This window comes from Capra hircus, chromosome 1, assembly GCF_001704415.2.
Source record: "Capra hircus breed San Clemente chromosome 1, ASM170441v1, whole genome shotgun sequence".
Lineage (NCBI taxonomy): Eukaryota > Metazoa > Chordata > Mammalia > Artiodactyla > Bovidae > Capra > Capra hircus.
In genome coordinates, this window is record NC_030808.1 from 44,353,517 (window position 1) to 44,627,963 (window position 274,447).

Below are 274,447 nucleotides of genomic sequence, written 5' to 3' on the forward strand. Positions count from 1 at the left end.
TTCCCCATAGGACTGATCATCATGCAGACATCCTGGACTTAGAAGTGGATGCAATAATGTGGCTCTTTGTTATCTTTCCTTAGGGGAAGAGAATGAACATGTTTTTGCTTAGAAATGAAAGAGCTTATTTAATCAAATAGTTTTAAAAATTATGAAACATTTTAGATACCAAGTATAGACTCTATAAAGAATACAGAACACCTACATAGCCTCTTCCCAGCTCTTTAGAAACAAAATATTAAAAATATAATTGAAGCCATTTTCTCTCCTCCCACAAATGTAACTGTGAGAACCACAGAACTTAACAGCTCTGTCCAAACCCTTGCACTAGAGACCTGATTAAACACTAGCATCATTTTTTAGCAACTTAAGGCTGTGTCCCTAGGATGACCTGGGCTCCCACTAAACCCCATTAAAATGCCTGACTGAGGAAGTGCAATGGCTGCCAGGAGAATTTACTGTTTGATCAAGCCAAGACCTGATGTTAGGCTGCTGATCTCTCTTGGAGAGAGAAAAGACTCACAGTTGTGAATCTGTATCTCTACAACTTAGAAGTGTCCTTCTCAAGGCCTGAGAGCCATTCCTTTGAAATGTAATCATCAAGAAGAACAGGGTCTCTGCCTCCCAATCTCTGTGGGAGGGAAGAATTCTAACCTTGAAAATTGCCAGCTAGCAGACACTGCTGGTCTAATCACAATGACATTGACCGATGCTTTGTGATTTTTCACTTGTCTGACTCTAATGAGTCCAGCTCTCCCTGCTCTCTCATTCTCCCTTTAAAACCCCTAATCACTTCTGCAAAAATCAGAATGGAGCTCAGCCCTTTCCCCTACTGCCAGTGGTTTCTGAATAACATCTGTTTTCACTGCTTTAACTAAAGGCTGTCTGTGTTTATCTTTGAGAACTGCCTTTCCAATTTTTCTGTGTATCATTCTGCTATATTTTTTTAAAAAGCAGACATGTATCTATTAAGAAAAAATATATTGTGCTGCCTATTTTTAAAATCAAATATAAATGACACCATTCTTTACCTACCCTTGTTCATTTAACATCACATTTTCCAGATTTATCCGTATTGTTAGATGTGGTCCTACTACATCAGCACTGTGTCCAGGTTGGCAAAAGCATCTCCCTAGGACCATTCTCCGGAGCCTCTGCCCACCCCTAGGCCCATGGATGGTCAAAGTGGAACAAAAAGCCCCTGCTTTGGTGGTGATGGTGGGAACCGAGCTTGGATGTGCAGGCAGAGATAGCCACCAATGTGGAGTGAAGGGGAAGTAGGGTGGGAAGAGATAAAACGTGGCAGCTCTCTCTGCTTGGAACTCCAGAGTTCTAGATTCTAAATTTGGACTTGACTTTCTGTGTTTACATATGAAATATGTTTATAAACATGCAATATCAAGTCCAAATTTATAATTCTAGCCTTGGTGGCTCAGGCGGTAAAGAATCCGCCTGCAATGCAGGAGACCAGGGTTCGATCCCCGTGTAGAGAAGATCCCCTGGAGAAGGGAATGGCAACCGACTCTAGTATTCTTGCCTGGAGTATTCTATGGACAGAGGATCCTGGTGGGCTACAGTCCATGGGGTCGCAAAGAGTCGAATAGGACTGAGCCACTTTTCACTTTCACTTCCATGTTTATATATGAAATATGTTTATAAAGGTGGGAGCCTAGAACATATCTCCTTTACTGTTTAGCTTAAAAAAACACAACTTTTAAAGCAATCAGACATAAAGTATGTGGCCTCCACTTGTACTTTTGACCGCTCCACCTTCCCTGTGGCATTTCCCCTCCACTCCTCCCTCCACTACTTAAAACTGTCAAATACGATTTTAAGCAGGACGCTAAGACGCAAAGAAGACGCTAACTGGACGCCAAAAAGGGACGCTCATAAGGGCCTCTTACTAGGATCCGCGCTCTCGCCAAACCCCGCCCAGTGCGTCCGGCCAAGGGCCCGCGGCATCCTGGGAAGTGTAGTCTTTGGAAGGGCAGCGGCTCTCCAAGTCTCCTCCTCCAAGCTGCCTTTCGCCCTCGGGACGTCGTGACGTCGCCTTCTTCCCATCCCTCGCCTCCTCCCTCTTCCTTTCCCTCTCCAGAAGCTTGGTCCCAGACTTCCGAAGACCTTTTACGACGTTGGGTATGAGTCGGTCTCGGCGCCGGGTCCACTTTTCGGCAAAGTGACGTGGACGTCAACAGCAATGGCGGAAGGAGAAGAGGTCCTGCCACTGCCGACGTCGGGCGACGAAGGCTGGTGAGTAGAAGCCCCAGGCTGCTTCGCACTGCCCTTCTTTTCTGCGTTGTCACCATCCTGCCCGCCCCCGCGGGCCCGGTAGGCGCCGGCATGGAACGGGAAGACCCGTGCTCGAAGCCCGGAGCCCTGCCCCGCCCCCTCTGCCTGCCGGGTTCCCCTCTGCCAGCACGGTCCTGCCCTAGGGGCTAAAGCCAGACTCCGAGAGAGAGGGGTCTCGTCCAGGTGCTGGGCCTCCCTTCGGCTTTCCAGCTTCATCCGCCGGCTTCCAAAACATGCTGGAGAAGGGTGGCTTCGGGGTTGGGTTTGCCCGGAGTCCCTGGCCCAGGGAGTCAGAGTAGGCTGCTGGTTAGGAAGGAAGTTTCGCGGATTGCAGATCTCAGGCACTGGAATAATATTTAAAGAAAAGACCGCTTGAAATGACTGCCATAGCCTTTGCCTGAGGGTTCAGAGGTTGAGCGATACACCTAGGGATGACTCCCTCCCACGTAACAGACATTTTTAGTCCTAGTTTCCATTTCTCATTTCGCGTTCCAACAGTTTCCACCTTTCGTCTCCTTCACACATCTTTTTCCTTCCTGCTGTTTTGCTCACAACTCGATTTCAGAGCTTTGGATGCGACGTAGGACACCGCTGTTGCTGTCCTTAAGCCTTTGAGCGCTTACCTGATTTACAGTCAGGGTTGTGGGGAGGACTTCTGACAATTTTTGGTAGGCTTTAGTCACCTAGTTGTTAATCTCTGGGAAAATCTCCTATTTTTGAAATAATTGGTCTTCACAGTACACGTTTAGGAATAACATCATTTAAAAAATGGAACCTTTAGAGGCTTGTCGAATTTTTACAATTGATCTAAATGCATTGACCACAGGTATTAGATAGTTTTGAATTTGCCTGTTCATCATATATGTACAGCTCACTAGCACTCTATTTGTCTAATAATAATAATCCAGGACATTTGTAGACATGGAGTTTAATCCCTCTGAAAGAAATGGAAATCGTTGAAAGGGATAGATAATATAGTAACAGTAATTGAGAAATTCAGCTCTCACTTAGCAGACATCAGGCATCACCTTATCATCAATATATGTACAGTTGATGTGCAAGGTGTAAGATAAAAACTTACCTAGATGTACTTTTTTTCCTCAATTGACTTACCTTGGAGTTGGGGACCTGTAATGGGTACACTTGGTAAGAAGATAAAATTGCCCTAGTTTTTTGGACGTATTAATAAAAGTGTTGTGAAAGTTCTGGGAGACAGAAACCACGTCCACTTGGAGTCATTGGGGAAAGCTGTGTGGGGGTGGGGTTGTCTGAATTAGGCCTTGAAAAATAAGGATTTAGACCAGTGCTGTCCAATAGAAATGCAATGTGAACCACATAGTAATTTAAAACTTTCTAGTAGCCATGTTAAAAACTAAAAAGAAACAGATGAAAATAATTTTAATTATGTATCTTCTTTAGTTAAATATATCCAAAACCTTTCAACATGTAATCATTGTTAAAAGACAAACAAGCAATACTTTCACATCTTTTTTGTACCAGGTCTTCAAAATTCGATGTGTATTTTACACTTACTGTTCATCTCAGTCCAGTCTAGCCATGTTTCAAATGTTAAATAGCCACTGTGGCTGGCAGCTAAGGTGCAGGGTCAGATTAAACAGAGCAGAAAGGTCTCTGAATGAAGTAATAGCATGAGCAAGGACATAGACAAGAAAATTGATGATTTGGTTGGAGAGTAATGACTAGAATGTCATAAAGTTTGCCGTTTTGGAAGGGTGAATTTGTTGTAGTGTAAACTGGCTGTCAGCAACGGCTTGAAGGCCAGGAGGGAAAGTATTTCTAGAGAAAAGGTGTCTTTGAGGAGCTCTTGGGTTGGGCGGACTGGGAGCTTGTGCCTGGTTCAGAGGGGCAAGAACGGAGGAGTGAATGGTTGCCGGTGGTGGCATTTGTTCTCTCCTAGCGTTGCTGTTTCTTTGGTGAGGCTTCCTGTTTTTGCTGTTTGTATTTTCATGAGTGGCAGAGCCCTGAGTGTTCTCTTGATTTTTATTCTCCCTCCATTCTCTTCTAATCTTTATCCTTTTTCTCTACTCACTCCAGTCACTGGTCCCCTAGAAGTGAATTTAAATAGAGTCAGAAAAGACATTCGCATTTGGAGCCACAAGTTCAGTAAAGCCTCTGTCCTTATGGTGCTTTTTGTATACACTGGAGCAGCTTTATTCTTTTTTAAAAAAATGCTGTGACATATTTATTGTAATCTTTTGAGATAGAAAATTTTCTGAAATGTGTTAAACATCTCGTTGTGTAACCGAACTCATCTTAATGATTTAGGGTCATTCAGTTTACAAATGTGAGTGTATAAAAATAAAACTAGGTCCCTGTCCTTAAGGAATTTGTGGTCTAGTTAGAGGAGGCAGGTTTAAGAACATCATTTACTGTTATACTTCTGTACTGCATTGAGACCTTTAAGGCCTATCTAGGCAGAAAGGGTAGACTATTGCTGTTTAAATGCCCCCGTATAGCCATCCCTTTTTTAGTTTGCTTTTCATTAGTTTTTCCTGTTTGCTTTCTTTGTTGTCAGTGGTATCTCACTCTTTGATCCTGACCTGTGAAACTCGGTAGCTGAACTTGTTAAATTATATGTTCATTTGTAAAGAGGCTCAGGATGGGGCCTGAAGAACTTGAAAGTACAAGATGTCACTTTTACTTACTGTTTTTTAGTTATGTTCTGGATCAGTGCTTTTCAGAATTTAAATGTGCATTGGGGTTACCTGGAGAGCTTGTTAAAATTCAGATTCTGATTCAGTAAATTTGCTTGGGACCTAGAATTCCTTATTTTTGACTGACCAGCTCCTGGGTGATGGCATTTCTGGTTCATAGTTTTAGGTGATACATATCTCCAATGAGTTGGTCAGGGGAATTTTTCTCTTTACTATGTTATATTGTATCATCTAACACATTATACTGTCTATATTACATAATTATACTTTAGTGTTAATCTGGTGACATGTTTTATCACTGTTCTGTATCTTCTTTCTTCCTTTATCGTTGCTTTGGGAGGACTTTCTCTAGTTGTGGCAGGCGGGCACTACTCTTTGTTGTGGTGCTTGGCCTTCTCATCGCGGTGACTTCTTGTGTTGCAGAGCACCGGCTCTAGGTGCTCGGGGTTCTTGGGCTTAGTTGCTCTGTGTCATGTGAAATCTTCTTGGACCAGGGACCGAACCCACGTCCCCTGCACTGGCAGATGGATTCTTATCCACGACAAAACCAGGGAAGTCCTGTTACTGTTCTTTAGATTATGAACTTCTCAAGGGCAGTGCTGATGGCAGGTGGCTCAAATGTTTATTGTCTGAATGAAGATACAGATTTTTGTAAAATCATATGCAGTAATATACCAAGATGTCATTTCATATCAATTTTCTGACTCCAGTGTTTTTGTAAGCTGCATAATTGTGTGCTGGTGGAGTACTCATTTTTTTGTTTGGGAATCTAGGGTTATCAGAGTGAGAAGGCAGTGGCACCCCACTCCAGTACTCTTGCCTGGCAAATCCCAGGGACGGAGGAGCCTGGTGGGCTGCAGTCCATGGGGGCGCTAAGAGTTGGATACGACTGAGCGACTTCACTTTCACTTTTCAGTTTCATGCATTGGAGAAGGAAATGGCAACCCACTCCAGTGTTTTTGCCTGGAGAATCCCAGGGACAGGGGAGCCTGGTGGGCTGCCGTCTCTGGGGTCGCACAGAGTCCCACACAACTGAAGCGACTTAGCAGCAGCAGCAGCAGGGTTATCAGAAACTGCCTCAGCTCTCTGAAACTTTCTGAAATTGCAACCATATAAACTCAGAGAGCATGGAGAAGTCCTTGTAAAATTGTTTACAGTTTGAAATGACTTAAATTTAATTAATATAAGCTACAGATTTGAAAATAAAAGAAGTATTAAATTATTGTAGTTCAATAATTGGTCATTCTTCTTCTGGGTATTGAAGAAACCAGGTTTGCGATTGTGGCTTTCATTTTCTGATGCTTTTTTCCTGAAATAACTCCTTAAAATCTAAAGTCTTGATTAAAAATTTTTGTTTTGGTAAACACATCGTGCAACAACTGTTGGTATTTTGAGTTTGTTAAGTTAAATTTTTTTGTACAGCTTTTCTTAAATTGTTGCTAAACTTTTGTTAAAATTTTAGAAATATCAGTTTCATTAAGAGGCTTCTATTGTCAATTTGAGATGTGAATAGGAATTGTTTTGAGAATAATGAGGTCTTTTTCAAAGTTTTGTGTGCTTTGTAAATAGTATTCTGTGCTTTTCATTTCATGAGCATGGAAATAGAGATTTAAATTATCACTCAGGGATTAGGTGGTAGCAGTTGCAGAATGATATAATCAATAAAGAAACACATTTAATATGAAAGAGAATGAAACCTGTTGCTTAGAATATTGATAGCTTGTAGTTCTGGGAAGACTAGATATTATCTTACATAAAATGAAGAGAAAGTTAACCATATTGGTTTGAATTAGGAGTTTTTAAGTTGACAACTGTTTCGTTTTGTGAGGGAAGACAGAAATTATGAAGACTTATTTTGTTTATGCTATTTATATGAATGTTATTATAATCCGGGTTTTACTGGTTTTGGAGGTAATTCCTAAATAAGAGATCCACAGGTAAGAGTTAGTAATTGGTTTTTGCATGCTAAAGAAATGTATTCAGTTAATTTATTTCCATGTATTTGTACTCACCTCTAGGAGTACAAGTGCATCCCTATCTAAGTACAGTGAGGCAATTCAGGTAATTCTGTACTAATGAATTGTACTCTGATACACAGCCAACTCATGAGTAGGTGTCTTCTGAGCAGAATTGATAAAGTATGCCTGACAAGTCATTTCTGCTGCTTATGGTGAAATGTGGATTCTACTTGGTATAAATCAAAGGCAGTCCAGTCCTCCCACACCATGCATTAAAAAGCAAAATAGAGGTTAGCAAAGCTTTCTTAATTCATTCAGCTAACATTAACTAAATACTGGTTATATTCAAGCTGCTATGTAGTGTTTAAAAAAAAATTGAAACATTTAAAACCAGAACTGTGCATTGTTTTGATTTGCTTTGGCATTTCAATTTTTTCATCATTTAAAGAGGCAGTGCTTGAAGTGACTTATTTAGATATTGAGAATTACATACAAAAGCAAATCAGCCCCATATATTAAGTTCATAAGGGCAAATTATTGTTTGTTGGGAATGCAAGAGCAGTAAGAACCAGTTAAAAGAAAACCTATTTCCTGAAATTTAATGTACATGTATTTTTAAGGGTCTGTCTCACCTTTTTCACCTGAGTTGAGAAAAGGATGACTAATTAAATAATTTGTTTCACATCTTCCTTCTTCTTGAAGATTAAAGGAGTTTTTTCTTGTCTTTAAGCTGACATAGCATTTTGTTGGTTTTTTCATTCCAAACCGAATGCTATAATGTGTGCTTTCCTTACTTTAAAGCAGTTGTTAGCATAAAACTGGTTGCTGTGGTGGTATTTAATGATTTTAGTAAGAAGAAAACATATAAGAAAATACTATAAGTTTGCATAGAACTTTATCCTTTGTATAATGCTTATATTTACTATCTCATTTTGGCTCTTAGAATGAGAAAGGGAAATTATGAGTTATTGTCCTTTCCTTGTTAGGGCTGAGAAGATGGGCATAGGGAGTTTAGACAGTAGACCCAGTTAGTGGAAAATCTGGGACTTAAACTCATGGCTGTCTAAGCCTTTCTTTCTAAAGTTGATTGCATACACCGTGTATAGTTCGCAGATACTTTGACAGATAGAGAGAACCCAGTTAAAAATATGCTAGATGGCAATGACGACCCTGTATGAAAGACAGGAAAAAAGACACAGCTGTGTATAACGGACTTTTGGACTCAGAGGGAGAGGGAGAGGGTGGGATGATTTGGGAGAATGGCGTTCTAACATGTATACTATCATGTAAGAATTGAATCGCCAGTCTATGTCTGACGCAGGATACAGCATGCTTGGGGCTGGTGCATGGGGATGACCCAGAGAGATGTTATGGGGAGGAAGGTGGGAGGGGGGTTCATGTTTGGGAACGCATGTAAGAATTAAAGATTTTAAAATTAAAAAAAAAAACTAAAAAAAAAAAATAATAAAAATAAATAAATAAATAAATAAAAATATGCTAGTCTTACAATCACCCATGTGTTCTGAACCTACGGTATTTAAAGATGTGCTTTGTTGACCACATGTGTGCATTATCCGTGGAATCTATAAGGCTCTAAAGATATGCACAGGCTGTGTGCCACATTGCCTTTCCTGTATCCATAAGGAAGGGTAATTCATGACTGTTGTGGTGGGATGGGATACAGAGCGTTATATACTATTAACTTCATGTCTCTTTGGTTTTCATAATCTGTTCTTATTCCTCTTGCCAAAAATCACTTAAATAGGTTAGTTTTTTTATGCGGAGATACTGTGGTTACAAATATCTAGATTATATATCTAATATTTTATATATTTAACTAAATGTATTTATGTAATTATATATTAAGTATATGTGAATATATAAGTAATATATATGTATCTATATCATTTGGAAATAAAATTATAATTTGTTTTGATTTACTTATTTAGTCTGTGAGAATGCAATAGTGATATTTAATTAGAACATATAAATAATACAGTTTTAATTACTATCACCTCAGTAATTTTTTCATTGTTTATATTTAGTGATGTTAGGAAAATAAGAAACTTCCTTTTAAAATAGCCTCCTTATGAAAGCTGTCACTTCCTTGTGGAAGGGTCACTGTCCCCTTTAAATAGTTTCTAGTCTCTGTTTTGAGGTATAAAAGTGACGCATGGAAGGATGTATTCATCTTATGAGCAGCTGAATACCAAACATTCTTGAACTTATCTTGTAGATGCCATTTAGATCTAACCACTGACATGAAAATAAATTGAGTTCCTTTGTTGTTGAATAAGTTACCACTGATAGATGGAATTCAGGTTAAAAAATAAATCCATTATGTGTTTCTTTGCCCATCTCTGATCTCCATTGGTAAAATATCTTTGGGAAGAACTGCCTGAATGTTGCAAAATATTGTCATCTCATTTGCAATAACTGTTCCTTTATCTTCCAAAATAGTGGTTTCATGAAAAGGAATATTGGTAGTCTGTCTTTTCTTATTCCAGTTTTTTTTTCTTTTTATTTATTTTTTAATTGAAGGAGAATTGCTTTACAGAATTTTATTGTTTTCTGTCAGACCTCAGCATGAATCATCCGTTGGTATCATATATCGCCTCCCTTTTGAACTGCCTCCCATCTCCCTCCCCATCCTACCTGTCTAGGTTGATGTGGAACGCCTGTTTGGGTTTCCTGAGACATATAGCAAATTCCCATTGGCTCTCTGTTTTACATATGGTAATGTAAGTTTCCATGTTACTCTCTCCATACATCTCACCCTCTCCTCCCGTCTCCCCATGTCCATAAGTCTATTCTCTATGTCTGTTTGTCCATTGCTGCCCTGTGAATAAATTCTTCAGTACCATTTTTCTAGGTTCTGTATATATGCATTAGTATACGATATTTATCTTTCTCTTTCTGACTGACTTCACTCTGTACAATAGGCTTTAGGTTCATCCACCTCATTAGAACTGACCCAAATGTGTTCCTTTTTATGGCTGAGTAATATTGCATTGTGTATATGTACCACAGCTTCTTTATTCATCTGTTGATGGACATCTAGGTTGCTTCCATGTTCTAATTATTGTAAATAGTGCTGCAGTGAGCAATGGGATACTTGTGTCTTTCTCTCATTCCAGTTAGAGTAAAGTGGAAATTTGTACTAGAAACAGGTGAGGTGCTATTTTGTGTTGACTTGTGCTGTTTTCATCCCCTTTTCTCTGAGGCAAAAGAGGTACACTATTTTCAGTTTCCAGATGAACTAGTGTTTTGGTTGTTGGGTTGGGGAAAGACTGTGATGCATTTCTTTGTGCACTAAATGTGCTGGAAAATCGCCTTATGTGTATAGAAAACAACAGAGTGTTGGGGACTTTTTGCTTTGAGGAGGCATTGAAGAGGAAAAGGATTTAGAGCACTCTCTAAAGTTAACTTCTCATTAGTGGAGAGAGAGTTCTCCCTTTTGTGAGCCAAGTCTTAAATAGTAAATGCATTGCAACGTTACACATACGGTAAAGTTGTAAGCACTTTTTTCTTTTAATGCTTGCACAAAAATTCCTGAGTTTATTCTTAGCAGAGGAAGGGGCACCATTGGTATACCATTGGTGCAATTTGATCTACATGGGTTATGGGTCAAAAATAAGTGTATGAAAATTTAAAGCATCTGGTCCATTGGTACTGTAGTTAATTTTAGTAGTTTACAGAGCAACACAGTGCTGAAATATTGCAGCTATCGTGTATGGTTGTCCCCTCAAACAAGGAGGACTAGATTTAGCACTTTCTCTACTTGGCAAAGCTCCTCGTTAAATTCTGCAGATGATTACAATATTTGATAGGGGAATCTCCCAAAACTGCTTTGGTAGATCTGATCCTGATAATAGTTTCACTGTTTCTTCTTTCAAGCTGGTGGAGTGTTGTTTTTCCCATATGTATATTTTAACAAATATACATTTTGTTAAAATACTGTAACAAGTGTGGCTGACTGACAGGAATCCAGATAAATTCAAGATTTCACAATTGACAAACTTTGCTGTCATGGACTGTAAGCTGTCATGGTCATTTCCAAATGTGTCATCATGCTATTTGTTCTTGGAATGCTTTGGTAGTTGGAGATTGATGTTTAAAAACATGTTGCATGTTACATATTATGGTCAATTCCATCCATATCTAGTGTACAATTGAATCTGTAACAAAGTTCTCTTATTTTTACTTCTAACAAATGTCATGCAAAATAAGTTCCGGCAGATCTTTGGTGCTAGTGTCTCATGAGCTGGGCGTTAGGAAACAACCGGAAGTATGATGGCACAAGTGAAGTCTTGCAGCCGCAACTCAGCATGTGCAGCTTGCCACTGTTACACAACTTGCTGGTGCGCACAAGTAGTTAGCTGGCTGTTTTTTTAGTTTTAAATAACTGATCAGAAGCTTGTGCTATGTATGCATGGAGACGCTGGCCGCACATTGCTTAACCTGTGCTCATAGTGGCTTACATTCTAAGCATACCGAGGGACAACTGTAGTACTGCTAGCAGTGAGAGGTTTGAATGATATCCGATGCAGTAGAAATAACATACTTAAGATGTTTACACAGCAAGTGTTGGCTTTTATTGATTTCCCCAGTAATGCAGTTTTTGTCTGTTTTAATCAAATAATAATGTATCTTAGATCTTGACCACTTTGGACACAAAACTAATTTTTTTTTTTTTTAGTTTGTCTTTTGGGTTTTCACTAGTTTCTCTGTACTCTGCATTTAAGCTTAGGTGACTATATACGTTCTAGGTCCTAAGTGGTTTTTTTGAACTACTCTACTCTTTGATTTTTAAAATAATAATAGAAAAGGGTTCAATTTTAAAGAATTTTGAAAGCTAGTAAAGTTGACTTTATTTACTTGATAGACTGAGAATTAAGACAACTGGTTTCCAAACTAGAAAATATTCTACTTTTAAGTGTTTTAGCAACTTATCTCAGTATGCTCGGGTGACAGAGTCTATTCTGAGGTTGAATAGGCCATAGGAAATCACACAGGCCGTCTGATAAGTTGCTGGGAATGATTGCTTAATTCTAGAGCTACTTCACATGTATGCTTTCTATATATTAAAAAAAAAACAAAACCATGCTTCTTGAATGCTTATTTTGTCTTTGAAGATTTAATCTTGACTAAATGAAGAGTGACTTAGTATTCCTACACTCATGTTTGCTCTTGTTCTCTAATTTTAGTTTTTTCCACATTTTACTACTGTTTCATTTGTGCCTCATGAGTTGTGACACGTGTACCCAGCAGTGGTTCATGTGAGCAGCAACTCACTGTTGACACTCTTCTTTTTGGGGAAACAGTGAATCTTCACTGCCTTTGGAGTCTTGTACAAGACTGAGCAAGAAAGTTGGAAAAGACAAAGTCAGGTAAGGTGTAGTTATTAAGAAGAAATAGAAAGCAGAGAGTGGGAGTGATACTCTAGCAGAAAAGAAGATAGCTCATGTGCTGTATAAATACTCTCCACCTCTTTGACTAGATGGTATCTGATTCTACGCTGTTTTATAGGTGAAGAAACTGAGTTTGTATCTTAGGTCACACAGCTGTTAAAGGTGTGTGGAATCTGATGTCACATTTTCTGACTTTAAATTTTATACAATTTTCTCTGTAAGACACTGTCTCTAAGCCATTATATTCATGATTCTTGATGCTTTTGCTATTGAGCTGCCATGGCAACTGTTTTGGAGTCTGTTTCTTTCTGCTAGTTATTTAACAAGTAGTATCAATTTGAGAAGTTAAAGAGGCAAGGCAAACTCTTTCCCTCAGCAACCCTAAGGTATATGGTTTGGACCCTTCATAATGATGTGCTCACATCACTGAAATGGTCAATGAAGGTTGACACACAAGCTGCCTCTTAAAGCCCTAAATTAAAGAGTCTCTAAACTTTTTCTGTTACTCTTTTATTACATTTTTATTGAGACAGAGGAACCAGAGATCAAATTGCCAACATCTGCTGGATCATGGAAAAAGCAAGAGGGTTCCAGAGAAACATCTGTTTCTGCTTTATTGACTATGTGAAAACCTTTGACTGTGGATCACAATAAACTGGAAAATTCTGAAAGAGATGGGAATCCCAGACCACCTGACCTGTCTCTTGAGAAATGTGTATGCAGGTCAGGAAGCAACATTTAGAACTGGACATGGAACAACAGACTGGTTCCAAATAGGAAAAGGAGTATGTCAAGACTGTATATTGTCTCCCTGCTTATTTAACTTCTATGCAGAGTACATCATGAGAAACACTGGGCTGGAGGAAGCACAAGCTGGAATCAAGATTGCCAGGAGAAATATCAATAACCTCAGATATGCAGATGACACCACCCTTAAAAGTGAAGAGGAACTAAAAAGCCTCTTGATGAAAGTGAAAGAGGAGAGTGAAAAAGTTGGCTTAAAGCTCAACATTGAGAAAACAAAGATCATGGCATCTGGTTCCATCACGTCATGGGAAATAGATGGGGAAACAGTGGAAACAGTGTCAGACTTTAGTTTTTGGGGCTCCCAAATCACTGCAGATGGTGATTGCAGCCATGAAATTAAAAGACAGTTACGCTTTGGAAGGAAAGTTATGACCAACCTAGATAGCATATTGAAAAGCAGAGATATTACTTTGCCAACAAAGGTCCGTCTAGTCAAGGCTATGGTTTTTCCTGTGATCATGTATGGATGTGAGAGTTAGACTGTGAAGAAAGCTGAGCACCGAAGAATTGATGCTTTTGAACTGTGGTGTTGGAGAAGACTCTTGAGAGTCCCTTGGACTGCAAGGAGATTTAACCAGTCCATCTAAAGGAGATCAGTCCTGGGTGTTCTTTGGAAGGACTGATGCTGAAGCTGAAACTCCAGTACTTTGGCCACCTGATGTGAAGAGCTGACTCACTGGAAAAGACCCTGATGCTGGGAGGGGTTGGGAGCAGGAGGAGAAGGGGATGACAGAGGATGAGATGGCTGGATGGCCTCACTGACTCGATGGACGTGAGTCTGAGTGAACTCCGGGAGTTGGTGAAGGACAGGGAGGCCTGGCCTGCTGCGATTCATGGGGTCGCAGAGTCGGACACGACTGAGCGACTGAACTGAACTGAAACTTTTTCTGTTACTCTTTTATTACATTTTTATTGAGATATAATTTATGAATCATAAAATACATATTTCAAGTGTACAGTTCAATGGTTTTAGTATATTTCCAGAGTTAAGCAATCATCATCCATGATCTTAAGTTTAGAGAATTTTCATTACCCCCAAAGAAACCCCATACCCATTAGTATCCCTCTTATTCCCCTGTCACTTCAGGTCCTAATGATCAACCTTCTGTATGTATACATTTGCTAGTTTAGATATTTCATGTAAATGAAATCCTATATATGTGGCCTTTGTGTCTGTTTTCTTTCACTGAGCATAATTCTCAAGGTTCAGGCATGCGTTACATGTTGTCAGCACTTCATTCCTTTTCATTGCTTAGTATTCCAGGGTATGAAAACACATCTATTCATAAGATGATGATGTTTCTACTTTTCGGCTTTTATGAATAATACATACATTTAAGTACTACTTTTTGGCTATTATGAACAATACATAGAACTAATGTTACAGATATTTTGTAAAAGTTTTTTGTTGTTGCCTTTTTTAATGTGATAAAACATACATAACATAAAACTCACCATTTTAACAGGTACAATCAAGTGACATTAAGTACATCTACAGTGTTGTGCAGCCATCATCATCCCAAACAAGAACTCTCTACCCAGTAAGCAATAGTTCCCCGTTGCCCCCTACCTCCGGCCTCTGGCCACCTCTGTTTTACTTCCTGTCTCTTTGAATTTCCCTATTTTAGGTACCTTATGTGATTGGAGTCATACACTGTTTGCCCTTTTGTGACTTCTTCCCCCTCACCCCCTTAGCATTTGTCTTCAGAGTTTGTTCATCTTGTAGCATGTGTCAGAATTTCCTTCCTTTTTAAGACTGATTAACATTTCGTTGTCTATATATACCACATTTTGCTCATCCACTCATACATTGATGATGATTTGGGTTGTTTCCACTTTTGGGTGTTGTGAATAATATTTCTGTGAATATGGATGTACAAATTCCTGTTTGAGTTCTTTCAGTTCTTTTGGGTATATCCCTCTGAAGTGGAATTGCTAGGTTATATGGTGATTCTCTTTAGCTTTTTAAAGAACCGCCAAACTTTCCCACAGTTGACTGCACCATTTTGCATCATTTCCACTAGCAATGCACAGGAATTCTAATTTCTCCGTATTCTTGCCCTCCTCCCCTTTTTTGGATATTAGCTATTCTAACAGATGTGTTATACAGTATCTTGTTGTGATTTATGTACGAGTTTCTGGTGTATGTGTTGTGTTCTCTTTGGCATACTGCAAACCTAGGAGTAGAACTGCTGGGTCGTATTTCTAATTATGAGGGGGTTATACTTTTAACCATTCAGTTTGTGAGAAGTGCCTCTGACTACCTGCAGCGGAGCATTTTCTGGTTTCTTGCTGACGGTGTGCCCCTGGAAGCACACTTTGGCTGTGCTGGGTCTTCATTGCTGCGCTCGGGCTTTTCTGCAGCTGTGATGCGTGGCCTTCTCCTTGTGGCAGCTTCTCTTGCTGCAGACCCCGGCGCTAGCGTGCACAGGCTCAGGAGCTGTGACTTCTGGGTTCTGGAGCCCCGGGCTGGCTGCCCCAGGGCCTGTGGGATCTTGCCAGACCAGGGGCTGACCTGTGTCTCCTGCATTGGCAGATGAGCTCTTAACCACTGGACCACCGAGGAAGCCCCTCATTGTGGTTTGAGTTTCCCTAATGGCTAATGATGACGTGTGCCTGTCGGGCGCTTATTGGCTCATTGTGTATTGGTTGTTTTGTTTTTGGAGAAAAAAAAGTAGTCAGATATGTTGGGAACCTCAAATCAAGGTAAAGATTTGATCATTCGAAGTGACATAGGGAGAGTGGTCCCCTGGAGTTGTGGGCATTAGAGAAGGAAGAGGGATAATTGGGTGTGTAAGAGGAGGAGGTGAGTGCGAGATGAGGGAGACGTGGTCACATGTGTTGTCAAGAATACTTTCAGAAAGCTTTGCTGGGACAGGAACAACCAGGAGTGTGAAAGGACAGGAAAGTTTGGAGGAGTTTTTGTGCTTGTTATTGATGTTATTGTTTCTAATAGCAATCCTTGAGCATGTTGGCTCAGAGGAAAGAGCAATAGCAAAAGAGTGGTGGAAGAGAGGGGGTAACTGGTGGCACAAGGCTCCAGAGGAGTCAGCGTAGGGCGGGGGGTGGGGGTGGGGTCAGGGAGATAAGACTCACTGAAGTTATCAGTGTTAGACTAGAGAAAGAATCCCTAGACATCTGTGCCTGTAGGAAAGAAGGAAATGATGTCTGGGATAAAGATCAGTTACTTACTTTCATTTTGGAGAGTGGCTGAGATCAAAGGGAAGAGAAGCCTGCTGGCCTGTATTTTCTCCTTGGAATCAGAAATAACGTCACCTGAAGCAGAGTGACTGGGTAGGGGAGTCTGAAGAAAATGGTGGGTAGGAGGAGATTTTCAGGTAGATTGATGCCTAAAAGAAATAAATGGTGGTGAATCTAGGATAGCATCGTGATTGTCTCTGTTTGGGAAAAAAAACAGTTGTCTCTGTTTCCCGATGAAGTCCTCCTAGAGCAAAGTATGGGAACAGAGAAGGCAGAACTGGTTAGAATAACCCAGTGTTAGCAGTTTGCAGCTTTCTGAATGTGTTGGGAAGGCGAAGGAGTGAACCTCAGGGCGTTAAGAATGTGCTTGAAGTCTTAGGCCATGGAATTAATACTGACGAAGCCACTTGAGAATTCTTCTAACAAATCTGTGCCACCTTTCACCCTCTACTTTTAACTCCTTACACAGGAAGGAGGACTTGGGGCGGACACCCCTTCACCAAAATTAATTTTCTTCCATGCTATAAAAATAGAACCAAATATTTTTACATCTTTTAACTTCCTTCAAAGTTTATCATATACTGTTTGCCTTGCTGTAATTCTAAAGCAGCTTGGGTTACAGTGCTTATTATTGCATGATTTTGCTATAGAACATCAACTCTGGAGGAATTTTGTTAGACTTTATTTAAGTTTCAAAAATATATCATTGATAGATCATCGACAGTATACTGGAGTGGGTTGCCATACCCTCCTCCAAGGGACCTTCCCGACCCAGGGATTGAACCCATGTCTCCTGTGTCTCCTGCATTGGCAGCTGGGTTCTTTACCACAAGCACCATCTGGGAAGCCCTAAACTGTTATGCAAACAAATATTATAGTTTCAAGGTCACAGAGGCAGGAAGACATGCATTCCTGCTGCTTTGCAACCCCAAATGTTTGGATTTGTTTTGTTTTAGACCTTCTGAGCAGAGAAGACAGTTACTTATTTTTTATATTTACTGAGATAATTTAACATGGCCTGTTCTTGTCCATCTTTAAGGTCTGTCAGACTGTCTAGTACATTTCGGTCAACTTTTAGCTTATAGAGATAGTGGGGAGCCACCATAATCAAAGACGACTTTAAAAAGCACAACCCACTCAGGCATACTCCACCAAACATGCGTTTTTTATTTGAATGTTAGGTGGTGTTTGTTGGAAAACGAAAAGAAACTTGCTCTGGGGGAAGGAAAATTCTGAGAGCTAAATACTGTCTCTTGATAGGAAATTGACTCTTACATGAATTATTTAGCTTCACTGTTTTCAGCTTTTTTACTACATTTATAAGCACATTTGTAATGTTGAAATTCTGATAACTGAGCCTTTGAACTCCTTGTTCAGAAGATAACATTACTTTTAATTATTTAGTTTGTGAGAAGTGCCTTTGACTACTTTAGTGGAGCATTTTCTGGTTTCTTGCTTATGGTGGTGCTCCAGGAAACCACATTTGTGGTCCCCTGGGGACAGCATCAGAGAATCCAATAGTGGCTGTATCATCAGAGAGGTGCTTGTACGTTATCATCATCATCAAGTATATTGAGGGTTGGACATTTTGCTCCAAAGTACTGACTTTGTTGTCTGTAGTAATAAGGAATTTGGCAAAGTTTAAAAAGAAAGCAAAGATTTTGCATTGAAAAATGAAAAAAATTTTAGTTCTTCATTAATTTGATAAAAATAATTTCATCTCATTAAATGGTATTTTCAGTTCACTTACACATTTAATCATTTAAAATTAATTGTATTTGTTCATCAAAGATCCCACTAAATTTTCTCTGTTTAATGATTACAAACAGTCCTTCAGATTCTGACAGGCTGTCTTGTACACTTTGGTCAAACAGAATAGATGAAGCCCGGTCTTTATCACTTGTAGACCTTAACTATTTCTCAACTATGGACTGAAGCCTCTTTCTTTCATTTTCTGGTCCAGCACTTTGGTGACCAAATAGCAAAAGAATGAAATGTTTCTTGTGTGGTTACTAGTTACATTCTCAAACATACGAATTTGTAGTAGCTTTGTTAAGAAAATCTTTCAGATTTGATCCCAGCTTTTCTGTCAGATATGATCCCAAGTGATTACATTTTTCATTTAATTCTTTTCCATTAATGGGATAGCACTTTAGGAAAGTTATATATTTAAACTAATATTCTTGGAATCCTATGAGTAGAGGCGATTTACGTTATCTTACTGAGAGAATATGTAATGGATGTAATTTATTTTCTTCAAGAACCAGAAACATGTGACAAAATCCTGGTTTCCTGATCCTAGTGGAATGCTCTGCCTTTTAGCCTGCTCCACAGAATTTTAGAAATTGCCTGGCTCAGGGATTTTTATTTCTATACATTTCTTATGCATTGTATACTAAAATTATAGATAATGACTGGAACCTTAGCTTTTGAGAATTCTGAGGGAATTAGAATTTTAAGTAGTTATTTCCCAGCTAAAAAATAATCGATACCCTTGTGAAGGTTTTTAAATTATTATTTCAACTTACAAATAATTTTACAAATTTTGACCATATATAAATGAAAATAAAATTTATTTTGTGCTTTTCTCCTTAAACATAGTAGACGAAATGTAACTGCTGGATGATTTGCTTGATAATGTACTTGATGTGGTAGTGGTTTGCTTTGATATATAATAAATATAGGGATGCCATTAGGTTATTTTTTTGTTCCTCTAACATTTATTGACTATTCACTATAAGGCATGCACTGTTCTGGGCATGATATCTGTATAGTTTTGTACTAAATGGCAACCTACTCCACTGTTCTTGCCTGGAGAATCCCAGGGATGGGGGAGCCTGGTGGGCTGCCGTCTCTGGGGTCGCACAGAGTCGGATACGACCGAAGTGACTTAACAGTAACAGTATTCCCATACCTTGAGTTCTTGGCCCAATTTTATGGCTTCTCTTTCCTGCCTCTATCTGAGCATAATGTTAAGAGCATAAATTCTAAAAGTAGGCTGTTAAAATTTGTATCCTGGCTCTGCTATTACTAGATGTTTGAATATAAGCTATACAACCTCCCTTTACCTCAGTTTTTGCATCTGTAAACGGGGACCAGTAATATAACCTACTTCATAGGGTTATTGCAAGAATTAAAACACACACACACACACACACATGTGAAATGTTTGGAACAGTGCCTGGCACAAGGGTAGTCCTACAGAAAGTATTAGTCATTATCACTACTATGAATATTAATATTACTGTGAATTCTTAATAACTGTTTGTCCTGTTTACTCTTTTTAAATTAATCTTAGAAAACAGATAACTAAGCTTGCTAGAACTAAGTGTAAAATAAGAGTAGATTGACTATTTGAAACCTGAGATTTCCTTTCAAGAAAACAAAATGCAGTGTGTGCTTTGATACTGCATTTTGGCTGCTGAACCTTTTTTTCTTAGTATGTACTGTCTCTCAGTTGTGTCCAGCTCTTTGCGACACTATGGAAGGTAGCCCCCAGGCTCCTCTGTCCATGGGATTCTCCAGGCAAAAATCCTGGAGTGGGATGCCGTTTCCTTCTCCAGGGGATCTTCCCAACCCAGGGATCGAACCTGCATCTCCTGCGTGACAGGCTAACCTTTAATAGGCCATATTTCTTGAGGAAATACTGAGGAAGGAAAAAAAACAAAAATTTATCTTAATAAAGAGGACTTGTTTTTCAGGGAAAAAGATCTTGAAGAAGCTCTGGAAGCAGGAGGTTGTGATCTTGAAACTTTGAGAAATATAATTCAAGGGAGGCCACTGCCTGCTGATCTGAGGGCTAAAGTTTGGAAGGTAACTGGAAACTAAGACAAGTAAAATGTAATCAGTTAAGAACAATATTTTAAAATTTTGATTTTCAGCTTTTTTAATTGCAGAGGACTTTATGTTATGTGCATTCCCCATTAGAAAATTTATCAAATAGAGCAGCTTGCTAAAGTGTGTTTCTGTGCAAATGGAAAGTTTTAGTGTCTGACATTTTGAGACCCCGTGGACTGTAGCCTGCCAGGCTCCTCTGTCCATGGGATTTTCCAGGCAAGAATACTGGAGTGGGTTGCCGTTTCCTTCTCCAGGGGATCTTCCTGACCCAGGGATCGAACCTGGGTCTCCTTCATTGTGGGCAGATTCTTTACCGTCTGAACCACCAGGGAAGTCTGTGATTCTATTGTGTTTGGTATATTTAATAATTTAGGTTTTGAAAGGCAGTTCTTTCTTTTGTAACCATTAGAATTTATGTTTATGAAGATTATTTAGTGAAATGGGAAAGTGCAACCAATGAGTAAAATAGGATATATAATTGCAGGTACGGAATTATCTCAGCTATATATATATATAAAGATGGGAGAGGAAATAGGTTTCTGGGTGTTAGAATTACAGGAGATTTTCCTTTGCTTTATTTTCTGCTTCAGCTGTTCTCTAGTACATGTGTATTATCATTTTTTAATTTTAAATTAAGATTTTGTTACTATTAAAATAGTTCCCATTGTTAAAATGTGTAAGCAAAGGATAACAAAAAAAAACTATCTACCACTTACAGGTAAAAGGCATAATAATATTTCAGTGTTACATCTTATTTTTTCCCCTCTGCACATGTATATATGTACCAGAAATAGAATTATACCTGTGCTTAGTATTCTAAATGTTACCGAAATTTAAAACTCATGTAAAAACATAGAGACTTGTTTAGTGAACCCCCATGTACCCGTCACTGAGTTGTAACTGATGTCAACATTTGGCCATGTTGCTGAACCTCTGATACTTTGGCCACCTGATGCAAATAGTTGACTCCTTAGAAAAGACCCTGATGCTGGGAAAGATTGAAGGCAGGAAGAGAAGGGGACGACAGAGGATGAGATGGTTGAATAGTATCACCAGCTTGATGGACATGAGTTTGAGCAAGCTCTGGGAGTTGGTGATGGATATGGAAGGCTGGCATGCTGCAGTTCATGGGGTTACAAAGTTGGACACAACTGAGTGAACTGAACATTTGGCTGATCTTACTTGATTAGTATTCTATCCTTTTCTTCCCACCCCACCCACTGTATTATTTTAAAGCAAATTCTTGGCAGGGCACTAAAATATTTAGTATGGAAGTCTAAAGACTTTAAAAACAATAATGCTATTAAATTGAAAAGAATTGTAATTCTTTAATGTGTTCTCACATGATTGAGGGGACACGGGAGCTAGGTAGGGTCTTCTGTATAAGGAGGCCAGTCCCATTCATGTAGTGCTCTTCCCTCAAGACTTGATCACCTCTCACAGGCCCCTCCTTCAAAATACCAAAACATCGGGAAATTTGTTCAACATAAATGAATTTGGGAGAGGGGACACAAAGGTTCGCTAATTCTGTAGCATTAATGATGTTTGCTTGAAATAAGCTTACATGTGTAAAATATTATGTAAATACTTTGTGTAATTCATTTTATTCACTGGTTTAACATAAAATAGTAAAATAGTAAATAGTAAAATAGTAAATTAGTAAATCAAATAGTAAAATTTGATATAGACATTTTACTTGTAATTTTTGAAGTATACATTATTATCCCTAAATCCAGACCTCTAATATTATTATAACATATTTTTCAAGAGTGAGAAATAACATAAGGAGCCAGTTGCTTTTTTTTCTTTTTCTTCCAGATTGCTCTAAATGTTGCAGGAAAAGGTGATAGTTTGGCATCATGGGATGGTATTTTAGACCTGCCAGAACAGAACACTATTCACAAAGATTGTCTGGAGTTCATTGGTAAGTTTAATAATTGTTTTCAAGCAGTGATAAATTCTGCAAGTAATTTTTGGATGGAGGAGTCACTGTTTAGTAGAATGAACTTGTTATAATTGGGGATTTGTTGAATTTGGAATATATTGAAAGGGCATAGTTTTAGAATATCTCTTTGGAAATTCTTATGAAATAATGTCAATGTTTAAGAGAGTCTGATTTTTAGTATTTTTAAATTGTTTTTTGTATTACTGACCATCTGTATGATTGTATACAGCCCTCAGATTAAAAGGAGCTATTCCAAAAGTTTCTCTGTAAGTCATAAGTCAAGATCTGCTATAGAAAAGGTGTTATAGATCATGGGTGAATAGGTTTCAAATCCCCCACACTGTCTTTTGAAGATTAAATTATTTTGGTTTATATTTCTCTTTTTTAATTCATCTATAGTCCATTGGTGTCTTTTTGTTTCTCTGTCATTTTTTAGTTAGATTATTGGCTAAATAGACTTTTTTATGGGCTGACCTCAAGAGAAACATTATTGCTAGGCGAAGGATAGGGAATTTGGTGGTGGAGAATAAATCACTTTCCCTCGCCTCAACAAAGTCATAGTGGCCGCTGCCTGTCCTGGGGTAGAGGATAATCCTTATAATCTGTTACTTGGAAAACGCTTTTTTGCTTTCCAGGAATGTGAGTGATGCCTACTTTCCTGCTTCACATTGTGCATTCTTTTACACACACACACACAGACACACACACACACCCACACCCCCACCCACCCACCCACACACACACACCCACACCCACCCCCTCACCCCCCCTTCCCTGGTGGTTCAGATGGTAGAGAGTCTGCCCGCAATGCGGAGACCCAGGTTCTATCCCTGGGTTGGGAAGATCCCCTGAGGAAGGTAATGGCAACCCATCCCAGTATTCTTGCCTGGAGAATCCCATAGACATAGAAACCTGGTGGGCTACAGTCCATAGGTCACGTACAGTTGGACACGACTGAGTGACTAACACTTTCACTTTTCACTACTTTCATGTATACACACATGTGATATGTATATATATGAAACATATATGTAGGTCCAATATTAAGCTAATAAATCCTGAATAGCTAGTGAATATGAATAGGTATAAGGAAAAATGCACTTTTATGTAGTTTTATTTTGTCCTTGACATGCTCTAAATGCAGTAAGATAGTATTATATGTTAGTATTTCGTCCAATAACTGAGCATCTAGCAGCACCTTGGTAATTTTGACTCTTGTTTTTTAGATCAGCTTTCAGTGCCAGAAGAGAAGGCAGCACAATTACTTTTGGATATTGAATCTGTAATTACCTTTTATTGTAAATCCCGTAACATTAAGTATAGCTCAACCCTTAGCTGGATACATCTCCTCAAACCGTTGGTGCATCTTCAGCTGCCACGCAGTGATTTATACAACTGCTTTTATGCGATCATGAATAAGTACATTCCCAGGTAAGACACGATTTTTTATTATAGCTGTAAAACGAAGGGAGTTCTAGTTTGTTTTGAAGTGAAGTTGTTAGATTTATTTTGATGGTAAAGTAAAAGGTTCAAGTAATTTTTAAGGTTGTTTGAATCATGATTGTTATTTGACTTTATTTTTGTGGTTATAAATATTTTTAAAGGATTCTTTAGTTAAGAATTTGTGCTTGTAGAGTTTGTGTATGCAGTATAACTTTTCATACTTTTTGGATGCTATCTCTTTACTTATAAAAATAACATTATAGTGTCTAAGTAGAAGTTTTGGAGTGCTGCTGTCTTCAGTGAGTTGCTGGGCTTACAGCCTGGAATATAGTCCTAGAAATACAGATGTTGAAGAAGTAATTGGAGGTGCACTGGGTGTTAGGAAGGTGAAATGCAGAGTGGTGTGGGAATGTACAGTGGGGGTGACCTGACTTACCCTGGAGGTCAGGAAGGTCTTCCCTGGGAAAGTGACACTTAAATTGAGTCTAGACAGATGTGTGGGTTGTTTTGGGGGGATGGAACAGGTACCGGGAAGAAGGGAGATGGGTAGGAATTCAGAAAGAATTCTTGTAGTTCTCAGGTATGGATCAGGTAGGCAGAATTTTAGTGCCAAAAGGAACTTTTGACATAATCTAGAGCAGTGGTTGGGCTGCGCAGTGAACCTTGGATACACACTGGAATCATTGGAAGTGAAGTGAAGTCTCTCAGTCCGACTTTTAGCGACCCCATGGACTGCAGCCTCCCAGGCTCCTCCATCCATGGGATTCTCCAGGCAAGAGTACTAGAGAGTCATTGGGGGTGGGGTTAAATCCTGATGCCCTTTTACATACCTGACTAATTAAATCAGATCTCTGAGGAGGCCAGCCATGCACTGATGTTTGTTTAGATTTAGAGCTTCTTGGTTGATTGCAGTATGCACCTAAGGTAAGAGAAGAGAGAAGAGAAGTCACCCAGTCGTGTCCGACTCTTTGTGACCCCATGGACTGTAGCCCACCAGGCCCCTTGGTCCATGGGATCTTCCAGGCATGAACACTGGAGTGGGTTGCCATTTCCAGAGGACTGCTATTCTAGAGCTTGATAGTTAAATGACTACCATTTCCCCCCCTGCTTTTCGTGTGAAAAGCACTGTGTTAGCTGTGGGTGCTTTTTGTATTTTCTCACTTAAACAGTGACCACTATAAGGCAGATATCTCTGATTTACAGAAACTGAAGCAAAGGCAGAGATTAAATGACTTATTCAGCGTTATACTTCTGGTGTATGACTGAGTCAGGATTTAAACCTGTTTGATTGGACACTTGTGCTTTAAGTTTCTCCACCCTGGTTGCTTATTAGAATCAACTAAACAACCTTTTGTTTTGTTTTTGTTTTCTTTTTCTTTTACAGCTTTAGATATCATTCACATAATATAAAATTCATCCTTTTAATATGTATAATTCCATGGCTTTTAGTATAGTCACAGAATTGTGCAGCCATAGCTGCAGTCCTTTTTAGAATATTTCTGTCACCCCCAAAAGAAACCCTGAACTCAGTAGCAGTCAACTCCATTTTCCCCCAGCACTCAGCCCTAGGCAACCACTCATCTTTCTCTGTGGATTTGCCTATTCTGGGTATTTCATGTAAAAAGAACCTTATAATATATGGTCTTTTGTGACTACCTTTGTTCACTTAGCATTGTCTTTTAGAGATTCATCTGTATTTATTTATAGCGTATATTAATGCCATTACTTTATTTCTTTTTATTGCTGAGTAACATTTCATTGTATGTACAATGAAATAAAATAGCACATTTTATTTACTCATGTAATAGTTGCTGGACATTTGGATTGTTTTCACTTTTTGACTGTTATGAGTAATGCAACTATGAACATTTGTGTACAAATATTTGTGTGGACATTGCTTTGGGATATGTACCTAGGAGTGGGATTGTTGGATCATATGGTAAATCTATGTTTAACCTTTTGAGGAATTGCCAGACTTTTCCACAATAATTGCAGCATTTTACAATCCCATCAGCAGTAAATAAAGATCCCAGTTTCTATAGATTCTTGCCAACTGTTTTTTTTTTTTTAAATTATGGCCAGACTGAGTGTGAAGTGGTATCTCATTATGGTTTTTGTTTGCATTTCCCTGACAGCTAATGACTGAACATTTTTTTCATGTGCCTAGAGGCAGTTTGTATGTCCTCTTTGGAGAAATGTCTCCTCAGCCAAAGAACTTTTAAACATACTGACCCTTGATGTTTCAAATATAAGTAGACTGTGTAGAGCCATGTCGATTTTTAAATTCCCAGGCAATTCTAATACATCCCAGAGTGGAGAACCTGGGTGCGACCTTAAAGCGATAGGGCTTCATGTAAGGAAAGCAGGCCTAGAGGTGCCAGAATACAGGGCTATCTATGCTCATGGTAAAGCAGAGGCTAGAATTCACATTTGGGACTCATTCTGTTATACTAATGGAGGAGGAAATGGCAACCCACTCCAGTATTCCTGTCGGGAAAATCCCATGGACAGAAGAGCCTGGCGGGCTGCAGTACATAGGGCTGCAAAGAGTCGGACACAACTGAGCGACTGTGTTACACTAAATCTCTCAACTGCTAATATTTTTACCACCTCTCAGTGTAACAAAACTAGTAATAGCAAGGGACATGATGTTCCAGCTTTGTCTCTACAGGATGTTGGTGGTGGTAGATACTAGTAAAGGCTACGTTGTAGAGGTTTACTCCTAGAGGTTCGCATTGAACGTGTAACATACTTTGTCAGGTGACTCCAGTTGCTATTTCCATGAACTCCGCGTGTAACACAGTACTCCAGCCAGAGTCAGTGTTAATACCCCTGCATAGGGCCCAGCCCCACAAAACGTTGCTCAAACAACTCCACTATAATATGTCTTATTAGAGAGTCAGATGTAACATGAGTAGAATTCTATCAAGCACACTGCTTTGCAGTGAAGAGTAACTTTCAGTACACAGCTATTAAATGAATAGATGCTGTTGCAGTGGGTGATTCCGTGAGATGTCCCACTTTTTCCAAGGATGAGACCCACAAACTAGGCAATTGTCCTTACAATGTATGTTCCTAGTCTTAGCACTGTGTGTCTGTTTTGTTTTAGTGATCTACTGCCTTGCCTTTATAGAGTGGGGAAAGTGTTCAGACAAAGGAGGAGGTAGTCTTGTCAGTATGAATCCAGTTCTATTTTTGGGCATCTGAATTAGCAAATTAGGGCCTTTTCTACAAAACTTCCCTGTTGTCTGCAGTATTAAAAATGGTAGATGAATGGTTATACCAAATCCTGACACTGACTTTAGATCTTAGTTTTGCAGAGATTATTTTTCATTATTCCCACTTGAATAGCATTTGGAAACATTCTTTATCATTGCTTTTCATTAATGTTTTTACATGAAGTCTTTCACCTTATTTCAGTTTTTTTTTTTTTTACAGTTTTCTTTTTAAAGACTACATCTACCAAAATACCACTAGTTCAAATATTAAATTACATATATGGGAGGGTAGCATGGTATAATGGTTTAATGCCCAGCTTCTGTGTACAAGTCTTAGTGCCATCACTTCTTAGCTACGTGACCTTGGTTGAGCTGCTTGACCACAGCTAAGCCTCAGTTTTCTCATCTGTAAATTGAGGGTGATAATAGTATCTTTCATAGAGTTGCTTGTAAAGATAAAGTGAGATAACATTGTAAACTGTCTATTGTAGTGTCTGGCACATGGTGTTTCCTCAGTAAATACTGGCTTTTATTAAGATGGCCTGCAATTTGAGCTGTGTACATTTTTAACGGTTTATTAGACACCAGGGAACAAGGCAAGAAGTAGTGTTTGGCACCTCCTGGGATTTTCTCTGAGCATCTGGTACCCAGGCCACTTCCAATCACAGCTCTGGGTCCACTCTTATGGAGTGTTTATCTGTGGCCATTTCAGACTTGGACCTTTGCTGAAGGATTCCTAATTGAGTATGTTAACTATGGAGCTAACCTGAAGCCTTCCTGGGAGATCTTTCTTCAGTTCAGTTCAGTCGCTCAGTCGTGTCCGACTCTTTGCGACCCCTTGAATTGCAGCATACCAGGCCTCCCTGTTCTTATTTGGCAGAAAAAGAAGGGAGCTGAACTTCCTCAGGGCTCTCCAGATCTCCCTTTGGGATCCAGAGCTTATCAAAACAACCTAAGTGGTCCCTCGGTTTTCACTGGTCCCTGTAGTCCTTCCTCCTGCGTGCTGCCTGGGTTCACCTGGAAAGAATCCTCCTAGAGTTGGCGTAGACGTGCCGTTTCTTCCTGTCAGGTCAGGTGTGTTAGGTGTAAGCAAGAGGGGCCTGCCCCCGCTTGTGTCAGGTAGGCTTGCTGTCAGTGCTCTGAAGTCGGATGCTCTGGGGTAAGGAGGGGAGGAGGGTTTTGAACGAGGACTGGTTACTGATATGATCAGTTTTGACCTATTAATGCAAGAAACTTTGCTTCTCTTGTCTTTTAGGGATTGTTCCCTGAAGGGGAGACCATTTCATCTTTTCCGATTACTCATCCAATACCATGAACCTGAGCTTTGTTCTTTTCTTGATACAAAGAAAATTACTCCAGACTCCTATGCACTCAACTGGGTAATAAAGTGAAAGTAGGAACACTTAATGAAAAATAGCTTTCTGTGAAACTATAGTTAGTTCCCCCCCAGAGAAAAAGAAAGAAAAGTGTTAAATTATAGACCATTATTATTAAGACAAAGGATTAAAATTATTACCACTTCAAAGATTCTTTTTTTGCTCTTCATTTAGTTTAAATTGTTTAATATGAAGTTTAGCCTTTGTTGTTTTAGAAATATATGTAAATACATATATGGTATGTATCAGTTCACTTTAAAACCGTGTGATTAAATTGTTGATAGTGTGTTTGAGAACTGATCAACAGTCACGAAGAAAAGAGCTTAAGATTATCAAATGATTGATATGAAACAATATAAAATACATCTCAGTCCTCTGTCATTCTATATTTATATTTTAAATGGGAAGTTTTATTATATTAGGTGTGTGGTTCTCAAGCCCTTTGGTCTCAGGACCTCTTACACTCAACATTTTTTGAGGATCCATGATTTATATGGATCACATTGGTTAGAAATTAAGAAATTTTAGGTATTCGTTTAGAAGTAGTGATAAATCCAATACATATTAACATAAATATTTTAAATGAAAATGAACTATTTCCCAAAAAGAAAGAATAGTGGCATTTTTAAATTTGCAAATCTCATTGATGTTTGGTTAGATCACAGGCAAGTACATTCTCATATGTATTTCTTTATTCAGTCAGTGATGATACCATATTTCGTGTAGCCTTTGGAAAACTGTGTTGTTCATTTGTGAGAGAATGAATATGAAAAGGGCAAAATCTGATTATTAGTATGAAAACAGCTTTGATCTCACAAACTCCCCTGTAAATACTCTTGGAGATGTCCAAGGCTCCTCAGACCATACTTTGAGAACTGCTCTTATAGGGTAACTTGAAGATCTTTTTAAAACAGTGTTTAGGTTCCAGAAGAAAATATATGTATATTCAAGAATTTTAACATGTTTCTCGATGATGTCTTACCTAACTTTTCTTCAGAAAGGATTCCATTTCTGCCATTTATTAACTGTGTTGTTTAATACACTTAACCTCTGAACTTTGATATTTTCATCTGTAAAATGGGACTAATAATAGGATCTATCTCAGAGGGTGATGGGCTGAGCAGACAGTGAGACCCTAGAGACCCTCACTGGTTTCAGCTCTGGCATACTAAACCTCAAGAACCTGCTCTTTCGTTCCTTCTTGGCTACAGTCTTGTCACTTTGATAAAAATAATAAAATTGTAGGTTCTCTGAGATTCATATGTTGCTATTAAATCTACTTATTTGTATAGAAGTAAGAAATTTTCTTTTAAGAATTTGAATATTTTCATAGATGTCTTTCTGGTCACATCATGCCCGAGAAATGCCATTTCTGTGGCCAGAACTCTGGATTAGTACTCAGTGCTGGTTGTAGATTTTAACTGGTTATGGAAACAACCAGTTTCTCTTTGTCAGTTTCCCAAGTAGTTCATTCTTGCTACCAGTATCTTGTCTATGGAATGGAGTCTTTCTTTTCCAATCATGAGATAAAGCAAAACCAGTTCCTGTGATTTGAGAACTCATCACTGAGAATGATGCGGAGGTAGCTTTAGTTTGGCTAAGTGAGGTCAGTGTGGACCGTACCTTGTCTGTCTATATTTACATCTTCCTTATTTCTAATAGTAAATTTTAAACAACTATAAAAAACATTAGAAGCATCATGTATTGTACTTTAAAAGTTTTGTGGTCAACTGTAATAGCAGTTATATCAGCTGTGGAGTCTCAGGCCTTTATTTTAGTCCAAGTATCACCACTCACTAGCTCTGTGATGTTAGGAAGGTTATTTCATACAGGTTTATTTTCCTACCTATAATACAGGGAGGAAAATGTCTACTTTAAAAGCCTGTCATGAGAATATTTAAAATAAGAGACATTTAATGAAAGATATGTGGCAGTAATTTAGTATCTGGCATCAAATATTCACTAAATGTATGTGTTCTTGTTAGCTTTCTTTATTCATTAAAAATGTTTTAAATTTAAACCTCTAGATGGAATTGTTTCTGTATCTAAGAAAAATGGAATAATCTAAAAATATCCCTAAATTCATGCAATTTAAAACACAGTTGGGCTCTAGAGAAGCTTACACACAGTAACAATTCTTTAATTGACGTAGAAAACCATTGAGCTCTTGAAACGTTTTGCAGGACATCAGTGTTGTCTCATTTGTTTCAAATTATGTACAAGTAAGCTTGGTGCACAGTTGGCCTTTAAATTGTTATTACAATTTCATTTGGTGCTCTTAACTGAAATTACCATGCTTGATCTTCACAAATACTTAGCGAGTTAAGTACTGTAGTAGTTACCTTATAGAGCTCATGGGTAATTATGCTAGTTCTTATGCTGTAGCAGATACATGCTAACTTAAGTCACTTTAGATATTAAGGGTTAGTTATCTTTCTCTTCACCACAACAGTGGTAGAGCATGGGTAATATTCCTTTAAAAAAAAAAAAAGTAGAAATGTAAAGCTCGCGAGGTTAAGTGACATGCCCTAGGGCACACAGCTAGTCAGTGGCTTCATTGTGCCTTAAGTCCACATAGTCTTCCTTTGGATTACATACAGTAAAATTAAGGTCCACGTTAAATATCAGGTATAGACAGTTTGTTATAATGTTACTTATGCATTTGCCTCAGTACTTTAAAAAGAGCAAGTCATTTCCAGTGGTTTATATTTCTCATTTCATTTCCTGATTACAGCTTGGAAGCCTTTTTGCCTGTTATTGTTCCATTGAAGTCACTCAGGCAATATGGGATGGATATCTACAACAGGCAGATCCATTTTTTATTTATTTCTTAATGTTAATAATCCTTGTTAATGCAAAGTAAGTATCAAGTTGGCTGGATTTTTCTCTTCTCTGTTCTCAGGGTGCTGTTAATATTTAACTCAAATTCATGTGATTCTCTTTTACAGAGAAGTCATTTTAGGACAGGAGTCTGACAGCAAAGAAGAAGTTATCCGTAAGTATCACCAAATGTGGAGAAAACATTTTTCAAGTCACTTAATTTTCTGAAACTCAAGTTTTCTCATCTATTATGTGACTTTAGAAGATTAGTCTAGCTCTGAGGTTCCCTTCAAATCTTACACACTGTCCTCATACAGGCCTTAAAGATGGTCTCCCTGGATTTGCTACCCTCATTCATCCCTTACGTGTTTTTTTCACTCATTCAGTTCTTTTCTGTACACTGTTTCTTTGGTTTAAATAAACTGGTCTCCTCTCTCTCTCCCTTTCCCTTCCTTCCTTAATTTTCCTTTGAATCCCCAACTCTTGTAAGTATCTCCATTGTTGAAATGTTGATCCTCCTTTTGGGTTCTCTCCACTCCAGCCCTCACAGATTTACTTCCTTTCTGTAGTACCCAGCACACTGTACTGTCTGTGTTATAGTGGTTACTTCACTACATTATATGGTTTATCTTTATATTTCTCAAGCAAGACAAAGTTCCTTAAGTCAGGAACCATTTCCTGGTTATTTTTCATTTGCAGGGGCCCTGGCATTTGTGTTTGTTAAATAAATCACAGTATTCCAATCAAGGCTAATGAATTTGATTTGATTGCCAGACACCATCAGTCACTAATAGCAGGATTATATTAAGAGTTTCAGCTCCTTTGGGGAAAATCCACATCTCTTCAAGCAGTTTTGTGTGCATCACTGTTGAGATTTCATTTATAAAACTAATATTGAAGATAAACCAACTTTGATATATAATGTTTATTGTTGCATACTTTACAAGCAAAATTTTTTGAAAATAATTATAATTTATTTATAATCCTATTTCAGAGTTCTTGGAAAATACTCCATCCAGTTTGAATCTAGAAGATATAGAAGACCTTTTCTCTCTGGCTCAGTATTATTGCAGTAAAACACCAGCTTCATTTAGGAAGGTATCAGACAAGAAATGACCTACTTCAGTATTTCACATTTTGTGCATTGTTTTATGTTTATGTTGTATCCACTTCAGTTAAAATACTCTAGTTGTCATTCTTTCTGTGTATCACAGTTGTGTGTGATTTTTTTCATTATAAATATTCTCCCTAGTAGAGGAATAGACATTTTTGAAAAGATAGTATCCAAATATGCTAGGAGCCATTTTACCTCTCCTCTGATTATTACTTCTGATCATGAAGAAATTGACTATAAGGTATTTCTTAAATTAATGCTTCCTTACTTTAAAAATTGTGTTATAGAAATCTGATTGAGGAGGTATCATTCTGCCTTCTTTATCTGGAGTTAAAGTTAAAACTCCAACTTTTAATGATGCTGGGCTGTCTTTTACACAAAAAAGGGTCACTTAAGCTCCATGGAGACCTGAACCTTTCTCAGATCAGTCAAGAACTTGCAAGAGAAATGACATCAGATTAGAAGTCCAAGTGCTGTGAACGTCTAGAAACTAAAACTCTAGATTCTACAGCTAGTAATGGAGGCGGCACGGAATTACCATTTGTAAACTATTTGTGACCTCAAGTGCTCATGAGAATATTATTGTCTTTTTTTTTATTTTTAAGGCATTCTACCATCATGATTGTTAGTTGGAAGTTACCATGTCCCTGAGATATTAAGATGAGATTAAATAATGTTCAGTATAGTGTGTCCAGGAGGCAGATGATAGAAACTTTTTAAGAACATTTCCCTCAAAACTAATTATAAAAGAAATTTGTTTCTCAGGACTAATTTCAGTTATTTTAATAATTGCCTTATGTGGATTACCTCCGTTCCCAACACTGTTGACTAAGTTAGATGGCGAGGTAGTGGTTATGATACTAGATGAAAAAGAAGTCTTATCCTTTTCTTTCCAGCCTTTTAAGAGAATAGTTTTTATTCTTCAGACATAGTAAATAAATTGCACTAGCAATTGCTAATTAGAGCAGGTTTTATTAGCAGCATATTACATAATTTATGCCATATTTTAATTTTTATTCAATATTAAAGCATAAAATGTGAGTAACCATTTAAAAATTTGCTATTTAAATGTATGTGATAGTATAGAAAATAGCTGTGGTAGAATGTGTTATTTTTTTCTTACTCTTCCATTTTGTGTGAACTCAAACACGGGCTTTGTTTCTAGCCTTTTTGTAGCTTTTAGCCTAGAAGATTTGATACAGTAAGTTAAATCACATGACTCAAAGATGTTATATAATTATTTTACCTTTTATCTTGGTCTGTTGAGAATAGTTTTAGGAGGGAAGCTTGATTTTATTTTTTTTCTTCATAAAGTTTTAAAAATTCCTCTTCACACAGGATAATCACCATCTGTTTGGCAGTACTTTGTTGGGAATTAAGGATGACGATGCGGATCTGAGTCAGGCTCTTTGCCTGGCCATCTCAGTGTCAGAGATCCTTCAGGCAAATCAGCTTCAAGGGGTAAGTTAAAAAACCCCACTGTTTGTTAGAGGATGATCCCCTTTAAATGCAAGGAATCAATGTCTCCTCTGTGTTTGTTGATTATCACAAAATTAATTTACTGTAACAATATAGTTGTTTTGCCTTTTTTGAGTGATTAATATATTAAATCTTCTGTCCATATGCTCATTTTTAAACTGCCAGCTTGTCTGTTATTTTATTTCTCAAACAACTAATTATTTTTGACACTAGTTTTTGTAAATTGCCAAATCTTATTTCATACTTTAACAGGGCAACTGAATGTTATATAAGTACTTGAAAGGGTGAATTTACTATTTCATAGTTAAATTCTAGATACTTATACAGATAATTTGGAGAAGGCAATGGCAACCCACTCCAGTGTTCTTGCCTGGAGAATCCCAGGGACGGGGGAGCTTGGTGGGCTGCTGACTGTAGGGTCGCACAGAGTTGGACACGACTGAAGCGACTCAGCAGCAGCAGCAGCGGCGGCATACAGATAATCGATTACATGGTTTAATGCCAAAAGGCATTTACAAAGGAGAATTGAAGATATACCATAATTTTTTCTCTATTGTATTTATGAAAATCTGATGAGCAGTTTTTTCAGTATAAGTTCTTTATTGCTAATAGTGCAGCAGTTAATTACATGTGTATATTTGAAAGGTGGGATGTATGTCAAAGATGGAGAGAAGAGGAAAGAACATGGGAAGATAGGCCTTTTACAATAGATATCTTTAAAACAAGCATTTTGTGTGGTTTCCTAATTAGAACCATTATTAAAAAAATACCTTGTAATCCAGTTTAGAGACCCATGTGAACTCCAGTTCAGACTGGCATTGGAGAACCTGCTGTCACCCCAAAAGACATTTATTTAATACTTATGTGAATTACATTGTTGATAAGTTGGTGGGTTTATTTTCAGAAATAGAAATTGTATTTACCTCTGTGTTTATATATATGTATAGTGTTTTTGAAAGTGTTTAACATGATGCACATTAAGTTATTAAATTCAAATTAGTTTAATAGCCCAAACTAACATTCTTCCTGCTATATGTTTTAACACTAACTGTTTTAACTACTGTTTAAAATAAATATAACTCTTTTAAGATCTTGAGGATATTTTCTTGAGTCTGTACTGTATAGGACATCCTAACTATATGTGAGGTCCATTTTTTAATCCATTTGTTCCCCCCCTTTTGGTTAATTGTTAATATTATATTGTGTAAAATGTGCTCCTCCTGGCATATTTTATTATGTCAAATGTTTCCCTTTTAGGAAGGAGTCCGGTTCTTTGTGGTGGATTGCCGTCCTGCAGAACAGTATAATGCTGGGCATTTATCAACTGCTTTCCATCTAGATTCAGATCTGGTTAGTATAAATGTGATTAAAATTTTAAAAAATATGGGAAAAATGGATTTTTTTCTTTAATCCATGAATAAATATACATGTACCAGATTTGGGGATGTTTTTCTTTCTGCTTAAAGAGGGAGTCTCTGCCCTTATACAAGGGTAGCTCTCAGGTTTCCTTCTAACCACGGACGCCCCCTTGGCATCATAAAGGGTAGATGAGAGCACTGTTAGGTATGGTTTACTGTTGCTTACCATTGTTATGTCAGTAAATTCTAAACTCACTGTGAGCTGCCTGATACAGCACTCAGCATAGTGCCTTGCACTTAGTAAGTACTCTATGAACATTAGCTCTTATTATGATTGGGTAGTCTAAAAGTTTTTACCGTAAGCCTCCTTGTATCGAGAAATATCAATAACCTCAGATATGCAGATGACACCACCCTTATGGCAGACAGTGAAGAACTAAAAAGCCTCTTGATGAAAGTGAAAGAGGAGAGTGAAAAAGTTGACTTAAAGCTCAACATTCAAAAAACTAAGGTCATGGCACCTGGTCCTATCAGTTCATGGTAAATAGATGGGGAAACAGTGTCAGACTTCATTTTTTTGGGCTCTAAAATCACTGCAGATGCTGACTGCAGCCATGAAATTAAAAGACACTCCTTGGAAGGAAAGTTATGACCAACCTAGATAGCATATTCAAAAGCAGAGACATTACTTTGCCAGCAAAGGTCCATCTAGTCAAGGCTATGGTTTTTCCAGTAGTCATGTATGGATGTGAGAGTTGGACTGTGAAGAAAGCTGAGTGCCGAAGAATTGATGCTTTTGAACTGTGGTGTTGGAGAAGGCTTGAGAGTCCCTTGGACTGCAAGGAAATCTAACCAGTCCATCCTAAAGGAGATCAGTCCTGGGTGTTCTTTGGAAGGACTGATGCTAAAGCTGAAACTCCAATACTTTGGCCACCTCATGTGAAGAGTTGACTCATTGGAAAAGACTCTGATGCTGGGAGGGATTGGGGGCAGGAGGAGAAGGGGACGACAGAGGATGAGATGGCTGAATGGCATCGCTGACTCGATGGACATGAGTTTGAGTGAACTCCGGGAGTTGGTGATGGACAGGGAAGACTGGTGTGCTGCGATTCATGGGGTCGCAAAGAGTCGGACACGACTGAGCGACTGAACTGAACTGAACTGTGCATAAAATAAAGTAATATGTAATAAGGGTGGTCTCTGGCATATAGGGCCTCAGTTGTTAAAATTACTGTCCTAGGATTGAATTGAAGGAATAGATGAAGTAGATAATTATTGTCAGAGATGCTTAGAGCATTTGGTAAGACTGGGACTGACATCATTTAAGCCCTCCTGGGGTTTTTAGAGCCTCAGGAATGGGGAAGACAATAAGAGGAGTAACTTTGTCCCTGACTTACCTGAAAAAGTTGACGCTGAGGTTGAAAGGGCATGTGGAAAGGTCTAAGTGGCGTCAGGAGGAAGCTCATTGAAAATGGAAGTAAAACAACCCAGAGGGTTTGGGGTGCTATAGGTGAAGAAGGCGATTCTAGCTTGTTTGCATCCTGAATGTAAAGTCTGTGCCTTTCTCATCCTTCATTCATCTTTGAGGACTTTGATGTGTTGTTGTTTAGTCACTAAGTCATGTCCGACTCTTTTGTGACCCCATGGATGATAACGTGCCAGGCTTATCCTTCCCTGGGATTTTCCAGGCAAGAATGCTGGAGCCAGTTGCCATTTCCTTCTCCAGGGAATCTTCCCTACCCAGAAATCAAACCCATGTCTCCTGCTTGGCAGACAGGCTTTTACCTCTAAGCCACCTGGGAAGCCCAGGAGGACCTAGATAGTCCATCTTTTATGCTTATTATTCAAGTCATTTGTGAATAACTTTGATTATTCTTAAAAAGCTCAAAGAGTATCTCCAGAGTTAACAATTATTGTCAGCTTGTTTAATCATCCAGCCCTTTAACTTACATTTACATATTTCTTATTCACTTTTTTTTGTCCACTTGGTTTTTCACTTAACAGTTTCTTGGGAGATCTTTTCATTTTAGTACATTCGTTTTAATGGCTGTATAGTGATCCATGGTATAGATATACCATAATTTATCACCTGATTGATGTACATTTAGAATGTTTTCAATTTTCTTGTAATAAAACAATGCTGTAGTTAACATGTAGTTAATGTAGTTAACATTTGTGGACTTGTGCAAATATTTCGGTAAAATACACTACTGGAAGTACAATTGTTGGGGTAAGAGTTATAGCATATAGACTATAGAATGTGGGCATATAGAATGTGGGCATATAGAATTGTTACTAGAGTCTGCCATATTGCCCTTTAAAAAGGCTGTATCAACTTATACTTTACAACTGTGAGAATGATTGTTTTATACCATAAGCATTATTGGACGTCACTAATTTTCTATCTTACAAGAATGGTGAATGGAAAGCAGTAGTCATTACTAGTGATGTTGCACATATGTTTTTGAGTGTGCGGTTAATTTGTATTTTTTTTAAAATAAAGTGCTTTTCTGTGGTTTGTGCATTTTTCTTTTGGATTTTCACTGTGCTTTTTATTAAAACAGTTTTAACAAATTTTTGTATTTATTGGCATGCTTATTTTCTTGAGGGTAAGAAATGAACTTTTTCATCATCATATCTCTAGTACCTAGAATAGTTACTGATAAGTGCTTCCACTATTTCTAACTGTCCTCTAAGAAATAACATGGTTTGCCATGTAAGTGGAGACTAAAAAATATAGCTTGTTTCAATGAATTGTTTTTGTCATGGATCCTTCCATTCATTGTTAAACTTTTCTTGTCATCATACCCTGAAAACACTGAAATTTAGGAAACAAACAGCAAAAACTTTTTTTTTCCTGGTATTTTCTTTGCATAATTTAATCTTTCCATGAATTGTCAACTTTTGTTTTCTGATGTATTTTGGATGCATTTAATACACATTTCTTTTATCCCAGGGATTTTACTTATAAGAGCCTTTATTTTAGGAATTCCCTGGCTATTTTAAGACTTAAGAGCTTTCACTGCAGAGGGCCTGGGTTCGTTCAGTCTCTGGTAAGATAACTAAGATCCCACAAGCTGTGTAGCACAGCTCAAAAAAGAAGAGCCCCCCCTTTTTTTTTTAAATTTTCATAGTGGGAATATAAACATTGTTCTCTCCCCAGCCCGCTGGGAAAATATTTCAAGTTTTGCAGATGTATAAAAAACACAGGCTTGCCACATTAAATTATTTTAATTGTCCAGATGCTCCAGAATCCATCTGAGTTTGCACAGTCTGTGAAATCCCTGCTGGAAGCACAGAAGCAGTCCATTGAGTCCGGCTCCATCGCTGGTGGGGAGCACCTCTGCTTCATGGGCAGTGGCAGAGAGGAAGAAGACATGTATATGAACATGGTCCTTGCACACTTTTTACAGGTATGCTGACAGATTACTTCAGTTTTCCCTTGGTTTTTGCTGTCACCTTTAAGAAATTCTCCTAGGCAATTTTGTGCTGTTGTCTACCTTGTTAAATTTATCTTTAAAAAAAAAAAAAAAAAAAAAAAACTCTATTGGTTTTGTGTCTTGCCAAGAAGTCTTCTCCCTCATTTTTTTCTCACGTGCTTTTATGATACATTTTTAATGTTTAAATCTTCTGGACCATCTAGAAGTATTTTTCTGTAAAAAATGAGGTAGGAATTTAAAAAAGAAATTCCCCAGATAGCTAACCAGTTGTGCTATCAATTAGAAATACTACCTCTTTAATAGACTAAATTCTTCAATGCATCAGGGTCCATTTCTGGATTATTCTTTTGTTTGTTCTCTGTGCTTATTCATGCCTTAATACTTTTTACAGTTGCTATGTAGTTCGAATAAATATACATGTATATGTCTGTGACACTTAACCACCTTTCCTTTTTGTGTTCCTGTATTGTCTTTAGCACAACTAATTTGTATCACTGATTTCATGCACCCTGTCCATCTACCTTTTCTACAAAGCCTCACTCAGTGACAGCTCTTTCTTTATAAAAATAGTTGTTTATTAGTTATTCCTTGGACTTTATATATTAAAGTCCTCATTTTGTGTGACTCTGAACTATGAAAACAGGAAGACAGGAGAAACAGGCCACTCAATTTGTATCCACTTCAATGGGAATCTGGTTTGAGAAAATTAGTTGAAAGGACAGTCCTTGAAACACAAAATCAGAAAGGGAACAAAGTATTTGGGAGAGGGATTATACGATAATTTTATGCTTTACTGGAGTAAAGATATTTTAGTACTTTAAACAGAATAACAGAAATAGGGACTCAAATTCATTTTACTTACAAATTTAATTGAGCTATTCTAAAAATGCTCTGAAACAAGCTATTTATTATAAAGGATGTCAGATGGCAAGAATTTGGAATATTGTGGACTTCTTTTAATAATTTGAGTTCTTGATGTGGATTTAGAAATCCCTCCCCCTCCCCAATTTTTAACGTGGAAATTTTCAAACAAATTCAAAAGTAGGGAGAATTGAACTGTAAATTCTTTATAAAGATATAATACACTTGATTATAAAAAATCTAATAAGTATTCAAGTTTCCTAATTTTCTTAAGATCTAAAACAAGACATTGCACTTGGTTAATATCTTTTAAGTCTCTTTATTGGCTCTGTTTCCAGTTTCTTTTTCCTTGCATCTATTTGTTTGGAAAAACCCACAATCTGGATTTTGCTGATTGCATTCACATAGTGGTGTTTATTTGGTTCTATCCCTGGTATTTCCCGTAAGCTGGTGATTGGACCTAGAGTCTTGTTAGATGACTTTGGAGGGTGGGGGGACAGGAAGTCTTGGATAGTGTGTACTTCCTCAGGCAGTAAATACTGCCCAGATACCTTTCTTGTGTCTTTATCATTACTTAGATTCATTAATTTTTAATAGTTTGTAAAATGTTGACATTCTGTCATTTGTTCATAATTAGCTGTGTTACTTGCTTTTGTATTTCCTTTTTAATAAAGAACCCAAAATATTTTTGAAAGCTTTTAAAACATTTTCATTACATTGGAAAATACAGTGTAACTGATTTTGGTTTGACTTCTTGCACCGTTGGGACTGTAGTACAGTCTCATCAGTAGCCACGAAGTTGTCCACTTGTTCCTGTGCAAGCCCCAGATCTTACAGTATACAAGATAAATGTATGTATGTCTCTGTGCCAAAGTCTAAAATGTAAAAAAAAATCCAGAAATTTAGTATATAGCCTTTTATTACATTTGTCAATGCTTATAGAACTATAAGAAATTTTAATTGAATTGCATTTTGAAGTAATTTAAATTTTATTTTCCACTTTAGAAAAACAAAGAATACGTGAGCATTGCCAGTGGAGGATTTATGGGTAAGATTTTAATTTATTAATTCCTTTGACCCTACTTTTCAGAGGAAATTATATGATCACTGGAGCTGATTTGGAGTGACCAAATTAGTTATTGGGTACACTTTCTTTTCAGTCATTCACTGTTTTTGGAAAAGGCAAGGCCAGCAGGACAGATAGATAAAGACAAATATAGTAGGCAGTTGCAATGACAAAATATTGAGAAGACTGTTAAAATGGATGTCTTTAACTTGTGCTGTGTTTAGTTGCTCAGTTGTGTCTGACTCTTTGCGACCCCATGGACTGTAGCCCACCATGTTCCTCTGTCCATGGGATTCTTCAGGTCAGAATACTGGAGTGCGTTGCCATGCCCTCCTCCAGGGGATCTTCCCAAGCCAGGGATCCATCCCAGGTCTCCTGCATTGCAGGTGGATTCTTTACTGTCTGAGCCACCCATCTTTACAAAAACATTTTTACAAATTCAAGCTAATTGGGGCTTGTATTTGTAAATACAAATACAATTAGCTTGAATTTGTAGAAAATGTTTTTGTAAAGATGGGTGAAAAACTGCCCACATGATTTGTTTTTATGGAGAAGGAGGGGTAGATAAGACTGGGAGACAAGAGTAGGAGGGGTATTTTTCACTGTAAACTCTTCTTACTATTTGCTTTTTTGTTTTGTTCTCATCTTTTAATTACTTGAGAGTATTAGCTGATGAAAAACGTTGACTGAATGGAATGAGAAATAAGATGATGTTTTCAGCTGCAGATAATCTGGTAATTCAGGATAGAAAAATGACAGAGTCACTACAGCAAATATTTGAGAATTTATAAAGAAGTAGGTCAGGATGGTAAGATTCTAAATAGAGACTTTTTTTTTTTTAACAAATTCTGTTACTTAAGACTTGCAACTAGTAGGTAAATAAGTCCTGGAGTACTTAATGCATAATATAGTGAATGTGGACAACAATATTGTATTATAATCCCCAAACTTGTGCAAAGAATCTAGATCTTAATTATTCCCTCCACAAAAAAAGAAATGGTAACTGTGTGGCATGACAGAGGCGCACCTGTTGCTGCAGTATATAAATGTATCTGATCAACATTTTGTACCTTAAACTTACACAGTGTTGCTTGTCAGATGTATTTTAATTAAAAGATAGCCTTTCATTAGTAAAAGAGATATAAAAATATGGAATCTGTAATTACTAGGAAAATTAATAGTAAAATCAAATTAATATTTGTTGGAGGCAGTAGAATCCTGAGTTTGAATCATAAAGAGTCTTATCAGGCTTAAGTTCTGACTTAATGTGGTCTTATGTTATAAATTAGAAGTTTCGATAGGTGAGGGTTTATTTCAACTTGGTCTTTGCTGATATTAGCAAGAATTTTTATCTCCTGTCATGGAGATAATTTGTATCATGGCCTGATAACTGACAGCCCTTAAAGCTCATACCCAGAGTGATATTAAAAAGGGCTTATTTTAATAAGTACAGGTGTTAAGCAAGTGTTGGCCTAAGTCCTAGTGTTATTTATTGGAAATTCTGACAGCATAGCACAAAACTTGGTTATTGTTTTCAAAAGTGTCTGAAAAGCATTATTTTATATAGCACAGATAGGCTAGGTTTTAGGAAAATTTTTTAAACTGTGAATTATTTCTTTTCCAAGAATAATCTCTCTTTCCACAGCAGTTAATGCCTAAGACTGCTCCTTTATTATTGGAAGGATTAACTGATGTCTCCTTATAGTAAACAAAAGCCATCATGGGTTTTCCATTAATCCTTTATATCATTAAAATGTTGCTAAAATTATTTATTAATACTTGAAAGATTGCTTTCCAAAGAGGAAGACATCAAATCTGTGTATATGGTTACTGTCACCCTTTGGGTCAATTAAGAAAAGTTATATGTGTGTAGAGAGAGGGCTTTAGAAGGAAGAGGAGGGAAAAGAAAGCTTTCTGTAGCCTGGCATCTTTTATTCTTTACAAAGGTGCTGTGAAAGAAATACCTGTGATTATGCCCTTGGATCTTTTTCATTCAGCTTCTGTTGTTGTTCAGTTGCTAAGTCTTCTCTGACATCTTTATCATACTGCTAAGGGGGGTTGATATATCAGGACTCTTTTTTCCTTTTTCCTCTTTATCTCTAAGCACTGCAGCAGCACCTGGCAGACATCAATGTGGATGGACCAGAAAACGGATACGGCCATTGGATTGCTAGCACCTCAGGTTCAAGGAGCAGCATCAATTCTTCTGTGGATGTAAGTGTGTATGTAGAACATGTCACCAGATTTGGATGAATGCTCAAAAATGATGATTAACGTCTAAATTCTACCTGTAACAGAAATGGAGTCAAAATATTTCAAACACGTACAATGAGGAAGCGTATTGTTGTGAGGTTAATGAAATCACAGCAGCAGACCTGCATAGTTAAACTAGTCAGGAGTTCTGGTGGTCTCCTTGCTGAATTCAGACTTCTCCCTCCGCAGCTGGAACTTGATATCACTTAATGACGATTTTCTACTTCTGCTTAAATATCAACAGAGATAATTCTGAGTCCTGTGACTAACTTGGGCTTTAAAGTGAGTTGATTCTCGGACTCTCCCAATTAGTTTGTCCCAGGAGAATAGTGAGGGTAAATTCATTCTGTTCTTCTTTGGAAATATTTGGGCAATAAGTCTTTTATGTATTTTCTGTATTTTGTATCATCTGCATTCAGTTCAGTTCAGATGCTCAGTCGTGTCTGACTCTTTGTGACCCCATGGACTGCAGTACACCAGGCTTCCCTGTCCATCTCCAATTCCCAGAGTTCACTCAAACCCACGTCAGTCAAGTCGGTGATGCCATCCAACCATCTCATCCTCTGTCGTCCCCTTCTCCTCCTGCCTTCAATCTTTTCCAGCATCAGGGTCTTCTCAAATGAGTCAGCTCTTCACATCAGGTGGCCAAAGTATTGGCCAAAGTTCAGCTTCAGCATCAGTCCTTCCAATGAACACCCAGGACTGATCTCCTTTAGGATGGACTAGTTGGATCTCCTTGCAGTCCAAGAGACTCTCAAGAGTCTTCTCCAACACCACAGTTCAAAAGCATCAATTCTTTGGCACTCAGCTTTCTTTATAGTCCAAGTCTCACATCCATACATGACTACTGGAAAAACCATAGCCTTGACTAGATAGACCTTCATTGGCAAAGTAATGTCTCTGCTTTTGAATATGCTGTCTAGGTTGGTCATAACTTTCCTTCCAAGGAGTAAGTGTCTTTTAATTTCATGGCTGCAGTCACCATTTGCAGTGATTTTGGAGCCCCCCCAAAATAAAGTCAGCCACTGTTTCCATTGTTTCCCCATCTATTTGCCATGAATTGATGGGACTAGATGCCATGATCTTAGTTTTCTGAATGTTGAGCTTTAAGTCAACTTTTTCACTCTCCTCTTTCACTCTCATCAAGATTAATTCTCCACTTTCTGCCATAAGGGTGGTGTCATCTGCATATCTGAGGTTATTGATATTTCTCCCAGCAATCTTGATTCCAGCTTGTGCTTCCTCTAGCCCAGTGTTTCTCATGATGTACTCTGCGTATAACGTTAAATAAGCAGGGTGACAGTATACAGCCTTGACATACTCCTTTTCCTATTTGGAACCAGTCTGTTGTTCCATGTCCAGTTCTAACTGTTGCTTCCTGACCTGCATACAGATTTCTCAAGAGGCAGGTCAGGTGGTCTGGTATTCCCATCTCTTGAAATTTTCTACAGTTTGTTGTGATCCACATAGTCAAAGGCTTTGGCATAGTCAATAAAGTAGAAATAGGTGTTTTTCTGGAACTCTCTTGCTTTTTCCATGATCCAGCAGATGTTGGCAATTTGATTTCTGATTCCTCTGCCTTTTCTAAATCCAGCTTGAACATCTGGAAGTTCACGGTTCACGTATTGCTGAAACCTGGCTCTGTCATTTAATGGTTTTCTTCACAAGTAATGATCCTTATCTACCTGATGATCATTCTTTAAATCAGAAATAGAAGGAAAACTCCAGTGCAGTCCTGCGCTTACCAATCAGACTTACCTGGGTACTCAGGTTTTATCTCCAGAACATATTTTCTTCATGATCTCCAGCAAGATCATTTCCACTCTGGTTTCTCCATCTGTGCAGATAGGGGTGATAATACCAGAACTTTCTTCATAATAATGACATGAGGATTAAATGTACAACTGACTGTAAAGTGTAGTACCTGTCACTTACATACTTTAAAGTGTAGAACCTGTCACTTACATACGATATAGTGTCATTTACATACTTTATACTTCCCTGGTGGCTCAGATAAACTTTGTAACTCATTAGATGATGAATTGAGGCTTATCTTCACCCTTGTAAGTCAAAGCAAATTATTGTGAAATTGTGCAGCTAAAGCTTCTCTGAGAATTAGGTTTTCAGCATGATCTTTTAGGTATCTAGGGGCTCACCATTTATTTAATAAATATTTGTTGTTTCCGTTTTTAATATCTAAATACTATGGATATATTATAATTTGTTTTGTTAGTCCCTTACTATTGAATATTTACATTGCTTCCAGTCTTTTTCTGTTGTGCACACTACTATTCATTTTTGTACTAATGTTTGCATATGACATGATTATTTTGGCCTAGAAATGAAATAACTTGATCAAAAGATTACATGTCAAAATCCTTAGAATTCTGCATTATTATCAAATTGCCCTCCAAAAAACATCATTCTAATTTATATTCCCACCCACAGCATTGGATAGTCTCTCTATTGAAGTTTTTATCTTCAGATTTAAAAAGCAATGATTGAGGCTATTAAAGAAACTCTTAAAGATGTGTTATCTTCTAAAGTACCAAAGAATTCCATGGTCAGTATAATTTGGTTTTGAAGTTGGATATGGAAATGGAAACATGATTTTTATGTTATTTAGTTAATGCCTTACTTGTTTTAAAAATAAAAGTAATGTATTTTAGTTAATGACTGACTTCTTTTAAAAGTAAAAATAATACATTTTAATTAATGACTTTTTTACAAATAAAAATAATACGTTTCATTGTAGCATCATATGTAAATATTAAAAATACAAAGAAAGCAAAATTAATTGTTACCTAACCATGGATAACAACTGTTCATATTTTGAAATATTTTCTTCACATCTTTTATAATGCTTTTTTTAGTATTGTATTTTAAAAGTAGTGCTCAGAGTGTACAAATAGGTTTATTTTCTGCTTTTTCACTGAACATTTTGAGCATTTTCTATTTTTAAATGCTTGATTTTTAAACTTTTAAAAAAATAGTTTAGTGACTAAATCCTAGGGCATTTTCTGATTATTTCCTTCCCATAAATCCTGAAGAGGAATTAATGGGCAGAAGATAGGCAAATTTTTAAACTTTCGACATCTGCTACCAGCTTGCCTGCAGGGCAGAGGTCCAAGGCCTGTTAGAAGCCCACTGCACAGAACAGCAGGAGGTGAGTGGCGGGAGGTGAGTGAGCAAAGCAGCTTCATCTGCCACTCCCCTTGACGCCTGAACTATTCCCCAACCCCCATCTGTGGAAAAATGTCTTCCACGAAGCTGGTTCCTAGTGCCAAAAGGACTGGGAACCGCTGCTGTAGGATGTAAGGGAACAGTTATATACAATTCAAGAATTATACTCAAATCTATTACACTAGGTGCATGAAGATGACTTTTCTTAAGAAATAAAGACCTAAGTAATGTCTTAAACAGCAAAAATTTACAAAGAATAAATGTTTCAAAATTTAGCTATATGAATGATACTCTGATTGTAATTTTACTTATTTTTATAGAGTTATCTGAGTTAAGAGGTCAGTAATTTTATTTCTTACTGAATAAAAGGTAGTTTCAGGTTCCACACATTTATGTGTGTAATACATATTCTCAATTTTCATTTCTACCTTCCATTCCTAAAATGGTTTCACCCAGTGTGTCAGTCTACTCGGGTTGCCTTAACAAAATGCAACCGATTAGGTGACTTAAACAACCTAAATTTATTTCCTCATTGTCCTGGAGGCTAGAGGTCTGGGATGGAAGGGTTGACAGCTTTAATTTCTCCAGAAGCACCTGTCTTCAGCTTGCAGATGACAGGGCCTTTTTTCTGGGCCTGTAAGCCCCTGATGTCTCCCCTTTATCCTGTAAGGACATCTGTCATTTTGGATTGGGCCTACCTATTACATGACCTCATTTAACCTTAATTTACTCTTCAAAGGCCCTGTGTCCACCTATAGTCACTTTTCTGAGGTATACTGGGTAATTAGGACTTTAAGATATGATTTTGTGGTAGGAGGTGCAGTTCAGTGCATTAACATGGAGACAACCTTCAGCAGTAGTGTGTCTTGCTAGTCATTTGGAGAGCAGTTAATTCATCAATAAATTCTTTTTTTTCCCCTCCTAGGGTGAATCTTCTAATGGTTCAAATGACAGAGGAATGAAATCATTAGTTAATAAAATGACTGTTGCTTTGAAGACAAAATCTGTTAATGTCAGGGAAAAAGTTATCAGCTTTATTGAGAATACATCAACTCCTGTGGACCGGTGAGTTACTTATACAGTATGAATTTGTGATGAGTAACTCAAGCTAAAGAAAAGTATCTTACAGTAAATGTTAGTTGACTAGAATATGCTCTAAAAAAGGACTGTAAATTACATTTTTTTAGATTAGATGATTCCAGTTTTCATTATCATCACAGAGATGTTCTTTATTGCTGTAAAGTTTGACTATGAAGATTACTCTCTTCTCTCACTGCCCAGAATAGGTGGCAAATAATAATTCTGCCCCTTTCAAGCCATTCATTAGAAAAAAATGTTCCAACACTATTATGTATAATCCCACCTGTCAGGTGGTTGGAATCATCTGTTAAGTGCAGTAATCTCATAGCCGTAATCTCTTTCTTGGCTTCAGGAATTTAAAACCTAGAAAATTGAGTCATACTAAATAAAACAGAACCCCATTTTCTTAAGTTTAAGAATTCAGATCTTCATAGAAGTTTGTTCACAACATGTGTGACCTCACTTTTCCCATGAATTACAAATGAAGTAACCAGCTAACAAATGATAAGGAAGTTTAAGAATGTCTATTACATTGTTTCTCACTGGGACTGTGAGTGCACAGTATGTTTTCTTTTTCTCCAGGTTAGTTTCACTGATCTTTCTTGTTCTTAGAGTTCAAAGCTAACCTAATAGTTCCAGTGTGAAATTTGTTTCTAAGCAGGCCTGATCTTGGAAATGTGTTACAGTATTTAATTTCATCTCATGTCTTACTTGCAGTATCCTAGGAGAGTTGAAGTATTTGACTTTAAGAACTGAATATAAGGAATGTACTATTTTTCATTTTATTAAATAAAGTACATATGCATGCACAGGTATTTTTTCGTTTTGTAAATAACAAGATGTAGGTTATTTTCACTAATCCGAAAAACTATACTTTGTCTAAAATGGGCAACTGATAAATAATGTTAAAAGTTTTTTTATCAAGGCTGAAAGTTTTTTTTTTGCTCATTAAAATTGTGTCTGCTTTCAAAAGCTTTATTTTTAAAAATACTTTTAGTGCATTCTCAATTAGGGTACTGTTATTGCTACATTTTGTAGCATGAACACTTAAAATTTTATTTTAAAATGAACTGGTGATAATACTAAGTTGAAAAGGCTATTCTCTTTGTTAAAGAATCACTTGAAACTGGCTTTTCTTCATTTTTCTTTGTACTTGGGATCATCAAAACATTTTTCTTTTTAATATACACTCTGGGTTAGAAAAACTGATTATACTATATTTTTGTTTTAAAGCTGTTGTGTTTTTAATAATCATATTGTTCTGTCCTCTGCCTCAATTTGCTGTAGAATGTCTTTCAATCTTCCTTGGCCAGACAGAACATGTACCGAGCGGTAAGCCAATGAGTAGCGCAGCTTTACTGGACCATCCTTTTCCTTTAGCATGCATCATGCTGTCTCTAAGCCTCTTGCTGTCTTGGCTCAGATTTCATGCAGCTGTCTGAAAGGCTGAACTCTTCTCATTCTGCTTTTAGGAGTGTGTGATGCTGATATGCTTTCCTTTTGGTTTTGTTGCTTGATCATTTAAATTTTTTTCCTTGCCTCCCCCTTCATATCTCCTGTTCCTCAGATGAAAATCAAGTAATTCGAACACAACAATTTCATAAAACAAATTTCATGTTTTTATTCTAAGACAGAGGAAGATGAAACAAAGAAAATACGTAGTCTCAGAGTTGGGAGGCTATTAGCTTTGGAGATCATTTACTTTTGTCTCATGCCCTAACAGTGGAGAAAATTGTAGCACCTGAAAAAAAGCATGTTTGTGGTTCAAATTTTTTGTTATTTCATGTACACGATGTCATTTGATAATATTGCTAGAATTTTCTTAATAAGAGGTATGTGTTTAAGTTGGAGAGACAACATTATATAAATCAGTTCCAAAGAACTCCAGTTCTAGGGTTCTGCCTTTGCTTTTCCTTGAAAGAAATTAGGCCACGGTGGACATGTTATATATAATCCATCTCTTCTCTGATCCCAGTAAAATGGGGTACTTGTTATTAAATTCCATAGATTTAAAGTTTAGAAATCTACTGGATCTTCAATTAGGATAAATAATAGAACCTTATACTATATGGCTTTACATTTTTATATGCATGACTTTTCTACAATTTTAATTTGAATATCAATTACAGCAATACCTTATGAACATTTAAAAAGAAGTTCTAGTCATACTTTGAAAAGTAAGTTAAGCTCTGGAATAACGGAGTTGACTTTTTTGGCAGATCATTTCAATGTTTTCAGTGAATTAGAAGTAGCATTTTTAGCAATAGTTTACTTTCAACTTATGTATAAGATTTTATTTACTGTGACTGCTCCTGTATGATGCCAGTTATAGAGCTTCTATTACAATTTTATAATTTTAAAGGGGATGGCTTCTTTTAAAATTATAATCTATTTGTGAATCATCTTTCTGTTTTCTCTGTTACAAGACCATCGAATTATTCTGATTTTTTTTTTTTAACTTCCAAATTTTATCCCAAAGAATTTTTAAAAAATTAAAAATTATCTTTTCTGGTCCCTAGAGATTATATCCATTTTGAAAATAGAATTTAATGAAAAGTTACAATAAATTTGGTTTTTTTTTTGAGCCCAGTTAATAAAGTTAAAATCTATTCAGACTATTTTGTAGATTTTGTTTCTGCAAAAAAGCATAGATAGACTGCTTTTAAAGAGTCCAGCCATTGAGTTTCAGCTTTTGATAGTCTTTTAAGAACTTTATTAGTTACCTTTAGCCATTTTGTTTATAAAAACTGCATTGTATCATACATTTTGCTCAATAATGTATAGCTTCGTTGTCACTTTTGGATGTCACTTTATTCATACTTATATTCTGGTGCAAGGATTTACTGTAAACATTATCTTCATTATTTTCTATATTATAGAAGTTTAATTATGCTTTAATATCAGGAAAGAACCAATAACATGATCTCATACAATTTTATAATCTAGATGACATAAATGTATTGTTACATAAAGCTATGTTTGTCTTTGCCTTTTGTAAGAAAGCTGAATCTGATTTGCATAGATTTATTTCATTTTAATTATTTCCTTCATTTCTTTGTCTTTAATGAGTAAAATTTGCTAATTTATAGGATAACTTTACATTAGATATGCTTTAGCATAAAAATCAAATGATTTTATGATTTTAACATAAACTGTAAGCAGTGTATTGATTAACTTACAATTCTGTCATACACTCAACTCTTGTTAGTCTTCTGTTAAGGAATATTGTTTTGGGAGAAGTAAAGATTTAAGCATATTTTAACCAAATTAGGTCATGATTTTTATTGATGCTGTGTGTTAAGAAATTATTTAAAATATAGATTTGATCTCTGTTTTTTGGAAAAATTGAATTCTAAGACACATAACTTAATTGAACTCTCTCTTAACATGACAAGGGAAAAAGCAAGCCACAATTTTCCTTCATCATAGATTATCTTAGCTGAACCTTATCCTACAAATAATACAGTACTCTTTCTCCAGAAACATGTAATATTTTGTCTAAATATTTTAATTTTACTTCTTGGTTTATTGGAGATTACCTGAAAAGTAACAAGGTATTGATTTTTGTATAAAAAAGAGAGCTTCCTACAGAACTAATTAAATTTGAGTTTACATGTTGTTTGTTTCTGCCACTTGAGAATGAAAGGCAAATTCATTTTCAGGGTTTATTTATGTAAAAGTAGCATCTTAGTTTCTATTGAAATAGAAGTAACAGAAACACGAAAAAATGGGAGGAAAAACCTTAAGACATATGTACCCAAATGAAAAACCCTTCAGCACTCCTACTAGAATTTGAATATTTGGTTTCATAAACTGTTTTGTCTAAGAAGCATGTATGTAGTACTTGCTTTATGCCAGACATTATTTCAAGAGCTTTACCAAATATTAACTGATTTAATTTTCACAGTAACCAGTAGATATTGTCATTACTGTTTTACAGCTGAGGACACAGAGCTCAGAGGTTAAGGAATATCCCAGTGCATTGGTTTATATGAACATTAAAATTGTTTTAAACATAATTTTTACAGATTTGAAAGCATTCTGCATACCAAGACCTTGTGCCACTTTTGCTAACATAATTTCCTTATCTTGTTTCAATTTCCTTAACATAACTGTCCTGAAGCTGGGTGGTACATGGTGAGGTAGGGGGTGGACAAAGAACATTTGTATTTTGTTTTAATATTCAGATGATACTTGGGGAAAATCTTTAGAAACTTAAGTGATGATTTCCCTCTTACACTTCTCTGAATATAGGCATGTGAGCAGCAGTGACAGAGTGGGTAAGCCTTACCGTGGTGTGAAGCCTGTTTTCAGCATCGGGGATGAGGAAGAATACGACACAGGTGTAGTACTACACTTCTCTGTATACAGACTGCTTTCCTCAGGCGTCAGGAGTGATTGTAGAGATCGTTCTGGGACCAGCAAGACACAGTGAGGTTCTGTAGAGCAGATTGGAGTCTGGTTTTTCTATTCAGAGTTTGGTTTTAGATGCCTTAAATTATGCAGTAGAAATGCTGAGTAGGCAATAATTATAGGCATCTAGTTGAGGAGAGATGTCCAAGCTGGTGATAATCTGGGACTTATCAGTGTATAAATAGTATTTAAATCCATGGGATTGGATGTAAATCCCCTTGATTCAGCCATGCAGGAGATTAAGAGTTGTGAGACTGAAGTTCAGGAAATCTCAAAAATTGAGACATCTGAAAAGAGGCTTTTGAAATTGGGGGCAATATCCTAAAGGGCCACAAGATGGGGATATTGTGCCAGGGAGATTCATGATTGTCTTTATGTTTTAAAAAATAATTTATTGTTTTTGTTCATAATCCTGCTGCTCAGATTACCCTGATTAAGTGATCATAATTAGTATTAATGTGTGTTGAGTTAGAAAAAATATATAAAAATATATATTGTATATTAAGTATATGTTGTATATAAAAGTACAAAACAAGAAGAATACTCCTAAATCTCATCTTGCTTTTTTTCACTTAGTAATACATATTTTGTATTTTCCACCTCAGCCCACAGCTGACTTCCTGTTATACAAATGCACCATAATTAAATCAGTCTTCTCCCGGTTGACCCTGGTAGTTTTCCAGTTTTTTTTTTTACTATTTCAAATAGCAGTGGCTATCTTTATTTGTGTGTGTGTGTGTGTGTTGTGTGTGTGTGTGTATACGTGAACGTATATTCACATATATCTAGGTGAACTTTTGCAAGTGTATCTAGAGGGTAAATACTTCACAGTAAGATTGCCAGATTGGAGGGACTCACATTTGACATTTTAATGGATATTACAGTCACCTTCCTGAAAACTGCATTGAAGGGAAAATAATTTTCTATATGTAATTTTTTTGAAGCAAATACAGAATTTTTACTTTTCTTCTATATGTATAAAAACTCTTAAAAGTACATTTTCTCTTTTATAGTGTAACAAAATGATCAGTACATTGTATTTTATTTCTTTATAGCTTTTCCCCAACACCTTCTCTAGCTGTTCTTACCTCTGTTTCATAAACTTCTGTGTGCTATTTGTAATTGTTTCCCTTCTCCTTTTTGCTCTGTCTCTTCTGTCATTTTCCTGTTACCTATCAGTCTCTGTCTTTCCCTAAATATTTGTTATTCCATTAACAAAAGGAAGAAGGAAATGGATAAATAAATGTTGGTGTGTTTTCACACATCATATTTTTATATATACACATACGTACTTACACTCTGGAAAATTACACAGAAATGAAAATAAGAAAACTGGAGCTATGATTATCAACATGGGTAAAATTTATAACATTGGGAGTAGGGTAGCAGTTGGAGAAGAATACAGTTGAGCAGTCTGTTATTTATGTTAACTTAGAATGCAAAACAGTACTGTATATTATTTAAGAATATTCATGTTTGAGTAAAAGTAAAGATGTGGCACCAAATTCAGATAGTCACTGTTTCTTGGTGGCAAAGAAATGGGGATGTGATTGGGCAGAAATCCATGAGGGCTGTACTTTTTATTTAAGCTAGAAGTGAATAGATACGTGAGACTTCCTTTTTTTTTTACTATGTCTCTTGTATCTTGATTTCTTGAAAAGTGAAGAGAAGAGCATCTGCAATTAACTCTAGGGAGTGTAATTCCCTTTCTTAAATTAGAAAAACAGAATAACAGGAATGTCTTACATTTCTCTCACATAAAACCCCACTAAATAGACTTACTTATCCCAGGATTATTTTGTTGTTATTTTCCCCCAGAATCAGAAATCAGTAATTTTGTAGATAGAGTGTAATCTATAAAAATATTGAATCACTGTGTTATATATCTGAAACTGATATAATTAGGTAAATCACCTGTACTTCAATAAAAAAGGAAAAGAAACCAGCAAGAGAAAAAGAACTCCACCATTTTTGCCCTCAAGATAGGTGGTAATATTATTATAGGACAATTCCACCGTCTCCCTACAGACTAGTCATAGATTAGAGTTAATGTTGTATAAATCAAAAGAGTTGAAATTCCTCAGGTAGTTTAATATTATAATAAAAGTATATATGTAATATTTTCACTTGATTTTCTTACCATATGTAGTGATGTTTCATCATAATACTTTTATATTAGTATCATTGGCACAGGAAATATAGTAGCTGGGTTAGAATTCATTGTTTTGTTCTTCAACTTGTGTGTTTAAAATACTACTGAAATTTTTTTTAGGCTATCATTTTTAAACTTGGTGATACCCACTTTTAACATCTTAAATTCTTTACAGATGAAATTGACAGTTCTTCAATGTCAGATGATGATAGAAAAGAGGTTGTGAACATTCAGACTTGGATAAACAAGCCAGATGTCAAGCATCATTTTCCTTGTAAAGAAGTGAAAGAAAGTGGACACATGTTTCCTAGGTACTTTTTATTTAAGTTGAATTTTCTTCTAAATTTTAGTTTTGGTTGCACTGGGTCTTCGTCGCTGTGCATGGGCTTTCTGGGCTTGGGGGCTGCTCTCTGTCGCTGTGCACAGGCTTCTCGTTGCGGTGGTTTCTCTTGTTGTGAAGCACAGGCTCTAGCAGTTGGAGTATGTAGGCTAGTGGTGGCACACAAGCTTAGCAGCTGTGTTTCTGGAGCGGTAGAGCCCACAGGCTTCAGTAGTTGTGGTGCATGGGCTTAGCTGCTTGATGGCATGTGGAATCTTCCTGGACCAGGGACCAAACCTGTGTCCTCTGCACTGGCAGGCGGATTCTTATCCACTGTGCCACCAGGCAAGTCCCTCGATACTTTTTAAAATGCCTTCTTCAGAAATAAGATTGAATCTAGGGAAGTCATGATATGAAGGTTAACTGTGAAAGAAATTTTATGTATCTCAGTACAGTAAGATATAATTTCTTCTGTCAGCTTGTATTATATACCTTGGTTTTTAAAAAAATATTTCTTAGGTAATTTTTTGGGAAAAATTTAAACAGATAAGTTGAATAGTACATTGAATATAAGCTTCTTTCAAACTCAGCTACTTTTAACTTTTTTTCACACTATCCCATCTCTCTGTGTAAATATCTTTGTATATGCATACACACTTTTCCGTTGTCAAACCACTCAGGAGAAGCTTATAAATATGACAAGTGTTTTAGCATAAATCTCTCAAGAATATGAATAGTCTCCACAATTCCAATAACACTGTCACATCTTTAAAAACCTTAAAAATGAGCATCATTTAACATGCAGACCACATGCAAATTTTTCACAGTGTCTCCAAGGTATCTTTTATAGTCTTTATCCTTTTTTCCTGATCCAGGGTCTAGTCCTGTTTTACACATCACATTTGCCTTCTCTCTCCTTAGTCTCATCCCTTGAACAGCAATACTGCTCCCCTCATCATACTTCCTGCTTTTGTTTGTGATGAGTGAATCCTTTGAGTCTAGGTCAGCTGTTCTGCAGAATGTCCCTCATTCTGGATATCTGTCTTATTGTATTTCATAAAAGTGTGTGAGTACTATTACTATACTAAAAGTGAGCTGAGACAGAAGGCATGGTGTGGGTGTTAATAATTCTATCCTTATTTTGTCTTTGGGGCCCATTTCAGAATATTACTAAATATGTAAGGCAGTCCAGATGTTGCTTAGTGGTCTTTGATATAAAGTATATGCTATGGTATGTTGCATGAGGATAGTTTGCTGTTAAAAGTCTGAAAGGTAGTATATTTCAAATACCATGTAGAATAGATTCTGAAAATCCATTATTTTAATAGTTTCTAATTGTAGTTTTTATTATATTAAATATAAACTTTACTCTTAAATAGTTACAGGATTTATCTGTCAATAAAAAACTAATTTTGCCTACAACTGAAGGAAAATTAAAAGCTGTTATTAGGTAGCTTATTTAAATCAATAGTGATCCTTTGCCTTCAAAAGTAGTTTCATCTGGAGTTGAACATTTTTTATAATTGGGACTGTTGAAGTAACGGCTGTTCTGAATGACATTTCTTTTTGTTTTTTTTAATCTTTTGTCTCTCTCAAGTCATCTGTTGGTTACTGCAACACATATGTACTGTTTAAGGGAGATTCTTTCACGGAAAGGATTGGCCTATATACAGTCTCGACAAGCACTAAATTCTGTAGTTAAAATAACATCCAAAAAAAAACATCCTGAGCTAATTACCTTCAAGTATGGAAACAGCAGCGCTTCAGGAATAGAAATCTTGGCAATCGAAAGGTAAGATTTTCTTAGGATGATATTATCTGAATTACTGAATTAGTTCATTATTAAACATGATTTGCTTCTCTCTTTGGGGAAATGGATGGTGGAATAGGATACCTGAACCACTTTTATTGGTGTTCCTGCTATCTTTTCCTTACAAATCTGTTGTAATATATGGATTAGGCATTAGCACATGATTTCATTAAGCGCCATAGCTAACTTCACAGACGTTGACAGAAGGGTCTTTAGGAATACTCTACACCAGTGCTGCGCTACATGCTGCTTTGCAATTACATGAGCTTTTTTTGGAACGTAAGTCACTGTTTTTATTTTCCTTCATCAAAAAATTCTTGTTTTAAAAAGTCTCAGTGAACTAAGCAGTGTGCTGGATGATGTAGTTAGTTAACAGTCTGATTCAAGCTCCTCCTCGCCTTCTTGTGGACCAGTGACAGACAGTTCTTGGACTGGCATCAAGGCTGTAGCCACATTGCTGTTGAAGCTAAATCATCTTTAATCTTACAGGTAACAATGTGAAGCCCAGAGGGATTGAGTGACTTCCAGATCTTCACACTTAGCTTGTGTTAGAACCAAATATAGCCCTCCTAACTCCTGATCTCCAGTTCATTCCACCCTGCTCTACACAATAAGAAATCATTTTGCATTTGGATTTTCTTTCTTTCAAAATAGCACTTTTGAGTATATGTTGAGATAAGTGACAGGGAGTACATGGGAGGGCATCTGTGCTGGATTTGTGGGTCACTTCCCCATTGGAAGTGGAATCTGAGTCCTCAACAGAAGGCGCTGTTATTAACATATATTTTTCCCCCCATAGGTATTTGATTCCAAATGCAGGAGATGCTACCAAAGCCATAAAACAACAGATCATGAAAGTTTTGGATGCTTTGGAAAGTTAATGTAAACGAAATTATTTCAGAAGAAATTAAGGCAACCAAGAGAAATATGGACATATTTTCCTGACTGAATACTAATTGGAGACTTTCATTTGCTTATGGGGGTGCTTAAATAGCAAGTCTAAGAAAGTGTAAATTATTATAATCAATCTCTGGACAGTTAAATTTTTTTTAATTTTCTTTTGCATTTTTGGTTTTGTAAAATGATTTCTTATAAAGGTCAGTTATCAAATGACTTTAAAGTAGCTGACCCTGTGCCCTTATAAACTAAGGGTGCAAAATACAGTTCTGTTTTGAAGAGCTGTTTTAAGAGAACATGCATCAGTTTCAGATTTAAGAACAGCCATACACATGTGTATTTGCAATGTCTTCACTGAAAATTAGAGATAGAATTCACTGAAGAGACCCCTTTAATTGCTACATTTAGTTTTACCCACTGAGCAATATCAGAAACTAAAAAGTATTATATAGATCAATAATTAGCTTGCCATTTCTGATCTTAAAAAAGAATGAAATCTTTTTAATAAAATGGATGAAGATTCCAGCCAACTCAAATTCAGACCAGCTAGTAAAATGTTGAAACATCAGTTTCTAAGTCATCTTTGTACCATTAGCTAATAGTCTTAACACTGAGTGCTTTAGATACTAAACTTCATCTTAATTGTATCTAAGGAGCAGTTAAAAGCATTATAATAAGTAGGTAGGCATGTTAAGATTAAAACGTAACACTTGGGGGACAAAATTGTATCTTTACAAGTGTCATTGGTCTCTCTTACAAGAGGAGCATTTGATTTAGGATATTTCAAAACAGGTGCTGAGCACACATGGATTTATTTTCTGTGAGATTATGTCTGTGACCACACTAATACTGACTTAAAGGTAGATGATCGGAGAGCTGTATAAACTAGTTTTTATCATCACTTCATGAAATATTTTTCTCTTGTTTTTTGTTTTCTTATTAAAGTTCTAGTGGTTTGAAATGATTTTTATTCTCTTAATATGACACAACTGCAAGGGGTCTGCTTTATTTTGCAGCTTTCTCAGTTTAATTCATTGAGGTTTGTGTTAGACACATTTGGTGAAAGAAATCCAGGAACACATTTGGGGTCATGGAATGACTGCTTACAAAAATCTGTTTGGGAAGTAACAAATCCTCACAACCCGCCATGTCTTAAAATGTCATGGATTATCTCTAGGGGTTGATAGAAATCTTCAGATATATCCTGTTTACAGCCAGTTATTTTAATTTACTTAAAGGAAATCAAGTGAATAAAAGGCAACATAGTTCAAGATATTTTATTCTCGTATCTAAATAAAAACAGTTTGAGTGGTTGAAGACATTTGCATGAAACTGCACCTGGTACAATACTTGATATTTATAACTCCCCACGACTGTTGTATTGCGTTTTCCCCCTTCTTTTGGTGCCCCTTTTAGAAATGTCCTGAAGTCTCATTTTTTGCCCATTTCAGCCATGGGACTTTTTTCATAATATTAATGTAAAGATGTTTGTGTTACTCTTTATAAATTACAGTTGTAAATAAATCAGTACAATTTGCTCAAAACTTTGTGGGTTTTAATTGTTGTTTTTGGCCATGCCAACGTGCACGTAAGATCTTAGTTCCCCAACCAGGGATAGAACCTGTACCCTCTGCATTGGAGGCATTGAAAGTGCAGCCTCTTAACCACTGGACCACCAGGGAAGTCCTCAAAACTTTGTTCTTAATGACAGTATCTCTCTCTTTCTCCCTTTCCACCCATTTGTAAATCTCTACAGATACCACAAAATTAGGAATTGAAGGCTGTCCTTACAGTGCAATTTAAGTGTTCCAATTTCAGGTTTGAAAGTATTAGATTCCTCTTTGTGTTCATGCAGATGGGGAAGAGGAAAGAGGGAGTTTAAAACTAATGACATTATATTCTACGTGTAGTAAATTGCTCCACTGAACTGCTCATCTAAAATTGTTCACTTGTCTTAATAGCCCAGTTATTCATGAATATCAAATGAAAATACTTGTCACTGATTGTACCAGGCACTTACATAGCTGTGTCCTCTTTCCACTGGTCTGATATAAAGACAACTAGAATTCACTCTGGGATACCCACATCTATGTACCCTCCAGGGATTGCAGGACTTGCAGTATTATGAGTTTGGTTCAGCTCAGTTCAGTTGCTCAGTCGTGTCTGACTCATTGTGACCCCATGAATCGCAGCACACCAGGCCTCCCTGTCCATCACCAACTCCCAGAGTGCACCCAGACCCATGTCCATTGAGTCGATGATGCCATCCAACCATCTCATCCTCTGTCATTCCCTTCTCCTCCTGCCTTCAGTCTTCCCCAGCATCAGGGTCTTTTCGAATGAGTCAGCTCTTCCCATCAGGTGGCCAAAGTATTGCAGTTTCAGCTTCAACATCAGTCCTTCCAATGAATACCCAGGACTGATCTCCCTTAGGATGGACTGGTTGGATCTCCTTGCAGTCCAAGGGACTCTCAAGAGTCTTCTCCAACACCGCAGTCAAAAGCATTAATTCTGCACTCAGCTTTCTTTATAGTCCAATTCTCACATCCATACATGACCACGGGAAAACCATAGTCTTGACTAGATGGACCTTTGTTGACAAAGTAATGTCTCTGCTTTTCAATATGCTATTTAGGTTGGTCATAACTTTCCTTCCAAGGAGTAAGCGTCTTTTAATTTTATGGCTGCAGTCACCATCTGCAGTGATTTTGGAGCCCAGAAAAATAAAGCCAGCCGCTGTTTGCACAGTTACCCCATCTATTTGCCATGAAGTGATGGGATTGGATGCCATAATCTTAGTTTTCTAAATGTTGATCTTTAAGCCAACTGTTTCACTATCACTTTCATCAAGAGGCTCTGTAGTTCTTCACTTTCTGCAGATGGTGTCATCTGCGTATCTGAGGTTACTGATACTTCTCCCAGCAATCTTGATTCCGGTTTGTGCTTCCTCCAGCCCAGCGTTTCTCATTAGCTTGTAATTACTGTATTTTTCTAGATGAGAAAACCAAGGCTCAAAGAAATTTAGTGCAAAGAAAGAGTACCCTTCTTCTCTCCCCGATCCCTGGGAATTAGTATTGCTTATTAAGTTGTAAACCTAGATAGCATATTGAAAAAGCAGAGACATTACTTTGCCAACAAAGGTCCGCCTAGTCAAGGCTATGGTTTTTCCAGTGGTCATGTATGGATGTGAGAGTCCCTTGGACTGCAAGGAGATCCAACCAGTCCATTCTAAAGGATATCAGCCTGGGTGTTCTTTGGAAGGAATGATAATAAAGCTGAAACTCCAGTACTTTGGCCACCTCATGCGAAGAGTTGACTCATTGGAAAAGACTGATGCTGGGAGGGATTGGGGGCAGGAGGAGAAGGGGACGACAGAGGTTGAGACGGCTGGATGGCATCAACAACTCGATGGACGTAGGTTTGAGTGAACTCTGGGAGATGGTGATGAACAGGGAGGCCTGGTGTGCTGTGATTCATGGAGTCGCAAAGAGTTGAATATGACTGAGCGACTGAACTGAACTGAACTGACTGATTAAGGTGTAAAATAAATCCTCTAAGATTTGATGTCACTTGCCCACCATTACGGAGAAGACAATGGCACCCCACTCCAGTGCTCTTGCCTGGAAAATCCCATGGATGGAGGAGCCTGGTAGGCTGCAGTCCATGGGGTCACTAATTGTCGGACATGACAGAGGCTTCACTTTCATGCATGGAGAAGGAAATGGCAACCCACTCCAGTGTTCTTGCCTGGAGAATCCCAGGGACAGGGGAGCCTGGTGGGCTGCCATCTCTGGGGTTGCACAGAGTCGGACACAACTGAAGGGACTTAGCAGCAGCAGCCCACCATTAATAACACGTTTCTAGTAAGAATGATAAATTTATACTGATGATTATTCAACCGTTTTTTGCCACTGATATGTTTTACACAGTACCTTTAAAACTTCTTAACATGATATTCTAACATACTAAATTTAGAGCCATAGATTGGCAGTTCTACTTAAAATAGACAGTTTGACTTTAGGGAAGACTCAACTCCACAGGTTGAATGTGTGATGAAAGTAATATTTCACCTATACCATTAACAGTTTGAACTTGAAAAATTACATCTTTATTGAAATGTAGTCCATGTATCATTAGGTTTACCTACAATTCAGTGGGTTGTAGTGTATTTAGAGTTGTGCAACCATCACTGCTATTGAACTCCAGGACATTTCATCAGATTGTAATAGCTAATATTGAATCAGTTCAGTTCAGTTGCTCACTCGTGTCTTGACTCTTTGCAACCCAATGGACTGCAGCACACCAGGCTTCTCTGTCCATCACCGACTCCTGAAGCTTGCTTAAACTCATGTCTTCGAGTCGGTGATGCCATCCAACCATCTCATTCTCTGTCGGCCCCTTCTCCTGCCTTCAATCTTTCCCAGCATCAGGGTCTTTTCAAATGAGTCAGCTCTTTGCATCAGGTGGCCAAAGTATTGGAGTTTTCGGCTTCAGCATCAGTCCTTCCAATGAATATTCAGGACTGATTGCCTTTAGGATGGTTGGATCTCCTTGAAGTCCAAGGGACTCTGAACTGAGAGTCTTCTTCAACACTGCAGTTCAAAAGCATCAATTCTTCAGCACTCAGCTTTCTTTATAGTCCAACTCTCACATCCATACATGACTACTGGAAAACCATAGCTTTGATTAGACAGACCTTTGTCAGCAAAGTAATATCTCTGCTTTTTAATGTGCTGTCTAGGTTGGTCATAACTTTTCTTCCAAGGAGCAAGCATCTTCTAATTTCACGGCTGCAGTCACCATCTGCAGTGATTTTGGAGCCCAAGAAAATAAAGTCTGTCACTGTTTCCATTTTTTTCCCATCTATTTGCCATGAATTGATGGGACCGTGATCTTAGTTTTTTGAATGTTGATTTTTAAGCCAACTTTTTCACTCTCCTCTTTCACTTTCATCAAGAGGCTCTTCAGTCCCAGCTCTTCACTTTCTGCCATAATGGTGGTGTCATCTGCATATCTGAGGTTATCGATATGGAGTCTCAGTAGACCATAAGAATAGCAGAATTAGGTGGCTGGTAGTTCAGATGGTAAAGAACCCATTTGCAATCAGGAGACCCCAGTTCGATTCCTGGGTTGGGAAGTTTCACTGGAGAAGGGATAGGCTTCCCACTGCAATATGTTTGGGCTTCCCTGGTGGCTCAGATGGTAAAGAATCTGCCTGCAATGTGGAATTCCTGGGTTCTATCCCTGGGTTGGAAAGATCCCCTGGAAGAGGGCATGACAATCTACTCCAGTATTCTTACCTGGAGAATCCCCATGGTCAGAGGAGCCTGGCGAGCTACAGTTCATGGGATCACCAAGAGACACGATTGAGTGACTATAAACACACAGCACATAGAGTTTAGAAGGTTATTAAAGATCTTCCTGCTGCAAAGCCAAGTCTAGTTAGTCTGTTATAGCTTCAAAAACCCCATAGTTACTGAGAACATATTTTCTTTTTTGCTGATCATTTTCAAGTCAGACATTCTGACACTTCACCCCTAAATACTTCAGCATGCATGTTCTCAGGTGAAGACTGGCATAATCACAGTTTTCACACAAAAGTCATTAAAGCAACAAATATCCAGTTCATATTTAAATGTCCCTTGCTGCGGCTGATGCTAAGTCGCTTCAGTTGTGTCCGACTCTGTGCGACCTCAGAGACAGCAGCCCATCAGGCTCCCCTGTCCCTGGGATTCTCCAGGCAAGAACACTGGAGTGGGTTGCCATTTCCTTCTCCAATGCATGAAAGTGAAAAGTGAAAGTGAAGTCGCTCAGTCGTGCCCGACTCTTAGCGACCCCATGGACTGCAGCCTACCAGGCTCCTTCGTCCATGGGATTTTCCAGGCAAGAGTACTCAAAATGTTTTTTATAGTATTCTTTTAAAAACTAAGATGTATTTCAATATAATTTGAACTATTCCAGACCATCACAAAGGGTAGCAAATTGGGCTTCTCTGGTGGCTCAGTGGGGAGGAGTCCACCCGCCAGAGCAGGGGACACCCGTTTAATCCCTGATCCGGGAAGATCCCACACGCCATGGAGCAGCTGAGCTGTGTGCCATAATTATTGAGCCTGTGCCTTAAAGCCTGGGACCCGCAACTACTGAAGACCCTGCACCCTAGAGCCAGTGCTCCACAACAAGAGAAGCCACGACAGTGAGAAGCCAGCACACCCAAACAAGTGAGTAGCCCTACTCACTGCAACAAGAGAAAAGCCTGTGCAGCAACTAAGATCCAGGACAGCCAAAAATAAATTATTAAAAAAAAATTTTAAGGGTAGCACATTTTGTTTTATAACTTTTTGATTCCCCGAATTTGACAAAAGCACAAACAAAAAAATTAAAAATCAAACCTAATAAAAGCAAATATCCTAAAACAGTATTAGCAGATTTCAGCATATTCAGTTCAGTCACTCCGTTGTGTCTGACTGTGATCCCAGGGACTGCAGCATGCCAGGCCTCGCTGTCCATCACCAACTCCCGGAGTTTACCCAAACTCATGTCCATTGAGTCGGTGATGCCATCCAACCATCTCATCCTCTGTCGTCCCCTTCTCCTCCTGCCCTCAATCTTTCCCAGCATCAGGATCTTTTCAAATGAGTCAGCTCTTTGCATCAGGTGGCCAAAGTACTGGAGTTTCAGCTTTGACATCAGTCCTTCCGATGAACACTCAGGACTGATTTCCTTTTAGGATGGACTGGTTGGCTCTCTTTGCAGGACTGAACTGCTGTTGACGATATTCTGTCTGAACCTAGTTTCTCTCTTTCCCCCTCTTCTCATCACATAGCGGACAAGCCAATGGTAACCCACTCCAGTACTCTTGCCTGGAAAATCCCATGGACGGAGGAGCCTGGTAGGCTGCAGTCCATGGAGTCGCAAAGAGTCGGACATGACTGAGCGACTTCACTTTCACTTTTCACTTTCATGCATTGGAGAAGGAAATGGCAACCCACTCCAGTGTTCTTGCCTGGAGAATCCCAGGGACAGAGGTGCCTGGTAGGAGGTAGTCTACGGGGTGGCACAGAGTCGGACACGACTGAAGCGACTTAGCAGCAGCAGAAAGACGACAACCTTCGAGCCCAGACAAAAGGCCCGGGGGCGGGGCGGGGCGAGAGGCGGAGCATCGGGCGATAAAGTCCCGCCCCCGGACGCGCCGCTTTGCCCCGCCCCTCGCGGCGCCCAGCGACTTGGCTCAGCAGTACCCATGGTGCTTCCCGGCAGAGCCATGGCCAGTAAGTAGCGCCGCGGCCCAAGTTCGGGCTGGAGTGGAGGCTTCCGGTGCGACGCCAGCGGAGCGTCTCGCCCGTTCAGCCCCTTTCTCCATCTCTTGTCCCCGCCGCGCCCTTGGCCTTCTCTGCTCTGGTGTTCGTGGGGCTGTGGGCCCAAGCGGCGAGGGCGGTGGGCGCGGGCGGGGCGGGGAGGAGGAGGCCGCGGAGCGCGGCGCGGCGCACGCCGGGGACTCTGGGCTTCCGAAAGGGCCAGCGCGCCGGAAGGGCTCGCTGCTTGCTCCCCGCCCCGCGGGCTCTTGTGATACGTGAGGCAGACTCCACGAGCATTCCGGGCCGGTCCGCTCCGCTCCAGATTCATCGGCGCGGGAAGGGTGCTTATTTCAAATGCTAATTCCGCACCCTCCCTGGTGGTCTTTGCTATTCCCTACCGCCACCCCCGCTCCAAGACCCGAAGACTATGCACTTTGAGTACAGCTTTCAGTACTTATGAGACCTCAAGTGTTGAGAGTCTGTCCCTTGGGATTCTTGGAGGTTGCTGCTAGTTTTAGATTGGTTTGAACTTGGGTTTTGCAAAGGTGCCAACCTCGAGTATTTGTGGTTTGAGCCCTGTCAGGTGAAAATGAAGCCCCTGTTTTCTTTGATTCGGGCTTGTGTGGTAAGTGAACTCGTTAATTTGCTCCACAGTGCGCTCTTCTCACACCCACTGGGAAATGCTGCCTTCTCTTGAACAACAACAAAAATGGGCAGTTTGTTTCTGCACCTGGACCTTGAACTTTCAGGTTAGGTATTAACGTGTTTGTTGGGGGCTTCCCAGGTGGCTCAGTGGTAAAAGAATCCACCTGCCTATGTAGGAGAGGCAGGTTTGATCCCTGGGTGGAAAAGATCCCCCGGAGAAGGAAATGGCAGCTCACTTCAGTATTCTTGCCTGGGAAATCCCAGGGACAGAGGAGCCTTGTGGGCTACAGTCCACGGGGTCCATAGGGCGGGACACAGCTGAGTACGCATGTGTGACATGTTGCTTACACATCCCCACTCAGGATCAGCCCCAGGGATGAGGTTCTGGCTATGTTCCCAAGTCTGTGCCTGATTCTTTTACATGAAGCAGTAGAGTGCTCTGGGCTTAAAAAGTCTGGAGACCTGGAGTATTACAGTCTTGGTGCAGCCCATGTCAGCAAGTCCTTTGATTGCTTTGGACCTGAGTTTCCTTCCTTTAAAATGAACATAAACCGTTCCTACTGAGGTCTTGTGAGGCTCTCTCAAGGTGATAGTGTTTGTGGGAGTGCTCTCTGTTTTTCATTTCAACATCCTGGAGTGCAGTGCAAGCTGGTGCCTGAATGAACCTCCAGGATTGGAGTATAGAAGTCATTTTACACACCTCCTTCTGAGTGTGACTGTATCTTTCAGAAGAGACTAATGAACTTAGGAGCCGTGGTTCTTGGTGGAGTTGAGGGCAGCGTTGATCTGACTCCGTTGAGGAGTGTTTTCAAGTTACCTGACTTCCCCCACCCACCCAGAAACAAACAAGGCGCCCCTTCTGTCTGCAGTCCAGATTTTGGCTTGATTGTGGCTGTGCCAGTTACTTTTTTGACTGGTTTCTTGCACCTTTCCCTCTGCAAGCCTCTTACTTATTCATCTACAAAATACCGCTAACGATAACCCACAGATGCTTTTATGTGTAAAAGACCTGCACGTTCCCTGTGCTGTTTCCCTGTTGGTCTCTTCGCTTAAGATATTTTATCCTTCCCCTTGGTGAGTCCTTGATTGTTAGATTACAATGAATATTAGTATAGCCAGGGACATGAACTATTCATTTTAATCTAACAGTCAAGGATTAGTATATTATAGCCAGGGACCTGATGACTTCCCTGTAGCTCAGATGGTAAAGTATCGGCTTGTAACGCAGAAGACTTGGGTTCAGTCCCTGGGTGGGAAGATCCTCTGGAGAAGGAAATGGCAACCCACTCCAGTATTGTTGCCTGGAAAATCCCACGGACAGAGGACCCTGGCGGGCTATAGTCTGTGGGTGTTGCAAAGAGATGGGCACGACTGAGTGATTAACACTAGTACTAGGGGCCTGAAAATGAAAAGTGTGTTCATTTTGCAGTTGAGATGAAGTGACTTGTATCCCATCCTCTACCTCAAGGAACTCCCAGCGGTGGAACTGTCCTGCCTCGGCCCCTCTGTGGAGTGGGCGTTTTTCACGATGTTGGCCAGTCCCCACCCTGGTCCTGGACAGTTGCTTTCCCGGGTGGGAGCGGGGAGAGGAAGCCATCAGAGAGCCGTGGGGGATCTCAGCCTACCCTCCCTCAGAAGCAGAGACAAAGCCCCACCTCTCAGTTACAGTGGAGACTTCATGGGGTCTGTGATGTTCTAGTGACAGCTCGGGCTGTTTGCCCCAAAGTAATCATCCCAGCTTTTGTTTCCTGTTTTGTTTTCATCCGTTCTATTTGGCAAGCTATTTGACAAGCTGCATTCCAGCTTCAGTTTAGTTCTTCTCATTGTATTTAGAAGAAACCAAGGAATGAACATCAAGGCTGTATATTGTCAGCGTGCTTATTTAACTTCTATGCAGAGTACATCATGCAAAATGCCAGGCTGGATGAAGCAGAAGCTGGAATCAAGATTGTTGGGAGAAATCAGATGATGATATGCAGATGATACCACCCTTATGGCAAAAAGCAAAGAGAAACTAAAGAGCCTGTTGATGAAGGTGAAAGAGGAGAGTGAAAAAATTGATTTAAAACTCAACATTCAAAAAACTACGATCATGGCATCCAGCCCCATCAGTTCATGGCAAATAAATGGGGAAACAATAATTTTCTTGGGCTGCAAAAGCACCATAGATGGTGACTGCAGCCATAGAATTAAAAGACACTTGCTCCTTGGAAAAAAAGGTATGACAAACTTAGCATATTAAAAAACAGAGACATTACTTTGCCAACAAATATCCAAATAGAGTTATGGTTTTTCCAGTAGTGATGTATGGATTTGATAGTTGGACCATAAAGAAGGCGGAGTGCCTAACAATTGATGCTTTTGAACTGTGGTTTTGGAGAAGACTCTTGAGAGTCCTGTGGACTGCAAGGAGATCAAACTCGTCTGTCCTAAAGGAGATCAGTCCTGGGTGTTCATTGGAAGGACTGATGCTGAGGCTGAAACTCAGTACTTTCACCACCTGATGTGAAGAGCTGACTCACTGGAAAAGACCCTGGTGCTGGAAAAGATTGAAGGCAGGAGGAGAAGGGGACAGCAGAGGATGAGATAGTTGGATGGCATCACTGACTCAATGAACATGAGTTTGAGCAAGCTCTGGGAGTTGGTGATGGACAGAGAAGCCTGGCATGCTGCAGTGCATGGGGTCGCGAAGAGTCGGACAAGACTGAGCGACTGAACAACCACAACAAGGAATGGACATCGAGTTTTCCTACTTTTAGGATTAACCCTTAACCAAACAGGTCTTCATCAAAGGCCAGGGTCTGTCAATGTTGCTTCTCTGGGGACGTTTTTCTAGGTACAGGAGAGACACCCAGAGAGAGAAGTCACTAAAGGTGGAATTTTAGACTCTACAGCAGAGTTGGGGTAGGGAAGCAAGGCCAGGCCAATTAACTTCCAGATAATTCCAGAAGTTTTGCAGAGCTTGTGGGTTATGACATGGTTGGGAACCTTTAATGTAGCCTTCTATCAAGACCACAAGCAGAAACTGTCAGTAAGTGTCCAGGCGGGACTTGGAAACCACACTAGTCAGTTGAACAGGAAAAAATTTATATAGAGGACTATTAACCAGTAAAGGTGATTACGGTAAGAGCTAAGAGAGAGCTCTATAGGAAAAGCAAGTATCGGATGTGGTGACAACCTCAAGAAAGCCTGGAGGAACCGGTGACCTTGCCCCAAGGCTGACAGCAGGGCTGCTTGGCGGGGCTGGTTGTGTGATTTGTGGGACTCAGTCTGCAATGAAAATGTGGGGCCCCTTGTTCAGACAGCAGGAAGAAGTGCTGTTTGGTTTTCCTTCCACAGTGTTTCAGCCTCTCATGGTGTTTTTCGTTTGCTGCTTAATGGTGTGCTCCTCTGGGCACTGGGGGGTTCCTGGGGTGAGTGCAGGCCCTCCCAGGGTCCCTCCCTGTGGCTCATGTGCAGCCCACCGGCTGCCAGGCTCCCTGTCCGCCAGGGGCTGGACCAATGCACTGTGTCCCAGCTGGCGATGGGGAAGCTGAGCTAGGCGTGTCTGCTTCCTTTGGGCTCACGGTGGGGCAGGGACTGCCAGAGAGATTTCACCTGCTGCGCTGGGAGGTGCTCAGCACCTGGGCTGAAGATGGACTGGGGCCTGAGGCCACATGATAAGGGATGCTGCTGCTGCTAAGTCGCTTCAGTCGTGTCCGACTCTGTGCGACCCCATAGATGGCAGCCTACCAGGCTCCCCTGTCCCTGGGATTCTCCAGGCAAGAACACTGGAGTGGGTTGCCATTTCCTTCTCCAATGCATGAAAGTGAAAAGTGAAAGTGAAGTCGCTCAGTTGTGTCTGACTCTTCGCGACCCCATGGACTGCAGCCCACCAGGCTCCTCCATCCATGGGGTTTTCCAGGCAGGAGTACTGGAGTGGGGTGCCATCACCTTCTCCGATGATAAGGGATAGTTCCCTATTCAAGCCCAGTCTCCTCTCTTCTTGTAAGGGAGAGGCTGGCCCTGCTGGTTTCACTTCAGATTCTTGTGCCTGGAGCAGGCTTTCCTTGCACTGTGGCTCTGTCTCAAGGTTGTTCAACCCCAGCACTGTTGACATTTGCTGCTGTTGTTTTAGTCAGTAAGTTGTGTCTGACTCCTTGCAACCCCGTGGACTGCAGCCTGTCAGGCTCCTCAGTTCGTGGGATTCTCCAGGCAAGAATACTGGAGTGAGATGCCCTGCCCTCCTCCAAGGAATCTTCCCAACCCAGGGTGGATAATTCTTTGTCATCAGGGACTGTCGTATGCCTTGTGGCATGTTTGGCAGTGTCCCTGACCTCTGCCCACTAGATGCCAGTAGCACGCCAGCAGTCGTGATCATCAGCAGTGTCTCTAGACGCTGCCACATGTCTTGGGGGTCAGACTTACCCTCTGTTAGGAACTGCTGCTCTATCTGAATCAGCAGTCAGATCTCCTGACCGTTCTTCTCTTTTATCTTCCTCCGCAGCTTTCCGCTTGGCCCTCATCCAGCTTCAGGTTTCTTCCATCAAGTCAGAGAACCTCACTCGAGCCTGTGGCCTCATCCGGGAGGCATCGAAGCAAGGAGCCCAGATAGTCTCCCTGCCTGTAAGTCTGGGGTGGCCACCCCTTTCTGAGCACGGTCATCCCGGTAGTGTGGTGTCTGCTCATTCTGGGTCCTAGGGACCAGCACGGTTCCTTTGGACCCCAGGATGGTTCCTCGTCTGTATGGAAGATGACCTAGCAAGGGTCTTTGTGATAAGGACATGCCAGCTTGGTGACAGGTCTTTAACTTTAGGTCACCTGCTCTGTTCAGAAGCCCAGGAGTCAGAGGGACTTACCTAAATCCAAAATACTCAGTGCCTCAGGCACTTACCTTCTCTGCTTGCATAATCTAGTCTTCACGAGACCAGGACATTGATTTTAGTGCTGAGCTTCTGACATTTTAAAAACATTGTTGAAAATTGTTAACCATTTAGGAAGCCTGTAGTATGCAGTGAGCCAAAGGATGCTACATCAGTTTGCTAGATGACCTGTTTAAAACAGAATCAGCCGAGGATGGGGCCACATTTGTTTGTCAACAAGTACAGGGTTAGCCCCACGGACACTCCCACACTGGTCAGAAGATGCACCTATCGGCCCCTTCTGCTGGCAGAGGCCTGCAGGGGTGAGCGGTGGAACTATTCCTGACCGTCCCCGACCTCGCGGTGGGGAGGAGGCAGCCCTCTGCAAGCCCTGGAGACTCTTCAGGGCTAGCTTGTACTGATATTCTAGGCTCTGGGCCATTTACCAGGGAGGCCAGTGAGTAGGAGTCTCCAGCAGGGGTGCTTGAGATCTTAATGTCGCTCCAGTCGTGGGACTCCCCTCTCCTTGTGTCCAGTCATGGCCTCTTGTCGGTTTAGGCTGCTGGGGGTCAGAGCCTAAAGGCCAGGAGTGAAAGCACTTGAATTCTGCATGTGTTCCCTGCTAATGTGTCTTCTACAAGTTGGTGATCCTCGGCCTTGAGTTTCCTAGCACAGACAAGCAGTCTCAGTGAATGTAAATGAATGAACTGGAGGTGAAATCCATGAGTTTTCTTTTATCATAGAGCTGTTGAGACACATTCAGGGGAGTGAGAGAGTTTGCAGGATCAGAATGATGGCGCTGGAAGGGAGCTTAGAAACATCCCGTCGTGTATCCCATATACATGAGGAAACGCCTTAACCTTGGTGGGTTTCACAGCTTCTGTATTTTTGAAAAACACAGGCTTCATTGCTTTACGTAGTTAATAATATAGTTTTGAGAGTCTGGATTAATCTTAACACCCCTAATCCACTGAGCAAGCCCAGTGGCAGTGGGTCCTGGGTGCCCGACGCTGGGGAGGCGTGGTTCTGTGGACTCAGGGAGAGACAAGTGCAGCTTTTTGCCAAGTGACCAGCATCCGGTTGAGCACACTGACTCCAGCCCCATCTGAGCCTGCGGCCGAGTCCTGTCTGTGGCCACAGGCTCTTTAGCCTAAGGTGTCTGTGTTTTTCTTAGCAGTTGTATTTTTTTACCTCTTTGAGAACTATGTCTTTTTTTACAGCAGAACTTTAAGTCGGGTCCCCCCCACCACCCCGCTTTTTTCTCTTCCAACATTATTCTAGGAGTGCTTTAATTCTCCATATGGCACAAAATATTTTCCTGAATATGCAGAGAAAATTCCTGGTGACTCCACACAGAAGCTTTCTGAAGTGGCAAAGGAATGCAGCATATATGTCATTGGAGGTAACTTCCTACCCTCAAGGTATAGTGGCCTAAACATTAAAAACCATCTGAGAAACTATTGTCACATTTGAACCATGGAATACAAATTAGCCATAGAAGACAGTGAGGTAGATCTGTCTATGTAGGATTGTGGAAGGATCTGCAAGACACACTTTGGTGGAAAAAGAACAAGTTTGGTATGAAATGAACAGGTCCTTCCCTATAGATTAATGATCCACATAAAAGACTGTGTATTTTTATATGTATTTATGTATTAAGGCATAGCGAATATTGTACAAGGACACACACCAAACTGCTGAAAATTGTCTCTGGGGGTACAAGGGCAGGTGGAGATGTGGAAAGAAAAACTGTATCTGAAAGTCTTTAATACAGTGTTAAGACTTTCTTTTTATTTCCCCCATAAAGAGACCACTGACATCAAAGGTAGGTTAGGGTTTTAGGCTTAGTGAAGTAAGTCAGAGAAAGACAAACTCTTTATGCTATCATTTATATGTGGGATTTAAAACAAGAAAACAAATGAATGTAGGTAATAAAACAGAAACAGACTCACAGAACAAACTAGTGGCTACCTGTGGGGAGAGGGAAGAGGGGAGGGGGCATTAGGGATGGGACGAGATTGAAACAACTATGTATAAAATAAATAAGTAACAAGGATATATTGGACAACACAGAGAAATAAAACCATTGTTCTGTAACAATTTTAAATGGAGTGCAATCTAAAAAAAAGATTGAATCATTATGTTGTATGCCTGAAACTAATGTAATATTATAAATCAACTATAATTTTTAAAAAGCAGCTTTATTTATGTGGCTTGTTAAATAAAAATGTTCTATTTGTTTACATAAAAATACAGTAAAACTCTTTAATACAGTAAACAAAATTATTTCTGTATTCTAATACAGTGAGAATTAGAAATAAATAAGGGGTGGAGGAAAGAGGACAGAGTAAGCAGAGATAGAACCACAGGCATCATGTTTAGTGATGGAAAGACTGGCATACCTTCCCACCTCAAGGCCTTTTTGGATACAGTTATGTTGCAGGACCTTGTGGATTTAAGTTGAGCAACTGTGAATTCCCTGTGTTGCACTAATGCTTCAGGTTAAGTGTTGCTCAAGAGCAAAGCTAAATTGAAAAATAGTTTGATTAGTTTTGAAACCTTTCTTTGGCCTCTGACTTAATTACACTTCACCTATACTCCGAAGTTGGTCTCTGAAAAATCATATTCAAGAAGAAAAGAATCATGATTAGATAACCCTTAGAAGACAGTAAACTTTATTGTTGGGCCCAAGAAGATAGTAAACTTTAACAAGCCTTTGTCCTGTTATAAAAGAATGCTTCATTCAGAATGTTTTCTGTGTCTCTCTGTGTCTCTTTCTGTGTTTCTTAACAAAAGGGTCCATTCCTGAAAAGGATGCTGGGAAATTATATAACACCTGCGCTGTGTTTGGACCTGATGGAACTTTACTGGTAAAGCACAGAAAGGTCAGTAGAGAATGTGGCAAGTCTCACTGCCTCTTGAGAATTCACTCTGAAGTTCCCAGTACCCATCCTGTGGTACACACATCAGGCATTGGATTAGTTGGCACAGGTGGTTATACCTGGCTATTGGCCTGCTGATATAAATTGTAGACTCAGCCTGTCAATTTTGGCCAAGGGAAAACCTGCAAGAATTTGGATTAGGATGGTATTAAACATATAGTGATCACTTTGGGGAGAGTTGACATCTTTGCCGTGGTAATGCATGCATATGCACTTAGGATTGTTAAGTCTTCTTGGTAAATTGATCCTTTTCTCATTATGATATGTCCCTTTTTCTGGTATACTGATAGTCTTGACGTTTATCTCTGATATTAGTAAAGCCACTGTAGCCTTCTTCTAATTACTGTTTGTATGGTACATGTTTTTCTAATCTTTTATTTTCAGTCTGTATGTCTCTTTATATATAAATGCTTCTTTTGCAGACAGCATGTAGTTGGGTCTTGCTTTTTTACATTCTGACAATCTTTGCCTTTTCACTGGAGTGGTCACTCTATATTTAAAGTAATTATTGACATGATTAGATTTTAAGCACGTAGACATTGAATTACTGTTTGCCTTTGTTCCTCTTTCCTGCATTGTTTTGAGTTGAGTAGTAGTTTGCTTTTTTCCCCCCTAAGGTGTTGCCCTAGGGATTACAATATGCACACTTTATCTTGTCATAGTCTTCTTAGTTAATAATCTTGTTTCTTCATGTGAAATTTAAGAACCTGGCAGTTGTATCGGTCCATTCTTTATGCTGTGGTTCTCATACATATTGCATCTATATACATTAGAAATCCCACAAAATACTAATTTTTAATTTCAGTAGTCACTTGTATTTTAAAGACATTAAGAGAAATATTTCATGTTTACCCCGCTGTTTACCATTTCTGGTATTTTTCTTTTCTTCCTGAAGATCTTAGTTCTGTCTGGTATGTTTACCGTCAAACAAAAAGACCTCCTTTAGCATTTTGAAGTGAGCATCTGCTAGATATGAATTCTCTTAGTTTTATTTATGAATATACCTTTACTTTGCCATTTTTTAAAAGATATTTTTGACGTGGACTGTTTTTTAAAATCTTTTTGAATTTGTTGCAGTATAGTTTCTGTTGCTTATGTTTTGGTCTTTTGGCCAAAAGGCATGTGGGTTTTTAGCTCCCTGACCAGGGGTCTAACACCTGCCCCCTGCAGTGGAAGGTGAAGTCTTAGCCACTGGACCGCCAGGGAGTCTCTGCCTTCATTCTTAAAAGATGTGTTTGGTGGAATAGAATTCTGGGTTGACACTTTTCTTTTTTTCCTCAGATGTTTGAGAGACCATTATTCATTATTCAGTTATCTTCTAGCCTCTCTTTTCCCCTCTGATACAAAGTTAGTAGGGTTCCCAGGTGGCTCAGTGGGTAAAAGAATCCGCTTGCCAGTGCAGGAGATGTTGGTTCGATCCTTGGGTTGGGAAGATCCCCCGGGAGGAGGGCATGGTGACCCACTCCAGTATTCTTGCCTGGAGAGTCCCATGGACAGAGGAGCCTGGTGGGCTACAGTCCACAGGGTCGCAGAGTCAGATACGACTGAAGCAGCTGAGCATGCACACACGCGTGAAGTCAGTGGTAATCTGTACTGTTCTCCTGCGTGTAATCCATGGTTTCTCTACCTGCCTTCAGATCTTTTCATAATCTTTAGTTCTCAGTATTTTGACTCTTACATTCCTGATACAAGGGTTTTTTTTTTTTTTTTTGTATTCTTCCTGCTTTGTGTTTCTTTAATCTGTAAATTTAGTTTCTCACTATATTTGGGAAACTTGGGAGCATTAGAGTGACCACTCCAGTTAAAAGGCAGAGATTGTTAGAATGAAATATTCAAGAAATATTAAATATTTTTCTGTCCCATTCTCTTCTTATGGGACTCCAATTTGGATACTGTTCACCAAACCCGGTCACCAAGGCTGTGGATTTTTGTTTTTCAACACTTTGTCTTCTTCAGAGTGCATGTTTTTCATTGATCTTTTATGTTCACTGAGGCTTCTGTAATCTCCCCTCTCCTGTAATCCAGTGAAATTTTTAAAAATTTCAGATGTTGAATTTTTCATTTCTCGAATATTTATTTCATTCTCTTTTTACAGCTTTTATTCTCTACTGTGTTTCCTCTTTGTTTATTTGTTAGGAGCATCTGTTTCTTTACTTGCCTGAGGTTAGTTTCAGTGGCTGCTTTAGTGTCTTCGGTAGTGATCACATCTGGGTCTTCCGGGGTCTGCTCCATTGCTGCTGTTCTCTAAGAGTTTGGGTCATAGCTTTGTGTGTCCAGTTTTTTGGATTGTTTATTGGATTATATGTTGTTGAGACTCTAACTTCTATTGCGTTCGCCCGAAAAGTGTTGAGTTTTTTATTTGACCAGGTAGGTAGTTGGGGCACACTCACAGGCCAAAGTCTTCCTCGGTGAGGTGGGTGGCAACGCAGCTGCTCTGCCTGTTGTAAAGTTTAGCTTCAGCTGGGCTGCCCAGAGTCTGCCCCACACATCTTTAGTGCATTGGTTAGTCAGAGATTTGGACAGCTTTTATATGTAAAATTTAGGGCTCTTCTTTTGCTTTCTCCTTTTAAGTATCTTCCCCTCACTTTCCAGCTGCTGTGAAGCTCTGTCCTTTGATTCCTTGGCTGTTGTGTTGGTGGGTAGTTGTGAGCACCACTCCCAGCAACAGCTGGGGCCTTGCTTCCAAATAAAAGTTGTAAACAGGTGGGAAACTCACCCACCACTAGGTCCTGTCTTCCAGAAGTTGACTTCTCTCTAATTTTTGCCTGATTTTGATTATTGTCAAGTGCTTTTAAGTAGTTGTATTTTTTTGTTTTGTTTTGTCCAGAGTTCAGGGTTACCTGTGAGAAAGCTGGTCTTATAGGAGCCACTCTGCCATGACTGGAAACAGACCCAGCATTGGGCTGTGAGAATGGAGTTTTCCAGTTCATGAATATATTTCTCTTTCCATTTTCTTAGGCTTTCTTTAATTTCTCTCAAAGTTTTTAAAATAGTTTTTTGGATATAGTCTTATATCATTTACTAGATTTATTCCTAAATGGTATTTCTGATATCCTTTCATTTTCTGATTCTTGCTAGTATATAGACGTACAGCAAATTTTAAAAATACTGACCTTGTATATATAATACCCTTGCTTAAACTCAGTCATTCTAATAATTCACCTGTGTATGACCTTTGACATTCCTTAGGTACACAATTATTATCTGAGAATAATGGCTTTTAATTTTTTCTTTCTAGTCTTTACCTTTTTTATTGTTTTCCTTCACCTTATTGCTTTGGTTAGGACCTCTGGTACAATGTTGAATAGCAGGTGTACTTACCTTGTTCCTAATCTCAACAGGAGAAGAGTTTTAATGTTTCACCTTTAAATAGGTTTCTTTAGATTTTTTTTTTTTGCAGATTCTCTTATTAAAGGAATTCCCATCCTAGAAGAGTTTTTCTCTTTTATTTTTTAAATAAGAATGTTGTTCAGTGACTCAGTCGTGTCCAACTCTGCGACCCCATAGACTGCAGCGTGCCAGGCTTAAATAAGAATGGATGTAGAAATTTACCAAATGCTTATTATACACCTCTTAGGATGATCATGTGATTCTTCTCCTTTATTATGTTCATGTGGTAAATCACTTTGATTTTTCAAATGTTAAATCACATTTGCTTTCTTTGAATAAATCCAATTTGGAAGTTACTTTTTAATATGTTACTGCATTGGGTTTGGAAAACTACCTATTTTTGATCACTCGCACACTTTCTACCTCTCCTTGCCAATGTGTCAGTTTGATTCTAATTCTGAGAATTCTTCATTTAGCATTTATATTGAGTAAAAAAAGCAGCGCATTAATTGCTTTCCATAAGAAATCTAGATGCTGATTTGCACACCACCAAGGGAAGAAGGATCATACAACCTACAGCATCATTTTTCCAGTTCCCTGCGTTAGAAGTCGTTTTCATAGGATGTCATCAGCTTGTGGGGTGGGTTGTGGGCAGGTTGGCGCTGCCCTTTGTACAAGTGATCTTAGAACACCCCCTTGGCTGACCATGGAAAGGTGTATGTGATTATTGCCATGAACCCTGCTGGAAAGGAGGTAACCAAATCCTTTATTTGTGATGCAGCTCCATCTGTTTGACATTGATGTTCCTGGGAAAATCACATTTCAAGAATCTGAAACATTGAGTCCTGGTGATAGTTTCTCCACATTTGATACTCGTACGTACCAGATAAATTCACTTTCAGCAGTACCAGTAGACAAGGATCAAGTAGTCCTTTGTGTTTCATTATGTTGCTTCCCAACTTCTTTACAAAACCTGACTGGAAGGCCAGGGGGGAGAAGGGCAGAGAATGGTCAGAGATCTAGAAAGTGGGGGATTTAATGGAGAACTAAGGGCTTGACATGACTGTGCTTTTCCACTGGTCACAGCCTTTATGAGTGTGATAGCTTCCAGCCTGTACCTATTAGGCCATGACTGAACACCTCCCGCTTAGATAAGAAACATTTGTTAATAATTAGAGTGAGTTTCTCATTTCTGCTCTACTGTACATGATGTTCTCACGAGGCAGAGTCCACGCAGGAGCAAGCCTGCATGTTCTCTCTGTGCACGGGCCCTGCATGAATGTACCCCCGTCAGGGTTCTGTGACCATTGGATCTCGGAGACTTCCCCTGGCCGCACCTGCTTCAGGAGATTAACTTTGTACATTTTCTGTTTGGAGAACAGCTTACTGCAGTGTGGGCCTGGGTATCTGCTATGACATCCGCTTCTCAGAGCTGGCGCAGATCTATGCACAGAGAGGTGAGGCTGCCTTGGGTTAGGACATTGATTGATTGCCTTGGAGATTGATTGGCTCTGGGCTTTGTGGGTGGAGGGAATCCTTGGTCAGAAAACCTGGAGGAGGTCTTGAGCTCCACGTCTGTGTGAGTTCTCAGACTGCTTCTGCGAATGGGCAGTGTGGTTTTCCGGAGGTTGTAGTTTAACACACCACACAGCTGAGGCAGGAGCCATGTTCCTAAACTAAATGTCTGCTCTGCCGTTAGAGCCCTTCCGGCTGCTGGGTTTGGAGAGGCACCTGGGCCCCAGTAGTAGGTCTTCCTGCACATGCCTTTCACCACTCACTAGCCCTAGATGTTGGGAACAGCAAAAAGGTAGTCAGTGCCACTGTGGTCCAGAGGACCATCCTGCCAACCTTGAGAAGCACAAGTCAGAGGAGAAGCCCTGGGCTTTGGTTCCAGCTCTGCCCCATAATTGGCACAGTGCTTTGGGTAAATTAGTCTCTGGAGAACTGTGGGTCTCAGTTTTCTCATAGGAAAGATGTGAGGATTACAGACAGAGAACTTACGAAGCTCCTCATATGATGCTCAACCATGCTAGCATCCTTACTAGACTGCCAGAGGTACTCTGACACGAGTTTGTCTGTCACTATAAAGTGACGTGGGTGCAGACGGTTTGACACCCTGCTCAGCAAAAGGTGGAGGTGCAAGGGCTCCAGGCTGGCTGTCTCAGTTGAGTCTTAGCTGTAAGAAGTAGAGCAATTAGTCGTCTCCTCATTTCAGTTGATGAACATCACAACACGTGGTCCTTGACCCTGGGAGCTGTCCACATGGTGCTGGGAGAAGTCTGAATGACAGATTCCCCACGTTTTTCAAGCAAAGTCACCTTTGCTTGAAAAGTGGTTGTCAGGATCACTGCACTTGTGTGTATGTGTTGTGTGTGTGTCACTAGAGGAATTCACAGCCATCTATAACACTGCTGAATCTGTTCACATTGGGGGAGTTCGAGTTTGGTCCCCACTAGGTAAGGAGCAGAGGGAGGGCTAATGTAACGGTTGGGTGTCCACCTGCATCCCTCTTCTCTGGCCTTTCTCGCCCCAAGGCTGCCAGCTGTTGGTATATCCTGGAGCTTTTAATCTAACCACCGGGCCAGCCCACTGGGAGTTGCTTCAGCGAGGCCGGTAAGAAAACACCTGTGTTTCTCTGCGAAAATGTTTGCGGTTTGGTGGAAGCATCAGCCTTCCCCATATGGAATGCTGCCTCTGACTCAGGCTGCCCTGGCACCCAGAGGCAGTTCCCAAAGGTGACTCTTTGTCTTCCAGTCCAAAAGGAGGGTGTCTGCTGTGGGCTCCTTCTCAGAAGCCACAGCACCAGCCTTGTGGATTTTGAGGACTGATGTCTGCATTTCCAGGAGCATTTACCCATCAAGTGGGCAGTGATTTTATTTTCCTGTGTTCAGATAAGAATTTCTGTCTCTGATAGAGTTGCCAGCAGGTTTTGCAGAGAATTGGAGACCCACGGAGTGTACATGGCTGGAGCCAAGGCAAAGGCAAGGGTTCCTTAGTCTGACAGCCCGAGGGAGAGACTTGTGGTCACACTCAGCAGTCCCTGTGCCGTGTAGATGGGCGCCTACCCTACTCCATCCTGCAGCGTTTCCTGCTAGTCTCGGTACTCTGCCAAGACACTTGTGATCAGTTCTTGTTCTTCTAACCTCTAAGTTCTGAGCGCTGCGTGGCTGTGCTGTGCACGGGACAGTTACTGTCTCCTTAGTTGCCCGAGGAGTGGTGAAGGGCAAATAGCAGAGGTGGGTGCAACATAGAAGGGAACAGGAATGTGACTGTGAAGTGCTCTGCAAACCATGAAATGCTGCTCAGAGATGATGGGTTGTTCATGAAAAGATTTTTTTAAATTGAGGTATTATATACTGATACTTACAGAAAAGTGTATTAGTTTTAAGTTTACAGATCAGTGAATTTTTACATATGGATTCACCTCTGATCAGGATCAAATCTAGAACATTTATAGCCCTTTGGAATGCTCCTCTTTTCTCCTTCTCAGTCAGTACTCTCCTCTCTCTGCCCAGAGGTGGCCACTATGCTCACATCTGGAGATAACAGTGATTTTTATTGGAAGGGGATGTAGAAGTGTTTGGCTGGTTGCGTGATGGAAGGTGGTAGGGGTATGTGATCCCATGAGTATTAATAAATGCTGCTTTGTTGAAAGCAGGAAAAGCTGGAGAGAGCCTGGGATGACCTGGTATGAATCTGTTGTTCGAGCTTGGAGGGCTGTGGGTCAGGTGGCTTGGTGTAGCCACGCTACCATCTGGAATTCTTGCCTAATTTGAGGTGATGGGACTGCCCCATTGGCATGGAAGGGCCCTGCAGCTCTACCCGGGGTGTTGTTCCAGCGAGGCCAGTCCATTCTCTCTGGTCACCTGGGTTGCATGAACCAGAGAAACTCTGCTCTTTGCCCGTTACAGGTTGGCTCAGGCCAGGGTTTCTTACTATGGTGCTATTGACACTTTGGAGGAAATGGCTCTTTGTTGTGGGGGCCGTCCTCTGTGTTGCAGGATGTTTGCGGCACCCCTGACTTCTACTCCTCAATGTCAGTAGCCATCCCTTGGTCAGAATGTCTCCAGACACTGGCAGAAGTCCCCTGCTGGGCAAAATTGCCCCAGTTGAGAACTAGCTTGTGCAGCAAGGTCTTTTTTGAAGAAAGAGTTCTGTGGCTTTGAATGTTTCTTCCATGTCCGAGCCAGCCTGTCCTGTCTTAGTTTTTGAAAGAAGGGTCTGGACACTTAGGATAAAAATGTCTCAGATCTGTACTGTGTGATTTACCTCTTTTCTGTCCGTTGACCACAGGGCTGTTGATAATCAGGTGTACGTGGCCACAGCATCTCCCGCCCGGGATGAGAAAGCCTCCTATGTTGCCTGGGGACACAGCACCGTCGTGAGTCCTTGGTGAGTCGGCTCTGCAGGGACGGGCTCACTGAGCTCGAGGGAGGGGCTGCTTGGGCAGTGGGTTGTCTGATTCCCGAGTGGCCCTGCGCCTCCCTCCACTGCCGTCTGCCCGCAGGCCTGCCAGCTCACTAGCTCTCTCTGTGGGAGGAGCTTCCACTTGAAACTCTTGCGAGAGAGAAGTGGCCCAGCTCTCCTGACTGAGTGCTTGGCTGCAGCCCTGTTCTGAGTTTCTGAGTGACGTTCATCGTCAACCAAACTTGGAAACGAGGCAGAAGTCACGGGTGGGTGGTTTTTTAGTAAAAGAGGCTCCCAAACTCTTGGCTTTGGGTTAAAATTTAGACCGGGTCACTGGACCTAGGGCTGGGATGAGTTGAGGGTAAGGATTTTGCTCCCTGCATAATGCTTAGAGGAGAGTGGAGGATGGGTTGAATTAAGAGGAACTGTGAACTTGTCCTCTGTGAGAGGGTAAAGCATTCTGTTACTTAGGGAAACCAGCACGGAAGTCTGCCCAGATACATACACAGCCATATGGTAATAGACATGTCTTACCAGCATTTGTACAATTTACATGGTACTTTCACACACATTATCTCAATTTGAGCTCTCAAGGACTTATGTTTATTTAGCCCAGTTAATAGATGGTAGACTTGAAGTTCACAGGATAAAGTGGCCAGAATTGGTGTTTGGAGCCAGGACTTTTGAATTCAGAACTTAGATTTATTCCATACTACTTCTCAGTATGTCTGTATGATTACGACACACACACACACACACACAGATAGGTATTTCTAAAATTTCAGGATAAACATATCAGTAACAAGGCTGCAGGGGCTTACATGTCACTGTGGGATTCCCAGAGTTCTCTCTTCTGACTTTGTAGGACTCACAGATGAATGTGTGTGGTGGGGAAGGCCTTGGGAGATATGGCCAGTGGGAGATTCTCAGTGAGTCTCCTGCACATTTGGATCTGGGGTGCATTGGAAGGCCGGAAGGATCGAGTTGGCTTCAAAATTTTCTTAAACTTGACTTGGGTTCCTCTGCAGACATTAGTGATCGGCTTACTGACCTGGTGGGCAGCTCTGCTCACCCAGCTGGTTCTCCTGGTGAACTCTTACTCTTCAGGCTGGCTGCTTTTGACACAGTTGGTTACATAAGATTTGCCTGTATTTCTTCCTTTGTGGAATTTCCCCCATTTGGTTGGGAGCTGTATGGCTTATTTGTCATTGTGATAGGTGCCTAGGGTTAACATAGAGATGTTTGCATGCTGGGGCAAATGGGGAAAAAATAGAAGAAAGAGACTAGAAAAGGATTCAGTTAAACGGCATTAATGATGATGTCTGTAGCTTATTGTGTCAAAAATCTGTGGCCCTAGATGGAACCATTTATTATATCAGATTGTTTGTTTTATTGGATCATTTTGTTTTGTGCTTTGGAAAGATTTCACAGATAAGGTTTTTTTAAATTAATGATTGATTTTCGGCTGTGCTGGGTGTTCATTGCTGCACGCAGGCTTTCTCTAGTTGTGGCAAGTGGGGGCTGCTCTCATGTTGTGGAGCACAGGCTTAGTAATTGTGGCACGTGGGGTTAGATGCCCTGCAGCAGGGGGGATCTCCTTGGACCAGGGATTGAACCCGTGTTCCCTGCATTGGCAGGCAGTTTCTTAACCAGTGGACCATCAGGGAGGTCCCACAGCTGTGTTTTGGAAGGCCTGTTTTGGGCCAAGAGACTCAGTACTGGAAATAGTTTTCCAAATCAGCTTTTCCTCAGATTTTGTGGAGTGTTGTTGTTTCCAGTATGGGGTTCCTCCGGGGCATGGTTCTACCACTCCTACTCAGGCCTCATAGGTTGAAATCTCTCCCTCCAAACCCAAAAGCCATTATCATAGGGATCCAAGGATCACAGACACGAGGCCAGAGATCCAGGCAGACCCAAGCCTTCCGTCTCCATCTCCAGGGTTATGTAGCAGCCTTGGGAGGTGTGAAGAAACAGCTAGACTGCCCTTGGAAAGGGATCTTGAATGTACTCACTACAGGGTGGAAGTAATAATCTATAGTAGGAATAGGAAAGTTTTATTCAAGCCAAACTGAGGACTGTAGCCTAAGAGACAGCTTCTCAGATAGCTATGAGGAATTGTTCTGAAGAAGCATTGTTTGCAGCAGTTTTATATCTTATCAGAGCAAGGAACATCAAACACAACAGGCCCAATCCTTCAAGATTAAAAAAAAAAAAAAGATTATTTTCTCACTATGTCCTCACAGAGCTCATATTTCTACTTTATAGATTAGGAAGTAGAGATTCCACATGGCTTGCCAGAAGACCACATAGCTACTTAAGTGGTTCAGTTCAGTTCAGTTCAGTTCAGTTGATCAGTTGTGTCTGACTCTGCTACCCCATGGACTGCAGCACGCCAGGCCTCCCTGTTCATCACCAGCTCCCGGAGTTCACTCAACTCAGGTCCATCAAGTCAGTGATGCCATCCAATAATCTCATCCTCTGTCGTCCCCTTCTCCTCCCTCCTTCAGTCTCTCCCAGCATCACGGTCTTTTCAAATGAGTCAGCTCTTCACATCAGGTGGTCAAAGTATTGGAGTTTCAGCTTCAGCATCAGTCCTTCCAATGAATATTCAGGACTAATTTCCTTTAGGATGGACTGGTTGGATCTCCTTGCAGTCCAAGGGACTCTCAAGAGTCTTCTCCAGCACCACAGCTCAAAAGCATCACAGGCATTTATGCCCATCTTTTCTTGTTTTAAATCTCAGATTCTTTCCCATTTGGCCTGTGAGATAGGGAGGAAAAACAGAGATAGTAAATAACAGCAAGCATCAGGGAATTGACTCATTCTCCCCTGAATGTTTTTCAGGGGGGAGGTCCTTGCCAAAGCTGGCACTGAAGAGACGATCGTGTATGCAGATATAGGTAAGATTCACTCTGGCCCAGTTTAGCTGTCTGGTGTCCCTAAGTGCCCTGAGGCCAGATTCTATACCTGTAGAACACAGGACTCCTTTATACCCTGCCCTCCTCATTTATCCTTGGTTCTGTGGCTAAGCCCTGGGCTCTGTCTCAGCCTGAGTTTTCTTGGTTTGGTTTGAAATGACACCAGGGGCAGTGTCAGGCTGAATGTCCCTCCAGACAAGGCCCACGAGTAAATTACTGGCTGGGGCTCTGGTTGTTTCTCTACTGTTTGGGGAAGAAGCTCCTGTTGGCAAGTAAGGAATCACATCTGCTAATAGTGCACTTTTCTGTTTTTGCAGACCTGAAGAAGTTGGCTGAAATTCGCCAGCAAATCCCCATTTTTAGCCAGAAGCGATCAGACCTCTATGCAGTGGAGGCCAAAAAATCCTGATGTTTCCGACATGTCATAAAACAGGAAGATATGTTTCTACAGGATAATCGACAATCTTATGAATTCTTTAATGGAAATTAAAAAAAAAAAATTTTCAGCCTTTTCCCTTCCTGGAAAGGGAAGCTCTGTTGGGATGATGGAACTAATGCTGGCATTCTCCAAACCATATAAAATGGTCAAAAAGGGCTGGCATTGAAGAACAGGAGGGGGGGCGGTGGTGGCTCTAAATCTTCCATATTCAAGTTGTCTCAAGCAGTCATTAAAATATCAGATCCTGGTATCCTTGATGGTTGATCCACCTGGTACAAGTATATCTGTGTGGTGAACCTCTTTTCTGATTGCTGGAATTGGAATACATTATGCAGAAACCTTGGTCTTTGAGCAGCATCTTAATGTCACATTTTGGTCTGTGAGTAACTGTGGTGTTTGCTAGAGGAGATGGCACCTCCGCCCTCCCTGGCACCCTTCAGTTCAGTTCAGTTCAGTCGCTCAGTCATGTCCGACCCCATGAATCGCAGCACGCCAGGCCTCCCTGTCCATCACCAACTCCTGGAGTTCACCCTTAGGGTTCTTCAAATTCAGGCAGGAGCTAAGGATTTAAGACCCCTCCCTAGTTTTAAGGGAAATGTTGCAAACATGAGCCCCCTGGCAGTGGCATAATTTGGTCAAGGCAACTGAAGTGTGAGCTGCAAAAGATTCTCTTAATATGGGTGAGTGTCTGAAAGTCAAATGGCAGCCCACTCCAGTGTTCTTGCTTGGAGAATCCCAGGGACGGGGGAGCCTGGTGGGCTACCGTCTATGGGGTCGCAGAGTCGGACATGACTGAAGTGACATAGCAGCTAGTAACACTTTTAGCTTGATAAAGTCAAGTTTTTAGCTTAGTGGTTTTCAGAATCCTTTTACACAATTAAAATTGAAGAATTCCATTGGGCTTTTCTCTATGTATGTTATAGCTGGCGATGAGTTAGTAGATGTTTAACAACCAGCAGTCTGAGAAAGCTGATTTTGTGGAAGCATTTCCCAATTTTTAAGGTGTACTTACTGCCAAATTCAAGCTATCAATATAACACTTCGAAACACAGTGCTGGAAGTCTAATTAGCTCTTGTGAGCTGGTGTAAGTCTTCTCTAGCACACTGCTGTTTACCTGTATAGAGATATTTGCCATATTAGAAAGTAAGATTTTATTTTATTTTTTTTGAAAGTAAGATTTTAAAACAAGAATACATGAATACACATCCCTTTAGCTGTAAGAATAATGAATAATGACATTATCGAGTGCAATTTAACCTTTGAAAAACAGCACTGTATACTGAGAAGGGTTCAACAGTGAAAAAGTTAAATGACTTTTTAAAAATAAGTGTACAATTTGGCAAAATTTGACATGTATATGTCCATGAAGCCACATTAGTCAAGATAATGATTATACCCACCACCCCTAAAAGCTTCCTTGTGCTATTTTTTTTTAAGCCAATAGTTCCATTTTATTTTATTTTTTTTTTGTGCTATTTAATAATCTCTCTAGCTACTCCTCTTATCCCCAGGTGATCACTGATCAGCTTTGTCACTACAGACTAGTGAAAAATTACCTACAAGTGGAATCATACTGTAGTTTTTTGTCTGTTTAGTAAATAAGTTCATTTGTATCTTTTTTTTAGATTCTACATATAACTGATATCATATGACATTTATCTTTGACTTCCAGTTGCATGATAATCTCTAAGTCCATCCATGTTACTGCAAATGGCTTTATTTCGTCCTTCTTTATGGCTGAGTACTATTCCATTGTATATAGGTACCACATCTTTATCCATTTATCTGTTCATGGACGTTTAGGTTGCTGCCATGTCTTGGCTGTTGTAAGAGTGTTATAATTAGGGTGCATGTCTTTTTTCAAATTCTAGTTTTGTCTGGGTATATGCCCAAGAGTGGAATTGTAGGATCACATTGCTCAGTTGTGTCCGACTCTTTGGGACCCCATGGACTACAGCACTCCAGGCTTCCCTGTCCTTCACCATCTGGAGCCTGCTCAAACTCATGTCCATTGAGTCGGTGATGCCATCCGATCATCTCATCCTCTGTCATCTCCTTCTCCTGCCTTCAGTGTTTCCCAGCATCAGGGTCTTTTACAGTGAGTTGGCTCTTCGCATCAGGTGGCCAAAGTACTGGAGTTTCAGCCTCAGCATCAGTCCCTCCAATGAATATTCAGGATTGATTTCCTTTAGAATTGACTGGTGTGATCTCCTTGCAGTCCAAGGGACTCTTGAATAGTATGGTAAATTGCAAATGTGGTTTTTTAAAGAACCATCCATACAGTTCTCCCTAGTGGCTCCACCAATTTACATTTCCACTAACAGTGTAGGAGGTTCCCCTTTTTCTGCACTCTCTCCAGCTTTTATTATTTGTAGCCTTTTTGATGGCCATTCTGACTGGTGTGAGGGAATACCTCATTATAGTTCTGATTTGCATTTCTCTGTTAGCAATGTTGAAGATCTTTTCATGTGCCTTTTGGCTATCTGTATATCTTTGGGAAAATGTCTATTCAGGTCTTCTCATTTTTAAAAATTGGGTTGTTTGAGTTGTTTGTTTTTTGATACTGAGTTGTATTAGGTCCTTATTTTGGGGGTTAATCTCTTGGTCACATTGTTTGCAAGTATTTTCTCCCATTTTCTGAGTTGTCTCTTTGTTTTGTTCATGGTTTCCTTTGCTGTACAAAATCTTTTAAGTTTAATTAGGTCCCATTTGTTTATTTTTTTTATTTTCATTACTTTAGGAAGTGAAGGCAATGGCACCCCACTCCAGTACTCTTGCCTGGAAAATCCCATGGAAGGAGAAGCCTGGTGGGCTGTAGTCCATGGGGTCGCTAAGAGTTGGACACGATTGAGCGACTTCACTTTCCGTTTTCACTTTCATACATTGGAGAAGGAAATGGCAACCCACTCCAGTGTTCTTGCCTGGAGAATCCCAGGGATGGGGGAGCCTGGTGGGCTGCCGTCTATGGGGTCACAGAGTCGGACACGACTAAAGACTTAGCAGCAGCAGGAGGTGAAAATATTGCGGTGATTTATGCCAGAGTGTTGTGCCTGTTTTAAGAGTTTTATAGTATCTGGTCTTACATTTAGGTCTTTAATCCATTTTATTTTTGTTTATGATGTTAAGAGCGTGTCCTAATTTCACTCTTTTATATGTGGCTGTCCAGTTTTCCCAGCACCACTTACTGAAGAGACTTACCTTTTCTCCACTGCCTCCTTTGTCATAGGTTATTGACTAAGTGCATGGGTTCATTTCTGAGCATTCTGTCCTGCTCCATTCATCTATATTTCTGGGTTTTGTCAGTCACATGCTGAAGTCAGAGAGCCTAATTCCTCCAGCTCTGTTTTCTTTCTCAAGATTGCTTTGGCTATTTGAGGTATGACCCATTTTGAATTGGTAATTTTTTGTAATGGTGTAAGAGTCCAGGTTTTTTTTTTTTTTTTTTTTTTTTTGCCTCTAGCTATCTAGTTGTTCCATTGAATTGCCTTGGCATCTTTATTAAAATGAATTGGCCATATATATTTTTATATATACATGAACTAACTTACTGTGTTGGTTACTGTAACTTAGTAATCTAAGTCTTGAAGTCAGTATTAGTCCTTCAGCTTATATTTCAAAATGGTTTAGACTAAGTCCTTTGTATCCCCAAACAAACTTCAGAATTAGATTGTAAATTTCTATAGAACATAAGGCTGTCCAGGTTTTCATTGGAATTGTATTGAATCTATGGAAAGTTAACATCTTACCAATATTGAATCACTGACTCAGAAATAGGAGATATCTCCTCAATTATTTAGGTCTTCCTTATTTTCTCTCAACAGTGTTTGTTAATTCCAGAGTAAAGGTAATGCAAATCTTTTGTCCATTTTATCCCTAAAGCCTACAAGTTTTATAATGCTGCACTATTGTTTTGTAAACTTATTTCTTGTTTTTTCATTGCTAGTATATAAAATTGAATTTATTTTTATATGTGCTCTTTTATTCTGAAACCTTGCTAAACTCATTCTAGCAGCATTTTATGTTTGTATTCTGTATGATTTTTCACATAGATGATCATGTCTGCAAATACAGTATACAAAATAAATAAGCTCCTTCCCTTCCAATCTGTTTTTTTTTTTTTTTTTGTCTGGCCTGTAACATTGTCTAGAACCTCCAGTACAGTTCTGAATAGACTCATGAATGGACATATTTGTGTTGGTCCTGATTTAGAGAAAGCATTTAGTCTTTTAAAGATGCCCTCTCTGATTGGGGAAATTCCTTTCTGTTCTAGTGTGCTGAGAGTTTTTCTCTGGAAAGGATGTTGGATTTTTTCAGATGCTTTCCCTGCCTTTATTGAGACAAACCTCTTTTTCCTTCTTTAGTCTATGTTTATGCCTTGTGAATTATATTCATTTTGGAATGGTAAACCAACCTTGCATTTCTGGGATAAACTTCACTTGACCATAGTATGTTAAGGTTTGCTCTTATTTTTTTTCTTCTGTTTACTTTGCGTTTCATTTGCTTTTACTTTTCTAGTTTTTTTAAGTTGGGCTTAGGTTTATTGAAGACCTTTCGTCCTTCCTAATAGAGTTGTTTTAGTGCTATAAATTTCCCTCTAAGTATTGCTTTAGTTGCATTCCAAATCTTTGATGTATTTTCATTGAGTTTAAAATACTGTCTTATTTCCCTTTTAATGTTTTCTTTGATCCAAGGATTATTTATGTTAATGTTGAAATATTTGAGATTTTCTAGATCTTTCTGTTATTGCTTTCTAATTTGATTCCATTGTGGCCAGATAACATATATTGTATAATTTAAATACTTCTGGATTTGTTTTATGAGATTGTTTTATGGCCCATACTATGTTCTATCTTAGTAAATGTTCCATGTGCCCTTGAATGTGTATTCGGCTACTGTTATACGTAGACTGTTCTATTAATGTCAATTAAGTCACATTGGGTGATAGTGTTTTTAAGTCTTCTGTATCTTTAGTTGTTTTTGTCTTAATTTTTCTGTCGGTTATTAGCAGAGGGGTGTTGATATCTTGGAGCATAACTGTGGATTCGTCAGTTTCTCATTGCAGTTCTTTCATTTTGCTTCAGGTGTGTTGAAGCTCTCTTATTAGGTGCATATTTAGGGCTGTTATGTCATCTTGTTGAATGCCACTTTTATTCATTGTGAAATTAACAATTTGTGTCCCTGGAATAAATCCCACTTGATCACAGGGTATGATCTTTTTATATATTGTTAAATTCAGTCTGCTAATATTTTGTTGAGGGTTTTTACATCTATATTCATCAGAGACATTCGCCTCAGATTTTTTATGTGCTATCTTTTTTCTTTTCTTGGCTGACTGTGCTGTGCTGCCTGCAGGGTCTTAGTTCCCTGACTAGGGATCGAACCTGTGACCCCCCCCCACAATGGAAGAGTGGAATTCTAGCCACTGAACTGCCAGGGAATTCCCTTTTTGTGTGTTGTGTTTGTCTGATTTTTGTATCAGAGTGATGCTGGTCTTAACAGAATGAATTTAGGGGACTGTTCCCTCCTTTTCAATTTAAAAGTAATTTTAAAAGTTTAAAAAAGTAGTTGTGGATAGATATTAGCTCTTTTTTATATTTGGTAGAATTCCCCTATAAAACTGACCAGTCCTGGACTTTTGCTGAGAGATTTGATAACTAATTAAATTTTACTACTAATGATTGATCTGTTTAGATTATCAGTTTCTTCTTGATTCATTCTTGAAAGATTGTACATTTCTAGAAATTTATGTTTCTACTAGATTCTCCTGTTGGCATATAATTGTTTTTGTTTCTTGCATGTAATTTTTTTTATCTGTGATACTGGTTCTAATTTCTCCTCTTCTGTTTCTTTCATTTGGCTTCTGTTTTCTTTTCTTTTTTTTTATTTTTTATTTTTTTCTTCAGGCTTCTGTTTTCTTAAAGAGCCTGGGTAAAGGCTTGTCAGTTTTCTTTTCAAAAAGCTAACTCTTGGCATATTGATATTTTTTTTTTTTTTGGATCTCTGTTTTGTTTTTGATCTTTATTAATTACTTCTTTCTGCTGACTTTGGGCTTGTATGTTCTTTTGTAATTCTTTTAGATGCAGGTTGAAATGTTTCTTGCTCCTTGAGGTAGGCCTGTTTTGCTCTAAACTTCCCTCTCAAAACTGCTTTGCTTGCTGCATTGCATAGACTTTGAAATGTTGTGTTTTTATTTTTGTATGTCTTGAAGTATTCTTGATTTCCTCTTTGAAAAGACATTTTCTCTTTATATAGAATTCCTACAACAGATAGTAGCAGATGGATTTAAAACTTGTTTTTGTATTTCATTACTAAATGCGTGTATCATCCTTTTATTATTATCAGGTCATCTTGCCTTCTGGTGCATTTGAAGACTGTGAAAGGAAATGAATGAAGTAGGCATCTCCTATTAGGAAGTAATATTGTTTGTATTCTTGGAAACTAAGTGGCAACATAGTCTCTGATTTCACCTTGAAGAAAATGGTATCTGACCAAACGAACCTTGAACTTGGTCCACCTGAATTGGAAGAACATTGCAATATAAGGCCACGAAAAAGGTGTTAACTGTCATTCCTTCACTCCCTGACTTTCAGTGAGTTCGGCAGTGATGCGTTTTTTGTGTTAATGCTTTGAAGTATGCGGTCACATCTTGGACATCTGTCACCTGCAGTTAAGGCAAGCCATTAGCTAATGGAACTGATTCCCTCCCATAACAGATGCTGAAATAAGTCAGGATGTGCAGTCAGTCATGAAAATGTGACTTGACTGTAGCTGAGGTGTTTGAAGTTGAGAGCTAACAGATCATAGGTGTTGTGTTGGTTACAAATTAATAAATTACTAACATTCCATGTTTTAAAATGACTCAATAGTAGTCATATTGTGACATCAAATGGGTGTTTAGGGAAGGACTCCTTGCTGCCACCAAGTTAGGTCTGCAAAGTACACTAAGTGAAAAAGGTTTCTGAATGAATGTTCTGCTATACTGGCACTAGGGTTTTGTTTTGTTTTTAAAGTCTTTTCTGCTGCTCCTTAAGCACTGCTGTATAGGTTTTGGTCATGAGTGGGGTTGATGAAAGCCAAGAGATGAAAAGGGAAAAGAAATGTGTTCTGTGATGTCTGCACTGACCAAAACATATTGCCAGGGCAGCAGGCTTAATATGGGCTTTTACCTTTTACACTGTATACCTTTGTGTCACAGTGTCCTGTCAAATTATCTTCATTTCTTCTTGAGTGGAGATTGAGGATAAGTAAAAGGTAGTTGTTGAAGAACATTCACTTTAGGGATAAAATGGTCTTGTTAAAATCAGGAAGTAGAAAATTTGGCCCCAGATCTACAGTCAAATTACTAAAACACATACATGTGAGAACATTACCTCCTGTTCGATGATTACTTGGTAGCTAGTTCATAGTTCACCAAACGAGTATGAATCTGGAAGAATGGAATATGGTGGGCAAGGGGCAGTGTTGTGATCCTAGCTCTTTTTGACATAATTTTTCAAATGTATTCCTTTGTGTGCTGTAACTCTTGATATTCGGTCTGTAGGTTCATTCTCAAAGTTTCTCACTCAAAACAAAAACCATGCCATCTGTAAAAAACTCACTGTTCTTCACCTAGTTACTTAAAGGAGTCATTTCTACTCACTAATTATTATCTTTCAGTTTCTTTTCAGCTCCTTGAAGCCAGATTCTCCCCCTCACCATTCTAGTGATGTTTCTGTCAGATTACTGGTGATCTCTCTGCAGACCTGTCCATTTGGCCTCTTGAAATAAAACACCATCAACGTGACCTTGGTCTTACCGTCTCTCTGACCACTTTTTCATCGCCATCTTTGTCCCTTAGATGTTAATGTTTCCCAGTTTTATCTTAGTACTTTTTGTCCTGATGTAATCTCATTTACATATATGGTCTATTCAAGACCATACGCTGATAATCCTCATATGTAGTTTTACTATTGGTATCTCACCAGTTTAAAAGAAACAGCTTCCTCTTGTTGGACTCAACTTCAACTTGGATGACTTATTTTCAGCTCAGACTGATATCCCTTCACTTAGTTTTTCATGTTGTTTTGTGGTGTCCTCATCTTCCAGAAAGTTCCTGACCTAAATCTTCATTATTACTTGAGGCTTAGCAGAAGTTATTACTGTCCTGTGTTTCCATACTGTAGTGTATTTAACTTTATATAATGTTATGGCACCGAAACTTTGTGCCATAAAAGGAGCTCTTAGTGTTGGAGCTCCTTGAGCCACCTGATGGCTTCTCAGTAAGGGCTGCGTTGAAGTGAATTCATTCCTACAGTTTGTACTTGTACATGACATGTGCAAGTTTTCAGGTGAAGTAACTTTTACATATTCTGGAGTGGTTCCCTTATTTAAGGGATTCTAATATGGGAAGACCCAGGACATAGGGTAGCTTCATATAATTTAGAGCTGGATAAGACCTTCATTTACTTAAGATCACACAGCCAGTGGAAAGCTGTGTTGGTTAGAATCAAAGTCACCAGATGCTCAGGCCAATAATACTTTTACTTGCACTATGCTGTTGCCCAGAATAGACACTGTAATCCTCTAAACTCATGAAAGTTAAGCTTGAGATGAAGTCATAAAAGCTAAAAACATGTAGAGATGAGTAGTCCATTCTCCACGAGTCTCTCTAGTTTCGGCATGCCTTGCCAACAGAGGCACTGATCACTTTTCTTCCAGACTGCCCTTCCAAAGATGTCTGTGTAAAGTGAACAGCTTTAGAAGAGAGCAACTGTCTCTTTCTGGAGCATAAGATTAGACAGGTCTGTTTATAAACCAGCACAACAATAATAATGTTTCCCACTGATGCAAAAGTTAGGCAGGTTTTCAAGTGGCCAGTTCATTAAGATTTGGGTTTCCTAAGCTCAGAGTTCCTCAGCTGTGACACAGACCCACTCTGCGTGTGACCGCTACCTAGGTTACTCCAGGTTACCTCCATGAGGTGTGGGTGCAAAGTGAACATGAAGCTCGTGCTGCTTAGCATGCTCTAGGTAAGTAGATCCATCATCTCTGACCTAGGGTCTCACATCTTTTGCTAGCATTCATGAAACTACTTAGTAAGTAGGGCAAAATCTGACCCTTCCAGTTCTTGATGTAAAGCAGGTATTCTGAGAATTAAAATGGGTAAAATTTGCTTAATATAGCGGCTTCATGGATAATTTAGACCATAGGTCATCTGTGCAGAGACTCCAACCTGCTTTATCTGGTCCCCCTTTGCTTTAGTTTCTAGTCCCCTAAATGGTATCCAGGAGTCCGTTTCAATTGTGCTCTTCCTCCCCTCTATGCTACAGAAACCTTATCTGGCAAACCCTCCGTGGCCTCTAGGACAGCACTTGCAGATTCATGGTATATCCTAGTGCTAGCAAAAGGAAAAAAAAACTGGAGAAACCGAGTCATGTTCCTTGCCCTTGAAAGGCAGCTGTTATATTTGCCCACAGCCTCTTCTCACCTTGAACTTCCTCCCCTCCTTTGGTTGGCACAGTTCCTGCTAGCAGGAAGGTAGTCTAGAAGGGTCTACTAATACAAGCCCTCAACCCCCAACAGAATTTGTGCACTGTCTCCTTGAAATAAATGAAAACATTTGGAAATAGCATCTTTCTTTTGATATTTCTTCTTGGTACTGGCAGAGGCATCTCAATTTTTTTACCTCATGAGGAGCAGGCTTTGGCCTGGTGATTTTTATCATGATCACATGGATTTTCCATCACAAATGCCCCATTTCTTGACTAAATCTTCACTCTGCCTGAAATGCCTTTGGCCAAAGTTTAAGTGCATGTGAGGTCATGCTGAACTTTGCCATACTCAAAAAATAATTCAATTATAGGCTGCCTTGTACAGAATAGCGAAAGGGGAATTGGTTTCCTGTGGCTGTCGTAACAAATTGCCACAGACTTAGTGACTTAAAACAATAGAAACTTACTTTCTGATAGCTCTGAAGGCCGGAAGTCCAAAATCAGTTTCACTGAACTGAAACCAGGGTGTCCGCAGGGCCACACTCTGCTCTAGGGCAGAATCCATTCTTGTTCTTTGAGCTCCTGGTGGCTGCCAGCGTTCCTTGGCCTGGGGCCACAGCGCTCTCATCTCTGTTGTCATACTGCCTTCTCTTCTGTCTGAAATCTCTTTTACAGACACTCGCAACTGTATCTGGGGTCCACCTAGATAACCCAGGATATTTTCCCAATCACAAGATTAACTGAGTAACACCCATTAAGTCCATTTTTGCCCTATAAGGTGGTTCCAGGGATCACATGAATATTTTCTGGAGGACCACTATTCATTCTCTCACTGTGTGTAAAGCCTTAAAAATAGACCAAGTTAATAATATTCAGAAAACTAAGACCATGGCATCTGGTCCCATTACTTCATGGGAAATAGATAGGGAAACAGTGAGACTTTATTTTGGGGGGCTCCAAAATCACTGCAGATGGTGACTGCAGCCATGAAATTAAGACGCTTACTCCTTGGAAGGAAAGTTATGACCAACCTAGACAGCATATTAAAAAGCAGAGACGTTACTTTGCCAACAAAGGTCCGTCTAGTCAAGATCATGGTTTTTCCAGTAGTCACGTATGGATGTGAGAGTTGGACTGTGAAGAAAGCTGAGCGCCGAAGAATTGATGCTTTGAACTGTGGTGTTGGAGAAGACTCTTGAGAGTCCCTTGGACTGCAAGGAGATCCAACCAGTCCATCCTAAAGGAGATCAGTCCTGAGTGTTCATTGGAAAGTCTGATGTTGATGTGGTTCCCTGGTGGCTCAGAGGTTAAAGAATCTGCCTGGAATGTGGAAGGCCCGGGTTCGATCCCTGGGTTGGGAAGATCCCCTGGAGAAGGAAATGGCAACCCACTCCAGTACTCTCTTGAGTCTGAGTGAACTCCGGGAGTTGGTGATGGACAGGGAGGCCTGGTGTGCTGAGATTCATGGGGTCGCAAAAAGTCAGACACGACTGAGCGACTGAACTGAACTGAACTGATGTTGAAGCTGAAACTCCAATACTTTGGCCACCTGATGTGAAGAGCTGACTCATTTAAAAGGCCCTGATGCTGGGAAAGATTGAGGGCAGGAGAAGGGAACGGCAGAAGATGAGATGGTTGGATGGCATCACTGACTCAATGGACATGAGTTTGGGTAGACTCTGGGAGTTGGTTTTGGACAGGGAGGCCTGGAGTGCTGCAACTCATGGGGTCACAAAGAGTTGGACACAACTGAGTGAACTGAACTGACTGAACTGTTCAAACAGTTTTGCAGACAATTAAATGTACGGTTGATTAGTTATTAGCTCTCCCACTACCATATTGTTTCATTATAAATACAAAGACCATACAACTCAATTTACCCAGGACAGTCTTAGGTAATTACTACTTTCATTATTACTCAAAATTTTTTTGGGTAAGTATACAGTCTTCCTGTTTATAAACAGCCTTAAGAAGATGACAATTCGTTGTGCTCTCCTGGGAAAAACAACTATTTACAATTTGAATTTCCATCTAACACAATTTGAATTGTGTTATAAAGCCAAAGCTGCTTAGTACTGCACTGAGGTCTCTTACTTATTCATACCACAAATACCTAAGGATGGTAGGATTTTTCAGATTACAAGACCAAGTGGCTGAAGACTGATCAAAAGTCACTGGTGGGGGAAAAAAAAAAAGCCCTCACTGGTGAAACCAGTTTGAGGATAAGCTGAGCCACAGGGCTCAGGTCTGCCTGGTGACCTTCCAGGCTGTTGTGCAGTACAAGTAAGGTGAAGGTAGGAATAGAGTAAGCTGGTTCTACTAGCTGTTCCTTAGGGCTTTTGTTTTACCAGGAGGAAGAATGGCAAACTCCATCTTTGATACCTAAAACTTACTGTGTTTCATATACAAACGTGTCTAATATGTCAAAGTTAGCTTGAGCCCACAAGAGAATGAATTTACCAAATACTATGGTAAATGAATAAACTGCCTATCCTTCTATTTAAAGAATAGATTGAAAAGCTTGAATGTAATATTTATTTGGTGAATTTACATGTGAGGTCATTTACAAAAGAAAAGATACAGACAGATGCAGCTTTCCGCGCAGTTTCAAATATTTTTCAGAACAGGCAATAGTCCATGAGGATCTGGAATGACAGTATCGAATGGTACATGCTTCAGTTTCCTTTGTGTGTTTTCTACCAAACCCCGAGGGGTAGGAAGAGAGAAGAAAATATCAGTGTTAATGTAACTACAGCCATGCAAATAAAAACTGTTTTAAGCCAGAGGTTGTTCAGAGATGTAGAACATTTCTGTATTCAGGGGTTATTACAGTAGGTGCTTAATTTAAAAACTACGAGGCAGCACTCTCCCACTTTCCATTATCCAAGCCATCTTAAATTATGTTCGCTGCCCCCACCAATTAGTTAGAGGCCTCGCCAATATTTTCCAGACTCTGACTTTGGAAGGGAGTCATTTCTAGTAGCTTCTAAAAAGATGGCATTTTTGACAAAATCTTTTTGGTTTTAATAGGATAAAGCACCTTTTTAAAGGGGGGGTAAAATACTCATTTACTCCCAACAATGTAAACTCTAATTAGATAATATTTCCAGCAAAGTACAATTGACAGCTTGCTCTTTTATTCTACTCAGACCTAAGTAAACCTCTTCCCACCCTGAATATCTCAAAACCACCATAAATATCTCAAAAGAGGACATTCTTTAAGAACACCCCACCCCCTACCAGGAAAAATCCAGCATATAAGAAAAGGATGATCTATCAAAGTGACATGTTGAAAAAACAAAGTGATTGCTAAGGAAGAGGGTGAGATAAAGGTAAGATGAAAGAAACAAAACCCTGCTGTTGGTGCCCCCAGTACAGACTGGACATGGTTAAAGACCAAAGGCAGTTCAAAACTAAAAGACATGCCATGTGTCCTCAGCATCTTTGAAAATACTGGCTCACGATCCCTTAAGTACACAGAGCCATAGTTAAGAAGCATTAAACTTGTCACTTCAGGAAATACTATGCTTCTAGACATGGGACTTTCAGCCTTTTTGAACTGTCAGCCCCAGTTTCTTCACTAGAAATTTTAAGCTAATTATTTACTACATTTCATCTTTATATATATATATATATATAAAACCAATCTTTGTTTTCTTTAAAAAGTACACTATTAAATAGTAGTACCTATTAAACAAAATAACCATGGCAATTATAAACACAATTTCCTCTTACCTCATGCCTGGTCTGCTCTCCCTTGAATACTCAGGCTTCTGCACATACATCAACTAGAATATCTCACTTCTGCATGATTTGCTGTAGGAAAAAGAGCTACTGTAGACTTTAAGAATGATGTACATTATCTATTAGAGTTGAAGGGGGTCAAAAGATTTAAGTGCTGCCACCATGTCTAACATTCTGCAGAATCAGAGGCATTGTGCATGCTGACTGACAGTGGTTTAAAGGGTCTCAATTTTGCTGCCGTAAAAACAAAATCCCCACTTAAGCTTTGTTTCCTTCAGAGGAATCAACTGAAAGGGATTAACCAAATCTTAAAAGAATCCTATTTTACAGCACGTACTATGTTAATTAAAAAACCAACATGCTGTAAAACTGTAGAATATTCATATATATACACATACACCCACACAAAGACAAAATCAACCAGCACATATTCACCCTCCCACCCCCTCAGAAAAAAAGTCAAATCAACAAATCAAAGTTTTTATTTGCATGGCCAATTGTCATTTGTACTCTTTGCAACTTTATTTTCATATCCCTTTAACAGGTTCTAAGCTTTTGTTGCACAGGGAATAAAAGCTGCCACACCGCAAACTTTCTTCAACAGCCACTCCCACAATACCTAAACATGAGACAGCTGTAACAAAGGACAACAGCACAAATGGAAACACGAAGTCCCACCATTCAACACAGTTCACAACAGTGTCTTCAGGGTTTAGCTGAAGAGGGGTAAACTTCTAAAAAGAGGGTCATTTCCCTTCCCCCATATTTTATAATGTTGGTGGTTTTAATCCGTATTTCTTTGCAACTTCTGTCTGGGCATGGGCAGCATCACAAAGTGAGTATAGATGAGCCATCTCCATTTCTGATTTGGCCAGGTTAATAGCTTTGTTGAACATGTCAATGGCTTTCTCCATGTTTCCTCTAAAAGAAAAAAACCCAAAAATTAAATGGAGCTGACTTTTAAGTTTCAACCATGATACTAATAAAATGCTTCTTTATAACAAGATGATGCCTATCACATAGAAAACAATGAATGTTAGCTACTATTACAAATACAGGGCTTGCCTGGTGGCTCAGATGGTAAAGAATCTGCCTGCAACGCGGGAGACCTGGGCTTGATTGCTGGGTCAGTAGGAAATGGCAACCCACTCCAGTATGCTTGCCTGGAGCGTCCCATGGACAGAGGAGCCCGGTGGACTATAGTCCATGGGATCGCAAAGGGTTGGACATGACTGAATACTATATGTACTTATATTATGTCACTTGTGGCCTTTGTTTACAGATAAGAACAGTGAGACTAGAAAAATTCACTGACTTATTTAAAATCCTAATCACATCTGTTTCCTAAATTCTGCTCATTTCTACTTCATCATGAGGCTCCTTTAGAAAGCAGTGATGTAAGCTCAAAGAACATTAAGGGTATTCAGGGACCTTACCTTCACAGATCTGTGCAACCCTTACCAGCATATTGTTAGCCCCCACATCTCTACTCCAGTCACACAGGTCTTGAGTTCACTCATGCTAACAATGGTCAGATTATTTATTGCTTCTCTGCCTGATTCTAGTCAAATCCTTACCTTTCTAAGGCCCAGCTCAAATACTGACTAGAATATCTTCATGAAAAGTATTTTTCCCTTTCCCAGCAGGAATTGGCTGCTCCATCTCCATTGTTCCCATAATTCTATCATCCTATGCACAGTCAGATGAATATATATGCTTACACCAGTCTTTGTTGGTAAGTCACTAAGTCTTCAACTCTTTACAACCCCATGGACTGTAGCATGCTAGATGCCTTTGTTCATGTCCACTGAGTTGGTGATGGTATCTAACCATCTCATCTTCTGCTGCCTGCATTCCCCGCTTGCCCTCAATCTTTACCAGCATCAAGGTCTTTTCCGATGAATTGGCTCTTCCCATCAGATGGCCAAAGTACTGAAGCCTCAGCTTCAGTCCTTCCAATGAATATTCAGGGTTGATCTTCTTTAGGACTGACTGGTTAAATCTCCTTGCAGTCCAAGGGACTCTCAAGAGTCTTCTCCAGCACCACAGTTCAAAAGCACCAGTTCTTCAGCACTCATACTTCTTTATGGTCCAACTCTCACATCTATACATGACTACTGGAAAAACTGTAGCTTTGACTAAATCAACCTTTGTTGGCAAAGTGATGTCTGCTTTTTATATGCTGTCTAGGTTTGTCATAGTCTTCCTTCCAAGGAGCAAGTGTCTTTCAATTTCATGTCTGCAGTCACTGTCCACAGTGATTTTGCAGCCCAAGAAAATAAAAACTGTCACTGCTTCCACTTTTTTCCCCTTCTGTTCGCCATGAAGTGATGGGACCAGATGCCATGATCTTAGTTTTTTTGAATGTTGAGTTTCAAGCCAGCTTTTCCACTCACCTCTTTTCCCCTTCATCAAGAGGTTCTTTAGTTCCTCTCCACTTTCTGCCATTAGAGTGGTATCATCTTCATATCTGGGGTTATTGATATTTCTCCTGGGAACCTTGATTCCATCTTGGGACTCATCCAGCCTAGCATTTTTCATGATGTACTCTGCATATAAGCAGGGTGACAATATATAGCCTTGTACTCCTTTCTCAATTTTGAACTAGTCAGTTGTTCCATGTCTGGTTCTAACTGTCACTTCTTGACCTGCATACAGGATTCTCAGGAGACAGATAAGGTGCTCTAGTATTCCCATCTCTTTAAGACTTTTCCACAGTTTGTTGTGATCCATACAGTCAAAGGCGTTAGTGTAGTCAATGAAGCAGAAGTAGATCCTTAATGGGCACCTTTCAATTCCCAGAACCAAGTACAATGCTTGGTAACTATTATCCATTTTTTGAATAAATGGATGAATACGTTTTGTCAAAAAACATAAAATTTACCTCTTACAGTCTGTGACTAGGCTTTATATACTTACTAAGAAGCAAGAGCTGTTTTAAAGTAACTAGTATTGGGTATGTATACATGCATACATGCCTGTAATCTTACAATAAATACTAAGTCCCCACTATATATATAACGGGCTTCCCTGGTGGCTCAGATGGTAAAGAATCTGCCTGCCATGCAGGAGACCTGCGTTTGATCCCAGGGCTAGGAAGATCTCCTGGAGAAGAGAACAGCTACCCACTCTAGTATTCTTGCCTGAAAGAATTTCAAAAACAGAGGAGCCTGGAGCGCTATAGTCCATGCAGTCACAAAGAGGTGGACATAACTGAGCAACTAACACACACACATATATATGACAGTTAAACTCTAAGAAGTAAAATGTACCTCTGGGTGACTGTAGTTAATCTCCTACTACATATATTGATATGGTGCATAATAGACAATTAAAAAAGTAACAGTTCATGTTCAGATATTAGGTAGACAGAAGATTTGCTAAATCTTACGTTAACCAGCAATTTCATTCATTAACATTTATCTATTTGTAAAGCAGGATTTAGAATGGATTTCTTAAAGTACATTTCAAACACAATTCATCAAACTCCATAAATCAGGAGCCCTTAACCCACGCCCTATGAACAACTTACGTGCAGAGAGTTTCCATATATGCATTATTCTAGGAAAAGTCCACATCTTTGCTCAAAAGATTAAGAACTACTACCCAATCATATTCTAGCATAAGAATATTTTATTCACATTAACTAGAAATTAAGAAATAATTTAATATTTATATGCAACTGTCAGAATGGTTCCAAAGAATCACAAAAATTTTCACCACCCTATACATACACACACACACACACACATCCACACCCACACCCACCCACATTCTGCTTCCTCTGGAGCTGAGAGAGAAGAGGACTCCAGGAGTGACTGAATGTTATTAAGACAACTCCTACTGGTTCCTGATAAGTGATGGTGGGAAGATCAGCTACTTTCAGCATCAGTGAAATATGGGTTCATCTCTTCTTTCTTTCACTTTTCACTTTCACTCATTGGAGAAGGAAATGGCAACCCACTCCAGTGTTCTTGCCTGGAGAATCCCAGGGATGGGGGAACCTGGTGGGCTGCCGTCTCTGGGGTCACACAGAGTCGGATACGACTGAAGTGACTTAGCAGCAGCAGTAGCAGCTCTTCTTTCTACTACTGACTCACAATGTCACCTTATTAATTTAACCACTCTAGGAATACAAAGATGAGCACAATAGAGGGCAGAAGAGGTATGGACCTAACAGAAGCAGAAGATATTAAGAAGAGGTGGCAAGAATACACAGGAAAACTATACAAAAAAGACATTCATGACCCAGATAATCATGAAGGTGTGATCACTCACCTAGAGCCAAACATCCTGGAATATGAAGTCAAGTGGGCCTTAAGAAGCATCACTCCAAACAAAGCTAGTGGAGGTGACGGAATTCCAGTTAAGCAATTTCAAACCCTAAAAGATGATGTTGTAAAAGTGCTGCACTCAATATGTCAACAAGTTTGGAAAACTCAGCAGTGGCCACAGTACTAGAAAAGGTCAGTTTTCATTCCAATCCCAAAGAAAGTCAATGCAAAAGAATGCTCAAACTATGACACAATTGCACTCATCTCACACACTAGTAAAGTAATGCCAGAAATTCTCCAAGCCATGCTTCAACAGTATGTGAACCGTGAGCTTCCAGATGTTCAAGCTGGATTTAGGAAAGTCAGAGGAACCAGAGATCAAATTGCCAAAATCCATTGGATCACTGAAAAAGCAAGAGAGTTCCAGAAAAACATCTACTGCTTTATTGACTACATCAAAGCCTTTGACTGTGTGGATCACAACAAATTGTGGAAAATTCTTCAAGAGATGATAATACCAGACCACTTGACCTGCCTCTTGAGAAATCTGTATGCAGGTCAGGAAGCAACAGAACTGGACACGGAACAAGAGACTGCTTCCACACCGGGAAAGGAGCACATCAAGGCTGTATAGTGTCACCCTACTTATTTAACTTATATGCAGAGTACATAATGAGAAACGTTGGGCTGGATGAAACACAAGCTGGAATCAAGATTGGCAGGAGAAATATCAATAACCTCAGATATGCAGATGACACCACCCTTATGGCAGAAAGCAAAGAACTAAAGAGCCTCTTGATGAAAGTGAAAAAGGAGAGTGAAAGCTGGCTTAAAACTCAACATTCAGAGAACTAAGATCATGGCATCTGGTCCTATCACTTCATGGCAGATAGATGGGGAAATAGTGGAAACAGTGGCAGACTATTTCTGGGGGCTCCAAAATCACTGTAGATTGTGACTGCAGCCATGAAATTAAAAGAGGCTTGCTCCTTGGAAGAAGAGTTATGACCAACTTAGACAGAATATTAAAAAACAGAGACATTACTTTGCCAACAAAGGTCCATCTAGTCAAAGATGTGGTTTTCCCAGTAGTCATGTATGGATGTGAGAGTTGGACTGTGAAGAAAGCTGAGCACTGAAAAGAAAGCTGAGTGCCAAAGAATTGATGTTTTTGAACTGTGGTGTTGGAGGAGACTCTTGAGAGTCCCTTGGACTGCAAGGAGATCCAACCAATCCATCTTAAAGGAAATCAGTCCTGAATATTCACTGGAAGGACTGATGCTGAAGCTGAAACTCCAGTACTTGGCCACCTGATGTGAAGAACTGACTCATTTGAAAAGACCCTGATGCTGGGAAAGATTGAAGGTGGAAGAAGAGGATGACGTAATTGGATGGCTTCACTGACTCGATGGACATGAGTTTGAGTAAACTCTGGGAGTTGGTGATGGACACGGAGGTCTGGCGTGCTGCAGTCCATGGGGTCGCAAAGAGTTGGACACGACTGAGTGACTGAACTGACTGACTGAGGAATCAGTTTCTATACTCTTTAATTAAATTGAAGACCATATAATCTCAACCTTATAAAGACAGATAAAAATCAACTGAAATATTTGGAAAGTACCTAAAGTTCAGTACCTGCCCTAGAGTAGATGCTCAAATGGATGACAATGCCAGTGTCAAGATGGCATGCTACATTAAAGTCTATGACATACACACAGGTGTCATCTGTTAATGGTGAATCTCAAGTGCAATGCTGGATAAACACACAGAAATCAAGAAGTTATGAAAAAGTCAGAACTGCAAAAATCTTACCCAGCTCCCTGATTTGAAAGAAAACGTGAGGGCTCAGAGGTGATGGTGCAAGTTGCCCAGCCACTTGGCTGTAGCAAGATCTATGTCTTTGGGCAATGTGGCTGCCAAGCTTTATGCTACAGTGCACTGCCCACGAACAATGCAGACATTTCCCCCTCCAACAGAAATGATAAGGTGACAGGAGGCACAACCATACAACAACTGTTAAAGAAAGATCAAGCTTCCCTTTTAATGCATATGCTTGACTTAAACAACTTTAATAAGTTTGATTTTTAAATTGAATAAACATGAAACCAAGCAAATCAAAGTTGTATAGTTTCAAGAGAATCTTGCCTCCAAAGGCATGTTAAGACTTAAAAATTCAATGAATAATGACAATAACCTATCTATAATGAAAAAAAAAAAAAACAAAAAGATAAATATCTCTGGAGCTTCCCTAACTTTCCTAAGGACAGACTATAGAAGTTACCTTTGTACTTCAATAGTTCCCATGGTTTCATATGCAAAATCACATTTATTGTCAATTTCAATAGCCTTGCTGATAAGCTCCAAACCTTTATCCAGATCTTGCTTCCACTGAAGCTGAAGTAAACTGCAAATGCAAAACAGCAGTCAGATGCGACCATGGCCCAGTATCAGTTCTGCTCTCAATGAGTTTATAATTTAATTAGTAAGGAAAACAAAATCTAAAACAGCACAATCAGCATCAAATTGGTTTTTTCCCCCTCAACTTATAGTGGTTTTGTAGTCTAAATTCCTTATTATGAAGTCTAAATCCCTTATTATAATGGTCTAGGCTCTATTATTAACTTCCTTTGCACAGCTAAATATTTTAATTTGTATAATTTAAGCGAAGTTTTAAAAATGATAATTTAAGTATACTAGAACAGGAAAAACCTATTTATGTGTCTCCTATTTTGATACAAGTAACATCTGACAGGATGTTCAGAACTGAAATCCTTAAGCTAGAGTGCAAGTAGCACGTTTACTAATTATTATATAATAATGAAACATTATTTAAAAAATAAAAGTTAAAAAAAAGTAAGAGTGAAGCATTCATAGCAATGAAGAAATTTTTCAGTTACCTCACTGACTCTACCACAGTCCCCTTTCTCAATGAGCAAAAACAAATCCATTTTATTACTATGCAAGCAATTTAGCTTTTTTACTGAAACAAACAAATCCCCAAAATACATACCCTTTATGAACATATGTTGTGGCATTATCTGGTTCCAAATTAATACATTTATCATACATTTCATCAGCTTTGCCAAACTGCTGTTGATCTGTTAATGCCTATGTGAAGAGATACTTCAGTTAAATTTAGGTAACTGTATCCCTAAGGAGTTAAAACTATGTCGCTTGTTAGTCATTAAAATTTACTTCATTTAACCATTCATTACCAAATTACTGTTTTGGGGTGACTGTTGTTTAGTTGCTCAGTCGCGTCCGGCTCTTTCGCAACTCCATGAACTGTAGCCTGCCAGGCTCTTCTGTCCATGGAATTTTCCAGGCAAGAATACTGGAGTGGGTAGCCATGCCCTTCTCCAGGGGATCCTCCTGACCCAGGGAGTCTTCCTATGTCTCCTGCATTGGCAGGTGGATTCTTTACCACTGATGCCACCTGGGAAGCCCTTGGGGATTAAATTTAATTAAAAATGTTAACCCTAAAAACAATGCTTATTTGGAAGGATAAATTTAGGTAGGTATGTTAATGGTTATCAGAGTTAATCCTTAAAAATAATTGGTGAAACGAAAAAAAGCTACAATCAGCTTTTAAGGCAAATTCCATGGCACAAATGGAAGGCTTGGTTAGGTGGAGACGAGACCATGCTCAAACGGTAACTCTGAGAGTCAGGCGGCACCTAAGCTCAAGCTTCAGAGTTCAAAGCAAAAAGTCATACTACGTAACTAAAATATAACTCTCTCTAAATATATATTAATTAAAAGTTGTAAACATCAGTGAGGGACCAAAAGACAGAAATTTAGTGCAAACAGACTTATAACAGTGCTAGTGCTGGTAAGACAATGCTCAAGGAAGCCAAAACCTATTGTGAAGTTAACACAATGATGGAGGAATATACAATTATGAAACCTCTGCTAAAGAGTTGTTCCTAATGTTGGTTTCTTTAAAAGCTACTTTACTCTTTTAGCTGCTTATAGAAATCTGAACCAAAAACGCCCTTTTGAATTTCATTTCAGGGATGAGGATGGTTACCTTCTGGTTTGTTTCGAATTAAATATAAAGCCGAAACACAAGTGTACTATTTAGTACGTACGTCATAAAATTATGTGTGTTCGTCCCACTTTAATTTCTGTACGTGCTATAAACTTTTATACATTATAGTACTCAGATGACCATTATATCTACTACTGTGGGCAAGAATCTCTTAGAAGAAATGGAGTAGCCATCATAGTCAACAAGAGACCGAAATGCAGTACTTGGATGCAATCTCAAAAGCGACAGAATGGCAAGGCAAACCATTCAATATCATGGTAATCCAAGTCTATGCCCCAAACAGTAATGCTGAAGAAGCTGAAGTTGAACACTTCTATGAATACCTAAAAGACCTTTTAGAACTAACACCCAAAAAAGATGCCCCTTCCATTACAGGGAACTGGAATGCAAAAGCAGGAAGTCAAGAAACACCTGGAGTAACAGGCAAACTTGACCTTGGAGTAAGGAATGAAGCAGGGCAAAGGCTACTAGAGTTTTGCCAAGAGAACACACTGGTCATAGTAAACACTCTCTTCCAAAAACACAAGAGAAGACTCTACACACGGACATCACCAGATGGCCAACACTGAAATCAGATTGATTATATTCTTTGCAGCCAAAGATGGAGAAGCTCTACAAAGCCAGCAAAAACAAGACTGGGAGCTGACTGTGGCTCAGATCATGAGCTCCTTATTGCCAAATTCAGACTCAAATTGAAGAAAGTAGGGAAAACCACTAGACCATTCAGGTATGACCTAAATCAAATCCCTTACGATTATACAGTGGAAGTGAGAAATAGACTTAAGGGACTAGATCTGATAGACAGAGTGCCTGATGAACTATGGACAAAGGTTCATGACACTGTACAGGAGACAGGGATCAAGACCATTCTCAAGAAAAAGAAATGCAAAAAAGCAAAATGGCTGTCTGAGGAGGCCTTACAAATAGCTGTGAAAAGAAGAGAAGTGAAAAGCAAAGGAGAAAAGGAAAGATATACCCATTTGAATGCAGAGTTCCAAAGAATAGTAAGGAGAGATAAGAAAGCCTTCCTCAGCGATCAATGCAAAGAAATAGAGGAAAACAATAGAATGGGAAAGACTAGCGATCTCTTCAAGAAAATTAGAGACACCAAGGGAACATTTCATGCAAAGATATATTGGGCTCAATAAATGACAGAAATAATATAGACCTAACAGAAGCAGAAGATATTAAGAAGAGGTGGCAAGAATATGCAGAACTGTACAAAAAAGATCTTCACAACCCAGATAATCATGATGGTGTGATCACTCAACTAGAGCCAGACATCCTGGAATGGGAAGTCAAGTGGGCCTTAGGAAGCATCACTAGGAACAAAGTTAGTGGAGGTGATGGAATTCCAGCTGAACTATTTCAAATCCTAAAAGATGATGCTGTGAAAGTGCTGCACTCAATATGTCAGCAAACTGGGAAAACTCAGCAGTGGCCACAGGACTGCAAAAGGTCAGTTTTCATTCCAATCCCAAAGAAAGGCAATGCCAAAGAATGTTCAAACTACTGCACAATTGCATTCATCTCACACGCTAGTAAAGCAAAGCTCAAAATTCTCCAAGCCACGCTTCAACAGTATGTGAACTGTGAACTTTCAGATGTTCAAGCTGGATTTAGAAAAGTCAGAGGAACCAGAGATCAAATTGCCAACATCTGCTGGATCAATGAAAAAGCAAGAGACTTCCAGAAAAACATCTATTTCTGCTTTACTGACTATGCAAAACCTTTGACTGAGTGGATCACAACAAATTGTGGAAAATTCTTCAAGAGATGGTAATACCAGACCACCTGACCTGCCTCTTGAGAAATCTGTATGCAAGTCTGGAAGCGACAATTAGAACTGGACATGGAACAACAGACTGGTTCCAAATAGGAAAAGTTCAAATAGGAAAAGGAGTACATCAAGGCTGTCTATTGTCACCCTGCTTATTTAACTTATGTGCAAAGTACACCACGAGAAATGCTGGGCTGGATAAAGCACAAACAGGAATCAAGATTGCCAGGAGAAATATCAATAACCTCAGATATATAGATGATACCACCCTATGGCAGAGAGTAAAGAAGAACTAAAGAGCCTCTTGATGAAAGTGAAGGAGGAGGGTGAAACAATTGGCTTAAAGCTCAACATTCAGAAAACTAAGATCATGACATCTGGTCCCATCACTTCATGGCAGACAGATGGGGGAAAACAGTGGCTGACTTTGTTTTCTTGGGCTCCAAAATCACTGCAGATGGTGACTGCAGCCATGAAATTAAAAGACGCTTACTCCTTGGAAGAAAAGTTATGACCAACCTAGACAGCATAGAGACATTTCTTTGCCAACAAAGGTCCATCTAGTCAAGATTATGGCTTTTCCAGTAGTCATGTATGGATGTGAGAGTTGGACTATAAAGAAAACTGAGTGCCAAAGAATTGATGCTTTTGAACTGTGGAGTTGGAGAAGACTCTTGAGAGTCCCTTGGACTGCAAGGAAATCCAACCAGTCCTTCGTAAGGGAGATCACTCCTGTGTGTTCATTGAATGGACTGCTGTTGAAGCTGAAACTCCAATACTTTGGCCACCTGATGTGAAGAGCTGACTCATTTAAAAGACCGTGATGCTGGGAAAGATTGAAGGCAGGAGGAGAAGGGGACGACAGAGAATGAGATGGCTGGATGGCATCAGTGACTCAATGGACATGAGTTTGGGTAAACTCCGGGAGTTGATGATGGACAGGGAGGCCTGGTGTGCTGTGGTCCACGGGGTTACAATGAGTAGGACACGACTGAGCGACTGAACTGAAAACTGACAGTACATGCTTTCACAATTAATAAGTCAGCATGCAGTCAGCAAACAATGTATCATTTGTTTAATTGTCATTCTGTCTAGGAATTAAAGACTGAATAGTTAAGATTTCAAACTGAGGTTGAAGAATTCCTGGGTTGTACTTCATATCCCAGAATTTCAACCCCTATGCAGGGGTGTATAGGACTTTTACAGAATAGATCCAACACCAATCAGTCTTCTCACAGTCCCTCTCAATAATCCCTGAAAAAGAAAGTTTTACCCCTGTGGAAATTTTCTTATAACTTGATTAATGATAGCATGAAGGAAATCAGAAACAAATCAATAAACCTTAAGGATGTTTGGAGGTAGCAGTCTACCATGGATAGTCATTTTTAAGTGCTTCCTGTTTCTGTGATATTTGGGGGGATGAGGAAGAAGGAGGGACAAATTTCTTTAGGCTAAAAAAAAAGACAAAATATATAGAATTTTGAGATGGCTGGGTTTTGAGATACCACAAACAGCTTTTAACTTAAAGATTAAGCAACAGTCATTCAGATATCATTTAGTTAGAGGGAAAACTCTTTAGCTGTGGGTATAAGAAGCTAATCATTTTCATCTAAATGAATGATTTAAAGTTAATAAACTTTTAAAGAGTTCAAACTATGATTAAAAGGGAAAATAATGCAAATTTAAATCCAATTTTCCATAGTTTCAAAACTAAATCAAGGAAAGCTTCAAGAATTTTGGATAAATCATACCTTAAAATGATCTGTTATAGACTAACTATTTAAAAGAACAGTAATCAAATAGAAAGAAAACTGTTTCCCAGGACATTTTCCCCACCAACTGCATGTAGTAAATCTTCCTAAAATAATTAAATTTTTATAAATCCAATCCAAAAGAAAACATGAGGGAAATGCTCTATTAAAGTCTCCCCAGGTTACAAGTTTAGGGCCACAGTTTTCAAATTATGTAACACAGAAAAGAAGCCCTGTTGAGGTGATTTAGGACCATTCTGAACATCCTGAGAACCAGGAACAAAGTTGTTTGCTTCCACAAAAGCTGCAACAAGAGCACTGTTTTCTGATTTTCACTCTAGGATTCAGGACATAAATTCAGTTCTTTACAGAACCGGCAACTGAAAAAATACGAAAAATGACATTTACCTGGGCATATAATGCATAGCCTTCAGCACATCTTGGAAATTTCTTTATGACCTCTTCAAAACCTTTCATAGCTGCTTGGATTTGTGAAGAATTGTTTCCTGTATATGCCTGGCGATACTGTGTAAAAAATCAACAGAGGCCTACCAAATCAAGAACTCAAAAACTCAGGAAATGTTAACATATTATAATGGTCACTCAAAATTACATAAATATTTCCAGAAAAGCATAATTGGCTGCATCTAAAAGGGTTCCACAGGAATATCTGCAGAGCAGGGATTCAAAGGCTATGTACAATTAGGGCTTCATTGCCACTATACAATTTTCAGATGCTCAATATCCTAGCAGACAGACTAACTTGAAGTTAACTTTGCATATAAATAGGGGAATATTAAAGAAATCAAAGAATATCAAAGAAATTTATTATCATTTTACTAAAAGCATTATAGTATCCTTCATCTGATAACATTTTCACTTGTTTGTAAACTGACTTTTTTATTTAAAAAGAAAATTCTTTTAGGAATCAGGATATGGGGCTAATTGGAAATATCTCATCTCATTAGAAATGGTCTTATTTTACCTGATTTTCAACTTTGTGTTTCTGAACAGCTCTACAAAGGTGAAATGAGAGGTGCGTTATACAGTGTCATGATTGCCAAGTATTTCCTTGAAATGCTTTTGTTCTTTGTACTGGCTTATGGCAAAGAGTAGGCAGAAGAGTGCTGTTTAGGGGGCACATAAAATCAGGGACAAACATCTATCAAGATGAACCAAATAAAGCACCCAGAGAAATACTGAAGCAGAACCTCAAGCAACATACGCACTTCTATTTCTTTAAGCTGACATGTTTTTCTCCCTGTTTGTCACAGATTGAAGGAAAAAAACAGAAGATTTTGTAGACAATGAGATACTTGTTTTTGTTCACAATGGGAAACACTGATGTTTAGGAAAATACAAGAGAAAGTAGAACCTACCAAAGCAAAACATTTCTGAGCTTGCGCCAGAGCCGACTCAGGTCTTAATCTAATACATTCATCAAAATCTGCTACTGCTTCTTCAACTTGATCAAGCAGTATTTTCAGCTAAGGAAAAAAAGTACACAAATAAGCACAGTTCAAAACAAAAACTACACCAGTTAAGCACATACTGTGCCTTTTTGCATAATCAGTATAAAGCTAAGCATGGAATTACTAATACAGAATTACTTTCTAGAAACAGTGAACCAGAAAATCTTATAATTTTAAAGGAAAGGTGCTAAAACTTAGAACTAGTGTTCAATTTTTTTAAAAAGCATTATAAACCTATCAGTTTTTAATCACTCTTAAGTGATTTTTCTCCTAGAATATGAAGTGTCTCTGTACTTTCAAACTTCAACGTAGTAGATCAGACATTAAATAATTACATTTCATATTAATCTTAAGATACACCAGTAAGGATAAAAATATCAAGAATTTTAAGGTTATCACGATACTTCTTAAGATGCTCCAGACAGAAATATTAGGTAAAATTTTCCATTAGAAAGGACTTGAACTTTTCTGTTATTATATGGATTAGTCCATACTTTCCACTCTAATGCACTCCAAGAAGCCACATCACACAAACAGATTTATAAAGCCATGTTTTTCCAGATGAGGCTGAAATTGGGAACTGTTTTCTTCACTATGAATTTTTACTAAAAACCTAATATGCATAGAATTATAAAGCTCTATTCAGAAGAGATTTTTTGTGATACTGTCTAGATAGCTCAGGTTAATAATTTCTTACAAGATGCCTACAAAAGTCTTTCGGTTGATTCTAAGCATTAACTCAAAATGCTCACTACAAGTTTTTTTAAATTTGTCACTAAGTTTTTAATGCTTTACTCATTGAAAACCTATGAAGCAGAAATGCCTAAAAACCAAACTTGAACTGGCGAGCCAACATTTGCAGCCTTCCTCTTCTCTCTCTCTCTGTTTTTAATAGGTAACTATCAGGACAAATGTTCAAGATGGAACTAAACAAATGTCAACCCAAACTAAACCACCCTGATACTTTGTTCACAGCTATCATAAGTGATATAAGAAAACTTTAAGACATTCTCAAAAATGCTATCAAATCCCTCAAGTCAAGGATCAGAACGCCTTAAGAAAATTAATTTACCTGTCCTCGGTGGTGATAAACATCTGCATTCTGGGGATCGATGTCGGCAGCCATGTTAAAATCCTGAGTAGACAACAAAGGCTGCTGCTGTTGCATGTACATGCTGCCTCTTTTGATGAGCGCATTTGCTCGAAGCTATATACCCAAAATGAGGAAAGATTCATCATTACTTTTTATTCTAATTTAGTTATTTTTTAAAAATAACAGCTTTATTGAGATGTAGTTCACATACTGTAAGAGTCATTTTTAGTATATGAATGTTAAAATGTTGTGCAACCAGTCACCACTAGAAATGTTTTCACCGCTCCCAAAAGAAACCTCCTACATATTAGCAGGACTCTCTATTTCACCTCTAATTCTCAGTCCCTGGAAACCACCATTCCGTCTTCTATTTCTACGGACTTGTATATTCCAGACATTTCACATAAATGGAATCGTAAACTATGTGGCCTTTCTGTGTCTGTCTTCTTCCACAAACAGCAGGTCTTCAAGGTTCATCTAATTCTTACATGTACTTCATTCTATTTTAGGGGCTGAATAATATTCCATTGTATAGACAAATCAGTGTATTTATCTCTTCACCAGCTGGTGGACATTTGAGTTGCTTCCACTTTTTGGCTCTTATGAATAATGCTACTAAGAACATTCATGTACAAGTTTTTGTCTTGACATAAATCCTCATAGGTATATACCTAAGAGAGTAACTGCTGGGTCACAGCGTAACTCTAGAAACCACCCCCTACTAATTTCCAAAGGGATTTTACCATTTTACATTCCTACTATCAATGTGTGAGAGTTCCAATTTTTTATACATCTATATCAATGCTTTTAATTGTCCAAATTTCTGATTATGGCCATTCTAGTGGGTATAAAGTTATACCTCATTGTGATTTTGATTCACATTTCCCTAAGGTCTAATGATGCTGAGTATATTTTCTTGTTCTTATTGGTCATTTGTACATATTCTTTGGAAAAATGTCTACTTAGACTCCTTTCCTACTTTTAAATTAGGCTTTTTATTGTTGTGTAATAAAGACGACTTAATATTGTATGCATACAAGCTCATTATCAGATATGTGACCTGGGAACATCTTCTCCCATTCTGTGCTGACCCCCCACCATCACTTTGTCATCTGTGCTGCTGGTGTCATCCCTAAGGAACCACTGCTTAATTTAAAGTACTGAAGATTTCCTCCTTATGTTTTTTCCTAAGAGTTTTATAGTTTTAGCTCTTACATTCAGGTCTCTGATCCATTCTGAGCTCATTTTTGTACATGGCATGATATGTACATTACTACCTGCCATTAGAACAAAGTCATGATCAGGAAAAAAGAAATAAGATTCTTCTCCAAAGTTTTTTTCAAGGCAAAAGTACACAGATGTTCTCAATGAAACAAGCAAGAATGCCCCCATGATAATAACAAAAACAGAACATATCTAATTATCAGGAAATAAAGACAATTAGTACAAGGCCATCTTAAACTTGAAAATCTCATTTTGAAAAGGACTTTAAACAAATACTTAGTTTAAATTACTTTTGTTTACAAGAAGTTAAGATAAAATTTGCTGGCAAATACTTAAGCCTTGTAAATAACTTTCATTTTCCACAAAATACATGAATGATTCTTTTGGAGGTGAAGGAAGCCAGAGTTTACTTAATTCAGTGAGGGAAAAGAGATGTTAATCAACCAACAGTACTTTGGTGGCCAACATTTGTTCTTATTATGCTGAAATAGAGGGCTCATATAATTTAACAGATCCCTACCAAATCTCAATTATGAAAATAACTGCATATACACAAGAACACTTAGAAAATGAAAAGCTGTTCCAACCAAACAACTGCAAAAACTTTTGATATGTTTCTATATTACAATATATTTTTAGATCTTGTTGTTTTCCTCATGTAAATAAACTCTTTCAGAATACATTAAATGTGGTTACTTTTTATTAAATCCATTGTATATTCTTATACTACACATTGCATGTTATTTATAGTATTATGACATATTGCAAGTTATTTAATTATGTTTAGCACTGCTACATCACCCTTACTCCTACCCAAATATAGTCCAATACAGTAGGCAGAAGCTATACAGGGAAGCTGAAGCCAAAGATGCTGTAGAAAAAACAATCCTTTCTTAGTTAAACTATCACTGATATGTCTCTTTTAGTTTCACTGCACCAATTCAATCATTATCAGGTGTAGTTCCTTTGAAAACAAAAAATAAGTCTTTTAGAGAATGGCAATTGAAATGCCCAAAATTTGGCAAGACATATCTAAAAGCCTTTTCTTATTAATTTTTTTCACATGCACACACACAGAGTTTTAAAAGTACCTTCACATTAGCTTCTTGCAAGCTGATGACCTGATCTAAATCTGGTTTGGCTGCATTGGCATTGCCAATAAGCAAGTAGAAAGTAGCTCGTAGTAACAATGCTTCTGCCATGTATTTTCCTTGAGCATCTATTTCTTTTGAGCATTCACTTATGATTTTATCATAGTTTTCTTCTTCCATATACTGTTTGGCCTTTAAATATCCAGAACTGAAAATAAAATGAGCAGAGGAAATTATAAATTTTATCATTTGTTACTAATAAAACGAACATAACAAATTACTAAGAAAGGATCCAATGCTGAACCTTGCCACACTCAGGACACCTGAACTGTCCTTTCTCCCTTAACAAGTTAACCAGCCAGTGCGGGACTGGAGGTGGTCATGGAGGTGTGTGTGGGGGTGGCACCTTAGGACTTTTGATGTAGACTGGGGTCTTCTTGCTGCCTTGGGTTTTAAAAAGGAAAACAGCAGAGAAAATGGCAGAAACCTAGGGTTATTGTCCAGGCTTCAACATTTAGACACATGAAAAAGTAAGCGAATGACAGACTGAAATGCAACATAGGAAAGGATCCTGTCTTAGTCACCTTCTTGTCTGTGGCACACTGATGGCACTCAACAGTTACTTTATGACGAACAGAAAGAACAAAGAAAGAGAAAATAAACAGGTGAGTTGGGGGTCCCAGAACCCAAGAGAAGAGGTGTGACCTGAGTTGTACTTTGTAAACATTAAGCAAAGGGAATAGCTAAAAGGCTCTCATCTAGAAGTTGTGCTATTTTACCTAGAAGAACAGACCTAGAATGAACAGGTGGGAATATCAAAGAAGCAGACTGGAGCCCACTAGGTTCCTCTGTCCATGGAATTCACAGGCAAGAACACTGGAGTGGGTTGCCATTTCCTCCTCCAGGGGATCTTCCCAACCCAGCGATCGAAAACAGGTCTCCTACATTGTGGGGAGTTTCTTTACCATCTGAGCTATAAGGGAAGCCCATCACTTTCAGAATGAATAGGTGGGAATATCAAAGCAGCAGACTCTTCCATCAAATAGGACTTAAAGAAAACACCCTTCTCTTATTTTTTAAAAAGCAATGACCACAATATTATCACTTGTCTAGGATGATTTTATTCAGAACACTTGTAGAAGGGATTTTTTGAACTGAAAAGGGAAATTACACTAGACGTTCTTGAAGGGGTCTTACACATATAAGGCATATTACATAAGAAAAAATATAAGGCACATTATGTAAGAAAACCATGTTTTCTTATTTCATTTGCTACCCACTCTGAATAGAGAGAATTGGCAAGTGACTTAAAAGTTATGTCAGTCAAAACTTAGAAACTCTGTGCTAACCTTTCCTATAATTAACATTCTAATACTCCTGCACTAAGACAAAATAATTAGATTGGAAGTAATAATGGTTCCTATTTACTGAGAACCTAAGTTCTAGATGCTTACAAACATGACCTGTAAACCTCACAATAAGCCTCAAAAGTAATCATTATCTCTCCATTCAAAAGTTGATAAAGCTAAGTTGGCTCAGAGTAAAGTAGAATTTAAAAACTTAGAACCAACTCCAGTTAGTGTTCTGGTGAGAGACAGTTATGTCCAATCATGTCTCAATGTAGCTTTTAGAATAATGGTATTAAAACTTCACAGTAATTTTTCTGGGATTAGGACTACCTAATCAGAAGAAGCAATTATTGGCATCACCCTCAACATTTACTTCCCATCTACAATTTTCTTAAAGAGATTGTTCATCAACTAACACAACTCACAACATCTTGGCAAAATTATGTGTAGCATCCTCCCTTAAAAGGTGGCCAATAATGATAGAAAAATTGAGAGATAGAAACCAAAAGCAATCTTTTCCCTTAAACATCCCAATATGCTATAGGGGCAAAATTATGCTTTGCTACGGAACAGCATTCCCTTTTCTTCCAAACTCATTAGAAAATGTCATGTTGGTAATAATATTGTGTCTTCTCTTGGAGAGGTGAGCTAGCCTCAACAGCAGAATAAAAGTATTGCTAAATATAAATGGATAAGCAGGCTAGATAGCTTATATATTATATTACTCGACTGCCAGTTTTAAACACAGAACCTGGTACTTTGACTTCAGCTCTCTACAAGAGTAAACACAAACTCAAAGAATGGCATTTTCCTAGGCATGCAGGAGAAACCTTGAAGACAGTCACTCTTTTGGGCACTTCTAAAAATTAAATTAGAAACTTCCTTGCACTAAAACATCTGGATATTGACCTACACGATCATTTTTTAAGTTAGTCCCCCTACTCAAATATACTTAACCACTTGACTCTCTGGGAACTCTCTTTAGAATATTACGTAGACCTTAAAAGCTGGGCAGACTCCTGGCAGTAAAACCTTGAGTTACCAAAGATGTAACACTCAGGTTATAGTAGACATGTGTGAGAAAAGAAGTATTTTTATTATAATAATATTATTATCTTATATTATAATTTTATTATATTCATAAAGAAAGTGAAAGAAAGTGATGTCGCTCAGTTGTGTCTGACTCTTTGCGACCCCGTGGACTGTAGCCTACCAGGTTCCTCCATCCATGGGATTTTCCAGGCAAGAATACTGGAGTGGGTTGCCATTTCCTTCTCCAAATCTTCCTGACCCAGGGATTAACCCCGGGTCTCGCGCATTGTAGGCAGACGCTTTACTGTCTGAGCCACCAGGGAAGCTCTATTATATTCATATCCATCTATAAATAAGTTTTTTAAAGAGATGACTCAGAGTCCCACTTTGGCTCTATGGCAGCAAGTGAAAGCGAAAGTCGCTCAGTCGTGTCTGACTTTTTGCGACCCCATGGACTATTCAGTCCATGGAATTCTCTAGGCCAGAATACTGGAGTGGGTATTCTGGCCTAGAGAATAAAGTGGCCTTTTCCTTCTCCAGGGGACCTTCCCAACCCAGGGATCGAATCTAGGTCTCCCACATTGCAGGCGGATTCTTTACCAGCTGAGCCACAAGGGAAGCCCAAGAATACTGGAGTGGGTAGCCAAGAATACTGGAGTGGGTAGCCGATCCCTTCTCCAGTGGATCTTCACGACCCAGGAATCGAATCGGGGTCTCCTGCATTGCAGGCGGATTCGTTACCAACTGCGCTATCAGGGAAGCCCTCTACGGCAGCAAAAACCCCCACAATCCAATTCCCCCACAAAAAGCATTAAGCAGACACTATACTTGAGACACACTTACTTTTCTTTTACTTCTAAAGCCTCCCCTTCCTTGTCTTTATCTTCATCAGACTTCTCTCCTTTAAGCATTGGCTGAGAAATTATATCATCCGTGAAAGAACTGAAGTAAGATTTGATAAATTGTGGAGATGGCATCAGAGGTTCACGATTCTGAAATTTAATCATATTTAAATACATCGAAATAGAAAACACTAACCAAAGAAGCAGACGCATTTGTAGAACACTGGGAACCATGCCATAAAAACTGGCACCTCATTTTCAAATAACTGAAGACTATCAGGCTCAAACTGTAGGGTGATAGACAGTGAAAATGGTAATGGTGCCAGTCCCAGCTTTTCAAAAAACGTTTTGAATGACAGCCTTTCCCTCTCTGAAGATGTAATATGTCAAGAATCTTATAACCACACACTAAATTAAACCATCTACTAACTGTGTAAGACCAGTGCCAATTTATACAGTATACCTTTAAAAACTTTAGAAAGCAAGAGTTGGCAATTTTTTTCTGTAAAAGGCCAGATAGTAAATATTTTAGGTTTTGTATGCCATATAGTGTCACAACCACTCAGCTCTGCTGTTGTAGTTTAAAAGCATCCAAAAACAATGTGTGAGTGGCTGAGTTCCAAAAAAACATTACTGGCACATTTATCAAACAGGTGGCAGACTGGATTTGGCCTGTAGGCCACTGTTTGGAAACCTCTAATATACGTGAATTCTTTTAATACTCTCTAGGTACAATCTGGACATAGTTCACATTCTTATTTTAAAAGGCCAGAAAATCCCAGTATTATAGGAAAAATAAATATAATCCAGATCTAATTTCAGTCATTACCATCATGCCCAAATTTAAGCAGGATAAATTAGCAATGACCCATTACAATGCATATTTCCTCTATTATTAACCAATGCAGGTTAATTTACCTTATATTTTTCTTTGGCTTTCTCTTTTCCAAGAAGTTTAAGAACTTTATCAGCTAACAGCATGCTCTGTTGATTTTGGAATCCTTCTAATATACACACAGCAGTGACATCTAGAAATGATGCAAAAAAATAAGAGTGAGTATGAAAATTATTGCAAAGATGACTAGCAGCATCAAATCGGCTCAGTGTTACCACAGAAAGCCAAACTAAATTCATAGCTTTATGTGGCTGTCATTTTCAATAAGTTTATTCTTAACACTTTGGTTTTACATACTTTACAATCAAACTCAAAGCTCAGGAAGTCACTCTACTTCTCCAGAATTCACTTTCCTCACCTGTGAAATGAAAGGGACTATACTACATGATTTGTGATGCCTCTCACTGCTCTAACATTGTACATAGCAAATAAAACAAGTAACCCGGGAATATTCTCTTCTGGACAGTAAGTATAGGCCAAATCATAATGTGGCTCTCTCATGTCTGGTCTTACTTTTTTTTTTTTTTATAGGCCTCAAGGTTACTCCTTGTCTCCAAAGCCATCTTGCCACAGAGCTCTCAATGAAATCTGCTTCAAAGTATCATTTTAACCTGGCTATGCTATAACTCAATATACCGTGGTTTGAAATGAAAAAGATCAATGTTTCTTTAACTTCCCAACGTTTCATTCAAAGTGGTCAACAAGACTGTCCCTCTCTTTTTTAATCAATTTCTCACAACTGCAAACCCACGCTCCTCCAAACAAGTCAACCTACTGCATGTTCCCCTGACACTCTGGCTAGTGCCAATGTCAGTGTCTTCTCCCCCTCCCATTTCTCCATCTAAAACCCATTTAAACGGCTCTCTGTGATTAGCTCTTAATAACTTCAAGGTCTGGTTCAAAACTCAGAAATCTCTTTTTCAAAGCAACACTCCTCCTATCCATCACCAAAGTATATAATACCGCAAAACCTCAAGTTTTTTCTAAAATGTTCTCTAAAACCACTCTCAACTGGTAACCCAGATTTTAAAAAACAAAAGAGCTTTCTCCTTTTAAATAATGATATTATTAAAAAAAAATTATGGCTAAATTTCTGATTATTGATGCTCTTAAAGAAGATTTAAATATGTACTGGGAAAACACTTTTAGACTGTGAAATCTGCATTTTGGGTTAGCTCTACATTAACTGGAACAATGTACTTTGTAGGTCAGTGGCCAATACCTTAACTGAAGTTTTAGCAACAGATATGGCTAATTAGAGGCCACTGAATATTTATGATATTTACTGAGAACAGCAAATTCACTTGATGCTTTGTATCAATTACAAAATTTCTACTTGAGTAAAGGATAATGTTTGAAAATAGCAAGGGCAAAAAACAAATGTTTTCTTTAATGATTTATCTCAAAATTATTTCATATTGATATAGGATATTAATTGAAAATATGCAGAATCTTAAACACTCAACTAAACCTCTCTTCTGATTTCTTATTCATGAAATTACACTGATGATGTTGCCAAGTTTAAAATGTGCAGTATATTAACTTTAAATCATTTAATTCAATAGTTGGGAACAGAGATGGTACTCAAGTATCCACAATGTCAACTGAAATCATAGAACAAAGTTTCAGTTAGGGAAGAGTCAAACTTTTAAACACAATTGATTTCTCTACTCATAGGCAGAGTTGCATACAAATTTACCATTGACTACAAAACCTTTAGTAATTTTCATATGTAAACACAAAAATACCCTCACCTTCTAAACATTCCTTCTTATTGTCTAGCTTCTCGTGGGCTTTTGCACGTCTAAAGAGAGCTTTCACATATTTGGGATTAAGTTCAACAGCCTTTGTACAATCTTGTGCCACCTCTTTCCATTTTTGCTGTAATTGAAAGTATTAAAAAACAAACAAAAAAAAGTCACACTGAAGGAAGCACTGTTCAATAGAAATCAGTTTTCTAAACTCAGCAGGCTGAGTATTAAGAGTCCCACAACAGAAAACATATTCCCAATTCATACAAACAGTTAATAGCCACAACACATTATAACAGCTCCATACAAATAACTGCAATAAAGATAAGCAATCTGATTTTTAAAAATAGGTAAAGGACACAAGCCATCTTTCTACTACCACATTGATAACCTACCTGCATCTATGTGATCCTATCATTTCCTTCTTCCTCCTTTTAAAACTGAGGACGCACCCCACTTCATCAAAGGCCAACCCTCCACTTGCAGTAGGATCTATACTCCCCCCACGTCAAGGACTTCACTGGTAGCTCTCCTGCCTCTGCAACAATCTGCTTCTCTACTCAATCATCCCTATTAGCATAAAAACACTTGCTTCAGGATCTCCCATCTTTTAAAAAACCCTCCTTTGATTCCGTAATTCCCTACAGTTACCACCCCATTTCTCAGCCCTCATTATTGCCAAACCTCCAAGGAGTAGCTACTCTGCTTAATTTCCACCTACTTCCATGGCTGCTCCTTCCCAATTTCTGTAGCTGACTTCTCCCCACTATCTGATTTCTGCTGGAATGCTCAAGGACTCATCCCATTAGGTAATCACATCTATGGTCCTGTAACACCTAAAATTAGAGGACTCCCAGATTTATCTCCTTAACCCAAATCACTCTCCTAAAATACAGACACTTCTCAATTCAACTGTCTGCTTGGCTGTCTCAATCCTTCCTCACGCCACTATTATTAAAACTCCTGCTTCTCTTCACCCTTCACACCCAATGCAATAGCAAGCTCTACTGGTTTTCAGCTTTCCTTCATGTCTCACCTTGGCAACTACAACAACCTTCCTCAGCCCCCCTGCCTCCACTCTTGCCTCCCTCCAATATACTGATAGAACAGTGAGAACAATTTTAGATGATGTTCTTGCCCTATTAAAAATCCTTAAATACTTCCCATTACAGTCAGAATCAAATCCAAACTTCTTACCATTGCAAGGCTTTGCCTGATCTGGCCTCTGCAACCTCTCCAGTTTCACCTCTCTATATCCCAGGATCCTTTATCCACACTTCTTTAATCATGGCAAACTCTTTTCTGCCTCAGAAGCAATTACATACACTATTTTCTCCATTTGTAACACTCTACTTTCCACTATTTGACACACCAACCGCAATCATTCCTCTATTAGAGAATCAAAGGCTTACCCAGATGTCATTTAACAGTTCACTGTTGCGTGATCTTTGAGTTCAATGCATAATTGTCTGCTTTTACATACTCAGGCTCCTACTACAGTAACCTTTCATATATAACACAGTCAACAAACTACGGTCGAACAAAAAATGTAGAGACTACAAATGACTGATAAACATGGAAAAAGATGGTCCACTTCACCACTATCTCAAAAAGTGCAAATTAAAAAGGAGAAGATAGAATATTTCTTCTACTAGAGTGGCAAATATTAAGACCAATTCACACAGTGAGATACTAGAAAACAAGTATGCTCAAATATTATTATTAGAATAGGTACTAATACTATCTCTTTATAATTCCATTTCTGAATTTTATTCTCAGAAAAGTATGCAAAAAAAGTATTTAAAAAATATTTACTGCAACACTGAGTGCAACAGGGAAAAGAGGAAGTAATTCAAAAATGTTCATCAATAGGGAGATGTTTTCCACTGTAGACTTCTCTGGTGGCTCAGAGGCTAAAGCGTCTGCTACAATGCGGGAGACCCGGGTTCAAGCCGTGGGTGGGGAAGATCTGGAGAAGGAAATGGCAACCCACTCCAGTACTCTTGCCTGGAAAATCCAATGGATGGAGGATCCTGGTAGGCTACAGTTCATGGACTCACAAAGAGTCAGACACAACTGAGCGACTTCACTTCACTTCACTTCCACTATATAGCTATGTAACAGCTACTACCTACTGGCTTTAAAAAGAATGAAACAGATCTGTGTGTGCTATGAAAAGTTGTACCAGATACAGTGGCAACTGGAAAAATACATTGCAAACAATGTAATGGGAATTGATCTTTTAGTCTTATTTCCCCCCACATATGCTACTATTACATAGATGGAGGCAAAAGCTGAAGAAATAAGACCTAAACTGCTGAGGTGAATGGGGTCACCAGAAACATTAACTTTCTTTATTATCTAATTTTATAAAATCTGATATATACAACTTTGGATTATATGTGGAATGAGCAAAACTAAAATTTGTTCTTAAAAACCTATGTGATTAAAGGATATAAAACCAAAACAAAACCCCTATAATTTCAAAACAACTTCAAAAAGTGTATTAGACATATTTGAGGGGCATTAGCTAAAACATTATGCAAATAAAGAGAAACAAAAAGAAGAAAAACCAACCTACGATACATACCAATTGCTCAAAGGCAGCAGCTCTGTTTTGATAAAATGTGGAAAGGTCAACATTCTTCTCTGTAGGACACAAACTGATAGCCTCGGTATAGCACTGAATAGCTTGTTCATATTTTCCCGCTTTAAAATATTTGTTGCCTTTGTTCTTGGCTGCTTGGGCTCTATCAAGTGAGTTCTGAAATACAAGGGAACAATTATGAAACACTTACCAATACGCAGTAACAGATTCAGCTCACAGTGACTACATGACACACTGAAGAAAAAAATGGAAGGGCAGAATGGGTGGTCACAACGCAAGTCACTCATATTTATCTCTTCATGGGAGACAGGAGTCTTTAATAGGACTGCTAAGTAAATCTTTAACTTGAAAAACACACTTTCCCCCCGCAAAAGGCTGTGTTGCTTTAAGGTATACCACTTTTCCACTGAACTCTGCCAGCAAGAGTTTTCATAACCAGTCTAATGGGCAAAAAACTAGTTCTCAATCAGGGATGATTTTCCTCTAGGGTACATTTTATAATGCCTGACAACATTTTGGACTTTCACACCTAGGGGTCGGGGGAGATGCCCCTGGTATCTAGTAGGTAGATACTAGAGTGCTGCTAACATTCTACGATGTACAGGGCAGCACCCCGCAGCAACAACTTATCAGATCCAAAATGTCAATAGTGTCAAAGCTGCAAAACCCCAGTGTAACATAATATTCTGATATTATTTTAATTCACATTTTATCCACTATAAATGAATTTGAAAATCTGTTCACGTTTATTGGCTATTTGATTTTTTCATTCTGAAAACCATTTAATCACATGTATTGGTGTTTTTCAATTAGGTTGTTGGTCAACAGTGCAGAACAGATACTAGAAACACTTTGCCATCCTCATTACAACAGTTATCCCAAACCTATTATTTGCAAATGAATAAAAATTTGGCACTCCTATCTTTGTCTCAGTATCTGCTTCCTAGAGGACCCAATTCACATACTTCATGAATTGGTAGCTAATAGCCACTGAGGACAGTTGCAAAAGCTTCAGTCAACATCTGGGAAGCATCTTTGTAGATAAATCCAGTTACTTAGGTTCAAGCTACTAGGTCCAAGAGCTCTGTGGCACGTCTTCACCCCAAACTTTGTCAACATCATTCAACTTTAACAAATATGTGATTATGAAAGAACCCATGTATTTCCAACAGGTAAACACTGACAAAGCAAAAGCAGAAGTAGCTGCCCCTACAACGAACTCACAAAGCCCCTGTAAGTTCACAGGGCCCTTGTGAAGGGTAAGTTGCTTGGGACCTAGGGCATCTCAGTCATGAAGAGATGATGGGAGGAGAGTAAGCTTTTGTATCTGTTATCTTCTCCCTTACTCAAGCTTTTTTTTTTTTTTTTTTGCTACTTTTTCCTTCCATTTACCTTTTGTTTCCCTTCTCCTTTAGTCTAAATGAAACTACAGTTAGTTTTAAAAAAGTATAGTGTGCAAAGAAGGATATGCAGGAAACTCTAAGTTGAGAATATTAAACAACTAGTTTAAGGTAGCTAGTGTCAATAAGTGAAGTGAAAGTCGCTCAGTCGTGTCCAACTCTTTGCGACCCCACAGACTATACAGTCCATGGAATTCTCCAGGCCAGAACACTGGAGTGGGTAGCCTTTTCCTTCTTCAGGGGATCTTCCTAACCCAGGGATCGAACCCAGGTCTCCCGGATTGCAGGCGGATTCTTTACCAGCTGAGCCACCAGGAAAGCCAATAAGAAACGTGCATATTTTAAAATGAGATGCAAAAGGGTGAAACGAGTCAACTAAGACACAAAAAGAGTAATATATAAATATGAAATCTTTTACCTGTAAAGAGCCTTAATCATCTTGCAAAAGTTTTGACAGTAAAAAAAATCCTTGGCACATTAATAATAGAACTAGGACCTTCTAATGTAGTTGTGGTTTCCAGTTGCTGGAAAACTGCACTTGAAGCAACCTCATCAATGCTCCCATTCCACTAGAGAAACAGAAGCCATACTGGAGCAGGGCTGCATCACCCAGGAGCGAGGAGCCCCTCCACCCAAAAAGCCAGTGACGAACACACTGTGTCTGTCTTCCAGGAAACCATATCGTCAAGAATTGCTAACATAAAGGAAAATTAACACCACGAAGGAGAGGCACCCCACTCATAGTTTAAAAACTAGTATTTGAGGAAGCAGGATAAACAAAGCAAACAGAAAATTTAATATCAGAGGAATGAGCGGTAACCACATTCATTTTAAAAAAGGCTGCTTTTAAAGAGCACCAATTAGACATCTTGAAAACTAAGAATTATCATGATAAAAGTAGATGGACTGTGTATCAGAATGGGCATAACTGAGGAGCAAACAGGTAGCAGGCAGAGGCAAGTGAGTCTGCCAGAATGCAAGAAGAGTAGAGGGCAGGGGGAGGAGAAGCTCAGAATGCGAGAAGAGTAGAGGGCAGGGGGAGGAGAAGCTTGGAAGAGAGTCAGATGACAGGGAGTATGAATCCCAAAGTTCCAACACCTATCTCTCTGTGTTAGAAGGAAGGCATAGAAAGGAGTGTCTTCAGAAAATATCAGAAAAATTCCTGACACATATTTTTAGATATATCATGGTGAAATTTCACAGTATAAATCCTTAAAGTTTTCAGGTAGAAAAAAAAAATAAACACACACACACACAGATTACCTACAAAGAAAAAAGAAACTGGGGTCAGACTATCACCGACATTATGTATTAAAAAACAATGGAGCAACAACTTCAAAGTCCCGAAGAAAGATTATCTTGAACTTAAAATCTTATACTTAGCTAAATCAGCATTTAAGGTTTAACACAAGAACAGAAACTGAGGTATACAACTTTCTTACCACTAAAAATGAACTCCAAAGTCGGGGAGATGATCAATAAAACAAAAAAGCAGGAAGGGGAGGATAAAGGAAGAAATAAAAAGGTGGAGTAAATATGGCAAGAATCACCAAACATGTCAATAATAACAATAAATGTGAGTAGCTTAAATCTCCCTATTAAAAATAACCTTTTAAAATTAAAAAATAACTACATGCCACCTACAGGCATGAGCTAAAACAAAATGACAGGTCAAAAAAAGAACGTAAAAAAGTTACAGAATGCAAATTCTTGCAAAAAAGAAGGCAGTATCAGACAAAATACCATTCAAATGCCAAGGATGGAGCACAGAAGGGGGGTTTTATTGATAAAAGGTACAATCTACCAAGAAAACATCATGACCACAAACTTTTATGTGCTTCAAAAAAACTTCAAAATAATGAAACTCAGTTACTTTTGATGTTAAATACAACAAGATAAACATTATTTCAATTTCTTATAAAAAGTTTACAATGTTTCTAAGTCATTGAGAACATGGCTAATACACAACCTAATACACTAGGGACTGCTGACATAGAAAGTAAGCTGCTATATTAAATGCCTGTGAGAAGTATGGTTGACTAGTTATTATTTTTACTAAAGATTTGAGGATTAAAAAAGAACTTTCTTGGGTCAGAGTAATGACTTTGTTTCATTAGCACAAACAGGCAATGAACTCTTTCCTGTCTATTGGAAGTTTAAGGCTACATACAGGATACCACACGAATACAAGGAGAGGCAGTCATGTGAGTGCAGATAAGTTAAAAGAATAGAGAGAAATATGGAAAGGTACACAAGGCTTCCTCTCCTTAGCAAGATGGGTACTTCTTATTTTTATTTCAGCAAAGTCTTTTTTTTTTTCAAGTCGCTCAGTTGTGTCTGACTCTTTGTGACCCCATGGACTATAGTCCAGTGGAATTCTCCAGGCCAGAATACTGGAGTGGGTAGCCTTTCCCTTCTCCATGGGATCTTCCCAACCCAGGGATTGAACCCAGGTCTCCCACATTGCTGGCAGATTCTTTACCAGCTGAGCCACAAGGGAAGCCCAAGAATACTGGAGTGGGTAGCCAAGCCCTTCTCCAGAGGATCTTCCCAACTCAGGAATCGAATTGGGGTCTCCTGCATTGCAGGGAAGCCCTGATAGCAGTCAGCAAAGCTATCAGGGAAGCCCTCACAGCAAAGTCTAAAACAACCTAAAACCAACCAAGACATTTTGAACACAAATGTTCAAGAACACTTACAGACTGTTTACTTCTTTCACTTACCATTTCCCTCCATTTAGTCAAGTTTTACAATAGATTCCCTTTAAAAATTATTATAGACTTTTTTGTCTCCTAGGGTCAAAATCAGAACCTGCTTAATTTCCTTTCCTTACTGTACTAGGAAAAAAAATGATGCTCTGAATGAAACTGAGTGGACAAGGATCAAATTACACAGGCAAATCACCAAACTGCAAATTTTCATCCACTGTCACTCCAGAAGGCAACCAAACCACAGCTGGGAAGAGCAATGTCTCCGTGAACCTATCACCTTCTGCTCACCACACTCCCTCCACAGCCACATTACTTTCTAACTGCTTCCCTTCATTAATAAAAATGAAGGGAAAGAATGGCATTACCACAGGGACAATACAGAAAAGCTAATTATTTTGGCCCAATGATAAAATTTAGGACAAAATGTGAGCTTATCAATCAACACCAGCCTTCTACTCTTGTCACGAAACATAGTGATTATGAAACTTCACGTAAAACTTTACACGTAGCTTTACAAAAGTAGCAATCAAGTCTGGAACACTTACCACATAAAAAACAATCTTTCAATATTTTATTGACCAATGGCTACTTTTATAAAAATCAAGTTTAAGATAAAAGATACCTAAAGATAACAATTAGACATTAATAATAGTAATTAGATAATAATTAGACATTATTTTCACAAGCTTTGAGGCCAATACCAAGCAGAAATTAAATTTATTGGAAGAAAAAGTTTAAACTGGAAAATATACAACTACCCAATTCTTTATAATATAGGGGATTTTAATCCCAACTCCCAGGAATCCTTTGCACTGCTTTTCAGTTACTTTCTACCCAACTCCATCTACTTTCTCAAGTTATAGTAAGAACCTTTAGAATTTTCAATGATATAAATTTGGCACTAGGAATCACTGTAAATTCTTAGCAAGTGTTTAAAAAACACTCTGGTGATCAGAAACATAGTCATTGTAAAAAGAATGAGCTAGAATCAGGTACATTAATCCATGTGTAAAGAGATAGAATAATCTGCAGGAGATACATTCGAAGACCCCTGTCTCCAGTGACTGCCTGAAACGGCAAATAGTACCAAAGCCCACATATACATTTTTTTCCTACATACATGTATCAAGGATAAAGCTTAACTTATACATTAGGCACAATAAGAGATTCGTACGTCATAACAAAGTAGAACAATTACAATACGCTGTAATAAAAGTTATGTGAATGTGGTCTCTTTCTCAAAATAGCTCACTGTACAAATTTAATGCCTTTTCCATCTTAACACACTGTAGCTATATCTTCTGCAGTCTGTGTCAGCAAAACTAGCAGCTTTCTCATTCTTTCACAATTTCAGAAATAGATTTATTCTTACCATATATCTTAGCAACCTCACCATATGATTATTTTTCCTTTCCTTATTAAGTCAAGAACATTCACCTTTTTACTGAAAAGAAGCACTTTAATGGCTTCTCTTCGGTATGTCCTAATTGCCAGCATCACTAATGTTGTGCTCTGGGCTATTAAGTAAAATACAGGTTACTAGTCCAACAGTCAATCTGACAGCTAACTGAATGCTAAGGGGCGGGATGTGCTGGACAAAGGGAAGATTCACATCCAGAGCAGGACCAAGTGGGACTGTGTGGAACTTCATAATGCTACTCAGAATGGCATGCAATTTAAAATTTATGAACTATTTGCTTCTGGAATTTTCCATTTAACATTTTCAAATCATGGTTTACTGTGGTTAACTGAAACTACAGAAAGCTAAAACAGTGGGTAAGAGGGAACTTATCACCATAATTACACATTTACATCCAGTAAGAATATACATCAGGGGGTTCCATACTGTTTCTTTTAAATGGTTTTATTCCCTTAAGTTGACCAAATTCCAGAGGCATACTTTAAAATTCGAAACCTAGCTTTATGAAAGTAGCAATCAAGTCTGGAACACTTACCACATAAGAAACAATCTTTCAGTACTTTATTGACCAATTGCTACTTTTATAAAAATCAAGTTTAAGATAAAAGATACCTAAAGATAACAAGAAAGTTCTTTTCTAGATTATGTCCTGAAATGTAAAAAATCTACAACCCCACCTACTAAATCATAATACAGAGAACTCTTTAAGAAGAATATACTTGTAAGGAGGGATTCCCTGGTGGCTCAGATGGTAAAGAATCTGCCTGCAGGAGACCTGGGTTCAATCCCTGAGTTGGGAAAAATCCCCTGGACAAGGAAGGAAATGGCTACCCATTCCAGTATTCCTGCCTGGAGAATTCCATGACAGAGGAACCAGGTGGGCTACAGTCCATGGGGTCGTAAAGAATCAGCCATGACTGAGTGACTTTCACTTTCACTTGTAAGGATGCTACCTCTGCAGGATTATGGTTTGAGTTCATACAAAATCAAGCAATTTATTTTAAAAATGCCTAAATGAGGTTTAAGACTGTTAACACAAATTTCCCCAGGATAGAATACAAATGAAAAGCTGGAAATTTTGAAAAAGTATTCAATTTCTGTGAATTAAAAAAAAAATGTCAAATAATGACACTTCACTGGTTCATTTACTCACACCTTCTAAGTGCTAGTTCTGAAAAATGACAAAGATAGAGCAAGTCCCAGTCTTCACAGATTCACAAGTTTAGTAGCAACATGAATAAACGACTCTAGTACTCGAGTGCTAAGGGCTTTGGAAGAGAACAGTTCAGAGTGTGATGTACTCAATCACACAACAGTATGTTTAAGTATAAAAGGGTTTCAGAAAAGGTGAAATGACCTATATATTGTGACTTGAAGGATAAAATGTGGGTTGCCATTGCCTTCTCCAATGCATGAAAGTGAAAAGTGAAGTCGCTCAGTCGTGTCTGACTCTTAGCACCCCCATGGACTGCAGCCCACCAGGCTCCTCTGTCCATGGGATTTTCCAGGCAAGAGTACTGGAGTGGGGTGCCACTGCCTTCTCCCTGAAGGATAAAAAGGGAGGCATAACGACAGTGTTACAGAACATCCAAAGGCAAGAAACAAGAGGAAGTGCAAGAGATGAAGATAAGAGATAAGCGAGAACAAGACCACAGAGTCTTAAATCATGATGAATTTGAACTTATCTGTGAGCAATGAACAGAATACCGCTTAACAAGTTTTAAACATGGAACTGTTAGGATTTACTCTATTAGTGACAAAATGGATTGGAGGAAGACAATAAAGAGTATCAGTTATTCAGTCAGGATATAATAGCAGTGGGAATGGACGAGTAGTCAGATACTTAAGAAGTAGAATGTTCTGGATATTTTTCTAGGTTGGATGTGGAGAACATGAAAAGAATAGACAGTTAGGGAAGATAGTTATACAAGTTTCTGGCTTGGAAAACTAATTAGATGAACCACATTGATAAGGAATATTTTCAAGAGAATCCGATGTTAAACACTTAAAAGGTAATGAGGTGAAGATTTCCTTTAAATTTGGGTCTTTTGAGGGATCTGAGCTAGAAATTAGGGGGTCATCATGTAAGTGTTAAGTGAAGCTTCTGGAGGGCAAATAAGCATCCAGTGAAGGTATGGAACATTAAGAAAGCCTGTGATAGACACAAAAGTGACCAACTAAAATCAGAGAACATAGTGTCTCAGAAACCAAAAGAAAAATCACAAAATTAAGAGGAAATAATGTGAAATACTATGAAGAATCAAGGAAGATGAAGAGTGAAAGGTGGTCTTATGTCTTATGTCACTGGTGATCCTGATTAAAAAAAAAAAAGATTAGAAACAGTTCACTGGAGCTGGTGTAGGAATTATTTAATTTCAACCATGACTGATAACAGCAGGTTATCAGTTTTTGACCTCTTGATTAAAATGTTTACACACATCTCTCCCTTCCTATTTTAAAGGATTGACTTAGATTAGCGGTTCCTAAATATTTCACTCTTGTGCAACATTAAAAAAAAACCTGAACTGGTATAACTGCTTTTTTAAGTAATCTAATGAACAATTGGATAAAACACTACCATAAAGTCAGTAGTAAATAAATGCACTTTTAAAAATTCACAGGTTGTTTGAAAAAAGAAATATGTAAGACAGTTGTGCAGCCAGATGCCATGGCTGGTGTGTATCTGAATGATGCTGCCCTGTGATAACTCAGGCCCAGAGACCGAGAAGTTCTGTGGATTAGATGATTCACAAAGAACCTTACGAACTTTGAAAAATCTGTTAATTCTCAAGTTTTCAAATTAAATTACTGAAACAAAATGGCAAGTCATGGTAGATTTTATAATGTCCCAAAGTGGAAAATGATTTAATACTTTACCTCTGTCTCACACTATCAACTGTAATTAGTTGGTGAAATCTTGAAATCCCATTAATTAAACAAAAATAGGATTTTTTTGCTTTACAAGTATTTGCTATCCCAGAGAAAGCCAATGTGGTATAGTCTGTTTGGACATGAGTATCACAAACCCAATAGACAGGAGCCCAGTAATTAGTTCAGTTTTACATTAAGGCAAACATAAGCCAACAAACAATAACCACTGATTTTCCATTCTGCTCACTGATACTGAGCCCTAAACTGACAATATTTGTCCATTCCTGCATTCCCTTAAAAATTACAACTATTGATTAAGTGGAAAAGAATTGAGCATCAGGATTCTGTCAGTTTTCCCATCAGTTCAAACAAACGTTTTCTTATTTACAAAGCCCACTGAGGTTGACAATTTAAAGGTGCTATTCAAATATAAAACAATTTCTCCAATCACAGATAAATAATAAATTACCATTTGTCATCAAATAGTCTAATAGTAACTCTAAGGATTGGGATATAAAAAAATGAACAAAGTCTTTCAATATACATTGATCATCATGAGTTACAATACAAATATCCATTAAAAAAAATGGCAAAGACATTTTTACTGTTGCTTTACTAAAGTATCATCTAGTAACTCAAAGTAAGATTATAGGTACAACTCCATAACATCTGCAAGAACAGTATGTGCAAGTGTTTTGCTCAGTTTTATTTTGGGTCAGAAGTAATCATTTTAAAGCAGTTCAAGTTATACAAAGAAGTCAATATTGAAGTCTAATTTTCAGCAACAATGATGTGAACTAAAAAACTGTTCTGGTAAAACTACAAACGCCATGAAATTTAAAAATTATCACAGTGTTGACCTAGACAATGCTGAAAATCTGAAAATAGGGCTTAAGGAAATCTAAAATCTGACAGTATGCTAAATTCTATCAAATGCCAAAAAGGTGAGATGGAGTAGGTCATTTTTGAAACTGCAATATCAGAGCCTAGCTTTTTTTTGGTAATTTAGAGGAGGGCATAGCAACCCACTCCAATATTCTTGGCTGGAGAATCCCCATGGACAGAGGAGCCTGGCGAGCTATAGTCCATAAGGTCAAAGAGAGTCAGACACAACTTAGCACAGCACAGCACAGCACATAGAACTGAGAACTTTTATGTATTTTTTATTTATCCACTGTTCTTCCGTGATTAAAAACAAACAAAATGGGAAATGGCCAGAGACTTTCAGAAACATGAAAACAAGACAACTGATGACTAATTCATGGTGCCGTGATCACCACTCCCAGGGCTGAAATAAAAGAGATCTAATATTTTAATTCTCTTCTCTTACAGGGATGACACCAACATCTGAGAGATAAAATGACTTTCCAAGGTAACTCTGGTGGAGACCCCAATATAAAACACACATACATTTCCTGGTTCTCACAGTCCATAGGTTTTTTCCAGCATAGTTGTACTGCATCTTTGCTATACTTTTTTTTAAAAGCAGTATGTTACTCTCCCCTTAGAAAGCCTATTTGATTCTCTCAGGGCCTAGCACAATGCCTGATACATAGGATGTAGGATGCACTAAACTAAGGTAGTTTGCTTCCACATCAGAACTTCCTTTAAAATTGACTATTTATCAGGAGCTTCCCTGATAGTTCAGCTGGTAAAGAATTCGAATGCAATGCAGGAGACCCCAGTTCGATTCCTGGGTTGGGAAGATCCTCTGGAGAAGGGATAGGCTACCCAGTATTCTTGGGCTTCCCTTGTAGCTCAGCTGGTAAAGAATCAGCCCGCAATGCGGGAGACCCGGGTTCCATCCCTGGGTTGGGAACATCCCCTGTAAAAGAGAAAGACTACCCACACTCCAGTATTCTTGCCCAGAGAATTCCAAGGACTGTATAGTCCATGAAATGGCAGAGAGTCAGACAGACTGACCGACTTTCACTCACTCACTTAATAAAAACATGTCTTCACTCTGGATAGTATAATCTGTAAATAACTTGAAAATAGATATAACTGAAGAGTTTTCTGATCAAAGTTTCCTCTGAACTGATTCACTCTGTAACTGTAACTGGCATTATACAATTTCACACTCAGAAAAATCCTCCCCACCCCCGACAGCTCACTCGTGTATTGTTGAATGCAGCCAGGCCAATTCCACTCCCTCCCATCTCCCCCAACAGCTGTCAGATACCAGAAGGATTTAATAGTTCCAACAAAACCATACAGAGCAGTTTATCAGGCACTCTGAAGCTTGGCTTAACGTCAGAGAATCCGTATCACGCAGTCAGGCTTGGTCATGTTAAGTTTCCAGGTAAAAAAAAAAAAAAAATTTAAGATGCTTCTAACCCAAGTTTAAGAACTCATTCCTACAGATGAAATAAATACCTCTGAACACCATTTTACTCTTGTCCACCAAGTCACTGTATTTACTCCCCAACTGAGGGAGTTATTTGTTATTAAAAGATTATTACTGATTAAGTCCTAGGCCTTAGAAATGATCAAGGCAATTCATATCACAATGTACCGATCGTTAAGGGAATTTGGCTTCCTTCACTAGTTAGAGATAATCATCACATTAGCAAATGTCCCCTTACCCACAACGATAGAGATAAACGCTGTGTCACTGAGAAGAAAAGCAAATATTTTTCTGAAACCAAAAGGAAACTGTCAACGAATGTTGCTAACCTGTGCCCTCGGGCTACTCCATTCCCTATAACGGCAGCCAGAACTGAGTTTCCCTAAACCCATGCGCGGCCGCTTGGCAGCTTCCATCTGATGGGAAGCCCCTTGAGGGGCACAACCCCGTCAAGGAAAGGCTGCACCCGCCGGCTTCTACCTCCATGCCCGGGGCTGCTTCTCACCATTTCCAGGTGAGTACCGGGGCCATCGGGGTGTCCGCTGCCCGGGGCCGGACTGGCCCTGCCCTCCGGGGTCTTCCGTTCACTGTTGCGCTTCAGGCCGCCGGAGTCGCCTCGGGCCCCGGTCTCCCGGCGCCGCCGCTGCCGGCTCCATAGGTACAGGGCACCCGCTCCTAGCAGCAGGGGCGCCCCGACCGCCAGCGCCAGCTGCCATCTCGGCAGGCTCCCGGTGCCCGGGCCCGAAGTCGCACTGCCGCCGCCCACCCCACTCCCGGAACCGGGTCCAGCCGCTGCGACCACTGCCGCCTCCACAGGCTTAGAGGCGGCCATAACGAGTGTCCTCCGCCACCGCCTCCCTGCTGGTCGCGGGAGCCACAGTCACCAGGTAGCGTCCCAAGGAAAACGGGAGGGAGGTAGGGAAGAAAAGCAGTGAGCGAACAAGCACGCTAGGCAGCAAGAGCGGACGACAGAAAAGGGCCAGAGGTCACCGGAAGCCCAAGGCATGCCGGGCCAGACCTAGCCGTCCTTCTTTTCCCTTCTCAAAAAAGGGAGGAGGGGCAGGGAGAAAAGAGGAGTGGAAAATCACTTCCGGGTCAAGGTAAACTGGGCGTGATCTGAACGTCCCAGGCAGTCCTTTTTCTTTCCTTTCGTACCGCTGCTGATTGTAAGACTAACTTCTGGGGTCCGGGGCCTCCGGTGATAGCTGATGCCGCTCCCTACGCCTTCAGTAAAGAAGGGCCGAGGGCCCTTTGAGCTAGCGAAGCGGAGGAAGGGCGCATAAACAGCGGGTTAAAGTGTTCGGGTGAGCAGAGGAAGCTTCAAGCTCTTAAGCTGCGCTAAGAATGGGCGGGAGTAACACAGGAGTTTTGAAGATTATTGGCTGGCAGGAGTGGTGGGCGGGGCGTAGGACGAGCCGCTTAGTTCATTGGTGGAATTTGGACCCCTCGTTTTCTCGTTACCGCCACGTTGGCGCTGCTTAGAGCCCGGCGGCAGTTAACTCGGCTGTCCGTGCGCCTGTCTCGGGAAACCATCGGGTTGGAAGGACTTTTAAAAATGTAGGAGGAAAGCCAAAAGCTGAAGATAGCCCGGTATCACCGGTCGTCTTAGCTCTTCCATGGCCAGATTTTAGTTTGGAAGAATTTGAGGTTATTGAGGGCAACGGCGGGTGGCAGAAGTCAGACTCGGTGGAAATCTAGGTTGGCTCCAGTTGAAACAGCTTTAACGGGGTCCCTGCGACTCACCTTCTGCACCAATTACGAGAGCGATGACGTCTGGGTGTTACGAGGTTCTCGAAGTGAGAGGGTAGAAATGAGAAGACCCAGAGTTCCCATCTTTCCTGTACGTATTTGTGTCATACTGGATTTCACTTGACACCCCAGCCCACATCTCGCTCTTTGGAGCCTCCGCGCCCTCCCCAGTGCTCTGATCCACCCACTGTCCTGCCATCTTCCCAAGTAGAAATTTCAGCTTTATGTATCTAATAGCTTTGTCAAGTCCTGTCACCGTGTTCTGCACCAGATTTCTTAAAAATACGAAAATTTTCCTTGCAAGAAGTTTAGAATTCAGAGTATTTGCAAGAATAAAAGACAAGTATTAATAGAAAATCAGAGTCCAGAACTATGGCTCTCCATTTCAGGTATACTGATCTGCAGACCCTCATAATAAAAATTTACAAATGAAGATTTTGCTTTTGGGTACAACCGAGGATTTTCGACACGCGAAAATATGCATGTGCAGACTATAGCGGCTGCATAAAGATTGAAGGGAGATAATTTATTAAATGGTACCAAAATAGACTGAATGGCCTAATTTGAAAGTCAGGATAATTGCTTTTCTCTTGCTTCATAAGGGTTCCTATTGGTACATTGCTTTCAGGCTGTAGAGTTCCTTAGCAACAGGCTAAAAAGATGAGCTAAAAATAATAGCAGTAGAATTGATCAAATAGTGATTGTTGCAGGCAATGACTTCTCTCACTTCCTGATTCCCAACCCCCAAAAGCAAGTCTTTGATCCGTTAATGTAATTTTTCCCTAGCCTTTTCAGAACAAAGTTAGACTCTCTCTTGGAATTTCAGTTTTTCTGCAGCCTCAGGGGATTGTAGAATGCTAGTAATTACAAATTATTGGTAGGAACTAAAACATTTAAAGTTTTTAAAGGAAACTTGTTTATCGTAATAGGCAGTGGATTGTTATAGTTGCAATCAAAAGTTACAAAAGTTACCGTGAAGTCTCCTTTCTACGGGGTTTCCCAGCCACCGGGTTACCTCCAAAGACAATGTTAAGAGTTTCTTGAAACATTGTATTTAAGTAGCTATTATTTATCTAAAGAGTTGGTTTTATTTTTAAGATTGGCATCAGTAAATGAATTTGTCCTTGTTACTTTTTTACCTTGTTAAACATGTAATTTCCACTCCCTAGTCTATTCCATTTCCTAATTGAATATAATGTGAAACTGAGTAAAAGTTGTCACTATCTTTGTGACCTCACTGAACTGATGCATGCATTTCTAAGCTGTGAAATACTGAAAACAGGTTATATGTTAAAGATTTAATTAGATGGTATTTAAGGTAACTCCAGTACTCTTGCCTGGAAAATCCCATGGATGAAGGAGCCTGGTAGGCTGCAGTCCACCGGGTCACAAAGCGTTGGACATGACTGAGCAACTTCACTTTCACTTTTCAGTTTCATGCATTGGAGAAGGAAATGGCAACCCACTCCAGTGTTCTTGACAGGAGAGTCCCAGGACGAGGGAGCCTGGTGGGCTGGCGTCTATGGGGTCGCACAGAGTCGGACATGACTGAAGTGACTTAGCAGCAGTAGCAGCAGCAAGGTCTTTTTAGTATAATGTTGCAAAATAGTAGATACTCAATGCTTAGTTCTCTGTTTCTCTAAATTTTAAAGGAGAGAAGTAAAAGAATTATGTTTCATTTTTTTAAATTGAAATTTTATGTATGTGAACAAATATTTTCTTTCTAGATTAAAGGAACTCAATAGACGAAACTTCACTTCTCTGGTCTGTGTCTTAGGAGGCATTTGAATGAGGCTGAACATCTAATAGCGTGGGATGCAAAACACTTGAGTTCTTAATCTAGATTTTAATAGTACTAAGCTGTGGGTGTGACTGGACACCTGCTTTCTATGCTTTTGGGCTTCCCTGGTGGCTCAGATGGTTAAGAATCTGCCTGCAATGCGGGAGACCTGGGTTTGATCCCTGGGTTGAGAAGATCCCCTGGAGAAGACCTACCCACTCCAATATTCTGGCCTGGAGAATTTGTTGGACAGAGGAGATTGGCAGGCTGTAGTCCATGGGGTCACAAAGAGTCGGACATGATGAGGCAACTTTCAAAGCTTCTTTTGGGGCTTTCCTGGTGGCTCAGAGGTAAAGAATTCTCCTGCAATGGAGGAGGTGTGGGTTCGATTCTTGGGGTTGGGAATGTCCCCTGGAGGAGGAAATGACAACCTACTCCAGTATTCTTGCTGGGGAAAATCCCATGGACTCATGAGCCTAGCAGGTTACAGTCCATGGGGTCTCAAAAGAGTGGGTAACAACTTAGTGACTAAACAACAGCAAAGCTTCTCATAGCTTTAACTTTGTATAATTCTATCCTTTCAATTGTCGTTGCCACATGAAAGGCTTTTTGATTGGTGAAGTTAGTGGATAGTTGGTTGATTGGTTGATGGCCAAGCTGTCTAATGAGACCACAGACGTGCTCGTTTTAGGCATACATCTAGCTTGATTCTCTTTCAACTCTTCCTTAGGTCCATTCTTTGTTTTTCTTCACTGAAAAATTACTTGAAATAATTGTTTATACTTGTTTCCTTAATCTATTTATCACTCATTTCATCCAAAATCTCTTATAAGAGTTTCTAACTTTATTACTAGTCTGAAACTGCTTTAGAGGTCACAAGTTATTGCTTTTAGTTTTCATATGCTTTTACTGGATACCATGGGTCATTCTCTATTTGAAATGTTGTTTTTCCTGGCTTTCAGGAGAGTCAGTTCAGTTTAGTCACTCAGTTGTGTCCAATACTTCGTGACCCCATGGACTGCAGCACACCAGGCTTCCCTGTCTATCACCAGTTCCTGAAGCTTGCTCAAACTCATGTCCATTGCGTCGGTGATGCCATCCAACCATCTCGTCCTCTGTCATCCCCTTCTCCTGCCTTCAGTCTTTCCCAGCATCAGGGTCTTTTCCAATAAATCAGTTCTTTGCATCGGGTGACCAAACAAAGTATTGGAGCTTCGTCTTTTATCAGTCCTTCCAATGAATATTCAGGACTGATTTCCTTTAGGATGGACTGGTTGGATCTCCTTGCAGTCCAAGGGACTAGACGGACCTTTTTTGGAAAAATAATGTCTCTGCTTTTTAATATGCTGTCTAGGTTGGTCTCTTCATGAGACTAAATTCTCCTCTTTCTTTTACTGACAAACCTCTAGATACATATTGCCCAATAAAACTTTCTGTGATGTTGAAAATGTTTTGTATCTCTGATATCCAATATGGTAGCCATTTGAAATGTATTTAGTACAACTAACTAAATTTTTCATTTCAATTTAAATTGATTTGAGTACCTTCATGTGATTAATAGTGCCTACTATGGACAGGACACCTATAGATCTTCCTCAAGTATGAGAATCCATAAAAATATATCCTCTTCTTTATCTGCATTAGTAACTGATGTACATTGCTTCAACTTCAGAGGTTATCTGCATATAATCTCTATCTACACATCTCCTGGTATGACTTATCTCTTCACCTCTAGCCCTGTAATTTCCTACTGTTCATTGAGCAGCTTTGCCTGGATGTCTCATTTTTAAAAAAATATAACACATTCTCTTTGCTCCTCATTCTCTTCCTTTGTGTAATCCTTTTTTTCCTCATAACATCTCTGTTGTCTTACTGGTTACTCATACTTGAAACCTTAGACATTTTTCTTTTTTCCAACCTGTCTACCCAAGCACAAGTAAATGTACCAGTATACACTTGCGCATGCATGCTCAGTCACTCAGTTGTGCCTGACTCTTTGCAACCCCATGGACTGTTAGCCCGCCAGGCTCTTCTGTCCATGGACTTTTCAAGGCAAGAATTCTAGAGTGGGTTGCCATTTCCAATATACACATATCTGATCCTGGGAGGGATTGGGGGCAGGAGGAGAAGGGGACGACGGAGGATGAGATGGCTGGATGGCATCACTGACTCGATGGACGTGAGTCTGAGTGAACTCCGGGAGTTGGTGATGGACAGGGAGGCCTGGCGTGCTGCGATTCATGGGGTTGCAAAGAGTCAGACACGACTGAGCGACTGGACTGAACTGAACTGAAACATAAAATCAGCTATGAAGTCTTGCTGATTGTAATATCTTTTTGATTTTTTTTTCTTTCTGTGCTCTTTGCCACTTCCAGTTCAAATATGTGAAGATACTTAAAAGTATGTCTGACACATAGTAGATGCTCGATAAATAGTTTCTTCCCCTCTTCCTCTATTTTTTTCCATTGCCTTCATCCTTCCTGTATGCTGTATTACTTCCCTGTTTGTGGTACCTCTCCCATGTGCCACTTTGCAGCTTGATACTGGATTCTTCTTCCCAAAGTGTAACTCCAAGTTCATTCTCTAGCTCTCAGACTTTCAGAATTGCTCCGCTTCCTATAAATGTCTCTACCTACCCCCCACCTCCTTTCTCACACTTTTGTCTGTTTCCTTGGTCCCCATTCTTAGCACAAGTGTTTGAAATTATTTATTTAGGACATAAGCTCCATACCAGTAGAAACTTTGTTTATCTTTTGCTTCCAGAGCTCCAAAAATAGTCAGTGTTAATGACTGATTTTATGTGTCAACCCGGCCATAAGGTGCCCAGGTATATGGTCAAACATTTATTCTGCGTGCTTCTGAGAGGGTTGGGTTTTTGGCTGTTGTTTGAGGTGATGAAATTAACATTTGAATCAATTTTACTGAATGAAGCAGATTGCCTTCCCTAATCGTTTGAAGACCTGAATAGAAAAAAAGATTGATTGTGCAATAGGGAACTTCAGTGTTCCCTTGAGCTGGGACATTGATCTTTTCTGCTTTTGGACTTGAACTGAAGCAATGGCTCTTTGGGGGTCTTGAACTTGCCAGCTTTCACACTGGAATTTATACTGTCAGTTCTATTGGGTTTCTGGTTGTTGAGTGCAGATCTTGGGACTTCTCAGCCTCTATAATTGCATGAATCTGTTCCTTTTTATAAATTTCTATTTCTGTTTCTCTGGAGAGCCCCATGAAATACCTATATATTTTGGTTCTAGGGTAGAGTACTGCTGTAACAAACACCAAAAATGTGAAAGTGACTTTGGAATTGTGTGATGGGTAAAGGCTGAAACAGTTTTGAGGCATGTGCTAGAAAAAAGCTGAGATTGCTATGAAGAAACTGTTGATAGATATGAGGACATTAAAGGTGTTTCTGGTGAGGGCTCAGAAAGAAAAGAGGCAAACAGGAGACAAAACTTCCACATGAATAGTCATGGAATGTTGGTAGAAATGTGAATGATAAAGGCCATTCCAGTGAGATCTCAAGTAGAAATGAGGGAAAGGTTATTGGAAATTGGAGCAAAGAGATCCTTCTTGTAAAGCATCCAAAAAAACTTGGCTGAATTGTGTCCCAGTGTTTTCTAAAAGTTAGAAGTGTGAGTCATGATTGGATATTTAGCAGAGGAGATTTCTAAGCAAAGGGTTGAAGGTGTGCCTTGGGTAGTCCTTACTATTTATAGTAAAATGTAAGAGAAGCAAGATGAATTGAAGAAGAAACTTTAAATAAAAAGGAACTAGGAGATTTGGAAAATTCTGAGCCTTCTGCAGAAAGAGAGAAAGAAAGCTTATTCTGAAGAGAACACTAGGATGTGGCTGAAAGACTATTCGATGGATAATTAGTACAACTTATGGACTTAATTGTCAATATCAGCAGAAGCCAGGAATAGAAACAGGGTTTTATCAGCAAAAACACTGCCAGCTGGAACTAAAGAGGACCCCCCAAAATAGGATGGAATGAAGAAGGCTATTGTAGTTTGGGGCTTTTGCAGGATAGGACCATACAGTTATTCAGCTGTGAACTTGCTTTATGTTCAGGAAAAAGGAAGAATGCTAAGGGCTGTTCAGATGGCAGGGCTACTACTCCTACCACAGATCCACCAGGACCTGTCTGCCCAGTGCCTTAGAGACAGGACCACCCTTGCAGAGAGCTGCATGAGCAGGGCCACCTTTTACTCCAGGCTGTGGAGGCGACACTGCCACCCCTGTGGGCCTGGAGGGCGGAGTATCAAACCAAAGAGGGTTATTGCTGAGCTTTAAGATCTAATGCAATTTGCTTTGCTAAATTTGTACTTGCTATATCAGCCCTTCTTTCCTATTTTTTCCCTTTTGGAATGGGCCTATCTGTAATATGCCTGTCATTGTACACTTCACCCTTGAACAGTGTGGGGGGTTAGAGGTGCTGCCCCCACCCTGTACAGGTGAGCATCTGAATATGACTTTACTGTTGGCTCTCCCTCCATGTGTGTGGTCCTGCATCCGCAGACTCAGTTACCTCTGAAGAGTTGTGCTGTGCTTAGTCACTCAGTCATGTCTGACTCTTTGCAACCCTATGGGCTGTAGCTGGGCAGTCTCTGTCCAAAGGGATTCTCTAGGCAAGAATACTGGAGTGGATTGCCATGCCCTCCTCCAGGGGATCTTCCCATCCCAGGAATCAAACCCAGGTCTCTTGCATTGCAAGCAGATTCTTTACTATCTGAGCCATCAGGGAAGCCCAAGAATACTGGAGTAGGTAGCCTGTCCCTTCTCCAGGGGATCTTTCCAACCCAGGAATTGGACTGGGGTTCCTGCATTGCAGGCGGATTCGTTACAGGTGAGCTATCAGGGAAGCACCATAGTGTTACACATATTTATTGAAGAAAATCCATGTGTAAGTGGACCTTCACAGCTCAGAACTCTTTTGTTCAAGGGCCATTTATATTTTGGAGGCATGTAACATGTCTGGTTTTCCAAGTTCATAACTGGAGAGGAATTTTTGCCTCAGGATGAATCATGTCTCAAGACCCACCCATACCTGATTTATATGATATTTAAGTGAAACTTTGGACCTTAGATTTCTGAGTGGATGCTGGAATGAGTTAACTTTGGGGGCTGTTGGGATGGAATTAATGTATTTTGCATGTGACAAGGATGTGAATTTTGGATGAGAAGGACGTTAGTCTGGGAGGGATGGCTTGTTGTTCAGTGACTCAGTTGTGTCTGACTCTTTGGAACCCCATGAACTGCAGCATGCCAGACTTCTCTGTCCTTCACCATCTCCCAGAGTTTGCTCAAACTCATGTCCATCGCATTGGTGCTGCCATCCAACCATCCCATCCTGTTATCCCCTTCTCCTCCCGTTTTCAATCTTTCCCAGCATCAGGGTCTTTTCTAATGAGTTGGCTCTTCACATTGGGTGGCCAAAGTATTGGAGCTTCAGCTTCAGCATCAGTCCTTCCAATGAATATTCAGGGTTGATTTCTGTTAAGATTGACGGGTTTGATCTCCTTTCAGTCCATGGGACTCTTAAGAGCTTTCTCCAACACACCACATTTTGAAAGCATCAATTCTACAGCCTTATTTATGGCCCAACTCTCACATCCATACATGACTACTGGAAAAACCATAGCTTTGACTATACAGACCTTTGTCAGCAAAGTAATGTCTCTACTTTTTAATATGCTGTCTAGGTCGGCATAGATTTTCTTCCAAGGAGCAAGTGTCTTTTAATTTTATAGCTGAAGTCACCATCTGCAGTAATTTTGGAGCCCAAAAAAGTAAAGTCTGAAACTTTCCATTGTTTCCCCATCTATATGCCATGAAGTAATGGGATCAGATGCCATGATCTTAGTGTTTTGAATGTTGAGTTTTAAGCCAGCTTTTTTCTCTCTTCTCTTTCACCCTCATCAAGAGGCTCTTTAGTTCCTGTCTACTTTCTGCCATTGGGGTGGTGTCATTTGCATATCTGAGGTTATTGGTAGTAGACTGCTATAATCAAATATGCTAGGTTCGTTGGGCTAATGAACAGAAATTTATTTCTTACAGTTCTGTAAGCTGAGAAGGCCAAGATCAAGGTTCTGGCCAGTTAGGTTTCTGGTGAGGGCTCGATTCCTGGCTTGCAGGTGTCAATCTTCTTGCTGTGTCCTCAGGTGATTTTCTTTCTTTGGTTCTTCTTTGGTTCTTTTTCTTCCTGTTTTTCTCACTCTTGCCCTTGCTCTCCCTCCTTCTCTTCCTTGCCTCCTTTCTTTCTCTCTTTTTTTTTCTCAAGGTGGGGAAAGGTGCAAGCTCTTTAGTGTCTCTTCTTATAAGAACACTAATCCCAGTGGACCAGGGCCCAACTCCCATGACCTCATCTAATTTTAATTACATCTCGAAGGTCCCACCTCCCAGTATTATCACACTGGGGGTTAGGGCTTCAATATATGATTGGTGTGTGTGTGTGGGGGATAGTCAGTATAGAGCAGGCACTCAATATAAGAGGCACTTGGTAAAGATTTTTTAGAGTAAACTATATTAAAGGGCATCAAAGAAGGAGAAAGTAGCATTCAAGATTGAGTAGGTAGAATGTAGCTTTACTTAAGACAATACTGAGTATCTACTATATGCAGGCTTTCCTTTAAAAACCTAAAATACTTTTCTGGAACTTTCTACAACATATCACTTTCCTACTTGTTTTTAAGAATGAATATTTGCCCTGCTTCATCAACTGGACTATAAGCATCCCAGATCAGGATATATATCTGATTTATTTCATGTTTTATATAGTGCCTAACCCAGTGTCTGCTCTAATGCTGTGTCAGAACAAAGGAATATGTTTTATCTGTTTACTTTGAATTACACAAAACTTTATGTCTCTTTTTCACAATTACCACATTGCCACAATTTTTTTTTTTCATGTGTGCTCCCCATACTCAATTTTGAGTTTGTGAAGGATAGGGACCGTTAATCTAATCATCTTTGTATTCCCACATCTATTACAGGGCGGGGCATATAATCATTATTTGTTAACATTTATCTGCTGAACATGATACCTGAAATATGGTCAGTGCTGAGTAAAGAGTTAATGAAGTATGTGTTGGACAGTTTCCTGATTACTGCTTTATCTCCATTCCTGTCGCTAGCATTGATGGTCTGGTGCCACACTGCTGGTCAAGACCACTGGGAGAGCTAGGAAACCAGCTCAATCGCTGCAGCTGCTGCCATCCCCAGAAACTGTCTGCTTCCATCACCACCATCATCATAGCTACTAGTTCCCAGTCCCAAGCTTGTTGTGTTCGCTGCTGCCACCTCCACCACTGCTGTTCCTTTCCCTGGGACCTGATTAATTTATCCTTCATATTCTACTCATATATAGAAGTCCTTGTTTCTTCTGAGCCCTAGTGCTATTAATTTTTCTCCACTCTTCATGGTTTCTCCCTTATTCAGCTTCCATCAGAGCATCAGTTGAGTGGGTGGTACTACTTTACTTCTCAGGGGGAATGTCACTTTAATGATTCAATCAAGTAGTTGCTCTTTTTGCTGTCAAAGGAAGCCTCTGTGTTATCTTCAGGGAACAATCTGAAGAACAGTCTGCAGCAAGCCTAGATCCACTCCTTAGCTGTGATGTTAGCTCATATTTATACTTTGTGCACTTCATTTGCCACCTTTCTGCCCACTCACACAGATTCCTAAGATCTTTCCATCCTCAGCAACTTAGTTCATTGCCGCCCACAAGAATTTATGTCATTTGCAAATATAGAAATATTTCTTTGTACTTTATAAAGGTATTGCATGTAGGTTATACTAATTGTGCCTTGTGCAAGGAAGCTGGAAGAAGTGGAGGCTGAGATTCAGCCTGCACTTTGTTCATCTCAGTCTCATGTCAGACTGTGGCTATGAAAAAAGGTGTTCCTTTTTTCTGACTTGCATGAAGACGCTGACCCATCACTGAGTAATGGGCCCTTAGTGGAGTATCTACCCATTTTCTGATCCATTCCTATTAGTAACCTTTGTTATGCAGACCTGCTCTTAGCATTGGTCTAGTGCTGAACCTGAGATTCTCATGCTATACTTGCCTGTCTTTACCTTTTGTTGTTTTTCCTCACCAGTGGGAAATTGCCTCAGTTCCAATAATGAGGAGGAGACTCAATTTTGTTAAATTATGAAAAAATGTAAAACCATAAAAATAGTTTACATATCTGTGTTCCAGTTATCTATTGCTGCTTGACAGACTGTCCCAAGTGGTAGTGGTTTCTGCTGTTCTGTGCTAAGTTTCTTCACCCCTGTCCAACTTTTTGTGACCCTATGGACCATAGCCTGCCAGGTTCTATCCATGGGATTCTCCAGGCAAGAATACTGGAGTGGGTTGCCTTGCCTCCTCCGGAGCTCTTCCTGACCTAGGGATTGAACCTGTGTCTCTTATGTCTCCTGCTTTGGCAGGTGGGTTTTTCTTTATCACTAGCGACACCTAGGGAGCCTGGTAGAGGTTTAAAACAACTATTTTATTATATCTCACAATTTTGTTGCTCAGGAATTGGGGCAAGGCTTGATTGAGTCTTCTCTTCTGCTGGTGTCAACAGAATTTACTCTCCTGGCAGATGGGCTGGTCTGGAGGGTTCCAGGTGGCTTCCCTTGGTGTCTGACACCTTGGCGAAGATAAGACTGGACTCATTTGAGACTATCAAGTGGAGCACCTCCTAGTGGTCTTCCCAGCATAGGAGTCAGGGTAGTCAGACTTCTGTTACATCTCATGATTCCCAGTGTGTGTGTCCTAAGAGTTGCAGGCAGAAGTTGCAAAGCTTTCCAAAACTTCACTTCTACTACCTTTTGTGGGTCAAGCATGTTAGTAAGACCAGCACAGATTCATGGGGAAGTGAATTAGACTGCAACTCTCAATGGGAGAAGTAGCAAAAAGTTGCAGTTATTTTTAATATACCATGATCTTCTACCCAGATTTAACCAATGTTGTATTTTTCCCTATCTACTTGTGATCCAATTAGAAAACATTCTCATTATAGAACCTTGATAAAAATCATCTGAAAGTCTAAATAAACATCATATCTAAGAGTGAAACATTAGTAGTATTCTTTTTGAAGTTAAGAACCAGTCAAGACTTTTTAGGTTTATTACATTACTGAAGGTGTTAGTAAGACAAAAAAAATAAATAAATAAAAGAATAGTGGAAAGGAAGAAGTAACTTTTTATTATTCACAGACAATATGTCTCCATATTGAAAATCCAAGAAAATCTGTAATCTAGATCTAAAAACACAGTTCAGCAACATTGTGGATAAAGGATAGCACTGTTCTTAGCCTGATTTCTTGTGCTTTCTGAACTATTGACTGTTTCGTGATTCTCTGATTCTTAGATCTAACAGATGGCCTTTTACTTCCTTCTTCCCTCAGCGTGGACAACTGTATCCTTCAGCGTGGACAACTCATAGTTGGTTGTGTGACCCCACCTCTTCCACTTGGGTTTGGGGGACATCTTGTATCTGTTGTAGAGTTGTCCATGGATGATTTCATTTAGAGCTTGCTCAATTGGTTTTTCTGTAGGGATTCAGAGAGATTGAAAAGCTATGCTATCTTTATTGTTATATTCCAAGAATACCTGTAGTTTAATAGCATTTTGATCTAGTCGCTACCCATTTAGAGAACTTTTCTTGGGAGCAATAATTTTTCATTTTACTTTTACAATGAAATAACTGTAGAAGCTGCAAATACATGTATATGGAGGTCTCATGTACCTTTCACCCCCACCTTTCCCAACACTGACAACTTTCATAACTATAGGACAATATCAAAACCAGGAAACTGACATAGATAAAATCTGGAGAGCTTATTCAGATTTCACCAGCAATATACACACAGAACTTGGTGAAACTTTAACACATGTATAGCTTTGTGTGACTCCCACTGTTTTTTATAGAGAGGCAGATTGATTGATTGATTTTAGGATTGGTTCACATGACTGTGCAAGCTGGCAAGTCCAAAATCTGCAGGATGGGCTCGCAGGCTGGAGACCCCGGAGGAGGCAGTACTGTACTTGAAGTCTAAAGGCAGTTTGCTGGCACAATTACCTCCTGTTCTGAGAAGTTTGGTCTTTTGTTCTATTTAGGCCATCAGCTATTTGGATGAGACTTACCTATGAATGGAGATCGATCTACTTTACTCAAAGTCCATTGATTTAATTTTAAATCTCATCCAAAAAAAAAACACTCTTCAGAATATTTTTTTGAAGAAGAAACATCTGGAATAGTTTTTGACCAAATATCTGGGCACCATGGGTTAACCAAGTTGATAAATAAGATTGACACTATATTATAAGATCACACTATATTATATTTTGGTTTTGTCACCAAATATTTTATTCTGAGAAGTTGGTTGTGTCATTAAATCCTATGATTTTTTAAATGACTGACTGCAAAGAATTCCATCATATGAGTATGTCATAATTTATTAGCCTGATCTTCAAATTCTATTCTTAAGATAGTTCCACATTATTGCTGTTTAAAATAATGTTATGGTAAACAAATATCCTTTGTATGAACCTCTGATTATATACTTACAATACTTAGAAGTGAAATTTTTTAGTCAAGGGATGATAATATTTTTTATAGCTTCTTAATACACCTTGCAATATTTCTTTTCATAAAGGCTATGTTCAGACTAATAGTATATGGCACTTGATCCTCAGAAGAGATTGTTCTAGAGCTTCATTAAAGTTTTTCTTTTTAATATTCTGAAGACTTCCCATTGTCTATTGACTCAAAATTTAATTTTTCCAGTTTATTTTTCTAAATGTCTTAAGTATTTTGTCATGATTTCTGTTAAATGTTCTGTGATCCACTTCTTTATTTTACATTGCAAAATTTGATCCTATTAAGAAGTGAGACTCACAGGGACTTCCTCGGAAATCCAGTGGTTAAAACTCCAAGTTTCCGCTGCAGGGGCACAGGTTCAATCCCTGGCCTGGGAACTAAGATCCCACATGCTACTCGGTGTGACAAAAAAAGAGAAGAAGTCAGGCTCACAGGAGTCTAATTCCCCCAGTTCTTCTCTGGAGCACTTTTTATGGGGAGGCTTGTGGACACAAGAGGAGGTGCTGAGGCACCACCCTTAAACTGTGTGAAATTGCAGTTAATAACTGGGAGGAAGTCTTTTCTGAAGTATGACACACTGGTGAGCTGAACTGATAAAGTTTTTTACAAAGTGATAAATTTTAACAAATAGTGTGTTTAATCTTTTATAGAGTAATAGGTGCTCAGAGATCAAAAAGATCTTGAGAAATCATACAATTAATAATACTCCTGGAGACAAAGCCACAGAGATTCCGTCTCTGGCAGATGAGAATTAATGCTGTCTCTAAAGGTCTCTTATGAAACAGGTGAGGTATTGTTTTTTAAAAAACTTTTACAACATCTAAAAACTTGGACTGTCATAAAGTCTCATTAGCCAAAGTCCTGCAGAACTTAATGATTGCTTAATGCCAAAGTAACTGGATATTTATACAACCAATATTCTAGTAGGCAAACCTCTGAAAACATACCTTCGTTCCCTTTTTTTTGCATCAGCTGTTGAATACTTTAAAAATAGTTTTCATTATGTAAATTATACAACTTTGTAGAATAAAAATCGATCATGATGTACTTTCATATGCATGCTTTAGGACACTTGGTTAGGCAACAATCAGTATCTTTGGTAGTCACCTCAAAAGGGTTGCACACTTCAAAGTGTAACTGGATAAGAATCATGGAAATGGATGATATTAGGATATGTTGCATGCAAAAGAGCATTCTGATAATTAGGACATTAAATAGAACACAGCACACAGTGTCAAGTAGTCAAGCACTGCTCTCTGGCAAGTGAAAACTGTCTCAAAACCATTGATGTACTAAAAAAAAAAAAGTAGCACCTTAGCTCTGTACATAGCATTTCTTTTCCAGAGTGAAACTGACTTTGCAAACTTGAAAGCAGTGTAATGAATAATTCTTCCTTTTAACTATCAAGAATAAAAAGAAAAAATGAACTAAAAATAAATGAATAGGTAGGGGCTATGGAGAATGAAATAAATAAAGGGAATGAAATGAAATAACGAAATAAATGAAGAATGAAATAAAAGCAAAATCATCTTTTCATTACTGCAGTCTCCTGAAGCAGCAAATATGAAAGAGGGCACTGCAAAGCCACTTCATTTTTACACAGGCCAAGGATCATTGTCACTTGGGCACCCTTTATGTCTGATCACTTTATGAGAACACACACACTACTAGTGTTCTACCGTCTATGAGAAGATAATTCCTTTCACAATAAGTACAAGAAAAATAAAAAAGCGCACTCAAACTGTCTAGAAAACTGCAGCTGTCTCAGCCACTTGACACTGTGTAAACACTGGCTTGGCAAGGCAGAGCATTAGAGCAGAGTCAAAAGGGCAGCTCCCTTTGGTCCTGTGCCCCTGGCAGCATCTCCCCAAGGCAGGTGTCCAAACCTCTGCCCGGTCAGGCTGGCAGCTGGGCTCGCAGAGTGCTGCATGGCTTCCTCTCGGGCCCTGGCTTCCAGGACAGAATGAAGAGCTGTTCTCCCCCAGCTGCTGAGACTTGACATTTGCTGCGGCTCCTTTGCTGCACTAGGTTTGTTGTAAGAACTTTAGGACAGGCAAAGTGGAGAACCATCTTTCTCTCATACTTTTAAAGAAATCGGCTTAACTGGGTGGGGACGGTGGAGAGGGGAGGAAATGGAGATGGACTAATTCCATATAACGGAGGCTGAATATTTTTTCTTTTGGGTAAACTTATCTGTTTACTTGGGGAATTTTTTGGCCACATGTTTGAAGAATTGTCTTTCCTTCCTGCACTGGGCAGTCCCAGAAAATACCGCCACATTTGCTGGCTTACTGAAAAACTCACAGGGCTCAGCGTGTAGCTGTAATCATAGCTAAGATTTATAACAGTGAAAAGAGACAAAGCAAAATCAACAAAGTGAAAAGAGCTTAGATCAAGTCTAGAGGAAACGTATCTCAGGCTTCCAGAAGTCCTTTCCTAGTGGAGTCACACACGGTGTGCTTAATTCCTCCAGCAATGAGTTGTAATTTCATGTGCCAAGTGTAGTTTCCCAGGGAAGCTCACTGGTGCCTTAGAACCCAAAGCTTTTACTGGAGGCTGGTCATGTAGGCATGCACTGCCTGGCATGTACCAAAAGTCTAGACTTTCACGAGAAAGGCAGTTGCTCAGCATAAATCACATTGGTTGTATAAGCAGTTTAGGCCACTCTTATCACTTAGGGAAAGGTTTTTTTCTTTCTTTTTAAATTGAGTATAGTTAATTTATAGTATTGTTAGTTTCTGGTATATAGCAAATTGATTTAGTTTTGTGTATATATATATTTAAATTTATTTATTTTGATTAAAGTCTAGTTGATTTACAGTTGTATTAATTACTGCTGTACAGCAAAGTGACTCAGTTATACACATACATACATATATATATATTCCTTTTCATATTGTTTTCCCTTATGGTTTATTACAGGATATTGGATATAGTTTTCTGTGCTATATAGTAGGACCTTGTTTATTCATTCTATATATAGTAGTTTGCATCTTCTACTTCCAAACTCCCAATCCAGTCATCCCCTGCCCCCTACCCTGGCAACCACAAGTCTCTTCTCTGTGTGTCTGCTTCTGTTTGTAAATGAATTCATTCTTATGTTTTAGATTCTACATATCAGTGTTATGATATGGTATTTGTCTTTCCCTTTCTGACTTGTTCACTCAGTATAATAATCCCTAGGCCCATCTGTGTAGCTGCAGAGGGCATTATTTTGTTCTTTTTATGACTAAGTAGTACTCCATTGTATATATAAACCACATCTTCTTTATCCATTCATCTGTCAACTGATAGGTCGTTTCCAGTCTTGGCTCTTGTAAATAGTTATGCATATTGAAAAGCAGAGACATTACTTTGCTGACTAAGGTCCATCTAGTCAAGGCTATGGTTTTTTCCAGTTGTCATGTATGGATGTGAGAGTTGGACTGTGAAGAAGGCTGAGCGCAGAAGAATTGATGCTTTTGAACTGTGGTGTTGGAGAAGACTCTTGAGAGTCCCTTGGACTGCAAGGAGATCCAGCCAGTCCATTCTGAAGGAGATCAACCCTGGGTGTTCTTTGGAAGGAATGATGCTAAAGCTGAAGCTCCAATACTTTGGCCACCTCATGCGAAGTGTTGACTCATTGGAAAAGACTCTGATGCTGGGAGGAATTGGGGGCAGGAGGAAGAGGGGACGACAGAGGATGAGATGGCTGGATGGCATCACTGACTTGATGGATGTAAGTTTGAGTGAACTCCGGGAGTTGGTGATGGACAGGGAGGCCTGGCGTGCTGCGAGTCATGGGGTCGCAAAGAATTGGACACGACTGAGCGACTGAACTGATTAACATAAGGCTACATTTATCTTTTTGAATTATAGTTTTGTCTGGATATATGCCCAGATGGAGAAGGAAATGGCCACCCACTCCAGTATTCTTGCATAGAGAATCCCGTGGTCAGAGAAGCCTGGTGGGCTGCTGTCCATAGAGTCGCACAGAGACGGAAGCAACTTAGCATGCATGCATGCACTATAGAAGGAAATAGTAACCCACTCCAGTGTCCTTGCCTGGAGAATGCCAGGGACGGAGAAGCCTAGTGGGCTGCTGTCTATGGGGTTGCACAGAGTCGGACACGACTGAAGCGACTTAGCAGCAGCAGCAGCAGCATATGCCCAGAAGTGGGATTGCTGGATCATATGGCAACTCTAGTTTTAGTTTTTTGAGGAACTTCCATATTGTTTTCCATATTGGCTGCACCAATTCATGTTCCCACCAACAGTGTAGGAGGGTTCCAGTTAGGGAAAGTTTTACATCACTACAGAGGACAGATGGCCAGCCAAGTGCCCAGATAGCAGGTAAGGGCCAACCTTGCAAGGAGTCCTTTCTAAGGATAGGCAGCATCAGACTACTGTGTTACCTTTTTTCCTGCAGCATCCACCTTCTTGGTCAAGGCATTTCTAGAGCAAAATTACTGTCAGTAGGACCCATGCAGTAGGATGAAAGCATCCTGCAATATTGACTTTTCATTATGGCCCTCCAGGGATCCTGGATTTAGCCAATTTAAACAAATCCTATTAAAAATAAAGGTCAGTCTTGGAAAGCTAGACGGCTTTCTCCTTAAGTATTTATATTAACCTTTTCTTAACCTGGCCTGAGCCATCAATTTAGGCACAACACAATTCTGGTAAGTTGCGGTGGTCCATGACAGTCAAGGTACACATACAAGAAATAACAATTCCAGAGAGCACCCTTGGAAACAAAGAGTGTGCACTTGTTAAGTCACACCAATGAAGGCACACATGAGTCAGGCAAAACAGGTTAACGGGCCCTCCGGTGTGGCTTCCCACTGTGAGTCCTTATGCCTCAGGGCTTTCTGTCCAGTCCAAATAATTCAGTTGAGTTCCTAGTTTTATTTATTTATTTGGGTGGCACCATGCAGCACTGGGATCTTAGTTCCCCAACCAGGGGTTGAACCCGTGCCCCCAGCAGTGGAAGCTTGAAGACCTAACCACTGGACTGCCGGGAAAGTCCCGAGTCCCTAGTTGGGGAAGCATTTCCAGGAGGAAGGCAGTTTCGATCAGTTTTGCTTGTCTTTGACATCAGTTCATTTGCTTCATGAATGGGGACAGCATCTACAGGTGTTCTTCATGGAAACGCAGAGGCTGAGGACATCCCCTGCAGTGTCACAGTCAGCACTGTTAGGTGTGGTCATAGGCTCCGCTGTCTGTTTGCATTCAAGACCTTAAAGCATCTTGTGAAGACAATATTGACATGGAGGAGCAGTTCTTTTGTCTCTCTCTCTCTCTCTGGCTGTGCCAGGAGAGTTATGGGATCTTAGTTCCCTGAATAGGGATTGAATTCTAGGCCCTGGAAGTGAAAGCACAGAGTCCTAACCGCTGGACTGCCAGAGAATTCCCCCAGGAGCAGTTCTGAAAGACAGCAGTTATAAAAAGTAGAAATCACTGATGCCCACCTATCCCTGCATCTCACAGGTATTGGTGTGTTTTGTTTTTTCTGTGTTATCACTTAATCAGTATGTCTCATGCAGTAATCTTAACTTTACATTTTTTCCCAATCATGTTTTATTCTGATCTAGACTTTTCAGCAGGAAGGGTTTGAAATAAGGAGACTGTTGAGAATTGAGCTAAGCTTCTCCATGCTATTGTGTCTCAACATCATTTTGTTTGGCCAAGGGGCCAGCAGTGACCTTAAACTGACAGTAGTTGCCTTAGGTCAACCCATGCCCTAGATGGCAGCTCACAGAATCACAAGGAAATGTAAGTTCCTGATATGACTTCCTCAAAGGCCCTTGCAATCAACAATCTCCCCTGCCTCCCAGTGCCTTCTTCTTACACTGTCTTCAGTTCAGTTCAGTTCAGTCGCTCAGTCGTGTCTGACTCTTTGCGACCCCATGAATCGCAGCACACCAGGCCTCCCTGTCCATCACCAACTCCCAGAGTTCACTCAGACTCCTGTCCATCGAGTCAGTGATGGCATCCAGCCATCTCATCCTCTGTCGTCCCCTTCTCCTCCTGCCCCCAATTCCTCCCAACATCAGAGTCTTTTACAATGAGTCAACTCTTCACATGAGGTGGCCAAAGTACTGGAGTTTCAGCTTTAGTGTCATCCCTTCCAAAGAAATCCCAGGGCTGATCTCCTTCAGAATGGACTGGCTGGATCTCCTTGCAGTCCAAGGGACTCTCAAGAGTCTTCTCCAACACCACAGTTCAAAAGCATCAATTCTTCAGCACTCAGCCTTCTTCACAGTCCAACTCTCACATCCATACATGACCACTGGAAAAACCATAGCCTTGAATAGATGGACCTTTGTTGGCAAAGTAATGTCTCTGATTTTCTTTTTTTTTTTTTTTTTGAACTTTACAATATTGTATTGGTTTTGCCATACATCAACATGAATCCGCCACAGGTGTACACGTGTTCCCCGTTCTGAACCCTCCTCCCTCCTCCCTCCCATACCATGTCTCTGGGTCATCCCAGTGCACCAGCCCCAAGCATCCTGTATCCTGCATTGAACCTAGACTGGCAATTCATTTCTTATATGATAATATACATGTTTCAATGCCATTCTCCCAAATCATCCTACCCTCTCCCTCTCCCACAGAGTCCTAAAGACTGTTCTATACATCTGTGTCTCTTTTGCTGTCTCGCATACAGGGTTATCATTACCATCTTTCTAAATTCCATATAAAGTATTGTCTCTGCTTTTCAATATGCTATCTAGGTTGGTCATAATGGGACTTATCAAAGCACTGCTTTTTTGGTTTGAACTGACCAATCTGGCCTTAGCCTGGAAACTGCAAAGCACTCTACCCTATAAACTCTAATAAAAACATGTTCTCCAGGCCCTGCTTCTCTCCGTCTGCACTCTGCCTTGACCTACCCATGGGACCTGTAAGTATTTAATTTTTCTGTATTTTAATTTCTCTTGTGATCTGTTGTTGAAGTGCAGCTCACAACTGACACCGTGCAGTCCACTTAATAAATATTCATTTAATAAGTTCAAACAGAGGAATAGATGAATTTAGATAGAAAAACATTTTTAATAAACTTAACCAGAAAGACATCATATTCAGGAACTTGTAGGACAAAATCCTGAATTTTCAAGTTTGCAGAATGTGATTTACATAACCCCAATCCCTATCATCTTGATCATTTATTTGGTAAATAGCCTGGAGAAGCTCAATCTCTGTTTGGGGATTTAATACTAAAAATTCCTAACTAAGAAAGAAAGGTGAGTGAATTAGAGTCAGGTTACCAGTCCACTGTTGTCAATAATGTTGTTAGTAAAACCCAAACAAGTCAACTGTGAGATATCCTTGGGAAGAGGGGTGAGAACCCTATCTTTTAGGAGTAGGTGGAGAGGTCCCACTCCCCGTAATGTGCTCTCTCCCAACTTGGAGTTTTGACAGGAATCACAAGTTTCTTATGATTAATCATCTCAGATGCAATTCATCCCTACATTAGATAAAGTTACTAGCATCTTGGTTTCAGATGGTCCCATCAGAGAACAAACCCTTTCCCATGGACGTCTGCAAGTGACCCATGGGGTTCAGTAAGCATCCAAAATGTTTTTCTAGTTTACAGCCCCACAAGGTGGATGGGGAGGATGTCTTTCATCTCCCAGAGCCTGAATTCTATTCATTGAGCCTATGTCTGCTTTCAGAAGTTGGAACTGTCTCTCACGATCATTATGTGACGTTGCATGCATGCTCATTCATTCAGTTGTGTCCAGCACTTTGCAACCTCCGCCATGGAGCCACCAGGTTCCTCTGTCCATGGGATTTCCCAGGCAAGAATACTGAAGTGTGTTGCTGTTTCCTCCTCCAGGGGATCTTCCCGACCCAGGGATCGAACCCACATCTCCTATGGCTCCTGCACTGGCAGCCAGATTCTTTACCACTGAGCCACCTGGCAAGCCCCTCAGCCTCCCGTGAGGTCCAGGTAAATAGGATCTCTGAATCCAGGATTCCAAAAAGGACTTTTCTGCTTTAGCAGCAGCAAAGCCAAGAGACTACTGGGCCAGACAGTGAGCCCCTTTTATCCTGCCAGACTTAAAGTTCAAATTGACCCACTCAAAAATATGCACATTAGGCTGGAAAATTATCAGCCTCTAAGAATTAGACATCTGATTTTACAAGAACTTGGGCTTCCGTGGTGGCTCAGAGGTTAAAGCATCTGCCTGGAATGCAGGAGACCTGGGTTTGATCCCTGGGTCGGGAAGATCCCCTGGAGAAGGAAATGGCAACCCACTCCAGTACTCTTGCCTGGAGAATCCCATGGAGGGAGGAGCCTGGTAGGCTACAGTCCATGGGGTCGCAAAGAGTCGGACACGACTGAGCGACTTCACTTTATGAGCAAATTAAAACCTGACTTTTAAAACTCAAAAGTAGATTTTCCTATAGAGATTTTCTCTCTTTATATGTTGCCTACCTTTCTCATAGGCTTCAATAGGCAAAAATCTTAGCAAAAATAATCAGCTGTGAGATTTCAATAACTAGCATTTAAATTTTAACCCATCCACCAGCACCAAAACGCAAGGATTTTATGTTCTACTAACACCTTTTATTGGGGAGCTTTCCCTGATTGGGATAATCCCTCTAACATGTATGATATTATAGGCATATAGTATTTTACATCAGTTTTTTATCATACATCCAGATTCTTTCTCTCTCCCTCTTCCTTTTTTTCATTGCAAGTTTGTACAACCCCCTGAACACTTTTCAGGACTGGCATTACAGCTGCTGAGAAATCCCAGCTGGAATGTAAGGGGCTGCTGTACCAGACGGAGAAGGTGATGGCACGCCACTCCAGTGTCCTTGCTGGGAAAATCCCAAGGATGGAGGAGCCTGGTGGGCTGCAGTCCATGGGGTCGCTAAGAGTCGGACACAACTGAGCGACTTCACTTTCACTTTTCACTTTCATGCATTGGAGAGGGAAATGGCAACCCACTCCAGTGTTCTTGCCTGGAGAACCCCAGGGACGGGGAAGCCTGGTGGGCTGCCGTCTATGGGGTCGCACAGAGTCAGAAGCGACTGAAGCGACTTAGCAGCAGCAGCAGCTGTACCAGAGGACAGAGTATTGCTTTTCCCTTCCCCGTTATTTCTGGTTTATCTGAAGCTTGCTTTAGCCTTGGCACTGGCAGTCTTTTCCCCTCCCACTGGGAGGAGAGAACAAAACCCTAAGGCATCATCCAGGTTGCAACTGCAAATTTTAATCTTGTCACTTTAGCTACCATTGCCAAAAGCAATCAATACCTTCAATGAGCGGATTCTCCTGGACTTGCCTGTATCATTTTGAAATTCCATAGGTAATCTTTACCTTTCACAACAGACATCATCTCTGCTGATGTTTCATACCACAGAGGACTAGGTAGCCAGTTTGCATCAAAAGTTTATTATTATGTCCCCTTCATCCTTTTTCCAGACACTGCTTTAGCCACATTTCAGTGAGTTGGGGTTGTTTTAGTGAATCCTACTTTTGACACCAACTGCCACCCCCTAGTTCAGAGATTTGCTGGAATAATCCACAAGACTCATCACATAGTTGTACTTGTGGATAAAATTTATTGGCACTGAGAGGATATAGAATCAGGGAAAGACATATTGGGTGAAGTCTGAAGGATACCAGGAATAAGCCTCCAAAGTTCCCTTTCCATTTCACTCCCATAAGATGTGCTTAATTTTACCAGCAGTAAGTGTGAAATGAAATGTGTGAAACATTGTTCAAATGCTCATTAAAGACTTAATGCCCAGGGTTTTTACTGGGTACTGGTGATGTAGGCAGCTTCCTGTGAACTGAATGTCTGTGGTCCTCCAAAGTTCTTGTGTTAAAGCTTGATTCTAATTGTGAGAGATGTTATTTGGAGATGGGGCCTTTTAGAAGATAAGTAGATCCTGAGGGTGGAGTCTTGGGAATGGGATTATTTCCTTTGTGATAATTTTATGTGTCAATTTTACTGGCTATGGGGGTACCTACACTAAACATTATTTGGGGAGATATCTGTGAGGATGTTTCCAGATAAGATTAGCATTTGAATCAGTGGGCTCAGTAAAGTAAATTGGCCATTGTGGGTGGGCATCATACAATCAGTTGAGGACTGGCATAGAACAGAAGGCAAATGAAGGTGAAATTCACCCTTTTTTCTTTCCTCACTGCTTGCACTGAGCTATCTCATCTCATCGTCTCTGTACTTGGACTGGGACTTACATCCTTGCTTTCCATGGAGGCCCTTGGACTCAGATTGAATTACACCACTTGCTTTCTTGGGTCTCCAGCTAGCAGACTGGCAGATTGTGGGGTTTCCAGTCTATAATTTCATGAACCAATTCCTCATAATAAATTCATATATATATGTGTGTGTGTGTGTATGTATGTGTGTATATATATATATATAAACACATACCTTTTTTCTGCACATTTCCAATATCTGATTTGTTTTTGCCTGTAAGACATTAAGGGCTTCCCAGGTCACATTAGTGGTAAAGAAACTGCCTGTCAAGATAGGAGTTGCAAGCAACTCAGGTTCAGTTCCTGAGTTGGGAAAATACCCTGGAGTAGGAAATGGCAATCCACTCCAGTATTCTTGCCTGGAAAAATCTCATGGACAGAGAAGCCTCGGGGTCTACAGTCCATAGGGTCGCAAATACTTGGATATGACTGAGTGAGCACATAGTGAGTGAGCACTCATATCCTATGAGCACATAGGATGTTAAGGGGAGAGCTCCCTGGTAGCTCAGCTGGTAAAGAATCTGCCTGCAATGCAGGAGGCCCTGGTTCAATTCCTGGGTCAGGACGATCCCCTGGAGAAGGGATAGGCCACCCAGTCCAGTATTCTTGGGCTTCCCTGGTGACTCAGTTGGTAAAGAATTCACCTGCAATGTGGGAGACCTGGGTTCAATCCCTGGGTTGGGAAGATCCCCTGGAGAAGGGAAAGGCTACCCACTCCAGTATTCTGGCCTGGAGAATTCCATGGATTGTATAGTCCATGGGGTCACAAAGAGTCAGACTCGACTGAATGACTTTCACACTCAGAAGTGCAAGAGGCAGATATTATTCAAAGAGGTTTTAAGATGAAGTCCTATTTCCTTTCCCCTACAATACTTTGAAGTAATTAGATATTATCTGCTCTGGGTTCTCCACCCCCTGCCCAGATTTTTTTTTTTTTCCAGAAATTGGAAGAAAACACAGTTTTGTCTTAAGAGAAACAGAAAAAAAGAAGTCCCTCCATAGTCATCTTTTGTGGACAAACCTGGTTCTGTTTCCCCAAGGAAAATTATCTGATTTCTTTCTTTAATGACAGAGACAACCAACAGTGATGATATAGAATTATATGTTTTCCTTTCTCATCTGGGTCACTGAGAAGCCAGGCTTTCTCCATTCTTTAATAAAAATATTACAAAGTAACAAGCATGAACCCTATAATTTAAAGCAAACAATAAAAATATAAGCCATCTTGTGCACTGGTTACTTTCCCTTAGTAAGGTAAATTGTAGCATAGTACTCTAGGAACATTGGTTATAGTTAAGTCAATTTTTACAGCTCAAGGAAGAAACTTTATATGGAAAATGTCCAAGAATGCTTCTATTTAAAAATATAAAATTTATCAAGACTTTCTTGGAATACTGGTAGAACAGTGGAGAGAACCTGGGCTTACTTCTTGCTTCAAACTTGGCTATGCTGCTCAAAAGTAATTTCACCTTGGGAAAGTGATGATCTATAAATTAAGTTCCCTCATCTATAAAATATGATGAAAATACCCCAAGCACAGGTTTGTTAATAATGAAAATAACATATGTAAGATACTTGACGCCATACCTGGCACAAAGTAGGGGCTCAATAAATGTAATATTCTCCTTACCTAGGGAAGAAAAAGCCTACTAAGAGAGACTCTAATGTTCACAGAAGCTCTATTAATAACAGCTATTAACAGCTATTATTTGGGAAAGAACCCAAATATGACAGCCCCAAAAGACCATCAATAGTAGACTGACTTTTTAAAAAGTTGATAACCATACTGTACAATACTATGTAGCATGAACTATTGTTACTGTAAAAGCGAGGATAAACCTCACTAACATAATGTTGTGACACAGAATAATACATACTATATAATTCCATTGAAAGGTCCAAACAGGCAAACTTAATCTACAGTGATAGAGGTCAGAAATCTTAACCTTTTGGAGGGAGATGAGATTAGAATGGGGAAAGAGGGAGACTGCCAGGGTCTTTACCTGAGTAGTTGTGGGTTATTAGAGGGGTATATGTATGTACAAATTCATCAGACTATACACTTAAGATTTGCACATTGCATATGTATATCCTTTACCTTTGTACATGTATAAATAGCACATCAAAAAAAACACCGTTTTGCCCCAGGAGCTAGATTTTATTTCAGTATCAAATTTATTTATTAGGAGAATCTGGCTCTAGATATGACATACCAATAGCCGGCGATCTTGCAGGCTGCAGTCTGTTCCTTGTAAGTGGCCCCGTTTTAGAGCTGGCCTGGAGCTGACAGGCATATTATGAGGGTCATGCTCTATCACCATTGACAGCTGGAGAGGCCATCACATGCCATCAGCAACAAAGCACAGGGAAAACCAGGCAGTGGACTGTACTTCCCACCCTTCGGCTGCGAGGCACAACCCCAGCAATGGAAGGATTAAAAAGCCTCTCAATTTAAAAAGACAGGGGGAGGGGAGGGGACTGTGGGCTGCACAATTTATAAATAGACATTACCAGAGGCTGCCTCATTGTGAAGTGGTTGTTTAGTAAATCTTTCTCCTTTAAGGATTCCATTATCAGAGACCATTTGAAAACATCAGTTTCGTTTTGTCTCTTGGGGAGATCCTGGGTTTCATCGAGTCAGCCCTGTTGGGTGATATTTCTCTCTGCTAGATTTAGGGACAGGCCTTGGATATTCTGAAGCGCCTTTACATGGAGCACAAAGATGACGATGATGATGATGATGTGTCTTTTGCCAAATGGATGAGCAGCTTCTGGGGTCACAGCTGGATAGAGGAGGATGAGCGAGGAGTCCGGGACCGCCGTGGATCACAAGACGCCAGTTACAGGAAAAGCTCCCTGCCCTGCCCAGTGAGTTGTTACAATGGAACCAGGGGAGAACCAAACTAGGGGAGGGGGTTTCTCTTCAATTTTTTTGAGGGTCCTATGATATAAAGTTTTCTTTGGTTAAAATGAGTGCTTCCAAACCTTTTTTTATACTCACAAAAAATCCCTTTTATCATTTTATCTTGTCCTCCAAGGGACCCGATTTTCATCTATTAAGTAATGATTCCTTCACTTTTAGCAACCTAAGATATATTTAACTGCTACTCAGAGCTCCTGATAAGCCTGGGATAATCCTATTGAGAGGTAATATAATTCGAGCCAAAGGAAAGAAACCTGATGTTATAGTCTGTGTAGCACTGGTGTGGATCACTGTTTGATTTCCAGCAGTCTTTTTGAAATACTGCAGATAGCTCCACTATTTGGTGGCATCTAAGGAACTGGGGATTCTACTTAATAAATCACTACCCCTGGTCAATTTGATGTACTCTTTCTTCTGGTTCTCATTTAGTTTCCTGGTGGGAGAGAAAGCCAATCTTCTACCACCCTCAGCACTGGTTTTCCATGGCTAGGCAGGGGACAGGAGAGCTCTTGAGGGGGGAATGGGTGGACCTGACCAGGTGTGGACTCGGCAGTGGGTTATACGTGCACTTAGAATTCCAGGTACCAGAGAATATTTCCCCAACCCCCTGCTATGCTAACTCCAGAACCAAATAAGGTTTGGGAGTGATGTTATTTTATTTTTAGCTCTGAAGTTCCCAGAAGCATAATGTATGTGAAGTATATTAAAGCATGTAAAGCAGTCTTTTACTCCCAATGATCAGCAAGTTTGAGGAATGAGACCTCTTTGAGACACAAATATTTGAAAATAGTTCTCTTAAAAAGCATAATCAGGGACCAAGGGTGCATTTCAACACTTCACTGAACTCCAGGTTCTTTAAGTGAAAAGGGGCAGAGGTTGCACTGGAGGATCTACAAGAACCCTTCTAGTCTCACTTTCCACAATTCTGTTATAAAATAAACCCTTGCTTATTATGCTCATGTTTTAATCTTTTATGGCCCACACTGAAGGAGGTATTCATAATGAGTGAACCAGGAATATGACTAGTGTTTAGCCAAATAGTGAGAACCAGAGAGAAACAAAGAGAAAAAAATGAGGTTCACAGTTTGTCACAACAGCCCTTTGGAGCCACCAAAATATGAAAACAAATAAACATGACATAAAATATAGCTTCTTGAATAGATTTTAGCATTTATTAGACTTTGAAAACTAGGATGATCTACCTTATTTAGAGAATCCACTTGGGGGGTTGCAGTGTTGTTTGCCTTAAACTGTTGAAGAATAGCAGAATTTCTTTGTATAACATTTCTGAAGAGGGTCCATGTATCTTTTCCTGCTCATACTGGCTTTGGGCATTTGGCCGAGTTAACCTGTTTAGATTCTCTGAGTTGACAATTCCATAATTAGCAGACTAGCATGCAGAAAGCATGTGTTTATTTAAGGAAATAAAAGCACAGGTGAAACATGATGACCTAACTGAGTAGAGAAAGCACGAAACACAGAATGCAGATTGGGGGACCCCGGGCAAAATAGGCAGAGTCCTGGAGAATGGAGGGCCTGCTTCTTCATCCCTACTCACACAATGCCATGTATTTCTGAAGTGAATCTGTAGTTGGATACTTAACTTTTCCTGACTCTAAAATGTGCTCAAATTTTTCTTACTTTAGAGATATGAGAACAATTAGGTTTTCAAGTTTTGCGTTTTGCTTTGAGCTCAGAAAAAATAACTTAAAAGAAAAAAGCTTACTCTTAGCGTTATCTTTTTTTTTTTTCTCTCCCCACTGCTCCACTCAAAGGCTCCTCCCTTGTTGCAACCCATTAGTAGCCTACATCCATCAGTTTTATATTCATGCAAATGATTTTCCCCTTCTTTCCTATTTGCATGTGGTTTCACTATGGCTCTTCAGCCTCACGATTCTTGCAAAACCATAGTGATGGAACATTAAATCATTAAACATATTTATTGAACACCAACTGTGCGCCAGTTGTTGTTCAAGGCACAATAGGATTACAGGGGAAAAGAAGACATATATGGCGTCTGTGCTTGTGGCCTGTCCAAGCTAGTGGAAAATACAAATTTGGCAGAAAGAATGAGGTAGACAAGGTATAAAGCTTGCTCCATCTTAGAGAACCCTACTACTTTTGGTGTCTACTGATAGTAGAAGAGAGGAAACAAGTCCATGGAGCGTTATGATAAAAGCTCCCCTGTAGAATTGTCTCTGATGCCTGAAATTTATTACGAATTTCTTGGATTATAGAGAACACACACTGCTTTTTGACAAGACTCATTATAATCTGTGATTGCTGATTTACATCAAATTAAAAATCTAACTTTACTGTCCTGAGGTGCTTGTGTGGAAAAAAAATATATTTTCTTCTTTCTCATTATTGAACAAATCTTCCTCCCTCCATTGTCACATGAATACAAACTTGAAGTAGAAAAATCTCCATATCCCTTATTTATTCTACTCAATGAAAGTGAATTTTAAATAGTTGATTTGACTTTCTAGTCATCTTCAGATTAATGTGGTTCTCTTAGCCTTGTTCTACACAGTTAGGGCCTAGTGGAAGTGAGGATTATGCCGGATGATAGACCTCTTCAAGGGGGAACTGAGTTCTCTGGCCTTGGGCTTTCTCAGTGCTTCTTCGATGCTCACATAGGCACAACATGTGCTGGCCCACATCGTATCATTTGAGAGGGTTCAAAATAAACCTCTTACCTATCTGCACCCCAAGGGATTTTTTTTCCCTTTTTAAAAACAATCTCCTTTAACTAATTTTATATTCTGTCTTTATAGTCTCAATTTAAAGCTGCAGAAGTGAAGTGAAGTGAAGTGAAAGTCGCTCAGTCATGTCCGACTGTTTGTGACCCCATGGAGTATATCCCACCAGGCTCCTCTGTCCATGGAATTCTCCAGGCCAGAATACTGGAGTGGGTAACTGTTTCCTTTTCCAGAGGCTCTTCCCAACCCAGAGATCGAACTCAGGTCTTCCGTATTGCAGGCAGATTCTTTACCATCTGAGGCACCAGGGAAGCTCAAGAATACTGGAATGGGTAGCTATCCCTTCTCCAGCAGATCTTCCTGACCCGGGAATTGAACCAGGGTCTCCAGCATTCAGGCAGATTCTTTCCCAGCTGAGCTACCAGGGAAGAAAGCTGTAGAAAAGATATATCTAATTTTAATTTTTTTCCCTTGATTGACCTTATGGCAGAAAGTGAAGAGGAGCTAAAAAGCCTCTTGATAAAAGTGAAAGAGGAGAGTGAAAAAGTTGGCTTAAAGCTCAACATTCAGAAAATGAAGATCATGGCATCCGGTTCCATCACTTCATGGGAAATAGATGGGGAAACAATGGAAACAGTGTCAGATTTTATTTTCGGGGGCTCCAAAATCACTGTAGATGGTGACTTGCAGCCATGAAATTAAAAGACGCTTACTCCTTGGAAGAAAAGTTATGACCAACCTAGATAGTATATTCAAAAGCAGAGACATTACTTTACCGACTAAGGTCCGTCTAGTCAAGGCTATGGTTTTTCCTGTGGTCATGTATGGATGTGAGAGTTCGACTGTGAAGAAGGCTGAGCGCCAAAGAATTGATGCTTTTGAACTGTGGTGCTGGAGAAGACTCTTGAGAGTCCCTTGGACTGCAAGGAGATCCAACCAGTCCATTCTGAAGGAGGTCAACCCTGGGATTTATTTGGAAGGAATGATGCTAAAGCTGAAACTCCAGTACTTTGGCCACCTGATGTGAAGAGTTGACTCACTGGAAAAGACTCTGATGCTGGGAGGGATTGGGGGCAGGAGGAGAAGGGGATGACCGAGGATGAGATGGCTGGATGCCATCACAGACTCGATGGACGTGAGTCTGAGTGAACTTCGGGAGATGGTGATGGACAGGGAGGCCTGGCGTGCTGTGATTCATGGGGTCGCAAAGAGTCAGACATGACTGAGCGACTGAACTGGGACTGAACGACCTAAGCGTTGTTGCACACTCTCGCCACTGTAGTATCTCACTGCAGTGGTGGTTCTCCAGTAGTTGCTCACTACAGGGGTAGGGTGGGCCTTGGCCCCCTTAGAGGGTTTCTCACACCTGAAGAGAGGGGAATGCCCTAAAGTTTCGTGACTAATGTGGTTCCTTCTTTTTCAGCTTAAATTTGTATTCCATTTCAAGAGGAGACAAACTTGATCCAGAGAAATTAGTAATAAATTTCGGGCATCAGTGGCAATTCTACAGGGGAGCTTTTATCATAATGTTCCCTGGACTTGTTTCCTCTCTTCTGCTATCAATAGATCCCTAGATAGAGGAGTTTCTGGGAAGGCAGCAGAGTGGAGTGAGTAAGAGCGAGGGCTCTGAGGTGCCTCCCAGTGTTTACTACTGGAAGCATAGCCTCTCTCTGTCTCAGAGTCCCTCTGTGTAAATGGGATTGATGAAAACAGTACATACATGATGCAGGTCTTGTTAGCATTCAGTGAGTAATGTGTGCAGTGTGCTTAGAACAGTGCCTGGCACCTAGTAAGCACTTTTCCTCCTCCTCTCTTTCCCACCTCCTCTCCCTCCTCCTCCTCTTTTTCCTTATGTGTCAGAGTTTAAATTGTCTTTTAGTTTCTCTATAGGAGGTCCAGTGGATGGTATTGGCCTACCATTTTACCAGTTGAACACTTGAATCTTTTTTCCTGATGCTGTTTCCGTATAATGCTAGTTGACTAATTTATAAATCTCTTGGTTCTGTTGATGTGTGTGATGTGTGTGTGAAGTCGCTCAGTCGTGTCCGACTCTGCAACTCCGTGGACTGTAGCCCACCAGGCTCCTCTGTCCATGGGATTCTCCAGGCAAGAATACTGGAGTGGGGTGCCATTTCCTTCTCCAGGGGATCTTCCCAACCCAGGGATCAAACCTGGGTCTCCTGCTTTGCAGGCAGACGCTTTATCCTCTGAGCCACCAGGGAAGCTCTGTTGATAGGCAGTTAATATTCCTCATATAAAATTCATTTAGACTATTTCCTAAAGACCTACAAATTATTATTACTTTTGTAATAGGATTTTGTTATAACTGGTACATTATTTAAAGCCATGTTTCACTTAGAATGAATCTGTTGCTGTTGTTGAAGATAAAAGTTTGGTATTATTAATCCAATTAAGGGGCTTCCCAGGTGGCTCAGTGGTAAAGAATCAGCCTTCCAAGCAGGAGATGCAGGTTTGATCCCTGGGTTGGGAAGATCCCCTGGAGAAGGGAATGGCAACCCACTCCAGTATTCTTGCCTGGAAAATCTTATATAGACAGAGGAGCCTGGCAGGTTCCATTCTGTGGGGTCACAGAGTCAGATGTGACTTAGTCACTAAACAGCAACAACAACAATAATCCAAGGAAGAGACGTCTTATGCTTAAGCATTTACCTCTCGGTAAAGTCACTAGTCATGTAAGTCTTAGGCAAGTCTCTTAGCCAAACTAAGATTCGTTTTCCTCATCTGTGAAAGGGGAAGAATGATTCCCTTGTAGGATTTGTTCAGACATTAGAGATAAGGCCTGGTCCCCAGGGTGCCTGATACACACAGTGCACTAAGATTCAACATGGGCCTCAATTATCTCAACACCTGGATCTTTTCCCCACTTATTTCTCATCATGCTCAGGTGCTTGCATTTACTCAGAGGGCAGGAGGGGTACAATTGAAGGGTGATTACAATTAAACCCAGAATAAAGAACTTCAAGTAGTTCTTGGAGTGAAGGTGTTACATAACTATATTTTCAAAAGGCAAGAACCTATGGCTTGGAGTCAAGAGTGCATAGGATTTTTTTTTTTTTTTTTTTGACAGAAATGGTTTTTTGGCATCCCTGTGAGAAATAGCAAGGTTGTTCAGAGCACTATTTTCTAGTGGGAGTCAGCACTATTAACTCCTGGGTGGTAACTGTTCCACAAGTCCATGCCTGCTGCAGGCTTTGGAGCCTGGGAGCCGGGGAGCCCAGGTCATGAGCTCAGAGTGTGGGGGATCCCATGCCTCACATAAGGACCTGCGTCACAGCACAGGAGATGGATGGATCAGGTTGATCCATGGACATGGAGGTGACATTCCACACCTTGGAAAAAAAAAAGCTATTTAGGGCATTGATTCAAGTCTTTGTGGGGGAAATTGCATTAGGAGGGCATATAGAATTCCAATAGTAAATCTTGCTTACTAAGAAAACACTTATAAAAGTGGGAAAATTTCCATGTAACCAATTCGAGTGCTTTTTATGTGTGTTTATTTATTTTTAATCAAAGGATAATTGCTTTACAGTATTAAGTTGGTTTCTGCATTTGAGTCAGCCACAGGTATACACGTGTCACCTCCCTCTTGAACCTCCCTTCCGCCTCCCTCCCCATCCCACCCCTCTAGGTTGTCACCAAGCCCCAGTTTGAGTTCCCTGAGACTTACACAAATTCCCATTGGCTATCTGTTTTACATATGGTAATATATGTTTCTATGTTACCAATAAGAGTGCTTTTAACGCTTGTTTCTCACAAGCTTCCACACCTAAACAGACTAGCTGGAAATTTCATCTGACATAAAGAGATATTAAGGGTACACTTTATTTACACTGTGATGGAAACCCTTGCCATTTTTTTATGCCTCTCAATGGAAGAGAACATTTGTACAAACACATACATTTCACTCCCAGTCTCACATCTTTTCAATTTTATTTTTAAGATTTTTGATGTGGTAAGAACATGTAACAAGAGATTTACCCTCTTTGGCAGATTTTTAAGTATACGATACAGTATTGTTACCTTTAGGCACAATGTTGTACAGCAGAACTCTAGAACTTATTATTTATGTATGTATTTTGGGGGCACCGTGAGGCATGTGGAATCTCAGTCCTCTGACAAAGGGTGGTACCACGCCCCCTGCAGGGGAAGTGTGGAGTCTTAACCAGTGCACTGAAATGTTATACCTGTTAATTAGCAACTGCCCCAGTATACCCCTCCCCAGCCCTTGGCACCCACCATTCTATTCCTTGCTTCTAGGAGCTTGACCATTTCTGATATGTTATATAAGTGGAATCATGAAGTATTTGTCCTTCTGTGTCCCAGTCTTAATTTTTTAGCGTATTCTTCTTCTTCTTTTTTTTTTACTGACAATATAATAAGTGATCAGTATAGAAAACACGTACAATACTAAACAGGAAAAGCAAGAAAATGACCCCAGATCACAGACAAAGCCTTTTATCACACTTAGGTGTGTTTCAGGGTTACCCATCTTATGATGTCCCCTGATTTCCAGCCCCTCGTTGCCTTCCCATCCCAGACTCCCCATTCCCCTCAGGCGCTCCCCACCAGGCTTCCCTTCCTTCCACGTCAGCAGGCTCTTTCTGTGGCAGGGCTTCTGCACACATGGTCTCCTCCTTAAGCATTCTCTGCTCCCTAATGAACCCTGCTTGTCCTTCAGGTTGTCGCTTAATTGTCATACCTTCCAGAAGTCTCTCCTGATTCAGCTACCCCAACACCCACCCAAATATATGAGGTTTTACTCTACTGTACCCTCTCATTTTACCCTGGACATTCCCTTTATAGCATTTGACCAAGGATGCCGGCATGTGCCCCATTTATTTAGTATTTATCTTCCATGTAGACATATGATCTGAGAGGGGGACACTCTGTTTTGCTCCTCAATTTATCTTCCACCAAGCACCATGTCTGACCTACAGTAAATGGACCAATATGTACAGACTTACCTCATGTATCTTAGCAGTTTTATAAATCTTTAACCATATTTCTGATTATTGTTTGAGAGCGAGTTTCTAGATGTATGTATTAGCTTGCTCAGGCTGCCATAGCAAAACACCACAGACTAGGTGGCCTGAACAACAGATATTCATCTCCTCACAGCTCTGGGGGCTGGAAGTCCAAGATGAAGGTGTCCGCAGTTTTGGTTTCTTCGGAGGCCTCTCTCCTTGACTTGTAGACGGCCGTCTACTGCCTGTGTTTTCACATGGTCTCTCCTCCATATGAGTATGTCCCTCGTATCTCTCAATTTCTTCCTTTTGTAAGAACACTAGTCAGAGTGGATTAGGGCCACCCTGATGGCCTCATTTTAAGTTAATTTTTAAAGGCCCTACCCCCAAATACAGTCACATGGTGAGCTATTCACATGGGGCTTCAATATGTGAATTTGGTGGGGCAGGTTGGCGGGGAGGGATGACGCAATTCAGCCCTTGTGCAATGAGGACCTTATTTTAAGCCTTTTGATTCATATTGTCAACAGCTTTTCAAGAAAGCTGTATCCATTTATAGTCCTGCTACCAGCAAGGAATGACAGTGCCTATCCCCTTGCACACTTGCTAGTGTTAGTATTATTAAAAAAAAAAAAAAGACAACCTTTTTTTTTGCCTGAAAGGCAAAATTGTATGTTCTTTCATTTTAATACGATTTTTGACTACTAATAAGCCTAAACAGTTTTCACCACTTGGTATTTCTTTTTCTTTCATTCTTTATACTTTTATTCATTGAACGTATATTTAATAAACTCATGCTGTGAAGGCAGCAAAGTGCTGTGTACTGAGTTTCTAGGAGAGAATGAAATGTAGCCCTTGACACGGTGGAGCACAGTCTACTGGAGAAGAGAGACGTGTAACAAAATTAACCAAAAGATCGACGACAGTTGTGAAAAGTGTCCTGAAGAAGTATGAGACCTCTGGAAGAGTCTAACAGTGCTTCTGGGGCCTGGACCAATCAAGGGGGTAGGCAAGGCTTTCTGGGGGGTGTGGTTTCCATTGTGAGTGAAGTGTGATTAGCCGGTGATGCCGTGAAGGGGTGGGGTCACAGCCAGAGAGGACCTCTTGTGAAAATGCCTGTGCTGGCTAGGAGCAAGTGAGCTGGAGGAAGTGACCAGTGAGGCTGTGCCCCTGAACAGGTGAGGGTGGTGCAAGATGAAGCGTGATGGGGTGTGTTTGTTGAGGTTGTTTTAACTATGCTGGCTGCTGTGGGGAAAGTGAAATAAAGTAAAAGTGAACCCAGGATAGCTCCAACTAGGAAGGAGGCTGCTACTGTAATCTGGGCGAAAGGTAATGATGACTTGGATTAGGGTAGTAACAGTGGCACTGGAAAAAAGTCAGTGGTTTTCAGAAAAACTTGAGAGGTGGATTCTACTGACTTGGCAATTGGATGTGGAAGGTGGCCCCAGCAACCAGGTGAATGGTGGTGCCTTTTCCAAATTGAGGGGCACTTGAGAAGCAGGTTTGGGAAGAAGAGGCAATGAGTTTGAATTTGGACAGATCAGGTTGTGTGCCTATATGAAACCAAGAGGAGAAGTTTTGAGCGGGCAGAAGCTCGGAGAAGTCAGTATAAATGAGGAAACTAGGGTATAGATAGAAATTGAAGTCTGGGGGTGAGACATTTAGGGAGACAGTGTTAAGTGAGAAAGCAAAGGAAGGGGAAGAGGACTGGTTTAGAGTGCTGGGGACTCCAACAGTTGTGAGCAGATAGAAGGGAGAAGTGAGCAGACATCTAAAATACAGTGGCAGAAAGGTAACGAGGAAACCAGGAAGGTGCCATGGCAGAAGGCAAGAGAAAGACTGTTTCCGGATGGCTCCTAGGCACCTGGGTTGAAAGCTACATAAAGAACAAGAGGCTAAAACATCCACAGCATTTGGCAACATGGAGACCAATATCCTAACATGTGGTTGCAAAAGCTGGACTGGAGTGGTTTGGAGAGTGAGAGAAATTGAGAGAGCAAATGTCACAATTCGTTCAAAAGTTTGGCTTCTCTGAGCTCTGTCTTTTGATCATTTTCCAGTTGTTGTTGATCATTTTCTATTGCTGTCATTGTGTTATCTGACCCCTATGTTTGTATGTATATGTGAATATACTTATTTATCTTCAGAGTGTTTATTACATATTAGTAACTCGTAGCAAATATTTTGTGTTTTTTGTCCACTGCATCATTTTATGTTTTCATGTTTATTAGCTTTACTTATGTGATTAAATTAATTTTTTTCCTTTTGACTTCTTCTATTGTTCTTTGCTCTTAGAAATTCCTTCTCCATACAGAAATCACACAACTATTCATCTTTGTATTATTATTTTTTAATGTTTATGGCTTTTAAAAAATTTTCATTGGATTATTTTGAAATTTTTTTTTACATGTCAGTTGAAGGCTTAGGACACTTGATTATACCACCCTAATGATACAGGAGCAACAAAGCTAATCTTGGGATATTTAATGTTTTGACCAATTGACTCCACTGCCTCACTGCTGTAGAAAGGTCCTACTGATCAAGAAGATAAAATTTCAGTTCAACATGAGATTCATTTGGTTAGTAATCTATGGACATTCTGTCTCTGTGCTAATATTGTGCAGTCTCTTTATATTGTAACATTTTTTATTCTGTATTCCCAGTTTCCTGTGCTTCCCAGAATGATGTCGTCTGCCAGCCATCCTAGAAGGTATTCTTATGAGGACCAGGGATTTCGATGCCACACCCGAGTGCGGGATCACAGAAAGTGCTCAGGGGATGGGTCATTCAAGGAGCCACTGGAATCAAAAGGAAGATCCCATTCCAAAATTCAGTCATTTTCAGACTCCTTTGAACAGCAACTGTGCTTTAGAACCAAACGTTCCGTCTCTTTGGTATGTAACAGAGTTACTGAATATTTAAGCTGTCTTAGAAAAGGAAACTCAAAGGGTTCATACTCTCCCAGTTTGAGGAGAACAAATCTAACTTCTTATTTACAATTTGGCATTGAGATCTTTCAGAGAAGGCAATGGCACCCCACTCCAGTACTCTTGCCTGGAAAATCCCAGGGACAGGGGAGCCTGGTGGGCTGCAGTCCATGGGGGTCACACAGAGTCGGACATGACTGAGTGACTTCACTTTCACTCATTGGAGAAGGAAATGGCAGCCCACTCCAGTATTCTTGCCTGGAGAATCCCAGGGGTGGGGGAGCCTGGTGGGCTGTAGTCCATGGGGTGGCACAGAGTCGGACACGACTGAAGCAACTTAGCAGCAGCAGCAGCAGAAACATTGAGATCTTTGGAGAATGACACCCATTTTAGATAGCCCAGATGTACATAAAAGTTTTAAATTATTATTATTTAAAGACATCCGGTGTAGGAAGAATTCCTGAAGAAGTACTGGCTGGAATGTTTTGTTACCAATGTCCTCTAGTTCTTTGAGACTGTTTCTATCACCCTTATTACAAATAATTGTGATTTGTTCTCCTTTCACTATCTGAAGAAGAAAAAACTGTCCCTAATGCTTTTGTCCTCTCCTATGTAATCTGGTAGGAAATAGTTTGTGATGGCGTTGTGCCCCCTGTATCTTTAAAAAGCGCAGGGGAGGAACTCTCTGGACACCATGGAGAGCAGGAGCAGGAGTGGTCACAGTGGCCTCGTGGGAATCCAAGTGAGGCATAAGGGGACACACAGGCGGGAAACAGGGGAAGAATAGAAGCACCACTGATGAGGCCCAAACTGATACATAAAGTAGCAAACTAGAGACCAATTAACGGGAGGTTAGTTTTTCAACTTTGCAGTGTGTTCGCTGAGCAGCCTTGAGCAACATACTTCTTTTTTGGTGGGTCTTTGATTTTGGTTTTATTTTGCAAAAGGAGAATAATGGTATGTTTCTGCCATGTAGTAGATGGAGTGACTAAGTAAGGCTAGATCCACCTGGATCTTGAGCTGCGCTCTGTGACTGGCTGGGGAAGACACTCAGGGGCTTCCTACCTCATGCTCCCGCAAGCACCATGCTTTCTGCCTAGCTGTGACGGCTGCTGGGATTGTCACTGTGCATTTTTGCCTCACGGTGGCTCTTCACTTTTGTCACAGTGACCTTGTATATCTATGACTCCCCTTCAGTAAGTGCTATCTCTACTGGATCAAAAAAGGAATAAGGAAGGAATAGTGAACAGCTGTCACTTACTGTGTCTAAACCTTATTAAGGGTTTCTATTTTTGTCTTTTTTTTTTAATACTTTTTTTTTTAGATATGCTTTCAGACTTTTGGATATGCGTATATGCTTTTAGGTATGCTTTTCTTCCTGCCAAAAGCTCATAATGTGAATCTAATCATGAGGAAATATCAGATGATTTCAAACTGAGCTTCATTCTAAAACATAACCAGCCAGTCTTATGAAAGATAAAGACAGCATATGCTTTCATATTTTTTTTAGATATGCTTTCAGACAAGGTTGCAAGAATAGTGCCAAGACTACACCTTTCACCTAGATTCCCTCTAAACGTGAACATATTATCCCATTTACGTTTACTCTCTCTTTCCTTCCCATCCCCAAACAATGGTACAAGGATATAAATATAGTATGGTAATTAAACTCAGGAAATGAGCACCAACACAATGTCTTATCTCTTGGCCTTATTCATATTTTTCCAGTTGTCCCAATAACATTTTTGATATCAAGATTCCAGATCATGTGTTGCAACTGATTTTCGTGTCCCTTTAGGCTATTTTATTTCTGCAGCAATGCCTCAGTCTTTATCTTTCATAAGACTGGCTGGTTATGTTTTAGAATGAAGCTCAGTTTGAAATCATCTGATATTTCCTCATGATTAGATTCACATTATGAGCTTTTGGCGGGAATAAAACATTTTTTCGCATCTATTTCCAAACTGCTTGTTAAAGTCATTAATTATATTAATCAGGGAACTGACTTGCTTTAAATTCTTTCTAGAATAAGGAAGAATATAAATATGTTTTAAAAAAAGTTTTAATCAGAACAATTCTTTGTTGAGTCTGATGGCCACAGAAAAAAATCATGTCATCTGTTTACATAAGTGTGTAAAGTTGAAATCAATTTTCTTACTTAAAGAGATGTCATTACCTTATCCTTAAAATATAATAATGTTTGTTTCATTCGTTTCTCAAGTTCTTCCTTTTGAGTGCCAAGATAACCAAGGCAGCCTTTTCAACTTTTTTGACTCAAGAACTCTGTTCATAGTTATATGTAGTTGGCCCTCATGTCCTTGGGTTCTGCACTTGTGAACTTGGGCATCCATGCATTTTGGTACCCGTAGGTGGTTTTGGAACCAGTCCCCTTGAAGACACTAAGGGACAACTGTATAGTAACCTAGAAACCTGCTAGGAATTTACAAAATCATTAAAACTCTTTTCCTATTATGATCAATATATATGATAAATAATTTTAAATTAAATATTTTAAATTTTATGTTATTTTTATATTCTAAAAATTTTCTTCATTCCAAATAAAACAATTTGGAAAATGCATACTTGAAAACATTTTTCTGTTTAACAGTTAATGCAATTTTCTGAAACTAACTACATTAAAAATTGTGATTTGTCAGCAAATTTAAAAATCATGTATATTGCCTTTTATTTGGGGGCCAAATGTATAGTACTATGTGGATTTAAATTTTACATCTTTTAGCATCAAGAAGAGCCAGAAAACTGCTTTTTGATCTGTTCATGACCAACAACATTAAAGTTTTTCCTTTTGACATTGAAAAACTCAACTGGCTTTTAAAAACAATTTTTCTCACTTTGTTTCTAAGTGATAAGATAAGAAAAAATATTTCAGGTCATTATTATGAGCAGTTTTCACATAGTCTTTATTCTCAATGAGGAAAAAGCCAAATTGCAAATAATCATCACTGTATTTTCTCTGTTTTATACTGTTCTTATAAGGATTAGGGACTTTCCTGGCTGCTAAATATGAATTATGAGCAGATTGATGGATTTAATACAAGTGCTGAAACTAATGAAAATAATCTGGAGGCACATTTACAGGGCTAGTACAATTTTTAAGCCCCTCTTAACCTGTATCTCAGCGTCATCATTTGTTTTGCTTTCTGATTTTGAGTAGTGGACCATTATAGATAGAAATGAGATAATCTCAGTATGAAAACAATTTAACACTGTACAGAGGATAACACCCCCTCAGTAACCAGACATCCCCATAACTCACCCTGCTGGGCTAGTCATGACCTTGCTCATCTGAGTGCTACTGCTTATGTTCACCTCTTAGGCACTCAGGAGTTCTGCAGCATTTCCAATTCAAGTGGATGATGGGGGAATCATGATTTTATTTATTTAAAAAACTGAAGTGTAAATAGATACCATCACCACATTTATCAGTACTCATCTTTTGTAAGTAATTCCTTTGAAAGTAACCCTCTGACCATGGAAACCAAAGAAGCACACCTCCCCCCTTGCCCCCAGTCTCCACACCGTTCCCTATCACGTCACGCTATTTATAGTTATCATTACATTTATAACTGCCTGTTATTTTTTGAATTTCCTTTCAGTCTTATTGGTTGATTGCCTCCCTCCACGCAGGTGTAGAATCTAAGAAGTAGGGTCTCTAGTCTAGTTGGTGTCATATCGCCCCATCCTAGAACAACAATATGTGTTCATTTGATCATTGAATGTGGACCCCTGGGCAACTTGTTGGGGAATGTTAGTGTGGTTGAATGTCATTCTTGACACGTCATTCTTTACCTAGTCCTTATCTGAAAACTTAGTGCAAAGCCTTAGTGACCGTGAGGAGGTTAGAATCATTCAATGTATGATTCCCTTGCCACATTCTTTTTCAAAAAGTACCAGAAGAATATTAATTTTACTGTGAAATCACATCCCTTTGTGCCTTAGAGGCAGAGTCATGTGCAGGCTGAGTTTCCTCCACAGACCATCTGCTGATGCCCAAGGCCTCTCTTCCTTTATTTATGACTAAAGCTTTAGCAACACCTCTAGGCTTGTGCTAATTTATTACTAAAAACTAAGATGTGAAAGTTTCCTGAATGATTAGAGTTTTGTACATTTCTGATAATTAGGAAAAATGTTGAATGTTGTCAGCTATCTACCCTTTTCCAACCCTTCTTTATCAGGGACCTGAGAGCAGAAAGGAGAGAAATGAGAGAGAACGCCGGTTTCTGGAAGTGAGGTCTCGCAAGAAAGTGGAGGAAAAAAGGAGCTCTAGGGAGGAAGAGCACGGAGGAGCGTACCTGCCCACCCTGTCTGAAAAAGCGCTCAAATAACCCTTTGCTTCCACACCACGACTACCGATGCTGCTGTGTTTTTTGAGCCCCAATTTACCAGACCCAGGAATGGTACCTGTAAGAGGGTCTGCAGATGCTGAGTGACTCAGGTGGGTGGTTGATTCAGCTGCTCCCCAAGACAGCTTGCATCATACCCCACCTCCTTTTCAGAGTATGAGCTGCTCTGTTGCCCTTTTAGGGAAATAAAAAGAATAAAAGGTATTTTAATAGAATAAAGTTATTCTTGAAAATATAAAGAGAGATATTTAAAGAGCCACCTACACATCTTCACCAACCCTTCTTCCACATCAGCCTCACAAATAATCTTAAATAAAAGTCATTGGTGTGACTCGAACTCCTTGCTAGAAGTTATTATATATGTCTAATGGCCATTATTTAATGAGAACTGGTAATTAAAGATGCCAGTTACTATGCGGAGAGTTTGAATGCATGACCTGAAATAGTCCTCACCACTCCCGAGGTGGGGTGTAGTCTTTTTACTTGCTGGCAGAGGAAACTGGAGTTTAGGAAAGTTCTGTCTTTCACTGCTGAGGTGGTAATCAGAGTTAGGGCCAGAGCTCAGCTCATTCTGACTCCTGTTCCTAACCTGAGGCAGGACGTCTTTTTCCCTTTGGCAGTGGGTCCTGACTTAGTCTGTGTGTGATTTGCTTGTACATGGACAGATGTGAATGAGAAAAGCAGGAGTTGGAAGTGGGTTATAGTTTTGATGATGAGAACTTTTAAGACTTGCTCTCTTAGCAACTTTCAAATATACAATACAGTATTGTTGACTGTCGTCACCTTGCTGTACATTACACCCCATGACTTATTTGAAACATATGGGATGCTTCACACAGACCTGCACGTCACCCTTACACACGCGCTGTGCTAATCTTCTGTGTGTCCAGAGAAGTTCCAGTTTACTGTATGTGCTGTTGAAGCAGGCACTTTGTATTCTTTTTCCAGCTTTATTGAAGTATAATTGATGAATAAATTTGTGTATATTTAAATTGTTCAGCATGATGATCGACCTGTATATATATGACATTCTTTGTGAAACCATCACCACAGTCAGGTTAATTAAACACATTGAGCCCATATTCTATTTTTTTTTCCCTAGAAGAAGAGATGGTTGAAATCTCCCTATTTATTCTTTTTTTAAAAATTAAAAAAAATTTTTAACTGGAGGATGATTGCTTAACAATGTTGTGTTGGTTTCTGCCATATAACAATGTGAATCAGCCATAAGTGTATATTATATATATGTATATATATATATGTCCCCTCCTCTTGAACCTCCCTCCGCTCCCCATCCCACCCCTCTGGGTTGTCACAGAACGCTGGATTTGTGCTCCCTGTGTCATATAGCAACTTCCCACTGGCTATCTGGTTTCCATACGGTTCTATATAGGTTTCAGTGCCACCCTCTCAAATCCGTCCCACCCTTTTCTTCCACTGCTGTGTCCATAAGTCTGTTGTCTATAGCTGGGTCTCTCTTCCTGCCCCCTATTTATTCTTTATCTCTGTCTTGGATCTTTAAATGCCCAAGGGCAGCAAGAATCTCTATTTTGTAAAGAAGATCTCCCAGAACTATACCACAACTGATTGCTTATGTAAGAACAAACTAACTTTGTCATAGTTAGTAAAAAAGAAAGAAAAAGAGAAGAGGAAAACAGTGAAATAAAAGTAAAATATTGATGATCATTAACTGGCATTCTTTCAATTCATACAACTTGTCAGCTTCACCATTTTGGGTTAATACTTTCATGTAGCCTCTCAGTGATGCTTTTTCACACGAGTAATAGATGACTTCAATGTAGTACCTGGTGTGTTTGCTACCAAGGTGGAGAATGGGACCTGACCTGCCTTTGATGTTTGTGTTCTGCTGTCGTTGTAGGGAAAATACTGGTTTCCCCACCTTTGCTTTGGGTAATTTTCAGTCTTGCTAACCAAATTTTAGAAGTGGGGATGATCTATGTATTGCTGTGGCCCCATTACAGAGGTCTGGGGAGAAGTGGCCCACCCATGGGAAGGAGAAATACCTGGAGTTCTCAGGGAGTGTTGGCTGGCTGACTGAGAGAGTAGCCACCTTCCACTACAGCCAGGATACGTGTGAAGGTTCTTCCCCTTCAAGGATGATGATACCTGGAAAAATCAGAATTAGGAATTTTATTCTATATTTTATCAAGTTGGAGGAAAGTCCATTTTCAGCACACTTTCGGCACCATTGTATATGGAAGAGGGGGGACTCTCTGAATATGACTTTGCCTACTTATTGCCTTTTTAAAATTTGTTTCAAAATAAAACAATACTTGTCATAATAAAAATATAAAATAAAGAGAATAAAAATTAAAAATTCTTATTATACTTACTCAGAGATATACTTTATTTTCTGTCTTTTCATAATATTATCTATGTGCACAGATACACGCACACAACTTATTTCTAAACATGAACTCATTTCTGTTAACAATATGTCATAACATCTTTTAAAGTCAATAAAATAGCTGAGTGCATAATTTTAATGGTTATTACAAAGGAAACATGCTTAGAATGTGCTCAAGTCTCTTCTATCTTAGAAAGGTTCCCTCATAACATATCAGCAGGTACCACTTTTAATAGCCAATAGTTACCACCCTGGCCTTCCCTGGTGGCTCAGATGGTAAAGAATCGGCCTGCAATGCAGGTGACCCAGGTTTGATCCCGGGGTTGGAAGATCCCCTGGAGAAGGGATTGGCTACCCACTCCAATATTCTTGCATGGAGAATTCCACGGACAGAGGAGCCCGGTGGGCTAAGTCCATGGGGTTGCAGAAAGACAGACATGGCTGTGACTAACTTTTTCTCCCTGAGTTACCACCTTAGCTATCTCTCCTTTCACAGAAAACTTCCTGAAGAGTGTCTATTACATTCCCCCTGAATTTTCAGTCTGTGCCAACATGACTTTTATCCTTACCTTCTTTGGAAGCTGTTCTCTTCAAAGTCGCTCTTGTCCCCTTTACTGTCAAATTGTATGAAAACTTTGCTCTACTTCCTTAGCTTGACTGTCTGGCAGCTTCTGACATTGCTGACCACTCTCTCCCTTCTGAAGTCCTCTCTGGTTGTTATGATCTATATTCTCTGGTTCCTTGGACTTCACTGATCATTCTTGGTTAGTCTTTATTGAGGAATCCTTAACCCTTAAATGTTGGCTTTCCTCTAGGCTTTGTCTAGGCATGTGTTCTAGGCATATGTCTGACTCCGCTTATTCTTTTTGAGCAATCTCAAACATTCCCATGGGGTCAGCTACCTATGTGGTATGTTATTCATTCAGTCATGTCCAATTGACCTCATGGTCTGCAGCCTGCCAGGCTCCTCTGTCCATGGAATTCTCCATGCAAGAATACTGGTGGGTTGCCATTCCCTTCTCCAGAGGATCCTCCTGATCCAGGGACTGAACCCAGGTCTCCTGCCTTGAGGGAGATTCTTTACCATCTGAGCCACCAGGGAAGCCCCAAATGGCCCCTAAATCTCTTCCTGTGATGCAGACCTTTCTCTTGAGCACCACACCCACACACACAACTGGACCTTAGGCATATATCTAGTTGCAGTTTTCATAGGCATTGCAAACTCATTTTTAAATTAATTTTATGGTCATACCACAAGGCTGGTGGGATTTTAGTTCCCAGACCCAGGATTGAACCTGGGCTCTCAGCAGTGAAATCATGGAGTCCTAACCACTGGACTGCCAGGAAATTCCCTCAAACTCACTTTTAAAAAGTAAATGATTATTTCTTGCCCCCTGTCTTTCCCTCCTCTTATGTTCCCTATCTCAGTAAACGGTTATTATTATTTACCAGTTGTCAACTAAGAACTTGGTTCAGTTCGAAACCATCTTATACTCTTCTTTGGTTCTCCATTCCAATAATCATCAACCTCTGCCTATTTTGCCTCTAAATATCACTGCTGCTGCTGCTGCTAAGTCACTTCAGTCGTGTCCGACTCTGTGCGACCCCATAGACGGCAGCCCACCAGGCTCCGCCGTCCCTGGGATTCTCCAGGCAAGAACACTGCCTGGGTTGCCATTTCCTTCTCCAATGCATGAAAGTGAAAAGTGAAAGTGAAGTCGCTCAGTCGTGCCTGACTCTTAGCGACCCCATGGACTGCAGCCTACCAGGCTTCTTCGTCCATGGGATTTTCCAGGCAAGAGTACTGGAGTGGGGTGCCATTGCCTTCTCCACTGGGACCTATTAAATTCCATTCCCACTGCCACCACATCACTTCAGGCCCCTTGATTGCAACAAAGATAATAATATATCTTGCCTTGATTCCAACAAAATGATGTCTTCCCTGACCAGGGATCAAACCTGGGCCACCTGCATTGAGAGCACAGAGTTTTAACCCCTGGACTACCAAAGAAGTCCCTCCCCTATTTTAATGTGGCTATTAGAATATTTAAATTTACCTCTCTGTCTCATTTCTTTGGGGCAGTACTGATCTTCACCCTGACTTAATTCTCTAAGCCTTTTTTTGTATTACTTGAATTTTATTTTGTAAATTCTAGGGAGTTTAAAAAGAATTGGAATTTGATTAACCCATGGTGTTACTTTTTGGGTTAACTGGCCTAATAGTAGTTATAACATTTTAAAGTTTATTATACTTGATTCCTTCTTTCCTCCCTCTCTCTCTCTCTCCCTTCTCTTCTGTGCTGTAGTATAACTCATGTGGGTTTTAGCATGTAATGATTGATGTACACGTCTGTCTGCCCATCTAGACTGTGAACTCTTGAGTTCACAGGAACCATATCTTAATCATCTTTTCATTCCCAGAGCCCCATAGGTGCCTATCTCATAGTACTGAGGCAATATATATATATAGTCTGAGAGTGTGACTCTGAACAAACAGAGTTCTATTAACTTGAATAATTCTGCCTATTTTAGGCAAGAAACTGTCATAGATTACTCTCTTGAAATGAAAAATTGAGTTTGTAGATAATATTCAACCCTCCATGGAAACTCTTTTACTTATATAAACAACACCTGTCACACTTTCAAATAATGCAGAAGCATATAAAATAGAAAGTGGCTGTTCTCCAGAAAACACCAGTGTCAGAAATGAAATGAACACGGTTGAGCGTTACTGTGAAGGCACACTGGTTACTCTGCTCTAGGGGGCAGACTTGAGCTGACCTTTGGACGGTGATGCTGGACACAGAGAAACCTCCCTGTTGGGCAGTGACAAAATCACTCCCATAACTTTCAGACAGTAAGGAGAACTGCAGCGTTTCTTACCAAAACTTTTGGAGGTTGGATTAATCTAGTTAGACATTGGGTAATTTTTATGACTTATTAATGTATTTAAAGGTACACGAGGGGGAATGATGAACTGGTTTTCTCCATGGGGCACAAAAGGAGAAAGAAGGCATAAAACACTTGTGCAGATGATTTACATTTACACAATGGGAGATTTTAAACTAGCAAAGGGAGGGATTAAAAATACTATTTTCTTTGTCTTTGAAGTTTTTACTATTCTTTTGTAACCTGGGATTATATAACTCTGTTTTGACTGAAATCCTGCTAACTTTGGAGCCAGTTATAGAATTGACTGAGCACAGTTTGGCCCCATCTGCATGTATGGAGATGTGAGGGAAAAACAATGGTGAATGGTGCAGCCACTGTGGGCAAGCGTATGGAATTTCCTGGAAAAATTAAAAATAAAGCTAACATATAATCCAGCAATACCGCTTCTGGGTATTGATATGAAGGAAACAAAGCAGTAGCTCAAAAACACTTATGCACTCCCATGTTCACTGCAGTATTACTTACAACAGCTAAGACATGGAAACAATCTAAGTATCTACTGATGGATGAATAGATAAAGAAGATGTAGTATATATGTATACCACACACACACACATATATATATACACACCATATATATATATACACCATATATATATAACATATATATACCATATATATATACCATATATATACCACATATATGCCATATATATACCATATATATACCACATGTATGCCATATATATACCATATATATACCACATATATACCATATATATACCACATATATACCATATATATACCACATACATACACCACATACATAAACCACATATATACCATATATATACCATATATATACCACATATATACCATATATGTATATACCATATATATACCACATACATACACCACATACATAAACCACATATATACCATATATATACCATATATATACCACATATATACCATATATGTATATACCATATATATACCACATACATACACCACATATATATACACACCATATATATACCATATATATACACCACATATATACCATATATATACACCATATATATACCACATATATACCATATATATACCACATATATACCATATATATACACCATATATATACCACATATATACCATATATATACCATATATGTATATACCATATATATACCACATATATACACCACATACATAAACCACATATATACCATATATATACCACATATATACCATATATGTATATACCTTATATATACCACATATATACACCACATATATATACACACCATATATATACCATATATATACCATATATATATACCACATATATACCATATATATATATACCATATATACATATATATATATATATGAAATCTTGCCATTCATGACAACTTGGATGGACTTTGAGGACATTAAGCTAAGTGAAATAAGTCAAATAGAGAATGACAAATACTGTATGATTTCACTTACATATGGAATCTCAAAAAACAAGTTGGGATGGGGGTGTGTGGGGAGAATGGGGGCAGGCCAGGTGTACAAAATGGGTGAAGATAGTCAAAAGGTACAAAGTTCCAGCTATAAAAAATTAGTCACGGGGTGTAATGTACAGCATGGTGCCTATAGTAACAATATTTAACAATATTGTAAAACATATTTGAAAGTTGCTTAAAGAACAGATCTTAAAGTTCTTATCACAAGAAAAACGAATTGTGTAAGTGTGTGGTGATGGATGTTAATGACATCACAGTGATCTTTTCACAGTAAATAAAAATATCAAATCATTATGTTGTACACCTAAAACCAATATAATGTTACATGTCAATTGTACCTCAACCCCTTCCCCCGAAGCCAAAAACAAACAAAGAGAAAACGGATTGGTGGTTGCTTGAGGTGGGGAGTAGTGTGAGTAGGCAGTGGGTGAAATCGGTGAAGAGAGTCAAAAGGTACAAACTTCCAGGTATAAGACAAGGCCTGGGGATGTAATGTACAGCATGGTGACTATAGCTAACAATTCTATACTGTATAAACGAAAGTTGCTAAGAGAGTGGATCTTAAAAACTCATCACAAGAAAAAAATTTGTAACTGTGTGTGGTAGTGGATATTAATTAGACATTGTAGTGATCATTTTGCAATATATACAGATATAGAATCATTGTGCACCTGAAATGAGTATTATGCTATAGGTCGATTTTATCTAGATTGAAAAAACAAGCAGACAAGCAAAAACCAATAGTGAGCTGTGAAGCCCCTTAATTTTAGCCAGCCTCCTCTCCTCAGCTTCTGCAGACCTGTGTGCCCAGCAACTCTTGAGTGATTTGCACCGCAGAGCATAGCCATACCTCGCCTTGGCTCATGATCTCTAAGTCTCTCCCTTTCTACTAATTGCCAGCATTTGCGTGTTCATTCAATGAAAAGTTGTTGTTGTTGTTGTTGTTGTTTTACTTCCTGCTCTGTGTTAGGTATACAACAGTGAGCAAAGCAGATAAAATCCTCTTTCAGGAGCTCACATTGCAGTGGGGAAGATAAACCGTAAATGAAAGTCTACACATCATTTCCTCAGAGATAACTAATTAAAAAAAAAGAAAAGATTGTGTCACTCTCTAGCTTGAAGCCCTTAGCAAGCTCATTACTTACAGAATTGAAACTTTCCAGCATGGCATCAAACACCTCCATGGAGCTGGTTTTCAAACTTTGATGACAAAGATATTATTTCAAACTCTTCTTGCCTCCTTCCCTTTCTTCTCATACCTCCTCAGTGTTCTGTGTCCTATACATCTTTCTTCACAGCAGATGATTTCATCCAGTTCAGCTCTGTTCAGTTGCTCAGCCATATCTGACTCTTTGTGACCCTATGGACTGCAACATACCAGGCTTCTCTGTCCATCACCATCTCCCGGAGTTCACTCAAACTCATGTCCATTGAGTTGGTGATGCCATCCAACCATCTCATCCTCTGTCATCCCCTTCTCCTCCTACCCTCAATCTTTCCCAGCATCAGGATCTTTTCTAATAAGTCAGTTCTTCGCATCAAGTGGCCAAAGTATTGGAGCTTCAGCTTCAACATCACTCCTTCCAATGAATATTGAGGGTTGATTTCCTTTAGGATTGACCAGTTTGATCTCCCCGTTCTCCACGGGACTCTCAAGAGTGATTTCATTGCAATTGCTATAGATGATTTCATTGCTATTGTATAAATCACCTTCAGGTGTTTTGGTGGAGAGATAAATGCAAACAAATTAAATCTTCATAATGATTACTATGTCTCTTTGTTTAGATTTTCCATCTGCAGTGGGCGCTGGTTAGCCATTCATAAGGGACAATAGTAATGTACTTGTCATGAACCATTTTAATTTGAGCAAGGAGCCAGTGACGTACTTTCCCAGGACTCTCTTATCTCTGAAATATTAATAAATCTGTCACCTGTAACTAGCAATTGTGTGTGTAAAGATTGTTCATTATGTTCTTATAAACAAATGGCTTTTTATAAAGACAAGTGTGTATATATGATAGCTATTAAGAGTAAATCCTAACAGCTCTCATCACAAGGAGAAAATTTTTTGCCTTTTTTTTTCCATTTCTTTTTATGTATCTATATGAGGGGATGCATGTTAACTAAACTTATTGTGGTTATCATTTCACAATATATGGAAGTCAAACTTTATGCTCTATACTTGGGCCAGGGAAGGGTCATCTGACTCAAGACTGTCTCATCCAAATTCCTACTTGAGGCAACAACTCCCTCTGCGGTGGGTCTGCCAGGTGCCTCCCAAGTTCCCTCCATGCCTCTGGCCCTCCTTCCCTTTCTTCTTCCCCCCTTCTTCCCGTCCATTAAAAAAAAAAAATCTTTCTAGCTTCTTTTCTTTTATGTGTAGTTGATCCATGGTATTGTGTTTCAGGTATACAGCATAGTGACCAGTATTTTATTCAGATTCTTTTCCCTGTCATAAGATATTGACTATAGTTCCTGGTGCTATACCGTAAATCCCTGTGGCTTTTCTATTTGTTGTATGCATGAGTGCTGAGTCACTTCAGTCATGTCTGAGTCTTTGTGACCCCATGGACTGTAGCCCACCAGGCTGTCCATGGGATTCTCCAGGCAAGAATATTGGAGTGGGTTGTTGTACCCTTCTCTGGGGGATCTTCCTGACTCAGGAAATGAATCTGGGCCTATAAGGGTCTCCTGCATTGGCAGGCGGGTTCTTTACCACTAGCACCACCTGGGAAGCCCGTTTGATGTATAATAGTTTGTATCTGTTAATCCTATACCCCTAATTTTTATATATTTATTTAGTTGTATTATTTTTAGTTCCACATATAAGTGATATCACATAATATTTATCTTTCTCTGACATTTCACTAAACATAATATTCTCTGAATCCATCCACATTGCTACAAATAGCAGTATTTAATTTTGCGGCTGAGTAATATTCCATTGCATATGCACATATGTATTGGGTCTGTTCATGGATCACAGCCTTTTTGTGGGGAAGGGGCTTCTGTAACTCAGTGAAGCCATGAGCCATGCCAGGCAGGGCCACCCAATACAGACAGATAATAGTGAAGAATTCTGACAAAATGTGGTCCACTGGAGGAGAGAATGGAAAACCACTCCAGTATTCTTGCTGTGAGAATCCCGTGAACAGTATGAAAAGGCAAAAAGATGTGACACTGGGAGATGAGCCAGCCAGGCCAAAAAGTATCCAGTATGCTACTGGGGAAAAGTGGAGGGCGATTACTAATAGCTCCGGAAAGAATAACGCGGCTGGGCCAAAGCGGAAATGGTGTGCAGTTGGGGATGTGTCTGGTAGTGAAAGCAAAGTCTGATACTGTAAAGAATAATAACATATAGGAACCTGCAATGTCAGGTCATGAATGAAGGTAAATTGGATGTGCTCAAGCAGGAGATGGCAAGAGTGAACATCAATATCTTAGGACTCAATGAAATAAAATGGATGGGAACGGGCAAATTTAATTCAGATGACCATTATATCTACTATTGTGGACAAGAATCCCTTACAAGAAATGGAGTAGCTCTCATAGTCAACAAGAGTCCAAAATGCAGTACTTGGGTGCAACCTCAAAAAACGACAGAGTGATCTCAGTTTATTTTCAAGGCAAACCATTCAACCTCACAGTAATCCAAGTCCATGCCCCAACCACTGATGCTGAAGAAACTAAAGTTGATCAATTTTATGAAGACCTACAATACCTTCTAGAACTAACACCAAAAAAGATGTCCTTTTTCATCACAGGGGATTGGAATGCAAGGTAGGAAGTCAAAAGATAGCTGGAATAACAGGCAAGTTTGGCCTTGGAGTACAGAATAATGCAGGGCAAAGGTTAACAGAGTTTTGCCAAGAGAACACATTGATCGTAACAAACACACTCTTCCAGCAACACAAGAGACAACTCTACACGTGGCCATCACCAGTCAGTCAATACTGAAATCAGATTGATTATGTTCTTTTCAGTCAAAGATGGAGAGACACTATACAGTCAGCAAAAACAAGACCTGGAGCTGACTGTGGCTCAGATCATGAACTCCTCATATTGCAAAATTCAGACTTAAATTGAAGAAAGTAGGGGAATCCACTAGGCCATTCAGATGTGACTAAATCACATCCCTTATGATTATACAGTGAAGGTGATGAATAGATTCAGGGGGTTAGATCTGGTAGACGGAGTGGCAGAAGAACTATCGATGGAGGTTCATAACATTGTACAGGAAGCAGTGACCAGAACCATCCCAAAGAAAAGGAAATGCAAGAACACAAAACGGTGTCTGAGGAAGCCTTACAAACAGCTGAGGAGAGAAGAGAAGTAAAAGGCAAGGGAGAAAGAGAGAAATATACCCAACTAAATGCACACATCCAGAGAACAGCAAGGAGCAATAAGAAGGCCTTAAATGAACAATGCAGAACAATAGAGGAAAACAATAGAATGGGAAAGACTAGAGATTTCTTCAAGAAAATTGGAGCTATTAAGGGAATAGTTCATGCAAGGATGTGCGTGAGGAAGGACAGAAACAGTAAGGACCCAGCAGAAGCAGAAGAGATTAGGAAGAGGAGGCAAGAATACACAGAACTATAGATATGAAAAAAAGGCCGTAATGACCTGTATAACCACGATGGTGTGGTCACTCACCTAGAACCAGACCATCTTGGAGCATGAAGTTGAGTGGGCCTAAGGAAGCATCACTTCAAATAAATCTAGTGCAAGTGACGAAATTCCAGCTGAGTTATTTCAAATCCTAAAAGATGATGCTCTTAAAGTTCTGCACTCAATATGTCAACAAATTTGGAAAACTCAGCAGTGGCCAGAGGTCTGGAAAAGGTCAGTTTTCATTCCAATCCCAAAGAAAGGCAATTCCAAAGGATGTTCCAACTACCATACAATTGTGCTCATTTCACATGCTACCAGAGTAATGCTCAAAATCCTTTAAGCTAGGCTTCAGCAGTATGTGAAATAAGAACTTTCAGATGTACAAGCTGTGTTTAGAAAAGGCAGAGAAATCAAAGATCAAATTGCCAACATTCGTTGGATCATGAAGAAAGCAAGGGGGTTCCAGAAAAACATCTACTTCTGTTTCATTAACTATACTAAATCCTTTGACTATGTGGAGAAGGACATAAAGTAAGACATGTTCCTGGAAACATTAGTGAAAAGCCAGTAGTTGGGATGAAACTCTAGAATCAGATCACTTACTGGTGAGATGTCAGCAAGGATTCCATTGCTGTGGAAAAGGGACGGGATCTCTGGCCACGCTCTCATGTCACAATACTTCGTCTCCTCCTTATTGCAACAGGATGAGGTATAAGTGGAAGAGGAGACCAAATATGCAATAGGGCCAGCACTTGAACAGTATTAGGAGAAGAGATGGCATATGTTAATTGCCTCAGAAACCTTGAAGAGAATGACAGGCTTAGTTCAGACAACTAGAAGTTCAGTCCAAGCTATGAAAACTGGAGGGCCTCAACATCAGTGCTTATAGAGACCTCTATCACTTGCAAGGATCAGAAGATGGTGATAAAAATCAAACCCAAAATTTGACTGAAAACTGCAGAGCTGCAAAGTAGCCTTGATGTGTCTTTTACGCTGAAGTCAGAGCCTTAACCAAGAAGTGGGACTCAGACCTGCAGTGGAGATATTTGAGTGGATAGGTCCCAGAATTTGTACCTCCCCGATTTCTTTGCCTAAACCCTTAAGGTTGGCAGAAGCAGTTGCCTTTTCTTTGTTAGAGTAAAATCGCCTCTCTTTGCCTGAAACCATGAAAGACTCCCCGAGGTGGCTGCTCCACAGAATGATGTTCAGCCTTCTCAGTATTTGCACCACTATACCTCACTGGCCTTACACCAACAGCCTAGGAGAGAAATACACTTCTGTCACCAAGATGAAATACCTTGCCTCTCCCCAGAATTGGAGGACCCAGGTAATATTAACTGAAGGAACCAGGAGAATGTGTGTGAGCTTTGGAGTACATGGGTATCAGATAGGGAAAGTTTATTGACATGGGAACTTACGTGACTCAGAATTTAATGACCTGACAAGGATACCTGGAGCCTGTCTTAGAAGCCACTGGCATGGCTCTTCGAAGCCTGGGCATGATAAAGATAACAAAATAGAACTGCCTTGGCAGAGCGCTGCAGAAGGCACTAGAGGGCTCCAAAACTTGAGAATATTAAAGTGGATTTATAAAATAAGACCAGAGAACACATCCATTATCATGTTATCCAAGAGGAGCCAGAGGATACTCTATTCATTAAGATGATAAGAAACGCACTAGTAAGGGGGTGGGTCTTTGAGAAGTGGTGGCCCTCCACTGTCGGCTGGGGTTGATGGTAGGAGATACTGCCTTAGTGCTGGGCTCCCTAAGGGCAATGATAAACTTTAAGAATATGAGAGTGCAGGAATTCCCTGGTGGTCCAGTGGTTAAGAATCCACCTGACAAAGCAGCAGACACGGGTTTGATCCCTGATCTGGGAAGATTCCACATGCTGAGGGTCAGCAAAGCCCATGCGCCACAACTGCTGAACCCATGCACCCTGGAGCCTGGGCTCCACGAGAGAGAAGCACGTGTACTGTAACTTCTTACTTTCATTCTCCCAGAGAAGCAATGAGAAATCCAGGTTTAAAACTTTTCCCCTCTAATGCTAGATGGGGCCAGATCCTATCCAACACACAGTTTAACTTTCTTGGGATCCAAACAACAAAAAACCTAGCTGCTGTCTGATATAAAACTGGCAAAGTGGGACAAATAGTGTTGAGTAAGACCAAGGTGGGTAAGTTTTGGATATGGGCTAGATGTTCTCTTTTTCCCGCTGTGATCTCTACCCTGTCTCTTTTTTGCTGTTCTCACGAGCCTTCTCTTCATGAGGGAGAGAAAAGTACTGCTTGCTGCCACAAAATGCATAGACCTCATTTCTTTGCTAACATTTTAATTTAGTTTAGTTTTGTGGTTATCTCTATTGAGAATTGGAATGTTTCCTGCCATGTCAATAAATAAAGATGTCTCAGTCATCAGCGATTCCAGCCCTCCACGATACTCAGGAAGGAGAAGAATCCCTGTGATCAGCAGTCATCAGGCTGCAGCCACTCCCTGTGGAGGGCCCTGAGGAACTCCGAATGTGAAAAATACAGGATACTGGCCCTAGATAGCTGAGATGCCTTTGAAAGGAATGATTTCAGTGAGCCCAGATTCTTGCATCTTCTCACATATAGAAAAGTGCTAAATTCCTTGAGATATCTGATTTTCCTTAATTCACAAAAATACTTTTACCTGCCCTTTGTTGCAAGCTTTTATATAGCTGGACCCCTCCCCCTGCATCCTCAGAACAGTTCTTTCAGGGTCACTTGGGATGCTGTCTCCTGGGCTTGCAGTCCTAAAAATTCCCACCAAATAAAGTAACTCTCAACTTTTAGGTTGTGACTGTTTTTCAAGTCGACAGTTAGGGTGGCCACGAGGGGACCAGAGTAGATTTCTCCCCTCCACCCGAGCTGTCTGAAAATCTGGAGGCTTGGTACTAGCAGAGGCCCTTTGTGCCATCTGCCTGCTCAGGGGGTCCAGATGGATATGAAAGAGCCTCTCCTGGTTCTCGGGTCTCCTGTTTTGGTTGATGATCCTAAGATGTATTCGGTGGGAAAAGAGGTTATCCTTGAAACTTGGTTTCAAGAAGAGGTACCTGGATTGTTCACTTTAGGCACTGAGTGGGTTATCCTCAGTTGTAGGACTAGGAAGATTTTGCTCAGTTTAGGTACTGAGTGGGTATCCTCAGTATAAAAAGGCAATGGAAAGATTTTGCTTGAGTAGGTGATCCTCAGTGTGCAAGGCACTGGGAAGCCTCAGTTTGGATACTGAGTAGTTGTTATTCTCAATTTAGAGACTTGGAAGACTTTACTTAGTTAAACACTGACCAAGGTGGGACCAAGTTATTAGGAAGAACACTGGCCAGTGGTGTTTCCTTGAATTGGTTGCCTTAGTAGAGTTTGTCAAAATAAAACAGAAATCTTATGAGTGGTTTTGAGCTCTGAAGAAGGGACTCTACCCTCCTCGCCAGCAACAGCTTCCTCAGGCAACTGAGAAACTTCAAGGAAATTTAAAGTAGAGGCAAGACCCCTCACGCTGCGAGGCTGTCCCTGAAGGGAAACCCACTCATGTAATTAACAAAGTGCTCAACCAAGGACATGCACAATATTTGGCCATTCCATGATCTGAGCACCTGGGGAAGTCTTATATTTCACTGGGAGACCTGAGACATGTGGGAGGGGGCTAAAACAACTCTGGAGCAAAACCAGAGAAGCTAAGCTCCGAAGCAGCACCCACTGGCCCATCACATGATTGTCACTTGCAATTTTATCTTGAAACATTGACTTCAAAATGGGAAATAAAGGTTTCAGAATAAAAGAAAAAGGAACAACAGACTGCCAACACCCAAGCTGGCTTAATATATATACAAAACCTATAAGTATTCACTTAATTGGAAATTAAAGGAAATCTCAACCTAAAGTTTGAGGGGCTCTTTCATTGCTATGTAGTGAAGTTACATTAAGGTTATGAGCTAGCTTAGTAAAAATATCTTTTCAGACTTCAAACAAAGGAGTTCTAGGTAGAAACTTACGTTTCTCTATATCTTTGAGATGTCAATGTTTTATCTGATCTTCTTGGGCTGTTTGTGTGTTTTGCTCATTTGCGTTTTTGAAAACTTGGCTTTTGCCATACTATTTTTGAGAGTAAACTCTCTTAATTTAGATTGCATCCTCCTCCACTTTCTTAGGGCTTCCCTAGTGGCTTAAATGGTAAAGAATCCACCTGCAATGTGAGAGACCTGGGTTCGATACCTGGGTTGGGAAGATCCCCTGGAGAAGGGCATAGCAACCCACTTCAGTATTCTTGCCTGGAGAATCCCCACAGACGGAGGAACCTGGTGGGCTACAGTCCATGGGGTCACAAAGAATTGGACATGACTGAGCGACTAAGCACAGCACAGAACAGGGGGTCCCTTTTGGCCCATTTAACCTTATGTAGTATAGTAGTATCAGTTCAGTTCAGTTCACTCACTCAGTCGTGTCTGACTCTTTGCGACACCATGAACCACAGCACGCCAGGCCTCCCTGTCCATTACCAATCCCTAGAGTCCATTCAAACCCATGTGCATTGAGTCAGTGATGCCATCCAACCATCTCATCCTCTGTTGTCCCCTTTTCCTCCTGCCCTAAATCTTTCCCAGCATCAGGGTCTTTTCCAATGAGTCAGCTCTTCACATCAGGTGGCCAAAGTATTGGAGTTTCAGCTTCAGCATCAGTCCTTCCAATGAATATTCGGGACTGATTCCCTTGTTTTAATCACATAAATGTCCATTTTAATTTTCCCATTTTAAGTAATTATCCAAAGATTTCTTTATTCATTGAGAAAATTCCTTTAAAAATTTTCCTTGTTGGAAATAACATCTAGACTTTCCTTACAAACTTTTTCTGTTAACTTTTAATTATTCTAATGTTATTATTAGCACCTGTAAGACCCTCTGCTGCTGCTGCTAAGTCACTTCAGTCATGTCCGACTCTGTGTGACCCCATAGACAGCAGCCCACCAGGCTCCACCATCCCTGGGATTCTCCAGGCAAGAACACTGGAGTGGGTTGCCATTTCCTTCTCCAATGCATGAAAGTGAAAAGTGAAAGAGAAGTTGCTCAGTCATATCCGACCCTCAGCGACCCCATGGACTGCAGCCCACCAGGCTCCTCTGTCCATGGGATTTTCCAGGAGCTGAAGCAAAGACCACAAATGAAGCTCCTTAAGCCAGTTTTTTTGTTCTTTTTTTTTTTTACTCAGGTTTCTGTCCATGGGATTCTCCAGATTTCTCCAGAGGTTTCCAAGCAACCGGCAATTATTATTGGCTTAAATAAAAGTTAATGCTTACAAACCAAACAATTCTAAGTTCAAACAAAATTAAGTTAATTGAATTTCAGGTTCATGTGAACTGTGAAATTGTTAATATTAAATTAGTACCTGGTAAGCTATGGTTTTTCCAGTAGTCATGTACGGATGTGAGAGATGGACTATAAAGAAAGCTGAGCACCAAAGAATTGATGCTTTCAAGTTTTGGTGCTGGAGAAGACTCTTGAGAGTCCCTTGGACTGCAAGGAGATCCAACCAGTCAATCCTAAAGGAAATCAATCCTGAATATTCATTGGAAGGGCTGATGCTGACGCTGAAGCTCCAATACTGTGGCCACCTGATGTGAGGAATTGACTCACTGAAAAAGGCCCTGATGCTGGGAAAGATTGAAGGCAGGAGGAGAAGGGGTCATTAGAGAATGAGATGATTGGATGGCATCACTACTTAATGGACATGAGTTTCAAGCTCCGGGAGATGGTGAAGGACAGGAAAGCCTGGTATGCTGCTGTCCACGGGGCTGCAAAGAGTCAGACTGAGTGAGCAACTGAACCGACATGTCTTGAGTCATCAACATTAAATATAATATTAAGCAAAATGCTTCCATTACATTTAATATAACCTAAAATGGGGAAACAGTGGAAACAGTGTCAGACTTTATTTTTCTGGGCTCCAAAATCACTGCAGATGGTGATTGCAGCCATGAAATTAAAAGACACTTACTCCTTGCAAGGAAAGTTATGACCAACCTAGATAGCATATTAAAAAGCAGAGACATTACTTTGCCAACAAAGGTCTGTCTGTCTAGTTAAGGCTATGGTTTTTCCAGTGGTCATGTATAGATGTGAGAGTTGGACTGTGAAGAAAGCTGAGCACTGAAGAATTGATGCTTTTGAACTGTGGTGTTGGAGAAGACTCTTGAGAGTCCCTTGGACTGCAAGGAGAACCAACCAGTCCATCCTAAAGGAGATCAGTCCTGGGTGTTCACTGGAAGGACTGATGCTGAAGCTGAAACTCCAATACTTTGGCCACCTCATGCGAAGAGTTGACTCACTGGAAAAGACCCTGATGCTGGGAGGGATTGAGGGCAGAAGACGGGGACGACATAGGATGAGATGGCTCGATGGCATCACCGACTCGATGGACATGAGTTTGGGTGAACTCCGGGAGTTGGTGATGGACAGGGAGGCCTGGCGTGCTGCGATTCATGGGGTCGCAAAGAGTCAAACACGACTGAGTGACTGAACTGCACTGAACTGAAATAAGATTTTACATCCATTGCAAATCTGTCAGCAAGGAAAGTAACTTTATGTGAAAAAATTTTTGAGGAAAAAAAGTGAAAATGAATTAAGAGTTTTGGGTGAATGTTTAGATATAATTATGTATTTTAGGACCTCTCCAGATATTCTACAACTTAAAAAGTTAAAATTGTGCTAGAATAAATTAAGTGAATGCTACAGAAAGATTGTGAAAAGTAGATCTTGAGAAAAGAATTTTGTGCTCATTTCAGTACTTTTATTTATACTTCATACTTCCCTTTATTGAAAGCACAAATCTTAGTTTTCTTAAAGTTTGTTACTTTTTTTGTTGACAAATTTGTAACAGATAGAATAAGGTCTTATTTGACCTCTAGTAAACCTAACTACAACAGGAATTTTATTTCTTCAGTTGGTAAGTTGTGTCTGACTCTTTGCAACTCCATGAACTACAGCACGCCAGGCTTCCCTGTCCTTCATGATCTCCCTGAGTTTGCTCAAAGTCAGGTTCATTGAGTCAGTGATGCCACCTAAAAATGTCATCGTCTGTTGTCACCTTCTCATCTTGCCTTCAATCTTTCCCAACATCAGGGTCTTTTCCAATGAGTCAGCTCTTCACATCAGGTGGCCAAAGTATTGGAGCTTCAGCTTCGGCATCAGTTCTTCCAATGAATATTCAGGGTTCATTTCCTTTAGGATTGACTGATTTGATCTCCTTGCAGTCCAAAGGACTCTCAAGAGTCTTCTCCAGCACCACAATTTGAAAATATCAGTTCTTCAGTGCTCAGCCTTCTTTAATGGTCCAGCTGTCACATACATACATGACTACTGGAAAAACCATAGCTTTGGCTATATAAATCTTTGTTGGCAAAATGATGTTTCTTCTTTTTTTCTTTTTAATACACTGTCTAGGTTTGTCATAGCTTTCCTTCCAAAGAACAAGTATCTTTTAATTTCATGGCTCTGGTTACCATCCACAATGATTTTGGAGCCCAGGAAAATAAAATCTGCCCCTGCTTCCACTTTTCCCCTTCTATTTGCCTTGAGGTGATGGGACTGGATGCCATGCTCTTAGTTTTTTCAATGTTGAATTGTAAGCCAGTTTTTTTCACTCTCCTCTTTCACCCTCATCAAGAGGCTCTTTAGTTCTTCAATTTCTGTCTTTAGAGTGGTATCATCTGTTGTATCTGAGGTTGTTGATATTTCTCCTGGCAATGAAGAAAGCTTTTTCCTTTTGTATTTTATATTTGAAGTGTAGGTGATTTATTGTGTTAATGTTGTGTTACATTGTGTAACAATGTTGTGTTAATCTGTGGTGCACAGCAAAATGATTCAGTTATATATATATACACACACACACACAACTATACAGTAGGATCTTGCTGTTTATCTGTTTTATATATAGTACTTTGTATTTGCTAATCCCAGATTCCTAATTTAACCCTCCCTTCCCTTTTCCTTTGATAGCTAAGTTTGTTTTTTATTTCTCTAAGACTGTTTCTGTTTTGTAAATATGTTCATTTGTGTCATATTTTGGATTGTACGTATAAGTAATATCATATGGTACATGTCTCTCTCTTTCTGATTTATTTCATTTAGTATGATAATCTCTAGGTCCACCCACGTTGCTGCAAATGGCATTATTTTCTTTTTTTATGGCAGAGTAGTATTCCATTGTGTATACAGAGCACATCTTCTTTATCCGTTCATTCATTGAGGGACATTTAGGTTGTTTCCATGTCTGAGCTATTGTAAATAGTGCTGCTGTGAACAATGGGAGGCATGTATCTGTTCAAATTATAGTTATCTCTGTATATTGCCCAGGACTGGGATTGCAGGATCATGTGATAATTCTGTTTCAATTTTTCAAGGAACCGCCATACCATTCTCCATAGTGGCTGCACCAAATTAGATTCCCATCAACAATATAGGAGAGTTCCCTTTTCTCCACATCCTCTCCAGCTTTTGTTATTTCTAGACTTTTTAATAATGGACATTCTGATCAGTATGAGGTGGTACTTCACTGTGGTTTTGATTGGTATTTCTCTAATAATGATGTTGAACATGGTTTCCTGTGCCTATTGGCCATCTGTATGTCTTCTTTGGAGAAATGTCTATTTAGTCTCAGGGGCAGAAAGCTTTTGAATCTCCAGTGGAACAGCCATGTTTGTGGAAGTCCAGTTCAGGATTCTGTCAGATGGCAGGAATTACTCTTCTCTCCAAGTGATACCAGCATGGAGTGATGCTTCACAGGGACACTGAGCTTTCAGGCACTCTACCCAGGATTGATGGTGCCCAAGAGCATTTACTTACACTGTAGTTTCCATGCAGGTTGCTCTAAAAACAGAAGAGAAATTATTTATCTTCAGAGCCAGCTTTGTGTTTGTGCAACTTGTATAGTGTAAGTGTCCAGTTTTAGATGGGAGCGCTTCAGTCTTATTTTAATGCTCTACTGTTACTGTTGTCAACATCACAACAATTTATAGACACGGGATCCACATTTTCATTTTGTTCCTGGCCATACAAATCTTGAAGCTGGTTCTGCTTCTATGTGTCCAAGGTCACGCAAGAGTGAGGTAACAAGAGTGAGAAAAAAAAAAAAATCAAGAACCTCTATTGTCATCTTCCTCCGAGTTTATATATCCAGATAAGTGCCTAATGAAACTGCTACCCATTCCTTGACCTCTGTTGCTGTTGTTCAGTCACTAAGTCGTGTCTGACTCTTTGTGACCCCGTGGACTATAGCATGCCAGGCCTCCCTGTCCCTCACTATTTCCCGTAGTTTGCCCAAGTTCATGTCCATTGAGTTGGTGATGCCATCCAATCATCTCATCCTCTGCTGCCCTCTTCTCCTCTTGTCCTCAGTCTTTCCCAGCATTGGAATCTTTTCCAGTGCGTTGGCTTTTTGCATCAGGTGGGCAAAGTATTGGATCTTGAGCTTCAGCATCAGTCCTTTCAATGAGAATTCAGGGTTTATCTCCTTTAGAATTAACTGGTTTGATCTCCTTGCTGTCCAAGGGATTCTCAAGAGTCTTCTCCAGGACCACAATTCAAAAGCATTAATTCTTTAGCCCTCAGCCTTCTTTATGGTCCAAGTCTCACATCTGTACATGACTACTGGAAATACCATAGATTTGACTATACCGACCTTTATCAGCAAAGTAATGTCTTTGCTTTTTAGTATGCTGTCTATGTTTGTCATAGCTTTTCTTCCAAGGAGCAAACATCTTCTAATTTCATGGCTGCAGTCATCATCCACAGTGATTTTGAAGCCCAAGGAGAGAAAATCTGTCATTATTTCCTCTTTTTCCTCCCCTTGATCTCAATTGATAGCATATTGAACCTCCTTTAAAAGGAAGTTTTCAGAGGTCTCTTTTCCCCTTTTAGAACCATCTCCATACTGATTCAGAAATTCTAGTTAATAGAATGATTTAGGTCTTGGCAACATCCTTTGAAAAGATGAATTTTCTACATCTCCTTGGTTTACTTTGTGTTACGGTCTTTATCTAGCACAACCTCAATTTCATGGGTGCATTTTACACACAGTTCAGTATGTCTTATTTTTTAAGCAAGAACTAAGAAATATTCTTACTGGCTACTGGGTCCAAATACTGAAACCAGCCCCAGTGATTGTGAATATTCTTTCCTGAGTTTTCTTAATCTTCATAGGCTGTGCGCAGGTGAGGGCTGTACCCTGCAGCTTTTATCTATTTCCCTTGGTTGGGAACGGGTGTGAGTAGCCTGGCTTGGTGGACTGGCCCAGGAGAGAGAAGCAGGGTCATGGGTGAGCCTTATCCCTGTGGAAGCCTCCACTATTTCTGTGCTTACACATTGGCTACCTAAGCTGGATGACTGAGCAGTTTCATAGAAATGGTTAGTCAGGAGGCAGACTTGGTGAGAGTGGGCATAAAGGCTATAAGTCCTTCTCAGGACCTGGAGAAACACCTGCTGACAGTGGCTGGGGAGTGCCTCCCTGATTGCAAAGGACAGTGTCTTCTGCTAAGCAGAGGGCGTGCATAGTGGAGTGGCACTCAGTCTTGCTTGTCTGATGACATTAATTACAGGGTGTTATGGGCCAGGTTTCTGTAGGTTGGGTGGAGGTGGAGGCCACTGGCAATGTGTGCCATGCCCAGGGAGAAATGTGTGAGTGGGAGGAAGAAAAGGATTTCTCTGGAGCTGTTCCAAGGCTGATGCTGGTGAAAGATGCTTGTCTTTCTCGAGCATTAAAACAGCATCTGCCAGGATTGTCAGCTACTAAGAAGCACATCTCCGTACTCATGAACTATGGGGAATGCGGGCAAAGGTAAGAGTGTGGCATATTTTAATACTGTGTTTTCCTACTCATTGGGTTTGGTGTGCACCTAGATGTGTATATGTGTATAAAACTGACTGAAAGTTGTCAGGTTACAGTCTATTGATTTTTTTTTTAATTCTGTTGGCACATTTTCAGCATTAACCAAGACATGAAGGCTTTGTTTTAACTTCGTATTCCCTAACTCTTCTGCCTCAAATCTAAGGTGTTACTCAGACCATGGATGATGAATGATTAGACGGAGAACTGGTTTGAAATGGTTAAAAGTATTTCATTATTTCTAGAGTAGTCTTTAGTGTGAAAGAGCAAGAACTTTTCATTCACACTGACCTAGCTTGACTCTTCTGTGTATGTGTGACATTGTGCAAATAACTTAATCTTTCTGAACTTGCAGAGTGGTATGGATTTACTGAAATAATGCCCGCAAAGAGCCTAGTGCAGCAGCTGTCTCCTGGTAGAAACTCAGCAATGGTTACGTCTAGTTTATCAACTCTTTCTCTAGCTCTGCTTCCCTAGCACTGGAGTCACGTCCTGCCATTCTCAACTCCCTTAATGGTGTTTCCACAGCCGACTAATTGTAGGTTGTGGCAGATTAAGACAAAGCTAAGACTAGCCTAATTTAATGATTCTATGGACATTTCCTTTCATGTTAGACTCTAGCAGTGTAGTTAGATAGGCAGAGTAAATGTGGGGAGAAATGTGTCTCAAATGCTGAATTCTACTTCACTTGATGTGGAGCATTTTTTCCTTCTGAGATCTTTCAGGATGTGGCAACTAAAGCATAGGTTCTGCTATCCACTCTTTCCATTCATCCATCATCCATCCATCCATCCATCCATCCATCCATTCAGCCAGCCAGCCAGCCAGCCAGCCAGCCAGCCATTTATTTATCCATCCAGCTGTCCACTCTTCCACCTATCCATTCATCCATTTATCAGTCCAACATTTGTGTACTGAATCAGTGTATGCCAAGCACAGCTCTAAGAACCAGAGATTAAGCAATAAAGAAGACCAGGAAGAAAAATCCCGCATTTCTGAAGCGTTTATTCTAGTGAGCCATAATGCAATCAACAAAATAAATCAGCAAAGTCTGTAGTGTGTTAGATGCAGAATTATTATGGGGAAAGAAAGCAAGAAAAAGGGTTGGGGTTTGAGGCACTCTACAGTTTTTCAACAGGGTGAATCAGGGAAGGCCTCCCTGAGAAAGTTGTTGAGCAAAAGCTAATAGGAGAAAAGGGGAAGAACATTTCAAGCAGGAGAAGTGGCAAGTGCAAAGGCTGGAAGGTGGAGGCAAGCCTGTTGTGCAAGGAGAAACAGGGAAGCCGGTGTGGCTGGTGGAGGAGAGGACGAGAGAAGTCTGGAGGAGTGACAGCGGCTAAATCACTTGGGGCTACGGAGGTTCTTGTGAAAACCTGAGCACAACTGGCACTTCAATAGAGTAACACTGCCTCCTGTGTTGAGGACAACGCGAAGGGCAGAGGTGGAAGCAGAGTCTACTTTGACCATTGTAATAACACAGACCTGTATAAAAGTGGTTACAGGGAAGGGGTGAAGAGTAGACAGCCCCAGGGAATATTCTGGAGAAAGAGCCAACAGGATTTTCTATTGGATTAAATGTGAGTAGTGAGAGAAAGAGAGGAGTTAAGGATGACTCTACATTTTAGGGAGAGGGCGAGTAACCAGAAAGATGAAGTTGTCATTGAGCGGGAAAAACTGGAGCAGATCTCGTCCCGGATGTTAGGAGATCTATTTTGGATGGTTTGGGATTTGAGGTGTAAGTCGGACACCTGAGTGGAGATACTGAGAGGGAAGCTGGATCTGGGAGTCGAGAGTTAAGCAGTGAAGGCTGGGCTCGAGATAGAAATCTAGCAGTGGTGGACACGTGATGTAGTATTTAAAGCTGTGAAGCAGAATGAGGTCCCCCAGTACTGAGGGCAGGTAGAAAAGAGTTCTAAAAACTGAGCCAGAGGACTTGCTAATTTTAAGGACCTGTGAGATAAAAGAAAGCAGAAAAGAAGGAGGAACCAGAGAGGAGGAAAAACAGGGGCAAAATATTTTCCAGCAGAAGGCCCTGATCCACTCTGTGAATTTCTGCTAGTGGCTCAAGTAAGATGAGGACAGAATTGGCTGTTGAATGCGGCAAGTTGGGATTTCGGTGACCTGGACAAGAGCGCTAGAATCAGGAAGGTCCAGTAAAGAAGGGACAGGTTGAAGCAGGGAGAGATGAAGTTAGTGACCATTAAATTGCTACCAGTCTTTCTCACTCCCAATCCAGAGGAACCAAGCCCTTCACCTTCCCATTTTTCTGATTCATCTTTATCTTATTTTGCCAATTCCATTAATCGTTGTAAGCAACCTTCAATTCTTTTGGAATGGGCTGCCAAGCCAGCAGGATGGGATGCTCCTCCAAACAGGGAGCCTCTGTTGGGGTACAGAGCTGATTGTTTCTTCCCTTCACATCTGGAGGTAGAAATGTGACTACCTGCCTGATCCCGAGGTTGCGGGGGTGGGGGACAGGCACAGTTCCGCAGCATGTGGAATCTTTCTTTTTTTTTAATATAAATTTATTTATTTTAATTGGAGGCTAATTACATTACAATATTCTAGGCCAGGGATCAAACCTGTGTCTCTGCACTGGCAGAGACAATTGGTGTCTTCCGTGGATTCTTTACCAACGAGCCACCAGGGAAGCCCTTTTGCCTACTTTTAAATTGGCTGTTTGTTTTGTTTTCCTTTCTTTTTTATTGAGATAAAATCGACAGATTACATTGTGTTAGTTTTAGGTGTATAAGATAATAATTTGATATATGTATTGGGTTGACCAAAAAGTTTGTTTGGGTTTTTTCATAAGCTGTTCTAAGTGAACATTTTTGTCCATCCCATATCTACTGAGAAATGATCACCACAAAAAACTTAGATAACATCCATCATCACATACAGGTACATATTTTTTGTGTGCGAGATGAGAACTTTTAACCCCATTCTCTAAGCAATTTTCAAATTCACGCTATAGTATTATTAACTACAGTCACCATGCAGAATATTACATTCCTAGGTTTTATTTATCTTATGACTGGATAGCTATACCTTTTGACCACCTTTATTCATTTTACCCCTTCTATCCCACTAGCCTGTGGCAGTCACCAGACTGTTCTCTGTATCTATGAGTTTATGGTTTTTTAGATTCCATGTATAATTAAGGTCACATATATTCTCATGGAGTAGTGTTTGTGTATATGTCTGACTTAGCATAATGCCCTCAAGGTCCATCCATGTTATCACAAATGGCAGGATTTCCTTCCTTTTTATGGTTGAATAATATTCCATTGTATGTATGTGTGTGTGATATGTGTATCACATCTTTATCCATTTATTTGTCAGTTGACACTTATATCAATTGACACATATTGTTTTCATGTCTTTGCTACAATAAATAATACAGGGAACATGGGGTGCATATGTCTTTTTGAGATAGCGATTTTTGTTTTTCTTATGTAAATACTCAAGTGGAATCGCTATATCACATGGTATTTTTGCTTTACTTGTTCATTCATTCATTCATTTATTAATTTCTTGCTGCACTGGGTCTTCATGGCGGTGTGCGGGCTTTCTCTAGTTGCAGCAAGCGGGAGCCACTCTCTCATTGCAGTGTGTGGTCTTCTCATTGCTGGGGCTTATCTTGTGGCTCAGCATGGGAAGCAGGGTGCGTGGGCTTCAGTAGTTGTGGCTCATGGGCTCTGGAATGCAGGCTCAGGAATTGTGACACACATATATTCCACAGGACATGAAATTCTCTTGGACCAGGTGTGTCCCCAGCATTTGCTGGCAGATTCTTAACCCCTGGAGCACTAGGGAAGTCCTGGAGGTCTTTTAATGTGGGATGTAGAAGAGTTTAAATCCAACTGGCAGTGTTTGACAGATGTAGTACAGGGGACATCAGCACCTCTGGCTGAGGCTGGATGTGTTTTAATTAGCTTTAGCTTCCTCTATTTGGTATCAGCCCCACCTTGGCAGGGTGTATTTGGATCTCAGTAATCAGCTGCTTTTTTAGATGACACACTTGTTTGTTTATTTATTTATTCTGAGCTAGCTGCTTCTAGGCTAGGGCTGTTATAGTGCCACGCTCACTTCAGCACGTACACACAGACCCCTGGGGCTATTGAGTCCTATTACTCTGTACCAGCTGGGTCTGGCCTTCTCCTGCCCACTCAGGTCGCAGCAGAGCAATGGTAGCCAGAACCACTCAGACAGGTGGGACTGCTCTGACACCTGTGGGGAGTGACCAGAGCCTCCTTGCCACATTTGGCGCCTGCACCCAGGCTCCAGGATATCTCTAAGCCATTTAGCATGACTCTGAAGAGTATATCTAATCAGCTTAGTAATGTGGGGGGATGTGTTTGTTGTCAATTATTTATTGTTTCTGGTTGAACAGGATTTCAATAGAAGCCTAACACCTCTAGTCCTCTCTCAGGGAGCATTCTGGTTCTCCGGTTGGATCCCTGCCCAGCAGTGTCCAATTCTGAGTTCAGATCTGCCCTTAAGAAGACCAAGGCAGGGAGTTCCTGGTTGCCTAGTGGTTAGGACTCTGTGCTTTCACTGCTGTGCTTGGGTTCATCCCTGGTCCGGGAACTGAGAACCCATAAATAGAGTTAAAAAAAAAAAAAAAGCCAAATAGTGCTTGGTGAGTAAATTACCACGGGGATAATGGCCCACGGTGCATGCTCAGTGGCTCAGTTGCGTCTGACTCTGCTACCCCACGGACTTTGCAGACCACCAGGCTCCTCTGTCCGTGGGATTTTCCATGCAAGAATACTGAAGTGGGTTGCCATGCCCTCCTCCAGGGGATTGTCCCAACCCAGAGACTGAACCCATGTTTCCTGCGTCTCCTACATTGGCAGGCAGATTCTTTACCACTGAGCCATCAGCTCCTTGACAATCGTGCCCTCTTCTCCCTCACTTGCCACCTGGTCCATGATGCTATAATGATGCTTTTCATGAGAAATTCCATGAGAATTTGCAATTCCTAAGAATTAATTTCTCCCTGGGCCATTCTGCAGTGGAGGCAAGAGAGTGGGTACCAGGCAGTGGTTGTAGGCTGCTCTGGCCCCTGATCTTCTTCTTGGGATGAGGAAATATGGGCTATTTGGGGGATGACATGTCACTCACATTCATTTACTTGCTTTTCAGGAGTAAATAACTCCTGGTGAGAACCTTTGCTGAGAACATGGGACTTACTCTTGTGGGTTACTACTGCTTAGTTCTTTTTAATGGTACAACACTCTAGTGTCCCATCTTCCATCTGAACTCACAGAAACACTCACACAAATAGGATGACCTTGGTCTGTACATTTGAGAGGTCACAATTCTTGTCCTAGTTACAAAGTGAAATCCTTTTTTTTGACATCCCCAACCCCTGGTGCTGCTCATCAGTCTCATATAGTCTAACCCGACGATTCTCATCGTTTATTTCTGTCACAGTATACATAGAACATGACACCATGTAGATGAGAGGACTCACTCTTAGAGAACAGGCCAGGGGAGGTCTGCCTTCATAGGCTTTGGATCCCCTGCACTCAGCTGACTGCTCTTGGGCCTGAGTACATTTGTATTTTCTTCTGCCACAGCTGTACCCATCAGGGGCACACCCGTGTGCTGCATCAAAGGTTAGAGGTTCAGGTCCAAGACCTGGTGTAGACCACTATCTCAGTGCAGTCAACATCTGTAAACATCTTTTAAGGTATCCAGGAACATCTCTCAGCATACTTACCCAAGTGTTGTGAGTTAGGGAGAACTAAGTTCCGGTGGTCCTGCCCCTTGCGCAGTACAGTTTGCCACCATCTGCTATTCTAGACGCAGATGGATGCCAACACTTTCTGTCCCCTGTCCCTTCCAGGTCAGTGAGCCTGGGCTCCTTGCCTCTATGGCCACAATGTGATGCTTAGCAGGCTTCTTCCTACTCACTACTTTATTAGGTATTTCACCATTTCCACACATTCCTGCCCCCTGGGAGCTAACATGGGGCTAGTCCCAGATTTGCTACATCTTCTGCACAGCTTAGAGCAGGGGTCCCCACCCCCTGGGCCATGGTGCAGTGCTGGTCTGTGCCCTGTTAGGAACTGGGCTGTAGAGCAGGGGGTGAGTGGTGGCCAAGGAGTGATGTATTTACAGCTACTCCCCATCGCTTGCATTACCACCTGAATTCCACCTCTTGTCACATCAGAGGCAGCATCAGATTATCATAGGAGCACAATGAATGTAATGTGCTTAAATCATCCTGAAACCATCCCACTCCCGCCCATGGAAAAAGTTCCTGTGAAACTGGTTCCTGGCGCCAAAAAGGTTGAGGACTGGTGGCTTAGAATATTGCTTCTTATGAAATGGTTGAGGGCATCACCAGATGCCCTGTGGAGACTTCTGTTCCTGTCCCTATGACAAATACCCTGACACCTGGTCTGTTGGGATGCCAATGTTGCAAGAGCACTCTAGTTCTCTTTTAACTCTTAAGACTATGTGGTATTGGGTATTGCTTCTTATACTCAGACAGAGCTATAAGCATACTCACCGACCCAACCAATCATTTATTTATCTGTTTAACAACTCATTCAATAAATGTTGGGCAATGAGAATGTAAACACAGAGACATAGTTCTTGCTTTTTAGAAGCTCGCAGTGCAGTGAGAGAGACCCTAGATGTGCAATGATGGCATTCAGGAAATTTCCGTGAGAGTGCCTTGGGAACACAGAATAGGGTTCCTCACACCTGCACGGTGGATCAGGGAGATTGCTTGATTGAGATGAAATGACTGTTGAATGGAGTTTTTCTATCTCTTTCTTCCTCCTTTTTTCTTGAACTGAGTCATGCAGGATGTATGTCATTGGTTGAGGGAAGGAAGGGTTCCAAGCAGTAGTAAGACTGTAGAGAGCTAAGGAAGCATGTTAGAGAGTTTGGAATATTTGGGGAACTTTCAGTTCAGCACAGTCGCTCAGTCGTGTCCGACTCTTTGCGATCCCATGAATTGCAGCATGCCAGGCCTCCATGTCCATCACCAACTCCCGGAGCTCACTCAGATTCATGTCCATCGAGTCCGTGATGCCATCCAGCCATCTTATCCTCTGTCATCCCCTTCTCCTCCTGCCCCCAATCCCTCCCAGCATCAAAGTCTTTTCCAATGAGTCAACTCTTCAAAGTGCCACTATTTTGAGTATCAGTCAGTTCAGTTCAGTTCAGTCACTCAGTCGTGTCCGACTCTTTGCGACCCCATGAACTGCAACACACCAGGCCTCCCTGTCCATCACCATCTCCTGGAGTTCACTCAAACTCACGTCCATCGAGTCAGTGATGCCATCCAGCCATCTCATCCTCTGTTGTCCCCTTTTCCTCCTGTCCCCAATCCCTCCCAGCATCAGAGTCTTTTCCAATGAGTCAACTCTTCACATGAGGTGGCCAAAGTATTGGAGTTTCAGCTTTAGCATCATTCCTTCCAAAGAACACCCAGGGCTGATCTCCTTCAGAATGGACTGGTTGGATCTCCTTGCAGTCCAAGGGACTCGCAAGAGTCTTCTCCAGTACCACAGTTCAAAAGCATCAATTCTTCACTTGAGCATAGCAGACTGTTAATGGACAGCAGCAGTGGGATAAGAATCCCTCTAAAATAAGTTTGAAGGGTGAAGGGGACACTCCCATGTGAACCTGCAATGGTCAGACTCTATTTTTGAAATGACAGTGTCTGTGAAGTTCAAGGTAACATCTTATAGGAGCCGGGCTTTCTCACCTGGAGGAGAAAACGTATAAAGTAGTATGGCCTGGACAAGCTAGCTAGCCTTTCAAGTTTCTGACCTAGGAGGAAAATATTATCTCATGGAATTGAGAGGATTCTATAGAGTTCCTAGATGGGTGGATGCTCAAAAAATATTATTTTTCCTCTTTGTCCCCTTTGGACATAAGCTTTGGAACTGAATCTTGGTTCTGTCACAACATTATTGTGATAGGTGTTGTGATCTTTATGAAGTGCATCTCTTTTTCATTATCTTTTTTGGACATCTCTTTTGGGTGTTAGTTCTAAAAGGTCTTGTAGGTCTTCATAGAATCGTTCAACTTCAGCTTACTCAGCATTACTGGTTGGGGCATAGGCTTGGATTACCGTGATATTGAATAGTTTGCCTTGGAAACGAGCAGAGATCATTCTATTGTTTTTGAGATTGCATCCAAGTACTGCATTTCAGACTCTTTTGTTGACCATGATGATGACTCCATTTCTTCAAAGGGATTCCTGCCCACAGTAGTATATACGATGGTCAGAGGGTGACTGCAGCCGTGAAATTAAAAGACGCTTACTCCTTGGCAGGAAAGTTATGACCAACCCAGATAGCATATTCAAAAGCAGAGACATTACTTTGCCAACAAAGGTCCGTCTAATCAAGGCTATAGTTTTTCCAGTGGTCACGTATGAATGCGAGAGTTGGACTGTGAAGAAGGCTGAGTGCCGAAGAATTGATGCTTTTGAACTGTGGTGTTGGAGAAGACTCTTGAGAGTCCTGTGGACTGCAAGGAGATCCAACCAGTCCATTCTAAAGGAGATCAGCCCTGGGTGTTCATTGGAAGGACTGATGTTGAAGCTGAAACTTCAATACTTTGGCCACCTCATGTGAAGAGCTGACTCATTGGAAAAGACTCTGATGCTGGGAGGGATTAGGGGCAGGAGGAAAAGGGGACAACAGAGAATGAGATGGCTGGATGGCATCATTGACTCAATGGACGTGAGTCTGAGTGAACTCCGGGAGATGGTGATGGACAGGGAGGCCTGGTGTGCTGCAATTCATGGGGTCGCAGAGTCGGACACGACTGAGCGACTGAACTGAACTGAACTGAACTGAGTTAAATTCACCCATTCCAGTCCATTTTAGTTCTCTGATTCCTAGAATGTCAGCCTTCACTCTTGCTATCTCCTGTTTGACCACTTCCAATTTGCTTTGATTCATGGGCCTAACATTCCAGGTTCCTATGCAATATTGCTCTTAAAGCATTGGACCTTGCTTCTGTCACCAATCACATCCACACCTGGGTATTGTTTTTGCTTTGGCTTCATCCCTTCTTTCTTTCTGGAGTTATTTCTCCGCTGATCTCCAGTAGCATATTGGGCACCTAATGACCTGGGGAGTTCCTCTTTCAGTATCCTATCATTTTGCCTTTTCATACTGTTCATGGGGTTCTCAAGGCCAGAATACTGAAGTTGTTTGCCATTCCCTTCTCCAGTGAACCACATTCTGTCAGACCTCTCCACCATGACCCCCACTTGTCTTGGGTGGCCCCACATGGCATGGCTTAATTTCATTGAGTTAGACAAGGCTGTGGTCCGTGTGATCATATTGGCTAGTTTTCTGTGATTATGGTTTCAGTGTGTCTGCCCTCTGATGCCCTCTTGCAACACCTACCGTCTGACTTGGGTTTTTCTTACGTTGGATGTGGGGTATCTCTTCATGTCTGCTCCAGCAAAGCTCAGCTGCTGCTCCTTACCTTGGATGAGGAGTATCTCCTCAGGGCCGCCGCTCCTGACCTTGAATGTGGAGTAGCTCCTCTCGGCCCTCCTGCGCTCACACAGCCGCCGCTCCTTGGACGTGGGGTAGCTCCTCTCAGCGGCCGCCCCTGACCTTGGGCATGGGGTAGCTCCTCTCGGCCACTCATGCACCTGTGAAGCCTGGCACTCTCCTTTTCATTATAGGGGACTGGAATGCAAAAGTAGGAAGTCAAGAAACACCTGGAGTAACAAGCAAATTTGGCCTTGGAGTATGGAATGAAGCAGGGCAAAGGCTAATAGAGTTTTGCCAAGAGAACTCACTGGTCATAGTAAACAGCCTTTTCCAAAAACACAAGAGAAGACTCTACACATGGACATCACCAGATGGCCAACACTGAAATCAGATTGATTATATTCCTTGCAGCCAAAGATGGAGAAGCTCTATACAGTCAGCAAAAACAAGACTGGGAACTGACTGTGGCTCAGATCATAAACTCCTTATTGTCAAATTCAGACTTAAACTGAAGAAAGTAGGGAAAACCACTAGACTATTCAGGTATGACCTAAATCAAATCCCTTATGATTATACAGTGGAGGTGAGATATAGATTTAAGGGACTAGATCTGATGGACAGAGTGCCTGATGAACTATGGATAGAGGTTCGTGACATTGTACAGGAGACAGGGATCAAGACCATCGCCAAGAAAAAGAAATGCAAAAAAGCAAAATGGCTGTCTGAGGAGGCCTTACAAATAGCTGTGAAAAGAAGAGAAGTGAAAAGCCAAGGAGAAAAGGAAAGATATAAGCATCTGAATGCAGAGTTCTAAAGAATAGCAAGAAGAGATAAGAAAGCTTTCCTCAGTGATCAATGCAAAGAAATAGAGGAAAACAACTGAATGGGAAAGACTAGAGATCTCTTCAAGAAAATTAGAGATATCAAGGGAATATTTCATGCAAAGATGGGCTTGATAAAGGACAGAAATGGTATGGACTTAACAGAAGCAGAAGATATTAAGAAGAGGTGGCAAGAATACACAGAACTGTACAAAAAAGATCTTCATGACCCAGATAAACATGATGGTGTGATCACTCACCTAGAGCCAGACATGCTGGAATGTGAAGTCAAGTGGGCCTTAGGAAGCATCACTACGAACAAAGCTAGTGGAGGTGATGGAATTCCAGTTGAGCTGTTTCAAATCCTGAAAGATGATGCTGTGAAAGTGCTGCACTCAATATGCCAGCAAATGTGGAAAACTCAGCAGTGGCCACAGGACTGAAAAAGGTCAGTTTTCATTCCAATCACAAAGAAAGGCAATGCCAAAGAATGCTCAAACTACCGCACAATAGCACTCATCTCACCTGGTAGTAAAGTAATGCTCAAAATTCTCCAAGCCAGGCTTCAGCAACACGTGAACCGTGAACTTCCAGATGTTCAAACTGATTTTAGAAAAGGTAGAGGAACCAGAGATCAAATTGCCAACATTCGCTGGATCATGGAAAAAGCAAGAGAGTTCCAGAAAAACATCTATTTCTGCTTTATTGACTATCCCAAAACCTTTGACTATGTGAATCACAAAGAACTGAGGAAAATTCTGAAAGAGATGGGAATACCAGACCACCTGACCTGCCTCTTGAGAAATCTGTATTCAGGTCAGGAAGCACCAGTTAGAACTGGGCATGGAACAACAGACTGGTTCCAAATAGGAAAAGGAGTATGTCAAGGCTGTCTATTGTCACCCTGCTTATTTAACTTATATGCAGAGTACATCATTAAAAATGCTGGGCTGGAAGAAGCACAAGCTGGACTCAAGATTGCTGGGAGAAATATCAATAACCTCAGATATGCAGATGACACCACCCTTATGGCAGAAAGTGAAGAGGAACAAAAAAGCCTCTTGATGAAAGTGAGAGGAGAGTGAAAAAGTTTGCTTCAAGCTCAACATTTAGAAAACGAAGATCATGGCATCTGGTCCCATCACTTCATGGGAAATAGATGGGGAAACAGTGGAAACAGTGTCAGACTTCATTTTTTGGGGCTCCAAAACCACTGCTGATGGTGACTGCAGCCATGAAATTAAAAGATGCTTACTCCTTGGAAGGAAAGTTATGAGCAACCTAGATAGTATATTCAAAAGCAGAGACATTACTTTGCCAACAAAAGTCCATCTAGTCAAAGCTATGGTTTTTCCATTCGTCATGTATGGATGTAAGAGTTGGACTGTGAAGAAGGCTGAGCATCGAAGAATTGATGCTTTTGAACTGTGGTGTTGGAGAAGACCCTAGTCCCTTGGACTGCAAGGAGATCCAACCACTCCATCCTAAAGGAGATCAGTCCTGGGTTTCCTTGGAAGGACTGATGCTGTAGCTGAAACTCCAATACTTTGGCCGCCTCATGCAAAGAGTTGACTCATTGGAAAAGACTCTGATGCTGGGAGGGATTGGGGGCAGGAGGAGAAGGGGACGACAGAGAATGAGATGGTTGGATGGCATCACCGACTCAATGGACGTGAGTTTGAGTGAACTCTGGGAGTTGGTGATTGACAGGGAAGCATAGAGTGCTGCAATTCATGGGGTCGCAAAGAGTCGGACACGACTGAGTGACTGAACTGATCATTATCTTATCTTTAAAAATGTAAACGATAATCAAGAGGTTAACTTAATTGGTGCATGCAGAATGTATTAGGTGTTGGCACATAATAGGAACCGGTTATTCATGGTGAGCCACTCTTTCCCCTCCCTTCCTGCATTTACTGTTGAAATTGGTGAGGCTAATGAAACTCAGATACCAGGAATAAGAAGAGGACTTAGCAGTTTAACCTCTAGTTAACAAGTATCATCTGGAGAGCTAACAAACCGCCCACTTAAACAAAAATGTACAACATGCGAGTTGTGAGTTTGAGTTTTATTCAGGGTCTTATTGAGGGTTTCCCTGGTGGCTCAGAGGTTAAAGCGTCTGGAATGCAGGAGACCCAGGTTCAATCCCTGGGTCAGTAAGATTCCCTGGAGAAGGAAATGGCACCCACTCCAGTACTCTTGCCTGGAGAATCCCATGGAGGGAGGAGCCTGGTAGGCTATAGTCCATGGGGTCGCAGAGTCGGACACGACTGAGTGACTTCACTCACTTTCTCTTACTGAGGCTATTGTCTAGTCTGGAAAATAGCTTCACAGTAGCTCTGAGAAACTGCTTCAAAGAGAAGCCAGGAGATGTATATACAGTTTGTTGCTGTTCAGTTGCCAAGTTGTGTCTGACTATTTGCAATCCCATGGACTGCAGCACACCAGGCTTCCCTGTCCCTCAGTATCTTCCAGAGTTTGCCCAAGTTCACATCCTTTGAAATAGTGATGCCATCCAACCATCTCATCCTCTGCTGCTCCCTTCTCATCCTGCCCGCAATCTTTCCCAGCACCAGGGTCTTTTCCAACAAGTCAGCTCTTCACATCAGATGGCCAAAGTATTGGAGCTTCAGCTTCATCATCAGTCCTTCCAATGAATATTCAGGGTTCATTTTGGTTAAGATTGACTGGTTTAATCTCCTTGCTGTCCATGGGACTCTCAAGAGTCTTACCCAACACCACAGTTCAAAAGTATCAATTCCCTGGTGCTCTGCCTTCTTTATGTTCCAGCTCTCACATCCGTACATGTGAGGCTGGATGCATACATGCGAGCCTATGGAAAAACCATAGCTTTGACTACACAGACCTTTGTCTGCAAAATGATGTCTTTGCTTTTTAATACACTGTCTAGGTTTGTCATAGCTTTCCTTCCAAGAAACAATTGGCTTCTAATTTTATGGCTGCAGTCACCATCTGCAGAGATTTTAGAGCCCAAGAAGAGGAACTCTGTCACTGCTTCCATCTTTTCCTCATCTATTTGCCATAAAAGTGATGGGACTGGATGCCGTGATCTTAGTTTATATATGTATATACACACACAAAAGCAAACATTTCTATATATAAAGGCAGATTTTGATATAATTGAAGCTGAATCTCTAGCAATTGAGGTCCAGGAATTAGTTATTGTTTATGAGCTCTTCAGGGGATTCTCTGGTGCAGCCAGGATTGAGCAGTAGACAATACTAAGCCCTTGAATTTTCTTCAGTGATGGAATCTGAGAGTCTAACGGGGCTCCTTCTGCTGCCGAAATCTGGCTCTCTGTGCGCTGATGACAAACAGAAGTACAGAGACAGTTATGGAGGAGAAAGAAAGGGTAGCTTTATTCCTTTGCCAGGCAAGGAGGGACTGCATCAGGCTAGCACCTCAACTGTGCCCCTCTCCCTGGGAAATAGGGAGTGGTGTTATAGTTTGATGTTTTCATCAGCGGTATACGATAAGGATCAGGGCAGTGACGGTTTTACTTTCTTCTTTCTTCTGCAAAGTTCTAACACAGCCGTAACACTGGGTTTGGTCATCCCTGAGGTTATTGGCCTGTGAATTTCTTTCTGAAGAATGCTGCAAGGGAGTGTTACAAGGGTGTGTGGGGGAAGAATGCAGGGGCAGGATGCCTAGGGTCAGACAGTGATTAAGAAATTAACTTTGTGAAGGACAAGTCTAGTTATGTGCACCAAAGATTAGAAACAGTCAAAGTAAAATTAGGATTGCTTAATTCCTACAGGCCTATTCTGGGGATTTCTGTACTCATTCCTTTGTTTTCCTTGCTTGTTAGCACAGGAGGCCTGAGGTCAATCGCTGGGTCAGGAAGATCCCCTGGAGAAGGAAATGCCAACCCACGCCAGTATTCTTGCCTGGGAGAATTCCATGGACAGAGAATTCCATGGACAGAGGAGCCTGATGGGCTCCGGTCCATGGGGTTGCAAAGAGTCAGACTAGACTGAGCAACTAACACTTTCACTTTCACTTAGCAGAAAAACCCCGTTCGCATTTCTGTTGTAACATTTCTATTTCTGTTCTCTTCTCTCCCCACCATCTGCTGGGGATTTTTAAAGTTTTTACTTTTATGATGGTCAGAGGCCCTCCCTCTGACTGGCATTCCTAACAGGATATGGTAATCTGAATAACGTCCCCCTGCCCCCAGGCTCAAAGATGGGCAAGTTCTAATCTCTGGAAATTAGAATGTGTTGCCTTACATGTATTGGGTACGAAAGAGGATGAGATGGTTGGATGGCATCACTGACTCATTCGACATGAGTTTGAGCGAGCTCCGGGAGTTGGTGATGGATAGGGGAGCCTGGTGTGCCACAGTCCATGGGGTCGCAAAGAGTCAGACACGACTGAGCGGCTGAACAATAACAACAACATATATTGGGACGGCAACACTGGATCTCTATGCCTTTTTGATTTTCAACTGGTATTTTTAACAAAAAGATTAACAGGAGGGAAAACTAACAGTCTTTGTTGTTTTTGTTTAAACATGTGCAGCACACATCACGCAGGAGAAACCTCAATGAAAAATAACTCAAAGTGGCAGCTTAGAATTCTGACTTATAGAGCGTCTTCAATGAAAACCAATGAATTTGTAGAGAAATGATAAGACAAAAGAAAACAATTTTGGTTTTCAAGGGCAGTGAACTGTGGAAATATAAACATATGGGAGGGAACTAAGATTTGTTTAAGTTTGGCTAAGATTTGTTTGCAGATTCCACTTGCCACCTCTGCGCTGATAAGAATCTGTTTCTAGTGAAAGAATGTATATCCTGCCTCTAGGCAGAAAGGAGGGAAAAGAAAAATCTTTTCCTCCGTTTGCTGCTTCTTAATTTCCTTCAATGGAAGGGAATAGGAAAGTTGCTCAGTTGTGTCCGACTCTTTGCGACCCCATGGACTGTAGCCTACCAGGCTTCTCAGTCCATGGGATTTTCCAGGCAAGAGTACTGGAGTGGGTTGCCATTTCCTTCTCCAGGGGATCTTCCCAACCCAGGGATTGAACCCGGGTCTCCCGCATTGTAGGCAGACGCTTTACCCACTGAGCCACCCTTCAGCTCAAAAATATTTTTATGTCAAATAAGCATACTTTGGGATGGTGTATTATAGATTCTTTTAGTTCCCAGTTTGTAGCTTTATTTCTATAAAGTGTCACATGTTTTTAGAAAGTGTCACATGACCAACCTAGATAGGTTATTAAAAAGCAGAGACATTACTTTGCCAACAAAGGTCCGTCTAGTCAAAGCTATGGTTTTTCCAGTAGTCATGTATGGATATGAGAGTTAGACCATAAAGAAGGCTGAGCACTGAAGAATTGATGCTTTTGAAGTGTAGTGTTGGAGAAGACTCTTGAGGGTCCCTTGGATGGCAAGAAGATCAAACCAGTCAATCCTAAATGAAATCAGTCCTGAATATTCATTGGAAGCACTGATGCTGAAGTCAAAACTCCAATACTTTGGCCACCTGATGCACAGAACTGACTCAATGGAAAAAATCCTGATGTTGGGAAAGATTGAAGGCAGGAGGAGAAGGGGACAACAGAGGATGAGATGGTTGGATGGCATCATCAACTCAATGGACATGAGTCTGTGGCTCAGATGGTAAAGCATCTGCCTACAGTGTGGGAGACCGGGTTCAGACCCTGAGTCGGGAAGATCTCCTGGAGAAGGGAAGAGCATCCCACTCCAGTATTCTGGCCTGGAAAATCCCATGGATGGAAGAGCCTGGTAGGCTACAGTCCACCGGGTTGCAACGAGTCTGGACACGACTGAGCGACTTCACTTTTCACTTTCTTTCTTTCACTTGAGCAGCTGCTGGAGTTGGTGTGGACAGGGAAACCTGGCATGCTGTAGTCATGGGGTCGCAAAGAGTCAGATACAACTGAGTGACTGAACTGAACTGAACATATTAAAAGCTGAATTGGGTTAGAAGTTGTGAGATAAGAGATCAGCACAGGGGGAGAAAAATATAGACAGGAACAAGCAGAATAGAGTGAATTTAAGAACATTGTTTTCTGTTTGATTGAGTTGGTCTGTTAATTTGGTAATAGGTCATTTTGGTTCAACAGTTGTGTCTCATTTCAGGAGGTGATGTTTGCGTGGGTTTCCACTATGTGATCTGAGCAATCAGGGATTTAGTATGAGGCATTTCTATAGAAACAAAAGGAAAATGAAGTTTAATGGTTGGAGTAGACTGTAAAACTGGTTTTTGAGTCCAGATGACAGCCAACTGAGCAGATTTCAAGATATTGAGCTCAAAGTATGTTTTGCAGTTTGAATGTTTCTGAGGCTGCCATCAGGTGTGTTCCAGTGAACCTTCTGAGTGACTTACACGACAACAGGCATGAAGGTTGTTCACACATGGGCTGTTGTGGGTGATATTTCTGTTTATATCAGGTTGTCTAGTTTCAGTCATTTTGGGAAAGTTCAGTTCAGTCGCTCAGTCACGTCCAACTCTTTGCGACCCCATGAATCGCAACACGCCAGGCTTCCCTGTCCATCACCATCTTCCGGAGTTCACTCAAACTCACGTCCATCGAGTCCGTGATGCCATCCAGCCATCTGATCCTCTGTCATCCCCTTCTCCTCCTGCCCCCAATCCCTCCCAGCATCAGAGTCTTTTCCAATGAGTCAACTCTTTGCATGAGGTGGCCAAAGTACTGGAGCTTCAGCTTTAGCATCATTCCTTCCAAAGAAATCCCAGGGATGATCTCCTTTAGAATGGACTGGTTGGATCTCCTTGCAGTCCAAGGGACTCTTAAGAGTCTTCTCCAACACCACAGTTCAAAAGCATCAATTCTTCGGTGCTCAGCCTTCTTCACAGTCGAACTCTCACATCCATACATGACCACTGGAAAAACCATAGCCTTGACTAGACGGACCTTAGTCGGCAAAGTAATGTCTCTGCTTTTGAATATGCTATCTAGGTTGGTCATAACTTTTCTTCCAAGGAGTAAGCGTCTTTTAATTTCATGGAAACTGCACTGGCTGCACAGTGCTTGGCAGTTGGTATAAGGAACTGACAAAACTACAAGTCACCAGGCAGCCCACCAGGCACCTCGGTCCAGGGGGATTCTCCAGGCAAGAATTCTGGGTGGGTTGCCATTCCCTCCTCCAGGGGATCTTCCTGACCCAGGGATGGAACCCACTTCTCTTATGTGTCCTGCATTGCAAGTGGATTCTTTACCACTGAGTTACCAGGGAAGCCCCTTGTTCGTAGGATAACCCGAACCCACTTTGATAGCCAGTTCAGCAGGTTTGTTTATTTGTGCTTTTGTGTATCCTTTTGTGTTGCAAGTTGATGAACCCAATTTTGTAGGCTAAGTTGCTCCAGTGTGCACATCAAAAACACATTTCCCCCTCAGTCTGGGCTTTTCCTTTATAGGATAAGCCAATTTGTTTGGGCACCCTGTTGGAGGTGGGGAGATTTTGTTGGTTTCTACCTGAGTGGGAACTGGTTCATTGGGGAGCTAGTATCGTGTGGTGAGCTACCTGGTTGGAATTAATTCTTTTTTTTTTTTTTTTTTTTCTTTGTAGGGTAAATTTATTTACCTGAGTTGGGAGCTGGTTCATCTGTGCATTGATGCAATCTGTTTGTGCCATTTTTGTTGAGATTTGTCTATGTCTTTTGTGTTTTCGTGTTACCAAACTTATAAAAATGGGAAATATTTCATCTATCCCATAGGATAGCTCTTTGGGGAGCATGTTAGATATGTTAAGATCAGAAGGCCCCTGAGTGACTCACAAGTATACAATCTCATAGTTAGCAGTGCTTTGCCAAGGAGAGGAACACTGATAATGAACAGGCATGGCATCTCCCTTGGACTTGAGGCATCCAATTATAATTTTCCCTACAGGAGCCCCAGGTAACTTTGGCAGTGGGAGCTTCAGCTCCAGTTTGGGAGCTCTCCCAGTGAAGTAAAACTACAACATTATAGAGAAACATCCAAGGCTCAGTGGGACTTGGAGTCACATTTGGGGCATTCTTGCCATTTGATTTTTGGGTTTCTGGGCATCTTTATGCCATTTGCCTTTTTTTTTTTTTTTTTTTTGGTGATTTCCTGTTAGTGTGGTTTGGTAATACACAGACCTCTGGTACTAACTGCTCAAGGTAAAATGAAAAGTATGAAAAGTACTTCCTGTAAGTCTTGTTTCTTAGCAGAAGGCCTTCTCCCCTAGGCTATAGTAGGAGGGGGTGAAGCTTTACAAGAGGGGTGGTTGGGTGTGTCAGTCATTTGGTTTCATTGAGGTGGGCACTGATGCTGAAGCTCCAATACTTTGGCCACCTGATGCACAGAACTGACTCATTGGAAAAGACCCTGATGCTGGGAAAGACTGATGGCAGAAGGAGAAGGGGATGACAGAGGATGAGACGGTTGGATGGCATCGATGACTCAATAGACATGAGTTTGAGCAAGCTCTGGGAGTTGGTGATGGATAGGGAAGCCTGGCATGCTACAGTCTATGGGTTGCAAAGAGTCAGACACCACTGAGTGACTGAACTGAAGACAAATAGAAATCCTAAATGCTTTTTTTTTTTTCCTGCAAATATTTAGCTGTCTAGTTGAGTGAGCTTGATTTGTTCCATCTGTGAAAAATCCAATTTTAATCCAACCCCTTTTGTAAACTTATAGGTTTTACACTGCTGTACCTAACTCAGGATTAAAGTCTTGAAATAAGAACTGAGGTCTTACTGTTTGTGTGTCTGTACATGTCTTTGTCTTAGTATAACATTGCTGTGGTTGATCTGTAAAAGAGCTCTATTTAATTGGCTTAAACAAAAGTTAGCACTTACAAACCCAACAATTCTAAATACAAGAGAAATTAAGCAAAGTAAATTTCAGGTTCGCATGAATGGGAAATACTAGGCTTCCCAGGTGGTGCTAGTGATAACCCGCCTGCCAATGCAGGAGACGTAAGAGACATGGGTTCAATCCCTGGGTCGGGAAGATCCCCTGGAGAAGGAAATGGCAGCCCACTCTAGTATTCTTGCCTAGAGAATCCCATGGACAGAGGATCCTGGCAGGCTACAGTCCATGGGGTCATACAGAGTCAGACATGACTAAAACAACTTAGCATGCATGCACATTAAAATTTAAGTTAGTTGATCTAACAGGCATGTCTATATCAACATTAAATAAAATATTAAATATAATGCTTTCATTGTGCCTAGGTTTTGTTGTCCACTTGCTCAGTCGTGTCTGACTCTTTGCGACCCCATGGACTGTAGCACACTAGGCTTCCCTGAGTTTGCTCAAACTGATGTCCGTGGAGTCAGTGATGCCATCAAACCATCTCATTCTCTGTCATCCCCCTCTCCTCCTGTCTTTACACTTTCCCAGCATCAGGTTTAGTATCAGCTAAATAAGATTTATTGTATCTGTTGCAAATCTGTCAGCAAGGAAAGTAACTTAATGTGAAGAAATTTTTGAGGAAAGAAAGTGCAAATGAGAAAAGAGTTTTTGAGTAGACCTTTAGAAATACATGTTTTAGGATCTCTCCAGATATTCTACAACTTAAAAGTTAAAATTGTGCTAAAATAATTGAAGGGATGAAAGGTTTATGGAAAATGGAACCCCAAAAGGGTTTTGTACATGATCAGTCAGGATTGACTAAGTTTCAGTTCAGTTCAGTTCAGTTCGGTTCAGTCTCTCAGTTGTCTCCGACTCTTTGCAGCCCCAAGAATTGCAGCACGCCTGGCCTCCCTGTCCATCACCAACTCCCGGAGTTCACTCAGACTCACATCCATTGAGTCAGTGATGCCATCCGGCCATCTCATCCTCTGTCGTCCCCTTCTCCTCCTGCCCCCAATCCCTCCCAGCATCAGTCTTTTCCAATGAGTCAACTCTTCGCATGAGGTGGCCAAATTAAAACAAGTTTAATTCAGTAAATGAAACTTTAAAGTAAACTGAGGCAAAACATAAATTTGGCTTTGCTCCCTGTTAAAACAGACACGTTTTCTGAAGATGCTAAACTGCCTTTGATAACAGATTTTAAGTTAATTTAGTTCTGTAGTAATCTGTATTTGCCTTTGAAGTCTTTTATTGTCACTTTGACGAAGTTTCACAGTGACCTATGGCCTTCCCTTGTGGCTCAGATGGTAAAGAATCTGTCTGCAATATGGGAGACCCAGGTTCGATTCTTAGATAGGGAAGATCCCCTGGAGAAGGGCATGGCTGTCCACTCCAGTGGATGGAATTCCATGGACAGAGGAGCCTGGCAGCCTGCAGTCCATGGAATGACAAAGAGTCCAACATGATTCTGTGACTAACCCTTTCACTTTCACTTTCATGGTCCTATTGTATTTTTAAAAGTTTTTTGGTGTTCCTTTGACAAAACTTCCCAAATCAAATTATAATATAGTTTCTTTGACCTTAAGCTAACTTTGGTGTGCTTCAAAGGGCCCCTGAGGCACACCAAAAGGAGATATTAATTAGGTTCACTCGGTATATTTATCTGTAAGGGCTGTGCTATGCTGTGCTTTAGTCATTCAGTAGTGTCTGACTATTTGGGACCCCATAGATTGTAGCCCACCAGGCTCCTCTGTCCATGGGGATTCTCCAGGTAAAGATACTGGAGTGGGCTGCCATGACCTCGTCCAGGGGTTTTTCCCAACCCAAGGATTGAACCCAGGTCTCTCATATTGCAGATGGATTCTTTACCATCTGAGCCACCATGGAAGCCCAAGAATACTGGAGTGGGTAGCTTATTCCTTCTTCAGGGGATCTTCCAGGAATTGAACCGGGGTCTTCCGCATTGTAGGCAGATTTTTTTTTTACCAGCTGAGCTACCAGGGAAGCCCTAACTGTAAGGGAGATGTCAAATGAATTATAAATTTTGTGCTAGGTTGCTTCACTCGTGTCCAGCTCTTTGGGACCCCATGGAATATTGCCTGCCAGGGTCCTCTGTCCATGGGATTCTCCAGGCAAGAGCATTGGAGTGGGTTGGCATGTCCTTCTGCAAGGGATCTTCCTAACCCAGGGATCAAACCTGTAGCTCTAATGTCTCCTGCATTGGCAGGTGGGTTCTTATCACTAGTGCCACCTAATAAATTTTACATTATGTGATAAATGATGCAGATATTCTAGGGATTATATGGAGTTCCTAATAATCTGATTTATCCTGGTGGAATATTGTCAGTCATAATTCTAGTTATTTTCTGAAAGTGTTGAATGTCACAGTAGCAAACGGATGGCTCTGTCAATTGCCTGGTAGGCTACAGTCCATGGGGTCACAAAGAGTCGGACACGACTGAGTGACTTCACTTTCACTTTCAGATTTAAACTGTGCCTTTTTAAAGTTATTTGCAGACAGTTATGGTTTCACTCTAATACCTTTGCAAAAATGTCTCCTCTTCAAGATTTATAAAAAGGACTTTAGGATAAACACAAATTTCTGACTTTCAGACCACAATGATGAACTGAGTAATAAATTAAAGAATTCTAATGAGAAAGCTGATGACTTCATAAAGCTGTTAACAAAAAGGATTAGTTACATAGGACTGAGTAAACTGTAATTTTTATGGTTTTTATCTAAAAGGATTACTGATTTAAATCTGTGTTTTCCAAGTATAAGGAAAATCTTCTCCTTAAATTATGGCTTATAACAACTTGGTAAGTTATATCTTTTGTGAGCAAAATTGAAATATGTATCTTTTTCTCTCTACTTTGTTGATCCTACCAGTAACATATACTTGTCTCAAAGATTAAGCTATGAATGTCTAAGTACATATGGCCGGTACACTGAAACTGTGAACAGCTCATTAAATCAGTTATGCCTCCTTTGGGTCTCTCAGCCATTGCAATTGGATTATAAATTTAATCATTGTTTAAATTTGTTCTTTGCCTTCAAATTGCGCTTCGTGTCTCACTGCTGCACCAGGTCGTTGTCAGTGTTACTGGCTGCACTACTTACATTCTGTCCAATTTGTAAGACTGTTATCTCTTGCAGTAATGTGCAAATCAAGCCTCCAGTGAAACTTCTGCGGCTAAATATTTTGAGGAAATAATTGTAATAATATGATTCTGGGTAAGAGAAGAAACAAGGGGAAATGTCTCCTGGATTATATTAACAGTTAGACAGAAACCAGAGAATTTTAATTATTGACGGGGCCTGTTTCAAAATTTACCAACTGGTGTGATGTATCAAGCATTTTGGCCTGATCTGGGATGAGCCTCTCAGCACCATGAGACAAAAGTTAATCAGGAAATGTTTCCCAAATATCGGTCAAATCCACTAAGAAGAAAGACCTGAGAAATGGAATCAGGGATTGCAGCCCTTCAGCATGAGCCAGTGAGCCCCGAGGAAGGCAAATTAGACTGCAGTCACTTCCTATGGGGAACTCTGAGGAAACTCTGAGAATATAGGAGTAGGGTCCCAAGACAGATGAGGTACATACCACAGAAATCATTCGAATGAGCCCTGACTCTTGCATCTTCCCATACAGAGAGAAGTGCTAAATTTCTTAGCTTGAGTTGCTGCCTCTTGGGTTTGAAGTTCGATATTTCTAAGTCTACAAGTGTAAAATGGACACTTTGCAAAAAAGAACAAAAAGAAGACAAATCATGACATTTGAAACATTGGCACTGAAGACAGACACTGCCAGAAAGATCCATCTGACAAGCAGAACAGTTGTCACCCCCTTTCCCCGCAAGATTGTGAGATGGCCATTGACAGTGGGGAATTGGAACTGGGAAGGGTTAATTTTGACTTCATGCTATGACTTTAACCTTATTTTTGCCATTTTTATTATTAAAATCATACATAATGGCCTGCCTCAGAGAATCCTGCCCCCTCTGCCTGACCCTTAAGTGAAAGTGAAGTCACTAAGTTGTGTCCAACTCTTTGTGACCCCGTGGACTGTAGCCCACCAGGCCCCTCCATCCATGGGATTCTCCAGGCAAGAATACTGGAGTGGGGTGCCATTTCCTTCTCCAGGGGATCTTCCTGACCCAGGGGTCGAACCCAGTCTCTTGCATTGCAGGCAGACGCTTTAACCTCTGAACCACCAGGGAAGCCCGACCCTTAAGGTGCTTTTATTTAGCTCACAGGGAGACAATTTGATCCTGTCAGGTGTGTCATTCTCAGAGAAATCTGCGAGAATCAAATGGCCTTTTTACTTTGTTTCCTCGCCTCTCTCCATCTCTGATCCATAAAAGAACCTGACATCAAGGCCCCCAACAAGATGATGACTTTGAGACTTCAGTCTGCCATCTTCTCTGTCAGCCAGCTCTCTGAATAAAGTCATATGCTTTGCCTCAACAACTCATTTCTTGGATTTGTTGGCCTATCGTGTGGTGAGCAGAGTGAGCTTGGACTTGGTAACACTTAAAATAGTAACATGCAGCCGTACAAATATAACCTAAAGAAGGTTTAGCATCATTTCTTATTCTCATGTAATTAGACATATCAAATAAGCCTAATTAATTTAACATTTTTCTTTTGAGAGAACAAATTCTTTGAAGTCTTCCCGGGACTCTCTGGGAAAATCCCACAGTTAGTTCCAAATATAAAAGATTTCACTTAGAATTTGGTTTGGGGAAGTTTGTAAAAAAACATATCAAAAGGTTTGAAACATTAATAGGACCACAGGTCACAGTGAATTAATATTTACCCATTTAACCAAGGTGACAATAAAAAGGTTTCAAAGGCAAATACAGACAATTACCTATGTTGTAATAAAAATCTTAACTCTCTTAATATTGACTCAGTTTTTCTTAAGTAATTGAACACCTGGTAAAGATTACATGAAGCATAAGAAATATTTTGATAAGACATAAATTCTTGGTTTTATGGACTTTTTTTCTAAGCTGATTGCTTAGAAGGTAAAGAGAAAAACCTCAAAAAGACTTTGTTCTTTGAACAGAGAAACACAATTAAATTTTAGTTTTATATAGATCCACATTTTTATATTAAAGCTTATTAAAAAGAAAATTCTGATAAATTCATTCAATTTAAACCAACTTGACTATACAAGATTTTCTATTTCCAACTTTCTAAATATTTTCAGTTGTTCTCCTTTATTTTTTCCTCTCTTTCTCTCCTTTATTATTCTGAAACAGCCTTTAAATAACCTCTAAACCAGGACAAAATTACTCCCCATTTCCGTGGACAAAAAAGCATCTTCATACCTCATACCTTTTCTTACCAAAAGTACATCTTACTTTTCTTATATACTTTGCATATAGAGCTTTCTTATTATTTTAATAGTTTTAATTACATATGTTATTAAAAAATTTAATCTTTAGTAACCCTAATTTTCAGTGAAAACTAAGATTCACAACTTTGAACTGTCACATATCAACATTTTATAGCAGATTGGCAAATTATGAATAAACCATTTCATAATTTCTGGATGCATATGCCTTTTATTCATACAACAAATTTTTTAAGTTCAGTTGCTCAGTCATGTCTGACTCTTTGTGACCCCATGAATCGCAGCACGCCAGGCCTCCCTGTCCATCACCAACTCCCAGAGTTCACTCAGACTCATGTCCATCGAGTCCGTGATGCCATCCAGCCATCTCATCCTCTGTCGTCCCCTTCTCCTCCTGCCCCCAATCCCTCCCAGCATGAAAGTCTTTTCCAATGAGTCAACTTTTTGCATGAGTAGCCAAAGTACTGGAGTTTCAGCTTCAGCATCATTCCTTCCAAAGAAATCCCAGGGATGATCTCCTTCAGAATGGACTGGTTGGATCTCCTTGCCGTCCAAGGGACTCTCAAGAGTCTTCTCCAACACCACAGTTCAAAAGCATCAATTCTTCGATGCTCAGCCTTCTTCACAGTCCAACTCTCACATCCACACGACTACTGGAAAAACCATAGTCTTGACTAGACGGACCTTACTTGGCAAAGTAATGTCTCTGCTTTTGAATATGCTGTCTAGGTTGGTCATAACCTTTCTTCTAAGGAGTAAGTGTCTTTTAATTTCATGGCTGCGATCACCATCTGCAGTGATTTTGGAGCCCCCAAAAATAAAGTCTGACACTGTTTCCACTGTTTCCCCATCTATTTCCCATGAAGTGATGGGACTGGATGCCATGATCTTTGTTTTCTGAATATTGAGCTTTAAGCCAACTTTTTCACTCTCCTCTTTCACTTTCATCAAGAGGCTTTTTTGTTCCTCTTCACTTTCTGCCATAAGGGTGGTGTCATCTGCATATCTGAGGTTATTGTTATTTCTCCCGGCAATCTTGATTCCAGCTTGTGTTTCTTCCAGTCCAGCATTTCTCAAGATGTACTCTGTATATAAGTTAAATAAGCAGGGTGATAATAGACAGCCTTGACGTACTCCTTTTCCTATTTGGAACCAGTCTGTTGTTCCATGTCCAGTTCTGACTGTTGCTTCCTGACCTGCATACAGATTTCTCAAGAGGCAGGTTAGGTGGTCTGGTATTCCCATCTCTTTCAGAATTTTCCACAGTTTATTGTGATCCACACAGTCAAAGGCTTTGGCATAGTCAATAAAGGAGAAATAGATGTTTTTCTGGAACTCTCTCGCTTTTTCCATGATCCAGTGGATGTTGGCAATTTGATCTCTGGTTCCTCTACCTTTTCTAAAACCAGCTTGAACATCAGGAAGTTCACGGTTCATGTATTGCTGAAGCCTGGCTTGGAGAATTTTGAGCATTACTTTACTAGCATGTGAGATGAGTGCAATTGTGTGGTAGTTTCAATCTCTGGGTCGGGAAGGTCTCCTGGAGAAGGAAATGGCAACCCACTCCAGTATCTTGCCTGCAAAATCCCAGGGACGGAGGAGTCTGGTGGGTTACAGTCCATGGGGTCGCAAAGAGTCGGACATGACTGAGCGACTTCACTTTCACTTTCACTTTGAGCATTCGTTGGCGTTGCCTTTCTTTGGGATTGGAATGAAAACTGACCTTTCCCAGTCCTGTGGCCACTGCTGAGTTTTCCACATTTGCTGGCATATTGAGTGCAGCACTTTCACAGCATCATCTTTCAGGATTTGAAATAGCTCTACTGGAATTCCATCGCCTCCGCTAGCTTTGTTCGTAGTGATGCTTTCTAAAGCCCACTTGACTTCACATTCCAGGATGTCTGGCTCTAGATGAGTGATCACACCATCATGATTATCCGGGTCGTGAAGATCTTTTTTGTACAGTTCTGTGTTTTCTTGCCACCTCTTCTTAATATCTTCTGCTTCTGTTAGGTCCAGACCATTTCTGTCCTTTATCGAGCCCATCTTTGCATGAAATGTTCCCTTGATATCTCTAATTTTCTTGATGAGATCTCTAGTCTTTCCCATTCTGTTCTTTCCCTCTATTTCTTTGCATTGAAGAGGGCTTTCTTATCATAGACCTAAATATAAAAGCAAAGCTATAAAACTTCTAGAAGATAGCATAGGAGAAAATCAAGATGACCTTGGGTATGATGTTTTTAGATACAGCATCAAGTGCACAACCCATCAAAGAAAAGCATATATAATTTATACCATATTATTTGAAACTTTTAACTCAGATTTAACTCAGATTTTAACTCAGAATCTGTGAAAGACACTTTTAAGAGACTGAAAAGACAAACGACAAAGTGGGAGGAAATACATGCAATTCATGTGTCTGATAAAAAGATAGATATCCAAATATACAAAGAACTCTTAAAAGTCAACAATAAGAAAATAAATAACCCAAGTAAAAGGTAAGTCACTTCATCAAAGGAGAGATGCAGATGGCAAATGATTGTGTATCTTGATTGATCTGCAAATGGAAACGACAATGAGGTACTATTGTACACCTATTTGAAAGGCTGAAGTCTAGAACATTGACAAAATCAGATGCTAGAGAAGCTTTGGAGAAACAGCTCTCTGCATTTATTGTTGGAAATGCAAAATGATACAGCCATGTTGGAAGACAGCTTGGCAGCTTCTTACAAAATAAATCGTACCCTAATCATATGATTCAGGAATAGGCTCCTAGGTGTTTACTCAGATGAGTTGGGAACTAATGTCCATACAAAAACCTGCACATAAATGTTTAAATGTTTATAGCAGCTGTATAATATAGTCACCCCAAACTGGAACAAACACCCCCCCCCCTTCAATAGGGGGGATGGATAAAAAACAAAAACAAGCAACAACTACAGCAAAAAAAAAAAAAAAAAACAAACAACCCACAAAAAACCCAGTGATACACTCATGCAATGGAATATTATTCAGCACTACAAAGAAATGAACTATCAAACCAGAAAAAGACATGGATGAACTTTAAATGCACTATTGCTAAATAAAAGGGTTTAGTCTGAAAAGGCTACATATTGTATGATTCCAATTATATGACGTTCTAGAGAAGACAAAACTATAGAAAAAGTAAAAAGATCAATGGTTGCCAAGGGCTCAGGGGCAGGAAGAAAGGGATGAGTAGGTGGAACAAAGGAGGTTTTTGTGGCACATTCTGCATGCTACTGTAATGAGAGATACATGACGTGATGCATTTGTGAAATGCAAAGAACTGTAAAACACAAAGTGAACCCTAATGTAAATGATGAACTTCAGTGATAAAAATGTATCGATTGGTTCTCCAATTGTAACAAAGATACCACATTTCATTAATGCAAGAAGTAAATAATTGGGAAATTGTGAGAGTTGGGGAGAAAAAAACATGGAACTCTGTAATTTTTGCTCAGTTTTCTCTAAACCGAAAGCTTTTCTAAAAAAAAAGTATATCAATTTAAAAAATTGAAAGCACAAAAATAATGTATGGCATACTCTAGTCTTCCTACCATGCAGAACTGACATTTTGTATTTGCTTCAAGTTTTTCTTTTAAATAAAGGAAATACGGTATTACAGAACAAGCACTCCATGACATCCCTCAGTTCTAGTCTCCTTCACTCTCCCCAAAGGAAACTACTATTACTAATGCCTATCCTTGCTTTTATGTTTTTATATTCACATATGTGCTTGAGCAGTTAATTGTATTATGTTTCAGGTGTTTAAGAACTACGTAAGTTACATCAAACCATAATTGTATTTGGCAACCTGCAATTTTCATTCAAGTTAATGCTTTAAAAAAACCTATCCATGTTGCTCAATATAGATCTAATGCTTTTATCTTTAAAAAGGTCTTTTTAAACTCTAGTATCGTATTCTACCGCTGGAGAAGGGATAGACTACCCACTCCAGTATTCTTGGGTTTCCCTTGTGGCTCAGCTGGTAAAGAATCCACCAGCAATACGGGAGATCTGGGTTTGATCCCTGGGTTGGGAAGATCCCCTGGAGAAGGGAAAGGACACCCACTCCGGGATTCTGGCCTGGAGAATTCCATGTGCTGTATAGTCCATGGGGTCACAAAGAGTCAGACAATGACTGAGTGACTTTAACACGCACACACACATCATATTCTACTGTATAGGTTACTTCATGTTATTTTTCTATTTCTCTGTTGATGGATATTCAAATTATTTCTAATTTCATGTTACTACTACCAATGCAAAAATAAAGTTTTTTTTTATAGTCAAGAGAACATATCTATGACTTGTTAGAGTACATAGTACAAATGGACATGCTGGACTGTAGTCAGCAATCAAATTTATACTTCTGACAGTGTACAAGCATTCCCATTTCCTCATACTCTCACCAACACTTGATATAATATCTTTTTAATTTTTCTAATCCAATAAGTAGAAAAATAGCTCTGATTTAAATTTAATTTTCTTTGATTTCTCATGAGATTGGACTTTTTTCATTTGATTATCAGGCATTAAGGTTTTCTCTGTGTTGAATTGTCTGTTAAGAACAATTCCTTGCCCATGGTAGAGGGGTATAGGGGAGCAGATTTTTTTTTCTTTTTAACAGATCCCTGATTAAAAATGACATTCTGCCTACTCAGCCTTTGTCAGTTTTATGTTAATTGTCAATATCTTCTTGGTCATGTCTCTTTTAACTGTATTTATGGTATATTGTCATAGAGGTGCTATAGACCCAGAGCTGGATATGAATTCCAGTTCTATTACTTATCACCTGTGTGATTATAGACATTTTAGTTCCTAATTTTGCTTCAGGTTCTTTATCTGCAAAATTAGAGTGACAATAGTATCTGATAGTATCTACTTCAGAGGCTTCTTATGAAGGTTATGTTAGTTAAAATGCAAAGCACTTACTTGAATGGAAATTGGTATACAGAAAGCAATCAGTAAATGTTAGCTATTATTTTGACACATATAATTCTTATTTTTTTGCTATACAAGATAGATTTAAATATTTTTTCTTTTATACACAATAGAATTTATTTGCATATTACATAAAACATTCATGACAACAGAAGTATTCAGGAATGGAATGGATCCTGACAAAGTTGTCAGGAATAAGCTTCTTTCAGATTCACTGTTCCTTCTCGTCAACTTGGGCCTTATAATCTAAAATAGTTGCTAAGGCTCCATCCATCAAAATTGTGTTCCTGGCTGCCAGGGGAGAAGGAAGTGCAGAACAGTTCATTCTCCCTTTTCAATTGAAGTATGATTTACATACAATAAAGTTTAGCCCTAAATTTTAAGTGTGTAATTTGACGATTTTTGACACATATTTTTGACATTTTTCATTGATATGATTTGTGAAGTAGCATGAAGCCTGGAACTATAGATGACTGCTTTAGATTCTTACCACATTGCTGATACTCGTCTCAGTGTCTAGACCTTTGTCAAATGATGTCTCAGGCTACTCAGTTCTCTTTTTGCTGGCAGCCCTGTGCATTCTGACTTTCATTACCACAGTGGTAAATAAACGCTCTGACTACGTGCAAAGCTTCACCTCCTTCACATGTGCTGACAATTCAGTTATAGAGAGTCCTAGAAGGAGGAGCCCTTTCCCTACTATGTTTAACCTACACAAATGTAGTTGATGAAGATTGTCTGATGGGGCTAGCTGAGAAGATTTTTCTAGTCTTTGCCCTGATCTAGGGGGACAGAATGGGATTTGGAGTCAGACATATAAAGAACTTGAAATCCTGGCTCTGATCTTTAACCAACTCTGTGCCTTGTGTTAGTCTCTCAGTCATGTCCGACTCTTTGTGACCCCAAGGACTGTAGCCCGCAAGACTCCTCTGCCCATGGGATTCTCCAGGCAAGACTACAGGAGTGGGCTGCCATGTCCTTCTCCAAGGGATCTTCCTGACCCAGGGATAGAACCCAGGTCTCCTGCATTGGCAGGAGGGTTCTTTACCACTAGCGCTACCTGGGAGGAGCCTCTGTGCCCTAGTGTTGGTTAGTTAATCTCTTGGTTTCTCATATTCCTCACACCTGTGGTAGAAAGAATAATTCTTGGGTTTTCTCAAAGGATAATCAAATACATGAAAAGTTTAGCACATAGTAGATGCTAGCTTCCTACCTACCTCAGGTGCAACACTTCTAACAGAAACAATCTAGGCCTCTACATTTTGAAGAGTTGGCTATAGGCAGGTAATGTGACATGATACTTGTTCTTACTACTTGTCGGTTTTGTTTTTGAAGATATAAGTCTTTGGATTGCCTTATCCTGTCTTATATTTTCAGGTTAAGTGTTCTGTTTGTTGTTCTGAATGTGTGGTTAAGGATAGCCCATGTAAGTGACATGGATGGTTTTAGTTATTTAAACATCTCAATGTTTAACTCAAAGAGTTATGGGAATGTTTAATGCAAAGAATTATGGGAATAAGAACCAAGTGTACAGAAGAGCCGAATGAAGCACAAGTTGGAATCAAGATTGCCGGGAGAAATATCAATAACTTCAGATATGCAGATGACACCACTCTCATGGCCAAAAGTGAAGAGGAACTGAGGAGCCTCTTGATGAAAGAGGAGAGTGAAAAAGCTGGCTTAAAACTCAACATTCAAAAGACTAAGATCGTGGTATCCAGTCCCATCACTTCATGGCAAATAGATGGGGAAACAATGGAAACAGTGACAGACTTTATTTTCTTGGGCTCCAAAATCACTGCAGATGGTGACTGCAGCCATGAAATTAAGAGACACTTGCTCCTTGGAAGAAAAACTATGACCAGCCTAGACAGCATATTAAAAGGCAGAGACATTACTTTGCCAACATAGTTCTGTCTAGTCAAAGCTATGGTTTTCCCAGTAGTCATATATGGATGTGAGAGTTGGACTATAAAGAAAGCTGAGCACCGAAGAACTGATGCTTTTGAACTGTGGTGTTGGAGAAGACTCTTGAGAGTCCCTTGGACTGCAAGGAGATCCAAATAGTCAATCCTAAAGGAAATCAGTCCTGAATATTCATTGGAAGGAATGATGCTGAAGCTGAAGCTCTAGTACTTTGGCCACCTGATGCAGGGAACTGACTCACTGGAAAAGATCCTGATGCTGGGCAAGATTGAAGGCAGGAGAAGGGGGTGACAGAGGATGAGATGGTTGGATGGCATTACTGACTCAATGGACATGAGTTTGAGAAAGCTCTGGGAGTTGTTGACGAACAGGGAAGCCTGGTGTGCTGCAGTCCATGGCGGGGGCAAAGTCGGACACATCTGAGTGACTGAACCTAACTGAACTGTACAGAAGAGAGCAAAATAAAATAATGTCTTAGTAATACATGATAAAATAGAGTAAAATAAATGGAATGGAAGCACTCTAGAATGGTTATTGTCATCTGACAGAGCCAGATTATCGTTTGGTCTCAAGAACAGCTATTGCACCATCCACCCTTGTCTGATACGAAGCCTGATATGAGCAGACACATCACGGCTTATGTACTGATGGGAGAAAAATGCCTCTGGGTATGCTGATAGGGAGGCCACATTTAAATCTGAGTTAGTAGATATGAAGTGAGCCCAGGAATTTGCAACTAGTCACTCTGACTCTTTCTGATCTTGGTTGCCACCCAGGCCAGTGTTTCAGGGAGGTGGGGTCCCAAGTAGGAGCTCATCATTCATTGGCTACTTATTGAGTGCTAACTAGGTGTGAAGCATTCTAGGGGACATGGCCCTTGTTCACCAAGAGTTTCCACTGAAGGAGGAAATAAGACTTGAATGCAGATAGGTAGCAGTTTCTGGCTCTCCAGGTTAGAGTCAGACCATTGCTTCTTTCTTGTTCACATCACTTTGTGCAAGCTTCATATTGATTTATAAAAATTTATTCTAACTTATTTATTCACCCAGCTCAGTTTGTGTATTCTTTGAAGACAAGTGACCTTCAGTGTTGACCTAGTTAAATGTTTTCCCATCATCTTTTCTTGTTCCTATAACTTTGTTGTGGCTCCCCACTTAAGCACCTGTGCCAATCTCTTGCTTGAGGCACTGTATGTTAGAAGATGGTTTGTCGTTATCAGTCTTTTCAGTCAGGCTTTATCATGTTACTGCTGCTATTGCCTTTTCGTCTATCCATCTTGATGGCCTGGAAGAGGATAAAGACCAGACATGCGCTCTGGCTCTGGTTTTCACAGCAGGTGGGACATGACTGTGGTCATGTGAAAGGAGTGTCAAGGTGAGTCTCATTGAGAAATACTCTATGGCATATTTGGACCGGAAGGTATGGTGTTCAAAAGGGGGTGGTCCTTAGATTCACATTTATGCAGGCATTGTGACATGTTTGGAAGACATATCTGCTCAAGTTCAAGCTGGAAAGATGTGAGGACATTGGAATAGTTTCCAAGAAGGAAGAGGGGGCAGTTTTAGATTTAAGTCAGTCAGTATCTGCCTTTCCTTCTTGAGACTGGGACCATTGTAAATTCTCTTCTAGAAGAAGAGAATTGTATAGGACTTGACACCGAGGAAGTGTGAATGTAAGGCTAACTTATTAATAATATATTTATTCAGAATACTACTAATAAATAAGAAGAGTCTTTAAAAACAGTTGAAATTTGGGAGAGAAAGAACTGGTATGGAATGATGGAAAATAAAATATAATTAAAGATACATATACTTGTATATACGTTGCTTTGAGAATTAAGACAAGAGGTAAAATGAGCTCAGGAAATAGTTCAAATTGGTTTAGTGTATTTGAATATGTATATGTCTTGAAATATGAATCACTAAGATTTAAGAATACTTCATCTTGGTGATGGTTCAAGCTGAATTTTTAGTTTAAGTTTTTCTCCATAGTATTCATTTTATATTGAGGTTGCAAATCCAATAAGTCAATTGTAGAATCTCTATCTCTTGGCTATTTGGAGTTCTCTCTTTCCATACACAGGCCTGGCCATTAGTTTAAGTGGCTTTGGTTAATGGGAATGAATCCCTAACACCTGATTTAGACCTTGAAATTTTCCCATTCTCCTTAAGTGAGAGAGTTTAAAAACATTTCCCTTTTGAGTGGTGAGTATTCGTGTATGTCAGGGGGTGTTCAGAAAAAAGCAGCCAATGTGGGTTGCAGGTATTGTTTCTTGTCTTAGCTCAGGGGGTGATGTTTGGTGTCATTAGGAGGGAGGTTTTTTTTTCTGGATGGGGAAGGGTATACATTTTTAGGATGGCTGGCAGCTGGAAGCTAGTGATTGAACCTTGAAGCCCACCACTTTAGGGCTGCCTGAACCTCTTCTGCACGAGATTGCAAGTGGTGCAATCAAGCAGGGAGGATGCTGAGGAAGGACCTTCTGCTTTGCTAGCCTGGTGATTTCCCTGGGGTTTCTGCTGTCTGCCTGGCAGGTATGCTCTGCTTTGTGGAGGAGGGCCCCATGTTCTCCTTAGAAGGGCAACATATCTGCTTTATGGATTGAGATCTAATTAAACTTGGATTCCTAAGTTCTTACCAGCAGTTGCACCTGCAGGCAATAGTAAAGCAGGGAACAATGGACTGATATACAGGTGGTGGTGGTCTAGAAGTTGACTAGAGTGATGTTTGAGGTTCTGAGTGAGTTTTCTCTCTCCACAATGGAAGTGAAATCAAATGACTGCCATTTTTGTTGCTAGGAGAAACTGGGTCTGCTGGGTCCCTTAGCCAGGCGAATATAGCAACCCTGCTTTGGCTTCATTTTGTTTGGGTTTTTTAAACAAAGAAAGATCGGAACCATCAGAGTGTTTCAGATTAAAAAGCTAAAGATACAGAAGATCTAAAATTGACATGGGAAAAGAAGACATTTCTCACCCCATTCTGATCATCTCAAAATCTTTCAACAAACTATTCCTCATTGCCACCCTATCACATCCCAGGGGCTGTTCTAAGATACATTGGTGTGTTCAGCCTTTGGGGGTGTGGTAATCTGTTAGCTGGTCATAGAGGTGGATTTGGTCTAGAGCTGCACAATTCAGAAACTTTCATGTTATTACCAAGATAGGCAATAAATTTTATGTGTGGATTCAAAGTATTTACTAGGGAAACCTAAACATTTGAAAGCAGCCAGTTTTGGTAACCTGTTTTGGAATTTTCTTCCCCTTTTTCCCATGTACCAGAAGCCTAAAAAAATAAATAAGGATGGTTTAGGCATTTGACCTCTGAGAGGCCTCAATTGCCTGACTCACAGGCACTCACAACATAGTAACAAATATAGAGACTAATGGAGAAGGCCAATTTCCAGTGACTAATTACAGAAAGAATGCAGTAAGGTAAGAACTCAGTACTTTGAGAAGGTATTAGCATCTCCTGTCTGGGCCATCAGGGCAGATTCACCAAGCAGAAAAATTTAAGAGGCTAAGGTAAGTCAGCCTAGTTTGGGGCAGGAGAGGGTTCACATAGAGAAGCAGAGGCAGAAATCTCGATAATCAACTAGTTTTCAGGGACATACATGGACTCTAGGATGACCTGCATATTTTGGATTTGAGCAAGCAGGTGAATGGTGGTAACTGGAGGAAAATTATTTTCTGGTATTGGGTGCTAAATAAGATAATTAGTTTAATGGTGTTAGTGTTAGTCACTCAGTCGTGTCTGACTCTTCGCGACCCCATGGACTGCAGCCCACCAGGCTCCACTGTCCATGAGATTTTCCAGGCAAGGATGCTGGAGTGGGCTGCGATTTCCTTCTCCAGGGGCTCTTCCCAACCCAGGAACTGAACCAAGGTCTCCTGCACTGCAGGCAGATCCTTTACCGACTGAGCTACAAGGGAAGCCCCCAAGTTTAATGGTGGTGTTGAGTAAATATGTGATCCTGTGTTACAAGAAGGACTTCTTTACCCTTAACTTACAACTTCACAGTATATAGTACACTGTACAGGCCCTGTGGGGAATGGAAGAGTAGAATTATGGTTCCTGCTTTCAAGGAGCTTATTCTCTAGTTGCAGTCGCTAGTGACTCTCTAAGTCAGCAGCAGGAGCAATGTTACAGGCAGTACATGAATGAGTGCTAAGTGAATTGTGTAGGTGCTTCCTGCTTTTCTGCAATTGTTGTACAAGTAGGATCTCTCATTTGGCTTTACTTTCATGGTTTGTGATGTTGAGTATAGCTGGAGCTCGTCTAATAATACTGTGGGTTATTTGCTTTGGAACCACTCATTTTAATTTTATAAGGTTGAAACTTTGTTTTATTTTATAGAAGGGGGAGCTAAAACCCTGAGAGGTTAAATAACTTTCCCAAAGTCATGGAACTGTTAAACAGTAAAGTTAGGATTCATCTCTAGTCAATCTGAATCTAAAGTCCCCTCTCCTCAGTTTTTAACAACCTTTTTTTTTTCAAGTAAATATATCCCCTCTTTCTTAATTTCAGACATGTATGTTGCTTCTAATTTGGTTCCTGATTTCTGGTTAGATGTTTAGGATAAATTCCTGGAAGTGGATTCCCTGTACCAAAGAATGTAAAATTTAAGCTTCCTTTAGAATATATCAGATTCTTTTTCAGAAAAGTTAAAAATATTTAGAGTCTGGGTGTACTTCTCAATCCCACATAGAAGTATATTTCAATCTCATGTGATTGTCTAAGCCATGACGTACAAGAGGACTCAGTGACACTGTGATAAAGATGGTGGTTAGCATAATGAATCAGTGAATCTGTTAGAGCAGGAAGGAACTCCAGATGTCAGGCAGCCACCTCCTTCTTTATTAATTAAGGACCAAGGCTCAGAGAGCTTAAGGGACCTCATCCAGGTCACACCCCTCATTAGAGTCAGTCTGGATAAGAAGCTGCATTTGGCACTTTGTGATACACTGAGGCAGAGTCTCTAGGATGGTATGGATGATTCTGGGGTTGCTAAAATGTCTATCTGGCGTCTCAGCTGGGATTTAAGAGCCTTTTAGTGTTTGAGTCAGCTTCATAGTTCATCTTTGAAACTTCACAGTTCTGTCAGAGGGATGTGGAAGTAACTCAAAGGGATTTTCCCTGAGCTGAGAGATCCATCACCCACCCCTGATGAGCTGAAGGGAATCCTGAAATCCCCTTTCATGAGTTCTCCTGCACTGGCCCACTGTAGGATCCACAGGGGTGATTCTGAACACTCTCGTTGTTATTCTGTAGATGATGCAATACCTTTGAACAAAAGGCTGCTCATGTAATTCAAAACTCATATAACTAAAGACTGATTTTCTATGAGTGTGTTAGTCACTCAGTTGTGTCTGATTCTTTGCCACCCCATGGACTGGGGCCCACCAAGCTCCTCCATCCATGGGATTTTCCAGGCAAGAATACTGGAGTAGATTGCCATTGCCTTCTCCAGGGGATCTTCCCCACTCAGGAATCAAACCCAGGTATCCCAATTTGTAGGCAAACTCTTTACTGAGTCTGAGCCACTAGGGAAGACTCTGATTTTCTATAGCACTGACCCCCAAAGGAAGATATTTCTGTTTTTTATTGCTTGATCATGTAGCAATACAGTTCAAGCCTGGTTTTCTATCACTTCAGTTCAGGCCTTCATCATGTCGGACGCTTTGCCACTCCATGGACTGAAACACGCCAGGCTTCCCTGTCCTTCACCAGCTCCTGGAGCTTGCTCAAACTCATGTCCATTGAGTCAGTGAAGCCATCCAGCAATCTCATCCTCTGTCGTCCCCTTCTCCTCCTGCCTTCAATCTTTCCCAGAATCAGGGTCTTTCCCAATGAGTCAGTTCTTTGCATCAGATGGCCAAAGTTTTCGAGCTTCAGCATCAGTCCTTCCAATGAATATTCAGGACTAATTTCCTTTAGGATGGACTGGTTGGATCTCCTGGCAGTCCAAGGGACTCTCAAGAGTCTTCTTCAGCACCACAGTTCAAAAGCATCAATTCTTTGGTGCTCACCTTTCCTTATGGTCCAACTCTCACATCCAGACATAAATACTGGAAAAACCATAGCTTTGACTAGATGGACCTTTGTCAGCAAAGTAATGTCTCTGCATTTTAATATGCTGTCTGTGTTTTTCATAGCTTTTCTCCAAGGAGCAAGCATCTTTTAATTTCATGGCTGCAGTCATTGTCCACAGTGATTTTGGAGTTCAAGAAAATAAAGTTCTTTACTGTTTCCATTGTTTCTCCATCTATTTGCTATGAAATGATGGGACCAAATGCCATGATCTCAGTTTTTGAATCTTGAGTTTTAGGCAAACTTTTTCACTCTCCTCTTTTACTTTCATCAAGAGGCTCTTTGGTTCTTTATCACTTTCTGCCGTAAGAATGGTATCATCAGCATATGTGAGGTTATTAATATTTCTCCTGGCATGAACAGAATGAAAAGACAAAAAGATAGGACACTGAAAGATGAACTCCCCAGGTCAGTAGGTGCCAAATATGCTGCTGGAGATCAGTGGAGAAATAACTCCAGAAAGTATGAAGAGATGGAGCCAAAGCAGAAACGATACCCAGTTGTGGATGTGACTGGTGATGGAAGTAAAGTCTGATGCTGTAAAGAGCAATATTGCATAGGAACCTGGAATGTTAGTTCCATGAATCAAGGCAAACTGGAAGTGGTCAAACAGGAGATGGCAAGAGTGAACATCAACATTTTAGGAATCAGCAAACCAAAATGAACCGAAATGGGTGAATTTAACTCAGATGACCATATATCTACTACTGTGAGCAAGAATCCCTTACAAGAAATGGAGTAGCCATCATGGTCAACAAAAGAGTCTGAAATGCAGTACCTGGATGTGATCTCAAAAAAGACAGAATGATCTCTGCTCATTTTCAAGGCAAACCACTCAATACCATAGTAATCCATGTCTATGCCCCAACCAGTAATGCTGAAGAAGTTGAATGATTCTATGTAGACCTACAAGACCTTCTAGAACTAACACCCAGAAAAGATGTCCTGTTCATTACAGGGGACTGGAAAAAAGTGGGAAGTCAAGAAATACCTGGAGTAACAGGCAAATTTGGTCTTGGAGTACAGAATGAAGCAGGGCAAAGGTTAATAGAGTTTTGCCAAAAGAATGCATTGATCATAGCAAACACCTTCTTCCAACAACACAAGAGAAGACTCTACACATGGACATCATCAGATGGTCAATACTGAATTCAGGCTGATTATATTCTTTGTGGCTGAAGACAGAGGAACTATATACAGTCAGCAAAAACAAGAGAGGGAGCTGACTGACTATGGCTGAGATCATGAATTCCTTATTGCCAAATTCAGACTTAAATTGAAGAAAGTAGGGAAAACCACTAGACCATTCAGGTATGACCAAAATAAAATCCCTTATGCTTATACAGTGGAAGTGAGAAATAGACTCAAAAGATTAGATCTGATAGACAGAGTGCCTGAAGAATTATGGACGGAGGCTCATGACATTGTACAGGAGGCAGTGATCTAGATCATCCCCAAGAAAAAGAAATGCAAAAAGGCAAAACGGTTGTCTCAGGAGGCCTTAGAAATAGCTGAGAAAAGAAGAGAAGCTAAAGGCAAAGGAGAAAAGGAAAGATATACCCATTTGAATGCAGAGTTCCAAAGAATAGCAAGGAGAGATAAGAAAGCCTTCCTCAGTGATCAGTGTAAAGAATTAGAGGAAAACAATAGAATGGAAAAGACTAGAGATCTCGTTAAAAACATTGGAGATAACAAAGGAACATTTCATGCAAAGATAGCTCAATAAAGGACAGAAATGTTATGGACCTAACAGAAGCAGAAGATATTAGGAAGAGGTGGCAAGAATACACAGAAGATCTTTATGACCCAGATAAGCACAATGGCGTGATCATTCACCTAGAGCCAGACATCCTGGAATGCAAGGTCAAGTGGGCCTTAGAATGCGTCACTATGAACAAAGCTAGTGGAGGTGATGACATTCCAGTTGACCTATTTCAGATCCTAAAAGATGATGCTATGAAAGTGCTGCACCCAATATGCCATGAAATTTGGAAAACTCAGCAGTGGCCACAGGACTCAAAAAGGTCAGTTTTCATTCCAATCCCAAAGAAAGGCAATGCGAAAGAATGCTCAAACTATCACACATTTGCACTCATCTCACATGCTGGCAAAGTAATGCTCAAAATTCTCTGCCAGGCTTCAACAGTATGTGAACTGTGAACTTCCAGATGTTCAAGCTGGATTTAGAAAAGGCAGAAGAACCAGAGATCAAGTTGCCAACATCCGTTGGATCATCAAAGAAGCAAGAGAGTTCCAGAAAAATGTCTATTTCTGCTTTATTGACTACACCAAAGCCTTTGACTCTGTGGTTCACAAAGAATTGTGGAAAATTCTGAAAGAGTTGGGGATACCGGACCACCTTACCTGCCTCCTGAGAAATGTGTAAGCAGGTCAAGAAGCAACAGTTAGAACTGCACATGGAACAACAGACTGGTTCCAAATCGGGAAAGGAGTACGTCAAGGCTGTATATTGTCACCCTGCTTACTTAACTTATATGCAGAGTACATCATGAGAAATGCTAGGCTGGATGAACCACAAGCTGGAATCAAGTTTGCCGAGAGAAATGCCAGTAACCTCAGATATGCAGATGATACCACCCTTATGGCAGAAAGTGAGGAAGAACTAAAGAGCCTCTTGATGAAAGTAAAAGAGGAGAGTGACAAGTTGGCTTAAAGCAATGTTCAGAAAACAGATCATGGCATCTGGTCTCATCACTTCATGGTAAGTAGATTTTGGGAGCTCCAAAATCACTGCAGATTGTGACTGCAGCCATGTAATTAAAAGACACTTGCTCCTTGGAAGGAAAGTTATGACTAACCTAGACAGCATATTAAAAAGCAGAAACATTACTTTGCCAACGAAGGTCCATCTAGTCATAGCTTTAGTTTTTCCAGTAGTCATGTATGGATGTGAGAATTGGACTATAAAGAAAGCTGAGAGCCGAAGAATTGATACTTTTGAACTGTGGTATTGGAGAAGACTCTTGAGAGTCTCTTGGACTGCAAGGAGATCCAAGTAGTCAATCCTAAAGGAAATTAGTCCTGATTATTCATTGGAAGGACTGATACTGAAACTCCAATACTTTGGCAGAAAGTATGCAAAGAACTGACTCATTTGAAAAGACCCTCATTCTGGGAAAGAGTGAAGGTGGGAGGAGAAGGCAATGACAGAGGATGAGATGGTGGGATGACAGAGGATGAGATGGTTGGATGACATCACCGACTCATGGACATGAGTTTGAGTAAGCTCCAGAAGTTTGTGATGGATAGGGAAGTCTGGCATACTGCAGTCCATTGGCTCACAGAGAGTTGGACACGTCTGAGTGACTGAACTGAACTGAATCTTGATTCCAGCTTATGCTTCATCCACCCCAGCATTTTGCATGATATACTTAGAAAATAAGTTAAATAAGCAGGGTGACAATATACAGCCTTGACGTACTCCTTTCCTGATTTGGAACCAGTGTGTTGTTCCATGTCCAGTTCTAACTGTTGCTTCTTATCCTGCATACAGATTTCTCAGCAGGCAGGTCAGGTGGTCTGGTATTCCCATCCCTTGAAGAATTTTCCATAGGTTGTTGTGATCCACACAGTCAAAGGCTTTAGCATAGTCAGTGAAGCAGAAATAGATGTTTTCCTGGTATTCTCTTACTTTTTCTCTGATCCAACGAATGTTGACAATTTGATCTGTGGTTCCTCTGTCTTTTCTAAGCCCAGCTTGAACATCTGGAAGTTCTTGTTTCTTGTTCTGTTGAAGGCTAGCTTGGAGAATTTTGAGCATTACTTTCCTAGCGTGTGAGATGAGCACAATGGTTTTCTATAGTGCTGACCAAAAAGGAGACTATGTCTGATTTTTATTGCTCAATCATGTAGCAATGGAATGAACAGAATTTGCAGTTTGTTTTAGCTTGGTATCCCTTTGGATCTGCTTGATTAAGCTATTAAACCTCAACACTAAAATGACTTAACCCAATAAAGGGTTGTCTCTTGCAGAAATCTGATGCAGGCTGTTTGATTGTCTTCTATCTTGTAGATATGCTATGCCCAGGTTGCCAAGGCAGGGGAAAAGTGAGTTAAAGGAATCATGCAGGTCCTTAACTGACTCAGCCTGGACGTGGCAAATGCCACTGTCCACTGCTCAGAACTGGAAATGTGATTCTGATCAAATGGCTATGTGGCTGGGAAAGTGTGGAAGTGTGCACAGATCTTTGAATAAGTCCTAATGATCTTTTCCACACTCTTGATGTTTGATACTTTGAAATTCCCTATTTAAAAATTCTTGTAGGCGGTTTTATATCACTTCAAGTTTTAAACATAAAGATAAAACTTTCCTGTTACTTTCTTTCAAATATATTTAAAATGTGTTGGTTGAGTACACACTATCATTTTTCTGAGACCTTTTCAGTTCTCTGTTAAAGACAATGATTTTTTTTTTCCAATAGTTGTGAGCTTTGGGTAAGTCATTTCACTTCCTATACTTGTATCCCAATTGAAAATGTGATTTAACACTTGATTTATGGGTATGTTGTGAAAATTAAGTTAGAGATCACATGTAAACCACTTGACACAGTGTCTAGAAAAAGGTAAGTGTTCAACAAATGTGCATTGTTCTACTTGTTGGTATTGTTGAATTATAATGGGTCTACTACTGTCGTCAGTAATACTGGACCCTCTGACTCAGTGGCATATCTACCATCATCAGAGATAGTATACTTTACAGAAAAAGTGACACTTAGGCCAAGTTCTAGAAATGAAATGCCTTCATCTTTTCTATGTTCTTATTTTGTTAGTCATGGGGGATTTCAAAGGCCATGCTTTCCCTGGATTCATCTTAATTATACTTGGGATTTGGTGGACTACAAAGTGCGTTCTGAAATATGCCTTCAAAAAGCAGAAGCCGACTTCCCACTTTGATTCCAAAGCATTATTCTATCGAACAGAAATGTTGGAGGGAATCGTGGTAGTTGGAGCTTCTTTAATTGGTGAGTGACCCTTTTTTGTGTTCAGTTTGCTTTCTTGGTGTATTTTCACATGCGAAGAGAAGATTGAATATCAAAACAAGAGATTACTAAAATAAATTTTTTATTCAAATACATCTGAATACATATTCTAATTCTATTTCTGTTTTTTGCTTTATCATGTAGCAATTCAGTTCAAGCATGGTTTTCTAACAGTTCACTTCAGTTGCTCAGTTGTATCTGGTTATCCTTAGTTGGGGAGAAGCTGAACTCTAGCATTTTAATCCTGGACCAAGCACAACTCCTGACCCCAAGACGTACTGTGTAAGAAGGAAGTAATCAGATGCTATAGGATTAATCTCACAAATCTAAATCCAAAATTACTCAGGATTTATCTAGTCGTTAGATTAAAATAGGAACTTAGTCCATCAGTGGAACTGATTGGGGAACTCAGTGGAACTAAGATCATTAGCTTTGAAGATCTGACTTAGCTGTTTGACAAAATTGGCTGTCTTTGATTAAAAGAGATTATCTGAACCAGTCTTTGAAGCTCTAAACCTGTCTGTCTAAAGAACCAGTGCTCAGCTCTTAGGTAGTGGCCCAGAAAGAAGAATCAGTGCCATAAAAAGACAATATATTGGGCTAAGCTGTAGGCTGATCCTTCTGCACTTCAGTTTTCAGTAAAGTTGTGGAAAGATGGCTTAAAGTGTGATTTATCCCTCTGCAGGCATCCTTGCAGGACAGTTTGTTCCTGGAGGACCACACTTGATCTTATATGACTACAAAAAGGATCAGTGGGTTAGACTCCTAGACTGGCATCATTTTACCATGTACCTCTTCTTTGGGCTGCTGGGTGTGACAAACATCTTATGTTCCACCATCAGGTCACTTCCTGCCTCCTTTAGCAAGTTAATGCTATTAAATGCCTTATTTGTGGAGGGTAAGTATGAATGTTTTCATTTATCTTTCATTATTATTGGATATTTGTCTAGCCCTTTACAACAATAAAGGGCACCTTTCCTTTGGTGTCCTGGTACAGCCTTGACCCGTAGGCCAGCTGTTTGGGTCATGGTAAGCTATTGAGGTGTCCTAGACAGGATGCCAAAGATTTCCCTTCCCTACTAACTTACTTAGTAAAACTGGACAAGCACAATCATTCAGGTATTGTATTCAAATTTCACATCTGCCTTAAAGAACCACCTGCCATGCTCGTTTATCTCAGGTTTATCCTGGAGATGATCATTATTTCCATTTTTAATACAACAAACTGAGCTCAGAGTAGTGAAGCATTGTTGTTGCTCTTTAGTCACTCAGTTCAGTTCAGTTCAGTTCAGTCGCTCAGTCGTGTCCGACTCTGTGACCCCATGAATCGCAGCACGCCAGGCCTCCCTGTCCATCACCAACTCCCAGATTCACTCAGACTCATGTCCATCGAGTCCGTGATGCCATCCAGCCATCTCATCCTCTGTCGTCCCCTTCTTCTCCTGCCCCTAATCCCTCCCAGCATCAGGGTCTTTCCCAATGAGTCAACTCTTTGCATGAGGTGGCCAAAGTACTGGAGTTTCAGCTTTAGCATCATTCCTTCCAAAGAAATCCCAGGGCTGATCTCCTTCACAATGGACTGGTTGGATCTCCTTGCAGTCCAAGGGACTCTCAAGAGTCTTCTCCAACACCACAGTTCAAAAGCATCAATTCTTGGGCGCTCAGCCTTCTTCACATGACCTTCTTCACATACATGACCACAGGAAAAACCATAACCTTGACTAGACGGACCTTAGTTGGCAAAATAATGTCTCTGCTTTTGAATATACTATCTAGGTTGGTCATAACTTTTCTTCCAAGGAGTAAGCGTCTTTTAATTTCATGGCTGCAATCACCATCTGCAGTGATTTTGGAGCCCCAAAAATAAAGTCTGACACTGTTTCCACTGTTTCCCCATCTATTTCCCATGAAGTGATGGGACTGGATGCCATGATCTTTGTTTTCTGAATGTTGAGCTTTAAGCCAACTTTTTCACTCTCCACTTTCACTTTCATCAAGAGGCTTTTTTGTTCCTCTTCACTTTCTGCCATAAGGGTGGTGTCATCTGCATATCTGAGGTTATTGATATTTCTTCTGCAGCCTTGATTCCAGCTTGTGTTTCTTCCAGTCCAGCGTTTCTCAAGATGTACTCTGCATATAAGTTAGATAAGCAGGGTGACAATAGACAGCCTTGATGTACTCCTTTTCCTATTTGGAACCAGTCTGTTTTTCCATGTCCAGTTCTAACTGTTGCTTCCTGACCTGCATACAGATTTCTCAAGAGGCAGGTCAGGCGGTCTGGTATTCCCATCTCTCTCAGAATTTTCCTCAGTTCTTTGTGATCCACACAGTCAAAGGCTTTGGCATAGTCAATAAGGCAGAAAAAGGTGTTTTTCTGGAACTCTCTTGCTTTTTCCATGATCCAGTGGACATTGGCAATTTGATCTCTGGTTCCTCTGCCTTTTCTAAAACCAGCTTGAACATCAGGAAGTTCACGGTTCATGTATTGCTGAAGCCTGGCTTGGAGAATTTTGAGCATTACTTTACTAGCATGTGAGATGAGCGCAGTTGTGCGGTAGTTTGAGCATTCTTTGGCATTGCCTTTCTTTGGGATTGGAATGAAAACTGACCTTTTCCAGTCCTGTGGCCACTGCTGAGTTTTCCAAATTTGCTGGCATATTGAGTGCAGCACTTTCACAGCATCATCTTTCAGGATTTGAAATAGCTCAACTGGAATGTCATCACCTCCACTAGCTTTGTTTGTAGTGATGCTTTCTAAGACCCGCTTGACTTCACATTCCAAGATGTCTGGCTCTAAATGAGTGATCACACCATCGTGATTATCTGGGTCATAAAGATCTTTTTTGTACAGTTTTTCTGTGTATTCTTGCCACCTCCTCTTAATATCTTCTGCTTCTGTTAGGTCCATACCATTTCTGTCCTTTATCGAGCCCATCTTTGCATGAAATGTTCCCTTGGTATCTCTAATTTTCTTGAAGAGATCTCTAGTCTTTCCCATTCTGTTCTTTTCCTCTATTTCTTTGCATTGATTGCTGAAGAAGGCTTTGTTATGTCTTCTTGCTATTCTTTGGAATTCTGCATTCAGGTGCTTATATCTTTCCTTTTCTCCTTTGCTTTTTGCCTCTTCTTTTCACAGCTATTTGCAAGGCCTCCCCAGACACTCAGTTGTGTCCAATTCTTTGTGATCCCATGGACTGAAATCCATCAGGCTTCTCTGTCTGTGAGATTTCCCAGGCAAGAATACTGGAGTGGGTTGTTATTTCCTTCTCTGAAGTTAGTAAAGCATAAATATCCTCCAACAAAGAGACCTCTCAAAGCAGAGTAGTTCCCATACCGATGAAGTAGCCTTTTTAATATTGATATAATGAAACTCCACATTTACATGATAAAACAGAGTCCAAAAAATCCAGTCACATACAATTGAGGTCCTAACACTTTTTGTTCAGTTGGCCTCCCTGTTACCGCAGAAGAAAACACTGATAACAAGTGTTTAATGCTTTGTTTTCATTTATTTTATACGTATGGAGAAGGAAATGGCAACCCACTCCAGTACTGTTGCCTGGAGAATCCCATGGAAGAGGAGCCTGGTGGGCTACTGTCCATGGGGTCGCAAAGGAGTTGGACACGACTTAATGACTGAACCACAACATTTTATATGTAAGGGGTAGATTGGTCATAGAACTAAAAAGCCCCCAATTATCAACAGCAGTCCTTTCTAATGTCCACCTTGCTTCCTACGTCTAAAGATAAGCACTTTTGCCAAATGCTCTTTGAGAACAAGGGATAGATAAAAGTTGGGCAACAGTCACCAACAGCATCATTCTCATTATCTCAGATGTTATCATATTATTTTAAACTTTTTATTTTATATTGGAGTATAGTCAATTAACAATGCTGTGATAGTTTCAGGTGGACAGCAAAGGGACTCAACCATACATATCTGCATGTATCCATTCACACCAAAGCTACTCTCCGGATGTTACCATATTTTGAATGAACATCTTTTCCTCTACATCCAAATGAAAAGGATGAAGTTGAAGCCACTATTCTGTCCATAGGATTAAAAATATAGTTAGTTACTACCTCTTGGGAGCTTCCAGAGAAACTTGCCCTACCCATCGAAGTCCACTCTTTTTATTGGTGTTTATATTTGCTGCCTCCAGTAGACGAAATTGCTTAAGAAAAGACTATTTCATTCATCTGTTCATTTGCCCTAACTCCTGGTCCCCTGCCTTCATCATGCTTATTATTTATCCTTTTGCATAAAATATGCTTTGAAATTTAGTTAGTTGAAAATGTCATGATGTAATGGAGAAAAGAATAAAGACTGGGGAAGGGAAAAGGAGATTTCAAAGATTACATCATAAACAGGTATAGTGATGCCTCCGAAAATGCTAGAGATTTCCATTATTATGGGAAGCAGTGGGCACCTCATATTTTGGACAAATGTGTGTGCTTTATGTAAAGCTGTGTGGACATATATATGGAATTTAGAAAGATGGCAATAATGACCCTGTATGCAAGACAGCAAAAAAGACACAGATGTGTATAGCAGACTTTTGGACTCAGAGGGAGAGGGAGAGGGTGGGATGATTTGGGAGAATGGCATTGAAACATGTATACTATTATGTAAGAATCGAATCACCAGTCTATGTCCGATGCAGGATACAGCATGCTTGGGGCTGGTGCACGGGGATGACCCGGAGGGATGTTGTGGGGAGGGAGGTGGGAGGAGGGTTCATGTTTGGGATCGCATGTACACCCGTGGTGGATTCATGTCAATGTATGGCAAAACCAATACAGTATTGTAAAGTAAAATTAAAGTAAAAATAAAAATTAAAAAAAAAAAAAAAGAACAACAACAAAAAAAATAAAGCTGTGTGGAGATGGGGGAGGAACAGTAGTGTCATTGAGAAAGACAAACTATTTTTTCTGCCTCTGACAGCTTTTGTCTTCTACAATCACACTCACGGCCGGGAAATGCTGGACATCTTTGTGCATAAGCTTCTGTTCTTGGTCATCTGTTTGACAGGCCTGGTTGCCTTCACAGAGCTCTTCATACAGGCCAATATAACTGTGGAACTTCTGCGGACAAGCCTTTTCCTGCTTCAGGGAAGCTGGTTCTGGCAGGTGAGTTGGGGCCTCCAGTGAATGTGCCTGGTGTCTGCACTGATGGCCTTCTCTCTTTGCTTGTGGGTGTTGTACCCTGGGACCCAAAGACTTCCTTCTGATATGCTGCTGGTAGTGAGAATGCAGGCCTTTGAGGGGCCCAGCGGCCCTGGTGAGAATAGTGACAGAAGGAGGTGGGAGGTGTACACCTTCATCACACACCTGAATATCTATTTTGTAGGAACTCTGAGCTGGTGCTTAGCTGGAAGCAGTTCCTGATGCTAAAGCCACTTAAAGCCTAATGAGTAATAAGCTCGAGAAACATAAGGAAGACAGGAAAGGGAGGGAATTATTATGTATTGAGGAATAAGTATGTGCCGGCCCCTGGACATGACTTTTACATACACATTGTTTCCTTTTCATTTTGTCTTCACGACAACTTGGAAGTTAGATATTATCATCCCTAACTGACTGCTAAAGGGACTCAGAGAGAGCAAGTTACTTGCTCAGGATCACACAGTAGTGGAACTAGGATCTAAATGTGGGTCTGTCTGACTCCACATCCCAGGCACTTTTACTGTTGACTCCCTAACCTTGGAGTGTTGTTGAAAACATGTATTCCAATTAGTGAACATATACTTTATCAGTTCAGTTCAGTTCGGTCAGTCATGTCCGACTCTTTGTGACCCCATGGACTGCAGCACACCAGGCCTCCCTGTTCATCATCAACTCCCGGAGTTTACTCAAATTCATATCCATTGAGTTGGTGACTCCATCCAACCATCTCATCCTCTGTCTGAACATACATTCATGGATATAAGGAAAGTCTGGAATGAAAGGTGAATGTGGTTTAATCACAGAAGATTTCTTAGAGGAGATTTTTAGTCACTAAAGTGCAGGGATTTGGGATGATGAGGTTCTTCCGGGGATTTGCATTTCAGTGAAGATTGATAAGAAAGCCCTGGTAGACTCAGAGAAACATCATGGTCAAACGGAGGCTAGGAAAGATGTGATATTTAAGCTTACGGGGAGTAGAAAGATGTGGGGGAGTAGAAAGGTTGTTGGAGCACAGGCTTGTAAATAGGGGCCGAGATTCAGGGGGTTTTTGAAGGTAAATTGATTTGGAAGAAATAACAAATACCTTATCATGGTATAATTTGATAATCAGTGAATTTAACCAGTTGGTATATAGATGTTGTATTGTGAGATTATTTATCATCAGTTGGGAAGCTAACTAGAATGGCATGTAAGATGTGATTATGCATTCTATATCTCTTGATTGGAATATTTTACTATGTTCTGGTATTGCCGATTCAAAATTAAAATTAAATTAAAAAGATTTAACAGTGATAATTTCAGGTCAAGATGACACAGTGAGTTTATGCTTCAGTGTATTGCCTCTGCTTCAAATATGTAACAATGACACATAAACTATCAAAAATACCTATAAAATAAAAAGTAAATTAAAAGAATAGAAAAGTAAATGAAAGTAAGAGAGTTTAAAAATACATAGTTGCAAATTAAACACCACAAACAAAAACAGGGCAAGCCACCAGTGAATAGAATAGAAATAGAATAGAATAGACATTCATAGACTGAGCAGAGCTGGGCTGCAGCTCTGTGGACTCCAAGTCTGGGGTAGGCATGATGGATTCAGGGGAACTAAAGGAAATTAAAGATTTCTCTGGATGTAGGGGTAAAGTCAAGCTCTTTGACTCTTTTTAATTAAATGTTTCTAAATATTCTCTATTTCTAATTGCTTTCCTTCCAGTTGATCATTCACTTTCTGATAGAGATATATTAAAATTTTATGTTATATTTATGGATTTGTCAGTTTCTCCTAATTTTCAGTTTTCTGTAATGTCATGAGGCTATATTCTTCTCCTCTCTTTCTAGTTTTTTGAGTTGAATATTCACTTATATTTAATTTTTCTTATTTTTATATAAATATTCCTAAGACTGTAGAATTCCTCCTAAACATTAGTATAACTACCTACTATGAAATTTTGTATGTGGTAGCTTTCACTTTGGGCAATTTTGAATGTTGCATTTTCTATGTGCTTTCCTCTTTAATTTATGAGTTATTTAGAAACATTTTTTTCAATTTCCAAAAACACTCTTTTTATTTTATTATTTGTTTTCTATTGCTTTGTATGTGTTCCCTTTGAAATGTGTCAAGACTTCTTTGGGATGTAGCCCAGTGTCAGTGGTAGTATAATCTATATATTTGAGAAGAAAGTATATTCCATCTTTTGGGCTGAAGATTATCCACAAGTTTATGCAATCTAATTTTTTAAAGAGCTAAATATTCAAATAAAGAAAGTAAGATAAAAGGGGGAAACCCAAGATAGTTGAGTAAAGTAATAATACAATTAACAGCAGAACTGATTAAACTAATTAGTGTTCCATTAAATATTAATGATTAATTAATTAAATATCTGAGGGAGTAAGCTGTGAACTTTTGCAACTGAGCATAGGTTGGCTTAATGTTGTCCCTTTTGGCAGAGTAATAATGTTTTCATATTTCCCCAAGAGCTTTTCTAAGGAAGATATATGAGGTTAAATTTTGAGGGTATAAATCTGAGATTATTTTTAAAACTTTCTATCCATCATTATGTCCAGACTAGTATTTTTCTTTACTGGGTGGTCAGACTAAATGACATTTGAGACTTGGAGAAAAATGAATATTTGATACCAATACAAGCAAACATACTAGCAGGATAGGAAGCTTTAGCCATGGTACGTGTCCCTCGCCCCCTCTGTCCTGGATTCTTCTGAAACGAAAATGTTTCAGGGACTTAGGTGAATTTATTATGCTTCCATGTTTGGTTGCTTTGAATGTTTATTCCCCAAAGTCTATCTCAAGCTAATAAAATTACATTGTTATTTGCTTTTCACAATGTTTTTCTCCCACTACTTCTCCATACATGATGTCCTCTTCATTATGGGGGACTGGAATGCAAAAGTAGGAAGTCAGGAGCTGCCTGGAGTAACAGGAAAATTTGGCCTTGGAGTACAAAATGAAGCAGGGCAAAGGCTAACAGAGTTTTGCCAAGAGAATGCACTGATCATAGCAAACACCCTCTTCCAACAATACAAGAGAAGGCTGTACCCATGGACATCACCAGATGGTCAATACCAAAATCAGATTGATTTATTCTTTGCAGCCAAATGGAGAAACTCTATACAGTCAGCAAAAAACAAGATGGGAGCTGACTGTGGCTCAGATCACGAACTCCTTACTGCCAAATTTAGACTTAAATTGAAGAAAGTAGGGAAAACCACTAGACCATTCAGGTACCAAAATCAAATCCTTAATGATTATAGTGGAAGTGAGAAATAGCTTCAAAAGATTAGATCTGATAGACAGAGTGCCTGAAGAACTATGGATGGAGGCTCGTGACATTGTACAGGATACAGGGATCAAAACCATCCCCAAGAAGAAAGGCAAAAAGGCAAAATGGTTGTCTCAGGAGGCCTTAGAAATAGCTGAGAAAAGAAGAGAAGCTAAAGGCAAAGGAGAAAAGGAAAGATATACCCATTTGAATGCAGAGTTTCAAAGAATAGCAAGGAGACTTAATAAAGCCTTCCTCAGTGATCAGTGTAAAGAATTAATGGGAAAGACTAGAGATCTCTTCAAGAAAATTAGAGATACCAAGGGAACATTTCATGCAAAGATGGCTCAATAAAAGACAGAAATGTTATGGACCTAACAGAAGCAGAAGATACTAGGAAGAGGTGGCAAGAATACACAGAAGAACTGTACAAAAAAGATCTTCATGACCCAGATAACCATGGTGGTGTGATCACTCACCTAGAGTCAGACATCCTGGAATGGGAAGTCAAGTGGGCCTTAAGAAGCATCACTACAAACAAAGCTAGTGGAGGTGATAGAATTCCAGCTGAGCTATTTCAGATCCTAAAAGATGATGCTGTGAAAGCGCTGCATTCAGTATGCCAGCAAATCTGGAAAACTCAGCAGTGGCCACAGGACTGGAAAAGGTCAGTTTTCATTCCAATCCCAAAGAAAGGCAATGCCAAAGAATGCTCAAACTGCCACACAGTTACACGCATCTCACACACTAGCAAAGTAATGTTCAAAATTCTCCGTGCCAGGCTTCAATAGTACATGAACTGTGAACTTCTAGATGTTCAAGCTGGTTTTAGAAAAGGCAGAAGAACCAGAGATCAAGTTGCCAACAACAATTGGATCATCGAAAAAGCAAGAAAGTTCCAGAAAAACATCTACTTCTGCTTTCTTGACTGTGCCAAAACCTTTGACTGTGTTTGTTGTGTGGACCACAACAAACTGTGGAAAATTTTTAAAGAGTTGGGGATACCAGACCACCTTACCTGCCTCCTGAGAAATGTATATGCAGGTCAAGAAGCAACAGTTAGAACTGGACATAGAACAACAGACTGGTTCCAAATAGAGAAAGGGGTACATCAAGGCTGTATGTTATCATTCTACTTATTTAACTTGTATGCAGAATACATCATGTGAAATGCTGGGCTAGAGGAAGTACAAGCTTGAATCAAGATTGCCGGGAGAAATATCAATAACCTCAGATATGCAGATAACATGACCCTTATGGCAGAAAGCAAAGAAGAACTAAAGAGCCTCTTGATGAAAGTGAAAGAGGAGAGTGAAAAAGCTGGCTTAAAGCTCAACATTCAGAAAACTAAGATCATGGCATCCGGTCCCATCATTTCACAACAAATAGATGGGGAAACACTGGAAACATTTTGGGGGGCTCTAAAATCACTTCAGATGGTGACTGCCGACATGAAATTAAAATGCTTGCTCTGTGGAAGTAAGGCTATGACTAACCTAGACAGCTATTAAAAAGCAGAGACATTACTTTACCAACAAAAGTCCATCTAGTCAAAGCTGTGGTTTTTCCAATAGTCATGTATGGATGTGAGAGTTGGACTATAAAGAAAGTTGAGTGCTGAAGAATTGATGCTTTTGAACTGTGGTGTTGGAGAAGACTCTTGAGAGTCCCTTGGATGGCAAGGAGATCCAACCAGTCAATCCTAAAGGAATAAGTCCTGAAAATTTATTGGAAAGACTAATGCTGAAGCTGAAACTTGAATACTTCGGCCTCCTGATGGGAAGAACCAACTTACTGGAAAAAGCCTGATGCTGGGAAAGATTGAAGGTGAGAGGAAAAGGGGACGACAGAGGATGAGATGGTGAATGGCATCACCAACACAATGGACATGAGTTTGAGTGGGCTGTAAGAGTTGGTGATGTATAAGGAAGCCTGGAGTGCTACAGTCCATGGGGTCACAAAGAATCTGACAGTACTGAGCAACTGAACTGAACTGAAGCAATATATAGGCTTCCCTGGTAGCTCAGCTTGTAAAGAATCCACCAGCAATGCAGGAGACCCTTGTTCGATTCCTAGGTCAGGAAGATTCCCTGGAGAGCGGATAGACTATCCACTTCCATATTTTTGGACTTCCCTGGTGACTCAGGAGCTGGCCTTTTTGTCTGTTTGGAGACAAAGGGGCAGGCTCGTGCCTTACTTAGTTTTCTTATCTATAAAATAGAGACAAGAAAAGGAGTCTGGCCCCTGGGATGTAGAGAAGGGCAGGAAGGAGTTATTATAGACTATCTAGCTTATTTCAGCTCTGATAGTTTAGAAAAATGTATGAATGTGACATTGGTTAATAAATAAAGTGCGTAGCACCAGTGTAAAATGAAGGCCTCTGGACTGCTCCACTTGGTCAGGCAGCTACCAACCTGAATGATGAATCAATGGAGAACACATGTTGCTGTTCATGCTTTGGAACACAGGTCTGGTGTGGCCAGATATTTCTATTTTTAGAAATAAGCTGAGATGTACTTTTGTGCGAAGTTCCCTAATTTTAGAAGTGTTGTAAACTAATTCAAACTATTTTAAAAGTATGCAGGGCAGGCAAAGTATGCCTGTGATATAGATGTGGCTCAGGATCTGCTAGTCTATAATCTGTGTTTTAAGGGAGAAATAGTACCATGTCTTCATGGGACCAACTACTGTCTCAGTACTGATTGTTCAAACTGTATCATACTGCTGAGATGACTCACACAGACCCTTGTATCCAAGTCACTGTCCTTCACCCTGCCCCATACAATATGTTTTCTTTTGGACTTCCCTGGTGACGCAGTGGATAAGAATTCACCTACCAGTGCAGGGACCACTGGTTCGATCTCTGGTCCGGGAACATTCCACATGACATGGAGAAGCTAAGCCTGTGCTCCACAATTACTGAAGCCTGTGCAACCTAGAGCCTGTGCTCCCCAACTGGAGAAACCACAGCAATGAGAAGAAGCCCACACACCAAAACAAAGAGTAGCAGCTGCTTGCTGCAACTAGAGAAAGCCCGTGCACAGCAACGAAGACCCAGCAAAGCCAAACATAAATAGATAAATAAAAAAGCTGTTACCTTTTGTGTCTAGCTTCTTTCTCTGACATAATGTTTTCATTATGTTATATTCATTCATGTTGTATTATGTATTAATATGTCATTATTTCTTATGGTTGAATAATATTGTTATATGGAACAACCACATTTTGCTTATTCATCGTCAATTGATGGACATTTGGATTTTTTTCAGCTTTTGGCCCTTGTGTAAATGCTGTCATGTAATTTTGTATAGGAATTTTTTTTGAATACCTCTTTTCAATTATGTGGGGCATATATAGTACCTAGAATAAAATTGCCAGGTCATGTGATAGTTCTACATTTAACTTTTTGAGAAACTGTCAAAGTGTTTTTCACATGGCTAAACCATTCTACATTCTCACCAGCAATGCATAAGGATTCCACTTTTGCCATATCCTTACCTATGCTTGCTACTTATTATTACTACCATCCTAGGGGATACTAATATCTCATAGTGAAGTGGTATCTCATAGTGGTTTTGGTTTGTATTTCTCTAACAACTTGATGATATTCATATTTTTTTTGAGCTTATCAACCATTTGTATGTCTCTTGGGAAATGAGTCTTCTTGCCCTTTGCCCGTTAACTTTTTCTTTGGCTTTTTGTTGAGATTTAGGATTTCTTTATATATTCTAGATATCAATTCCTTATTAGATACATGATTTGCAAGGATTTTCTCCTATGCAGAGGATTTTCTTTTTATTTTCTTGATACTGTCCTTTGATGTACAAAAATTCTTAATTTTAATGTGCCTTGGTGTCATGTATAAGAAATCATCACTAAAACCCAGGACATGAAATTTTTCCTTATATTTTCTTCCAGAAGTTATGATTTTAGTTCTCATATTTAGGTTTTTGATTCATTTTGAGTTAACTTTTATATATGGTATAAAATAAGGGTAAATAATATATATATTTTTTGCATGTATATATTCATTTGTCCCAGCACCAGTTGTTGAAGAGACTTAAACTTCCCCATTGAATGGCCTTGCCACTCTTGTCAAAAACCAATTTATTACAGGTTTATGGTCTTATTTCTGGACTCACAATTCTATTTCACTGATCTGTATGTCTACCATTATGTTAGTACCACAATGTTTTGATTATTATAGTTTTTGTCGTAAGTTTTGAAATCACTAAGTGTAAGACTTACAACTTTGCTTTACTTTTTCAAGGCTGTTTGGGCTATTCAGGGTCCCTTGCAATACCGCATAAATTTTACAAGCAGATTTCCATTTCTGCAAAAAAAAGACCATTGGGATTTTGGTAGGGATCATAGTGCATCTGTGGAGTGCTTCAGGTGCTATTGCCATCTTAACAATATTAAATGCTCCAGTTCATGAACATGCGGTATACTTCCATTTATTTAGATCTTTGGTCTCTTTTGACAATGTTTTGTAGTTTGCAAGGTACACGACTTGAACCTCCTTGATTAAATTTATTCCTAAATATTTTATTCTTTTCAGTGCTTTTATAAGTGGAGTTGTTTCCCTAATTTATTTGTTTGAATTGTCCATTACATGTTTTGAGTGTTGATGTTGTATCCTGCAAGTTTGCTAAATTCATTTATTAGCTCTAATAGGCTTTTTGTGGATTCTTTAGAATTTTCTGTACATAAGATCATTTTATTTGTGAATATAGATAGTTTCACTTCTTCCTTTGCAGTGTGGATGCCCTTTATCTATTTTTCTTGACTGGTTGCTCTGGCTAGAGCTTCTACTACAGTGTTGAACAGAAATGGTAAAATCAAACACTCTGTCTTGCTCCTGATCTTAGGAGACAAACTCTAAGTATAAATGTAATGTTACCAGGGGGCTTTGTTTATTTCAAAAACTTAAAAAAAAACAGCTCTGATTTTGAAATAACAGAGTGAAACTGAGCAACTTAGAATCCTACCAAATTCTCTGAAAGTCCACCAATCTACAGAGATGACTCAGTTCAGTTCAGTTCAGTCGCTCAGTCGTGTCCGACTCTTTGTGACCCCATGAATCGCAGCATGCCAGGCCTCCCTGTCCATCATCAACTCCCGGAGTTCACTCAGACTCATGTCCATCAAGTCAGTGATGCCATCCAGCCATCTCATCCTCTGTCGTCCCCTTCTTCTCCTGCCCCCAATCCCTCCCAGCATCAAAGTCTTTTCCAATGAGTCAACTCTTCGCATGAGGTGGCCAAAGTAGTCATATTTTGAAAATTGATCTGTAAATATCCTAAACATTTTTGCAAAAATATGATTTAGTAGATATTGTCTATCTTAGTAAAACAGATAGTTTCTTATCTGTAGCATCTCAGGTAATGGGAGTTATCTGTCACCATTAATCTTGAAAGAAAGCATTTTGAACTGCACCATCTTTGGGAATATGGCTGGTAATGCTTTAATGTTCACTCTTTCTTTTAAATTACAGATTGGGTTTGTCCTTTATCCCCTCAACGGAGGCCCTCCTTGGGATTTAGCAGATCATAACAACATTATGTTTCTCACCATGTGCTTTTGCTGGCATTATGCAACAGCCATTGTCATCACTGGAGCAATTTATGCCTTTGTCACCTGGTAAGTTAGTGATTTTTGTTCATAGAAATTCTGTCTTTTTTTTTTTTTGGTATATGATCATCAAGACTCGACAGTCTGAGCTTTAAGTTCAAAGAGGTATTTTATTCCTTGCTGCTGCTGCTGCTAAGTAGCTTTAGTCGTGTCCGACTCTGCGCGACCCCATAGATGGGAGCCCACCAGGCTCCCCCGTCCCTGGGATTCTCCAGGCAAGAACACTGGAGTGGGCTGCCATTTCCTTCTCCAATGCATGAAAGTGAAAAGTGAAAGTGAAGTCGCTCAGTCATGTCTGACTCTTCGCGACCCCATGGACTGCAGCCAACCAGGCTCCTCTGTCCACAGGATTTTCCAGGCAAAAGTACTGGAGTGGGTTGCCATTGCCTTCTCCAATTTTATTCCTTAGCATTCCACAAACAGGGTAATATAGCAGAAGATTATTTACAAACACAAACATTTCCAATTAAAATAATAAATGCTGGTTTAAGATTGGAATAGCTAGAGTGTCTCTGCTGTACTCTGAACCTATGCATCATCCTTCAATATGTTCTTCTGTGCCTTCATGTCTTTGCATATTCTGTTTTCTTTCCCAAATGGTCATCAACATACCTGCAGTGAGCCCCCTCCATTTGCTCATGTGTACATCAGTTACGACACTTCCCAAACGTGGTGGCATTTTTGACCAACATGTATGCCTCTCATTAACTTTGAGTATCTGATTAATTTGATATTTGCTATAATATTTGTAACAGTAAGATTAAGTTGAATGCTTCATGTTTTTACAAGGACTTTGATACAGTGTTTCATGATGGGTGAGGAGCAATGTGACAGATTGCTAAGAACCCATGTTTCCAGCTCTGCTTCTTGTCAGCTAAAAGACTTTGGGTAAATTATTTAACTACATTAAATATCAGTTTTGTCTGCAAAATGGGGATAATGATGGTACCTAAATGAGATCATATCATTATGATCTGATTAATATAATAAGAGCTCAACAGAAATTCTTCTTACCCTTGCTCTTTTTTCCCCTGCTTTGGTTCCTATGATAGATTTCTTTTTCAACTGAAGTACAGTTGACATGGGCTTCCCTGGTGGTTCAGTGGAAAAGAATTAGCCTGCTAATGCAAGAGATGGGGGTTCAGTTCCTGGGTTGGGAACATCCCCTGGAGAAGGAAATGGCAACCCACTCCAGTATTCTTGCTTGGGAAATCCCATGGACAGAGGAGCCTGGTGGGCTATAGCCTAAGGGGTTGCAAAGAGTCAGGCACAACCTAGAGACTAAACAACAACCACCACAATTGACATAAAACATTATACTAGTTTCATTTTGTACAACATAATGATTCAACTTTTGTATACATTGCAAAATGACCACCACAATCAGTCTATTAATAGTTACACCATCTGTCACCATATTAATGTTACAAAATTTTTTTCTTGTGATGAGAACTTTCAAGACTTACTTTTTAACCAACTTTCACATCTGCAATACAATATTTTTGATTATAGTCACTGTGTTATATACAAAATCCCCATGACTTATTTTATTCTATTTTTTACAATTTTAATTTTATATTATAGTACAGTTGATTAACAGTGTTGTGCTAATTAAAGTATACAGAATAGTGATTCAGTTATACATTTACATGTATCTAATTTTACATTGTAGTACAGTTGATTAACAGGGTTGTGCTAATTAAAGTGTACAGAATAGTGATTCAGTTATATGTATAACTCAAATTCTTTTTCCACTTAGTTTATTGCAGAATATTTAGCAGAGTTCCCTATGCTATACAGTCAGTCCTCTTTGGTTATCCATTTTAGAGGCAGCAGTGTGTACATATCAATTCCAAACTCTCTAAATATCCCTATTCTCTAAATATTCTCTAAATATTCTCTCTAAATATCCCACTACTCTCCCCTGTAACTATAAGTTCCTTCTCTAAGTCTGTGACTCTATTTCTGTTTCATAAATAAGATATGATATTTCTTTCTCTGTCTGACTTACTTTACTAAATATGACAATCTCTGGGTCTACCCATGTTGCTGCAAATAGCAGTATTCTTTTTAATGGCTGAGTAATATTCCACTGTATAAATATGTACCACACATTCTTTATCCATTTTTTACTGATGGACATTTAGGTTGCTTCCATATCTTGTCTACTGTCAAGAATGCTTCAGTGAACACTGGGGTGCATGAATCCTTTTGGATCATGTTTTTCTCTCATTGTATGCCCAGGAGTGGGATTGCAGGATCATATGGTAACTCTATTTTTAGCTTCTTAAGGAATCTCCATACTGTTCTTCATAGTGGCTGCAATTTACATTCTCATCAACAGTGTAGGAGGGTGTTCTCTCAACACCCTCTCAAGCATTTGTTGTTTGTGGATTTTTTGATGATTAGCCATTCTGACTGGTGTGAGGTGATACGATCATCTCAATAGATGCAGAAAAAGCTTTAGACAAAATTCAACATCCAGAAAGTGGGCATAGAGGGGCCATACCTCAACATAATAAACCCCATATATGACAAACTATAACTAACAATCATATTTATTGGTGAGAAGCTAAATGCCTTTCCTCTAAGATCAGGAACAAGACAAAGATGACCACTCTCACCACTTCTATTTGACTTAGTTTTGGAAGTTCTAGCTACAGCAATCAGAGAAGAGAAAGAAATACATGGAATTAAAATGGGAAAGAAGTTAAATTCATGTCACTGTTTGCAAATGACATGATACTATACATGTAGAAAATGTTTTAGAAAATCCTAAAAACACCAGAAGAAAACTACTAGAGCTCATTATGAATTTGGTAAATTTGCAGGTTACAGAATTAATACATAGAAGTCTGTTCTTATCTATAGTTAAGTCTCTTGGTCAGTCGTGTCCGACTCTTTGCGACCCCATGGACTGTAGCCCACCAGGCTCCTCCGTCCATGGGATTCTCCAGGCAAGAATACTGGAGTGGGTTGCCATTTCCTTCTCCAGGGAATCCTGACCCAGGGATCGAACCCAGGTCTCCCACATTGCAGGCAGATGCTTTAACCTCTGAGCCACTGTCTATATACTAACAATAAAAGATCAGAAAGAAAATTCAAGAAACAATCCCATTTACCAAGAATAACAACTTGGTAATAACAAGAATAACAACCCCACTACAAGAATAAAATATCTTGGAATAAACCTACCTAAGGAGACCAAAGACCTGTATTGCCAAAACTATAAGACTTACTTATTTTATAACTGGAATTTTGTACCTTTTGATCCCCTTCACCCATTTTTGCCTACCTCCCCCAACTCTGGCAACCATGAATCTGTTCCTTGTTTCATTTGTTCCTTTGTGTTTTAGATCTCACAGATAAGCGAAATCATTTGGTATTTGTCTTTCTCTTATTGTGTTTAGCCTAATACCTCAAGGTCCATTTTATTCTTTTTTATGGTTGAGTGATATTCTATTATATACATATAAGTATAAAATATTTATCTTGTATAAACACATATATAAAACATCTCCTTTATCCATTCATCAGTTGATAGATATTTGTTCCCATATCTTGGTTTGTGTGTGTGTGTTCAGTTGTGTCTGACTCTGTGCGACCCTGTGGACTATAACCCGCTGGCTTCTCTGTCCATGGGATTCTCCAGGTAAAAATACTGGAATGGGTTGCCATTTCCTTCTTCAGGGGATGTTCCTGACCCAGGGATCAAACTCACCTCTCCTACATCTTCTGCCCTGCAGGCAGATTCTTTACCCCTGAGCCATTGGGGAAACCCAAATATTTTGGTTAGTTTATTATAAATACGGTACAGTGAACCTAGAGGTGCCTTTTTGAATTAGTGTTTTCATTTTCTTCAGATAAATATCCAGAACTGGATTTGCTGGATTGTATGGTACTTCTGTTTTTAATTTTTTGAGGACATTCTATGCTGTTTTCCATAGTGGCTATACCAATTTACATTTCCACCAAATAGTACATCAGGGTTCTCTTTTGTCTATATTCTGGCCAATACTTGTTATATCTTGTCCTTTTGATAACAGCTGTTCTGGAGGTGTGCCTTTTAGTTGTCTGTAGGTCTTCTTTGGAAAAATGTCTATTCAGATTCTCTATTTTTAAATTGAATTTTCATTGTTGTTGTTATTGGGTTGTTTGCTTTCTTTATGTATTTTGGATATAATCTTTATCAGATATCATTTAGGGATATCTTCTTCCATTCAGTGTTTCCTTGTTATTTTGTTGATGGTTTCCTTCTTTGTGCAGAAGCTTTCTATTTGATGTAGTTCCATTTGTTTGGTTTTTCTTTTGTTGCCTATTCCTTTGGAGTCAGATCCAGAAAATAACAACAAGAGCAATATCAAGGAACTTACCACATATATTTTTCTCTAGGATTTTTATGGTTTTAGTCCTACGTTAATTTAATCCACTTTGAGTTAGTTTTTATGTATGGTATAAGATAGTGTCCCAGTTTCATTATTTTGCATGTGGCTGTACAATTTTCCCAGCACAACAAAAAAACTGGCCTTTTCTCATTTTATATTCTTGCCTCCTTTATCATAAATTAATTGACCATTTATTTATGAGTTTAGTTCTTTATTTTGTGTCATTGATCTATGGGTTTGTTTTTATGCCAATATCATACTGTTTTGGTTTTATAGCTTTGTTGTATAGTCTGAAATTAGAAAGTATGATTCCTCCCCAGCTTTGTTCTTCTTTTTTAAGAAGAACAACAACTTCTTTTTGACTATTCAGGATCTTTTGTGATTCCATACAAGCTTTGGGATTGTTTGTTCTATTTCTGTGAAAAATGCCATTCATAATTTGATAGAGATTGTATTGAATCTGTAGATCGATTTGGGTAATGTAGACATTTTAATGATATTAATTTTTCCAGTCCATAAGCATGGAATATCATTCCATTTATTTGTGTCTTCTTCAATTATTTTTATCAATGTTTTATAGTTTTTAGCATATAGGTCTTTCATTTCCTTGGTTAAATTTGTTCATAGGTATTTTATTCTTTTTGATGCCTTTGTAAATGGGATCGTTTTCTTAATATCTCTTTCTAATAGGTCCTTGTTACTGTATAAAATGTAACAGGTTTGCATATTGATTTTGTACCATGCAGCTTTACTAAATTTATTTATTAATTCTAACGGTTTTTCTGGTGGAGTCTTTAGGATTTTCTATATTGAGTATCATGTCATCTGCAAATAGTAACAGTTTTGCCGCTTCCTTTACAATTTGGATGCCTTTTTTTCTTGCCTAAATGCTATGGCCAGAACTTAAACTTTATTTTGACTAAAAGTAGTGAGAGTGAACCTTATTGTCTTGGTCCTGATTTTAAGGAATAAAATTTCATGACTTCATCACTGAGTATGGTGTTACCTACGAGCATGTTGTATATGGTCTTTATTATCTTAGGATACATCTTTTTGCATCCGCTCGTTGAAAGTTTTTATCATAAATGATGTTGAATTTAGTCAAATGTTTTTATACATCTATTGAGATAATCATATGATTTTAATCCTTCTTTTTGTTAGTGTGATATATTACATTGATTAATTTGTGGATGTTGAACTATTTTTACATCCCTGGAATAAATCCCACTTGATCAGGGTATTTGATCCTTTTAATATAGCTTTAGTTCAGTTTGCTTATATTGTAGAAAGTTTTGCACCTATTTCTATCAGTGATATTGACCTGTAATTTTCTTTTTTGTATGTGATATCTTTGTCTGATTTTAGTGTGAGGGTAATGTTGGTTTCTCCTTTTTTATTTCTGATTTTATTTGAGCCTTCTCTCTTTTATTCCATCCCTGGTGGCTCAGATGGTAAAGAATCTGCCTGCAATGTGGGAGACCTGGGTTTGATCCCTGGGTCGGGAAAATCCCCTGGAGAAGGAAATGTCACCCCATTTCAGTATTTTTGTCTGGAGAATCCCATGATCACAGCAGCCTGGCAGGCTACAGTCCATGGGCACACAAAGAATCAGACATGACTAAGTGACTAACATTTCATTTTCATTTTCTTTTTTCCTTAGTGAGTCTAGCTAAAGGTTTGTCAATTTTGTTTAAATTTTTTCAGATAACTAGCTGTTTGTTTCACTGATCTCTTCTATTGTCTCTTCACTTTCTATTTCATTTATTTCTACTCTGATCTTTACTATTTCCTTCTTTATAGTAATTTTGGGCTTTTTTTGCTCTTCTTTTTCTAGTTCCCTTTGGTGTAAAAGTGAGGTTGTTTATTTGAAATTTTTCTTATTTCTTGAGGTAGGACTATTGCTATAAACTTCCATCTTACAGCTGCTTTTGTTGCATTGCATAGATTTTGGTATGTTGTATTTCCATTTTCCACTTGTCTCCAGGTGGTTTTTAATTTCTCCTCTGATATAACACTGGTGCTAGCAAGTTAGAATGAGAGTACAAAAATGCTGGCACTAGCAAAATAGAGGGAAGAAAGCAAAAATTGTACCTGCCAGTGCTGCCTTTCCTGGGAGAGAATCCTAACAGATTCCTTCCTTGCTGGCAGATGCTTTAAGATTAGCAAATGAATCCCATTCACATATGGTCAGGACTCTTCAAACTGTGGTTTTTGTACTGTATGGCCAGGTGGGTGAGTCTGCATGCAAGCCCATTAAGAGTGGAATCTCCATTCCTTACAGCCCTTTGGTTCTTCTGGGCATCAGCCCTGTTGGTCTTCAAAGCCAGATGTTTTAGGGGCTCATCTCATCAATCCAAGTCCCAAGGGCTCAGGGGCCTGATATAGGGCACAAATTCTTGCTCCTCAGGAAGAAGCTCTGTATCTGTGAGATATCATTGACTGTGGGTCTCCACCCTGGAGGTGGGGTTTTTGGTGGAACCATGTCTCTGCCTCTTTTACCCATCTCACTGTGGACCTTTTGTCCTTTATTGTAGAGGAGCTGTTTGGATAGTTTTCAGGTCTTTTTCTATTTCCATAGGGAATTGTTCCTTATGTAGCTGTAGATTTGCTGTGTCCATGAGAGGAGGTGAATTCAGGACCTTGCTAGGCTGCTACCTTGAACCACCTCCCCACCCACTCTTGTTCTTTTTATTATTCTTCTTGTTCTTGTTCTCCTTCTTTTCTGTATCAGAAATTGTATAAGGGATAGACCCTATGGGGAGAGAGAGACAGTTTAAATATAGTATGATAAGTGGAAATAGTGTAAGAATAAAGCACTCTTGGAACACACAGGAGGCTTCCTCACAATTGAGAATTAAGCTGCAGCTTGAAGGATGATTAGGAACAGAATGGAATGAGCATGGTTCCTTATTTCCATTAGCATGGTAGCTAATGCCAAACCACAGTTGGCTAGGTTGATTCCAACTATTAATCATGCAGGCTCTAATCCTTCAGACTTTAGCACTGATTGAAGTGTTCTATATCTGCAGTCTCCATCATGTGGCCATGATCTATGTGTGATAACTGCATACTTGACATGTGCCTTGTTATTGTTGTTGCTATTTAGTTGCCAAGTCATATCTGACTCTTTTGCGACCCCATGTCCTGTAGCTCGGCAGGGCTCCTCTGTCCATGGGACTTCCCAGGCAAGAATACTGAAGTGGTTTGACATTTCCTTCTCCAGAGGATCTTCCCAACCCAGTGCTACATTAATTTTAATTAATTTTAGCTTTCATATATACATAGTGACCATCATTTTGGATAGTGCATGTCTAGCATGTTCTCTAGATCCCTAAATTCAGTAGTTGATTCGAGGCCCAACTGGGTCTCAGCCTCTGCCCAAACTAGCTTTCTAGTCCTCTCTCTAGATGTTTCCTCAGCTACCTCTACTGCTCTGTGCTTCTTTGGGCTTTATTGCTAAAGAGCTTTGGTGCTGTGTCTCTGGGTGAAGAAGCCTTTTCCTTGTCTAGCTCCCAGATGTCTCTTGTAGGCTTTGATTTGTAGTTACCTCCTTGTAGAGGTCTAAGTGCTATGCCTGATTGAAATTCTACCTGCTTATTGAATGATTTCTATTAGTCCTATTCAGTTCCCCCAAAGCATGTGTATGCGCTGGTGGTTAAGGTTCACTCTGCCACTGAGTGAAACCTGACTTCTTCCTCTGTTATTTTAGGCTTACTTCTGGGCCTCATCTCCTTAGGGTTTGGGCAGCCTCCAAGAATAAAGCCGGCATTCAAGAAGCCTCTCTATTCCATGTCAGTTCTAGAGCCAAAAGAAGACTATTGTTTCTCTCTGTTTCAAAAACCTTCAGACCCCTAATGAGCCTCTTATCCACGTATAGTTTTCTACTACTACTAATACTAAGTCCCTTCAGTTGTGTCCGACTCTGTGCGACCCCAGAGACGGCAGCCCACCAGGCTCCCCTGTCCCTGGGATTCTCCAGGCAAGAACACTGGAGTGGGTTGCCATTTCCTTCTCCAGTTTTCCTTTAAAATTGGAGGAAGTTACAGTTCAGTACACACAGGCAAAGTCGTATCCGACTCTTTGTGACCCCATGGACTGTAGCCCACCAGGCTCCTCTGTCCATGGAATTCTCTAGGCAAGAATACTGGGGTAGGTTGCCATTGCCTTCTCCAGTATAGTTTTCTAGAAACCAGAAATTCCATGTTTACTTTTGCAACTGACTCTCCTTCCCTGGCACCCTGGACTTCTTGACAACATGTTGTCTCTACCTGGCATATCCAATCAAATGCTCATCTCTTCTATGAAAACTTAAGTGATTGTTCTAGTCTTTGCTTATCTCCTTACATGAATTTACAGTACTTTAGTCTTGATCACACATTTTAACAGTTGTGATCTATCTTGTGATATTTACTATTAGCTCATGTTAGGCTTATCTGCTAACTAGATTGTGCTACCTGGAGGAAAAGATCTTTTTCATATCTCTCACTGATCTTGGCATACTCTCAATAAACATCTTCTGTTTTAACAGCTCTGCTTCAGAACTACTCAAACAGGATTCAGTTGTTTGGGAATCATGTTTTATATGCTTTTAAGTTTTACTCTCATACTGCTTGTGAAATATAAGGCCAAGGGCTTATATTCTTATATATTTTAATATAATATTAAGCAGTAGATTAAACAATATCACAAAGATTGAATATTGACTTTTAGTGCAGTTATATGTAGGATAATTCAATTCAATCCTGTAGTCATGAAGAGCTTTGAAAATCTGTACATCTGGGTTTGACTGTGAAGTGGATTGTAACTCAGTCACAGGTGATAGGTTTTAAGGACATTCGATCTGAATTTATTTGACAAAGCACAAAGATCACCATGGAAACAAAACTGGGTTATGGAACTGCTGCCCCCCAAATCTCTGAAAAATGAAGCTGTGCTTTCCAGCTTTCCTGAATAATGATTTAAAGATTGCCTCATCTAGTCCCATGCCTGTTGTTCTCATGAGAGCTCATAGGAGAGACCCATCTGTTGGGAAATCTTATTGTGTGTTTTACAGTATTTCCCATATAAACTTACATAAACGTCACTGGGATAGAGAAGTATTTCAAAAGCCCCTCTGGATGGACAGAGAAATATTACCCATTTTAAGGTTGGGTTTTCAAGCAAATGATTCTTATGAGCCATTTTGAAGAATAAAATAGAAATGACCAAATTCATGGTAGATGGTAGTTTGCCTTTTGGAAGTTTGATTTCCACTTCACCTCTGAAAGTATACCCAGAGTCTCAGCTCTGCTTTTATATTAAGAGCAGAAGAGAACATGTGGGAGCAAAAGCCCAGACACACCCTGAACTTAGTTTCCTGAACTTGCACCATTCCAGGAGCTAGCAATTATTTGTACTTCCTCTTTATTATTCCATCCCTCAATCTCTCCCCAGTAGCCATTTCTGTGTGTGCCAATACCAAGGGCTTCAGGGTGTGGACAGAGCCTGAATATGCCTCAGCTTGATGGTGTCTAACAACAGCAGATAGAACTCAGAGAGGAGGAATCCGGAACAGGAGTAGTCACTGTGTTAACACTGTTAACCGTGTAAACAATTTCTACAGCAAATTCCCTACAGACAAATGCGTTCCATTCTGAGAGCATGTTCATAAGTTCAATTTGCTTATAAGTGCAACAGTTAGCGTAGGAACCCAACTAACACAATTGTATATATATATCTGTATATCATACTGTGCTGTAATAGGTTTATAATACTTTCCCCACAAGTAATAGTGAAAGTGAAGTCGCTCAGTTGTGTCCGACTCTTTGCGACCCGTGGACTATAGCCCACCAAGCTCCTCTGTCCATGGGATTCTCCAGGCAAGAGTACTGGAGTGGGTTGTCATTTCCTTCTCCAGGGGATCTTCCCAACCCAGGGATCAAACCCAGGTTTTCCACACTGCAAGTAATATGTACATAAAAAACAAACACAAAAATAAAGAAGTATTTTTAACCTCACAATACAGGACCTTGAAAAGTACAGTACTATGATACAACAGCTGGCATATAGGGGCTGGCATGCATATTTACATATTTGAAAGTGTGCAAATTGAAGTTTCACATGTAGGCAACGCACTACAAGAAATAGCTAGTTCTTTGTTTCACTTCCGGAGAGTCATCAAGAATGAATCTAATGAATATACTAACTAATTAATCCCTTTCATTTAGCACCTACTCAGGTTGTGCAATGTGGAGATAACCGTGTGGGTTTAAAAAATGAAATGATACACTGTCCCAGTTTTAACTTTAAGTAAAACTATTAGCTTTTCATGAAAACAATGCCTTGAAGAGTTGAGAACGTTGGGAACCAGGTCGATGGTCAACTAATTATCAAGGCAAACAATTTTGAGTAGTTTTTCTTGGCTTCTGATGAGTCAGTAGATGTTACTGATACCATTCAATTGTTGTGTGTTGGAGAAATTAATGTTGAGTTGGAAGTGACTGAAGAATTACCTCTGGGTAGATGAGTGATATGAACTGTAGGATTGCTCCACAGTCCACTGAATCATCACGTACATAGTGAACCACTATTATGAACCAGTAAACAATTATTCTATGAACCATAGAACAATTATTATGATTATTCTAGACTCTGACAAGAGTTAGAGCAGTAAATAACATGAAGCTTCTGCTCTTAGGAAGTTCATGCTCTAGTGAGATCCAGAGCACAAGTAAAACCCTGGTGTATTGAGAGGGGTGGGCCAGGCCTTCTTTGGGAGAAAAAGAAAAGACGTGTAAAGTTACAGATAGGCTGGTGATGTTTTTCATAAAACAATAACGATTTTGGATTTGGTTTATCAGTTTGTTTGCATATCCTTATGTACCTCTGGAAGTTAACAATCCATGGGGTCGCTAAGAGTTTGGCACGACTGAGCAACTTCACTTTCCCTTTTCACTTTCATGCATTGGAGAAGGAAATGGCAACCCACTCCAGTGTTCTTGTCTGGAGAATCCCAGGGATGGGGGAGCCTAGTGGGCTGCCGTCTATGGGGTCACGCAGAGTCGGACGCGACTGAAGCGACTTAGCGGCAGCAGCAGCAGCAGCACAGCACCATTTCTTCACAAATAATCCTGCACAGGAAAAGCTTTACGTAGTTCTGATTACATCAGAAAAGTTGAGAGCCTGCTGAGTTTCTGCTACCAAGAAACTTGGCATCTTCCAATGCCGAAATTTCCCCCCAGCATCTACAGATTCTCTTAATCTATGAAAACAGTTACAAGAATAGAGGTTACTTCTTTCAGCTTTTTAGTGCATCAGGGACCATCACATGTAACAGAACAGCCTGGGACCAGCATAGAAGCAGCTCTCTGAAGACACAGTAAGGGCTGCAGTACAGCCCAGACTTGACATGGGGCCCAACCTGGGGAAGGAGATAGCTTCATGGGCTTCCTTCTCAGGACAGGGCTCCTTTTTGTAATACTCAGCTGAGCTCAGTTTCTTCAGGGCCTACTACAGTCCAGAGATTCTTTTGTTTGTCTTAGAAATAATTTAAGTTATGAATTTTGAATATGATGCAAACAATCATGTTACATAGTAGAGGTTTATTGTGTCTGTTTGCTTATAGACTGCTTTAATCCACAAAATGTTTGCAGGTAAATCCAAAGCCAAATGAAAGTGATTTTCTTTTGGGGTGTGCCTCTTCCATTTGCACAGATAAGTTAGAGTTTGTTGTACTATAGATACAGATAGTTTGTGGTTTTAATTTTAAATGGAATACTGTAAGATGACTCTCATTCTCCTCAGGTTGGTTAAATCTCGATTTACGAGGTTCTGCCCTTCAGAAGTTGAACTGCTGAAAAATGCTGAACGAGAACAAGATTCAGAAGAAGAAATGTGACTTTGATGGGCATCCAGTCTTTCTAGATGAAGTTTTTCTTTTTCTATTTAGTTACAGTTTTGCCTGTTTATCTTTTATTTGGAGAACAACTGATTGAGAATGATTCTTGGTGTCATGATATTGGGGGCTTGAGGTGGCTCTCCCTAGGTTAGTTAAAGCATGATGCTCACATTCTGAAAAATATTTGTTTTGTTTGCCTAATAGATATATATGCTCAAAGTTCCTGGGCTTACTATCACTTGTAACTCATAGATGGGATTTCACTTGTTTACCATCTTGCTATAGTGGGAAATAAACAAATTCATGGATCTTGGTTCAAACACCACAGATATTTTTGTTATTCAGCTGCACCCCACCTTTATATCATGAAGACAGAACCTGTGTGACACTGAAATTCCTTTTTGTGAGATATCTCTTTCTGTAGCACCTGCGTTCTCTCCTGGGAAGAGCAAGCTGGAAGTCATCCTGTAGCGCATTCTCTCAAAGAAGATAAAAGGGATGATCCATGGTTACAGGGCACATGGCGAAAAAGCCATGAAAATCTAGGAAAGGAGAGTTTGAATATTATCCATCGAGGAAAAAATCATCACATGGCTTAGGATGGCCACCATGCCATCTCCTCTGCTAAAATAACTGAGGGCTTAAAACAGAAGCTTTTTATGGAATACATGGGTAAACAGTCAGAGCCCTTTTTCACTGGTGGACTAAGTAACTCCCACAGGAGAGTCTGAAATTCTTTCTCATTCTGGCTTTACCATCACTAGCCTCTAGGGTTTAAACGGTTACCATGTCTTCCTCTGAAGGTAGGGAATGCAGTTGAATGGATCAATTTCTGGCTGTCACATTTCATGAATCTAGAATCTCTGAGACAAAATGGAAGCTAATTTAGTACAGATTAGACAGAAAGGTCAGTCTCTGCTGTGACAGAAAAGATAAGGAGCACTGCATGAGTCCATGGATGGTTGACCTGAATATGAAGGAAAAGAGGCAGTCTAGCAGGTAGAGGAGCCTGTGGGGCTATAGTCCATGGGGTTGCAAAAGAACTGGACACATTTTAGTGATTAAACAATAACCAGAAAAAAAAGTGGGTAGCTGGAGGTGACATGCGCGCAATTTAAACCAGAAGCTCCCTGGTGTTCCAGAAGCACTGACTAATCCAAAAAGCTGCCCCAGTCTGGTATTTTCACATGACAGTGAGGAGGGATGTGAGTGGATTCTTTAGGCCAAAAAACTGGACACATTTCTTTTTTTATGTAATGGTTGAAAAGAGCTGATGAGGGTGCCTAAAGGTTTATCTTGAACACTGCAGTAGACCTTACTACTGGCATAAGAAATGCCCACATGCTGTGGTTCCCAGGTGATCATGGCATTCTGCCCTATATGTATCCTATATCTTAGGGCAAGTTTCTATGATTTTTGGCAATTTGTATTTCAAACAAGTTAGCTGTCAACTGCAGTTATGTCAAAATGGCATTGCTGGTACCTAGGCCTGAGTAGGAACTCTATAATAATTAGCATGAATGAGATTGAGGCTGGAGTTTTGAAAGCTGTAAGTGTAAATATACTAGCAGTCTTTACAAGATAGCAGAAATGTCTATTCCTGCAGTTTCTGCACAGAGAGAACACAAGTGAGATGCAATCCAGTGAGTTCTCAGAGGAGAAACTTCCTGTTCAGGTCTAAGTCCATAGTTTGGGCCGCCTCTAGTCCATGAAATGAGCAATAAACTAAATATAATTAATATAATTTTATGGAACCTTCACCAAGGAAGGAGTAAAGGAAGAGCATCCTCCCTTACTTTTGTTTGTATTTAATCTCAACTCTTCCAAAAACCAGCCTCAAGTCCTGAGCTTTTATCAGGCCTCTTCAGAGTTCACCCATGCTTGACATGTCATAACCAAGGGAAAGAGATTCTTTAAATAACTCAGCACAATATCCACATGGCTATGGATATGGTAATACCTCCTCAGCTATTTCTGTGGTCTCCAATACCTCCTCAGTAAATTCTGTGATCTCTTATCACCGTTGCTTAGGGAACTGCAGCCTCGCATGGCACCAACTGCCAGTTCACTGTTAAAGTGGGAGATCAGGTTATGACCATCATGGTGTCCTCATCATGTCACTACAGGGCTCACTACTCAAGGTTGTAGTGATTGTATCTTGGATGTGGATTAAGAAGGTGATGCACGAGTCACTGAGGACTACAGGAGCAGTGAAAATAAAAGCTGAGAAACGACAAGGTATCCCAAATGCAAGGAATTAATAGATTACAAAGCGTGAAAGAAACATTTGTATACATGGAAAATAGATCCAGAAATTCTATATTCTATCTAATCTGAATTCCAGATGGAGAAGGTTGAAAGAATAGAGGACATGCATAAAATAATAGACAAGAATTTTCCCTAAATAAATAGCAATAAAAGGAGATGTTTTTTGGAGAGGTGCTTCAAGAGCTGTGCAGAGAATACAGTGTTTGGGTTTCTGATTTATACAAGTAAAAATGAAAAATATAAGCCATCCTTATAAATTTCAGTTCAATATATGAATAGTATTATTCTATTTTTAAGTCTGGCAAATTTAAGCATTCAGTTTTAAGGAAACTTTAGTGTTTGGGGCACAATTTTAAACTTAGATGATAAGATTGCCCTTTAGATTTCCTCACTGTGTTTATGAATTAAATATTTTTTCAGATTCTTGAGTACTTCAATTAATCAACAGATCTTCTCAAGCTGTTATTATTAAAAGTTTAATTTATTAAACTTTTAAATGTGGTATTATTTAAACTTTCTTAAATATTCCAATACAGTATAAACAGTGAGATTGCAGCTGAAACTCACAAGCATAAATTTGTTGGTCAATTGCACACTTATAAACTGAACTTACAAGACTAATCTGCGTAGATAAAATTATTTGTAGGATATAAATACTTAAAATGCTATACATGCACAATTCTTTAGAAGGCACAAATATCAACGTTTGTTGATTCTGATGCTCTTAAATGTTTCTGTACTTAGCTGGAGTCTTCCCATGTTAAAATAAACTTACTGGTAAGGAGATGATTTGTTTAAAACAGACAATGCCAGGGAACATCTAGTCTGCTTGTTGAGATTTTGGGCCCAGATACTGAACAGGACAGGATTCTTGACAGTGACCCTAAAAGCACTTTATGAATGAATGACAGTTAGGAATGAATCCTGTTGTTTACAATCACTGTATCAAACCTTCCACATAAGCTGTCTCCCAGTCTTGCACAGCATATGGAAGGAGGCTTCCCCTGCTGGAGTCATACTTAAAATTATCTGTCTTTTCTGCCTACTCATGAAAATCTGCAACCCCTGCCCAGGCTGCCATGTCACTTGGTGAGATTTCATTATTCTTTAGCTCTTAAGATATTAATTGTGTTTCCTTCTAAGAAATTTCTGAACTTGATAGAATCCTCCACTCCCCCTCACCCCCCTGACCATTTCCTGTATGATGAGACTACTCATTTTCTGCAGATATTAAGATGATATTCTAATGAATTCTAGGTCACTCTCTTTTAACAATGATTCAGCAGCTCTGAGCCTGGATGTCAGTATTTCTTAGCCTTTAATCCTTTAAAGCCAGGACAATACCTCTCTGTTCAGTGCTTGCATGAATTGTGGGAGGAATTGATATCACTAAAGCAAAAGGTTAAAATGGAGGCAAAAAAGTGCCTCCTGTCTGGTTCCTCTCGTGAACCTGAGCTCTTCTGCCTGTTTTCAACTGTCCAAAAGGGAGAATTAAATATTTTTAGTAACAAGCCATGTGGAAGAGCCCAATATAAGCCCCACTTATAATTTGTGTCTGAAGCCAAAATTAAGGTGATGAAACACAGAAAAAACTCAACCAAGTAATCAAAGGGCTAAACAATTTAGGTTGAAACAATTCTCTCTTGTGCTCAGAAACTGACTTCCGTTCCCTTGGCCTCTCAGATCAATTCTAAATTGGCTAACATTACACCCGAATAAAATAAAATTACTTTGAATGTACTTCAATATGTAGTTATACTCTCATATTGTCCAACACAACCCTTGTTCCAGAAATGTGACTTGTTCCCTGTTTCTTAAAATTTGTTTCTTTTAAAACATGTATATTTCTGTGTCTGTATCATACTAATTGCCCTTTTTTACCTCCTCCTCTTTGCAGCTTAACTTCAGGAGATTCTTTAAGGCCCAGTTCAAAGCTCTTCTTTTCTGCTGCTTCCTACCACCCTTTGCTGTTTATAAATTCCTACAATATGGAGCCCAGAGCAGCACAGGATCATAGGCTGTTCAATCCCCTAATTACCTCTGCAATGAAATGCTATCTTGTTGCTAAATTGTAATTCCCTAAAGGCAGTCACACTTTTTTCGTCTCTGCTGTAGCACCTAAGGAATCCTCAACCTGCAGCATTGAAAGGTGAGCTAGAGGAGCAGGAATGAGAGAGAAGAATCAAAGGAAAATATATTTTAAAGAAAACAGGGCCCCAAAGGTTGTCTATGGGTGAAGATTCTGAGGCCAGATTTAGTGATTTGTCTAAGATTGTGCTGTCAATTAGTGGCCAAGCCCATGATGGTATTTAAATCTCCTGACCCCTGGAGAGAGGGCTCTGTCCACTGAAGAGGCTTCATGACTGCAGTGAATGGCTCAGTTCCTTTTTCAAGGGACCTGCTTCACTCATAAGACCCATTGCCACCCAGCCCTACTTTCCACACAAATGTCCATTCAGGGGAAGAGACTCTGGCTTCTGTTCTAATATGTCTGGTGATTTGATTCTGGTCAGAATTATGTTAGTTTGGGCTGCTGTAATAGAAGACCATAAACTGGGTAACTTAAACAACATGTGTTTGTTTCTGATGATTCTGGAGTCTGGGAAGTCCAAGATTATGGTGCCAGCATATCTGGTGTCTGGTAAAGGCCCACTTTCTGGTGAGAGAGATAGGTCCTCTCTCTCAAGTCTCTCTCTTATAAGGGTATTAATCTCATCACAAGGGCGCCACCCTGATGACCTAACTTTCTCCCAACAGCCTCAGGGCCAAATACCGTCACACTGGGATTAGAGTTTCAACACATGAATTTTGAAGGTACACAAACATTTAGTCCATAGCAAAAATTCAGGAGAGGAATCACCAATATGGGGATGACCAGGACACTCTATTCTTCCCAGCTGATAGCCTTCCCTACTCCTCACTCCTTGGAGAAATGTATCTATAGTTACTTCATATCTGATGTGTCCCCATTATGGATGAATGGTGAGTACTTAGCAGCAGAAAAAAATAGCAATGATGCTACCCTTTAGGGGTAAAGCATGGAAACACAACTCATAAGCCAAAATGTCATGTTTCACACCTGAAAAAAGGGCTTCACTTATCAAAGTAACATGTCAAACCACAAGCATTGTTAGGAGAAGAGTTTGGGTTATTTAAAAATATACTATAAACATGTATAATATCATATAAGAAAGGAATCGCTAGTCTAGGTTCGATGCAGGATACAGGATGCTTGGAGCTGGTGCACTGGGATGACCCAGAGAGATGGTATGGGGAGGGAGGTGGGAGGAGGCTTCAGGATTGGGAATACGTGTACACCCATGGTGGATTCATGTTGATGTATGGCAAAACCAATACAGTATTGTAAAGTAAAATAAAGTAAAAAATATAAAATAAAATAAAAACAAAATTTATGTCAGTAGGGTTCATGGATATATACTTTATTAATTCAATGACAACATTATTTCTTTTGCTCAAACTATTGCAGCTTTGGCCATTAGGAACTCCTTTAGTTTGGCTCCTGTGTTCTTTCAGCAATATTCTCCCATTTCTTTCTTTAAAAAAAAATTAAAAAATAAAAATATCTTAGATTTTAATTTATCAGTACCCTAAACACATTGTGATGGGTTGAGTTTTAATCTCAAGTTCATATGTTGAAGTCCTAACCTCCAACACCTCAGACTGTGAACTTATTTGGAAATACAGTTGTTGTAGATGTAATTAGCTTAGTTAAGATGAGGTCATACTGGAGTAGGGTGACCCCCAATCCCAATAGACTGTTGGCCACATAAAAAGGAATTTGGATGAAGATACACATAGGGAGAATATCATGTGGACAGGAAGGAACAGACCAGGGTGCCAATGATGCCAGCAAATCACCAGAAACAAGGAGAGAGAGTTGGAACAGATTCTTTCCCAGCACCTTTAGAGGGAAGGAGCATGACCCTACCAATAATTTGATCTTGGACTTCTAAGCTACCTGAACTGTGAGACAATAAGTTTCTGTTAAGCCACTCTATTTGTGTTACTTTGTTAGAGCAGCCAAATAAAACCAATACATTCACTACTCTAACATCAGTTTTAAATTTAATGTTTTAGACTTCAAAATAAGATATGCATTTGAGCTGGGAAATGGCATATAAAGTTATATGGCAATTCCAGACATGAAAATATGATCCCTCCTATGTTTTGTTAACAGCCATAAAATATGTTGTCCTTATTGGAAAAACTGCTGACAAGTGGCTTGGTTATACATTTACGCTTTTTTAATGGCCTTACTCAGGTTGGCAATTTTCCTTAACTGGTTTTTTTGTTCAACATTTCTCAGGTAGGTAGAGTTTACACTTGGAGAGTAAATCATTTATCAGCAAGTAACTTCTGCATTATTATCTTTGGTATTCTCAAACTTTTTATATGCCTGTTCTCTAACTAGATCACAAACTCCTTGAGTATCATACACTAATATTAAGCTTTCTGGGAATTACAGTCCTTTTCTGAAAAAATGCATGGTGTTCATCACAAGATGCTCTTGTATTAGCCAAGGTTTCCCAGATACATAACCTGTAAGATATATATACACACATATATATAAGTTTCCCCTGTGACTCAGCCTGCAAGAGCGTCAGGAGACTCAGGTTTGATCCCTGTGTCAGAAAGATCCCCTGGAGAATGGCACAGTAGCCCACTCCTTCCAGCATTCTTGCCTGGAGAATCCCATGGACAGGGGATCCTGTGGGCTACAGTCCATGGGGTCACAAAGAGTCAGACATGACTGAAACGATTTGGCACATACATATGTATGATATATTTAATTAAATTTTTGTTTAGTTTGAAATTTAGTTGATTTATAATGTTTTGTTAGTTTCAGGTATACAGCAAAGTGATTCAGTACATATATCATGATATTGAATGTAGTTCCCTGTGCTATTTAGAAGGTCCTTATTGGTTATCTATTTTATATATAATATTGTATATATTTTAATCACAAACTCCTAGTTTATCCCATATATATATGTGCATATATATATATATATATAATTTATGTATTTTAAATAACTGACTCATTGTGGAAGTTGTCAAGTGCAAAATCTGCAGAGTGCCCTCCTAAGCTTTTAAGAAGGCAAAGAATTGATGCTGGAAAGAGTTGATGCTGGAAAGAGTTGATGCTGCAGTTTGAGTTCAAAGGCAGCCTGCTGCAGAATTCCCTGTTAGGTGGAAGTCAGTATTTTTCTATTAATATTAAGGTCTTCAATTGCTTGGATGAAGGTAATCCACTTTACTCAAAGTCTACAGATGAAACCATTAATCTCATCTAAAAATCACCTCCACAGAAACATCTGGAATAAAGTGTGACCAATAAGAAGGAACCAGGGCCTAGCTTAGTTGACACATAAAATGAAACTTCATAGCCATTAGGGATTCTGCTTACTCGATTTCATGTGTTTTGTGGTTCCCTCAACACTGAATCTGGACAGGCCTTACAATTTTGTTCACCAATAAAAAGTGGGAAGAGCATATGTGGCAAATATGGTCTTCCACTTTAGGAGGTCTTGCAGCTTACCCTGTTGCTATCTTGAAACCCAGCCTGAATGTGAAGGAAACAAGCCTATTTTGTTGGGAAATCTTCAAGGAGGAGGCCCTGGAGCAGAACAGACCACGAGATAGAGAGAGGCCCGGGCAGTTGGCCTTTCTGGTCATCTCAGCTGAGATCCCAGACATGTGAGAAAGATCATCTTGGATCCTTGAAGCTCCTGTGAAACTTCCAGATGATTTGGCTATATGATCATGTGGAGCAAAGCCACTGCTGTTGAGTTCTGCCCAAATTACTTGATTATGAGCAAATAAATGATGGTTGTTTTTTAAATCACTTAACTTTGGAGTGGCCAGTTATACAGCAATAGATAATTGATATTTAGGCCAATGATTTCTGTAAAATAATTATACTAATGGAGAGACTTAGGATCTCCATTGTTAAGGTATAAATCATAGCGCTTTTTGACACAAGACATTGAAAACCTCAACTTAGCTCAGCTAAGCTTAAGACTTCATATTAATATTTTCAGGAAGACTAGCATTTACATGGGACTAATGTTTCTTGGCTAAAACTCATGTCTATTTGCTATAAATTCTGGATTCGTCTTTCACCTGGAGCTGGGTTTCTAGAAGGAAGGAATAAAACTATCCCCACACTATTATCCCACACTATAGTTTATTTACCTAACCCACAGTGGACCATTTCTCTCTGCTTTCAGTCTTGACCGCATATCTGCCCATCAGCTGAAACAAGGGATGAAAAAGAGGATAAATAAAAGAGGAGAAAACAGGGAAGAAATTTAATAGGAACATGTTAGAATACATGGAGAGAGAAATTGAGATTCTCTGGAGCAAGATGCAGAAGTAAATTTAGAACTAAAAAAAAATTGAGGGTGCCTTTT

General features: G+C 39.9%; 5 protein-coding genes across 12 annotated transcripts; 4 read left to right on the plus strand and 1 right to left on the minus strand.

Annotated features, from left to right (window-relative positions):
• Positions 1,949–57,949, plus strand: TBC1D23 (TBC1 domain family member 23). 2 transcript variants are annotated; one of them, XM_005674837.3, is made up of 19 exons: positions 1,949–2,250; positions 20,043–20,154; positions 21,997–22,102; positions 23,350–23,554; positions 28,040–28,163; positions 30,895–31,019; positions 31,109–31,155; positions 31,975–32,078; positions 33,433–33,555; positions 34,831–34,923; positions 38,174–38,344; positions 40,238–40,280; positions 42,403–42,512; positions 46,660–46,799; positions 48,102–48,146; positions 51,069–51,157; positions 53,555–53,690; positions 55,296–55,490; positions 56,308–57,943. In XM_005674837.3, the coding sequence occupies exons 1-19, from the start codon at positions 2,198–2,200 to the stop codon at positions 56,387–56,389; spliced, it is 2,103 nt and encodes a 700-aa protein (XP_005674894.2). In that variant the 5' UTR covers positions 1,949–2,197; the 3' UTR covers positions 56,390–57,943. The 2 variants fall into 2 exon arrangements, with proteins under 2 accessions (XP_005674894.2, XP_017914291.1); XM_018058802.1 differs by lacking the exon at positions 48,102–48,146 and having other exon boundaries at positions 2,197–2,250; positions 56,308–57,949.
• On the plus strand, positions 63,588–83,564 carry NIT2 (nitrilase family member 2). 3 transcript variants are annotated; one of them, XM_018058876.1, is made up of 10 exons: positions 63,588–63,673; positions 68,832–68,950; positions 70,468–70,588; positions 71,983–72,071; positions 76,240–76,333; positions 76,841–76,915; positions 77,993–78,071; positions 79,752–79,850; positions 82,710–82,765; positions 83,101–83,564. In XM_018058876.1, the coding sequence occupies exons 1-10, from the start codon at positions 63,646–63,648 to the stop codon at positions 83,190–83,192; spliced, it is 852 nt and encodes a 283-aa protein (XP_017914365.1). In that variant the 5' UTR covers positions 63,588–63,645; the 3' UTR covers positions 83,193–83,564. The 3 variants fall into 3 exon arrangements, with proteins under 3 accessions (XP_017914365.1, XP_017914382.1, XP_017914348.1); XM_018058893.1 differs by having other exon boundaries at positions 63,607–63,673; positions 70,468–70,607; positions 83,101–83,562; XM_018058859.1 differs by lacking the exon at positions 63,588–63,673 and adding an exon at positions 64,395–64,449.
• Positions 95,215–133,740, minus strand: TOMM70 (translocase of outer mitochondrial membrane 70). The gene is made up of 12 exons (XM_005674841.3): positions 132,905–133,740; positions 121,633–121,806; positions 119,046–119,172; positions 117,315–117,424; positions 116,398–116,546; positions 113,174–113,381; positions 110,838–110,972; positions 109,673–109,780; positions 108,702–108,818; positions 103,722–103,819; positions 102,993–103,115; positions 95,215–97,358 (listed from the first exon to the last, which is right to left on the minus strand). Exons 1-12 carry the CDS (start codon positions 133,229–133,231, stop codon positions 97,205–97,207), a joined length of 1,830 nt encoding a protein of 609 aa, XP_005674898.3. The 5' UTR covers positions 133,232–133,740; the 3' UTR covers positions 95,215–97,204.
• Positions 133,624–174,846, plus strand: LNP1 (leukemia NUP98 fusion partner 1). 4 transcript variants are annotated; one of them, XM_005674845.3, is made up of 5 exons: positions 133,631–133,703; positions 153,360–153,408; positions 159,415–159,612; positions 170,018–170,248; positions 174,478–174,846. In XM_005674845.3, exons 3-5 carry the CDS (start codon positions 159,454–159,456, stop codon positions 174,625–174,627), a joined length of 540 nt encoding a protein of 179 aa, XP_005674902.3. In that variant the 5' UTR covers positions 133,631–133,703; positions 153,360–153,408; positions 159,415–159,453; the 3' UTR covers positions 174,628–174,846. The 4 variants fall into 4 exon arrangements, with proteins under 4 accessions (XP_005674903.3, XP_005674902.3, XP_005674901.3 ...); XM_005674844.3 differs by lacking the exon at positions 133,631–133,703 and adding an exon at positions 133,845–134,239; XM_005674846.3 differs by lacking the exon at positions 153,360–153,408 and having other exon boundaries at positions 133,624–133,703.
• On the plus strand, positions 196,676–266,065 carry LOC102180153 (transmembrane protein 45A). 2 transcript variants are annotated; one of them, XM_005674849.3, is made up of 6 exons: positions 196,676–196,878; positions 239,197–239,388; positions 240,092–240,304; positions 244,439–244,536; positions 253,348–253,493; positions 265,652–266,053. In XM_005674849.3, exons 1-6 carry the CDS (start codon positions 196,860–196,862, stop codon positions 265,743–265,745), a joined length of 762 nt encoding a protein of 253 aa, XP_005674906.2. In that variant the 5' UTR covers positions 196,676–196,859; the 3' UTR covers positions 265,746–266,053. The 2 variants fall into 2 exon arrangements, with proteins under 2 accessions (XP_005674906.2, XP_005674905.2); XM_005674848.3 differs by having other exon boundaries at positions 196,698–196,878; positions 244,352–244,536; positions 265,652–266,065.

Coding starts and splice junctions, on each gene's coding strand:
- TBC1D23 (XM_005674837.3), top strand. CDS start 2,198: ATGGCGGAAGGAGAAGAGGTCCTGCCACTGCCGACGTCGGGCGACGAA. Junction 48,147..51,068: donor GACAGAACATGTACCGAGCG/GTAAGCCAATGA, acceptor CTCTGAATATAG/GCATGTGAGCAGCAGTGACA. Junction 55,491..56,307: donor GAAATCTTGGCAATCGAAAG/GTAAGATTTTCT, acceptor TTCCCCCCATAG/GTATTTGATTCCAAATGCAG.
- NIT2 (XM_018058859.1), top strand. CDS start 64,410: ATGGGCAGTTTGTTTCTGCACCTGGACCTTGAACTTTCAG. Junction 72,072..76,239: donor TACTGGTAAAGCACAGAAAG/GTCAGTAGAGAA, acceptor TTTGTGATGCAG/CTCCATCTGTTTGACATTGA. Junction 76,334..76,840: donor TTTCTCCACATTTGATACTC/GTACGTACCAGA, acceptor TTTGGAGAACAG/CTTACTGCAGTGTGGGCCTG.
- TOMM70 (XM_005674841.3), bottom strand. CDS start 133,231: ATGGCCGCCTCTAAGCCTGTGGAGGCGGCAGTGGTCGCAGCGGCTGGA. Junction 110,973..113,173: donor TGCAAGAAGCTAATGTGAAG/GTACTTTTAAAA, acceptor TTGGGTATATAG/CTTCGAGCAAATGCGCTCAT. Junction 103,820..108,701: donor GCTATGCATTATATGCCCAG/GTAAATGTCATT, acceptor CTCTTCACATAG/GCATTAACAGATCAACAGCA.
- LNP1 (XM_005674846.3), top strand. CDS start 159,454: ATGGAGCACAAAGATGACGATGATGATGATGATGTGTCTTTTGCCAAA. Junction 159,613..170,017: donor AAAGCTCCCTGCCCTGCCCA/GTGAGTTGTTAC, acceptor CTGTATTCCCAG/TTTCCTGTGCTTCCCAGAAT. Junction 170,249..174,477: donor CCAAACGTTCCGTCTCTTTG/GTATGTAACAGA, acceptor CTTCTTTATCAG/GGACCTGAGAGCAGAAAGGA.
- LOC102180153 (XM_005674848.3), top strand. Junction 239,389..240,091: donor AGTTGGAGCTTCTTTAATTG/GTGAGTGACCCT, acceptor ATCCCTCTGCAG/GCATCCTTGCAGGACAGTTT. Junction 240,305..244,351: donor AAATGCCTTATTTGTGGAGG/GTAAGTATGAAT, acceptor TGCCTCTGACAG/CTTTTGTCTTCTACAATCAC.